The sequence below is a fragment of the Chelonia mydas genome, chromosome 5, assembly GCF_015237465.2.
Source record: "Chelonia mydas isolate rCheMyd1 chromosome 5, rCheMyd1.pri.v2, whole genome shotgun sequence".
Classification (NCBI taxonomy): domain Eukaryota; kingdom Metazoa; phylum Chordata; order Testudines; family Cheloniidae; genus Chelonia; species Chelonia mydas.
The window spans coordinates 105,364,436-105,652,793 of record NC_051245.2 but is presented as its reverse complement, the minus strand read 5'-3'; the positions used below and the strand labels follow the sequence as shown (position 1 = coordinate 105,652,793).

The window sequence follows — 288,358 nt, the reverse complement described above, 5'->3', positions numbered from 1 at the left end:
TAAGTGCAGGATAAATGATATCTGGAAATGTAGGAAGTGGTGGATTAGAGAATTCTAGATATCTTGTGCAATCTCAGTGAGGGTTTTATTGCAATATCACACCAGTTATACAGGTCTTTCTATTCATATAAAGCACACACACATAACCACTGCTGTTCACAACTGGCTTCTTCTTGGAAAATGACAAAGAATTCATTGTAAAGGGCTTTATAAAACTATATAACAGGTGAAGAACTTCTGCATTCCTTTTTCATTATGTCTTAGGCACTTCTGGGAATAGGAAAGATGTTGAGCTGCTTACATACCTGGCCAGTGCCGTGCAATTTTGAGCCTGACAGGCTAGTTAGACTTCAGCTAAGCAGCCGAGAATAATGCCTTCATTGTCAAGCTAGAAGGAAAAGCCTGCAGCTGCTATATGTGTAGGTAAATACATGGAAAATGGAGAAGATTATATGCACCATGAAAACTGCTAGTTTATGCACCCTACCATTTCTAGTACAGTCACATCAAACTGCACATGGCGTGAAGAAGTGCAGATTTCAATTTAGGTAATGTATATGCAGTTGGAGTGGAGCAGAGGACCATGACCATGACAATCTATCTCCTGTAGATTAATGTCTGGTGCAGGCAGGTTTGTCATAAACTATGGCTTAATATGGAGAACCTCTCAGTGTTTCCCTCATTTTCACTAATGCATTGTGCGTGCCTTTAAGAGATTCACAGTAGACGTAGGGCTATTGCTTTTAAATGTTGCCTCTGACCCAGATAATGTCAAAACGTCTGAATGCATGCAATGCTCTTTTTAAAAAGAGCATCTCTAATGTAATGCAAATGCACATTGTGGGGAAATTCCAGCTGAGAAAATGAAGCCTTATATTTCTAAAACCATATACATGTCACTAGCCCATTATTCTCCAGTTTTAAATGTAATTGCAGCCCAGCTTGGAATGAATTCCTGAAATAATAAAATACACCGAGTAGCAGTTACTAAGTCTTCCAGATATTTTATGCTCCCCAAAAAAGAAAGAGGGGTGGTGAGGAGGCAGAAGATGAAAGTGAAAGTCATATCCTTTTCTTTAACATATTGTTGGAACACTCTGTGAAAAAATATTCTGGGCTTCTAACAGGCATTACAACATCAGTGTATCTGAAGCATTTGTATAAACGTATCTCGATCCAATTTTGTATGACAAATTATTTCCAGACAATTAAGAATATTTATAATTGTTTTCTTTGGTAGGAACTTCTATTTCCAAATTTCTTTTAAAACTAATGTTTCCTATAAAGCCTGAGCAACCGTCATTTTGAAAGAATCCTCTCTTAATCATATGAACTGCTGTTTGAAACCACCTTTTTTGGATAAATTTAGCATGTGTGTAGTACAGCCTTTATCACCAGGACTGGTACATTTTAAGTTATCATTATTTCATTGTGGATTCTTCTCTCCCCGCGCGCGCTCCCCCCCCCACCCCAGTCTGTCTTGGGAGAACTCCAAGAAACAGCTCCCATGATTAAAAACAGTGTAGATTAATATTGTGGTGGTGCTGAGCTGCAGTATTTTTCTCTCCCTCTCCTCCCCCCTCATTTGGTATAAAAATCTATGCTGCTCAGTAAGTGAAACCTAGATGGTTCAATTTCTGAGTTGTACTGCTAGGGTGGAGACCATACAAATGGAGTTTCTGCAAAGGAAAATGTCAGCAGCCATTTAAAAAAGCAGACGGGAAGTTATTCAGTGACTACCACAGTACAAAGATCTTTTGACTAGAAAACTCACTTTTAAAATAATGCTGTGTGCATACTCTGGGGTTCAGTAATCCACGGGGCGGATTTAGCTTTTTCATTGGAGGTGGCTTTTTCTCTGCACTGGGATATTGAAGTAGAAACCAACCTACCCCACTTTCAGCCAATGAAGGAGGTAACTGCTGACACCATTCAGCATGCCTTGCTTTCCTTTGGTCTTTTTTTGCTTCATTCAAGAGGAAGTGGGGTCTTCCAACCCAACTTACAGAGGTGCTGTTAATTACTTAGCCCCTTTTATCTTTATTTATGACATAACATACGCATAAATTCCATCTCTTATCTGGTTCTCATCAAGCTAAATTTCTGTCACTGTTAGTAACCCCGAGGATAGTCAAAACTGTAAAATTAACTCCACTTCAGTCTTTGAAAGAAAACAAAAAAGATAAAAACAGTCTCCTCAGGTCTTAAAGCCTGTGGTAGTTGATTAGTCCCTGCAGTAGGGAAAATTAAATTTTGTGGTTGAGACCCAGCATGCTTAGATGGTTTAATAATGCTATGGCCATCATCCAATGGCTCACAACCAAGAACTGAGGGTACTTTCTGTTCTTTACTCCCTCATGCAACACCTGAAAATCCTGGGGCGAATCAAACAGCAAATTAAAGCTCAAAAAACCCTCACCTGCAAAACATGTATAAGGAACTCATTTTAATGCTTTCAGGCTGAAATCATTGGGACAAGAGCCCAAAAAGAATGACAAAGGTATCTTGGTAAGTTGTTAAGCTCCTTTTTCAATTCTTTGTTACTCCAACTGTGCTTGTATTTTAGTTTGTTTATTTCTGTTTCCAGTTCAGATACCAGCCAGCAAAAGCCAAGTAGCTCACTACAAGTAATCAAATCACACAAAATGTTTCAAAAAGCCAATCTGTGATTATGAATGAAGGTTTGTTGCTGCTCTGATATAATGGTATATGGAATTTCTTTCTGACAGCTGACCCCCCCCCCCCCCGCCAGCACTCTACATTGAAACTTGATTAGAGCTATTCTTAAGAATCGAGCACAAATACTGTGGTGATTTGTATTATCACACAATATCAATGGTGTGAGACAATGCACCAGGTTGTCATTGTGAGTTACTACTTGTAGCCATTGTTTGCTACATGAAATATGGCTTTCAGTTACCACAACCAGACATGTGAAAATAGCAGTCTTTCTAAATGGAACTCAATATACTGTCCAGAAGATAATGAACACGACTTCAATGGAGATAGATCTTAAGACAGAAGGTTGGTTCTAGCTAGTAGATAGGATTGTATGGAGGAAAAAAGGCAACAATTATTAGGTTTGAAATAGAAATACAGCTGTTAGAGAGAGAGGAATTCTATTGCCGTTCACTGTACCCATGAGACAAATTTGAAAGTATCATTCATATGCAGCACAGTATCAGAAACCTGGGGTATCAACAATTTGACTTTTTAAGAATATGCTTTGTTGTCTTCTTTCATTACATTTTACTTGTAAGAACACAGAATCTAGGAGACAAATAGGATGTTCTCACTCAGGTAGTTTTATAATCCCCTTTCAATATAGGACCCTTTAAATGACTGTCCTGTCTTTTTTCTTTGAAAGAGTTTCCATGCTTTTTTAGAGATGGCACTGAACCCCAAATTTGACTATCCCTGCACTAGTGGTGGGGCTTGAAACCTGAACTCCTAGCCTAATTTTCCAAAATGTCCAACTTCTTATCTTTATAATGGGGCTGAACCAAAACTCTGAATTTCAACAGCCCCCAACTTCTGAAGTGTTCAGAATCCTGGTCTGGATATGCATTTTGTGGCTGTCTACCTATTTGCATACTTATTTGGCCCCCATCACTGCTCAATGTTTTACTTTGTTCACTGGCTTTATCCTCACAACACTTCTACGAGGTAGCAAGGTACTATCATGTCAATTATATGGCAGGGGAACTGAGGCATAGGGAGACTAAGTGATTTGCCCAAGGTTGAACAAGAAGTCTGTGGCAAAGCTTGGAATAGGTCTCCTGAATCCCAGTCCAGTACCTTAACCGCAAGACCATCTTTTCTTCCCTTTGCTAATGTTTGCATAGTCTTTTCAATTTAATCTCCTTAGATTAATATTGAAACCACTATCTAAGCAAGCAGCAAGTTTCAATCTTCTTGAGGCATGTTTTGCCCAGTATAGGCAATGTTCTCTTAATTTGCCCCGTCTTCTTTTCCTCATCTAGTTTTAGACCTGATGGAAACCCCAGTTTTCCTGCCAGCCAGAACAGTTGATATTATACGCACTCTCAAAGGCATTTGTTACTGCAGACATTCCTCGAACTCAGACCTATTGTAATGTTGTTTTCAGAAGGGTGATTTGCATGCAGCCTGGAATGATGTCCAGTACATGCCTGCAACTTAACATGTGCTTGTTATGAAAGAAGTATATGCAGAACCTCTTAAAATTCACCCAACGTAATTAGATACACTCTGGTTCATCCAAATGTTATCCAAAGGCTAAGTATCTGAAGCTTTAATTGAAAAAGCTCATTAACTTTAAATACAGCTAAAGTTGTTGTGGGGGCGGGTGGGAAGAATCTCGTTGGAAATAGTAGATTGTCCATGAAGACCAAAAATAAGTGTTTGAGTCTAAACCTATTAATCTTAAAGTTGACTGCATATTTATGCTACCTCTGAAATGAGTCTGAGTGCTTAATTAAAAAAGGGAAACTTGTGCATGCATGTTAACTGAATTCTACTAATTGGGTGCATGTTGAGCAGACATCAAGTATTTAAAAGTAAAAGGAGTCTAAAATAAAGCAGTTGTATAATATAAGAACACAGTGGACAGGTCTATGGTCAGCTTGAAACAATCTCCTAATTATGTATGATGACATGTTCACATATGCTGTAGCCCCTGCTGTTGTAGGTCCTACTGACAGATAACATACCATTACATGAAGGTGCATAATGGATATGAAAGTCATTATTGTAACCAATGGGAGTCAATATTGGGGGTTAAGTAATGCATAAGGCAATAAGTATTCTAGGGCTAAATCCACAAAGGGACTTAGGTGCCTTGCCACCCAGTGGAATCTGCAGCCCTTAGTTAGGCACTTAGGCTCCCTATAGAGTATATGAGAGCATTAAGGGCCTAAGAATGGGATCCAAAAAAGCCAACATGGTGAGCAGGGAAGTAGCGATGCTAATCAATAGCAGATGAGGAGGAGGAGAGGGGTGTTGCCTAACTCCTGCCCTTCTCAGGGAGTTAGGCAACTCCCTCCAGGCTGAATTTGGATACCTATGTCTGTTTGGGATTCTGAGCTATCAACCCTTACCTAGAGATAGGTGCCCAAACTGTTTTTTACAAGAAATGCTTTTGGGAGGGAAAGGCGTCCTCCCTGAAACATTTATCTGAATGGTAGACCACCCAGCCAAGAGAGAGAGATCCGTGACCTGTGGAGGGTATTTGAACTTGGGTGTCCCACCTCTGTGTGTCCTGCCACTGGACTATGGGATCCATTGAGGTGGATCTCTCTATATCTCTCCTGTTGAATTTATTCCACTATTATAAATTAAATATGAATTGGTCCAGAGCGAGAGAGAAACTGACTCTACAGTTAAGTAGTTGGGGCACTTGCCTAAGAGGTGGTAAACCTAAATTGAAACCCCCTCTCAACATTAGGCGGCCAAGTGTCCCACGCCCTGGGTGAGTCCCTTAAACACTAGGCTAAAGGTTATAAAGGGAGGCTGTTGTGTCTTCTCTGGCTGTTTTGTTTGAGTTTAGGTATGCTCAGAACATGCCTACTGAATCCAGCCTACAGGCGAGATAGATGGGCCAATACCTAGTTTGAGGATCATGCTGGCACTTAGGCATCAGATGCCTAGACTGAAATGGCTGCTCGCATACTCACTGGCAGAAACTTAGGCACCTAGGGAACTTTAATGGTAGAAACTCGGGTACCTAAGGATTTTAGCTGCCTATGGGGTTAGGTGGTAGCTGAGCAGGAGGTTTGAGGATCTCAGCGGTGCATAAGCATTGGACTTGTGCACCTCAGACCATTAGTGGACTTAGCCCCTAATTCCTAAAGGGACACACCAAATACAGGACACATCCTAGATCTACCATACAACTTATCTGTGCTACAGTATGGTTAGTGCTAGCCAGTTCTATTAGTTGACTTTCAGAAATATGACCCCTCTCCACTACAATGAAATGCTTTAAAAAACAAAATATTTTAACATTTCTGTGCATGTGTGCACATGGGTCTGTGTGTGGTACAGATGTAACAAGAAAACAAAAATGTAACAAAATTAACTATAGCAGAGCTAGTGCTCCACTGTAATGTTCAGACCAGCTTATATTAAAGTATTAACTGAGTGCTTTTGCTGGAAACTCTGAGATCCCTCTTCTTCTGCTTGTCTCTCAGGGCAAAGTGGAGATGAGCATTAACCCACACTTTTACAGAGGTGACTGTAGAGAAGGAAGGTAGGCACTCCACCCTAGGACCTCTCTCTCGTCTCAGATTTGTTTAATGCAGTTGAGAAGATAGTGTCACTCAGTGAGCAACTACTTCTATGTGCCCCATGGGAGTCAGATTGGGAGCACGTGCAGTACAGATGAAATGTGGCAAAAAATAAGGGACAAGTCTGCGGTTCTACTGGGCATGTGCAGATATGGCTTCTATCTCTGCCAAATCTGAATGAGAATTTCATGAGAACAAAAGGTACCTTTAAGATCTGAAGACTATCCCTCTGCAAAACTTCAAATTCCTGAGCCATTTCAGGTTTCAGAGTAGCAGCCGTGTTAGTCTGTATCCGCAAAAAGAAAAGGAGTACTTGTGGCACCTTAGAGACTAACAAATTTATTTGAGCATAAGCTTTCGTGAGCTACAGCTCACTTCATTGGATTCATGCAGTGGAAAATACAGTGGGGAGATTTTATATACACAGAGAACATGAAACAATGGGTGTTATCATACACACTGTAACGAGAGTGATCAGGTAAGGTGAGCTATTACCAGCAGGAGAGCGGGGGCGGGGGGGGTGAGGGAGGGAGGGACCTTTTGTAGTGATAATCAAGGTGGGCCATTTCCAGCAGTTGACAAGAACGTCTGAGGAATAGTGGGAGGGGGGATAAACATGGGGAAATAGTTTTACTTTGTGTAATGACCCATCCACACCCAGTCTTTATTCAAGCCTAAATTAATTGTATCCAGTTTGCAAATTAATTCCAATTCAGCAGTCTCTTGTGGGAGTCTGTTTTTGAAGTTTTTTTGTTGAAGAATTGCCACTTTTAGGTCTGTAATCAAGTGATCAAAGAGGTTGAAGTGTTCTCCGACTGGTTTTTGAATGTTATAATTCTTGACATCTGATTTGTGTCCATTTATTCTTTTACATAGAGACTGTCCAGTATTGGCCAATGTAATTCAAAAGCTAACTGAACAACAAAAATTCTAGCTGTGACACTGTGAAGCAACAAATGAAAAGGTCAATTCCAGTGCTGCTACCTCTTGTGACTTTACCTCAAGTCTCACAATATTTGACATTTTACTTAAAGATCCAGCTCCTGAAGACAAGTGGGTTCCATCAGAATCTCAGCTTTTTTTTTTTTTTTAAAAAAAAACTACATTTCTAGCTCTGGTTCCAGAGATAAAAATGTGACACGAGGGCATGCTAAAGTCTCCAAAAATAAATAAATAAATAAATAAAAAAGAAAAAAGTAAAAGAAATAGAACTTAAAGTGTGGCTTAAAAATCTGAGGTGGTTTTTTTTTTTTTTTAAATCTCATGATTTTGGAGGGCCTGATTCATGATTTATGAATGGTTAGGGTTGGCCATAGTGCTATTCTTCATATTTCCTTATTGTTATTGACTTCAGTCTCCAAGAAAATATTGTACCTTTTTATAAAGTCATACAATTGATGTATTCCACGTCTTTTGAAAAATAAGTTTTCTGGTGATTCATATTTTGAGATTCTTAACAATGATATGCTGTGCTAATATTTAATACACTTTCAGAAGTGCTGATGATATGTAACTTCCACTTATTTTAGTAGGAATTACAGGTGGTCAGTGCTTCTTCAAATCTGGTCACTTATTTAAGTACTCAAATACTGAGTTCGGTGCCTAACTTTGGAACCCAAAGTGTTATCTATGTGGCCCCACCGTTCAGACTATGGGGGTGTGAACTGCAGCACTGTGGACAAACTAAATACCTTTAACTTAGTCCTTTTTAAAGAGAACTATGTTGATGTGAGTTTGGTACCTTTTTAGTTTTCACTCACCGCATCCACCTGGGAGTTACAGTGTAGCACACTTGTGCACGCTGCAATTTGTACCTCATAGTCCAAACTGCAAGGCCATGTAGACATAGCCGAAGTTTAAAAATTTGGATAATGATTTCCAGTAGAGCTTGGGTGAAGAGTGGAAAAAATTATTTGTATACACATTTGTTAAATCTGACTCGTACAAATTTGGTTGCACCAAATCATAATTTTTTGTTTTTCCATCAATAGTCATGAAATGATTTTTATTCACATAAATATTTGGAGAAAAGAATAAAATAGTTTTTTTCATGAAGTCACTTGCTGAGTCTAATGTGCATGCAAAATTACTTGTTTGGAATGTGGCAAGAAAACTACCTTTAAAGCATACTAGGTAGCCAATAAATCTGAACTTCCTCTGTCGGGAAAGAAAACCGCTATTCTTAAATCTGGCATCCATATATGTAGCCAAATAGAGAGCTTTCATGAGCAAAAATGGACGGGAAAATATTTTAAATGTTCTAAAATTTGTTTAATCTGTTTATGCCTTTCTTTAAAGTATACTCTCACTTCTTCCTGAGAAATTTAATGCCCCAATACTTTCTTCAGCCACTGCTCCTACTTATAAAGGTTAAGTCCTCCAATCAGGGATGAGAAACCATAACATGTGACTTAAGTAGCCACTTGCGCAGACTGCATACTGGATTCCATATATCAACTGCTTGCAGGAATTCTTGCTATGAACAGATTGTGAATACCTTGAGGCCAAAACGTTCACAAAAACACTTTGTAATTGTTCAAATAATGAAAACAATCATCATAAATGTGATCAATTTGAAAAGAAAAGGGCAAACTGACATATTAACACACTGGTTATTTTCAGCTACCTGAAGCCTCAGTGAAACAGTGCTTGTTTTAGTAACTTTCTATTCTTTAATCTGTACACAAAGTCTCTGAAGATATCACTTGGAGATAAACATCCAGTCCTCCTCCCTCTCGAGAGATGGCTTATTTCTTCAATTAAGACCCAGGTTAAAAAGGAATGGGGTGTGATATTTACACCCCTTGAGGCAAATGTAACATGCACATTTAACAGTTTTGCCTAAAGGTAAAAGCTTTACCTAATCAGGCCAGGAATCAGCCCAGCTCTATCATATGCTAGAGGCTTTAAGATCCAGAGTACACATCCTTTAAAAAAAAAAAAAAACCCGCTGACTTTGGAAAACTTTCCCTTCAGCCAGTCAGTTATTCTGACAAGCTAGTAATTAGCACTAAAAAGCACATGGTCCTTTCTTTTTTGACAAATCTTTCAATCTTGTCTGCTGAAAGCATTGCGTGAGAGGGATTGATTTGTGTAAATCGTCAAAAAGTTATTTTTTGCAAATGGCTTACATTTATTAATACATGTACTTCAAACAAAATCTTCCTGCTTTCCAAAGTAACCTGTGGGAAGGTATTTTTGAAGGGTTGGGGATGGCTTGACATCACAAGGCATACTGATGTTCTCAGTGCTCACTTTAAAATTGGGGAAACCTCTATATAGTGGGCCATAATCCGTCCTCAGCATCTTAAAGTATGACTGAAGCACCGCGCTATATCTCAGCAGCAGCTCCACTGGGGATGTAAATTACAAAGGCATTTATTGATGGTGGGCTTAAATTAGGCTAGTTGCAGATCTGTTATAAATCATGATGGCATGTGCTAAATTTGCATACTGTGCTCCACCTAGCTTAGCCTCTTACAAGGGGTAATGGCAGTGGAAAAGAAAGATGACCAGGGAGGTAGGAAAACATGAAAGCAGGTTGCTGGCTCTAAGTGATTAAGTGGTATTAGATCTTGCTTGTGACTTCTCTCTACGAGTATTGAACAGCAAGGAAGTCTTTTTTTTTTTTTTTAAATTGAATGAAATGTCCTTGCCTGGTTATTCTGAACTCCCTGCCTTGTCAGAGAAAGCTGCTAGATGTGTTGCATATCACCCTGTGAAACTTTATTAATATCAGCCTATTGGTTTTCAGTCTGATCTTTGTTCTACATTGTGCCATCTTGAAGTACGAGAGCAACAAGGAAAATCTGATCTACTGGATTAAACTAATAAGTAGACCTGGAGTGTAGACTGGCTCTATTTAGTAACATAGGACTGGAAGGAAATAGTATTTTTAATTCACCTAACAAGTACTGTAGTGCAATCTCTTTATCATGAAAGTTGAACTTATAAATGTAGAATTAAGAACCAAAAACTGCATTAAACTAAAACAATGTAAAATTTTAGAGCCTGCAAGTCCAGTCAGTCCTACTTCTTGTTAGCCAATCGCTCAGACAAATAAGTTTGTTTACATTTGCAGGAGATAATGCTGCCCTCTTCTTGTTTACAGTGTCACTTGAAAGCGAGAACAGTGCATGGCACTGTTGTAGCTGGCTTTGCAAGATACACCGGACCCTTGCTAGAACGTGGGATTTGGGATCCATGCGTGGTACCGCATTAAAATGAAATGCAATTAAAGTAATTAAATTTGGGATCCATGGCCACGACTGCGTTATATGTGAATTCACACTATGTAGATGCGCGTTCTAGCAAGGGTCCAGTGTATTTACATATTTAGCAAGGGTACAGATATTACATGCTAAAGATTCATATGTCCCTTCATGCTTCAATCACCATTCCAGAGGACATGTGTCCATGCCGATGACGGGTTCTGCTTGGTAACGATCTAAAGCAGTGCGGACCGACACATGTTCATTTTCATTATCTGAGTCAGATGCCACCAGCAGAAGGTTCATTTTCTTCTTTGGTGGTTCAGGTTCTGTAGTTTCTGCATCAGAATGTTGCTTTTTTAAGAATTCTGAAAGCATGTTCCACACCTCTTCCTTCTCAAAGTTTGGAAGGCACTTCAGATTCTTAAACTTTGGGTTGAATGCTGTAACTGTCTTTAGAAATCTCACAGTGGTACCTTCTTTGCATTTTGTCAAATCTGCAGTCCGTTGGAATGGTGGCCGAAGCATGAAGGGGCATATGAATATTTAGCATATCTGGCACATAAATACCTTGCAATGCTGGCGACAAAAGTGCCATGCAAATGCCTGTTCTCACTTTCTGGGGACATTGTAAATAAAAAGAGGGCAGCATGATCTCCTGTAAATGTAAACAAACTTGTTTGTTTTAGTGATTGGCTGAAAAAGAAGTAGGACTGAGTGAACTTGTAGGCTCTGAAGTTTTTACATTGTTTTGGGTTTTTTTAGTGCAATTATGTAACAAAATCTACATTTGTAAATTGCACGTTCACGACAAAGAGATTGCACTACAGTACTTGTATGAGGTGAATTGAAAAATACTGTTTTTATAGTGCAAATACTTTTTAATAAAAATAATATACACTTTGTATTCTGTGTTGTAATTGAAATAAATATATATGAAAATGTAGAAAAACATACAAAATATTTTATAAATTTCAGTTGGTATTGTTTAACAGTGCAATTAACTCAAAAAAATTAATCCATGATTTAAAAAATTAATCATGATTAATCGCAGTTTTAATCATGTGAGTTAACTGCGATTAATCGACAGCCCTACTACACATATATAATGATGGGTTCTAAATTAGCAGTTACCACTTGTGACAGAGTGCAGGGAGTAAACCGGTGAGCCTGCACTCTGATCACTTAGATGCTACTTGCTTCCAGAGCAAGCTGAGTGGGGTAATTATCTAATTAGGTGCATGAGCTGGGTGGGATAACCATTCAGTTAGCCCATCAGCCCAAGTCTACTAAAGAGGCATGGGAAGGACATGCCCAGGGGGAGAGGAACAGGGCTAGCTGAGCCCAGTCACACAGAGGCCTTAGCGAAGGGAGACCACGGGTCCTGAGGAGAGAGAGTCAAAAGTACTGTAGATATGGTAAACAAATGGTTGTCTGGTGGCTGTAATGATATTGGTGGAGGGAACTTGAAATAAAAGGTCAGTGAGTGCACACCTAGTGGAGTCTGTGCAGTTTCTGTGAGGAGTGAAACTGTGCCCTGTTACACCACTTAAGAAAGATCTTGAAGTCCACTGTGGATAGTCTCGGAAAACTTCAGGTCAAAGTGCATTACTGGTCAACAAAGGCTAACAATGTTAGGAAAGGGATAGAAAATATCATAGTTGTGATACCCCATCTCAAAAAGAATATAGTGGAACTGGGAAAGGTACAGAGAAGGGCAACAAAGAAGATCAAGGGTATGGAACAGGGGATACTAAAAAGACTGTTCAGCTTAGAAAAGAGGAGACTAAGTGGGGGAGAGAGGAAATATGATAAAGGTCTGTAAAATGGTGTGGGGAAAAAAGTGAATAGAAAAGTGTTGTATACCCTTTCCCACAATACAAAAAGCAGAGGTTACCCAATGTAAATAATAGGCAGAAGGTTCAATACAAACAAGAGGAAGCACTTTTGCACACCGTGCACAACAAACCTGCAGAACTCATTGCCATGGGATGGCCAAAAATATAACTACATTAAAAAGAGCTGGCTAATTTCATGGAGGCTAGGTCATTTAATGGCTGTTAGCCAAGATCTTCAGGGATGTGACACTAAATCTCTTCCAGAACATAGGAGGAGAAGATGGGTGAATCACTCCAATTTCCCTGTTTTGTACACTCCCCTGAAGCTCTAATACTGACTACCATCAGAGACAGGATATTGAGCTAGATGGACTATTGGTTTGACCTAGTCTGGTAGTTCTCATGTTCTTAAACCTTCCTCAGCAAATACTAATAAAAAAGTGGAGGTGCTCTGAAAAGTGATTGTGAAAACAGTGCTTCTTTTTATTTTAGCAAATCCGCTCCATTTGAATTCAGTCACATCTGCCTCCTCACTTCAGCGACCACATAAGATTTCACTACTTTTTAACCTCTCACTAGTTTCCAAGTCAAATTTGTTCAGCTGGCAAGTAAAAAGGATGGGGGGTTTTTGTTTGTTTGTTTTTTAAAGATGCTTTTATTTATTTTTAACTGTCACCTTTGCAAAATCAACCAAAATCTGAAAGCCAAGCCGGATTCTTTCCGGCTTACTTTATTCCGATACCTGTAATACATCAAAGATTCTGCAACTGGTGCTCAGTTTAACAATTTTATTGGTAATGAATGAATAAGAAAAGACACCAGTTCATTCTCCCATAGCTGGGTTGGCTCAACTGGAATAAAAGGAGGGAAACGATTGAATCATTTATGTCATAAAACTAAAAATATATGACTAAGTACAAACAGGGAGCAGTTCTGTTCTATGGGCACCATTTTTCTAGTCATTTTTTCACCATAAGTGCTGCTCAAGATGCAAATTAATGAGGGATTTATGGAGCGAAGTGGTAAATTGAACCATATAATAAACAAAACAAAAAGGACAGATGACCTATTGCTTGCTGAAAGCAGTTGAGACTATAGTCATTGAGCCAACCTATGATCTCTGATACACATGCACAGGTCTAACAGGCTTCAGTGGGAGTTGCTTGTGTGTAGCTGAAGTTAGAATAAGGCCTTCATGCTTCAGGGGTTGATAACAAATATAAACCGGGTGGTGATGAGTTCAACAAGTTGGTTTCAAATCAGTTATTCTTTTTTGCAGCCTGCTGCAGGAGCACATTTTAAGAATAAACCATATCTTTCTTTAATTACCGTTTCTGAATGGAAACAGAAACACAAGATATGGGCACCAGAGCAGTAGTAATAATAACTGATAGTCTCAGAAGGAGAGAGGAAAAATGGGAGAATGTAATATTGATCTGAGGGGGAGAGAGTCTGTTATACTTGATAACTTTGGATGGATCAACCTGATTGGCTTTGAAAAAGAAAGAAAATCATGAGTGAGCCATTTAGGTGCATTATGCTCTATGGTTCGTTGAGAACAGTAGTTCTGAATTTGTGAAGTCAGACTACTTTTAATGCTTTCTTATTCAAAACCAACTGTTGGCTGCATAGATTTAAAAGGGTGAATACATGGCAAAAATAAAATGTGAAAGGCAGAGATACAGTAGAGGAATTTTCTCTATCCACTTCTATAGCAGCAGTACACTCGGTTGGCTATTCATACAGTATACAAAATATGGTAACTTGACCCCACAATAAGATGTCACTATGAATGTAGTAAGAAAACCTCTTTTGATCCTGTCCATGTGCTCTGTGGATCATGAGCTCCCAGGCTAGTGTTGTAGGCATGCCAAACTCTAGGGTCTACAGACTTCCTAACCTTCAATGGGTTCCCAATAAACACTTACTTAATTAAAAATGATTCTTTATGAGGGCTGGCAGGAGATAAAGAATGCAAATACCCTAAGTGTAGTGCCTAGGGTATGTCTACACTATGAAATTAGGTCAATCTTATAGAAGTCGATTTTTAGAAATCAGTTTTATTCAGTCAATTGTGTATGTCCCGACTAAGCACATTAAGTCAGTGGAGTGCGTTCTCACTACCGTGGTTAGCATCGACTCACGGAGCAGTGCATTGTGGGAAGCTATCCCACAGTTCCCGTAGTCTCCGTTGCCCATTGGAATTCTGGGTTAAGCTCCCAGTGTCTGGTGGAGAGTGGGGGGCAGAAAAATTGTCGCAGGTGGTTTTGAGTACATGTTGTCAGTCTCCCCTCCCTCCCTCCATGAAAGCAAATGCCGACAATAATTTCGCACCTTTTTTCCTGGGTTACCCATGCAGACGCCATAGCACGGCAAGCATGGAGCCCGCTCAGCTCACTGCTGCTGTTGCGAACATTTTAAACACCTCACACATTATACTGCAGCATGTGCAGAATCTTGCTAAGAGACAGCAGCATGAGGACAATTGTGAGGGGGATATGGACACAGAAGTTCATGAATGCACGGGATGTGGCAATTGGGACATTATGGCGGCAGTGGGGCTGGTTGATACAGTGGAACGGTGATTCTAGGCCCGGCAAACAAGCACAGACTGGTGGGACCGCATAGTGTTGAAGGTCTGGAATGATTCCCCGTGGCTGCAAAACTTTTGCATACGTAAGGCCACTTTCCTGGAACTTTGTGAGTTGCTTTCCCCGCCCTGAAATGCAGGAATACCAAGATGGCACCTGCCCTGACAGTTGAGAAGTGAGTGGTGATAGCCCTGAGGAAGCTTGCAATGCCTGACTGCTACCTGTCAGTCGGTAATCAATTTGGAGTGGGCAGATCTACCGTGGGGACTGCCGTGAGTCAAGTAGCCAATGCAATCACTGATGTTCTGCTATCAAGGGTAGTGACTCTGGGAAATGTGCAGGTCATAGTGGATGGCTTCGCTGTAATGCGTTTCACTAACTGTGGTGGGGCGATAGATGGAACCCATATCCCTATCTTGGCACCGGAGCACCTTGCCAACCAGTACATAAACCGCAAGACGTACTTCTCAATGGTGCTGCAAGCACTGGTGGATCACAAGGGACGTTTCACAGACATCAACATGGGATGGCCAGGAAAGGTACATGACGTTCGCATCTTTAGGAACTCCGGGCTGTTTGCGCAGCTGCAAGAAGGGACTTACTTCCTAGACCAGAAAATTACGGTTGGGGATGTTGAAATGCCAATAGTTCTTCTTGGAGGTGCAGCCTACCCCTTGCTCCTATGGCTCATGAAGCCGTACACAGGCAGCCTGGACAGTAGTAAGGAGCAATTCAACTATAGGCTGAGCAAGTGCAGAGTGGTGGTAGAATGGCTTTCCTGCAGCTTCACCAGATGCCTGAGCATGTCCGTTTGCTCCCCCATTAGCCTCAGCATTGCATCCTGCCTCTTCTCATCGCATTCACTTAATGCTTTCCTGGACTCTGCCATTGAATGCCTCCATGCATTCAGCTGTGCCCTATCAGTGCGGGAGGACTGCATGAGCTCAGAAAACATGGCATCGCAAGTATGGTTTTTTTCACCTTCTAATCTGCGATAACCTCAGGGACGGAGAGGATAGGGGGAGCACAGAAACATTTGCACCTGCAGGGGGATAAAAGGGAGAGTAAAATTTAAGATGATACATTTCTGAGAACAAAAGGGAGACTCTTTCACAGTGAATCAAGCAATTCACAGCAGACAGCACATGTGCTTTAGGTACAAGGTCGCATTTTGCCTTTTATATTGAGCGCCTGCTGGTATGGTGACACATCACACAAGGCTGGGTAACAGAATTCGGTTTCCAGGCAGCCATAGTAAGCCAAAGGGTACATAGGTTTGGCTTCTAACACCTTCATAACGTGGGAATGTTTTCAAACTGCAGCGTCCTCCTTTCCCATAGCAAGCAATGCCGGTTGGGTTTGTCATTTAAAAGGAGGGGCTGCGGTTTTTAGATAGATGGGAAGCACACACTTCCCCCCACCCCTCCACGTTGCTCTTTGGGATAATCCCTTTTAGCCAAGCGCAAACAGCCCAGCATTAATTGGGTCCTTTTACTGTTCCCTTACAAAAATTCCCCTATTTCAACCAGGTGACCATGAATGATATCCCTCTCCTGAGGCTAACACGGAAAGATAAAGACCGAATGTTGCTTGAATGCAACCAAAATCCAGGACCATTTGCTGCTATACTTTGTGCTGCAGTGATTCCAGACTACTTGCTACTGGCTTGGCGTGGTAAAGTGTGCTACCCCAGAGGACGAAATAAGGCAGCCCTCCCTAGAAACCCTCTGCAAAGGCTTTCAGAGTACCTGCAGGAGAGCTTCATGGAGATGTCCCTGGAGCATTCCTGCTCCATCCCCAGACACGTTAACAGACGTTTCCAGTAGCTGTACTGGCCGCAAATGCATCCCAAGTCTTCAGGGCAAATCAAACATTAAACGCTATTGCTTTTAAACCCCGTACTGTAGTTACAAATGTGCACTCACCAGAGGTGCCTTCTCTACCTTCGGGGTCGGGGATCCTGCCTTGGGAGGATATTGGCTCCAGGGTGATGAAAAGGTCCTGGCTGCCGGGGAGAATGGATTCACTGCTGGCCTGCTGCACATTCTCCTCCTCCTCCTCCCTGTTGCGTGAGACTCCCCACTTGCAAGTGTCCACAGACAGTGGTGGGGTAGTGGTAGGGTCCCTCCCTAGAATACCATGCAGCTGATCATAGAAGCGGCATGTATGGGGCTCTGACCCAGAGTGCCTGTTTGCCTCCTTTGTCTTTTGGTAGGCTTGCCTGAGCTCCTTGACTTTCACGCGATACTGCTGTGTGTCCCTCTCCACCATGCCCTGTGCGATTTTGGCATATATATTAGCATTTCTTCTTTTTGATCGGAATTCTGCCTGCACAGATTCTTCTCCCCATACAGCAATCAGATCCAGTGTCTCCCTTTTGCTCCATGCTGGAGCTCGTTTGCAATTCTGGGGGGACTGCATGGTTACCTGTGCTGCTGAGCTCGCCATGCTGACCAAACAGGAAATGAAATTCAAAAGTTCCCGGGGCTTTTCCTGTGTACCTGGCTAATGCATCGGAGTTGAAAGCACTATCCAGAGCGGTCACATTGGAGCACTCAGGGATAGCTCCCGGAGGCCAATAACGTCAATTTGCATCTGCACTACCGCAAACTCGACCCAGCAAGGTCGATTTTAGCGCTACTCCCCTCGCCGGGGAGGAGTACAGAAGTCTATTTTAAGAGCCCTTTAGGTTGACAGAATGGGGTTGCTTGTGTAGATGCATTCATTATAAAATCGACCGAACGCAGCTAAATTCGACCTAACCATGTAGTGTAGACCAGGGCTTAGACTTCAGTTACAGTATGAATATAAAGAATATTCAAGTTATGCTCCTACAGAGTAGTCCAAAAGTAAAAGGTATAACCCTCAGGGGTCTAGGATCCAAATTTGGTCTTTAAGACATCTCTTTTTAGGAAGGAGAGAGAGAGACACCAAAGCCCATGGTTTTGCTCAGTCTCTGGTGTTCTAAGCATCTCCCAGTGGTCATACTAGGGGCTCCTTTGTGTCCTCTTCCTACCATCTTGTTATGCTCTTGGTCCAAATGCAGTTTGGATTCTGCTCCGATGGACAGTTCCTCATCCTAGCATCTTTGTGTAAGATTCCTCCCACAACTTGTTCCCAGCCAAAAGTTATAAAGCTACTCAAAATCTCCCTATCCCTCCAGCTCTCAAAAGCACACTCACCCTCTCTCCCAAATATTAAAGAAAATGAGATTTGTACCATGCCTGACAATAGGGATGATGAATATTGTAGTTAAGTCACTGGACTTGAACTCTAAAGACCCTGGGTTTCCCAGTGTTGCCACAGACTTCTTTTGTGGCCTTCGACAAGTCACTTAATCTACCTGGTGCTTCACTTTTTGGGCATAATGCTCTCCTACTCAATAGCAGTGTTGAGGATAAAAATAATGCAATGACCTGAGGTGCTTAGCTACTAAAGTGATGAGGATTATATAGGCACACAGATTAGAAATATTTTACTGTTCTATATGCCCACATGCAACTTCTAGAGTTCTGTGTAACTAGTATTTAGCTTTCCATTCTCCAGGGTGTAAATCCTGAGTTCTCTTCCTGGTTCTGCCACTGACTTTCTGTGTGGCCTTGGTTAAGACAGATTTACAGTCTGACTGTTTCCCCAATAGCATTATGACCTCCATTTTATACGCTCACCTCTCAGGTGTGTTGTGAAGTCTGTGCAGTGCTCTGAACACGTAAAGTGCAATAATGATGCTAAGTATTATTCAGTGTGTATTTAAGCAGCATGGTAAACGTAATAGTATAAACCAGAGAACATTACAAACACAGCTAGAGCCAATAAATAGAATCCTTAGGGCCAGATCCTGCATTCACTGAAGTCAGCGAGAAACAGATTGAGAGAAAGTGGCATTTAAATAAAATTGGGAATGACTAACAATTAGGCTGTATTTTGATGTCAGTTTGCATTTTTTCTGACTACCTTGCAATAGAAGCATTTTTTTATAACTAGTGCTTTGTATCAGTTTTCTGTGTTCGGTAATTCAGGCCATTGCATCATACACAATTTTAAAAAATAAAAATAAAGAACAACCCCCCACCCCACAACCCACAAGAAAGCCATTTTGCACGTTAGACAAAATTGTGCTGGGCATATGTCATTCCACTGATCTTGACCACAAACGGAAACAGCAGCAGCTATGACACAAAAGGACAATTTGAAGGTACCCACCATCCTTCAGGAAGTTATTGGAAGCTGTAACATCAGTTCAAAACATTCATTTCACTTTCAGTCTTAAACAATGCACTGGGATGAATGTCTCAATAAGACTCACCAAGAACACTTATCTACTTCCAAGTACTTATTATCCATTTGGGAATATGAAAGCCACAAACATTGAGAGTGCATATTTATTTTGCAGAAGTACATGCCTTCAAAATATGTTTATATCTAGCTGACAAGATAACTGTTTTTTCTTTTCTGTTTTTTTAAAAGGTAGCTACTATAGGTTTAGAACAAAACTACAGAATAAACTCCATGTTATGTCATCTTATCTCCTCCCAGAACTTCAGTATCGTGGAAATAGTTGCAAAATCATGATCATGTCCTGACTCTGATCTTTCTCCAGTGTAAGTGAAATGTAACTCTACTGAAGCCAATGGGTAGGGCTAGCTGACAATTTCCTGTTAACATTTTTTTTTTTTTTGGCTGGAGAACTGAGGTTATGCAAAAAAATATTTTGCATAAAGTGCCTTGTTTTCCCCTTCTAGCTTTCCATTTAAAAACAAACACCCCTTTTGGGGGGTGAAGGGGGATATTTTGGCGGGTGGTGGTGTGGTGTGAGGTTGACAGTCAAAATCTTCCACTGAAAGTTTTGACAAAAAAGAAAAATTTACATTTTCATCTACATTTGGGGCGGGGGCATTTTGGGACCAGCTCTATCAATGGAGCTAATAACAGCAATGGGAATTCAAATGAGGCCCCATATCACTGTCCTCCTAACTGACATTTTCTGTCCTAGAAAATGGCTACTGACAAACTCTTCTAGAATCCAGAAGAAGAATAGGAGTTTAGGCTTCTGTGGATTGGCACATAGCTTCAGTCTCTTCTCACAAATGTTGTGTTGAAAACACATGCGCGCTCTCACAATTCCAAAGCATACTGGAATACACAGAGCACAGCACCAAACAGTCATACCCATATATTTTCAATGTCTTCTGTGGACATGCTGCTGCTATCACTTTACCTCTAGCATTAGAACTAGTCTGTTACTGTGAGCATGGCAGCTGTCGGATCCAGATGTACGGCCTCTGGAATGAATGTCTCCAGTGGAGTCAGTTGGCGATCACTTTCCCTTTCTTAGTTTTCTCAACAGTTCTGATGTGGTGGTGCTGTGCATCACGCCAGGTTTATCCACTTTCAGACAGTTTTCCTGTAACTGTGGTGAACTGACTCACTGTGACATGTTTTTGATGTGGGAAAGGAACAAATTACACACAAAGAGCCTGCCCCTCCTGTTGCTTAGGCTTTTTAAACTCTATTGACATGAATAGAGTCAGCCCTGATTTACTCCACTGAGAGAGCAAAATGTATTATAGCCTTTTAATCCAGCAAAGCAAAATGGTTTTTCCCTTGTTTGTGTGTATCGTGTTGAATGTTTTAGCTCTAAATCAGCGTGTCAAATTTACTATAGTTGCCACTGACATATAGATTCTGGTGTACTAGAACTGACTCAGGTGTCTGTCTAAGTTTCTAGCCGTTGTGTTGTACATTGTGCACTTGTTTATAGAGTCCTCATTGTAGACTGTTTAGACAGACAATAGTCCCATTGTTTGTGGTTTTGACCACGGAGCATCCAGGGGGTTCTATGACTTCACTGTAGAAGTGTTCAGTCACTTGCAAAATAGGAATCAGTTGCACCAGATTCTGATACATTTTGAAACAACAAACACAACTTTTAACTGAAATTCATTAGGAAGGTATAAAATCTTTAGTTACTTTCAATTAAAAGCAGTACTGTGAACTTTGGGAATCTTGTGTGATCTGTTCCGAATAGACATACAGTTGGATTTGATGGGATTACTGTGTGAAATTTGAAATGGGAGGACATAGCTAATCTGTATCCCAACTTCACCATCTAAGTCGGAAATCTGAAAGTAAAATGAAATGCAGGAATTGGGTTTTGGTTGTAAATATATACCAGCTCCTAGATCTACGGGACTGGTTTCCCTTCACTATACATTGGCCAATTCTGCTTCTAAAGCAAGTCTTTTCTCAGTACAGCTGATGACTAAGATAAAAGAATGGTTTATACTTCTCCCATCACCAGTACTGGCCTTACCATGAGGCGAACTGAGGCAGCCGCCTCAGGTAGCAGACCGGGGGGGGGGTGGGGGAGAAGAGGGGGCACCACTAAGAGTGTAGAAAATTGTCTGCTGCTGGTGCATGTGTATTCTCTCTGCTCTAGATCCACAGAGATGGTGGAGTGCTGTGCTGGAGAAAGGAGGGCACAAGAGACATAACAGACAGCCAGGGGAAAAGGTGAGAGGGAATAACACAAAGCAGCAGGAGCCGCAGGGAGAGAGAGGAGGAGGAGGAGCCTCTTATGTACCTCTCTAGCACCCCCAAGAGCCTGGACTGATTAACACCAGCTTCTCAGGGAGCTTCCTGTTTCCTGCTGCTTCCCTGATCCCACTTGAGGAGAACAGGCAGTCAACTGAAGTAGTAGGAGCCAGTTAGGCCCTTAAGACGCTGATATCTTTCCTCACTCATGCCCTGCTACCAGCCTGCTTATTTGTCCCCTTCAATTGAGTGTTGAGAGCCACTATAGCTGGCACAGAACAGCAGTCATGAGTGAAAGAAGAAAATGCCCCTCAGGGGCAACATTCAGAAAAAGAAAGAAAGCAAAGGAAACTTTTCTATCTAAGCAGGAAGGCGCTCTCCTGAGATACATAGACACAAATGTTCAGTCAGCCTTCCAGCCCTTGTGAGGATGTGAGTGGTGAGGAGATGCCTGATCGTCCAGTTAGTCAGAGTGCAGGTGACCTGGCAGCTAGTGCAGCATCCATATCTCCATCTCAAATGGATGTAACCATGCACATTCCTGAAGAAAAGTGTAGCTCAGAGAAGAGTGTGGCGGAGGCGCAAGAAACAGCTGCTGCTGAGTTTAGTTCCTTAAGTCTAGATGATCCAGGACTGTGGACCCACTTGAGCAGTAGCCTGAGGGACTTCCTCGTACTGCATGGGCCACAGCAAGTGAAAAACTTCATGTTCCCCAAAGACAATGAAAATTGAAGTTTCCATTCAACACGTTACTGGCATGAAATCCCCAGTGGTGACAAAGTGGAGAGGCCATGGCTTATGTACTCAAAAACCCAGAATGCTGCATGCTGTTTTTGTTTAGTCTAATATTCCAGCCCCATTGGGTTCTACAGGAACAAAGGACTGGAAAAATCTGGTTAGAAATCTGGCATGCCATGAGAAGGCAGCAAATCACCATAGAGCATTCCGTAGGTGGAAAGAGCTTGAGATGAGACTAAGGTTAAAGGCCACCATAGATGATCAGCATCAAGAGAAGATTGCATCAGAGTCCCTTCAATGGCAAAATGTTCTGAAAAGGCTCATTGCCATTGTGAGAATGCTTGCTACCCAAACCTGCCCCTGCATGGCACTTCAAATCAGCTGTATGTGCTAAACAATGGAAACTTCCTTAAAACTGTGGAGTTGATGGCTGAGTTTGATGCTGTACTCCAGGAACATCTAAGAAGAGTCACCACCCAAGAAATGTACGCACACTACTACCTTGGAAAAACAATTCAAAATGAGATCATACGGCAACAAAAGTGAAACAGAAGATTGTAGCAGATCTGAAGTCAGCAAGATATTACTCTGTTATTCTGGACTGCACACCTCACATCCGCCATATGGAACAAATGATGTTAATGGTGCATTTTGTAACAACAACAGAACCTAGTGAAAGTGTCACTGCAATGGTGACTGTCAGAGCATTTTCTATAATTTGACATTGATACTATAGGAGCTGGTATGACAAATGTGCTGCTTAAAAAGCTGGAAGATACGGGAATTGTGATAGCTGACATGAGAGGTCAGGGCTATGATAATGGTGCCAACATGAGAGGAAAGAACAGAGGAGTGCAGACACGGATCCAAGAGTTAAACCCTCAAGCTTTTTTTGTCCCATGCAGTTCTCATTCATTGAACTTGGTGGTCAGTGATGCAGCACCAGCTTTTAGTGAGGCAGCTGAATTTTTTAATGTAATTAAAGCATCTATGTATTTTTCTCTGCATCAACTCATGAGTGACAAATTTTGAAGCAACATCTGGGAACATCCTCTCTGACACTGAAACCACTGAGTGCCACACAATCGGAAAGTCGAGTGGAGACGATAAAGCCTATCAAACACCAAATTGGAAAGATAGATGTTGCCATAGTTGCAATTATGGAGGATAATGCTATGACAGGAGCTGTTTGTGGGAGAATAGAGGGAAATGGAATATCAGAAACATACATAACTTCAAATTTCTGTGTGGCTTAGTGTTGTGGCATGACATACCGTTTGAAATAAATGTTGTAAGCAAGAGACTCCAAGGTGTTGACCTTTATATATCTGGAGCAATGGAATAACTGGACAAAACAAAGTTATACCTACAGTCTTCCCGGTCAGATAAGGGATTTCAAAATGTTCTGAACAGTGCACAGAACTTGGCAGAGGAACTTCACACTGAAGCTATTTTCCCACCCATTCAAGAATACAAGAGTCACCGACTTTTTGATTACGAGGCACGGGATAATCCCATAAGAGATCCCAAACAACAATTCAAAGTTGAATTCTTTAACCAGGTGCTAGATTGTGCAATACAGTCAGCTGAAGAACGTTTCATGCAGCTCAAGGAACACAGCAGTATATTTGGGATGTTGCTATGATATTCCAAAACGCCTCACTATACCTGAAGAAGACCTACACCTGCAATGCAGGGCACTATAGACAGTGACGCATGATGACATGCGCGATATTGATGCGAGTGATTTAGGTGATGAACTGAAATCCCTTTCAAGATACATTTCAGCACGGTCAACTCCAAAGGCTGTTCTGGAATATATGTGCACAAATAAGATGACCACCCTCTTTCCAAATGCTTTTGTTGCTCTGCGCATACTTCTAACACTTCCTGTAACAGTTGCCAGTGGAGAACGCAGCTTCTCCAAGCTGAAGTTACTAAAAACTCATTTACGCTCCACAATGACACAGGAGAGGCTGGTCGGCCTTGCAACTATCTCAGCAGAGCATGAGCTGGCCCAGACTGGGGACCTTCAGGAAGCAGTTCAAATCTTTGCAACCAAGAAGGCACGGAAAGCACCACTTTGATTATTCAAACAGATAAAAATGCCAGTGTTTACTATACAGACAAGAAAAGTTACATTTGGTGTTCAGGTGTTTGAAAGTTAAGTGTTACTTAAAATTTTTGAACAAGGCATTTTAAGTTGTTAGTTCTCCTTTATTGGGGTAAGTAGCAGAGCAGTACCATGAGAGGAGCAGAACAGGAAGAAGGCAGAATTGAGACCTTTCAAAGTTTTGGCCCAAGTGAGGAGGCATGGGGGCGTCATTTGAGCTCCCCGCCTCAGGTGCCAAAATGTTGTGGGCCAGCCCTGCCCATCACTGTACTATAAAGTGAATCACACTGAGGATTAACTCAATTTAACATCCCTAAATGCATGGGGATAGTAGTCAGAGGAACTCTAACAATACTTCAAAATCCTGCCAAGGAAAACATACTACTTACCTTTTTGGCTTAAAGGAAAGGGCATCCCAGCACAGCCTGTTAGCCGCTCGACATCACTCCCTAGAATTGTTGTCCAGCTCTTGGAGCAAGGGTATAATTTTGAACATGGGTGTTTGTGGCAGGATTCCAGCCTGGAACATAGATGTATAAGGCAATATGGATGTTTCATTGCTAGCCTATTTCTTGACTAGATTAACTTTTTGAAACTCAATTTCTGGGACCAGAATAAGTTTTGATTCTTAAATCTAGCAAAGTACAGAGTGGAGACATTGTGTCATTCTAAAAAGGAATTGGAAATTCAGAGAGAATTTTTCATAAACTATGTATTTCAATGTTCTAGGATTGTTTAGATATTAGCGGAGCATGATAATTGTATGATTACGATAAAATACAATCTTACACAGTATAGTATTTTTATTTATTCAAATGGCCAAACTTAAGCATATGAAATGTGAGCAAGACAGTGTGATCTAATTGCTAGAGCACTAAACTGGGACTTGGGAGATCTGGGTTCTATCTCTGGCTCTGCTCTTGCCCTGCTGAATCATCTTCTCTTGTATGCAGATGTCAGAACTCTGTCCCATATTCTGTAACTGGAGGATAGCCTCTGCATCAAGGGAGGCTAGGTGTTGTAAACCACCCTCCAGATGTCGAATTGAGCACTCTTCTATCACATAAGTCTGCAACTCTACCCCACGGTCAGACAATGTCACCCTGCTGGGTTTTTACGTCAAACTATGTGGGAAGTGAAGGTGATGGCGGCAACAAAAAAAGGCCTATCACCAGGGAGCGTACTCTTGCCAATACTTTTCAACATCTGTATGAATGATCAGCTGATCCATCTTAGCACAGGAAGTTTTTATCTATGCAGAAGACCTATGCATCACTGCCCATGCCAAGGATTTTGCCCAGATTGAAGTTATGCTGACATCAGAGCTGTCTCAGTCCATTACACCAAAAATCAATTGCATGCCAACCCAGCCAAAATGCAAGTGACTCTCTTCCATCTTTGGAATCATGAGGCCAATAGACAACTCAGCATCATTTGGAGAGGGGTATCAATTACCCACTGCTGGAATCCTGTTTACCTTGGAGTGATTCTAGTCTGCATACTCTCCTTCAAGGCACATGTGGAGAAGAGAAGACAAAAGGCAAAGCTAGCACCTGGAATAGCATGTTCAGGAAGGCTGCAAATTCGAAATGTGGAACTAACCCAGCAACACTAAGAGCCACCACGCTTGCACTTTGCTATTTGACAGCTGAATTCATGTGACCAGTGTGGGAAAGATCAGTTCATGCAAAGAAGCTGACCCTGTGCTGAATGACCGCTGCTGCTACATCACAAGATTGTCTAAAACCAACAAATGTGAACAGCCAATATATACTTATGGGAATCTCTCTACCGGATATCAGGAGAGCAGTCACAAGTAAAATATTAAAATATTGTGACTGGTCGAAGGTACCTGACACACCGCAGCAGTTAGCGGCCTGAAATTGCAGAAAAGCTTCCCAGCAGCAACAGAACAGCTTAAAAAAAAATCACTGACTGCTACATGACTGGAAATGTGGCATCCACGCCTCAAAATACGTTGACGTTGCCAGATACCTTCACACTGATGCGGAGAAGGACTGGTCAATCTGGAGATCTGTAAATTACTTCCAAAAAAGAGCTGGCAGGTCAAAAATCAATCTGCGGAAGTGGGGCTACCTCATTGACCCAGACGCATGACTGCCATGAAACACAAACCATGGAATGTCTGTTGGTCTGCCAGCTTCTGAAGGAAATATGCAGAATGGAAGAGCTCGCCTGGGCCATATCATGTGCCCAACACCTGAAAAACCTATGGTTGTGGTGGAAGGACACGAGAAGACCATGCTGGGTGACATTGAGCAATTCTGTTTAACCCGTTGTTGCCTCCGTTTCCCCATCTGGAAAATGGGGCTGATACGTGCCTCCCTTTATTAGCTCTTTGAGATTTACTAATTAGAAGTGCTATGTAAGAGCTAGGTGGTGATATATAGTTTTCCTGAACTGAACCATCCTGTAGCATATTTTAGCTCAAGTACAATGTGTTTAGAAACCTATGGGCTGCTGGGAAGATAGAGGATAAGAGCCTTACTTCTGCTCTAGCAGACTTTTCAGGCTGGCAGCCACTTCTGAGTTTTACAGAATGGTCTGTTTGTAGCCGGGTGAAGAGCACAAACATTACTATGGCTGTTAAAAGAATTCTTATTGTGCATTGCTTAATTGTCCAATTATCTCTTGGGTTGCAGCCGAACAGAAAAACCTGAGCAGTAAAGTCAAATGGTTATGATTGTGTTTACATTTTATGGGAATATTTTTTGTTTTGTTTTTGTTTTTTAAATCTCCCAGAGTTCTCAATTTGCTGGGCAGGCCCAGAAGATAAGAGTGGGTTCCTTTCTACCATACTCATGCCAACATGCTGGGGGCAAGATGGCTTTTGCCTTGTTTAGAAAGTAAGGTGTGTGGAAGAACCTCACCAAACTTTTCCACTGGCATTGCTCCCAAGCTGGTGAATGTGCAGTGTTACATGCATTCTGGCAACACTGTATATTTGAAAGGGAAAGCGCACAAACTGCAAAAGTAGAAAAAAGGAAAATTCTGTTTTTTACTTTTTTCCTCCTCACTAACTACATTATTTTATCTCTCTGCATTTTAAAAAGACCAAGGGAGAAAATAGGAGGTTAGATTTATTTTGCTGAGAATTAACCCTTCACTGCACCACATCCTTTGATAATGCTCTTTAGTATTTCTTCCTCCAAAGTTTTTTGTCTCTTGTCTTCAACCGCCCCACTTCCTTACTTTCAGGTCCCCAAATCTTTGATTCTGGTCCTTCCCTGTCTGTTTGTAAGGTTCTCTCTCTTTCCCATGTGAGTGTGTGTCTGTCTGTCTCTCTCTCATACTTCCTGTGACTCAGCCAAGTACCAAAAAGTGCTGGGGGCGGAAGGATCTATCAAAGATGTGTCACAAATATTTCCTACTATTCCCACTGTGGAACCTCAGGAAACTTAGCCTTTTCTGCTGGGCCAGCTGGTGTTTTCCAATATTTAACCCTGGGTAGTCATGAAAGACATAATAAAGAGGAGGGGAAAGGAGACTTCAAGAGGTTCAGGTAACTTCAGATTAGTATCAGACAATTTGGGGGCTTATCCAAACTAATTCAAGGCTCTTAATTCTGAGTTTCACCAGCACTAATCCTGACTCTTCTTCTACTTGTACTTGATCAACACTTGTGATGCTATCTCCCTGTTCTTTCCTCCCTTTCACATTGCCCCTTGCACAACATGCTACAGCCTTGCTACAGGTTATAGGGCTGTCCTACTGTTTTTAAGATAAGCCACCATAATCTTAGTTTTATGTTTTATGAACAATCCCATCCAATGGTATGACCATTAAGATCCCATAGCTCTTTGTCTAAGATGAAGGGCGTTTTTTCTGGACTCATTTTAATTTGTTCAGTTACTTCCCACCTATCTATACTCTCCATGCTTTTTTTTCCCATCAGCAGCCGCTTTCCTTTCCTCTTTCTGCTGTACCTTGCTTGGTATTATTGCTGTGGCATTGGAAGCTGCTGTGTTTCATGCCAGCAGTGGTATTTGCAGTGATCACTATATGTTCTCCACTTGCCTTATAAAGGGGGTGTGGTTTTTTTGGGGTGGGGGCGTGTGGGAGGTGGTAATGAGGCTTAATTGATACTTAAAAGTTGCTTAGAGGGAAAGTGCTATAGAAATACAACATAAGCTTTAGAGATCTAAACCAGGCTCTAGTCATCCCAGAATGCTCTGGGACACTGTTTTGGAACTTTTCTGGGGAGCCAGAAAGGTGTTCCTATACTGAGTGATAGTCCCAGAAGTGTATTCCAGCACTTCCTTTTTTTTAGGACTCTCACACTGAAATAAAGTAACTCTCGCGTGCCAGACCCCAGCCCCATGGACCATAACCAGCTCCAACAGCAACTTCAAGCAGCAGAGAGCAGAATTATGGCCTGAGGCCCTCATCAGTTAATTCTCATAAGTTAAATTGAAGTTAAATTTTTCTGTACAGAGTTCAACAAGATTAGTTTTCTGTGTCTTTTTAAATCTCTTTTTGCCTGTAAAATTTCTACATCTGGAACAAAAGACTGCCCCCTAACTTCATCCTTTCCCTCTGAAAAGGATCATACCGAGTGTGCGTGTGGGGAGAGGCATGTTTGTAATAAGTGAAGGAAATGGTTGGGGTCAGCTACGGCTGTCGGAGACCGTCCAGATGAAATTCAAACAGGGAACTGTGGTGGTGATTTTTGAGAAAGTTGGGTGATGGAACTTTCAAAATGAACAGTCTGTAATCTGGGTTTGGCTGAAACATGCCAGAAAGCTTAGGTCAGACCTGCAAGGTTCATTGCTTCTAAATCTGTATGATAGGGAATTGTTGCTGGCTCACTCTTTTTTTTTTTTTCCTGTTTACTGAAGCACTCTAACTACATGTTGTGGAGGGGATACAAACCTCTTTGGGAAACTTCTGATTTTTTTGTACACTTAATTCAATTAAAAAAAACTATTTAAAAAAAATGCATATGGTAGTAATTGTCTAGCAAAATGGTTTATATCTAGAAACAACTGGCAGACAAAGGAGGAAAAACTGGGAACAGTCCAGTCTCCAAGAATATTCCCAAAGGACAGTATTTGCAACAATAGGAAGGATAATATAGTAGAATGAAAGGCATAAACCAGAGTTGCACTGTGCTTTTTTAAAAAAAAAAAAATATCAGTTATCCTAAGACCTAAATTCTGTTTGAGATGTTTTATTTATAAGCATGAAAACGATTGCTAGATTTAAATGAAGGGTAGGTGTGTGTCAGATTCTTGGCAAGCGGTCGATACTGCAGCTCTTGGGTGGTGTTGGGGAGAGAGCGAACACGGTCCTGAAAGGACCTCAGCACCACGAAAATTCCAATCACAACCCATTACCCCAATCTTGTTTGTTATGTCTATATAGCTCTTTTAAAATAAAAATAATCTACCCACATATACAGCATGCTATAGATTAGCTAGCTTCATGTGTCTAGCTAAAAAGAGTTGGTGTTTTATTGTCTCTGTCACACAGATTGTGTTAATTATCTCTCTCTAATGTTACAAGGTTTTTCCATCCCCCTTCCCCAAATGGCAGTTTTTTGGTGTTTTATTATTTTTTTGTTTTGTTTTTTGTGTTTTGTTTTAGGATGATATTGCTGTTAAACTGAGTTAACAAATAAGAATAGTCAGACAAAATTGGTAGTGTGCTTAGGCAAATATTTGTGAAATGCTTGCTCTCAGTGTTTTTATTACAAGAGGGGCTCCATTTTTGTTATTGTAAGAGAGGGCCGAAGAATAGTGAGCGTGTCTGCAGACTTTCAAAAAGGCAGTTCTCTATGGGATACAATACACAGACAGTGAATACGCATGAGTGTGCACACACACAACCCCAACGTAGATAAGTTTAAAATAATAATATGAATAATAAAAAAGAGCAAATAACACTTTGCAGACATCTAACACAGTATAGTTTACCCTGGCATGAACTGTAGTCTAATGATGGAATAATAACATTTGGCACAGGCCAGCAGATACAACTCAGCAACAATGGCTGCACTGTAGCCTGTGTGGTTTATACAATTGCTTAGTGCTTTACTTGGGACAAAGAATTTTAAAACAGAGGCAAAGCAGAAAAAATAAATGAGCAGGTTCAAGTTTACTGTAATATAAATATACATACACATTGTTGCAGATGTTATTCATTGGCAAATGCTGCCATATAATTATGCTGTGTGCTTCATAATATTTTAATGAGTTTTTACTCTAAATAGCAACAAAAATGGAACAATAAGAAGCTATTTAGGAGGAAAAGTGGTGGGTTTCTCCCCCCCCCATTTTTTTCTCTTGGGAAAAACTAATAACAGGTTATGTAAAATGTCAAGAAAAAAATATCTGATTCTAATAAAGTGGAATTGATTCTATGTGTATAGTTTTTTAAACAGTTCATTTGTGCTAAAGGTTACAGCGTAATTCTGGTTGATTTTTATTTTTTGTATTCACGGTGGGGAGGAGAGGGAAAAGCCCTTAAGTGGAATTGTTGCAAGGATGCTATTAATATATTGTGCCAATTAAAATCTTCAAATAAATAACAAACCACTTAATATGTAATGTAAATGTCACATTGATTTAAGCATTGTTATGCATAGATTATATCTCTTTGGGGGATGGATGCCTAGGCAGTCAGTGGAGGGGTATTTTACTGTTTAACTTTGCCAGGATGAATTTCATTGAAAACCAACAGAAGTTTGATAACCACACTAGCACTCAGTGTTTTCATACAAATGGCCTGTGTTAGCATTAGCAAATTTTTTATTATTTCTCCCATAACTTGGCATATCCCCAGTTACCTGAGCAAAAACCCTAAAGCACAATAATCCATTTCATTCTAACATGCTACCAGTTACACAAAACCTTCTATGCTTTCCCTTTAAAAAGATTAAGTATAGGGACTGTACTTTGTTTGGGGCCTGCTCCCACTCCCGCTCCCATAGCAGCCAGTGGGACTTTTGCCCTACATTACAGTGGAGTAGGATTGGGCCTTTAGCACAGATTGGTGAAATCAATGGACAGAAAACAGGAAGGTATGCTCGTGAGGTCTGTATGTGCCAAACCTCTTGACTTCTATTGATTTCAATGGCAAATCTCCCTTTGATTTCTGTGGGAGGAAATCAGGCCCCAAACAAAGTCAATTCTTCATATTTAGATTTGCTTAACTGGAAAGTACAGAAGGTTTTGTGTGAAGGACCCATATCTGGTGGCGTGATGGAATAAATTCCAAGTGCATTGTTTTGGTATAAGATTATGTTCTGGGGTCAAAGACTGTTGATTTTTACCTTGGAAATCACATGCCCCACCAACACAGCCAGAGATCAGCGAGCTGCAGCATTTACGACATCAGGATCAGTCTGCCAAGTAATTTTTCTCATTTGTTTTTTTTTAAAAAAGTACTGTGACAAAGTTCCTCCTCTACCTTGGTGGGTCTTGCGCTTATTGGCGGATTTGCTCGCCTTGGAGATTCACGGCAGTCCTCAGTTTGGCCGTTTTCATGAACCCACAGTCCAGGTCAACTCCTCCTGTGTCTGACCAGGAGTTGGGAGGTTTGGGGGGAACCCGGGCCCGCCCTCTACTCCGGGTTCCAGCCCAGGGCCCTGTGGAATGCAGCTGTCTAGAGTGCCTCCTGAAACAGCTGTGCGACAGCTACAACTCCCTGGGCTACTTCCCCATGGCCTCCTCCCAACACCTTCTTTATCCTCACCATAGGAGCTTCCTCCTGGTGTCTGATAATGCTTGTACTCCTCAGTCCTCCAACAATGCGCCTTCTCACTCTCAGCTGCTAGTGCCTCTTGCTCCCAGCTCCTCACACGCGCACCACAAACTGAAGTGAGCGCCTTTTTAAACTCAGGTGCCCTGATTAGCCTGCCTTAATTGATTCTAGCAGCTTCTTGATTGGCTGCAGGTGTTCTAATTAGCCTGTCTGTCTTAATTGTTTCCAGAAAGTTCCTGATTGTTCTGGAACCTTTCCTTTGCCTTACCCAGGGAAAAGGGACCTACTCAACCTGGGGTTAATATATCTGCCTTTTATCCTGTAGCCATCTGGTCCGACCCTGTCACAGTACATAAAACTTCACCAGATACTTGAACTGGCAGATCAGTGACATTCAGTCAAACCAAGCTATACAAATTCTTCTCTGGTTTATCACTCCCTGAAATCTTATTGAAGTCACTAGAAAGATACACAATGTAGATAAGGCCAGAATTTCTATATAGCGCCTAATTAAGGATAAAATCCTGAGTTCCGTTCCTTATCCAGAACTGCACTGTGTGTAAAGTAAAACTATTTCCCCATGTTTATTCCCCCCCACCCACTGTCCCTCACATGTTCTTGTCAACTGCTGGAAATGGCCCACCTTGATTATCACTACAAAAGGGTTTTTTTCCCCTCTCCTGCTGGCAATAGCTCACCTTACCTGATCACTCTTGTTACAGTGTGTATAGTAACACCCATTGTTTCATGTTCTCTGTGTATATAAAATCTCCCCACTGTATTTTCCACTGCATGCATCTGATGAAGTGAGCTGTAACTCATGAAAGCTTATGCTCAAATTTTAGTCTCTAAGATGCCACAAGTACTCCTTTTCTTTTTGCGGATACAGACTAACACAGCTGCTACGCTGAAACCTGCACTGCGGGTAGGCACAGTCAGCTGTGTAGGAGGAGTGCAGAGTAGCCATACAATAGCTGGGATACAGGTTGGATTGGCCAGCTTTCCTTTTAGGCACATTCCCATTGAAACTTATGGGAGGGTATCCTGAGTGAATAAGACTTGACTAATATGAGACCCAAATTTTAAATACACCTTTTAATCAAAGTAACCAATGAAATGGAGAGGAGTGAGAAGACGAGAGAAAAGCAAGGATGCAACAGAACTGAGAGAACTGTAAAAGTAAGTGAAGAAAGACAGTAAAGACTATTTTCAAACGTAGTTCTGCCATCTCAGTTTTGTTTTTCCTCACCTACAATGCCGTGCCACAGCACAAAGTAAGGCTGACCTGATCATGTGAGACTTTGTGTTATTATCTCCTAGTGCAGCATTCAGGTTTGATATCCAGTACAAACAATACAGAAAGCCAGAAATCCGTACAGTGACTCTTGATTTCTGAAGTTGTAAAGTTAGAAAACATGTAGATCAAAGAGTTTACCTTTGAAACATGCAGCCTGCTCCCTAAAAAACGGAAACCTCCTTTGAGCACTTTAAGCTTGACCATTTTAAAAAAAATCATTAAAAACACAGGCACGCAGAATACGCCTGGAGTAGTCTGTGTTGAGCTTGCAGATTCTTTACAAACATTCTTTCTCCTTGCCACTATCTTGTGAACACAACAAACTTCTTCAGAAAGGCAATCGGTGTGTAGAAAGAGTGATTAGGGAGCTACAGTCATTTCCTATCCACTGGTACTTATTATTTATAGTGATAAGTGTTTCAAAGGGCTGATTCCATTTCTTCTCCAGTTAAGCAGTATATATACCCAAAATGTAACAATGTTGGGGTATTAAAATTCAGAAATAGACTTGCCTACTTCAATACCCACAACAGGACAGATTGGGTAGAAGGTACCCAATCAATTTTTCACAGAGCTCCTGTTGGGGGCAGAGGGGAGCGTATGCCATGAAATGGTCCAGTAAGGATCATGAGCTAAATCCTGGGACACCTTACATGAGCACTCCTAAGTAGAGCCCTACCAAATTCACAGCCATGAAAAATGTGTCACGGACCGTGAAATCTGGTTTTTTGTGTGCTTTTTCCCCATATACTATACCGATTTTCATGGGGGGGGGCTAGCATTTTCAAATTGGGGGTCCTGACCCAAAAGGAGTTCCAGGGGGTTCACAAGGTTATTTGAGGAGCGATTGCGGTATTGCCACCCTTACTTCTGTGCTGCCTTCACAGCTGGGTGGCCGGAGAGCCTCAGCTGTTGCTCAGGTTCCTGGCTCTGAAGGCAGCACCCCGCTAGCAGCAGCGCAGAAGTAAGGGTAGCAGTAGCACAACTCCCCCCCCCCCCCCAGACAATAAACTTGTGACACCCCCTCCCCGCAACTCCTTTTTGGGTCAGGACCCCTACAATTACAACATAATGAAGTTTCAGATTTAAATAGCTAAAATCATGAAATTTACTATTTTTAAAATCCTATGATGTGAAGTTGACCAACATGTACTGTGAATTTGGTAGCGCCCTACACATATGACTTAAAAGCAGTGGTCATCAGAGCAGTGTGTAAGAACTGCAGAGAGTCTGCAAAGGAGGCCTGCCCAGGCTCATTTTCTCCATGAAGGAGAGATCTCTGGTGATTCACCGCAGGGATGAGTATACGCAACCTCAGTTTTTTTCTATTTTCCTTTTTGCTCTCTGAAATGTTCCAAAACTTCTTAAACTTTGGAAAAGTTAGAGTGGCAATATTAAAAAATGGCACTCTATAATTCTGCTAATCTGGAATTTTTCTGAAGTTGGGAAATTTTGGAAAGTTACAGAGTCGGGGGGGGGAAGGTGGGGGGAGTGTATGTGTGTATGGGGGGAGACCACCTTGGGTATTGTTCCTTGTATTGTACTCAATAGCAAGGGGGGGGGGGGGAGTAATTTTTTTTTTTTAATTTGTAAAGTTTTTGAAAATATATTTACAACAGTATGGAAACATTCTTCCATTTTGAATCTTCTGAAATGGAAACAACCTGAACGTTATGAAACTTTTTTCAGAGTTTGTTTTTTAGACCAGTTTCAGTGCTGATTCCAATGCAGCTGCCTCCAGGGGAGCCCCTGTCCTTGGCTATTGTAAGTGTGTTGGTGGTGGTTGTTAATAGCAGGGCTGAATTTTTTGTTAAGAGTTTTCTTTAATTTCAGGTTTTACTTAGTTCTAAGGAAGATGAATATTTTTCACTTTTGGAAAGATCCTAATCTTTCTCTTACATGATGATGCTCTTTACTGGCATATGTTTGGAGTAGCTATATTTACGCCCAGCTCTTTTCCTATGAATTATTCAAATGAGGGCCAACAACACCATTATACCATGCCAAACCTTTCTTTTAATGCAGTGCCTTTTACAGAGAAGCAATATTAGGACTATTTTAGATCTTAAAATGTTTGTTCTCCTCTTTTTTCATATCCCTCCCCATGGATATCTAGATTGCCTTAGTGCTATGAGTCCAACTCTACAGACAGAGAAAAATATTATTCTAATTTTTTGGAATGTCTACAAGCTTTCTGGGATAGCTTCTCTATAAATCAGGCTGCTGTCACTTTCTGGACTGATATCTCACCAGAATCCTCCTAGTGCTAGAAATTAATACTGTTCCAACAATGAAAAAGGTATCTCTATCAAAACCAGCTTTTTCATACGTGCTCCTATCATATAGATATATATTAGTCTGGGCTCTTCGAGATCTAGCTAGTTAGTGCTGTGTTTCCTACTGGGAATCTGCTATGTCCAACACTAATAGTGCTCCCATTTCTAGCCCCATTGGATCAACAGACACTGGACATTAAACTTGTCACTGGTATGTGTGCATGGCTATGGATATAGAATTATACATCCTTTGCAGTATATTTGTGCAATGGTATCCCCACTAAATTCTCTTTGGTGCTCTTTGTCCACTACCCAATGCAGAGCTGCCTGTTCCCCACTGATATTCTGCTGAAGTAAATGAAATGTTAAGTGATACCCTCTAGGTACAGTAGCACAGACAGTGTGTTTTTTGCCTTGAAGATTCCAGTGGTTAAAAATAGGTACCTTCTAGCACATAGTTACTACATTATGCTATTGATGAGGGAATTGTCATCTTTCAAAACAAGATCTCCTTCTCCGATCTTGCCAAAAAGGCCTGGATCAAGACATCACAGTGCATTGGGGGAAAGTACAGTGAGGAAAAGCATTTTCAATCAGTCCTCTCTAGAGCATAGTGTTCCTCCTGTAATGTCTCTTGTGCTGTTATAATTCTGTTGTGGCTCTGCAGTGGGAGAAAAGCATTATGAGCAGCAAACAATACTTTTCAGTGCAGGGACCATGTCTTTCTTCCTTTGTACCATGCCCATTAGAATGGGGGCTAGTCTCCCTTAAGGCCTCTGAGTGCTACTGTAATATAAATATTAAACAGTAATAATAGATAACAAAGAAGGAGACTTTAAAGAAGGCTGGAGTAGAGTGAGGGCAATGGAACTTTTTAAAATCAATTTCACCTATTTTCACCAGTATCACAGGGTATGCCTACACTGCAATTAAAAACAAAACAAAAACCCATGGCACTAATTCTCAGAACCTGGATCAATTGACTCTGGCTCCCCGGGCTCAGGCTGCAGGGCTAAAAAATTGCAGTGTAGATGCTTGAGGTGGAGCCCAAGTTCTGAATTCCTCCCCTCCCCCATAGGGTTTCAGAGCCTGGACTCCAGCCTAAACCTGAATGTCTACACTAGCCCCGCAAGCCCGAGCTCTCTGACCCGGGGTCAGCTATGGCCATGCTTCAATCTTTTATTGCAATGTGTAGACATACCTTGTACCTAAGGGTATGTCTTTTATTACACATTTCTTCTCACTCTGCCTCTGATTGGCCAACAATTTATTATGGCCTTTTGAAGGAAAGTCCCACTCCCTCTTAAAATGTTCTCCCAGTGTAGTTAAAGAAAAGATCTTGTTCCATACTCTCTCTCTCTCATACTCTCACACGCTTTTTGTTTTGGGTGTGTCTGAGGAGACAGATCCTCCTCCAAGATTCCACTACCATGTCTCATTGGCTAATGTATGTTGCTCCCGCACTAATTATACTCTTGGGATGGAGGTGACGTTTTTTAAAAAAGAACTATAAAAACCCCATCAACCAGAAATGGGAAATTCACTGTGCTAGTCTGGAAGGCCAGGGTAGCAGGTGTCCAGCTCCCCCCCCCGGCTTCCTCCATGGGGGACCCAGACCCCCACAAAATGAAGGAGACACCTCTGGCACTTGGGCAGACTCGTCCGGAGTCTCTCGGTCCCCCTCTGCCCTGCTGCTGGTCCCCAGAACCACCCCAAATCCTCCAATGACCATGCAGACAAGGCCTGGCCTGGTAGGCTAGGTGCTAGTGGTTGCTGGATGATAGAGTAACTCTTCCTAGGAGTGTTAGAAATGTTCTTTTTCTCCTTTTATACTGCAAATCCTTATATGCTTTAAGAACTGCTACTGCTGTACTCCTACCCACATGCTCCTGAAAGAGAAAACGGGCAAAATCCTAGCTTGCAGGTGCTGGAAGTGATATGGCAGAGGGCAGAACTCACTTATGATGGTGATGTTATTAGAGGCATTGTCCACTTGCCTTCTTGGTTTTCCTCATAGTCTATAAAGATCCAGAATGTGTCCCTTAATCCACTTACTAATATAATACAAGTAAACTGGTGGTGAGACCTTTCTCTGAATCATTTACTGTGAATACAAGCAATTCCTGGTCTTCCACCCATTGACAGAGGCTGCATCTTTGTGAGAAAATACCACATACAGCAAAAATGTGGATGTATATACAAATGTTGTTTTTCTGAAAACTATATGGGCAAATTTAGAATTCCTGGGGCCATATAAATCCCTTGTCTAATTCCACTTAAGACTATGCAGAATACAGCAGTCAATGGAATTACAGCTGAGATGAATTTGGCCTGTTGTTTTCTTACGTGCCCATCTACAACATATTATCTGTTCTGTTGTCTGAATATTGTCCATAGTATTCAGGGAAAGGATCTGTGGAAAGAAAAATATGGCCATGAGACATAAAGTAGTCAGCAGAACCAAGAACATAACAGTGTTTTTCTAAAGGCACTTTCTACTAATGTGGTATGGCAGAACTCTGAGAAACAAAACTAGCAGGTAAGGAATTGATCCTTTGTGTCTACAAACAATTCATTATAAACAGGCCTTCACTGAGGAAAAGACTCATGTTTACTGTTCTGGCTACAGGTTCAGAGGTTAAGAATAAAATAAAAATCAATTAATCTCAAACAGTTCCAAAGAATGTTAAGCACAGTAATTACAAGATAAGCACTGAAGTAATTTTCACTTGACTGAGTGTGGGTGTGCAGAAGTAAACCTACAGTTTTCTGGCTGATGCAAGAATGGCTTACGTCCCAATTAGGGTTTATTGATGCTAATTATTAAAATATATTTTAAAATTGCAGTTAAAAACCTGAATGTACTTGTATGGTATCTTGTAACTGTGCTGTGGTAAATTGCTCAGATTTTTTTCTCAGAGAGAAAGTGGCTGAGTGAGGGTAAGTAGCATGATTGAATTCTACCAAGTAGGTTATTACTAATAAATCTCCTCAGGCACCCTCCACCCTAAAAGTGAACCATTATTGGGCCATGGCACTGTGAACAAGGAGCTGATACAGATGGGTCAGTGTAATGTGAAATTATGAGAGCGTCCTCTTGAAAATGCTCCATACAACAGGAATTCCAGAGCAAGGAGGCCCCTTGGGACATTCCCTGCCTCTGGGAAATAGAGCTTCAGGTTCATTTGAAAATGCCCGTGTCAAGATATCACTTTCTCAAGATTTCATTATCCTAATTTCTCAAATAATTGCTTTAGACACTGTTGTATTTAACAACTGCTTGGAAATTTAACATCAAATCTGTTTCCTTGCCACCATTTTTTAACTCCATCCCTGCTTTCTGTTACAATCAGAATATTTCTGAATGTGGGGCTGCTCACACTGACTATTTTATTTAAAGGGGGGGAAAATCCCTTTTAATTATGATTACTATGTGAGTCAATGTTAAGGTGTTTTACTTTGTTTTATTTTCCTAAAACACCATACCTGGCTACAGTGAACCCAATGGATTAGCACTCATGTAAAAGGTAGAGAAGATACGCAGGTGAGGTTTGCAATTTACCAACTGGACAGTGTTGATGGCCCAACCTAATAATACCATAGGTCAAGAACTGAAATCATAAGAGCCTCCCAGAACTTCTCTGTCCTCAGGCTGATGGGCAGAACGTGCATGTAACACAAAATAAAATGAGAACTAGTCTTCCATAGGAAGGAGATAGCTGCCTGTACACTAGCAACCTCTACTGGCTTTTACTAGGAGAAAGGTTAAGAGCTGAGTTTGGGGGGCGGAGAGGCAAATGGGGGGGGGAGGGGGAGGGGAGAGCGAAATTGGGATTTAGCCATGTGTAGTGCATATATGTGTGCGCTCGCTCGCTTGCGCATCCTCTCTCTCTCTCTCTCTGTATTAAAGAATTCCCAGGGCTCTGTCACTACTCATGTTCTTTCTGATCATCCAAATGTGCCTACAAATCTGCTACAGCAGAGCATTGATGCCTTAACTATTCTAGTCAAAGTGGGAATTCATTCATAAGCTGTTCATACTTTAATTCCCCACCTTAATGGGAAACTTGACAAGAGTCAGGCCACTGCTTTGGGATAAGGAATATTAATAACTAAGTGTGCTCATTGACCTGAAATGCTACCTATAGTGAGCACCTACACAATCTCTTCAAAGCAAGAAAGAATCCTGCTTTAGCCAAAGATGCAATGGATGAGCTCTTTACATGCTGCTATTTGTTTGCAGGAGCATCAAAATCAAGCTTCCCCAATGCAAAATGCATCCATGTGGGGAACATTATTAATAATTAACAATTGCATTTGTAAGGTAGTGCATACAGTGTTTCCTTTAACACTTTCACACCTTTACTCCAAAGATCTCCAAGCACTTCACAAGGATTAATATTAGAGATGGACTTGAGCTGTAAAATTCAGATCTGCATCTGGATCCAAACTTCATCACAGTTCAGGGTTATTCAGATCAGTGGTTTTGATTCAGCCTGTTACAGGTAAAATACAAGGTTTCCACAGAGTTTAGATTTGGACACTACTTCAGCAAAATTCATATTGGTCAGATACAAAGCTTTGGTTTGGGTTCATCTCTAATTGCTAAATTTTCAAGACACACCGGCCATGTACTCCAGGCAACTGTCATTAGACTTGTTTTTGAAATAGGCAAACAAAGGCACAAGGAAGTTAAATGAGTTTACCAAAGTCACACAGTGATTCATCAGCAGAGATGGGAGTAGAACCCAGGAATTCTTACTCCAGGTCCCTTGCTCTAACCACTAAACTTTTCACCTTCTAAACATGAAACAATTCATGGTTAACTTAAAAGTCAGATATTAAAGGTTATTATGCTCAAAGCTGCTCCTTTGATTCCTGAGGAAGATACATAACTACAAGGTAGCAAAGACACACTAATTAAAATTTGGCAGAGGACAGGGTGAGGTTGAAAATGTTGCCGTGAAGACTTATTTCAAAGTCAATGGAAAAATATATCACTTTCCCCTCCAGTGCTTGTTTTCAGGAAAATAACTAAGCAAACTTATTTTAAAATATAATTTAATTAATTAATATAACTTGGCTGAGCAGTCTCATAACTTTTTATTTATTTATTTATTTTGAATATACTATGCACATGCATCATTAATATCATCCCAGTGGCATTGCTTTGTGTGGTTAGTATTAAGATTCAAAGCTATTTTACATAAATAGGATGACAGCTTAACACGGTTGGGGGGTGTTTTTATTGCCAATTTAACTCGTGTTAAATTAGTGGGTATTTAAGTGTCACTAAAACAATTTAGGGACCAATTCACAAAAGTATCAACTCTAGTAATATTTAAATGCAAATAAAAAAAATTGCACTTTAGTGTACTATTCAATTCATCATTGTTTTCTAATCAATAGTAATGCCACTTTGTTAGTAAGCATCCTGGAAAGGATGCCAGTTGCCTACAATTAAAATACATCACCTCGCTGAGAAGTGTCTTACAATGCTAAGTAAGCAGTGCATTGCTCTATACATCTTCAGAGGGCTGAGCTGCCTCAAATCTGGTCGCAGTTAATGAGGAGAATGCTCTGTACCTTAAAATCTTGCGGCCTGCTTTTTAAAAGTCTTCTGTGTTTCCATATATGTAATATCAGATGGCTCACCTGGAAACCTTAAATTTACAATGTAATATTGATCTCCTAAACTTTTTAAACAAACGTACTAATCCACTGAAACAGAAGAATTCTAACGCCAAACTGGGCTATGTTTATAAATACCGCCACACAGTTATCAACCAGCAAAAGTCTCGTTTCTTTGTTTTGTCCAACAGCAGGGATGAATTATTCATGAGGCCCAATTTCATATGCCTATTGTGTCTGCTGGTAAGAACACTGAATGCTGCAGCCCTAGGAAAGCTCAGCGCTTTGCTTGAAGTACATGCTGTGGGCCATGCAGGGGCTTAGTGTGTGCTTTCAGGTGAGTGGAGCAAGCACAGGAGGTTAACAGTGGCATCAGCTTGCCCACCTTCTGTGCTAGAGGAAACGTGCTGCAGGATCCCCTCCTCCCTCTGCAAACAGGGTGTGAATGAGAAAAAGTTGGGGGATCAAAGAAAGATGAATGTTTCACAGTAAGTGCTGCTGTTCTTCTCCCCTTCTTTGCCCCAGGACTTTGAAAACGCACTGCAACCTCCAAACTGTTCATGAGTCATTTCAATCGGGTAATTTATGTGTCAAGTTTTTGCTTGTGGAATTTGAAAATTATTTATTCTTTAGTTTATTGCTTTATTTACTTACCTAAAGGATTGATTGATGTGCCAGCATCCCTCAGGCAGCAGAGGCCCTGTTTTTTAAAAGGAAGTCAATTGCTAACAGACAGGAGTTTCACAAACACACTAAATCAGACCTTCCTTATTGTTCTCTGTTTATAATGAATTCCTTTTGGCTCATGTAAAGTACCTGTCACTGACTACCCATTGAAACAGAATCCTACACCAGGCACGTGGTTGGCTGCGGCAGAAAGCCCTAGAACATAGGCAATAGTTTTAAGCCAACATAGGCACCCTCTGCAAGCAGTTCTCTTGAACTGTGCTTTCCAGAAAGTAATAGAGCCATTCCACAACAATGGGAGTTATTACAATTCCATCTGGCATCATTTATCAGCAGATGAGAGATGTGCAGGCAGAGAAGTTCACACTTTGATTTACTAAAATGGAGATTTCAGTTTATCTGCTGCTTTGTGTGACCATCCAACCTGTTTTCCTGGATATTCACTGCCAGAACTGATAGAGGTCGTGACTGGGGGGCCAGGGAGGGGGAAGGATTCTCTGTCTTCATTTCTTTACAGTACCTCACTACGTATTCTGTCACTTTGTGGTGAATTATTATGTATGCTGAAGGAGCTCAGTTTTTCAAACCCTGGATAGAAATGTGTATACAAAACTCTTTAATGTGCCAGGGGTTTTGTCCATGTACCTCTTGCTTTCCCCCCACAAATAACAATAATTGTAGCACTTATGCAGCAGTTTTTAATCTTTAAAGAACTATACAAAGATGAACTAATTAATTCTCACCACTGCCTATAAAGCAGGTAGTTTTTTAGCTCCATTTTACAAATGGGACAACTTAGGCACAGATGTTAAGTGACTTGCCCAAAGCAACAGAAAAGTCAGCATCAGAGCCAGAATTGGATCCCAGGAGTTCCTGGCTCTCCTCATCTTTTGATGAGCCCTAACCTTAAGTAATGCATCAGTGAGCAGCACAGCTGATGGCATATACCAGAAATGCATGTTGTTTGGATTCAGTTCAGATTCTAAACTAGCTGGTTTCCAGCAAATCAGAAATGGGATTTGAGGGCTCCCAAATGAACAACTGCTGTTCCACATCAGTCTCTTTGCTGTTAGTTTGGCACCTTGTAGCAAAGACAGATATCATACGAGTATTGAACTGAATATACGAATGATCAGGTAATGATACTTCCATAGTAATTATGCCAATAAATCCATTAATATCGAGGCCCTTGATGTCATCATGCACCTGCTCACGTGGATGCACATTTGAAGATTTTTTTTTCCCCATTAGCTGTTGAATAATTGTGCTCTGGAAGATCAGCTTTCATTTTATTTTTTTAAAAATTTGATTCTTGTCTTATGCTGGTAAAGAAAAATTTCAAAATCTGAACTAATAATGATATAATGATAATTTAAATGTCAACACTGTTGATTGTTTCACAGCCTGTTTAACAGAAACATTAATCCGTGTGGTTGGCTGTTGTAGTCCAGCAAAGGCTTGTTGTCAAGAGCTGCTGTGTGAGAAACGTAGAATTCCACTTCCATCTCCCAGATATAGTCACTTCACTTCCACCTCCCCATCAAAAGCGGGAAGTAACTGGAGAAGCATCACCACTACCAAACTCTACAACCACTTGAAAACCAAACTTAATTTTCATGCCTTCCTAAATGCTAAAAGCCCCCTAAATCTCAAAAGTTAAAATCTCCAACTTCCCTCGAACATTTTCTACTATAGTTTCACATTGCAGTATTAAAAAAACAAAAACAAAAAAAACTACAGCTACTGACAACTGGAAATGTCTCCCAGTATAAAATGGACATTAACAAAAAATAAATAACATCTGGAATACTGCACTGATTGTACTGTACTGTATTAGGAGGTGCTGTGAAGAACAGAGCGCTTCCTGGGAAGAAGTGCTGCGTAATTCCAGAATCCCTGCTGCATCATTCTAGGACTCTTGCCAGCTAATTTAGGTCTTGTCTGCACAGGCCAAAAGGCCTCTGAGCATGCCCATTGTGGACTGTATATTCTAAACTCTGAAGAGTCAACATTCTGAGTTGGATGGTCATGCAGGTAATAAGTTTTAAATTTACATGGTCTCAGAAATTCTATCAAAACAAAGATGTGAGCATTATCCACTGAAAATTGATAAAGTACCAGCTAATGTCTAAATATTTACAGTTTTAGATGTAGGATTGCATTTTGGCAACGTGAGTCAAGTTTTCAATGACTTTAATGTACCATTTTGGAGCCTTTAAGTTTAAGCAAATGCTATTTGGTATTAGTTCTGCTCCTGAGGTATTTTAAAGAATAATTTCCCAGATTTTTGAAGGATTACAAAGTGCTAAAGGGTAATGGATGATGATTTAATTTGGGCTGTGGATCATAAAGATCAATTAATGACTTCAGAAAGCTTTGTATAGGCGAACTCATATCACTGCATTTTAAAAAGTCATGAACTTGGTTAAGCAGCCATTATCTGTCCTGGACATAAATAGAACAAAGAATTGCTAATTCAGATTAAGTAAAAATACCTGTTCAAATGCCAACTGCACAAGATAAAGTGGATCTGCACAGATTTATGGGTATAGATCAATGATATTCAGATCTTAGTGGTTCAGGAGCTAAATTAGCAGTCAACATTACCCCAAAGAGCCATAGTCATGTGAATTCATTGTTTCAGTTACTATTTATATATAAATATTATTCCCACAGCAAAATGACCAACTACAATTGGTTAATAACACAGTAAAAGCCTCCTGACTGGTTAATAACTTAGATTGTTTAATAATTAAATCACACAGTGTTTTAATATGTGCTGCAAAGAGCCACAGGAGATACATTAAAGAGCCACTTGTGGTTCAGGAGCCTCAGTCTGAGTATCACTGGTATAGATTAAATATTAGGACAAATTCTAAGTGTGTTGATAGCCAACAAGCCTGTAGGTAAATTGCTGTATAATTATTTAATAAACGGGCATTCAAGCAGGCATCAGTTGACAGGTTTTAAAATACAAGATTTAACTAAATCAGTTAGATCATCTTCAGATGCCCAAGGAAGGGATAAGGGACAGACCAGCACAGCTCCCTGAATGCTGCTCTCTTATACCGCTGCTTCAGTGGCCCCTATGGACCACTGCAGGGTTGTGAATCCCATAGCTGGACACATCTCTTTCTGCCCTGATCTCAAATGTTCCCTGCAGTTGGAGGTGTTGCTGCCGGGGTATCCCCTCGGGTGCTTACACCCTGCCTTAACTGCCTATTTATGCAAGCCCAACAGAGCAGCCTTCACTTGGGCCCAGATTAATTTCTTAGGTAGCAAGTGCAGCCAGTTGTATTTCAATTAAGATCCTTAAACAAAGCAGAAAGAAACTATCTCCAAATTGAAAGGCATGTTATCAATTGCAGTTGGTTGTCTATCATTACACTCCCTGTGTGTAAATAAAATGAGGAAAGAAAAATGTATGGTAGAAACACATTATAAATTATTTGAAAGATTGTGAGGTGGGTTGTTTGTATTATTTTTATCTTTGTCTTTAAACCCTTGGAATCCTATACAAGATGGTGAAGCTGCAAAGATTTGGGGCAGATTTATAGTTATTCTGCTGCAGAGGGGCCATAGCACAGATGCACGTCCTCCTCAGTGAATAGCACTTGTGCAAAGGGAAACTCTATGACAACCACAAATAAAGCTCCATCAACTCTGTACTACCTCTGTCACCCCCTAGCAGGATCATGAGAAAATATTAGGGAGGCACTGGAGTGGCTATGGGTTGAGCCTCTAATAATTCCATTGTGAAAGAGGTGTTTCCAGAAGCCTGAGCAGCCCCAGCTGCACTAATTATTCATGCCACTAATTGGTTGGAAAGAAAAAACAGCACCTATCTGCCTTCTGAGTACGTACTAAATGTTGCAATCACTGCTAAACCTGTTCATAGGGAATAGTCTTATCAGAAAGATGAAATTATCAGAGGAAAGTAGCACAAGCGCACCGTTGTGAATGACAACTAGAGGATGATGTTCCAATAGCTTATGAATTTGGCAAAGCCATAGTGCATATTATGAAGGTCAATTAAGAATGCAAGCTTTACTGTGAACATCATTTTCCATAGAACAGTGCTACACAATGCTCCGAGTAGTCTCCTAATACAAATATCAATTTGATTTTCCTCAGGAGATTTGCTCTCCTTTTGCAATGCAAATATTTTTAAGTGTACTAAACATGTTCTAGCACCTCAACATAGGCACTAAACTATTCGCATGCAAAATTACCCAGAGTAGGCAGACTGGCATAAGCTTATGCTAATGCCATATGTGCTGAAGAATTTGAGCCAGAAAACAACTAGAATCTGGACACTATTTACAATTTAAATTTAATTTTGAATAATAATATAAAAGATCTTAAATCTTAAGCTTCAGTTAAAACTAATGCTTCACATAAAGCTAATTCCCACCCCTAAGTCATATATTTAAAATTGTTCCTTTCAAAAAATAATTCAATTCAGGAACTCGGTGAACAAACACTTCCAGTACAGCTGTTTCTTTTCTATTCTCCCTACTCCCATGCTATAGCTGCTTGTTTCTAATATGCAAACCGCTGTCCCCAAACAACTTGTGTTCCTTCTAAATGTTAGTGTTTGTGTCAGTTTGTTACTGCCAACATACTGTGTGGTGCACTGATCCAGAGGTTCGGTATCATTCAATATATAAACTGATCTCACCTGTTTGCACGTAGAGATACTGGATCAAACACTGTTCTTGGTTATACCACTGTAAACTTGGAGTAACTCCATTGACTTTAGCTGAGTTACTCAAGTTTAACATTGGTATAAATGGGAATAGAATTAGGCAAATTTTATACCTCTGTGAAATAGCAGCTACTTGTGAGTAGCATAATACAATTCTGTGTTTCACCAGTATCCACAAGTACGGCCATAAAGCAAAAAGAAATGGTGTAGCAAAGAGCGTGAGCTTGAATGGGTGGTATCCCCATGATCAGGGATATTTAATGATATTTGCTCAATTAGGAGGATCTGATAGTGTCTATATATAGTGTCTGCATTGCAGGTAATAGTTGTACTTTTCAGATAATCACTTTTTAATGGCAATGGTAACAGGAAGAAATCTTTTTTTCCATTCAGCTCTTTTACAGTTGAAGGAAATCCACTGGTTCCTTCAAATTAGTTTTATTTCCTTCAACTGTAGTTTCCAGCTCTGGAAGCAAAATAATTCCAGATGAATCTCTCTCTCTCTCTCTCTCTCTCTCTCTCTGTGAGTGTGTTAATCTCTCCATGATCAACTTTAATTGAGATTAACTGACTTCTAAGCAGATCTACAGAGTGGCTGGGAAAGAGGAGTTATCAACACACAGCTTTTCTGCCCCTTCAGGAACAGCACTATGTATTCTAGGGCTTCGTACAACATGCGAGCCTCATTCTGATCTCACTTAACATCCATGTCAATGAGATGCAACTTCATTGACTTCAGTGAAGTTACACCAGTGTAAATCTGGTTTAAGTAAGATCAGAAGCAAGTCCTGTGTGTCCATTTCAGCTTGAGGTTTATAACCAAGTTTAACATTCGTTTGTTCTTTTTAAGGAAATAAAAAGAAATAGCATTAATTTTAGCAGTAGCATTATTTAATTTAAAAATGTACAAACTAGAAAACTATATCCAAAGTCTAGATTTCTAGACAATCGCAATAAAAGGTAATAGGTACGAAGAGCCAGATTCTCTGGTGGTATAAATTGGCATTGCTTCTTTTTGACTTTCCTTGGGTTACACTGATTTACATCAGCTGAGGAACTAACCAAAGATTTGCTTTGTTTTGGAAAGGTAAATGATGACCAGATATGCTTAATCTCACCACAAGTCTGGCTTTGAATATGCCCTAAATTTTAGCTACTGTATATCTTAGTATTGCCAAAAAAACAAACAAAACACCTCTAAATTAGTTAGTGTTCTACATTCTTGACCTATGTAAAAGCTGCTTTAAGTCAGATCCTTTCTTCCTAAAAAAAAAAAAAAAACTTCTTTGATTTGCATTCAGTCTTAGAAATGTTGAATCAATGCCTCAGAGCTTGAATCCATTTCTGTGAGGTTTTAGTTATAAGAGCCAACATGTCTGCTGCCTGGACTTTCCAAAAAATGTCCCACAAACGTACTAGAAATTTGCGGTTGTGTAGAAAGTTTTAATGGAAATTCTCCTCCACGTTTATGTGTCTACCCTTGCATATTAATACCATTACATTTTAAACAGTGGTTTTATTTCAGACATTGAATTAATTAAGCGGCAAAGAACAACGAAGTCAATTGGTATAGCAAAACAAATGCCAACAGCTCCCTCTACTGGCTGTGGAAGGGAAAAACAATAATTGTGGTTTTGAGAGAGCAAATCTTATTTTCAACCATGAGGCACCTTGAAAATAAAAAAATGTAATAAAAACTGGTTCAAGTTTAGACTAAATTGTGTAGTGAATTGTTTTGACCCCACTAGTGCCTTGGGCTATTCTACCCTTGAACCTCACACAGGGGCCAGGCCTAGCTGTAGTCTTTGCATTCTCTTGAGTGTAGTGACAGCTTACTGCTGGCACTTCTGAGACCCTAGCCACTGCAAAGGGGATGGGGAAGATGTGGGGCCAGGGTTCTCTCCTGCTCAGCAGCCAGTAGAGCTGGTCTGCCGTGGACGGGAGCATATGCTTCCATCTTTTAAAGGCTACACTGCAAGTGGACTCCACTTATGCTCTGGGGAGCTCTGGAAAGCATTGTCTTATTGAGGGACAGTGAGCTTTCCAGGAGTTTGTCTCCCTTAGCATGGGGTTGTACCTTAAAGGTCATGGGGGTTAGTTAACCATGGATATTAATCCAAAAAGTTTGTTTTTTTCTTCTATAATAAAGTTTTCCCTCCTTATCTAAACCTTTTTGGTCTGGAGAGCAGGCTTGGAATCTCATGGGAAAATCCATGCAAAGCTCTGACTGCATCACTCACCTCTACTTAGAACTGCTATCCTCTGAGCACCTGAAACAACATATGACAGATGTATCCAGCCTCACTCATTTGAAGTGAGCTGTCTCCTCTTACTTTTGGAATCATTTTCATGCAGCCATAAAGATTCACTGCATACATCAATGGAAAAAGTAATGTAACACTCCAAATTTTTCAAATCTCACTCATTCAAATGAGTGTGACTTGACTAGTCTGATATGATAAAATAACATGAGGGATTACAAAGATTTCACTTAAATGCACAATGAAATGAAACCTTTAAACTTTAGGAATGAAGATCTAAAATTGTGCATCAAACTGAGAGATAATGGAGTTTTTCTGAGTGAATAGCCTGTCACTTTTAATCCCAAGGTAAGTGTGTTTTACAAGTACACTTGCTTACATTGGTGGAGTCTTTATTTTTAGGGTGGTGGCAGAGGTTATTGTAATTGTGTGGAAGATTATTTGAGCAGGGTAATGTAAGGTTACAGTGGCTCTCTCAGAATCTCCTGTTCCTTCTGTATCAGCACAAGAGAAGAGATTTACTTTAAACTGAATTCCAAGGGGCCTAATTTCCATTGTTCCCCTGTTTGTCAAAATAGCAGTTGTGTACAAACTACCTCTCCCTGCACCACTGAGAATTTAATCCTTATTAACAGATAAATTTAGTTGCTACATTGGGAAGCCCTTCAAAGGCAATCTCAGCTAATCTCAGGCTAATCTTGGTTCTTCTAAAAAACATTGTATGACACATCCACCATAAAGATATGATTTACCACACAGGAAATTTCCCAAGAATAACAGCCTAAAGTAATGCCTCTATCTTGGACGTTTAAAGAAGGTTGAATACAATGATCAAACTAGATGCAGCACAACTGAGCATGCTTGGTTACTACTGTACAAATTCAGGGAAGAAGAGAGAGCAAAAGGAAATGGTTAAAAAAATAAAATCACCCAACTGCTTCAAGCGAAATAAGGAGGAAAATGAAGCCAAGGGCCATTTGTGGCTTTGACTTTCAACTCTTTGGTCAGAGACTGTGGTGATTTGAGCATCATTTTAAAAGCTTACGTTAGATGGTTAGATAGATCAGATGGAAAAATAGTGATGCACATTGTAATAGAGAGGTCCCCTGGATACTGGCTAATCCTAGTCTTCATTAGACTTCAAGACACAAGACAAAAATTTCAAACCTAGATTCTTAAAGTTATGTTTGGATATCTAAATATAAGTGGCCTGACTTTCAAAAGAGATAAGCAGCCATAAATTTAACTGAGGTGAGTGGGAAGTAAAGACGAGCAGCATATTTGAAAATCAGGCCTTTTTAAAAAAAAAGCTGACTAAATAGGAGTTTAGAACCTAAATTTAGGCACCCACATTTTAAAATTTCAGTCATAGGATTTTGAATTATTTAAATAAACCTGTGTGACAGACAGGACCACACCTTCCAAAGAGATGAGCACAATTTTGTTGAGGCCACAGATCTGGTATATAGAAGCAATTTTATTGGAGCAGGCACTTGCGGATAGGATTAATAATGACAATAGATTATAGCTGCTATTGGTCACAAACTTTAGAAGGTATAATAGATGCAAAAGCCAATGCCTACGGAGAGGTAGATTTGTGTTAATGTATGTAAGGGAAGAAAGATATCTGTGAAATGCCAACTCAGAAGGTATAGCAACTCTGATTCACTACAGTTGTAACATTGCTTTGAGGAGTACAACTTTTCAATGACTATATTTAACTCAATGACAGAAATTTGTGGTCAGTTGCATGTTTTATGTGAGGGAAGAAATTATCCTCAGGTAACAAAGTACACGTCTATTACTATAGATTTAAGTTTTAAAGTATATTTTATTGACTTGACTATTTAACTACCACGGGCCAACTTCTGCTTTTGAACACACATCATGCACACGCTCAGCAGTCGGAACTGCAGACATTCAACACCTTGCAGGAGCCTCTAGCATCGGATTTACAGTGATCAGTGCTGTATAAAAACCCACATAGAGTAGATAGATGCTATGTACAAATCCCATTGATTTTAGTGGGTGCCCCACACATATCAGAGGGAAGAAAATAGTCCTGTATCTCCATTCCTGGGATTTTTTTTTTCTCCTTCCTCTGAAACATCTGCTACTTGTCGTTGTCAAAAACAGGAAGCTGGAGTAGGTGGATCGCTGGTCTGATGCAATATGGGAATTTTTGTGCGCCTCTATATTTGGGTGTAATATCTACATCGGAATTGAGCAGTTAACATAATTATTTCAACACTACATATGGAATACATGTACAGTTGCTATAATTTTATCCATATACAGAACTTGCTGGGTTTGGTGTGGAGGCGGCTGGATGGTGGTTTAGTGTTCTGTGATATACAGGGGGTTAGACTGGCTTCTTCTGGCCTTAAACTCTCTGATCTTTGCTGTCTCTGAAGTATACTCTCTATAAGTAAGAAAATGCCTAAATATACCCATAGCATAGACTAGTGACTGTCTTTTTTTTTTTTTTTTTAAAGTTAACACACTTACACAGCTACTTGAAAACTGGTTAGTTATATAATGGCATTTGTTACCTGTACTGGCTTTGGGAAACATGAATTGAGTAAATAGGCAGAATAAAAAGGCACTACAGGAGCAGTAGCAACAGACGTAAAGGGGCCTCAGGCTAAAACATTGGGCCCACAAATCAGGCTATGTCAACACTGGCATGCAAACTTGGTTACTGGATGTGTACCTTCTTGCGAAGGCTTCCCATAATGTGCCGAGTGTCCACATATGCTGTGCAGAACACGGGTAAGATGCTGTGTACACGTATATACCCATGTTCACGCCGCCACTGTTGTGTGATGTTAGCACTGCCATTTTGGACGATATACCAGGGTTCAAGACTAAGCTTGATAAGTTTATGGAGGGGATGGTATGATGGGATAGCCTAATTTTGGCAATTAATTGATCTTTGACTATTAGCGGTAAATATGCCCAATGGCTTCTGATGGGAAGTTAGATGGGGTGGGGTCTGAAGTTACTACAGAGAATTCTTTCCTGGGTGTCTGGCTGGTGAGTCTTGCCCACATGCTCAGGGTTTAGCTGATGGCCATATTTGAGGTCAGGAAGGAATTTTACTCCAGGACAGATTGGCAGAGGCCCTGGGGGGGTTTCGTCTTCCTCTGCAGCATGGGGTACGGGTCACTTGCTGGAGGATTGTCTGCACCTTGAAGTCTTTAAAGCACGATTTGAGGACTGCAATAGCTCAGACATAGGTTAGGGGTTTGTTACAGGAGTGAGTGGGTGAGGTTCTGTGGCCTGTGTTGTGCAGGTCAGACTAGACGATCATAATGGGTCCCTTCTGACCTTAAAATCTATGAGCCTATGAATCACAGGGACATGGAGGACTGCTTTGCTATGAGGTGCTGGTACTTCTCCCACCATCACACGTTTGCTGACGGTGGTGTCTGATGGTGGTTTCTCATTGTTCCCTGCCAAACTGGATTGAAGATGTAGAGCAATGGGATGATCTGGTTCTACTCCTGCTCCTTGTTGCAGACAAATGCTTATTCAATGGAGTAGGCAACCAACGAGATCCTGGATGGAATTTGAGCAGAATTTTCTGACACCTCGAAGATGGTTGACCTAGAAGGTCAATGCCAACTCATTCATCTCACATGGTACGGATATGGTGAATGCCAATATTGCCTGGTATGACTTTGATAGGCCATTGCTTCTGGTGCAAGAGAACCAGCACAGTGTGATGGGATCACATTTTGGAAATCTGGGATGACCCACAGTGGCTTCAGAACTTCTGAACCAGGAAACAGACTTTCATGGAGATGTGTAAGGATCTTGCACCAAACCTCCAAGGTCAGAACACTCCATTCAAGGAAGCCATACCAGCGCCAAAGCGCATGGCTATTACCCTTGGAATACCCTGTGGAATCTGTGCAAACCACTTTAATAGCAATATTTGAGAAGATGGGGTTTCTGAACTGTGCAGGGGTCATTTATGGCACCCATACTACAACACTTTGATCACCATAAGGGGCAAGTGCGTATGTGAAGCAAAGAAGGCTACCATTCACTTGTTCTGCAAGGCATAGTAGACGACAGGGGCAGATTCATGAATACAAATGTGGAAAACGCTGGAAAGATTTGTGACACCCGGGTACTGAGATCGGGATTATACTTGAAGGGGAGGACTTTGTTCCCCAAAAGTGATATTTTCTGTATAGTGTCTGTGCTGACTGTTGTTGTGGGGGATCCTGCATAGCCACTCCTAATGTGGCTCCTGAAACTACCCCAGGACATTCCCTGGAAAAAGAGAATTCAATTACAAACTCGGTAGCTGCAGACTGGTTGTGGAATGCGCTTTTAGTAGACTGAAAACTTGTTGGCATTGCTTATGCATCTGTCTGGATGCCAATGTGGTGAACGCTGTTCATATAATCATTGCCTGCTGCACGCTCCATAACGTTTGTGAGGACAGGGGAGTGCTTCTACCCTGAGTGGGCTCAAGCTGGCTTACAAACTCTGTACAGGCAGCCAGATCCCACCCACGTACACACTGGTTGCTGGTTTCTAGCAAGTGAGGGAAATCAGGGCCATATGTGCACATCTTGGCATAGCAGAGAGGCAGAGGATGACATCTTCCTGTGTCGAGGGACATCTTAACATGCTGTACAACTGCTGGAAAAGCACATGACAGAACATTGGCACATACTTGTAGGATTACATAGCTTTATGGGGGTTTTGTTCCCTCATAGGGGATGGTCATTAGCTATTCATTTGTGGCACAATTCACACATTAAAGACAATTTATACCAGAGCACTTCCACTGGATTAACACTTTGAGGTTAGGTTTGTGCTGTGAAGGGTAGTGGCTGAGTTGTAATGAGATTATTGTGCAATGTTTTTGTCTTCGCTGTTCACACTCATTTACAAACCTCTTCTCTGTAGCACTCAGTCTCTCTTAATGACCTTAACAGTTGCGTGGGGGCGGGAGGGGAGGTGCACCAATTTTTTTTAAATTTCGTTGTCTAACTGCCCATCGCAGCTGTTATGGCTAGAAACTGGTCAAGGTAGGGAGGGATAGGGGGAGGAATGAGGGGCCATTTAATCACCAAGCCATTCCTATATTTTCTGCATGTGAACTAAGCCATAAAAAACATTTATCTACCCATTTTTCTGTGTTGTAGATTTCTGTTGCACTGAGAATGAGCCGTGCTTTCTGTAAGCATACAACATTAACTGCATTTTCCCCATCCCTCCCATGTGTCCTTAGGACTTTGGATATTTCTGAACATGGGATAAGTGTGGGACAGACAGAAAAGTGTTTTGCAGTATGACACCAGCAGACAGTTACACTATTCCAATTCATGTGCTGTGAAGCATGGGGCCCATTTCTGAATGTGAAAATATATCTTATGTTCACCACACTTAGGAAGGGAGGATCCATGCATCTCAGGGAAATTTATCACATTTATTAAATGTAATATACAGGAGCCAGCCCTAGCTGTCCCCAAGCACTAATTTTCCCAGCTTTCCCCCATTATCAGGGAAGGGCAAGGAGATTGCACAGACACATCAACATTTGTGCAGTGTTCAGAGATTCAGTCCCATCATGTTTTAAATAATCTTGGTGGACACTGCACAAATGTTGATGTGTCTGTGCAATCTCCTTGCCCTTCCCTGATAATGGGGGAAAGCTGGGAAAATTAGTGCTTGGGGACAGCTAGGGCTGGCTCCTGTGCAAGGTTTGAGGGGGGCACTTGGTGGAGATGAGGGACTCTGGCAGGCTCAGTGTTCCCCTCCTCGGGGCAGGTCTCCCTCTGAGGCATTTTGGGTGCAGATGGAGGGCCTAGTTCCAGTGGTCCTGGTCATTCAGGGGGTTGGGTCGTTTGGCTCAGCAGCACTCTGGGTAGCAGCCAAAGGATGAAGAGATGGCAGTTCATGGACAGGTGCAGTGGCCATGGCAGCAGGTGATTCCTGAATTTGTTTGGCCACCAGTTCTTTTAACCTCTCCATTATGGAATGCTTCCATTCCCTATGGTGTACCTTGTGCTCCATGAACCAGTTCTTGAAAGTCTCTTCCTGCTCAAGAACCTGATCCTCCCATGCCCACAGGAATTCAAACTGTTCTTGGTTCTTCCTGCCCATCCCTATGAGCAGTTCTTCCAGGGTTCTTGTCCAACTGCCTCTGCTGTCTCTGGGGTGATGTTCCTGCCCTGTTAGCAGAAAGGTTTAGTTCCATGGAGCCAAAGGTCCTGCCACCTCAAAGACAAGAGTAGTGTATATATATATAATTTTGTTCCTTTGGAAGAAACTGGGAAATCTTCCCTGCATAGTAGACCTTTGCTGTAGAAAGCCGCAATTTAGGTATTTTTCAGTATTCCAGGAATGTGACAGAACCTTTGGTTCTCAGACCGTTTTTGCAGCCCATGAGGAAGGAGCAGATAAATGTACTAATGTTTTTTTAAAACATTATAATTTTCATAGTGTCTCAAGGCAGAGTGGAGAGGGAAGGGCTGTTCCTTCCAGGGGCTAGGTTACCAGTTTGCAGGGTTTTTTTTAAAGGCTGCCCATCGTTTGGAGAACATAGCAGTTTTTGAGGTACCAGAATAGAAAAGAGAGGTGGCTTTCCAATCATGTTGAGATCAGGCAATCTATTTCAGACAGATGTCACCCCTCTACATATTGCCGAATAGAGGATTTTGGTCAGCTATGAAGTTGAACCAAGAAGATTTGCACTGCTGTTGAACTTCAAGGCCCATCTGGAGTTTCTGCTGCACCAGAAATGTGCTTATAAGACTGGGAGACAATTTGACTGGAAATTGAGTATATGGTCAACTAGCATACAGCATTTCCGTGCAAAGGAAGATGAGAACCATGAAAACTACACACCCCCAGCATCACCAGAAAGTGTTGCCCCTGTGTCTGCCTAACAATGCTGAAATGGACAGGGGAAGAAGAAGACATGCTACAACTTTATTTGGTTCCCTTACATTTCAGATCCGCACCAGAAGCCCCTTGCCTCTCCACTGCAAAGGGACGCTGTATGGTGTTTATGCAGCTGCCAGACCAGATCCTTCTCCCACCTCCATTTCCCCACAACTTGTGCAGCATGGCTCGGTGCAGGGAAAGGCTAGACACCAGGGACGGGGATTTGTAACAATTTTGCAATCTTCCAAGGGAGAGAAGACTGCTGTGACTAACTTTTCTCCAGACAACTCAAGTGTTCCCATCCTTACTGGACCTAACTGCACACCCTCCACTTCAGCCATCCCCAACATTCTGAAGAGCTCCTCTCTGAAAAGGGTTGGTAAGATCAAGAGGATGGGTAGCAGAAGCGTTGAAACTATGTAATCTTCTAAGGGACAAAAGACAGCTGTTACTAACTTTAGACAAACAACTACTGTTCCATCCCCAACCAGGACCTTTCTAATGTGCACTCTCCTGTCCCCTGGGACTATCACTGCCTAATTATGCATTTCTCGGCCAACAGACACAAAGGTATAATGATTGCTCGTTAACAATTTATTTCTAAGACATGTGATGCTGCTTCCCATATTTTTCATAGTAATGTTATGATATGATTGTGTCATAATCATAATGTATTTTATGCAAGATAGGTCATGTGAGGTATCATTGGAAAGGTTATGATTTACTGAATATGATTACCCTATTTGTATATATGTATCACTTTTGTATCCAAAGTTAGGACTAAACATCTGTACTACAAAAGTGTTTGCACCTGGGGAACGTCCACCAGCCAGAATGCAATCAGTTTGGCTCACTATCTGGGAATTAGTCAAGGACCATTAGGGAGAACAGTAGTCTTTGAAGATGCTAATCTTCCACCTTCCTGAGAATCTTTTCTGGGATGCTACAAACAGCCCCTGACTCATGGCTGCTTTGACACTGCAGTGTCATGTGATCAAGTCACCTGGTACTGGACTCCATGATAGCATACCAGTATTTTTCCACTGTGGGTGGGGAGACACACTGGAAAACAAAGGATTCCCGCCATAGGTAAAACCTTTTTAAGGCAGGGGAGTGACATGATCAGTGTTCATTCTTCACTGACTCCCCAGCCAAGATGATTGTTGTGAACATCTAAGAACCTGAGGGCTTGTCTACACTGTCACTTTGCAGCGCTGCACTTTCTCACTCAGGGGTGTGAAAAATCTCCTGCCTGAGCGCAGCAAGTCTAAGCGCTTTAAAGTCGAAGCATTCCCGTGGCAGTGCTTTGAAGTTTCCGGTGTAGCCATGCCCCAGGTTTCAGCATTGTAACATGCCAGTGTAGACAGTGCACCAGTGCTGGGAGCTGTGCTCTGCTCCCAGCACTGGGCTCTACGCCCCTCATGGAGGTGGGTTTTGTTTTTTTTTGATAGCACTAGGAGAGCTCTCTCCCAGCACTCTGCCGCAACTACACAAGCCACGTTAAAGTGCTTCCACAGCAGCGCTTTCCCGTTGCTCGTGAAGATGTGCCCTAAGACTGAACTGGGGAAGAAAGGACTGAACCCAGGCTGGAGGGCGTCTGGCCTGTGAAAGAAATACCTGGAGTTTTAAACTGCAAGCAAGAACAGCTTGCCTTCAAGGATCTCTGCAATCTGCCTAAAACAACGTTTAGGGTCCAAAATCACTACTTGTAACCAGTTTCTTTAGTATCTTAAGCTTAGTTTGCATGTGTGTTTCATTTGATAGGCAACCTGCTTTGATTTGTTTGCTAACTCTTATAATCACTTAAAATCTATATTTTTGTAGTTATAAACTTGTTTTTGTTTTCTTTAAAACCAGTTTGTGGAATTCATAACCGGGAGTGGGTATGCAAAAGCTGTGCACATCTTCCTTCACATTGAGGGAGGGCAAATTTCAATGAGCTTACACTGTATAGTTCTCTGTGCAGTGCAAGACGATTCAATTTTGGGTTTACACTCCAGAGGGGGTGTACACTTGAGTGTTGGGCAATTCCCTAGCTGAAGCCTTCCCATGCAGTGCTGATTTCAGCGTCTGCGTGTCTTTCTGCAGCTGGGTGTGTCCCTACCTGTGTGTGTACTGGAGGAGGCTTGAGGGCCTGGCTCAGCGGGACAGTGTAAGGGAGCCCAGGCTGGTGGAACAGGGCGCTCAGTGGTACCCTAGTTCCAAATGGCACCCTGGGGAGAACTCGTCGATCAGCCAAACACATAGTAGGGGTACATCGGAAATCAATAACCTAGTTTGTTTATGTTGTGTCTTGCTCTGAGACCGTTTTGGGGTGGAGTGGGGCAGGGGCTGGACTTAAAATCAGGAATGCAGCACCAGAGCAAGAAAGGATATTGGCAGGGGAAGGTGGCAGTCCATTGTAACTTAGCAGCCTCAGGGTTCTCCTGCCACGGCTTGGGATCCTCCTCTGGTTCATTAGGGCAGTTTCTCAATTGGCTCCTCCAGGCAGAGGTGCAAAATCACATTCACCTCGTCCTCCGGGTCTTCCAAGGCATCCTCTGCAGTCCTTGCTTCCTTTTGTCAGCAAGGTGCACAACTGTCCCTCCTGGCTTTTCAAGGTTTTATTCACCTGGCAATGCTTTTGTGGATTTCATGAACAAATGGAGTGTTACCTTGAATTAGTGACAACTGCAGGATTGCAGTCCAAAGGTCACAATGGTTTGTATACATTATTACTATATCTGCCCACAATGATATGCAGTCTTTTAGAATAATTCCTAATATTAAATAACTATATCGGCATTTCACTTTGGTGCAACTACTTGTGGCCTTTATTTGTGCACGCCTTCCCATAACAGGCTTGTGGAGTCACCCAGGCAGTGCTCTTCCGGAAGTCCGATCCATCTAAGAAGGCAGCTCTGACTGAATAATGAAAGGGGAGGAGAGTGCTTTTCCCTTTGGAGTAGCCTGATGTGTAAAATGCACCCTGATATTTCAGAGATGGGTACTACAGAAGAAATGCACACATTTGTAATCTTATAATATGGAAGTTCTTACTTTTTTATTTAAGCAAAACTCCCACTGACTTTTGGCTGAGTAACTGAATTGACACTTACGGATTCGGCCCATTAATAATAGCTAACATTAGGAGAAGGCTTTTTTTCGTGGCAGCCATAAACTTAGCCTACAAATATCAGTTTATCAACTTTCAGCCCTATGTCCGAGAGTGCTGCTCTTTATTTTTAATGAGCCCATCATCATGGTATATGAGCACAAATGCAAGACAAATCGGGAGCAGGGGAGGAACTACAACCCTGTGTGTAACTTACGAGGTGTTGCTCTTTTCATTCTTTTGGACCATATTAAAATACAGACTCAGGTTTCAAGGAAAGTGAGTTTGTTAATGTCATTCTCATCCAAACTCCATGTGAACAATAGCCTAAAATCACTAAATGTACAATTACACCGAATCAACAATCTGTATTGGGAAACCACTGAAGGCATCCATGCAGCCTGAAATAATGTATTTCATGAGGGAAGAGGGGGGTGTTAAAAATTGTTTAACTTGTCCTTAATTGCTGCTTTGTTTAGTATAAGGTTTAATTCTTGAGCATGATCCATCTGTCTGTCACCTGTATGAAAATAATCTAGAAAAAGACATTGGTTAGGATACACTGTTACAGCTTTGCAGTTTATATAATTCCCACAGTTTATAGACTACATAGTGTAGGAACATATAAATATTTTGGATGAAAAGAGAACAGAGTGTATTAATACCACTGTTAGATACCATTCCTGCTTAGGTAGTATATAATCATTCAAGGCAGATACTCTCGATTTCCTCTCTGTCCCTAGAATCATTTACCAACATTTCACTACCATGAATAGGATAAGCCACTTATCGGCTCCTGCTCCTCACCTAAGTCATGTTGATTTTTATTGCACTGTCCCTTTGTATTGACTGCCTACCACAGTTTCCCATTAAGACGAAATTTCATCACATTACTGCATGTTCCTTCCTCAAGGTTGTTGCTATAAAAAGCTAAACTAATTCACCCTAATTCTCAGTTTGTAGCCTTTTTTCAGACACATACCTCTTCTACAACAAGCTGCTTTCACTCACAAGTACCATGTGCCTTTGAAACCAATTTTTTTCTTCTCAAGTACTATACTTATTGACCTTGTAGATCAATCTTTTGGTGAATCACCTTTTTAGAGGCTTTTCCCAAAACAGAGAAATCATACCCATTTGTTCTCCATCAGCTCTCTTCTACTTCCTTAAAACAAAAAGGTGTCAAACATGATCTCTCATTTATCAAACCTTTCTATTCCTCATTTTAAAATGACCGTCTAATTCAGGTGTCCTTTTACTCTGTCCCACATCAGTTCTTCCACAATGGCCTGTCTTAAAATTTCCCCACCCCATATACTTAATGGTAGATTATGATAATTTGCGTTTCTATAGCACCTTCCATCTCAGGATCCCAAAGAATTTTACAGACATTGCTGAGTTAAGCTGTGCAACCGCCCTGTGAGATAGGTAAGTATAACTATCTCCATAAGGAAAGGACACACTGAGGTACGGAGAAATTTTTGTGGAAGCCTGTGGTGAAAAGGGGATAAAACCCAGATCTTCTGACTCACAGGAGTGTGTTTTCATGTAGTTTAGTTCTATTTTTTTAATTACCCTGATCAGATGCTCTATAGTGTCTTTACAATAATTAAGATCTCAGAGGCTGATTCTACCTCCCACTCTAGCCCTTATGTGCTGCTGTGGCAGATATAGAGTCCATTCACAAGCTGCAAGGGGATAAGGGAGAATTACCCCAGCACGGGAGCAAAACTGGGATAATGTAAGCAGCCTTACACTGTTTCCCCTGCAAGCCACAGCACTGGGGATGATGTATGGATGGGGCTGTCAGAGGGAGAGAGTGTGCCCATAGAGCTGAGTGCAGTGGGGATTCTGGGCTGCTGAGCAGCCCTGGGAATACTCTGATGTATGCCTGGGATTATTTTGGCCCTGCAGCAGGACAGAATCCAGAGGACAAAATGTTAGCATAAAACCACCTTTGCCCCCATTCCTCTTGCTGCACCTTTCAGGAGGCAAATGGATTCTAAACATGCAAAACAATAAAAGCTTACCTCCTGAACCTCTAAAAAGACTCTATCGCACTAACCTATATTCACTGCATGATTACCCTTCCCAGACTTGGGAGTGGCAGGCTTTGCTATGACCACACTTAGTTTAGCAACTTTCTGTTGCTCCTCCCCATCCCTTCCCTCATTGTGCAACTGATTGCAGTAAAACAGAGTACTTCATATATTCTTGTAAAATCGGCTCTGCTGAGATTCAATGACTGTGTTCTCTCTCTCTCTCTCTCTCTTTTTTTTCCCCTCTAAAGTGTCCAGACAATTGAATGAGGATAGCATGTCTAGAGCCTGGAAAAAATAATACAAGGTGCCTCATTTTCTAAAAGGGTCAAAGACAGAATTTATTGTTGGAATAAATCTATAGCGGGTATTTACTACCAAGCAGCTGAATGAAAGGAGAAAAATATTAATGACTAAGCTAATAGAAATGGGAAAAGTATATGAAAATAGCCAGCTGAGAATTTGCTCAACAATGGATTACTGCACCAGCCATTTCAGACCTGGAGATATGGATTCAAATCCTGGCTCCTGGTCACATTGCCATAAAAAATTCATAAACCTCATGTAGCTATGTATAGGAATCAGGGACTAGACCTACCAGGCCTGAGGACTCTTTTGCCTAGTGTCCCAGGGACTGGAGTCTGCCCTCACTCATTTAGTGGGACTGAGGGTGTAGTCCTTGATGACAAATGAACTTTAGTGTTTTCCTTCTTGTGCTCACAAAACCACCACATGTTTCAGCACAGATGGCAGACCCATCAGTGGGGCAATGTGTGAAGAAGTTGGCTCATTGCTGGTGTCCTATGGGCAACCTGGAGAGGTTGCTCTACTATTTCCTTTTCTAGGCTCTGGCATGTTAGGGGAAAAAATGAAGATCTTAAGCTTTCTTTTAGGAATCTCACTTCCCCTATTGATTCCATATACGCACCCTCCTTCAACTACCTCCATCCACTGTTTTCCTTTCTTCTTTTCAGTCCTTTTCACTGATGTCACCACTGCATTCTCAGGTCTGACTTTCCCTCCCTCCCTTCCTCTGCAACCCCTACAAAAATCATGCTCAAAGTGAGACTCTGATGCAGTAATCTAATTTGCAATGTGCTATTTGATTTCAGGAGCTCAACGGGATCATCCATTTACAGAGCTACACACTTTCCTGCCAGCTTGGCAGAACAAATGTTAACCTCTTACTTCAAAGCCCAGTCTTTGGTGAATGCTAATTGTTTAACCATAAATCAATCCCCAAATGAAACTAATAGCATAATTCCATATGGAAACTCCGATAGAATATAGTAGGGTGAAATCAATAGACTTCTACTGACCGTTAATAGGTACTGTTCTAAAAACCTATAGAATTTAACCAGGGAAAGGGAGTGTGGGCTTCCCTTCCTCTGCTAAAAGTGGAGGGGACCTTCCTTTCTCTCCCTGGCTTGGGTAAACAGCACTCTCCCAACTGCTCCCCCTCTTGATTGGTGCAGTGAGAACTCCCCTTTCTTGTTCAGTCTATTTTCACTACTGCATTTAATAGAGATCCTTTTTACAGTTGTTTTGTAACTATCCTATGCCATTCTTTAGCAGAAATATAATTTTCTATTAAATCTTATAGGGTGGCTGTATGGGAAGGTTATCTATTACATTCTATAGGACTTTTTCATAAAGGATTCCTGATCATTTATATTCTCGCAGTTGGACATACTTCCCCAACATGCACTGTGTTTTGCAAGACCCCACATCTATAGTTCAAGTGGAAATACATTGAAAAAAGCTTTAAAAATAAATGTATAGCTCATAAAAAAATGGAGCTTGCTCATACCAAGTCACCTCTTTCAGTTGTACTTATAGTTGGTACCACTTTTAAGTTGCACTGGTTGCTGTCTGTAGGCTCTCAGCTTCCCTGGATATAGTTTACTCTTAAATATTTAATGACCATTTGTTTCTTTAGGAGATTCAGCTCTTGCTCATTCTTTGAAAAAAAAATCTCTCAGCATCATTCATATGCAGGCCTCTTGGTGTTTGGAAGACTTTTTCAATAATCTTTTAAGCTATTTTGGGGGGGCTGGAAGAGATTGCAAAACTTACTGGAGTTCATGAACCATTTTCTCCTGAAACTGATTGTGTGTGTGTGTGTGTGGGGGGGTCTTTTTAAGTTAGATTCCATTTTAAAAAACGATCTGTAGATTACATGCTATGTGCATATTATGGATAGACTAATACTCCAAAACCAAACCTGACTCAGATTTTGCCCTATGTAGTGTGGAGGCTTATATAACATGTTTTTTCATTAGATTTTTCTCTCTCTGCTTCTTATCTCACAGTCTCTTTGTGTTAGTTTTCATTCTGCTCACTCCTTACTTTATTTTTCATCTCTTTTTTAAAGGTTGAACTGTTTTCCTTTTTTCCCATAGTCTCTCCCAGTGGAAGGTAATCCCAGAAATGTTTTACTTGGAAGTTCAGCTTTCAAACCTGTGATGTGAAAATGGGTTCAAAATTAGGCACATGCTCTATGTGTATGTGATTTAGGAAGATGCTGGCAATTGAAGCTGTGTTTTAGAGACTTATGCTTGAACTCTTGACAGTGAAAACAACTTTGAGGTTTTATTGCTGTCTCTTGCTAAAGAAGAAGGAGTGATATTTCTACTGTTCTTACCTTTTAGCCACTCCAGTCACCTTACTTCATTGTTATTAGTGCTGCTGTGGTGCAGTTTTGTTGTTGTTGTGAAACTAAATGAAGCATGGATGGCTTTTGTCTGTCAAATATAGACTAGAGCAGACCCGTAAAACACGGATTTTTTTTATTGGCTGTATGGACATGCACTAAGGCAACAGTGCATTAGTATCTAGTATTTTCTGATATTCTACTATGGACAAATGTGATGCGTGAAGGATTGTAATTGCTGTTAGTAAATCAAGCATATTTCCATGCTATCCTCATAATCATTCCTTACATTTTTAGAGTGCTGCAGAACCCTGTATGAACTCTGCCTTGCACACGACAGTATGTGATTTACAACTGGTGAATGTACAGAACAGCAAAATAGCAATTCCCATCAGGCATGATTCCAATCTCACTCGTGCTACTTTTTACACCATTGCAACCTTATTGATGTCAATGAATTCCTCCTGATTTGCACCAGTAAAGTAACATGTTGACGAAATATAGAACACAAAACCCACCATCATACTGGGTACTAATTTAATACCCTTGAAGCAGTCGGAATGGAAAAACCAGAGATTGAATGGATCTGGAGCAGGTTTGAGGCAAGAAAACTTTTCTGCTGCTAACTGTTTTGTATCATGTTGGTGGATAAATAAAGGACTTCCTTCTTCAAACCTGTGAAGTTTTGTACCTTTCTTAAATATATAGTTCACTTAAAATCTCTGTCTAAACTCTCTAGCTACTCAAACCACATTCCCAAAACATTGGAGTTAGATTAATATATTTCTGTTATATAACAGAAATTAGCTTAATAATACAAAATGAAATATTACTCCAGGAAGATGCAAGTGCAAAACCATGCATATATTCGGGGTTTGGTGGTGAAAATGCAAAAAGAATCCTGTTCCACACTTCTTAGTCAGGCAGCATTCCAACTGACTTTACAAGGTTTCTGATGACCAGGGCTCCTAGTTTTCTGTGATTTTAAAAAATCCTTCAAAATTCTGATTTAAAAACAACAATAATATAAATCCGTGTTTTTTCTGTGATTAAAATGAAAGGCTGAACTTTAGTTTTCCTAGCCACAATATACATAGATATCAGTTGAACTCATTTTATTGATATATATATAGTAGAACCCTGTTTATCTGAGTCTCCATTATATGGCTCTCTGTATGAACTGAATCACCAGCTGCGGGGGGCTCACCGGCCACAGGCCCCACCACTGGAAGCTCCAGGCAACTGGTGGCTTGGTTGATATGGAGAGCTGGATAATGGAGGCTCAGATAAATGGGGTTCTACTGTATGTTTTTATTTTTATTTTTACAAAATGTAAAAAGTAAACGTTCTCTGTAAAAACATTGCTACATTTTTTTGTGACAAATGGACTTCTACAATCCCTGATGATGACCTACTCTTTCCAAATACACACTGTATCCAGCATCTTTTGTTTAGCTTAATGACTACCTTCTTTGACTACCCTCTTTATCTTGGGCAGACCTTACAAAAGTTTGTGCTCTTCTCCCTTACTCTAAAATCTTTTTTGTTTCTTCTAGAAATCTCCATCATTTGCAGTGCAGCCAATCCCGCTTGAACTGGCTGCTTCTTGTAAATGGATGAAGTAAAGATTTATTATCATCAGAACATGTGGAAATTAGAAAATGGACTAATGGAAACCCTTAATGTCCTCTCAACAATCAGATGAATTGTAGATCAATACTGTATATTAATAGATTGGAAATGATTTAATATGGTATAAACATCCAACTCTCAGACAGTCGATGAAAAGAAAGAATAGCTTTTTTTTTATATAATATATATATATATATATATATATATACACACACACACACACACACACACACACACACACACACTCTAGATGGGTACCATGTCTTTGTTATGAGATAGTGGTTTGTATTTTTCAAAAAATATATATATATTTTGAAAAATACAAACCACTATCTTATAACAAAGACATGGTACCCATCTAGTATTTTGATATCTCTTGGAAGGGATAATATGAAAGAACTGTTCAGTATCCTTTTATAAAACCCACTCTGCTTTGTTTGATATGAAACAATATATCTCCTGAGAAAAAAACAAATAGTACTGCAACCTTGTAACAATGAATAAATCCTTTGTCATGTATTCTACAGGTAAAATAATAATAATAAACCCCTTATAGTTTGCAGACAGCAATTGTTACTTTCATTAGTATCAATACCTTCTTTGTTTGCAGTGCGTGCATAACATTGTAAAAAAGAATGATTAAATATGATTGATATAACATTTGTGGTCCCCACACACATTTTATATAAACCTCAAAGGAAACCTCAAAGAAGTTTAAAAAAAAAAAAAAACTTCCAAAGGAAAATTACTGCAAAAGTACTTTGTGCTAAACTGGCATTAGGCATAAAAATAAAATGTCTGCAAGTGAATGATTCTTAAACTTCAGGGACTAATTAAGATTTTTAATGTGGTCTCATTCCTTGGAAAATATTAGAAGCCTTATGATTTAAGAAACTTTACTTCACAAATAAGAATTTGTGGAGGTCAGCTCACATATAGCTTCCAGGACTAGGTTTTAATCACAATTCTTCAATTAGTTCCTGTTGGATCGCATTGTGCCATTACCTATGGGAGCATTTATGAAAACCGAGGATGATTTGAACTACCACAATTCTCATAAATGAGGGGTCAAATTGTTAGACCATGGTAGTTCACAGGAAAAAAGAGAAAACAAACTATCTCCATCAGGAGGACAGCACGTTCAGCCAGACTTCACAGATTTTTTTTTTCCCCACTGTTAGCAGTCCTCCGATACCCTCTCTCGCAGGGCTTGGTTTTAATGCTTTGCTGTACACTGGGTCACTCTGATCAGAAAGAGAGTTTGGGGGACACACACATACAAATATAACTTGCCAAAATATAGCTAGGTAACTCTGGGAGTTCTAACTGATTTTAATAGGTTCTGTATAGTTTTCAATGGTATCCAGCAGAGGAAAATAGGCATGAATCTTGATGGCCTAATTCCTTTAAAGCGTGGGTTTAAGATGTCACAAGTGGTGATGGAAGGTGGCCTAAATACCTCTTTCCATTAATTTTGACAGCACACACAAATGAAAAGCAAGAAAAATTACAAAAACCTGGTTCTTATTATTCAGATAGGGAAAATGAATGGGAGGAGGAGCCAGGCTGAGGGATTCAGTGTCACATCATTAGGAATTTACTTCATAGTAATGTGGATTCTGTAAGTGCTCCATTGATGTTCAATTATACTTCAGTATTAGTTAAGTGTACCATTAAAGTCTTGTATTACTGACACAGGCAATATTTATTTAATTTAATTTTATGGCACATATTTCAAACAGGATAGGATGAAATATGGCCCAACCTTCCCAGTGATCAGGAGGTTTATTAGCATTGTCAAGCAGACTGAGGATTGACAAACCATTCCCATTAATGCATCAGAATCAAGTAGCATTCTGGGACCTTGCAAATTAACTAGGGATGGAAGAACTGCTGGAACAGGCTTAGTACTTACTGTGCTCCAAAATGGTTATATCTGTGACCGTGGGAAGGATAGTTTGATGTGAAGGACTGGGGGAGGGAGGACGAAACTAAGGAGCTAAAGGTTCAAATTGTTTTGATTTTAGGCTGCAGATGAGCATAATTCTGGTTCGAGCAGAATGAATGAAATCAGAACTTGGAATAAGTTGGTGGCCACATTCCAGCTCTTATCAGGTGCAATACCACCATAATTGGCATTAACTAACCTCACCGTGCAGGCAGTCTCATGAGAGAGCTCAAGAACTGAATTGTCTGAGTAAATGAAGAACACTCCCACCACTAGAGGTGGTCCCATCAATGGAAGGTTGAGACACACTGGCGGGGAAATGTGGGAAAACCTGCACTACTGCTGGTGCTTTTAACTGTTCTGTGGAGAAATGGAGGACTTCAGTTTCCAAGGCTGTCAATCTGCTAACTTTGGCAGCAGTTAAAAAAAAAAAATGCAAGGCAGATCATTGGATACAATCCTAGAGGTATGGAGCTGAAGTTGTTTTGACATCAGAGAGGGCACTAAGTGAGAGCTCGCTGGGAATACTGCTGCGTGCAGTTTGATCACGAGTGAGACTGCAAATGTTCATCAGAAGACAAACAGAATGTTAGGATCCAGGCCGTATGATGTTCATATAACAGTATTATTTGTGACTGCAAGGCAGAATCACATTCTTCCTGTCAAACACAGATGTATGGATATGTTTTATGTATGCTGCTTATTATTTTTTAAATGCAATATATAGTTAATTAAAAAAATGAAGCCAGATTAGCCAGCCCTGGCTTGAATCCTGTAGGCAAAAATGAGACATGAAGGAATATTATTGAGGTAAATGAGATCCAGAATGGAAAAATATGAATTAATGCCAGTAAGCCTCATATTATAGGAACCAATTTAAAATGTGGAGGTTAAAAAGGACCAGTCTACTGGCAACTCAGTCAGCATTTATTTTACACTAGAGTAACTTGTGGGCTCAGTATTCAAATTCAGCTCTTTGAGAGGCAATCCAAGTCCTATATTTGGATGCTCAAACTGTGTCATAATGGGAAGTGAAATAGTGAACTCTGTTGTAATTCACACTTTTAGTTATCTGGGTGCAAGCTTGTGTGTGGGCACTCATTTCACAGTAAGAGTGCTCTCTTGTGCTAGAACTTAAGTTGATTTTTTACCACCTTAATTTATGTTGAAGTAGGCTACTCTCAGTGTGAAATAAGAGGGTCCATACACAGACTGCGCTGACATAACTTGGTTGGTTGTAATTTCCAGGGTTATTTAGTATAGTTTCAGTTTTTGTACACACAAGGCCTAGGTGAAATGAGCATTTAGGCATCTAGATTTTTAAAGGTCTTTAGGCACCCAAAGAAGCAGATAGGCGCCTAGTGTCAGAAGTGACTAGATGCCTTAGGCCAGGGGTTCTCAACCTTTTTCTTTCTGAGATTACCCCCCCACACACACACACATGCTATAAAAACTCCATGGCCCACTTGTGCCACAACTGGTTTTCTGCATATAAAAGCCAGGGCCAGCATTAGGAGGTAGCAAGCCGGGTAATTGTCCAGGGCCCCATGCCACAGGGGGCCCTCGGAAGCTAAGTTGCTCAGGCTTTGGCTTCAGCCCCAAGTGGTGGGGCTCAGGGCCTCAGGCTTCAGCCCCATGCAGTGGGGCTTCAGCTTGTTGCCCTGGGCCCCAGTGAGTCTAGTGCTGGCCCTGCTTGGTGGACCCCCAGAAACCTGCTCATGGCCCCTGGACCCCTGGTTGAGAACCACTGCCTTAGGCTGCTCTTTCTGTTTTGCTGTCCTTTTGTAGGTTAATTGGTTGGTCTTTTATTTGGTAGAGCCAGTTTTGCCTTCCTCTTCCTTCCTGCCCTCCTTATATGTTCCAACTTGAGCTCTTTTTGTCTCCAGCCCAACCCCTTCTCTCCACAGAGTGAGGAGTTTAAAAAACAAAAACAACCCCCCCCCCCCCATCTTATTCTCAGGTCTCACTCCTTCCAGGTCACTGAAAGTGACTAGTATCACATGGTGGGTGGGAGTGATTTCTAGTGTCTCACATTGGTGGGTGGGGTGCAGGGTGGACTGAGTCCCAGTTGCTCTCTCACCTTTAGGTCCCTTTCTTATATCCATTCTTCCTGAGTGAGTAGGGCTGCAGGTGTATTTTCAGATTAGCTCCATGTTCCCAGGCAGATGGGAGAAAGCCAACTGCTAAGAGTGAAGATTCCTGTGCCTGGTCTTTGCCTAGGCCAAGCCTAGTGAGCTGAATACAGATCAGTTCACACTCCAAATACACTCACTCTCTGTCAGCAGTGTAACAGTAGCCAGTGGCATCAGCACAAACTGTGACAGGGATTTTTTTTGTAACCCTGAGCCATGTCAGGTGATTGGGAGCCAAGAAATAAAGTTCTTCCTCTTGCTAGCACTCCAGTGGGTCACAGCTTTATTACAAGGAGAAAGTGACCCTAAAATCAGGTGGCTCTGTACCCATTCGGATGCCCTGGGGCATCTGAGAATTTTTATTTTTTTTTAAACTATTATATTTTAAACTGTATCTGCTGTGAGCAGTGAAGGGAGAGACAGGAAGACTGAATCATAGTGAAATCACTTTCTTGTTTTCCAATATATGAGCAAGATGTTGCGAGAGATGTTCATCTGGCTAATTTCTTAGCTGCCAGTGATTATAAATATATCCCTGGGTACAATGCAATATACAGATTCTGTTCTTTATTGCAGTTGCACTGTGGCGTCATACTGCATGCTTGCTGTGCAGATCCACAGAAAGTCCCATCCCTCTAATTATGTATCTGCTTGCAGGGAAGCAGCTGTTGGCAGTTGCCTCACCTGTGAGTCCCAAAATGTATGTGTGTGGTTTTTTGTTTGTTTGGTGCATGCTGGGAGAGTACAGCTGGTGCATAACAAATGGCACATGGGAATTTCTAATCAGAAGCTATGTAGTGTGCTCAATCCCAATGTTGAGTTTGCATTGTTATGTGCCAGGGAGTCTCTAGCCAGAGTCCTCATGTGTGCTCAAGTGCCAAGTAAAGTTGTGGCAGGTCTGTCTGCTAAGTTTGTTGTTGCCCTGTCCTAATGAATAGTTGTGATTTGTTATTACGTTCCCTTTTGTTTGGTCACACTTCTTTGTAGTCATAGGTGTCTTGAAATACTGGTGGACAGCCTTCTGGAAAACTCTGAATTTGGCTTTTGACTACTTCAGGCTGTCTAGAGGCACATCCAGAAACTTCCAATAAGGAAGCAGAGTGGGGAAGGGGAAAATTTGGTACAGGCACTCATTGCATGGAAGTTTTTCTCACTCAATCCATTTCTTTCTCTCCCCTCCCAAACAGATTAGATTGAGACATTACTAATCTTTAAAAGCCTTTAATCATAGAACAGTTAAAATACAGTTAAAATATAATAAAGTGTGTAGCACAGTGTCCAAAAAAAGAAAGTAACTGCATCGAATAGAGGAGGAGACGCTGGTTTTAGGCAGTGACCCTTGAAACCTCAGAGCTTTGTTTAATTGGATGAGTACATAGTCTTTAAAAGTCAGCACAGGTTTTTGCCTTTTAACCACTCAAGTGTACACTGTTGCCCCCATTTTATGCCCTGGTGAGTCAAAAGTGAACATTAGAATGGATACGCTATTCACTCAAGTGTCACTAATTAATCACATGTTGCTAATGAGGTACTGAGTACAAAGCTATGGCCTTTTGAGCTTAATTTTAGTCCGTTGCCTTATTTTTTATTACAAGGATACTTTCATTAATGGCTACTGTTTTATGGCTTCTTCCTCCTAATAAAATGTACTAGTATTTTATGCAAACATAGTAAAACCTGATGGCAACATCACTCTGCTTCAAAGCTTATAGCAATTTGACAATCACCTGATTGTTAGCGCTGATTTGAAACTTCTCGTTTTTGTCCTGATCATTTTTTATAATAAGCTGCAAAGTGGCAGAAATTAGTAAACTTTTTTTTTCCACTGCAAAATGTCATCCACAGTAATTAATTTTGATAATTATAATACATGTTGAGAAATCAAAGAGGAAAACTGACAGACATAAGAAGTCTGCTTGTTGAATATCCATTATAAATTACAGAATATTTTGAGGGTGAAAAATTCTGGAGAAAATAATGAATTGTAGACAAAATAGAAGGAGTTCAGTGAACACTGTCAAAACTTATAATGTGCTTGACTCATGATAAAATCTCCAAATTTATTTATCTAGATATTTATATTACATTACTATAGGATCTGAGCACCTAAAAAGCTAAATGTATGTTTGGATTAGTTTGGTAAGAATCGAGTTGTTAGCAGTGGGGAATGTAAGTGTCTACAGAAGTTTGAAGGAGGGAGGGAATTTTTTTGGTGCTGCTAGAGATGCAGGAGTAACGGGATGCAATTAAGAAAATGAAAATTTAGACTGAATATCAAGTATAACTTCCTGACACAGAGATCTACTAGAATGACTAAATAGGCCTTTTCTATGAATATCTAGAGATGGGGCTGATTTGTAAAGTTTGGATCTAGTGGAGTTCCAAACTCCCACAAAGAACAGGAGATTGCAATTCAGGGCTTTTCATTTGTTGAGCCACAAAATCTACATCTTAACCTGGGTCTGCACATGCCAAAATCGAGGGCTTTACTTTATATTTTTTTTGAGCTGGTGTTTTAGGTTCCAGCACATCTCTGGGTATCCTGCAAGGATCACATGATTGGAATGAGGCATGTTCAATAACTGAGGGATTTAAGTCTGATTTATCTGAAATAAAAATAGGGGTAAATTAAACTCACAATGTCTCCTTCCTGCCTTTATCTATGTAACTCTTTACTTCAGCTAAGACTGGTGGAGAAACAAACGAAATTTAAGATGGGAACAAAGCAGATGAGAGAGATGAGTGAATTAGTTTATTTGAACTATCCCTCTCTCCTCAAACCTGTTCAGATCCCTTGACCCAAACCCAAATATTATATCTGAGGTTTGGTTAAGGACCCTCCTGAGGAGGAAGAATGGTGAGGAGGAGTTTTCCCAGGAAGTTCAGAGAAAGCAAGATCAGTTCCTGAGAGGGTAAAACTTGTCCAACAGGGTGTAAATCAGACACTAAATATATGAAACTCAGAGGGAATGTGACTAAATCTGATGATATATGAAGACAAAGAAACATGTTTTATTGCTGGGAAAGTACATGGGGGCAGGATGAGGTGCTTTATTTCCATGAGAAGTTCATGTGTCTGGAGAGTGTCTGTCTGTTAGGCAGAGAAAACAAAAAAGAGATGGTGTTAGCCATGGGGACCTAACTGTGAGGCTTTGAAAGAACGGCAGGCTTTTGGAAAGGAAGGAAGCCTAAGTCAGAACCAAATTTAGGGTATTCAGCACAGTTATCATCCCACTGATAAATGGGAGAACCGAGCAAGCACAAATACAAGATGTGTAAGATGGGTTTGAAAACAAATGCTTGATGAGGTTCATAAATGTCAGATGAACAGATGGAACTGAGAGTGAAACCAGCAGGGAGATAAGGCAGAGATTGCTGTAAGCAGTGGTGGAAAACCGGAAACTCCATTTGGTAGGCTAAAGGATTAGGATGAAGGAGCAGGGTTTGCCAAGATAAGAACTGTAGCAGAGGCGGATATGGATGATCCTCAGGCTAAAAGGAAGAACACAGGTCAGATGGATCAATTAAGTGGAGAACGACTCCTTGGAAGTGCTGGAAGAAGAACGAAGAGGGAAAAGACTATTCACCGCAAATACATTTATTCGATTCCATACAGATATATTCAGTGTTCTCTGTGCTATACAGTATGACACTGACTGTCTTTATTACCGGTTTTGGTGCTTTCATGTGTCCCCAAATTTGATAACATCAGCATATACCCTAGTTACATGCACAACCATTGAAACATCCATTATACTATGTACTGTAAGATCTTTGGGGCAGGGACTATTTTTGTTCTGTTTGCACTCCTGCAATACTCATAGTACTGTAAGTGAGCATTTCTTATCCACATTATACCATGTACTGGAGATGAGCAAAGTGGTCAAATTTTCTTTTGGTGAAATTTCACAATTTAAAAATGCAGGTATATGCAGAGAAAAAGCACACCAAAGACTTCCCACTTTGGGTCAGGAGAGAGTGCACCCATATTCTGATGGTTTCCTGCAATTTGACTTGACTTCACACTATGCCTCAAAGGGAAGAATTTGGGCCGGTTTATTTTATATGTACAATAAAGTAGTACAGTCATGATCACCTAAGCAACCAGACTCTCTTCCTCTAAGGCTAAATGTTCTCACAGTTCTAGTGAATGGTGTGCATGCGTATAAGTAATTCTCTCTAGTAGCAATTGTAATGTTGAGGAAGACTGTGGGCCTAATTATTAGTGGTATTGAGAACCCACAACGCCCATGGATTTTAACGGCCAATAGTGGATGCTCAGCACCTCTGAAAATCAGACTCTGGGAGCTCTATCAAGTTTGTATTTACTGCCCCCTCCAACCATGTCAAAAATTACCATGTAGTGAAAGCACCCATTCATTTTCCCTGCAGGAATCTATGATGCTATTGATATCTTGCAACCTTTGATGACAACATACCAGGCACGAGAGATGAATGCTACCGCCACTTCCAAACTCTCATTTGGAAGGGACAATGTCAACTTAAACATCACACTTCATCTGAAAGTGTTGTATTTACAATATTGCAAATAATTCCTAAGATTACGGCAAGTGAAAGTTTAGAGAGAAAATATTTTTCTATGTTTTTATCAGTTTACTTTGTTCGTTTGACACCATTTTGTGTACACTCAGTTCCCTTGTTATTCCTGTGTAGTGTCTAAGAATAGGGATCTCAATAGTCTGTGAGCTTTCTAGTGGTGCTCACTGCATTCTGTGTTTTAGAAGCCACAAAACACCCATCAGAACAGCAGTACGTATGTAGCTAGGCCTTGTATGTTTGTGTGTATATTTAGTAAATACTATTTGGGACCCAACAGTGCCCATGTGATTTCTTCATGTTACTTGGTTGTGTGAAGAGCAAAAGACACAACAAATAATTTTTCCCTTTTGTTTTGTGACTTTTGCACAAAGCAACAGGGGAGAGAAAAACACTGGGAACCCCCCGAAAAAAGTGATTGTAAAACTAAATAAAAATTACCGTATATGCTCGTTCGTTAGCCTGTTCATTTATAAGCTGACCCCTCCCCAAAGATGGATAGGTAAAAATTAGTAAAAACTGTATGACCCTTTCATAAGCCAACCCTATATTTCAGGGGTTGGCAAACTTTGGCTCCCGGCCCGTCAGGGTAAGCTGCTGGCAGGTCGGGACGTTTTGTTTACCTTGAGCATTCACAGGCATGGAGCCCCTCAACTTCCAGTGCCCGCGGTTTGCCATTCCCAGCCAATGGGAGCTGCGGGAAGCCACCTGAAGCTCCCATTGGCTGGGAACAGCAAACTGCAGCCACTGGGAGCTGAGGGGCTCTGTGCCTGCAGACGTCCCAAGTAAACAAAACGTCCTGACCCAGCAGCGGCTTACCCTGATGGGCTGGGAGCCAAAGTTTTCCAGCCCCTGCTATATTTTAAAAGCTGGCGTCACAAGAAACACTCAAAAGTTTTGCTAGAATTATTTTAATATAATCTAAAGAAAAACCTGTTATAATAATAACTGAACAAATATGTATTCACTTTCAAAATTACAGTCAATATTTAAAATCAGTAAATGGATATTTAAAACAAGTAACTTAGAACAATATGAGACTTTAAAAAGGTCTTAAAATCCTTCAAAGTCTGAATCCGTCTCTGATTCACCAAACAGTTCATTAAACTCAGGTTCAGTCACAGCTGCACTTGCATTGTCATCGTAGATGTCAGCAGTGTCGTCTTCAGACTCAGATTCCTTCTCATCGTCAGCCTCTGTTGTGTCATTATCAAATATGGCATCATCTTCTGACCCGTCGAGTACATTGCTGATACAGCATTTCCTAAATGATTTTCTATCCTTTCCGAGGGAATAGACACCCACGCGTCCTTGATCCACTGGGCGACCAGATTGATTTCAGGCTTCATAAGATTCCTGCCTTTTGTCAACTTCACCATGCCTGAGCACATCCATTCAGACCATATTTTGTGTAGCCTGTCTTTACAGGGTTTGTTCAGGCAGACATCAAGCGGTTGTAGAACTGAAGTTAAGCCTCCAGGTATTACAGCCAAAGTAGTTTTCATATTTTTGGCCACATTTTTCACCTCACCCATCTTGTGTGCCCTGAACATGTCCTAAACGAGCATAACAAGTTTCTTGAAAAGTGTTTCTGGTCTCTTATTCCACACTTTTTCCAGCCATTCAATAGTCCCATTTTCATCCATCCCTTTTTGTGTGCATGTACGATGACACCAGCAGGCAATTTCATGTTTTTAGGAAAGGTTTTCCTTTTAAAAATAACAGGAGGGGCTATGATCCATTTGCCAAACATGATAAAACCACCGTAAAATGGATTTTTTCATGGCCAGTGGTTTTAATTAAAACTGTTTTTTCACCAACACCGGTTACAGTTCTGTTGCTTGAGAGATCAAATGTCATTGGTATTTCGTCCATATTTCCTATTTGTGACCGTTCAAATGCATATTCCTTTTGATATTTTATAGTAAACCATTGGAAAGATTCAATTTTTTTTCTTCCAGATCTCTCGGCAGCTTTTGCGCTATCTTTGTTCACTGACGAAGACAGAGACTATGATGGTTCATGAAACGAGTACACCAACCCACTGATGCAACAAATATTGATGGCTTTACTGACTTGTATTTGTCATCTTTTGACATTTGCAGAGCATGCAGATGAATTCCAGTTCTAGTAAGAATGTAGCCACTTTGTAGACATTCAACAACCCAATTATTGAGATCTTTCTCCAGCTCAGGAAATGAAGCGCACCTCGTTGGACTTTTTTCTTGCTTCTTTACATGTCTTTTAGTGTTTTATTTTTTCACCATTCTTTTATTGCTTCTCATTGATAAAGAATTCATGAGCAGTGGCACAATTATTGTTTGCTTCTGCATATTCAACAACTTTAAGTTTGAACACTGTGTGATAAGCAGACCTTTTTCCTTTTGATTTCACCGTTCATTTTAAATACTAGTATGAAAATAGATTATTATTGTAGTTATGGATTTTGTAGGACTTTCTATAGGAATGTCACCTGCTTTATAACTGTCAAATTATTATTGTTCTTTGTTTGTTTATTTCAAAGCAGCCCTCTAGATTGGCATGTCTGTGGGGATAACAGGCTATTTCAATTTTATTAGAGATTCCATCGATTCTGCATGTTATATTTTCATATTGGCTCGAGACTTATGAGGTCCATTGGTAGAAATGCATGAAGAGATCAAATTACACAGTAGCGGACTGACACCAGTGCTGTAGTACTATTGTTCATTGTATTTTTCTGATTGGCTTGGAAGGCATAGCATTTTGTGAAATACATGGGTCAAATGTCATGCAGATCTGCAGCACTGCTCTTTTAGTATTCCTTTCAAGCCAAGCTAGTCCACTAAACAAAGCCTTAGCAACTTTTTAAAAGGCTGCAGTATTGACATCAATACATGGGTCGGCAAACTTTGGCTCCTGGCCTGTCCGGGTAAGCCACTGGTGAGTTGGGACGTTTTGTTTACCTGGAGCGTCTGCAAGCATGGAGCCCCTCAGTTCCCTGTGGCTGCAGTTCGCCGTTCCCAGCCAATGGGAGCTGCTGGCACTCCAGGTAAACAAAATGACAATGTATTAGATATTCAATTAAATGATTTCATAGTTTAAAATCATCAAATTTTGGTGTATACCCGTTTATCAGCCGACTCCCTCTCTTTGATGCATCACTTTTTTTACCAAAAATATTCCACTTATGAATGAATATATATGGTAAATCCTCTAAATGATTTTTAACTTGTTTTTTTTAAATTTGACTGTATCTTTAAAGGATGCGTTTGGTTTAAAAGACAGAAATTCTGTCTCATCCTAGGATAATCAGCACATCTCTGATGTGTGTCACTTTGAAATAATATCTATAAGACCAGTCTTATTTACAGCCAGATAAAAGCACTTGTATATGATCTTACAAAAACTTATTGCAACATTCAGTGGCTGTGAAGGCTACCCCAGAGTGTTTATTCCCTGTGTTTCTCGTCCAATATCCCACCCTCCTCTTTTATTTAAAACTGAGTCTAAATTCAGATGAGGATTAACCTTACACAGAGTCTGGTACAACAATTGATGTACTTGCTAACTTTTTCCTACATAGCTGTTAGCAGAGAGAATTTAGTTTAAAGAGTTGCATTATAGAAATACAATTTTTAGTTCTTGACTCGCTGTCATTTCTTTTTCTTTTCAGTAACTAACTGAAAACTTTTCTTGCCCTTTGAAGCTCCATGAGGTCTTTGTATGATCAATATTTCAGATAGTGACTATCACAAGTTCTTATGAGTAACTGGAGGAGCAACCAGGCAAGTGAAACAAACTATTGGTTTTCTTATAGTATATATATTTTTTTCATTTATTCTTGATTGTAGTAGTGGGTATTGCATTCCTGCAGAACTCTCATTTTACTAGTACTTGGTAATTCAATTTCATGCCAATAAAGTGAAATTTTGAAATATCAGCAACTAAAGACTATTGAGTTTCTAAAAACTTTTTGAGTAAATTTAGTGCTTATAAAAGCTGTTACTTATAGTCCTAGAGACTGAAATCCCAATTCCTTAAGAACATGCTTAACTTTCAGAATGTGTTTACATCTACTTCTGTTCAGCAAAGGACATAAGCCAGTGCTTAAGTCCCAAAGTTGTATCAGTACTTTGCTAAACTGGTGTCTAAAGTCTTCTTTATAGCCACAGAAAAGTATTGCACAGATTCCCCACATTGTCACACTCATGTGCCTCCTTCCTGACCTGGAGAGGCCATCCCTAAGAGGCTCAGGATAGTTCACTCTCCATGCCCATTCAACCCTTTTCTTCTTGGCTGAAACTGCCCATAAAGGTATGAATTAGTGCTAAAATGGTGGCATTTTTTGTACAGTGGATATCTACTTGCCTGGAAGTGGTTTGAGACCATCAGATGCATTCGCATAGGCCTGGAAACTGCCATCTGATGGAAACAATTTAAGTTGGTCAAATTTTTAAAAACCTAATTCACAAATATCGTCATGACCAGTGATTTTGGGTGCCCAATTTAAGATACCCTAAAGGTGTTTTCAGAGGTAAGGTGCTCAGCACTTTCTTTACTGACTCTTCACTGTATACTTTTAAAAGAATTGTGTATTCTTCTGTCAACACGTGCTGTAACTTCTATATTTGTGAGTGTAGTATTAAGTTGTCTTTCCATGTTACTTCACTTTGTCAAGTGTGCTGTTTCAGAAGTAAGGCTCTAATTCCGCAAAGCTCTAAAGAATGTAAGCAGATGCTTATGTCCCCATACTTATTCATAGTTAAGCACTTAACTGGGTGCTTAATTATAAACTAATGCTTAGGTTCCATTGAAGTGAATAGGAAGACTGACTTGATTAAAATTATGCATGTGCTTCAGTGATAGTCTGAATCAGAGGCTAGGAACTGGAAAGGAAATGAGTCATTTTTGTCTATCCACCGCTATCTACTTAAGGTGATCACTTTTAGAAGTGAAAATGACAGTAACAGCAAAATATAAATATTTGTAAGCATTTAGGATGTTTAACTTTCATATTTAAAAAAAGAAGTAACATTTCTTTTAGTCATTTCAAATGTTCTACAGTATGATCATAAAGCAAAAACAGAATTTCTGATACAGACATCAAATACAGAGCTGAAATCATAGCCTTATTTATCCCATCAGCCCAATTTTCAAATGTTGGCATCTTAATCAGTTATCCAAATCTTGCATTTAGACACACTAAATAGTACTAGCCACAGGTATTTAAAATGGTCATTATCGTGCCTAAGAGGGGTCATCCAAATGTGGTGTTTGGCCAGCCTGTTTAGGTACTGTGATGGGGCAAGGCCAGATGGCTATAGAAAAGTAGTGGGAGATAGATATATTAGCTCCAGGCTAAACAAATCCCTGGTACCAGGATATGTGAAATGGCAGCTGCTCCAGGTCAATTAAGACACCTGGGGCCAATTAAGAACTTTCCAGAAGGCAGGGAGAATGCTAGGTTGATTGGGACACCTGAAGCCAATCAGGGGTTGGCTGAAACTAGTTAAAAGCCTCCCAGTTAGTCAGGTGGGGGCGCATGTCAGGAGCTGTGGGAGGAAGTTGTGCTGTTAGAGAGGCTGAGTAGTACACACCATATCAGGCACAAGAAAGGAGGCCCTGAGGTAAGGGTGAAGTGGAGTTTGAGGAAGTGAGGGCTGCTGTGGGGGAAGTAGCCCAGGGAATTGTACATGTCATGTTTCTAAAAGGTCAGCTACCGTAGCTGATACTATTAGGGTCCCTGGGCTGGAGCCTGGAGTAGAGGGTGGGCCCTGGCTCTCCCCCCCCCCCGACCTTTGCCCCTGATTAATCACTGAGACTGGGAGACAACCGAGACTGTGCAAGGAAGGATAACTTCTCCTCACCTCCCTCACTGGCTTATGATGAAAATGGCTCAGTAGACTGTGACCCTTGTCTCTAGAGAGAGAAGGGTTATGTGGAGGGTCACAGTAAGCCTCTGAGGCTAGCGAAATCCGCCAGGAAACGTGGGACCCACGGAGGCAAGGACGGAGCTTTATCACAGTACCCATGTTTGAAAATGAGGTTATTATAGATGTACATGAATATAATACAGAAATATTGTTTGGAGTTCGGGTTTATATTTGAAAAGTACTATGGCTTTGTCTGAAAAAGTTAAAATGAAAGTTCTAGGTTAAAACACTGGGCTTATTAAAATCACTGGCAAAACTCACATCGATTTTTTTAATAGGGCCAGAATGTCACCTTTGATGATGTAAGCCCAATACAATTGCAACATTTTTTTTGGTGTTTTCTTAAACATGTAAGCAAATCATAGTAGTATCTCTCTGTCTACACCTTGCGATCATTTTGAAATACTTGCCTGGTGAAGGTTAAAGAGGAAGCACAGAAAAGAGACCCAACTTACAAAATAGACCTGGCCAGCACAACTTTGGATCAAGGCTCTGTCTAGCACAGTCTGTACAAGAATGCTGGCAAGGTTCAGGCAGTGAGTCAGTGCTGTGAGAAGACAGAACAGTTTGGATTTTTCTATGAATATTGTAGCATACTGTAAAAGGGATTGTGGTGGATTGTAGGGGGTTTACTCACATGGTTTATCATTCCACCAGGACCTCTCAGTAGAATTATGCTATTGTACTACATGATTTCTTTCCTGTTACGTTTGTTAGACATATCTTTATAAATTAAATACATTCACCAACTCCAGATGCTGTAACTGGATGGGGTGGGGTGAAGGGGCAATAAGAAAGAAAATATTTCACAATAATGTAGTCATAGATGTTTTATTTTTTATTTCCATACACTGAAGGGGTTCTTTTTACAATCGTTTTTAATTCATAGATACTAAGGTCAGAAGTGACCATTATGATCATCTAGTCTGACCTCCTGCACAACGTAGGCCACAGAATCTCACCCACCCACTCCTGTGAAAAACCTCTCACCTATGTCTGAGCTATTGAAGTCCTCAAATCATGGTTTAAAGACTTCAAGAAGCAGAGAATCCTCCAGCAAGTGACCCGTGCCCCATGCTACAGAGGACGGTGAAAAACCTCCAGGGCCTCTTCCAATCTGCCCTGGAGGAAAATTCCTTCCCGACCCCAAATATGGCGATCAGCTAAACCCTGAGCATATGGGCAAGATTCACCAGCCAGATACTACAGAAAATTCTTTCCTGGGTACTCAGATCCCACCCCATCTAACATCCCATCACAGGCCATTAGGCCTATTTACCATGAATATTTAAGCTCGATTAATTACCAAAATCATGTTATCCCATCAACCATCTCCTCCATAAACTTATCAAGTTTAATCTTAAAGCCAGATAGATCTTTTGCCCCCACTGCTTCCCTTGGAAGGCTATTCCAAAACTTCACTCCTCTGATGGTTAGAAACCTTCGTCTAATTTCAAGTCTAAACTTCCCAATGATCAGTTTATATCCATTTGTTCTTGTGTCCACATTGGTACTGAGCTTAAATAATTCCTCTCCCTCTCCGGTATTTATCCCTCTGATATATTTATAGAGAGCAATCATATCTCAGCTCAACCTTCTTTTAGTTAGGCTAAACAAGCCAAGCTCCTTGAGTCTCCTTTCATAAGACAAGTTTTCCATTCCTCGGATCATCCTAGTAGCCTTTTTCTGTACCTGTTCCAGTTTGAATTCATCCTTCTTAAACATGGGAGACCAGAACTGCACACAGTATTCCAGGTGAGGTCTCACCAGTGCTTGTATAACGGTATTAAAACCTCCTTATCTCTATTGGAAATACCTCTCCTGATGCATCCCAAGACCGCATTAGCTTTTTTCACGGCTATATGACATTGGTGGCTCATAGTTATCCTATGATCAACCAATACTCCAAGGTCCTTCTCCTCCTCCGTTACTTCTAATTGATGCGTCCCCAGCTTATAACTAAAATTCTTGTTATTAATCCCTAAATGCATAACCTTACACTTCTCACTATTAAATTTCATCCTATTACTATTACTCCAGTTTACAAGGTCATCCAGATCCTCCTGTATGATATCCTGGTCCTTCTCTAAATTGGCAATACCTCCCAGCTTTGTATCATCCGCAAACTTTATTAGCACACTCCCATTTTTTGTGCTGAGGTCAGTAATAAAAAGATTAAATAAGATTGGTCCCAAAACTGATCCTTGAGGAACTCCACTGGTAACCTCCTTCCAGCCTGACAGTTCACCTTTCAGTAGGACCCGTTGTAGTCTCCCCTTTAACCAATTCCTTATCCACCTTTCAATTTTCATATTGATCCCCATCTTTTCCAATTTAACTAATATATCCCCATGTGGCACAGTATCAAACGCCTTTCTGAAATCTAGGTAAATTTAGATCTACTGCGTTTCCTTTGTCTAAAAAGTCTGTTACTTTCTCAAAGAAGATCAGGTTGGTTTGGCACGATCTACCTTTTGTAAAACAATGTTGTATTTTGTCCCATTTACCATTGACCTCAATGTCCTTAACTACTTTCTCCTTCAAAATTTTACCAAGACTTTGCATACTACAGATGTCAAACTAACAGGCCTGTAGTTACCCGGATCACCTTTTTTCCCTTTCTTAAAAATAGGAACTATGTTAGCAATTCTCCAATCATACGGTACAACCCCTGAGTTTACAGATTCATTAAAAATTCTTGCTAATGGGCTTGCAATTTCGGGTGCCAATTCCTTTAATATTCTTGGATGAAGATTATCTGGGCCCCCCGTTTTAGTCCCAGTAAGCTGTTTGAGTTTTGCTTCTACCTCAGATATGCTAATATCTACCTACATATCCTCATTCCCATTTGTCATGCTACCATTATCCCTAAGATCCTCTTTAGCCTTATTAAAGACTGAGGCAAAGTATTTGTTTAGATATTGGGCCATGCCTAGATTATCCTTGACCACCACTCCATCCTCAGTGTTTAGCGGTCCCACTTCTTTTCTTTGGTTTTTTTTCTTATTTATATGGCTATAGAACCTTTTACTATTGGTTTTAATTCCCTTTGCAAGGTCCAACTGTACTTGACTTTTAGCCTGTCGCACTTAATCCCTATATGTTCTGACCTCAATAAGGTAGCTTTCCTTGCTGCTCCCTCCCATCTTCCACTCCCTGTATGTCTTCTGCTTTTTCTTAATCACTTCTCTGAGATGCTTGGTCTACAACTCTTGCCTATGAATTTTTTCCCCTTTCCTGGGATGCAGGCTTCCGATAGCTTCTGCAGCTTTGATTTAAAGTAATCCCAGGCCTCCTCTGCCTTTAGATCCATAAATTCTTCAGTCCAATCCAATTCCTTAACAGCTGCCTCCTAATTATGCAGTATGATTCAGCTAGAGCAGGAGTGGGCAAACTTTTTGGCCCGAGGGCCACATAGGGGTTGCGCAACTGTATGGAGGGCTGGGTAGGGAAGGCTGTGCCTCCCCAAACAGTCTGGATCCTGCCCCTATCCACCCCCTCCCACTCCTTGACCCCTAACCGCCCCCTCCTGGGACCCCACCCCCTATTCAACCTCCCTTCCCTGACCTGTATCCACACTCCCACCTCGACAGGCCCCCCGGGACTCCCATGCCTATCCAACCCTCCACCCCCCGTTCCCTGACCACCCCACCCGCCAGAACCTCCACCCCATCCAACCGCTCCCTGTCCCCTGACTGCCCCCCCAGGACTCCCCACTCCCTGTCCCTTTACCATGCCAGAGCCAGCCATGCTGCCGCACTGCCTGGCAGAAGTGACGGGCCAGAGCGCTGGCGGCATGGTGAGCAGAGGCTGTGGGGAGGGAGGACAGCAGGGGAGAGGCCGGGGACTAGCCTCCCTTGCGAGGAGCTCAGGGGCTGGGCAGGATGGTACCATGGGCCGGATGTGGCCGTAGTTTGCCCACCTCTGAGCTAGAGATATGGGCCATGATCATGCAAATAACTATCTAAGTGCTTAACTTTATGCTGTATGAGTAGTCCCACTACCTCCAAGCAACTTGTGTAAAATTAAATCTGCATAACTCTTTACAGAATTGGGGCCATAAGTTTCACCTATGACTATAGTAATGAGGTGTTTCTGTGGGCATATCCTCTCTTAACCCCCAACAAAAGATTCTGCATCTCAGCTGGCAGGGCTAGGTCCAGCAAATATTTCTTTCAGTGCTAGAGGACACCTTTTTAATTAGATAGGGTTCATCTTTCAAGACACCCTGTTCCAACAATATATTTTCATGTCTGAAAACCTCATCTGTGAAGACATTAAGTTCTTTGGTTAAAAAAGAAAACATAATTAATTCTCTTTTGGCCAGACTCCTGAGATTCTACAGAATTGCTTAAAATGTAGTCAACAGAATACAGTAGTCATCCTTTCCCCTCCAGCACATTCATACTCCATCTTCTCTTAGGGTGAAGTTCCCACCGCAGTAGAGGGCCCACACAAGACTCCTGCACCACTTAGGTGTCACTTAACCTTCCAGAGGGGAGCTTAAGTAGCCCAAAGGTCCTGTTCAGGTATTCTGAAGCTGTTCTGCAGAGCTCTTAATTTTGTATCAGGGGGTGAAAGAAAGAAATATGTAGTAGCCATCACCTGGGGAAGTGGGACTCTTGTTCTGCCACCTCCAACCCCTGATGGAAGGGTTGTTGGGGCCATGGAGATGCACTGCAGTCACTAGAGTGAAGCAGGAACAGCTAAACTTGGAGCTTAAAAATAAGGAAGGACTCAATTGTTACAGTCAATAAGGCAAACGTTTACCACCAATATCAGAATGAGTTTGTTTCATCATATTAACCCTTTTAGTGTTCTTTTCTGAGAATATTCCAGCTAGGATTAGTGGGGGAAGTCACAAATTTTAAGCCAATACTTCAAAGTAATTGTAGAAGGAGAAATCTTGAATCTGAAAATGAATCTTTTGACTAGAAACCTGATTCCAAATAAGCCATTAACATGGAGTCACAGACAGGCCCTTGGGTACTCCAGTTTATCTTGCCACTGAGACAACCTTGCCTTTGTGATAGATGGTCCTCACACCAAAAATCACAACAATATCCTGATTCCAAAAGGTACCATTATGCTGCTGTAATATACAAGCTCTGCATGTCCTTTAGGACTAACCCAAGCCAAAAAGCTTGGAGATTCCTTGCTTATGCTTAGAAATATTGCCCTCTCCAAATTCCAAGCAGCACAGTAATCCAGTTCCTCCTGATTAGGAATTTTTATTCCCTTCCCCCAGAGTTCAAACTGATTGGACAAGTGTTGGCACCTCTCACCTCTTCATAGGGGTGTATGAGAGGGGGCAATGAACAAAGTCTTTGTCCTTTGTTCAATGGGCCTTTTTGTGTGCTGGATAAGCACTTCACATATTAATTAACATTTCTTTCCTGTTTGACAAGTTATACAATTCTAGAGCTTTACAATACAGACACTCAATTAACTTTATATCATGGGCTACAGATGTTAAAAGTGAGATCAATATATGTAGCATCCTACTAGGATTTCATCAAGTCTAAACATATTCTTATCAACTTAACATCTATTTTAACAATGCGAATGCACAGGTGCGCCAGACTAGTTTCCAGCTATGCATTTGTCAGCGGCCTTGGCATGAGCTAGCATCGGGTCTCGCAGCATCACAACTTCATCACTAGAGCTGCCTCCTTCTCTATATGCCCTGATTTTATTCTCTTTTTGACACCCCTGCGTAGGTGGTGGTATTTAATGGCTATTTATTATCTACTATAATCCATGCAGGACAAGAACACTTTATGCCTTGTACTAAGTATAATAGCAATAAAACCAATTAATTAATTGTTATATTTATGTGGATGCCATATATTCTTCCCTATGAATTCTATTACATGTTGTATTTAACTATGCAGAAGATGCATATTTGATGATGACCAAGGCTGGCTTCAATCTCTGCTGGCTGGCAGGTAATAAGAGCTCTGAGGAGATAGCACAATCAGCCCCTGTAGAGGAAAGAGCTCCTCACATTGCTCAAATGCAGCCAATTAAGGAGCAGCGCAGATGGATTCCAAAGGTAATCGCAACCCGTTCTCCTCGGCTGGCAGAATGATGGCTTTGATGTGGACAGAGGGGATTTAAATCAGGGAGGGAAGGGAAGAGCCTCAGGTTTGCAAGTAGCTCCGTTGGGGTGAGAAACAAGTGAACTAATGGAAATTTAAGATGAAGAAATAACTTATTAAATGACTGTTGGGGTTTTAGCCCCTCTGCTCCCATTGAAGCCAATGAGAGCTAGAGGTATAACATTTTGAAAATCTCCCCAAAAGTGTGGTTTGTAAGTGAGACGCCATCAGTAATTCATTTGATATTCATCCTTACAGTGATGATCGCATGGTCTCCCTCCAACATTTACAACATTGGCATTATGGGACAATACAGCACTCCGGGCAGTCTCACAAGCAGCAGAAATTAGGCATTTCTGCTGCATTGGGTGGAGAGAGTGGGCAAAAGGGATTTGAGTGTATATGCGGGGAGTGCTCCTCACTATGGGGTCTGTCTTCACAAGGGTTCTGAATGCAACATTATCCAGTGGGTAGGTTGGGATACAGTATGGGTGAACTGAGGAACATCAGGGCCAGAGGATCAGCTGATGTCTGGATCCTACAGTTCTATGCCCTACTGGTGAACTCTGTGTGGAAGGATATTGGGACTATGGAGATGCCTGCAGTCACTGGACTGAAGTAACTTCCACAGAGTAGTTTTGCAGCTGCTCTGTGCCCTTGGTGATGGTATGATTCCTTCCCCTGTGGCACCTCCATTAAGATATGGCGCCTTGATTAAACCATCATACAGCTGTGAAATTAAAATCCAGGTTCAGAATCTTTATCCCCCTTTGCACTGTAAAGTCAGAGGTATTCAGATTGCACATGTGGTGGGTGGGGAAGCAAGAGGTTGGGCTCATAACTTACATAATTATGTATAATTACTAATTATTATTGTATTTTATTATGGGTGTGCATAAATGCCTTCTGAGACAGTGAGATGAACCTCTTTCCAGAAGCAGAACACTGAGAACACTTGCAAGAGGAGGCAACTTCCTCAGGTGGGTATGATCAACAGCATCAACTTCTTCACAATCTTAAATTTCATTTACAAACAAGCAAATGCAACGGGAAGGTTCAGCCTAAAAACCATTGAAATGTAGCTGATTGTGGAGCTGCCTAGTCTTCTGCAAACATATGTTTACCAAATTACCCTTCCAACACAATCAACTGCTACACCAAATGTAGCTGTTTGGTGTAGGGGAAAATAATCAGGTCAACAGGATGGGCTGGGGAGGCCAAGATTGAGGTTGTGGTCTGTGGTGTATGGCAATTGTGGTAATTCAAAGGTGTATGCCTCTGGGAGGAGGAACGGAGTGTATGAATAAGCAGGACGTTTAATGTTTCATTTCCTTCCTTTTGGGGGTTTGTGTTATGTATTTAGCAACTTTAACCACTTCCCAAAAGAATGTTTTATGTATTTTAAGGGGACTGGAGAGAAGGGAAAACAGTCACACCAGCATGAAAAGGGTTAAAAAATGCCTATGGGCCCAGCTAACCCCACCCCACAGTGAATGCTAAATCTGGAGGGGAAACAAAAGGAGAGAACCTGGCTCAGTTCAGGGCTGACTGATGAAGATGCAGGAGCTGGTTGCCTTCCTATGTGAGGAGAGCATCACTAGAAGTGTGACAGCTGCGGCAGCCACCAGGGAAGAAGCACTGTGTCCCTGACTGAGGGTGACTCAGGGGTGCGCAGCAGTGAATGAAGGAGTGGTGGGTGAAATTCTGTGGCCTGCGTTGTGCAGGAGGTCAGACTAGATGATCATAATGGTCCCTTTTGACCTAAATATCTATGAATCTATGAAACTCTGTTACTGAACTGTAGAGATGTTGTGGGTTAGACCCTTCCAGTCTTACATCTGTCCTGCCCTGAGGGATCTGAGGCTGTGGCAGGATGCTGCAAAAGGTCCACAAGGAGACCTGAGCTGAGTCACTTCATGCCCCAAACTGAAGAAACAGAGGTAGCCCAGAGCAGTGGACTTAGACTCTCTGCTGGGAGCCTGCTGCCAGTGTTGCTTCACACAGGGCCATGGGCTGGGACCTGGTGGAAAGGGAGGGTCTGAGCCCTTATGGAGTTGTGCTAGGGGGGCTGAGGTACCTCTGCCAGGGAAGCAAGGGGCCGGAAGTCAGGTGCACCAACCACCAGGCTGCCCAGCCCTCCATGCTCCCTATTACAGGAACATAGGTTGGCATGTTTTCAGGGTTTCACTGAAGAAGAGTGGTCTCAAGGTGCTGTAAAGGAATGTATCTGCACCTCCAACTTTTTGGTCAAAATTATTCCTTTCTTTAGATGTATCTGTTTGTACATTGCCTTTAAGAAGAACAGGCTCAGCACCACACTCTAGCAATCTCAATCCATGGGGTCTTTGTAATATGACTGCCAGTAACTGGGGAACCAGTTATTTGATTTTTGTTTGTTTGTTTTTAATAAGAACAGCAGTAATAACCAATAACTTTCAGTCACCTCCAAGTGTTGGCAGAATTCTCTTTCTAATTAAATTAAGCTTGGAAGCCAAGAGATCACTGCTGTGGAAATACTGTTTGCATTTCTGCATTTAAGAAACAGGACATCCTGATGCTAGTTCCTTAGAAACTTTCCAGGCTTCTGGAGGCAATGGGTCTAGCTGCAGGAACGTGGTAATTTCAACACTACATGGAGTGAATTCCTTAAAAATTCTGAGACTTTTAATGTTGGCTGCCCCCTCTCCCAAACCAAGTCAGATTATTAGTTGTGTTTTACCAGTATGGCATGAATGTTAATTACAGGATTATCCTGGCCATTCCAGGACATGTAGCCAGCTGGGCTCATTACTCTGTGTGGTAATAAACACTATGCACATTTCCTGTTTCCTGATCTCACACTGCGTATTTATATATAGATAGATTTGATGGTTGATTTCAAGGTTTATCACTTTTCACCATTCATTTCCTGCTTTCCTCCTCTCCAAAGCACATTCCTTCCTGAAGTATATCAAAGTAAAGTACATTTCTGGATGGGGAACTTTTATTTCCAGACAGGTAACACCCAACAGAAGCAGTTAACTTTGGAGACTTGAGATTTGAAAATGAAGATTTTTCACAGCACCCCTGACTCCCACTCCCACTTCTGCATGTTGTTGCCTGACCCTTTTTAAGGTTGATATTGTTTCAATTAATGACCAATTGATCTGACTACAATAAGACTCTTCCCCCCAAATCAGGCTTCACTGAATTCACACTGTGGAGTTCATTATCTTGTGTGGTGTCTCGGGGTGGATATCAAGGACACTCACACTGAGGGCAAAGTAAATCCTTAGATACCTTTATTAAAATAATAGTGAAAGCTAGAAAAGATCCAAGTCACATAACAAGATAAAGATAATACAGGATTGGGATAATCTGTGATATCCTTCTCTGCACAAGCTTTTAGAAATGCATACTCACACTCTTAGCCCTGGTCTACACTGGGGGAGGGGGGGGGATAAATCTAAGTTACGCAACTTCAGCTATGTGAATAACGTAACTGAAGTCGACTTACTTAGATTGACTTATCGTGGTGTCTTCACTGCGGGGAGTAGACTGCTGCCGCTCCCCTGTGGATTCTGCCTGCGCCTCTCATGGTGCTGGAGTACAGGAGTCGATGGGAGAGTGCTCAGGTTTCGATTTATCGCGTCTAGTCTAGACGTGATAAATCGATCCCCGCTGGGTTACCCGATCCGGCGGCTAGTGAAGACATACTCTTAGTTGAGCACCATCCCTGTCTCCAATGGCACAAGTTCCCCAATGAGTTGAAGGGTAAAGGAGAAAAGAAGCAGACAGCAATGGAAGAGGCCCAGGAAAGAACAGCCCCAGACCACATGGTGACAGCCCTGTTATGGGGCCTGAGCATCATCTGCTCATGCTCAGTCCTCCATGCCCATTATTATGCCCATATTTAGCCTTTTCACAAATATAATACTGGGGTGTGTTTATTCTATAGGTTAACATATTGATATGGGTAACTACCATTTCAGCACACGATCATACCTGTCATCCCTTGCTTAAGCGAATTTGCGGTCATTACTTCCATGTTCCTTGCAGTTGCACTGACTGGAATATTCTGACTCCTACCATTGAGCAAGCTCTTCTTAGTACCCAAAATCTAAAGGTAACCATTGATCTGTGCCAAGGGTTACGGCCTACTTAACCACACTTATGCAAATGTATGCTCCAGCTAATATCTTACAGGATACAGGCCTGTAGGTTTCTTGTGTTACAGCTGAATATAATAAAAGGCAAGGCGGTGAATATAATGGGGCAAAATTGCCCTATGGTCTACATTATCCCATGAATATTGTCATAAGATGACTTTTCCCTAACTTGGGTGATTGAAAGTTTATCATTCTTAATTAGTTTTGCCTAGAGCCAAATCATTTACCATTCTGCCGTAAGCAGTGTGTCTATATGTAAATGAAAGGCAATGTCATGTCATATAGCATCAAAGACCCATCTAGTCCATCATCTCTGCCAGTGTACTATATTTCCTCCTATTGTTCTTATTTCATGGTCCAGTACCTATGTGATGGCTTTATTGCACATGTGATAATGCCTTTGGCATTAACTGATGCGGTGCAACTTTCTTCTATGAGCTGCTTTATTCTCATAAGGTCTGCATATTAATTGTATTTTACTATTTTAAGCACAGAGCTCCCATTTTAGCTTTCTGCCTTGGTCAGGTAATTCCTTAAGATGGTTTCCTTTTTCTTATGTGATTTTCAGTAAGTTAGTGGACTGCATAAGTGGTTTTTTAAAATAAAAATAAAAATTATATTTGTATTTAACGCTTGTGAAAGATGAGTTTGATGGCACTCTAAACTGAAGTCCTCTGATTCTCTATAGAACAGTTCCAGTATGGTTAGGAGCCAGACAACCCACACTAGCCTACTGGCACTTTCCAGGAGGAATAACGCTCAGAATGAGGAAACAGTATGCTTGCCTAGAACATCCTCATCTTAAATTCCCATATGCTATTTGTATCAGGGGTGGTTTTTTGTTTAATCCTGTCTATGAGAATTGAAGTAGGATCATTTCACATAAGCCACTGGTCAGCTATCTGACTTTCATTTATGGGCTTACTCTGGATTCAGATTAGTTACCTAGAGATAAAAGGCTCTTATACCATAAGCCTTCCTGGCCTTTTATATCTTTATTAACACAAACTTTAAAAAAAACTAAACTACATACTCATGTGATACAGTACTCAATGTTTCTGCTCACACAGTTCAGATGCTCCTTCACCAGGCTTTTTGGGGTAGTTTTTCAAGGAGAGAGATAGGGCTTGAGCTAATGGTCATTTTTAACTTTAATGAGTATCTTGGGAAGTCCCCCACAAAAACCATAACATATTTAGGGAGCAGCCTGTTAAAATAAACAACCCAGATAATTAAATCTAGCGGAAAATGAGGTGCCATTACGGTACCCATTGTGGATCCTAATAAATAAGTTATGGGTAGAACTGGCTGAATAAATATTAACAATAATTTGTTCAACAGATTTTGCTTTTTGTCTGTTTGCAAATTGCTCATGAACAGATTGATCTCAATCATAGAATATCAGGGTTGGAAGGGACCTCAGGAGGTTATCTAGTCCAACCCCCTGCTCAAAGCAGGACCAATCCCCAACTAAATCCCCAGCCATGGCTTTGTCAAACCGGGCCTTAAAACCTCAAAGGAAGGAGAGTCCACCACCCATTCCAGTGCTTCATTACCCTCCTAGTGAAAAAGTTTTTCCTAATATCCAACCTAAACCTCCCCCACTGCAACTTAGAATCATAGAATAGAATCATAGAATACCATGGTTGGAAGGGACCTCAGGAGGTCATCTAGTCCAACCCCCTGCTCAAAGCAGGATGAATCCCCAATTTTTGCCCCAGATCCCAAATGCCCCCCCCAAGGATTGAACTCACAACCCTGAATTTAGCAGGCCAAAGCTCAAACCACTGAGCTATCCCTCCCCCCACTTGACACCATTACTCCTTGTTCTGTCATCTGCTGCCACTGAGAACAGTCTAGATCCATCCTCTTTGGAACCCCCTTTCAGGTAGTTGAAAGCAACTATCAAATCCTCCCTCATTCTTCTCCTCTGCAGACTAAACAATCCCAGTTCCCTCAGCCTCTCCTCATAAGTCACGTGTTCCAGTCCCCTAATCATTTTTGTTGTCCTCCGCTGGACACTTTCCAATTTTTCCACATCCTTCTTCTAGTGTGGGGCCCCAAACTGGATACAGTACTCCAGCATTGGGGGTGCTCAATCAGAGTTGGGGGTGCTCAGCTCCTTGCAGGTTTGGGCCATATACTTCCCAAATTGTTGGGATTTCCCTATCATTACTCATAAGATGTGCTGCACGCCAACTGGAAATACTTTTTCAGGTTATGAAGTTCTACAGTGCAAACAAAAATTATACTATATTTAAAAAAGAGAGAAAGTGACATGAGCAGTTCCGAAAAACTCCTAACTCTTTTTAAAAAACCTGATTACATAATTCTAGTAGATTACAGCTGGGACAGTGCCAGCCATTGTAGATCCAAGAAAGGTGAAAATCTCCCAAAATTAAACTGAAATTAATGTGGCCAATACTCAGTTGAATTTCCAAATAAAACTCCTCTGTAACTGCATTGGGTGCCAATAAATGGGTCAACTTTAAACCAAGGAACTTGAAATATAACAAAAGCCAAGTGCTAGTTTACTATATTTCATAGCAACAGGGATATTTTTTTTCCCAATTGAGACATTAGAGGACACTTTTCTATGTTAAAAAAGGAGTTGCCTGATTTTTGTCTTCTTATAAACTATTTGCTTTATTATTGTCTTTTCAGTGAGACGAAAAAAGGCCGATATAAAGGTCTCAGTCCAAATTCTCCTAAAATAGGGATAGTTATTCTGGATTTACACCAGTGTAATTGAGAACAGGATTCAGTTCTTTATATGGAAATTTACTGTGAGTGCTCAACAGTGCTCTCCTTTTGATTTTTGCCTTTTTTACTGTGGAAGTATGTTGGCGATATGTGAGAATTTACCACTACACTTGATACCCGCCTTTCCGCTTCCAATTTCAACCCCTAACTATGCCACTCCAGTCCTGCTTATCAGATTGGGTGTGTGGCTGTATGTATGCAGAGGTAGTGCTAGTCCATTGGGGGATCTAAGTAGGAATATTTGCCCCCCCCCCACAACACATACTTAATAAGCTAATAGGGTGCCCCCTTGAGCTACTTGGGACCATAAGCAGTTTCTTAGTCTACAGATGCCTAGCGCTGGATCTGTATGTAGGAAACATTTTATGGAATTAATGCCAGTAAAATATTTGGTTTCTTAATACAGCCATGAGTCTAATATAAAATAACCTTAAAAATAGAAAAAGCTTTTAATCGTACATATGCCGTAAGTACCTCCTACACAGCATCTCCTTTTTTTAAGTCTCTGACCATTGACCAAAAAAAAAAAAATCTGAGCCAGATTTCTCCCTGGTGTCATTCCACTGATACACCAGGGATAAATTTGCCCCCTTCTGTCTATTTCATTGTATTTCCTTTCCAAGACCTTTGAGACATGTCTTCTATGAGTCATGTTCAAAGTTGGAAGGTGGCCCATTATCATAGGGGCTCAACTGAGCATTCAATTAAGTTAACAGAAATGAGAGGGCACTCCAGGGCTGATTGATGAGAGCTGTCCTGTATGTGAGCAGCCTGCAGAGAGCCTGCCATACGGCTTCATGAAAGAAGTTTTTAAAAATGGAGAACCTTGCAGAAGGGTCTGGTTGCCTATAATAAAACAGAGAAGGGCTGTTTATGCAGTGCTGGAACTCAGCTGACAGGAATAGGGAAGGGTGCTGTTTTCAGTGAGCCTCACCTCTGCACCATGGCGGCCTCTTGTGTTACTGGGGTTCAGCTCTGGCAGAACTCCAGCACCGTCTCCTGTGCCAGTAGAGAAACTTAGCTTAAAAACAAAATGAGGAGTTTTGTCAGCAGCATCCAGGTCGTAGGCTAGTAGATTTTGATTTAAAAACAAAACAAATAAACTCAATTGGTATAATTGGCTGAGGATCTGTATAATTAACATTAATAGTGCTAACTAAACATAAGTATTGGGGGGTCTGAAAGAGAGTAGAAGGGGAAGATGAGAGGAATTGATCTGAAGGGTTTTCAGAAAGGGGAGTGAGGTGGACAAGGAAGAGAAGAAATAAGTTTGACAGAGAAACTACTAGGGAGACAAGGTGGGTGAGGTAACATCTCCTTTTATAATTTCACCTGCCTTGTCTCTTATAACCAGGGACCGACATAGCTAGAATAACACTGCAAACAGAGAACCTACTGTCAGTTATGTCTCAGAACGCTTAAGAAAAAAGCCAAGGATGGGGGGAATAAGTAGCCATATGGAAATGCAGAAGAGAAAAAGAAAAGGAAGAGTATTGGGCTCAGAAAAGAGATGAAAGATGAATGTTCTTAGTAAAATGAAATGCAAATGTACATTGAATAGATATTGTAGAAAAATTAGACTAATGTAAGCAAACATAGAAGAAGACAGAGAATAAGTTACACCACAATATACCTGCTCTGCCATTGACTTGTTGTGTGACCATGGACAAAACACCTAAGTGCTCCATGCCTCAATTTACCAATCTATAACATAGCGGTGATAAGAAGAAAAAATGAATTTGAATCAAGGAAAGAAAGAGGGGAGAAAGGAAGAACATACTATATTTTAAAAATTGTGCCACTGAAGTTTGATACTAAAAGCAGCATCTGCACCAAAAGCACTCAGAAATACATCTGGACAGTCAAGATAAATGATTGTGTAAGAAGAAGGCAGGGGTTGAAGGTGGTTTAGGAGACCCAACCAGAGTGGAGAAGTGGGCCAGGGCCCTAGTTTCATATGTATGAAGTCTCCTGCTTCAGTAGGGAAAGGCTGATATTTTTATTTAAAATAAAATGCTTTCATATATGTTTCTTGTGATGATGATGATGTGATATCCATACATATGTATTTGTTTGCAACTGACAGGAAATATGCCAATGTGTTGGGGGCCCTGTGGTTTTATTGTATCATTAGAACAAATGTATGGTTAGAACAAAACTTACCATGGAATCTCAGATAAATACCAATTGGCTTCCATGTTTCAGTATAAAATGTTTGCTCTTAAATGTCTTAAAGACGTCTACAAGCAATTGCATTTAGTATTTCAGAATTTGTCTGGGGAATGTCCTGGATCCTGCACTTAAAAAATTTCCTTACTTTCCCTTAAATAAAATTCTCTCTGCTGGTTATGTCTAATTGTTTGCATGCGTGTCAGATCTAACAGTGTTTTATATAACATATGCGTGGGAAATAGTTTAGGGTACAAAAGTGGTTTCTCATATTTCTGTGTCTTCCTCATTCTCAGGAATTGTTCTTTGCAACTTTGTGCCTAAGGAATCTTCAGAGACGAAAACCTTTGGGTTTGTTGTTTGCATTATCAACTGAAATGGAAACTCCAAAGCAGGGTAATTATTCCAGAATAAAGAAGTGTCCACAGGGGAGAGTTATACCAGCATAGCTATAGCAGAATAGTTACTTTGGTAGAACTGTGCTGGTTAATTTTCCCATCTAGAGAAGCTCTAAAAGTGGAGAGCTAAAGAAGAGATGAAAAGCTTGATTCTTGCAAATGCTTTGTGCAGACCTAGCCAGCAAAGGCTTCTTGGGGGTGCTTATGGCTTCATCTTCCTGAGCATTGGCATCCATGATAGGGAGATGCAACTACATACTCTGTCATCTGTGGAACAGCCATTTGCTCCTATGTTGTGTACATAAAAGTCCCACAGCTTTCCAGTTTCTGGACCTATGTTGATCTCATTGCTGTCCCATGGATTTGGAACTGAGACGTAATGTAAAAGGGAAAGCTTTGTTATCTGGTGCTGCTCTTTAATTTATGCAGAACTGGGGTGCTGTCATTCTTAAAATCATATAGGTCTCCAAAATGCACTGTCCACACAGAGGTGGAGGTATCCTTAAAAGTAGATGGGTCTATACTGTATGTCCAAAGCGTTCTGATCCTGGCATTTCATTCAGCCCATTGTAAAGATAAAGGTGAAATTGGCATTGTGGTTGGGATTCTGAACAATCCCCATATTCTGGTGTGTACAGATCATCTGTGGTTTTGGTTCTGCCCCATCTCTACGTGAAAACCTCATTTCACTCAAAATACAGTGAAGACTTTTCTCTCTTCCCCTGTTAAAAAAAAATTAAGTGTAATCATTTTTGTCATGTTTAGATAGTTATGGTAATGCTCTCTCTCTTGTGGCTGTGTCCTAAGAAAAATTCAGTGAGTTCTATCAGGTACATGAACTCTCTCATCTGTGCTTAAGTCAGCTCTCCCAGGTTCATCTTTCATTGCATGCCTGGTAAGCGTCAGCAGTCAAGCTAATAACGTGTCTCCGTTGGCCCAAAGAGAGATCAATTTCTATTACTTTCCTAATACAAAACATGCTATTTAATCCCAAGCATTTAGAAATGCTCTCAGCCTCTTACCTGGTGCCAAGTTTCTGGGATGCTGCCAGAGGACTCCAAAAGTAGTGCTGCCAATGTGCAAGCCAATAGCACAGAAACTTTGGCTCTCACTAGCTAATCCGATGAAGTGAGCTGTAGCTCACGAAAGCTTATGCTCAAATAAATTGGTTAGTCTCTAAGGTGCCACAAGTACTCCTTTTCTTTTAGCTAATCTTTCCCACTCTTGCAAGAACGAGCATCAATCAACTGGATACCTGCTTGCACCTAGACAAGAGAGTGCAACAGGCAGAATCACCAACATTGTTTGCTGCTTGCTCATATCTTGTGCTTTCATAACATAACCCATTTTCTTCTGCTGCTGCCACTTAGTGCCTCCTGCTTGGGATGGTGAAACTATTGCCTCTGATACAAGCTGCTGTCCGTTCTGAACCCTGCTGCTGCCCTTTACTTCTGGTGCTGGAAAGAGCCAACAAGCATAGGCTGCATCAAATGCTCCATTTGTAGTGTCTTTTGCAACACTGGATGTCTGAGATTCTGTCCAATTAACTGGATGGCCTTGCGGTTCTCCAAGCTGAGGCTGTTCCTGCTGCTGCAGCATTGCCATGCCACCGCCTTGCTTTTTCCTACAGCGTATGATAAGAGCATACAACACAGAGATCAAGAAACCTCTCGTCAGCCCAATTCTCTCCACTCCCTGATGACCCAGCAGAAATTTTCTCAGTGCTTGAGGCCTATGCCAGACCCACTGGACATTCTCATGGGGTACCAACATGAGGGAAAGGTATGTATGAGTATTGGCTCTCTATGGAGACTAATACACTGATTTCTCCCTGTTTATACAGCCAAGAATTGCATTAACCTTTTGTGCTACAGCATTGCTTGGGAGCTCACCTTGAATTGCTTGTCCATTCTGACCCCTAAATCCTTTTCAGACTCACTGCTTTTCACTGCCCCACTCTGTATTTATGGCCTCCATTCCTTGCTCAGGACATGTTCCACAGCATACATACCTTTGTCTGGTAGTTTTAACCTGCACCTCTCTGTAAAATGAATCTGGATGTTGCAGAGACTGTTTCCCTTATGTAGGTTGCCAGGTAATCTGGTCTGTCTGGTAACTGCTCCAGAGACTTTTCTTTCTAGACAACGAGGCTTTGTGTTCTTCACAGGGACTTGTCCTTCCCACATGGTATCAGTTCCTGTCTCTGTTGTTCAAGGTGCTGGAGTACCTAAATCAGGACCTTTCCTGGGTTCCTGATTAGTGAGCTTCAGGCCTTAGATACATGGCATTCCACATCCTTTCAGGAGTATGTTAGGTGTAATCCCTACTCTAATATGGCCCATCCTCATAGGTTGTCTCAAGGTCTCTGGTGCCTGCTTTCATCTCCCCCTCCCGCCTGCCCGCCCCAGTGCAGTCCATATGTCCTGGAAGCTTATCTCCATCTCTTCTGACTGGATCATGGACATGGCACCACACATTGGCCGTTAAAGTAAACTGTAGCAGGGTGGTCACTCGCTCTCAGGGCCAGCTCTATGTTTTTTGCCACCCCAAGCACAAAAAAAAAAAAGCTGAAGTGCAAAAAAAACAGGGGGGGGGCCGCAGAGTGCCACCCCTTAAAAAGTGCTACCTGAAGCTCGTGCTTGGTTTGCTGGTGCCTAGAGCCAGCCCTGCTCGCTCCTGCCTTAAAAGGCTTAAAACAGCCTGGGGAGAGAGCGGTGGCAGGGAAGGAAAAGCAGGGCTGATTGGGAGAAGCAGCCTCAGCTGGAGGCAATCATAGAATCATAGAATATCAGGGTTGGAAGGGACCTCAGGAGGTCATCTAGTCCAACCCCCTGCTCAAAGCAGGACCAATCCCCAATCAAATCATCCCAGCCAGGGCTTTGTCAAGCCTGACCTTAAAAACTTCTAAGGAAGGAGATTCTACCACCTCCCTAGGTAACGCATTCCAGTGTTTCACCACCCTCCTAGTGAAAAAGTTTTTCCTAATATCCAACCTAAACCTCCCCCACTGCAACTTGAGACCATTACTCCTTGTCCTGTCCTCTTCTACCACTGAGAATAGTCTAGAACCATCCTCTCTGGAACCACCTCTCAGGTAGTTGAAAGCAGCTATCAAATCCCCCCTCATTCTTCTCTTCTGCAGACTAAACAACCCCAGTTCCTTCAGCCTCTCCTCATAAGTCATGTGTTCCAGACCCCTAATCATTTTTGTTGCCCTTCACTGGACTCTTTCCAATTTATCCACATCCTTCTTGTAGTGTGGGGCCCAAAACTGGACACAGTATTCCAGATGAGGCCTCACCAATGTTGAATAGAGGGGAACGATCACGTCCCTCGATCTGCTCGCTATGCCCCTACTTATACATCCCAAAATGCCATTGGCCTTCTTGGCAACAAGGGCACACTGCTGACTCATATCCAGCTTCTCGTCCACTTCACCCCTAGGTCCTTTTCCGCAGAACTGCTGCCTAGCCATTCGGTCCCTAGCCTGTAGCTGTGCATTGGGTTCTTCCATCCTAAGTGCAGGACCCTGCACTTATCCTTATTGAACCTCATCAGATTTCTTTTGGCCCAATCCTCCAATTTGTCTAGGTCCCTCCGTATGCTATCCCTGCCCTCCAGCATATCTACCACTCCTCCCAGTTTAGTATCATCCGCAAATTTGCTGGGAGTGCAATCCACACCATCCTCCAGATAATTTGTGAAGATATTGAACAAAACCGGCCCCAGGACCGACCCCTGGGGCACTCCACTTGACACCGGCTGCCAACTAGACATGGAGCCATTGATCACTACCCGTTGAGCCCGACAATCTAGCCAACTTTCTACCCACCTTATAGTGCATTCATCCAGCCCATACTTCTTTAACTTGCTGACAAGAATACTGTGGGAGACGGTGTCAAAAGCTTTGCTAAAGTCAAGAAACAATACATCCACTGCTTTCCCTTCATCCACAGAACCAGTAATCTCATCATAGAAGGCGATTAGATTAGTCAGGCATGACCTACCCTTGGTGAATCCATGCTGACTGTTCCTGATCACTTTCCTCTCATGTAGGTGCTTCAGGATTGATTCCTTGAGGACCTGCTCCATGATTTTTCCGGGGACTGAGGTGAGGCTGACTGGCCTGTAGTTCCCAGGATCCTCCTTCTTCCCTTTCCCATGGCTGGCTTAATCAGGGCCCAGCTGGCCCTTATAAGAGGGTAGTGGGCCAGGAGCATATAGAGTCTACTCCATCTGTGGAGGGAGATGGGCCTTGCTGCTGGGGAGCGTACCTGAGGTGAAGCAGGGCTGGGGAAGGCCAGAGGAGCTGGGAGGCTCCAGACTGGAAAAGCCCCAGGCTGCAGGCCTGGCAGATGGCCTAAGACAGGGTTACAACAGGGCAGCCCAAAGGTAGGTGGAGGCAGCAGGTCCAAACCCCCCTTACCTATGATGACTGGCTTATACAGACTGCAGTTGGCCCCAGTGAAAGGGGGCTAGATGGTGACTGGCAGTAGCCCATAGGCTGAGGCAGTGTGGGGATAGAGGGTGGGGGGTTCTCTGGGGAGGGGAGACCCAGATCTGTGGGGTATTGCCTGGAGGGGCAGCACGCCAGGTAAAAGGGCACTGGGGTCCAGGAGGGACATGAGGGCCAGCGACGGTGAGACACTGGCAGAGGGTGCTCCGGAGCTGGTAAAAAGAGCTAATACCCAGCGGCACCTCCTGCTGGCTGTCTGGGAAAGTCTGTGGCCCATTACATAAGCCTCTGGTACATGCACCTACTCCAGGTATTTGGGAACTAAATGTGATAAAGGCATACCTATTGTCCACAAGCTCTGCAACTGCCATACTGTACTAGATGCAATTGCTTTACATATTAATGATAATGATCCAGTAATGCCCACTAGAGAGGGCTGGTTATTGAGTGACATACGAATGGACTGTCCTGAGGAGATTGTTTGCAGCTGTGAACAGGTTATTAGTATGGTCTGAACTCTCACTATGTTAAGTTTAAAAGAGAGATAAGCTTGCCAGAATAGATGGGGCCAGGAAAAAGATATTCATCATGAGCTGAAGTGTTCCATGTGCTCTTTTGGCAACTATGTGTTAAAGCATACCATTTGATTATCCTGGCCTCTTTTGTGACTGATGTGCATTTCTCTGACATCTCTGAAACCTTCCTCCTCAACTTAATGACTTGGTCTGAGGCATGGCTGGGACTTGTTGAGGCCCGAGATACCAATTAAGGATCAGAATAGTGGTATTTGTGGTGAGTGCTCTTGGAACAAAGGGGGAGATCACACAATTGGGGTAATGAGGTCTCTACTTCTGAATTCAGAGCTCCTGGGTTGTCAGTTTGACATTTAGGGAGCTGAAGCAAATTATAATTTTGTTTAACCTGACCTTGTATATGGTCAAGCTTCTTCTAACATGGCTGTTTTATAGTTCACACACTTGTGTGTGGTTTTCTTCCTCGCATTTGGCTTTAAGAACATACCTCCACAATTCTCATTCTTCATGAGCATCATGGAACCCGATTCGTGGAGTGAGAACGTTTTAGTCTGCCAAGATGCGAGTTCAGGCTTTTGTGTTCCTGTCAATAGTTAATGACATCACTAAAACCTAAAGCAGTGCAAAGACTGCAGTTGCGTTCCGCATTAGGCATGTCAGGGAGGCATTCAAATAGCAGGTGTAATGGTGGTTATATAAGTACCTGAGATGAGAGAGAGAGACTCTGTACATTGTAATATCTGTCTCTGTTTGCTCATTGGAGTCCTTAGATATTAATGTGCTATATGCAGTGCTAAAACCGTGCATTGTAAAGAAACGCCTTCTCAGGTTCTACCCAATAATGGACGTGATTGGTAGCATGTATATTTTAGCTCATTTTTAGGAGAGAAGGACTCAAGTTGCAAAATTTGGATCAGCAGTACGCTCTCAAGCACTGCACAGCCTGCATGTGTTCGGATCAGGGATTCAGCCTATGTTAAGTGGAGGGACCTGTGTAATTGGATCTGTGGATGGATTTCAATTCCCGAAGTTAAGGGTTGTTGAGACGCAGGGTTTGGGTCCAGACTTACGATTCACGCCATACATGTATGTGGATACAATACAGCTTCTATAGGTATGTTACAGATTAACTTCTGCTAAGGTATTACTCTCTCTAGGAGCTCTGGCCCTGGTTGACTGTACAAGGGCAAGAATAAATCTTCCCCCTTCCTTGCATAATTATCTGGAAGCAAGCCACTCACAATAGCAATTTCTAAGCTCCCTGCGCTTTGGGGAGTGTAGAGACTGGTTGTTCCTGCTCCCCTGGGGAGTAGGATGCTGTAAAGGGGCTGGGAAGAGGTGAGGCCATGGCCATATAGTGTGGGGAGACAATTTGGTTCACTGTAATGAATGGAGCAGATTGCATTCCCTTTGTGACTAAAGAGAGGCCTTTAAGGCACAGTGATGGTGATGTGGATCTGCACTACTCCTTACACACTTGGCTTAAAAGTCACAACTTACCCCTGAGTTTTGTCAAACCTTTAGCTCCCTGACTGGAAAAATAGAAGGTTCTCCCACCCCATCTCACTCTTTGTGGGTCAAATTCTGAAGGCCTTACTCATTCTTTATCTCAGACTTTGCTCAGTCCTTACTCAGACACCCTCCCTTTGAAGTAAGTGGGAGGTAGTTTTAAGACTGAACAAAATCCAAGTTTAAGGACCTCTTGATCCAGTCTTGTGACTGGATAGCTGAATAGGTCACTCATTTATCTTGTCTTACAAAAGATAATGTTTTTCAAAATAGCTGCAATTTCTAATTTTTTCATAACAAATAAGCCACATGTTTTGCATCTGTTGTGCATTACCAAATTTACAGCTAAATGATTTTGAGAATAGCTTGAGAATTATGGTCATTCCCTGCTCTTTCAGCCAGGCTTATCTTTATATTTAGGCTGTTTATATTTTTTGTGTGTTTGAAGGATTAAGGATTCTAGTAAAATTGAGTACATCTGAACAGGAGGAGCTACACGATATTTAGCAAAACTTCTGAAATAACCACACACAATATGTCTAGGCAAATGTCCTTCAAATTCAGTTAGGTATATTTGGCAAATCATCTCAAGCCCCAACCAGTTATCTGACCTAAAACAAGTTCTACTAAAACTAACCAGTGTTAGCTCATGATCATACTCATTGTCTGAATAAATTTCCTGCATACAATACTAAATAAGGAAACCACTTTCCACAGTCTAGTAATTGAGTTCCATGACTGTAGTGACACCTACTGGTACAATAATATTTATAACTCTTTTACATAATATTTGAGACAAAATATGACCAATTTGTTAACCTTGCAAAACACTTGTTAATTAACAAGTTATTTTTTAAAAATATTTTGTTCTAAATGAAATGTACTGTCAAACAATTGTATTGCTTGAGAAGATTTGAAATTAAATATACCACTTCAGTATTGCATGTATTTTAGCAAAGTGGTGAAGAAATGTATGTTCTTATTTCTGTAGGGTAATTGTTGTTAACATCACTTAAGCTAGCAAAGGAAAATGCAATGATACTGTAGCTAAGGGTGTGTCTAAACAGGGATAAAAGACCTGTAGCCAAGCCCTGTGAGTCCAAGTCAGCAGAACTGGGCCAGCTGCAGCTGTGCTGCAAGTCTTTTATCCCTGTGTTGATGTACCCTTAGGGTTTAGGCAAAATGAGGTCATTCTGTGTTTAAATTTATCTGACCCCTCTGTCATCAGCCTTAAATGGTGGTGATTGTCAGATCCCTACCTCACAGAAAATTGCTTAAAGGTGTGGCTAGCATAACTCAATCTCTGATTTGACACAATAGGTCATTTGGGGCCCTCATTCCACCAGCCCCAGTCAATGTAGTACCTGATTCCGCAATTGCCTTTAACTGCTAATAATTCATTTAAATTTTTGCCCTCAGAAAAATGCAATGGTAAAAGGTGCTGGAGAAAATTTCATAGCTGAAGCAGGGCTGCGGAAGGAAAGGCATTAAGTGCAGCCGAACGGTGTGGCTCTGCAGTGTTTGGTAATCAGGCAGCACAAAGGTCTTCTATGGAATTCTGCAAAACTCTGTCTCGGCAATATACAATCTCCATGGTGATCCATGGAACAGGAGCATGTGGGAGGGTGGGGTTACATTATGGATTGGCTAGGGAAGTGGCAGGGCCGTGCTTGCTGGGTCTACAAAACGCAGGCTCTACTGGTCACATACCATGTATGTAGGTCCTGGTTCAGCAAGATGCTTCTTAGGCATGTACCTTTTATTAAAGCACATGATTAGTCCCAATGAAGTTAAAGGGACCACTCACACGCTTAAGTACCTTGCTGAAGTGGGACCCTAGTGAGCCATAGCTGATACATCTTCTTCTCATTGGCTGTGAATATGCCCGACACCCTGACTTTTGACCTGAAGGGAGAAGTACTTCCTCCTACCCCTTCATTGATCCCCCTGAACTGTTCTATTTGGGTGCTGCTTGAAGGAGGAGATTTTTAACTCTCAGCTGGCCAAATACATTGTGACATCCGTGGAGTTACAGCAGGGTTGAATTTGGCCAAAACATTCCCAGGAGGAGATTGGTGGCTTTTGTTTTAGTTTTTTAAAAAAGCCTTGTCTGCAGACTCCTAACATCTAACTTTCACTGTAGTTTACAGAGAAATAAATCTAAAATTGTGCTACCTTTTTAAAATGTTTCCTTACTAGATTTCATAGGAACATGAAACAAAATTTTTAAAGTTAGTAAAGGTCTCTCTAATTTTAGTTGAGTCTCTCCAGACTGTAAAACAATATTCTTAATCTTCTGCAGAGAGGGGAGGCATGACAGTAGCAATGCCAATTCCATTAGAATGGAGAAGCAAGACTAAGAAATTGGATCCCTTGCTGACTTAATGAAGAACTATATGTTGATGTGTACCTAAGGTACTTATAATGTGAATGTGGGGTTCTTGGAATGGTCTTAACAGCCCTTTTAAAATGAAATAAGTTGTGGGACCTCAATAGTAGCTTGATTTTGTTTATTATCTTCATAAAATTTACCTCAAACAAGTAGTACAAAAAAGTCAACATAACATACTAGGGAACCCTGTTAAACTGAACAGAGCTACCTTTTAAATGATGACTTATGCTTGTTTTGGAACTAAACAAGAATTACTCTAGACATATGCTTCTTGACGGTAGGTACATTAGGAATTTTTGGTCTCAGCTTTTGGATTTTAACAAAACAATTACATAAGTTTAAGCTACAGAATCATAATGAAATCAGTGGTCCTGACAAGTGATTATGAACTTAATCTGAAAAAAAGAAACAAAGATCTGATGTCCTGCTTATTATTTTTCCTTAAAATCATATTTTGCATGTCTGAGGATCTCAAAGCACTTAGAAACATTAATGAATTAAGTGTCCAACTAAACCTATGTAGTAGATGTGTATTATTCCCATTTTACAGATAAGACATAGGGAGATTAAATGACTTTCTTAAATTCACAAAACAAATTGGGGAAGTTGGGGCTAGAATTCAGATCTCCTGAGTGCCAGTCCTGTCCTTTAACCTAAACTTATTTGTTTGTGCACTTTTTTTCTTTTTTTCATAAATCCAGTAAGTATTGGGGCGGCAGGGGGGCAAATCTTAGAGTTAAGAGTGCAAATACATCATTAATTCAAAACATTACTGAAATGTTCAAAATTCAAATGTTTGAAATTGAGGAAACTCAGAATTAAGTTTTCCACAAACAACTTTAAATCTGAGCTTGCATTCTTTCAAACACTGGAAATTTTTCAGCTGATTTCAGTGGGTCTTTGGATTTGGCACCATGAGAGAATCCTGGGAACTGTTAAATGGTGTAACAACTTTAGAAATGGTTCATATCTTTCACTACAAATGAGAATGTAATACACTGCAGTAGTACATATGTTGACTTTATTTCAGTGACTAATATTCCAGCATATGAGGCCAATTGGTATATTGCTAAGTAGTAATGGTATTAGGCCTACCTCTCAAGGACAGCATCTTAGTGACAGGCAGAGGGAGAAGATGGAGGAGGTAGCTTCAGTGGGACTCCTAGTCCGTATTCATACATTCAGAGAGTAAGGCCTGAAGGGATCATTATATCATCTAGCCTGACCTCCTGTACATCACAGGCTATTAAATTTCACCCAGTTACTCCTGTATTGAGCGCAATAACTTGTGTCTGGCTAAAACATATCTTCCAGAAAGGGATCCAGTCTTGAAGACGTCAAGAACTAGAGAATCCACAACTTTCCTTGATAATTTGTTCCCATGGTTAATCACCCTCACTGATTGTTTCTGTTTTGAATTTGTCTGGCTTCACCTTCCTCCATTGGAAATATAAAATATATTAAAGTATTAAAATTATCTTATTAGTTCTATCATTTAAATAACAGCACTGATAAACACAGGAATTGATGTCTTGGTCAATTTATTAGTTTAATTATTCTTAATCACTCTAGGGTCTGGCTCTTCTTGATGAAAGGTGCTTTGTAAATACAGAGCATTATTAGTACTAGTTCCTCTCCTTTGATGCTGTTGAAAGAGACTTCAGCTGGTTTGATTTGAGTAAGCCACATATTGGTGCAAGACACTGTGGCTTTATCTGCCTCTAGAGTTAGGGTCAAGTTCAGTATTGGCAGAAGAGCCAACTTCCACTGACTTTGATGGGAGTTCCAGTTACTCATGCCAGGGCTGAATTTGATGTGCATTTACTGTATGAGTCAAAAATGTGGCGAAGACAGAATATTCTTGCATCCCTTCAGTCAGCCTCACCTCTTTACAAGCAATGACTGTGACAACTATTTCTGCACCTGGCATTAGGTAAACTATTAAATCCAGTTCTGGTCAGCTCTTTTGCATATCCCATCTTCACTCTTCAGTTAGAAATGTTACCAATATTTTATCATATTGTAATTTAACAATGGTAAATGTCAATAGCTTCCACACGCTGCAAGAGTTTCTCCCCATGTGAATTAGTGAAATGTTAATATTACATTTAGTGCTAGGTAACAATAGTTCTGACTATGAAGAGGCAGGATAAACCCTACGCTATGTCTGAAGCCTGCTGGATGCCTGATTAAATAGAGAAGCTAATCTGGACTGGCTGCCTTTCCCATTTTATGATTCTGTAATAGATGTAGTGAATTCCAGTGATGAGTGTTTGCCTGTAGTGCACGCTTCATCTTATCTGACAGTCCTGGGAAATGTAATCCTTAAATTTCTTAGTGTTTCTGGGGTGTTCAGTTGATGTATTCACAATTTTGAAGAGAAATTAAGACTTTCTGAGAATTGTCCCAGATCCTAATTTACTGAGCCATCTGCCAAATTAATTTGAAGTATCTATCTTTTTGTTGTTTTGGTTTTTTTTGTTTGAGCTTCTATGCTGAAAGTCTACCCGATTTATTATTTTTCTCACTGGAGAAACACTTACTGAGCTTTAACAGATGTTCAAATTCTTTAATTTCTAGAGTTTGCAAGTCCCCCCTGGTCTTAATGAGTTCCTTCAGTACTCTGGGTTACAAGACTTTTATGTTCTCCCAAAAAATTTGATTTCTCAAAACTCCCATGAAGAGTGAAAAATCACTTACCCCCTGTGACTAATGCTGAGTTTTTATGGAAGACCCTCTTGTAAGCAATGCATAAGTGTTATTCCCATACTTAGTACTTGCTTCTCTAGCTGACTGCTGATGCCTAGAAGAAGTTAGTGACATCTGAAAGTGGGTAGGCAAAACTGACACATGAAGTTATTCTCCAAATTTATTTGTTGCAGGATTGGGAAACATAAAGATCCTGTATCTGACTCAAAACAGAGTAAGTTACTCTCTGCATACCACCAATAGAGCCTCAACTGCCATGAACTCTGGTTTGCCAATTAAAAATATTTCTTGGTTTTCCTTTATAAATTAAAACTAGATCCAAATCAATTTTTTTCCCAAACATTGGGGGGTTGTTTGAATTAGGTAATCTAATTTGAGACTGGACTCTCCAGTTGAACACTCAGGCAATCAAGCCTTGGCAGTTGCTCAGGAACGGACCAAATGACGAACAGTTGGTATGTCCGACCACCTGGCTAAGCGTTGAAGAAGAATAATTTGAGACTACTACAGATATGGTCCCAAGATATGCAGACCAGATATGGTTGTGGATTCAGATTTTAGATTTGGCAGTTCCAGTTTGTGCCTGTCTCTATTTTTAGTAAAAGTTGTACAGAGACTAATTCTGCTTTCACTTACACTAGTGTAGCTATTTGACTTGCACCAGTGTAACTAGAATCAGAATATGACCCACAGTTGTTCCAGTGTGGAACAACGAACTGTCACAGATGCCTCCGAATAGGCGCAGCACAGAAGTTGCAGTCCAGGGGAAGAGCAGGAAAAAGATTCTGGGCTGGCTGTAGGCTATTGCAGTTCCTGTTCTAACTTATGGCAGCCTTATCTAGGCTATCCATAGGCTGTACCACAGCCTGGAGCAGTCCAGAATTGCCATAATACTCAGTACTATAGATATTCAACTTCTGCCCCTAACATGCTTCTCCCTGGATCTACCTTGGCACATCTCTTAGCTGAGGGCTGTGCTGGGGGCCAGACAGCAATCCTACACTGCTCTTGCACTGGGAGAATTCTGCAGCACCTGTACAACCCTTATATGCCAGCAGAGTAACATATAGGGTGTGGGTTGGGGGCCAGAACTGGGTACCATGTGTTTAAGAAACTCCTATCTTAATGCAATATAGGGTTATATCTCTCAAGAGCTAAGATCTGACTGAATTTTCTACCTTTTAGCATTCTTTCTCTCCCCATATGTTTAGTGACATTAATTTTTTCAACTTTTTAATACTATTTTGCAATTTAGACCTGCAAAATCAATACAATCAAAGTTCCCAAAATGATGTAGGTGTCAGACAGCAGCACCCCCCATCAGAAAGTTTATTTTCTAAAACAGAATTTTTATTATTTCCTCTCTGCTTATAAATTATATGGTGTTAAAATATTAGTAACATCCGATTCAAAATTCATCACTTTGGAATTCTTAAATCCATGTCCTTATTTTTTTTTTCGCTAAGGGGACAAACCTAAAAGCAAGCATCTGATGGAGGCAGGATGTGGGGGAAATCACAGCCCAGCTGAGGCTTTCTTTTCGTAGCACACTGAGAAGATTACTGGCTGTAGATTTGATTATTCGCTCAGGCCAGAAAATTGAAAAGATGTTTTATGAGGGACCCAGAACTCTATGCTTTTCTCTCAGTGCTGTAGGGACTCTTACAGGCACTGATTTGTAGATGGAGTCAAAAATTGAGAGCTGCTGGTTATTGACATTGTTGGTGCTGAAACATACTAGCTAACACTGCTCCTGTCATCTCCTCCTGTATCCAAACAGAGAACCTGACCACGGATACCTCTACCCAGACCCTGGTGTGGATTTGAAGAGACTGTAGCCAGTCCGACTTTCAGAAAGACAGGCTGGGGGACAGTCTAGTGTGAAAGGAGCCTGCTGGTGGAATCTCTCAGGAAGCAGGAGAGCTACAGGAGGCAGTGGCTAGGCTGAGGAGCATCCGTGCCCATGAGAAATTCATAGAGTATTCATATGGAGATGTCCAAGGTTGAGGAAGCTATCTAGCTAGAAAGGACTGTTGTCATTCCACCGCAGGAGGAGGATATGGCTCTGTCACAGGGAGGACACTGGCTGCCTGTTTCTGCAGCAGGCAGTGATCCACCCCTAGTCCCGATCCACCCCTAGTCCCGATCCACCCACCATAGTGATGAACTGTTATGCTGCCCTGGCAACGAGGAATCACCCGCAAAGGTGGAGGAGGCGAAGCCATGTACCCCTAAGGATGGGAGGATCACAGCCACCTCTCCAAGGAGGAAACATAGGGTAGTGGTGGTAGTGACTCTCTTCTGAGGGGGGCGGAGGCATCCATTAGTCACCCTGACATGGCATCCTGTGAGATACACTGCCTGCCAGGAGCCCATATCTGAGACTTATGGAGGGATTGTCAGGATCATCCAGCCATTTGATTACTACCCCGTGCTATTCATCCATGTGGGCACTAATGATACCATGAGGTATGACCCTGAGCAGATCAGAAGGGACTATAGGGCTCTAGGAGTACAGGTGAAGGAGTTTGGAGCGCAGATGGTGTTCTCTTTGATCCTTCTGGTCAAGGGTAGGGGGGCCCCAAGCAGACAGATGCATCCTGGAGGTGAATGCCTGGCTGCGAGGATGGTGTCACCGGGAGGTCTTAGGATTCCTTGACCACGGGATGCTGTTCCAGGAAGAACTGCTAAGCAGAGGTGGAGCCCACCTATCGAGGATGAGCATCTTTGGATACAGACTGGCTAACCTAGTGAGGTGGCCTTTAAACTAGGTTCGACGGGGACAGGTGATAAAAGCCCATGGGTAAGTCCAAAACGCCGATACTTGGGAGAAGGTTCAGAATCTGGGGGGAGCATGTGCCATTATAGCAGGGATAAGGGAAAGATGAGAGAACGTAGGGGGAAATCAAATCAGACTTAGATGTCTGAATACTAATGCAAGATGTATGGGGCCTAAGCAAGAACTTGAAATGCTAGTTAATAAACAATGACATATTTGGCATCAGAGACTTGATGGGATAATACGCAGGGCTGGAATATTGGCATAGGAGGGTACAGCTTGCTCAGGAAAGACAGGGGAAGAATGGAGGAGGTAATGCCTTATATTAAAAATGTGTAACTTGGACTGAGGTTAAGATGGCAATAGGAGACAGACTTATTGAAAGTCTCTGGGTGAGGATAAAAGGGGTAAAAACGAGGGTAGGAGTTTACTACAGACCACCTAACCAGGAAGAAAAAGGGTATTTTAAACAACTAACAAAAGCACAGAACTTGGTGGTGATGGGGGACTTCAACTAGCCAGACATTTGTTGGAAAAATAATATGCCAGGGCACAGATTATCCAACAAATTCTTGTATTTCTGTAGTATATTTAACTTTTCTTTTTTTTTTTTAAAAAAGTACAATTTCTAGCATGTATAGAGCATTGCATGGACTGAAACTCTGGTCTGTTACACACATGTAAATCCTCAGCAACTCCATTGACTGCAGTAGGATTACTGTGGCTTCACACCAATATTAATGAATAATTTCTTATCTGCAAGAGAATCTGCTTATCAAAAGTCAAACCATGTGGGGTCTATTCAATAGAAGGGGGGTCTATTGAAACAACTCCCTACTTATTACATTTCCTGTAATGTCAGGGAGGATGTGGTAGGACTCAGGGTTGGGTGGTTTTTTTTTTTTTTTGCAACAGTCTTACTTTGACTCGTAGTCTGTGATTTACTATAACCCTCAGATCCTTTTCTGCAGTACTCCTTCCTAGGCAGTCATTTCCCATTTTGTATTTGTGTAATTGATTATTCCTTCCTAAGTGTACTATCTTGCATTTGTTCTTATTGAATTTCATCCTATTTATTTCATACCATTTCTCCAGTTTGTCAAGTTCACTTTGAATTCTAATCCTGTTCTCCAAAGCACTTGCAACACCTCCCAGCTTGGTGTTGTCCACAAACTTTATAAGTGTACTCTATATGCCACTATATACATCATTTTATGAAAATCTTGAATAGAACCAGACCCAGGTCAGTTCCCTGTGGGACCCCACTTGATATGCCCTTCCAGCTTAATTGTGAACCATTGATAACTACTCTGAATACACTTTTCCAACTAGGTGTGAACCCACCTTCTAGTAGATTTGACTAAGATATGTTTCTCTAGTTTATGAGACGGTCATGTGAGATGGTATCAAAAGCCTTGCTGAAGTTGAGATATTACTTCTTAAATTCTGCAAAAGGAACAAGGAGTACTTGTGGCACCCTAGAGACTAACAAATTTAGTTGAGCATAAACTTTCATGGGCTAAAGCCCACTTCATCGGATGCATGCAGTGGAAAATACAGTAGGAAGGGGGTGTGTGTGTGTATGTGTGGAGAACATGAAAAAATGGGTGTTGCCATTCATCGATTAAGGTGGGCTATTATCAGCAAGAGGGGGGAAAAATGTTTGTAGTGATAATCAGGATGGCCCATTTCAAACAGTTGACAAGAAGGTGTGAGTAACAGTGGGAGAAAAATCAGTATGGGGAAATAGTTTTTAGTTTGTGTAATGACTCATCCACTCCCAGTCTTTATTCAAGCCTAATGTAATGGTGTCCAGTTTTCAAATTAATTCCAGTTCTGCAGTTTCTCATTGGAGTCTGTTTTTGAAGTTTTTTTTGTTGAATAATAGCAACTTTTAGGTCTGTAATTGAGTGACCAAAGAGATTGAAGTGTTCTCCGACTGGTTTTTGAACGTTATAATTCGTGACATCTGATTTGTGTCAATTTAGTCTTTTATGTAGAGACTGTCCAGTTTGGCCAATGTACATGGCAGAGGGGCATTGCTGGCACATGATGGCATATATCACATTGGTAGATGTGCTGGTGAATGAGCCTCTAATAGTGTGGCTGATGTCCCTTGAATAGATATGCAGACAGAGTTGGCAACAAGCTTTGTTGCAAGGATAGGTTCCTGGGTTAGTGTTTTGTTGTGTGGTGTGTGGTTACTGGTGAGTATTTGCTTCAGGTTGGGGGGCTGTCTGTAAGTGACCTGCCTCCCAAGGTCTGTGAGTGAGGGATTGTCCTTCAGGATAGGTTGTAGATCCTTGATGATGCGCTGGAGAGGTTTTAGTTGGGGGCTGAAAGTGACAGCTAGTGGCGTTCTGTTACTTTCTTTGTTGGGCCTGTCCTGTAGTAGGTGACTTCTGGGTACTCTTCTGGCTCTGTCAATCTGTTTCTTCACTTCAGCAGGTGGGTACTGTAGTTGTAAGAACACTTAATAGAGATCTTGTAGGTGTTTTGTCTCTGTCTGAGGAGTTGGAGCAAATGCGGTTGTATCTTAGAACTTGGCTGTAGACAATAGATCGTGTGGTGTGGTCTGCATGAAAGCTGGAGGCATGTAGGTAAGTATAGCAGTCAGTAGGTTTCCAGTATAGGGTGGTGGTTATGTGACCATCGCTTATTAGCACTGTAGTGTCCAGGAAGTGGATCTCTTGTGTGGACTGGTTCAGGCTGAGGTTGATGGTGGGATGGAAATTGTTGAAATCATGATGGAATTCCTCAAAGGCTTCTTTTCCATGGGTCCAGATGTCATCAATGTAGCACAAGTAGAGTAGTGGTGTTAGGGGACGAGAGCTGAGGAAGCATTGTTCTAAGTCAGCCATAAAAAAGTTGGCATACTGTGGGGCCATGCGGGTACCCATAGCATTGCCGCTGACTTGAAGGTAGACATTGTCCCCAAATGTGAAATAGTTGTGGGTGAGGACAAAGTTCATCCACCAGGTTTGCCGTGACATTATCGGGGATACTGTTCCTGATGGCCTGAAGTCCATCTTTGTGTGGAATGTTGGTGTAGAGGGCATCCATAGTGGCCAGGAGGGTGTTTTCTGGAAGATCACCAATGGATTGTAGTTTCCTCAGGAAGTCAGTGGTGTCTCAAAGATGGCAGGGAGTGCTGGTAGCGTAGGGCCTGAGGAGAGAGTCTGCATAGCCAGACAATCCTGCTGTCAGGGTGCCAATGCCTGAGAGGATGGGGTGTCCAGGATTCCCAGGTTTATGGATCTTGGGTAGCAGATAGAATACCCCTCGCTGGGATTCTAGGGGTGTGTCTGTGCAGATTTGTTCCTGTGCTTTTTCAGGGAGTTGCTTGAGCAGATGGTGTCATTTCTTTTGGTAACCCTCAGTGGGATCAGAGGGTAATGGCCTGTAGAATGTGGTGTTGGAGAGCTGCCTATTCCGACCTATTCATTATGACGACAGCACCTCCTTTGCCAGCCTTTTTGATTATGATGTCAGAGATGTTCCTCAGGCTGTGGATGGCATTGTGTTCTGCACGGCTGAGGTTATGGGGCAAGTGATGCTGCTTTTCCATAATTTCAGCCTGTGCACAGTGGTGGCAGCACTCTGTGTAGAAGTCCAGTCTGTTTCAACCTTCAGGAGGAGTCCACACAGAATCCTTCTTTTTATAGTGTTGGTAGGAAGGTCTCTGTGGGTTAGTACGCTGTTCAGAGGTGTGTTTGAAATATTCCTTGAGTCAGAGATGTCAAAAGTCGGATTCTGGGTCACCACAGAACTCTATCATGTTCGTGGTGGTGGAGGGGCAGAAGGAAAGGCCCTGAGATAGGACAGATTCTTCTGCTGGGCTAAGAGCTCCATAGATTAACAATTACGAGCAGGTTAAGGGAACCACTGTTGTGGCCCCTTGTGGCATGTAGTAGTTTAGATAGTTTAGTGTCCTTTTTCCTTTTTAGAGAAGCAAACTGTGTTGTAAATGGCTTGTCTAGTTTTTGAGAAGTCCAGCCATGAGGAAGTTTGTGTGGAAGGTTTTTTTATGAGAGTATCCAGTTTTGAGAGCTCATTCTTAATCTTTCCCTGTTTGCTGTATAGGATGTTGATCAGGGGGTGGTTCCACAGTGTCTTTGAAAGTGTGTGGCACAATCTGTCAGCATAGTCTGTGTGGTATGTAGATTGTAATGGATTCTTAAATTCTGCAGCTATTCATTGCCTGCTCTATCAACCTGGAGTCCTATTGCTGATTTTGGCTTAGAACTGGAAATCATATTTCTGATACTCCAAGGAATGGAAACTGCTTATCTAAAATGTGTGAGGGTGTCAGCATTCTCTGGCACATGTTAGTGAATGGAGAGTCAATTGACCACATGCTTTTTAGTGAAGGTATGACAAAAAGGCTATCCCAGGAAATCCAAACAAAACAGTCCACCCTCAATTTTGGGGGGAGGGGGAAGCAGGCATCGAGTGAGGTGAGAACATTTATAACTCAAAGAAGGCTGTGGTTCCATATTTATGTACTGTATAATCAAAGATCAATATCAGTGCTGATTGAACATCAGAAACCTTGATTTGTCATATGTTGCCTTTTTTTGTTAAATAAGAAATTATTTGACTGACTGCTTTTGTATCACATATGGAGGTGGTGATATCCATGTGATGAACTGTAGCTATACACAGTGGACTGCTTCACCTTAGTGAACATGAAATCCATCATAAGAGTTTATTCTAAAAATAAATCAATTTGCTGGGGAAATGTCCTTGCAAATATGGTTTCCCTCCCTCACAAATACATTTTTGGTTTAGCATGGACTCTTCTCAGCTGAATGTATCCTCCTGAGTGATGAGATGACAGAGAATGGAGACAAAGGAATACAATGTCACTTAACCACATGACACCATGTTAACACCCAGGACAACATAAAAAGCCACGGAATTGGTCAGCTCCCCTTCTTTTTCTTTTAAATCCACGGTCTCCCTAATCTAGGCACTATCCATTTTTCTACTCCAAACTTTATTAAAAAGACATCTTGTTGCTTTAAATCCTGGAACAACTGTTGTATTAATGAGTGTCCCATGTCGCATTATATCTGGACTGCATCCCTTGCAGCATTTCTGAAAACGTGTCTTTAAAGATAGTGGTCTGCGACTGGGGTCTGTCAAATCTGTGGTCACTTTGCAGAAAGTACAACCGCTCTTAAAATAGCCTTAATCTGACGAAACCAGACTCTCCTTGTAGGTATTCTCAGTCTGAATAATCTATGATAAGGTTAATGTGCTTTGTCACTTATTTGGCTACACTATTCTACTAAGAGCCAGGCCTATGGTTTTAAACCATCATGTTTGTATGTAAATAAATGCCCTTTTAATTTGTTGTAATTTCAAATTTGTTCTGTAGTTATAAATAATTAACGTACCTTTTATGAGATTTTTTGCTTCTGTTCCACCTTAAGGCAATGTGTAACCACCAATAGCAATAACAGCTAGAGTATGTCTCCCCTGGAGACAATCTTCCTCCCTCCCGACCCCCCAAATGCAAATCTAGGCAATACTCTTGCCAAAATATATGCTCCAATAAATCAAACTAATATTCTGTACTTGCCAGTACAATAAACCAAAAGTGGAATGAATCCTAACACCAACCTTGACAGAGTTCCTAATTTTAACTTTACATAATAACATCAAGGATGTTACCACCAGCTGCACTGCTGTCTGTTTTGCCTTCTGATTTTGAAGCATGATTTTTTTATGCTGAAAATATAGGGGAACATTATTTTGCATTTGAATGTATGTTTCTATACTGAAAGTTGTACTATCACTGTTTTCAAACCTTTCAAAGGGCCAGGCAAGCCCTTTTTGGGGGGCAATACTCCTGTAATTTAGGAAAACTCACATGGCTTATGAAACGGTTTTAGTGTTTTGTTTTTATCTATAACATAAATAGTTATGTATTTTTATGGTTAACATTTGAACATATTTTGAGTTAATGTACTTGATTTTTGGGAAAAAAATACAATGGCTCAAATTTATATTTTCTTCAGTACAGTTACACAAAAAGAAAAGACCTGAGAAAATACATTGTTTCATACAACAGCCAGCAAATCCCTAGAAGCCTTGTGTCATCCTCTTTCTGGGGAAGGGTTGGGTCGGGGAGGTATTGTTCTCGAAGGAATCTGAGTGAATCATTTTATTCTTCTGCCCTGTGTGGTAGGACCTCATCTAAAAAGGAAAAACAGAATAAACTAACTAATTACTCAACCATCAGATTGCTTATCAACGGTCTTCCTAGCCACTCCCCTAGACTGTCCCCATTTACTAATGGATCTATGTAATTTATTTCTGCATATTTTCCTTTATAAAGGCTGAAGAGAAGCCAGGCTGGTGTAACATTTTTTGTTATACTTGTACAAACTTCTAATCTAGACATGTTGAAGTGGTGTGAAGTAGATCTTGCATAACACAAACTCCTGCTACAGACAGTGTACTTAATTTGCACTGTCTATAACTACACCAATGTAATATAAGCAAGGGCTAAGAGTAAGTTTTTTTTTTAAATTTTAATAGATATAACCTGCCTAATGTATAAATCAAGAGACATGGCAAAAGCTGAATTGTAAATGTGATTTTACTTGAGAACTTAAGGAACATGCCTCACCCAATATTATGCACATTAAAAAGATTTTTAAAAATAGACCACTACACCTACACAGTACACTTGGAAGTTGTCATACAGTAGATATTGTTATATACCTAACATGGATAATTATCTTGTGGGCCTAATTCTGGCATGTCTTACATTTCCTGTAAGTCTATTGACTTCATTGTCTTTGACCGGTGGGATGTCATGGAGTGTAAAGCAGACTAGAACTTGACCTTACTGAACTAATGTTTTTCCAGTAAGCACTTTAAGTCACTTTGATCTAGGTAAAAAAGCAAGCTCTAATTGATTCCCCTAGGAACACAGGAATTACCATTCTGGATCATATCTGTGGTCCACTCAGGCCAATATCCTGTCTCTAACAGATTCTGGCAGTAGCAGTGTCCGAGGAGAGTACCAGAATTCCACAGTAGGCAGACATGGGATAATCTACCCCCAACCAAAGTCTCACCCTCCTAACACCATGTGTTTTTTTTTTTAAACCAAAGCTGCACATTGACCAGAGCTGTTTACAATGAATTCAGATTGCTTTCCTGAGTTGATACAGTTAATTTAGACCATTATAAGGTGTCTGAGAAGTTCACATCTTTCCCTCCACTGAAAACAATGTAGTATTGACCTAGTGGTGCAAGTAGGGCAGTATGCCATACGAGTTAGATATTTATAGTTGGTACTCCGTACTGGAAAGACACAGGAGGAGCAGAAAAAGGGGCTGCCAGTGTCCCCATGCCGGCAGCTCCTCCAGCATGGCTGTACCACCCCCAGCCCTTCTACACAGCTGCATCTCCTGTCTGGGGTCTGTACAGCAGCCCCCAAGGAGGACAGGGCTGGGGGAGGTACAACCATGCTGGAGGAGCTGCCAGTGGGGGCCACCCAGTGGCACCACATTCTGCTCGTTGCTGCTGCTCCTGGGAGAGCCCTGCAGTTCAGAAGTCTCCAGCGCAGCGGGAGGAGGACAGAGGCCCCACCCCAGTAACATGGGATGGATCATGGGGAAGCAAGGGGGAGAACATGGGGCACGAGGAGTCATGTGGGGTCATGTGAGGAGGTCATGTGCCCCTCCCCCCACCTTTTAGCTGGAGTGGTGTGAAGTAGATGGTTGATATCTACCAACCACCACCTGTATCTACAGTACTGAATAAATTCTACTTATACTACTGTATCTACCAACCACCTTCGAAACTGGCATGCAGAGATCACTAACTGGTTCTCATGGTCACCACATTCCCAACTGTCTCATTGTCCTAATGATCTAACCCCTATCCCCACAGCCAGTTTTTCTGTCAAGTTTAACATTCCCAGGAGTGATGTCATCAGTGTATGAAGAGGCATCAGCCTCCTTATACCAGTTAGAAGGTATGCCCTAGCTGTGGGTGGGATTCCTCCATTCCACCTGTGTGCCCTTGCAGCATGGGCCTGGCTTCCTCCACTTTCCCAACGTGTTAATTCTTTCTTTTCTGCTGAAAATTAAAAAAAAACAAACCTCTTGTTGTTAACCCCTAAGCTTTGCTACACAATGTACTATAGCATGTGCTACCACATCTCACATTTGCAATGAATTGATAAGGGTTCCTAACAGGAAAAACAAAATCCATAGGCTAAGAATTAAAAACAAAAGTCTTCCTCCATCAGCTAGGCTCCTAAATAAAGTGTCCAGATTTTCTAAAGGTCTGCACGCCTAAACTTCCATTGATTTCATTTGTAATATTGTCTGAAGGATTTTGGCATTTACCTGATGAGACTAAGAGACCTAAGTCTTCTGGCCCTGCTTAACTGGGTGGTGGTACCTTAATTTCTGTGCAAGATCAACTGCACTCCCCAGAGCACAAGTACCATTCCCAGTTAGCACCACCTTGGCTGCAAGTGACTCCAAATTTTCTATGGAGGTGGTGTCCCTACCCCCATTACCCCTACTGATCAGTGGAGCAGGGTAGCTACAGAGGGTGATGCATGCTGCATCCTATACGTGATGGTACAATGGGTGTCAAAGAGCTCCAGAAAGCGTTCTGCTTCACCAAGGCACAGTGCATCCTGGCCACAGGTACTCTGCAACTTTTTCACTGCTGTGATATGGAACAGTCACTAACGCACATAGTCTGCTCCTGTGTTTCTGTTCTTCTGTAGGTTATTTTATGTGAGTAATATTACAGCTAGTAATTATACAAGTAAACAAGCTGTAGTTTACTTTTTTAAATTTTGGACTGGTACAAAAAAAGTGTGGGTAAACTTCAAAATTACTGGGGATCTTATAGAAGCCCAGTAGCATACAGAACTGTCACTGTGCCAAATATAATCCTGCTATTTAATTTAAAAAGTCAGTGGACAAACCAGAACATTAATGGACGAAGAGAAACATTTACAACCTGGAAGGTTCTGTTTTGTGAGCTTAATACCATGGCTGTATTTGTAGGATCTCTGTTCAGCCATAGTCCAGTACAATCCCATTTAGCTAAAGGACAATATTTTTTACCATATTTGAGCTGAAGAACACAATGGTGTCTTTTATTGACCTACTTGGCAATGTTTACAATTCAGTTACATTTTGACAAAGTAAACGAAATCAAAACAAAAACAAGCAAATCAACACCCAGTACCAGGCCCCAGTCAACTGCAACATGAGGTATTCCGCAGGGCGAGCCTGCTTTCTTTCTGGTACTAAGGATGCTATCACAACAGAGCTGCCTGAGTAAATGGAACAAGAGGTGATTTCTTGGCAATATAAAGGTAAATAATGACCCTAGTGATAGTTACTAAATAAAAAAGTACATCAGATAGGAAGCAAAATGCTCAGCAAACAAAGGAAAACAAGCATTAGCATTCCTTTTTTGTGCTGAAAATAAATTTCACTGTCATTGCTCTTATTCCACTTACATATTTGTTGTATTTTATTCTAGGGATGTTTGTGTGTATATATATGTGAAGGGAACATAGTGATCTCCATCTGTGTTTTTTGGATATTATTTCAAATTCAAATAAAAGCTTGAAAAAAACCCCAAGACCTCCCCTTTCGTTTAGCCCTGCAATCCTATTTAATAACAAAAAAATTTTCAAGTTTTTTCTCTTCTTCCCTTCTCTGTTCAAACCCTGAACAAAATATCCTTCTCACTGAACAAACAGCAGGAAGCATGGTTCCCTTATTTACTTTGTACAGTATAATACACCTATCCCTCCCCAATTTTTTTCTCTATAAGAAAAATCTCTTCACATTTCGTCAATTTTAGAAGGGAAAACAGTAACAAGAAAACTGTAGCATACAAGTTGGGGAGGGGTCATTTATGCAGTCTTTCCTGAATTAATAAGTGTTGCCTGAGTAAGACATACAAGATTAGGCCCACATGTACTAGTGGTAAAACCCATTTGATGGTGGAACAGTTTCTCAGAGGAAGTAGGGGAAACAATCACTCTGGCACTATTTTTTTTTCCAATTTCCTTTATACATTTCACTTGGTATAGTCACTTGCAAAAAAATAGGAAAATGTGACTGCAAAACCACAGTAACTGTAAGGAGAGGAGGCGGCTCAGGCTGAGACAAATAACTTCTAAAAAATGACTGGATTGCAAGTTGATGTCCCTTTAAAATTAGAGTGGAACGAGAACTAGGTAAAGGGCTATAGGGAATAACGCTTAAAACCTGCGTGAGGCCAGACCAGCTTGAACCGAGTTTTCAAAAGGCCACTAAAGCCCCAATCCTGCGCAAAAGCGTGTGCATTACTTTCCTGCTTAGTCCTGTGTGTTTGCGGGATCGGGGTCTGAATTTGCAACCTCCAGCGGGACGGCACTATGCAGCACTCTGCGTGCTGTCTCCACAAACTGCACATGTGAGGTACCGGTGTGTGTGTGTGTAAGTGTAATGTGTTCCAGGAGCCATCGCCCCCCGAAGACACGCTTGTGGCATGCGAATGCGGAGGCCGCCACTTTGCAAATATGCTCCTGAGCAGGGCAGCTCCGCGGCCCTCCGGCATCTTCCCTCAAAGCAGGCAGGGCAGACGCGGCACAAGGAGGGCGAGGGCAGCAAGTGGGGGCCCCCCTCCTGTTGCTGGCTGCTGTTGTCATGGTTGCTTCTTTGCAGTCGGTTCCTACTCCCACTTCTGCGGGGCTCGGCTTAAGAACGTCTGGTCGCTGGGAGGGAGAGGGAAGGGGGAGGGGGCGGCTCGCCGTCTAGCGGCCTGATGGTTGGGCAGGATTAAGTTTCATGGTAGCCTCTGCGTGTTTATCCCGCACCTCCTCTCAGGGCCGTTACTTGGGGGCGGGGGGCAGGAAGGTCTGCAGAGGCAGCAGACGAGGGCTGCAAGTGGTCTTCTCTCCCCCCCCCCCACCCGTCACCCCACTCCCTCCCATCCCCCGGCTCGGCTGCGGGGTGCCTGGAGCAGCAAGCCGGGTAAGCTGAGCGCGGCGGGGCGGGGCGGCGGCGAGCCCGGGGGGTGCCCCGGAGGGTAGCGCTCGCTCCGCCCGGGGAACGTTCGGTGGGCGCCGAGGGAGAGGCGCCTGGGTGTCTTTGCCCCCCGGGGGGGGGCTCTGCCTTTGTCTCCCCCCCCCCCCGCGGCTGCCCCTTTCGGTGTAACTGTAAAAGGATGCGGGGGGGGGAGGGGTTCCCCTCTCACCCCAAAGAAGGGATTTAGCCATAACACCCTCCCCCCCTTAAAGTTTCCTGTGGGGGGGGGCGCTGGGGTTGTGGCCCCCGGGTGTTGCTAGGAGGAGGGGAGGGCGCCACAAGGCCTTGCGCCGAACAGGGGAAGCCGCTGCTGGTGGGCTGAGCCTGTTGCTTCTTTCTTGGGCTTTCGGGCGGGTGGCCGGCGTGCAGCGCCCGTGCAAGGCTGCCGCCGCGGGCCACGCTCGCCGGCTGGCCCTTGCTAGACCCGGGGCTGTCGGAAAGCGCGGGGGAGGAGCGGGGAGAACTGGGGAAAGATGCTCTGCCGCGAATGTTTACTCGGCTTGGCTCTTAAGGGCGCGTCCCTGGAGGCGGCGAAGGGATACTGGTCACTGCTGCTCCATCGCCGGCCTGGGCCAGGAGAGATCCTGCTGTAAACAAAAAGCCACGTCTCCGCCGGGTATTGCAAGTAGCTTCTGGCGTGGGCATTTTGTAACCCCCCGAGCGGACCGGAGCCCCCCCCCCCCCCCTCCACCCAGCTCGCCTCGTGGGCTCTGCACGCACAAACCCTGTTTTTATTTTGGTATTTTGCAAACGGTCTTGTGTTACTCAGCTCTCCCCGCCTCCCCCATGCCCCCTCATTCAACAGGATAAAGTCTGAGCTCCAGTTTAAGGGTGTCAATGAACATATTGCACTCCTAATTTCCTGGAGTAGACAGAAAGGTGAGAATGCAGGTTATGAGGAGCATCCCCCATCCACACCATCAGTCCTACAGAATTTGCACGGTGCTCTTGGTCTGCTGGGAAGAAGAACTGCACGTGTGGTGAATCTGAAAAACCTTTTGCTTTGAGTTGTAGTGAGTGGATGAACCTAGGAATGCACAAATCCTTCCCCAAATTCTTGTGATTATTTGTCTTTGAACCACTTGGCTAAAAAAGAAAACCCTTCTCCACCCCATATTCCCCAGATTAGTGCCTGCAGGCAGAATGTTTGTATGGGAGACTCCATAAAAGCTGAAGCTGAAGAACTTGATGGAGCTGCAAATAAGAGTGCAAAGCTATTTGTAGCCTATCTTGTGATAAACTACATTTGGTGTTGGGAAATCGTGATGACTCTGTGTTCACAATTTCACTGCAATTTCAGGAATTCTGATCTTGAAAAAATATTTCTTTGAATCAACATATTTAGACTTTTTTCTAGCAGAGTACAAACAAGGGCCAGTTTCTGCCCACAGGTAGTCATGTTTGCCCTGTGGGAATTGTGCAAGGTATCAGAGGATAGATTTTGGCCTTGTGTCTGGATAACTTTATTTTATTTATTATGTTTACTTAGGTTTATATGCTTTTAAACACTTGAGAAGATTAAACTGATTACATAGGTGTGGCATAAGCTATAATACTTTTTGAGGGAAAGGTAACGTTGTTTGCACTCTGTTTCATATTTACATTTCATGAGATGGACGCATTAGTTTCTGACTGGTGTTGTGATGTATTTACCCTCCAGTTTTAAAAATGGTACCTCATACAGCACTAGTTTGTTTGCCCCATATCACCTGCTGCCAGTTGAAAAGAAAATGTTAGTTTGCTGGAATTTCTTATAAAGAGGAATGTGAGAGAGAAGAATAGCAACCCCTTCCGTGAAGTTTTGCTTGAGCACTGATTGCTAATTAGGGTCCATTATTATTATTTATTTGTATTACCTGGGGTCCTTAGTCATGGACCAGGACCCCAAGTTGCTAGCTGCTGTACAAAGAGAATAAAAAGACAACCCCTGCCCTGGAGATATTACAATCTAAGTAGTATCTGTAAGGGTCCAATCCTGCTCCCACTGAAATCAGCGTTAAAATGTCCATTGATATAATTTTTAGCAGGACAAGACCCATTGCATTACTATAAAAGCGGCAAAGAGTCCTGTGGCACTTTATAGACTAACAGAGGTATTGGAGTATAAACTTTCGTGGGTGAATACCCACTTCTCTCACTTCTCAAATGGACAACTTGTGGCCGGGGGGGGGAATCAAAACTAAAAAAGAAAAAGTGGGGGAATGTTACTTTAGAATAATGATTTGCTTTGCATTTGAAAACAAGAATGGGTACAAGAGAAAAAGTAATGTAGTTTTAAAATATTTAATTAAACAAATACTGTATTTTAGAAAATGAGCTTCCGCTTCCTATTTAGCTTCAACATTAATGTATTTGTCATTAAATGTCTGAGTTTGCATATTATATGTCCTGAAAACTTTCCTGATTAGCCGACAATTTATGTGAAGGGAAATGGGGGGAAAAAAGTCAGTCACTTAAGAGAAAAAAACATTTGTTAGCAAGATAGAGAGAACGATGCAATTTGTAGTGTTTTAGTTTAATGTGCCTAAGAAAATAAAATTATGAAATAATTCAAACTGTACAGACATATTCTGTTAGAGTTAAAATATATTTATTTGGAGAATTAGATATCCAGTGTGTGTGACTGTCATTTTTATTTTACAGCTGTCTGGGATAGTTGATGTTAAGTTGCTATAGCTGCCATGCTTATTTTTGTATGGAAGAATGGTTCAAAATGCATACTAGAGTAGTTATATAATGAAAGTGACTAATTTATATGATAGCCCAGGCATGGTCAGATAATAAATACCATAGAAAGATATTTTCAAAGAGTTTACTTCTTTTCTTTCAGCATCCCAGCTTTATTTAGAGAGAGGGAAAAAATGCACCTACAGCTACCTACCTACTTTGGTCTACCTACATGGATTTTTTCCCTTGCTGATTATCCATTTTGGTACCGTGCTAATGCTTTTCCTTTTTGCTAGCAGAGAAATGTGCCTATAATCAGTTACTTATGTCACTGGCTTTTATGAATATGCTCCCAGAACCTTACACTCCAGCCTACTATTGAGAAGATTTTTGTCTGAATACATTCTTCCTCCTTTGGTATAAAATCTGCCCTAGGCCATCTAATTGATATCAGCATGAGGAAACAAGAAAAAGCTTTGCTTTAATGCTAGTACATGCCCCTTGTTTTTTTTTTCTGGTTTTGTGTTTCTTTGAAATCCACAGAACACAGTTCAATGAAACTTTTTACAGCTTATCAATTTATAGACCAGTTTCAGTATTTTATTGTAGAATAAATCTCCTCACACACAGGCCACATTTTAATAATCAGATTTAAAACCATCTGAAGGCTTTCAGGATCATCCAGTCCATGCTCCAAAGAAGTAAAATACAGTTGTTACCCAATAGATTATGATTTCTGTGAAATTCACAAGAGTTCAATAAATCAGCTGCTTAAGTGACTTTTAAGAGCATCCTACTGAGGTACCTGAAGTCAGCAGGCTACCATGTTTAATGAATATGACCTCATTAATTTAATATTCATAGCAATGATATTTTTATTTCACTCATTGGGACTCCTACCTAGATCATATAGTAATATTTAATTTTGTTCCTTTTGTACATGTCTATACATTTATGTGTAAATATGTGCCCTCCACTATCTTGGAAAGAAGATTTGGGGCTCTTTTGGCTGGTAGTTGAGAAATAAGTGGCCCAAAAAGAATTAAGGTGCTAAGTTGGTGGAATTCTCATTGTTATTTGGAGCAGGTCTTTCCATTAAAAACATTAGCATAGTCAGAGGAAACCTGTTACATATTCTAATATGGCATTGGAAAAATATGCTGAATTTAATAGTCTTTTAGTACAGAAAACATTGTTTTATATTTTCATGTCCTTCAGTTGTAAGAAAAACACTGAATCTTTGAGAGACATTTTTTTGAACTGTTGCTTACTGTGCTGGGAACTATTTAATGTCCTGTAAAATATGTAGATGTTTTAGGAGTCCTAGAGGAAATGGTTCAATTTATAAATGTTTAAGAGTGTAAACATGTTTGGATTTGAAATACTAATGACCAAAGTATATTTGTTGAAAAGCTTTCCTTGTTTTACATCTTGTGGTTAGCTTTATAATTGGTTGAAGTGACACAGATATGTACTGTAATTCCATCCACGTAATATAAGTTTGCATTTCATATAGATGCTATTTTTAAAAAGTAGTTTACCAAAATATAATGTAATTTCATTATGAAAAATTCAGTTCGCCTAATAGATTTCCATTTTATAATGCTGCTTGCAGTTAATAGTAGTTAAAATAATTCTGAATAAATGGAATCAGGTGCATTTGTCAGTAGGGAAAAAAAAACAACCTTAAACGTGTTTAAAATTTTGAATCACACTAAAAATATACTTAATTAAAAATTACGTGTTAGTAAATAGAGTACTTGAATGTTTTTGTGTCTTATCACAGAACAGATTGTAATATTAAGAACAGGTGTATAGATAACTGTTTCATACAGTGTTGTGGTAAGTTCCAGTTAAACAGCAGTATGATTTATACGAAAGCGTTACCAAAATAAAACTTATAAAAATAAACTAAATAAAACTAGAAGCTAATTTAAATATTAAAATTATTTTTCATCCATCCCTCAAAAATATTTAACATGACTTTTAGCAAAAGTAAAACATATTTTTATTCACTGTCATAATTAATATATGCTCAATGCGTTCTCTTTTATTTTGTGCATCTTTTTTCATCTTGGTTCATACAAAATTCTGCTCAATTTGCAGAGATTGGGAATAAAGCTTTTCATATTGAATTATTTACAGTCTTAATATGACCTACAGTGGTTTGTGAACTGTCAATTTTTTAAATACTTAATTGCTTTTTTACTTTAAGGGTCTCAAAATCCTCTTTTATTGGTGTAACTTTTAAAATTTAGATTTCAGGCTTCTTGGGCCTGTCAGTTACATACTTTAGTCAAGGGAAATTTGCTTGGTTCATGAACTGTGTAGACAGTGCAAATTGCTTTTGCTTATATTAAATCCTCAGTGCAAATTGCTTTTGCTTGTATTAAATCAGTCCTCCTCCCATCATGCAGAAGGGTGTGCTCTAGACTCTACTGGCTGAGGGAACACGTGGTTAATCTCAATCTGGAACATGGATGTCCTGTCAGTAAAGCTCCTTTCTTGTGCCTTCCCCTCTTTATATCGCTCCTACGTTTCTTCTTACCTCCCTTGTCTCTGCTCTTCCCCATTTACCCTTTGCCATTCCCAAGTCGCTCCAAGCACCACCAGCAGAAGGTTGTGATTTGTGCATAGCGTTTACTGAGCACAGTAAAGGTAATACAGTCTGTGCAATTCTTGTTTGTTTCACTCAGCCTTTGTAGGCACTCCTAGAAAAGCACTTCAGGCAGTTGCATAGCCATGATTCTCCATGGAGGTGAAAGTAAGAATATAGCAGGGTTCTGTGGGAAAAGTGGGATTTTCTTTATCCTGTGCCCAAATTAACCTACCTATATACCTTAGAAACAAAGTAACATGATCAAAGCAAAACAACATTTGTATGCCTTGTGGCAGCCCAGAGTTCAATGTTTGCCTCCCCCTCTGGGGTTGCAACCAGTGGTGGTAGTGAGGCTAGGTGACAACAAGCTTACCTTTGGAGATTGCAAGCTGTAGTGGCAGGGAGACTTGGCAGTAGATAGTAGCGTCCCCTACTTGTGGGTTGCAGTTTGTACTCGGTGCCACTGACGACGACCACAAGATGGCAGCCAGACAACAGGGGCGGGGAGGAGGACAGGATGAAAAAAGGCGTGCTAAGCAGGCCAAATTCAAGTGTAAATGTAGATCGAACATTTGGAAATGTTGGCCTTAGTATATATAAAATGTGTGTCCTGAATATTCTTTTTGTTTAATTGAAGCAGATTTCTGTTTAGTCTCTAAGCCTTATAGCCAACATTTGGGCCTGGATATCCGTCTTAATACAGGCATTTCTGCTCTATTCTGAAAATGCTACCAGTACAGTAATGGCTGTAGGATAAAGCCTATTACAGTGCTTTCTATCTTCGGCATTGCGTGTTTGCTAATCCAGCGCTATAAGCATTAGTTTCCAAGGTATTTATCTTAAAAAGGATTTGTGAAATACTGGATAGAGTACCAATCAATGAAGCAGGATGAAGCGCTCTCTTGGAAATTATATAATCAAACATAAAAGAACTCATTAGATGTGGGCCAGTTTTTCTTTTCGGTGAAGCTTTTGATGGTTGCGTTAAATGGTTTCACTGCTGTAGTTAAAGGGGTACTGTCAACATAAAACTCACGGCTAGATTCAAGAAGGCCCTACTCCTGCACCCGTTGATGTCAGTGGTGCAGGATCAGGCACTAAGCGTTCAAAGCTGCAACATGCTGAACGCTGCTTGCCAATCACTCTGCAGAATTGGCCCTAAAGTTGAAATAAGGAGGTGTAAATTACATTCTCCTGGTCCAGCAAAGGAGGATTCGACCCAGAAGAGAGCAAGTGCATTGCTGCTGCTGCCTCCCTTTGAGATTATTCTAGGGGACTGGCTTTAATATCTATGTCTAGGATGTTGGAAGTAACCTCTCTAGGAGATTGGTGGATGGGAGGCCCTGAATTTGCCCTCACCAAGCCTCTTTCTAGCCAGTATCACCTACATTTTGTTGCTGTTTTGGTCCCATGTTGTCCTTCCTCAGCAGAAGGGAAAAGGTGCTGCCACTTTTGCCACCTCTGTGTCCTTCCAGTAGCCTGTGCCATCATAAACCCTGGTGTGAATTTAACCTCATATTTAAATAATCCTGATGATTATCATTGCCTCTGCTGCTTTAGTGATAACTGAATGATTATTAAATCATTGCTTAAATTATAACTTAAAATGGTGAGTGTCCAGTTTTTATTGGCTTGTACAATGATAACAGAGGGCAGTTTCACTTCTCTTTCCAGTTATTGAGGGAATCTAGACCCTGCCACTTAGTTCTAATGCCTAATTTTGTTGTCTTATCACCATCACCAACCCATGACTGCTGTTTTTTCTGCAATGCTCTAAATTTTTTTACCTCATCCTCCCATTCACCCCACCCCGTTTATTTGTTTTGTCCACCTTTTCTGTCACATCAGACAGTAAGCTCTCTGGGGCAGGGGTTGTCCACTGATTAATCTCTTCAGTGCCTAGCATAGTGGGGCCCTGACCCTTGATTAGGGCTTATAAGTGTTAGCCTAATAAAAAAGACAATAACATTAAATACTGCAGGCTCCTGTGGTGGAGATTATAAGGCCAGGATTTTCTAAAGCATTTCTGCTCAGCATTGGCTTAACTCTGCTCCCCATGAAATCAGAGGGAGTCTTATCATTGGCTGAAGTGGGAGCACTGAAAGCTTTTAAACATTTCACCTGAAAGATCTTGTTGTTTGATAATTTAGCAATCAGACATAGATAACATAATTGTATAACACCCCAACACCTTCCTTATTAATCCAGCCAACGATAACACACAAATGACCTGTTAACATTACAGCAACAGGTGTCCAATTAACATTGCTATGGTTGTGCATATTAGCATCGGCAATACTGATGAAGCTAGTGCATAGAGTAGTTGTTAGAAATGGTGACTTCAGCTCGGCAGAAACAGAGTAGTAGAATCTATGTGAAGTTAAGATAGTAAACTCTTAGGGGCATGGACTGTGTTTTAATCAGATATGTCTGTAAAAAAGCTGGATTGGCACCTCTAGGTGCTACTTTAATACAAATAACTAATCAGAGTAGCCATATTGAAAATGAGAAAATAAAAAAGAACATGCACCTTATTTTCAATCTTCTAAGAGTGTAATACAAACAATACACTGAATCCTGCCCTCAAATATACAGTTGTAAATTCAGCTATGCCTCCATATCTGAAGGTAGAATTTGTCCCAATGAGCAGAGAGTAAAATACCAGAAAACTATTAAAATAATTTTTTTTAACGAGCCAAGAGCTTTTGTTGTAACTGCTCATGGTGTTTGTGTGGTTAAATACAGAGCTCTTCCAAGGCATAGTAGTGAAAGCTGTTATGATTGAGAAGCTACTGATTGCTCTGCTTCAGTCCTGGTCAGATTACTGACATAACCAACGAACAAAAGAACACAGTAGGCTTTTATTTCAGTGTTGGGATCAGTTAATGAGAGACCCTTACTGAAATATAGAAATACCAAATTAAGGTAAATAATTGGTTTGCTGACAAAGTGACCACTATATAGCAAGTATCCAGAACTTAAAGGATCATATAAACAGCAAACTCTAAAAGAGACTATAGCATGACAGAACATAACAATATACTAATGAGACAAAGTATCTGGAACCTAACATTTTAAATTTTATCTCACCTACCTGCCCCCCCCGAAATAAATAAAACCCAGACAAGCTCCTCATCTTGTGTGTATCAGCTTCACATATCAATACATCTATAAAGAACAATCTGCTTCTCATCCATTAACATACTCATCTTTCAACATGCGCAATTACAGGACTGTTCCCATACCAGTTCCTCCACCTCTCACTCATCAATACTTTTTGTTCTATCTGGAAGAGAATTCACTCACAGGAGGGTCACCTTAATTTAGGCAGAATTTATTGGAGAGCTGATATAAGAGCTCCTGGCAAGTGGAGTCATTCTGACCAACCTTAAATGTTCATGGACTGTTCCAGTGTACAGCAGCTTTAGGATTGTGGACACCTTTTCGTGTCCCTCCTGAGCTGGGCTATGTGCTCTTTTGCTGCACATGAGGAATGGGGACTTACTCCCTACTTGTTTTCAAAATGGGGCTTGGCTGGGCTTGAGGGAAACATAATTGGTATGAATGGATTAGAATGGCGAGAGAACTGCAGACTTGTCCATCAAATTACAGAAACCTCTCTACGCCCAAATATGTGCTTTGAATAAAGGATTTGATTTGATAAATTTAGGTATTTGCGTATCTGGCAAGAAAGGTAACTGGACAGACTGATTTGGGGAAGCCAGTTCCTCTTCAATATTTAAAACCACCTAATCTATCCACTCTCTTATAAAATATAGCTATATGCAATATTATGGAAGTTGATCCAGGGAAACCATGGCCTCCTTCAGTTTTAGACTTCTTGAGATCTGATAGGCATGTATGGGCATCGGCTCTGCCAGATGAAATGAGAGAACAAATTCAATAGTGCGTGTAGTGTCCGTTACTGCTCTGTGTGTCAGTGTAGTGTGGGTTATGAAATAAGGTTACTTTTCATTCAGTCACTTGGAGAATCTGAATTCCAAGCTTGATCTGAAGTGATGAATTGTCGTGAAAAAGACAATTGTACTAATTGTGAATCATTGAAAGCATCCAAAAATAAAATGGTGTGAAATGTTAAGACTTGTTGGAACTAAAGAGATGTTTACACTTAAACTGTATTTAAACCCACTAGATTTTGGGTTTCTCTACTAACTCAAAACACAGTCCAGGTTTATCAGCCACTTTCCATTGTTCATGACTTGTTCAAATGAATCTGGGCAGGTAGAGCTTTTCTCGGTTTCTATGTAGGGAGGGATTCCCCTTACATTCTTATTCTTTCCAAACTGCATAATTAATTGCCCTGTGGGGTTGTTCTCCTGTTCCTGCCCCCATGCCTTCATCTGTGCCCCACCACATAGAATTCTTAAATGACCAGGTTCACCATGTCTCCCACCTCTCTGGTCTCCTTGACAATACTCTTCTTCTAAACACCTATAGACCACGGTTCTTTACACATTGATGTGTTAACCAGATTTAAGTTAGGATACAATATATTGCATATATATCACATAGGAACATAATATTGTTGCAGATACGGAGGTAATATCCATGTGATAGATACATTTTATCATGTACTTGCCCGCACTCTGCCCACTAATCCACCTTCCCAGCACCCAAATGCTCCAGACTTTTGAGCAACTTCAGAAATGCACCATAATTAAATGAAAATATCGAAAAAATGTTTCCTCCACATATGGAATTCCTCCCCCCTCTCCACCCAAATCTCTGCTGCAAATAAAATTGCATCTGTCTGAGAGTCAAGATGGCAAAATTCAATCCTGGACCAGTGATGGATTTAAAATCCAATGTCTCTTGGTACTGTAGAGCTTGAGATGGGAATTATCCTGTTCTAGTCCTGCAGGGCTGCAAGGTATTACATTTTAAACATAGCTTTTCTATTTTTAAAAAAATCTATGTAAGGTAATTTTATGAATTTTCTGTGGCTCCTTCTGAGATCTTGTACAGTTGGCTTCATGGTAAGTGAAGCTCCTGACTTTTCAGGTGGATGGATTTAAAAAAAAAAATAGACCCAATAATAATTTTAAAATCTTTCTAAAACGTTTGTAAAATAGTCTGTAAGTATATCACACAAACAAAAGATGTGCTGGTATAATGTTGGATAAAGGTTTTAATGGAAGTAATTTTGGATGACATGCATAGCTTACATGTGGCTTCACTACTCATGAGTAATTGAGACATCTCAAACTTGTGCTGATAAAGACGTTTACACCAGCATGTATTCAGTGTAAGCACACAACAATCATGGAACTAACAAGATACATCCTAGTCTTTACCTTTCCATCCCTTTGGTTTTTTTGTTCTATCCTATCTTCCATCCTTTGTTTGTACATTGTCAGTTTAGATTGTAACCTCTTGACTATGAAGTGCTATCAGATTTTTGATGCTGTGTAAATAATAAATAAAGATACTGATTGCATATACTCCTTTGAAACTCATAGTTTTGCTTTGTTTTGATGCAAAACCATGGATTCTGACAGTTGGAACTCAAAACTTCAAAACATAAATTGTGCATGTAACACGTGGAAATTGATATTGCAGGAAGTACGTCACGTGCTCAAGCAAACAAAGCCATCAAGTTTTGTACAGTGTCACTTGGAAACTCATTCGGAAACTACTCTGAAACTTGGAAACTAATTTTACAACGTCTGGTTAAAATAGTAAACTACACCTTGCACATCAGTAGGCAAAAACACCATTGTTATGGAAATTTAGAAACATTATGAATGCTCCTAAAAAACTAGTTTCCATTCTTAATTTTCAGGTTCAAAAGTGACTTTCAGAATATAATCAGCTGCTAGCTTATTTTAGTCGTTGAAAGAGTGGTTGTGTTGATTGTTTTTCAAGAACTTCAGTGTTTTAAGATTTGATTCTTAAAATTCTCTTAATGTGATCACTTTCTTTTCTACTTCTGTTATTTTTAGGGAAGTATATTAGCTGCCATTTCCAATTTTGGGATAGAAACCGAGCAGTGGAAAACATGCTGGAAGCAATAGGTGAGGTTTTATGTTTGTGGCCAAACTAGGTTTATACGAAAGATGTGAACTTAAGACATTACTGTATAAGATAATTGAGCTACATTGTGACAAACATAGCTACTGTATATAGAAATATCGGATGTGTTTGGATTCTTGTGTTCATGCATGTATTTTGAAGTGCACATCATTTTCTAGGTTATGTACGTTATTCCTGATGAGCTATCTCTTATTGTCTGTTTCAGTTTTATTTTTTCATATTTAATAATAGAGCTAGATGGAAAATTGTGTAAATCTTTTGTGAAAATTAAAAACAAACAAACCACAATATCTCTACTTATTGGTGTTTGTGTTACAACAGTCGATTGAAAGCTCACTAGCTGTGATTCCTGCACCTGAGTTTACATGAACAATTTTTCACATATAGGACTTAATTCTGCCACTACTATTGGCTTCTGCCCTTCCATTGATGTCCATGGGAATTGCACCCACGCAATTGAGGGCAGAATTGGTCTTTTTTAAATTCTTTTTTGATGTTCAATATTTTTCACTTAATGTTAAAATTTGTAAAATATCACCCATCTCTAGTTTTAGCTGGTAGGAAAGGGATGTTGTTTATATAGTCTTTGCTAGCTGCACCCATCTCTAGTTTTAGCTGGTAGGAAAGGGATGTTGTTTATATAGTCTTTGCTAGCTGCATGTGAGCTTTTGTAAGCTACTGTTGACTGGTAATGAATATCACTGCAGATACACATCGGGCCCTGCGGGCAGTGGAGCGCCTGCAGGCGAAACTGCGGGAACGAGGTGACTTAGCAAATGAGGAGAAGTTGAGCTTGCTAAAATCAGTGCTTCAGAGCCCTCTCTTCAACCAGATCCTGAACCTTCAGACGTCTGTCCACCAGTTGAGAGATCAGGTAGGACTGTAGTATCTTGGGGAGAAGAGAAAAGATAAAATGTAGTAAAAGCTTATGTTTATCTGATTGCTGCGTGTGATAAATTAACAAAACGCGTGTTGAACAGTAAAATTAAATAACTAAAACTGAAGGGCTGATCCAAAGCCCATTAAAATCAATGGAAAGACTCCCACTGACTTCAGAAGACTTTAGCTCAAGTACTGAAGCTCATGTATATGTATAGCTTTTTCTAGCTGTTTGCCTGTAGCTTATTGCTGTGTACTGTAGGAAAATGATGACAACATGTGGAAAGTTGTTGGAAGGCTGACTTCTACCAGCACTCAAAAAAGAAGGAAAAGGATACACTCATGATAAATTACTATAGCATTAGGGACAGATGGTTTGCTGCAATAGCACCATTTACTTCCATGGAACTACCCCGATTTACATCAGATGAGAATCTGGGGGTTTATATCCATCAATGGGCATGCACTCTTCGTGTGATTTATCATACTTGTAGGCAAGAATACCATATTGTTTAAACATGGGTTTGCATATAGAAATCAAATCTGAGGATGGACAGTCACTCCTATTTTCCTTCACATTGAATGATCGTTTTGGGCCAGATCCTGCTTCCCTTTTGTTACAAACACATGGAAAAGAAGAGCTTAGTTCTAAAGATCTGTGACCATGATCCTTTTGTGCTACACTGCATCTTTTCCCTAATGGAGGTATGACCTTTGGTGGTATAGAAAGACTGACTGGAGTGGCCATTACTTCTCATGGAAGGTTGAGATCCACAAGCACAATGGAGCCATTTACTTATACAGAAATAACAAATAGTAAGTAGGCAACAAAAAGGCACAAAATATGACATTACATTTTCAGCTCTTTATCAGCATGAGTAAGAAAGCAGACATTTCTGTTATATTGGCTGGGTTAGATTTTTTTTTTTTTGTCTTGAGAGAGAGCTTGAGTAAAAATTAGTTTAATGAATAACATTTAGGACCAGATTGTGCATCTGCCTCAGCATCCAGCTGTTCCACTGACCTGTGTGAGAGGGGCATAGCTATGGCTATTGGATGCAGAAATCCCACAATTCCCTTCAGGTTAGTCCGTGCTCCAGGGGCAGTAGGAGGAAGCAGTCCCTATATTCTGAAGCATATGGGACTGCAGCTGTGACTGGTCCTTGCTTGGGGAGTGAAACTGGTAAAAGATTCCTGTCCCCTCATACAGCTGTGCAGCAGCCGGGCATAATCTGGCCCTTGGATTTAATCTTGATGCTATTTCACATGGGAAACAAATACTTTTGTAAAGTATTTACAACACTATTTTATTGTAAGTTTCACTCTTCGTGTATTTGATATGGAGGAACTAGTTGCCTGAGAGCATTACAGCAATAATAATAAAATCTTACCAAAAAACAGTCTGTTGAAATTCTGAGGTGAACATAATGCACAATTAGTGAATGAAAATTTAATGCTGATTTTAAAAAAGGCACAGAATGAGTTACGTGGTTGATGTCTGTAGGAGCACGCCATCTGAAATAAAGGTGCGCCAGAAACTGTTATCAGGAATTTGCGGAAAAGTGAATGGAATTTGTATTACTATGTGTCGGGTGGGGAGATAAATGGGATTTTTCTCTATTTAAATGATTTTACTAATTTAGGTGAATGAAGTATTTATCAAATCTGGAACACAAACACCCTCTTTGAGGGAGACAATTTTTTAAAAGTGAAAGGTTTATCTGAGGACATACGTATGCAATTGCACAGCTATATTCAGACAGTCTGCTACTGTGATGGTGCTTGCAAATTGGGTGATTTTAATACAGTTTGGGTGTCCAGTGAGCTATCTGCATGTGAATTTACCTAATCTGCATGCACCAGCACGAGCAGAAGCATTTGCAAATATAGGTGTGCAACTGTGCATGGATCTGTTTTTAAAAATGCATCTCTCTCTGTCTCTGTAAAGAGCATTCTATCTGAGGTTGCTATTTTTTCTTATTTAAATGTTTTCCAACAATACAATTGACAGTTATGTTTAAAAAAGAAAGAAAAACAGGAAGCTCAATTAAAGAAAATCAAAATGAAATTCCCAAGGAATTTCCTAGGTTTCAATTTTGTCCAATCTTATTTTCTTTGTATGTGCTGTGTAAATGTTGTGCTCTTGAAAAGATTGACTAAAGTTACTTTCTAGTGTAACTGACAAGGAAGACACGTGGTGTACTAGAGCAGGGGTGGGCAAACTATGGCTCGGGGGCCGCATCCGGCCCCTCAGATATTTTAACCTGGCCCTCGAGCTCCTGATGGGGAATGGGGTCCGGGGCTTGACCTGCTCCATGCGTGCCGTGGCTCCGCACGGCTCCCAGAAGCAGCAGCAAGTCCTCCCGCCGGCTCCTATGCATAGGGGCAGCCAGGGAACTCCGCACGCTGCCCCTGCCCCAAGGTCCACCTGCGCAGCTCCCATTGGCCAGGAACCATGAGCGTTCATGGCCCACCATACAATTTCCATACCCAGATGTGGCCCTCAGGCCAAAAAGTTTGCCCACCCCTGTACCAGAGTCAGGAAGGAAATGCAGCATACTTTTGTTGTTCAAGCTCTGGGCTCCTGTTGAGGAATGAAGTTGTATGATAGTTTTGTGCACAGTAGGTATTAAGATGAACATGTCAAATTTATTTTCCCTTAAAACTGAATGGAGATTTGAGCAGTGGTCTCTAGGGTCTGAAAGCAGAAGAGCAGGTGCATTAACCTGTCCGCTACTTAATGTTGTCTGAGGATTATTTATGTGATTGCCCGTCATGTACTAGGTGCTTGTTGAATATTCAAGAGAAGATAAGATGAGAGAGACATGCAGACTGAAGTTAGGGGAAGGAGAACAATGATGGCAATTTAATATAAAAGTCCCATTGATTCACTTTAAACAACACTGCAGAAGTGGGTCTTTCAGAAAGTCTTGCAAGAGGCCCCTGCCGTGGCTATCTCCCTGAACTCAGGAGGGGCTGTACCATGCATAGGGGCTGTGTGGGGAAGGGATGGAGGTGATTATGTGAGAAGCTTAATTCTTAAATGTATCTTTGATAAATATTTAAAATTTGCTAGTAAGCCTCCAGGAGATCAGGTAAACACATAGTCCTAATATACAAATATCACTTGCACTGTACTTAAGAGGTCGTTGCCACCTCTTTGGGGTCCAGAAAATTAGACTCCCTATTTTAGTTCACAGAGAGCCACTCTGTGTTTTCATTCCCTTATATTTCCTCTGTTCTCTTGAGGTTTTTATGCTTGCTGTCACCTTTCCATCCTTCTTATTTGTGTTAATTGAGAATTGATCCCTTTCGTCAGGAGAGGTGGGCTTACCTGAGACCTCTAGGGTATGAATTTGTTCTAGACCATTTGGTTTTGGTCTGCTGATTTGTTTATTTTGGTGTTGATGTTGTGCACTGCCTTTTAGTATATTGCTTAGATGCCCTATAAATACTTTAATTAAAATAAACAATTTTTGTAGGTTATTTTGAGATTCTTACAATGCAGAGTTAGGAGATAGAATAGGAAAAATACTTTCTCCCACTAGAAAAAGCATGGATTCAGTTCAGTTCCTAGTAACATCATGCCTTCAGCACTCATTTGCATATAAGTGTACTAAAGCAACCAGGATGCTCTCTCCATCCCCTCCCCCTCCCCCCAGCAGTCTCTCTCTTTACTGAATGTTTGCTTTCTGATGCTACAGAGCAAGCTCGGTGTTTGAAGATAAGGGAACGACAGAAAAGACAAATAGAAATTCTGCCTTGTGGTTTGTTGAACTTCTCAAATTTTAAATAATTTGATTTAATTTTTCACCATGTAAAAATATTCTAAACATATTAATCACCCAGCAATGGCAATCCTCCCTTCTCCTTTCTGTCTTTCACTCTGTGCGTCCCCTCCTCCCCCCATCTTAAGAGCTCAAGGCACTGCTAATGAGAAAAATCCCTTCCTTGGCTGGACTGCATTCCTCAGATTTTTCTCCCTTGGAACTATGACCATTTTACATATGATTCAGGAATGGAAAAATAACCCCTGCAATGCAGACATATGCTAGCTTGCCCACAGTGGTCAGGTGCTCAGTGCTGTAAAGGCTATACAGCAAAGAAATTAAACATAGGCCCTGGGAAACAAAAATTTTTTTGCCTGTGAAAGGTGATGTGATGAACAAGTGAAATTCCTGCAAAGCATTACACACAAAAAGCACTCGCAGTTACTGTTTTGTTGTCTTTCCACTGCAGTAGTGACTGTTGGTCCTGGAATCTTTCACATGCTCATAAAACTAAATTTACTCTGACCTAAAAACTCTCCATGTGATTCAGTGAGGTATGAGTGGCAGGGGCAATCAGCATGGCTCTTTTGGAACTGTGCTGCCGGGGATCAGGGTGTGGGGGACGGGATTCTAGGGATACTGAGCTGGCACTGAAGATTACGGCTGCTATGTAGGTAATGCTGCTAACCTCCATTGAACAACATGCTCATTTTTAAAGAGCTCGGGTGGGCGGTGTTGGGGTTTGGGGCCAGTCCTAAGGTCTTTTTTTTTTTCCCCTTTTTTCTTTTTTGAGTGCTCTGTACCCCGAACAGAAAACATTACAAAGAGAACTTTGCAGAGTTAGCCTCTCATTTCAGGTTTTTCAGGATGATTGGACCCTTTATGATTATGCATGCATAATAAGCTTGATTATTTTAGGAGACACAAATACCAGATTAAATACTATATTGAGGTCTGTGTGGTCTTGGGAAATAGTGACACCTGCTCAGCCTGACACACACAAACACTTAAGTTTTAAACAAACTAATTTTGATAGACCTAAAAATGTTGATTACCAGTATGTTTCTTTAAATGCTGATGTACTAAGGATATGACTGGAATAGGATTTTTTTTATTAAAAACATTTTGAACAACCAAATGAAAGTAATATTTGATTGCATTGAGAGTCTAACTATGCAACTGTAACATAAGTTTTAACACACTGTGTAGTATCAGTGAATTTTCTTTTCGTCTAATGCCAAATTATGTCAATATTGCAGATGTTACATACAGTAAAGGAAAGCCAATCAAGGCAAATTAGCATAAGCCAAATTATAGAACAAAGTAATGTTCCTTCTTACAGTACTTACATAATCGCAGGGCTATAAAGCTACTTTATAACGGCGTTATAATGGTTTTATTACTGCCAAGCAGTGCAATTTATATGTTGTGAAAAATATTTCTTATAACCCAAAAGCATCATTTTTGTAGGACTTCCATTTGTGGTTTAATGGCCCCCGGGAATGACCTCTATCTGTGTGATTAAGAGTTGTGTTCACCAGTGGTTCTCAACCTTTTCTATACTGTGATCCTTACCAAAAGAAAACAAACAAACAAATCAGGATCCCCTTCCTATTTAGCCATAAAGAAAGGGAGTATGGTCATGACCTTCCTTGTTTTCAGTTCCCCTGGGTGTTAACATCCTTCAGGGGAAGAACTCATGGCATATGCCAAGGGACAGGTACCATATAGCAAGATGGCTTTGCATAGTATCAATACTTAAAAACAAAACAAAACATTAAGTGTGTGTGTGTGTGTGACAGAGAGAGAGAGAGAGAGATTAAGTTCTGAATATGTGTGAAAAACTTTACTTTTTCAACATTTTTTTCCGATCAGGAGTCAGAAGCTACTTTGACATAGTCCTCTCACATTAAGCTAATCCCCATTGAACGTTCAACTCAATTTCTTCAATTAGCTTTAAAGATAAAGATCACTAAAGTGGAGTGCCACCATCAATTACAGTAGAAGAGCTAGTATTCAATAATGCATCATAGCTGTGCTATAGTCAGTGTTTTGCTGAAAGATTTTTTTAAGAAAAGAAGTCTTCTTGTGAGTGTAGTTTTAAGAGCATCTATGATTTTAGTCTTTTTTTATAGTGTATCCAAGGGGCATGTCAGTATTCCTCCTGTAAATTCATACGTAGGAGAAGCTTTTCTCACCCTGTGCTTTTCATTTTTGGATACACTAAGGGATTTTTTTTTTTTTTACCGAGCTCTTTGCCCTCCCAGCAAAGTAAGTGATTTATTCTATAACAGGGAGGAGAAACAATACCTTGATGATTTAGACGAGCTGCTGTTCCTAAAAAGGTCAGACCCAGGGAGTCACTGTGGTTCACTCCAGTTGGGATGCTGGTACATCTAGCTCTTCTGTCTGCCGATATGGAAAGTTCTAGAAGCAGGACAGGCATTACTGTCACTCTTTGTGGGGAGACAGGCTGCAGAGAGGCTGTTCAGAGGCAATCCATGCCCCACGTGAGATTGAGAGCACTTTTCAATGGCAGCTGTTCCTAAAGAGCATGGTGAGAGGGCAGGGATGAGGCCAGTGGGTCTACGACTATGGGGATGTGCTGGTCAGGGATGATGGTAGAGGAGCATAGTTGTGTGGCTGCAGCCAGCTCTATATGTTAGGAAGGCAGGATACTATTCTTCCTCACCTGTAGGATGATCTTCTATGTAAGGCATTTCTATTTAGCTTTGTTCAGGTGGTCCAAAATTTGTCTCTTCATCAGCGTTATTTTCAGACTTTCTGTGCTTTTCTGACTTTGTCTTGGAGGGCGATTTTACACATCCCATCAAAGGGGGTGGCTTGAGAACCACACAGAGTGGTGAGGCTTCCGTGGAGTATCAGGGAAAGAGGAAAATGGGGGCACTAAGACAGCATTTCCCCCACTCTATATGCTCAGGGTAAAATCTCTCCTGGAAGGGAGGGTCCCTGCCAACCATGTGTAGTGTAAGAGACACCTTGGCATTCTGATATTAAATGAAGAATAATGGCCCCCAAGTATAAGTCTAAGGATAAAATAATTGCATACACTTCTATTTGATTATTTTCATAAGTAAAACAATTATAACACACATTTCTAAAAACAGTTGTGCAAGGTGCCTGTTGGGGTTTGCAGCTTTAGGTCCATGTGTTGTGACCTCAGGTTGCACATCTAGAACTTTTTGGGTATGATTCTCATTTACACTCAGGCCACTTCACACTGCTCCGGGAGTGTAAAGGGACTGTAATGTGGGAGTGAATTATCACACCTGCTTTAAGGGTGCTTTACATGATTAGGAGTGTGTAAAATGGCCTTATTGTAAATGAGAATCAGGCCCTTTAAAATGTGTTATGATAAGAAACATGACTGTTATTGACATTTGAAGATGGAGCGTACAGAGAGGGATATAGAGCAAATAAAATGTTTACTAACCTTCAAACTGTCAAGTTATGTCACTTGATTGGATTATGTTAGCTGCACAATAGGGAGTAGGTCATCCCTTCATATCATTATACTATATTTGGCAGCAAGCAAGGATTGGGTTTTGAATTTAGATTCCAAGGGTCAGAGAGATTCCAAGAATTTAGATTCCAAGGACCAGATTTTCAAATCCTGGCCTCCAGTTCTGTGGGTGTAAATTGCACAGACAAATAATTTTGGACATAGTATTCCGCACATAATTATGGGCCCTTTAGAAGGTTAAATTTCTGACTTGAGGGTGCAGTCAGGGATACAGATGTCTGAATTAGAGATTGTAACAGGGTGTAGCAGAGCCTCTGCTCCAAAACCACTCAGAGACCTTCTGGCTCAGCCCCTGTCCTGAGGAGTAGAAAAGAATCAGATGATTAATTATTAATAGAGATAATAAAATATGAACAGAGTTAGCATTTTGTGACAGAAAGAAGAGTCATAGAATCATAGGCAATTTTCAGCCTTAATGTCTATCAGGTATTCTTGTTCATCTTCCTGTCAATGCAGGATTGTGTCCTACAGTGTATTTTTAAGTGCTCTGTCCAGCCCTGTCCAATTCTAAATAACTCAAGCAAAGAGACTTGCACCATTAACCTTAGGATACTACTTCACAGTCTGAGAGTGTGTTCAGTCTACATTTTCTTTGAAATGAGAATGAATAAAATGAAATACTCTTCTGCTGCATTTGGATACGTTGGAGGATGTTTACTAGAGTGGCACTTGCAGGTAATGTGAAAGTTTAAAGCTGAAGAAGGAGATAAGTGATGGAACAAAATAGTGATTATAGAATGGCAGAAATAATAGCAAGATGATTTGATTAATTTCATTACCCAGTGTAAGTACAGTAGTTAGGGCAGTGATATTGGAGTTGATATAATACTATTAGGGTTAAGAAAATGATTTAAAAAAAACCAGGAATGTTTAGATTTTCTATTGATATTTGAAACTATGATGACAACTTTAAAGATAAAGAAGGAAAACTACAATCTATTATTTTACCTAATTTTTCCTTTGGCATTATAGGACATGGTGCAAGCGTTTTGGTACAGTGTTTGCTGTTGTAAATAGCAAAATAAGTCCATAATTACTAGTCACAGTGCAGGAGGGAGAGCAGGTGTTCCAGAGCTTCTGTGAGTGGACAGGCAAGAGTGGGGAACAGACAGAGTCTTGACTCCCTGCCTTCAAAGTGCTAGTCAGCATAGCTCTACTTGTACATTTTAAAAAAAAAGTAATCTGCTTCTGGCCAAGAGCAAGCAGGGCAAGGATTGTGATCCTCTGAGTCAGTTTATTCTCTGGTCGGCTCTAGGGGCAGCACGATGTACAAGCCCTTTTCTCTGGGCAGATAGTAAAGGTATAAACTAGAGTTGAAATATTTGCAAAGTAGTCTAGGGGATTTAGACACATCATCCATTAGTTTTAAATTAAACCCTTGAGCTGACTGAGAGGTTAATAGGGTGTGACAGTCTTAGTATATGGTGACACAAAAGACCAGACCCATGAACTCTCAGTGAGACCTCTAATTCCGTCATCATTGGTGAGGTTTCTCTCCCCAAGATAAATCCAGATTTTATTTAAGGGGGTTAAGTTGGTTTTAAAAGACTCTCTGGTATGGTGACAACAGCTCTGTTCAAATTTGTCCTGAATTACCACAGTGCTAGAACAGTATTGGCTGTTTACACTAAAAGGAACAAATACTTTTAATATAGGATACAGATGATGCTTGCAAACTGTTTCCATGATTTTTTAACTTATATATTTTTATGGTTCACAACTTGATATCAATGAACATATTGTGTGTATGAGGAAAAAGTGTGTCATTTAAAAAAAAATCTAAGATCATTTTTGTGTTTTTTGTCGTGGCAAGAAGATCTGTTAATCATGATGCGGTTTATCCATAACTATTTTTTTGCCAAACTGTAAGACTAAAATTCTATAATGTTGTGAATGATCTTCAGGTAAATGTCGCACCATCCATACATTCGGCTGGCGAGTTCCCACAGCTTCCCCATCATGGTGCTAGTGTGGATTCCCTACCACATAACGAATCCTATTTATTGGCTCAGCAGAATGGCAGCCCTGCTAATGTGCTAGAAGCATCTGTGAGATCTGTTACTCCTCAGATTAATGGGAAATCCTCCAGCTCCAGTGATGAATTGGAGCAGCTAATCAGAAATATGTCACAGGTAAGACAACATGCCTGCAAATAGTTAAATTTTCCATTGACGTATTTGATAACTTATGGTAACCACAAAGTTATTGTTGAATGAATTCAAAATATTTTCATTTTTATGCTTCTACTTAAAGAGAAATGAATTACAGTATTTAAAAGCAAACACCCCCTCCTCGTTTAAACTGTTTTGCTGTGTGAAACAAAATATTTCTAGCCTTTTTATTTGAGAAGCACTTGGAGTTTTAGAATAAATGTGGAAATATTCTCAACGAAATAGCATTGATACTATGCTATTTATTATTTACGGCATGGTTAACTACACTTCTCTTAATGGAGCAATATTTTCACAGCAGATCTGCACTCTGGTATTCTTCTTTCACCATATGTGAAGAACTGCCATTCCATATATGAAAGAGTGTGGATTATCAGAGTCCGTATCAATTGTGTGGCTCTCACAGTGGAATTTTGCTGTTATGGGGTATTACAGGATTAATAAAGTATATAATAAAATCAGGAATTAGATGTGAAAAAGACCTATTAAGCCATCTAGTCCATCTCTCTGCCATTATAGTGGGCCAAAGTCTGCCTTGACTTACAAGTCCATTGACTTCAATCAGGTTGTACAAAGGGACGTTAGGTTAAAATTTGGCCAAGAAGTTCTTTCAGTGCATTTCCAGTTTATTTTTAAGAGACTCAGGGGAGAGGTTTTCCATCACTTCTCTTGGGAGAGTCTTTCCCAGTCTAATAGACAATACTGTCAGGAAGCTTCTCCTGATGGCCTAAATGTTCTCTTTTTGAATTTCATTCCATTATACCTACTTATACTCTGTAATTGCTCTTCTTCCTTCAAGTATTTATGGACATTTAAGGTTTCCCTTTAGTCACCACTCAGCCAAGCTATATGTATCTAGCTCTTTTCAGCCTTTTCTTCCAGGCTATAACAACTTTGTTTCTCTTCTCTGAAATCCTTCTATTAACTTTTGTATGGCCCAGAGATATAAGAACTGGATGCAGCATTCCATGGTTTTGCTATATGTTCCAATAAGTTATTAATTTATTGACTTGAGCGAAGTCTACTCCGGTTGTAAGAGTTTGTTAAAATGGTTCATCAATGCTGCTTTTGAGTATATTTAACGTTTGTACCTTTTTGTTTATTTTGCTTGAACAGGGTCGCCTCGTTGAGACCTTAGAGCTGGTTAAACCTCCAAGTGGTGGGCTGGGCTTTAGTGTTGTGGGATTGAAGAGTGAAAACAGAGGGGAACTGGGAATATTTGTGCAGGAGATCCAAGAAGGAAGCGTGGCATATAGGTGAGATCATTGGTTCTGAATAATGACATCATAATGTAACTTAGTCATTGGTGTCCTTGTTTGTGCTTTGTCATTATTCACAGTACCACCACACATTCTCTTTTACTCTTAGGCCCAAGACATTTAAAGTCTGCTTTTAAATTGAGATTTAAGATTTATGTTAATAAACTTTCAATCATAAATGTAATCATAGTATCATATTATTGCATTGGATTAGAGCTATATATGATCACTTATGTAGTATTTTTAAAATGTATTCTACCAGATGAAGGAGTTGATTCTGATCTCAGTACCCTGGTACAACACCTGTTTGTATTGCTGGGGAATATTCTATACCTTTAAAGATAGAATAGTCCCCTCAATTCTTAAAAAATAGTTTCAAAGATGTATGTTCGAGGCAATTGTTTTTGACCAAGATTCTTTACTTTAAATAGTATCCTTACTTTAAATAGGAGGAGTATCCCCACTGGAGTTACCATTGCTGCTTGCAGAGTAAGGTACTGTAGAGCAGCAGTAAGGGGATCAGAATGTCATTACAAACAGTGCTTAACCTAATATGCTTACACTTTTCAAAAAAAAGTGGATGGAATTAACCAAATATAGCCAGACAACGTTACCTGGAACTCACCAATAATTGTCTGTGAAAATATCCTTTATACCTTAATCTTGGTCTCACAAGCTAGGCTTGAAAAAGAACTTTTGGGCTTAGGAGCTACATAGGAAAGCCCGTACTCCTAGAGACTATTAGGAGGTATAGGAGAGTTGGTCCACTGTACTCTCCCCCTCCAGCCCCAGATTGTTTGTTACCCAGTGGATTTGCAATGTGCATGAACCCACTGGCTATGCCCCTGCCTAAGTTTACCTCTCTGTGGCCATGGGAAGTCCCTGTGGATATCCTCTCTGTTATATGCAGCATGGGATCTCCCTGCTTACCTCTCTGGGCAACAGGTTAGTATTTAAACTGCTTTTGGTCTGAACGCAGCCATTCAGGTGAGTGCAGTGTACGGGCCCTAGAGTTAAATTCAGCAACGTATGGTTTGCTCTTCATCGCAACAATCTTTTCAAGACTGTTTAAGGCCCACCTTCAAATTACTTTTCCATGCAAGTGGTCTGTGTTGCCTTATGCAAAGGGTTAAGCTGAAACATGTTTTTATTGAATCAACTCCTTATTGACTTGTGAAGCAAAAACAAGTACTATGTCAGTTCTCGGGTCACTTTAGTGGGGTACAGAACTGTTCAACTACTGTGATGTAAATTAGAGAGTCCCTGAAGCAATAAATCTTACAGAGGATTTCAGTTCCCAGCAAAATATTCTCGATTAGGGCTAGAGGACATTTCTTCCTGGTCACTTCTAAGTACTTTGGCCCCTTTTCCAGGCCAGGCAACCAAAGAAGTATGTGATATGGAGAAAAAAAATTTACGACTTCATGTGTGTTTCACAGAGAATTGTCATGTATATATTTTGAAAAAGAGCCTTTGCGTCTTTGAATCTTTCTGAAGCAATAAAGGTTAAGAGTAACTCATCTGTAGATTTCATACACATTCTTTTGAAGTAGGTCTGGGAAAGGGCTCAATGTGTGACTGTACATCAGTACTTCATTTGCCACAAAATGATTTATTTTATAATTTATGTAGGTGTTTCATTTAAAAGGGGTCTGTTTTACCATACATTCTCTCTGTCTTGCTGAAAAGAAAATTGTTTTTTCCTAAGATCTTGATGAAAGTGTGTTCCACTACATGGTTTGATGAATATTCAGAACTTGCACACTGAACAAAGTAGAGCACTTGGTCTGTTAAGCAAGCTCAAAGTCAAGAATAAACATAAGTTCCCAGGCTATGGTTGGGAGCAACTCGGATCTAATATGCTTAGTCTCAGATGGGGGTGCAGGGAGAAGGGAGCTAGCTAGGGGGTAGCAGCCATGAGGGAGTGGCAGTGGGATTAGCTTCAAAGGGAGCTGATCACCAGAGTGCCACAATAGCTCCTTGTAGCAAAACTGCAGGGAAAGATTAAGAAGTGGGGAAAATAGAAAACAGGATAAAAAATACTGGAAAATTGTCAAAATACTATGTCTGTAGCAACATTTTTTTTTCTTGTGTGGTTTTTTGTTTTGGTTATATGTTTGTGACAGAGACGGAAGGCTGAAGGAAGCAGATCAAATCCTTGCTATTAATGGACAAGCCCTTGATCAGACAGTTACTCATCAACAGGCTATCAGCATCCTGCAGAAGGCAAAAGATAATGTCCAGCTAGTTGTGGCCAGGGGTTCCTTGCCTCAGCTGATCAGTCCTGTAGTTTCTCGATCTCCATCTGCTGCTAGCACAGTCTCTGCCCATTCCAACCCGGTGAGTACCTCCCAAATGTAAGGGCAGTGTATATGTTTTCAGTTTTGGGTGCATATAAGCTTACAATATCCAGTACTATGTAAACCATGTATTTTTTTCCCCCTGCTCCTGACCTCTTTCTCCCAAAATAGGCCATTTGGGCTGTACCTTTCCTCCTGTAAATACTGGAAACATTTCAGGATTGTTCAGGAGGCTTTGGGGCTTGGTCATGTCCTTTCTTCCCATGTGTCAAATTGTCTGTCTTCAAAGAGGCAAATAGAGCACTTCTGCTTTGTCCATTGCAGTCCCAGCTTTTAAAGCTTTTTTGGAAACAGCAGTAAATGGAATCTCCTCCTGTGATCTACATCTCTCCTTTTAGGGAACAGAAACTTGTGGGGCTTTGCAATCTGATCTATACCAGCAGCCAGGCTCATTCTCACTGTTTATGCTCTCATTCTCATATGGCAGAGAAGGCCAAATAGAGCATGCAGAAGGCCAGTGTGTGGGAAGGGAGGCATAGGCTAAATGTCTCAGATTGGGGGAGACATCTGTCATGATTACAGGGCTATAGCTGCACCTCTGTCTCCTTTTCTGGTCTCTCTGAGTGCACCCTCTCAGGTGTCAGGTCTATACCAGGGAAGAAATCCACAATTCTCCCACTCTTAGACTGGGCTACAGTACCTTGTGTAACAACAGCTCTTACGCTGCAGTTCCAACTGAATATGAACTCTTCTTTTCGGCAGCCTGTGACCAGCGGTGTATGTCGTGACCAGAGAGCCTTTTCAAAACCAAGTATTGTTTATTTTGACAGTAGGAGCAAAGCATCTAGACAGTGGTGGTTTTTTTGTTTTTGTTTTTTAAATTTGCATGCATGTCTGTCTTATCGTCCCCCGACTATACCCTCAGAAGGCTTAAGTTTTTCTGATGTTCCCAGCAGATACCTGTCTCTCAATCTGGTTTCCCCAAATTCACCCCTCTCTGAAAGTGTGTTCATTTTGAAACTTGCCACAGGTCTGTTGATCTCCTCTGAGCGTGGACCTCTTCCTGTTCTGGTGTTGTCTCTTAACAACCTTCAAGAATTTGCGGAGAAGTGGCTTATCTTGAGCTTGCTTGTTTTTCCTTACAGAACACTATTAAATTAAACAATTGTATTCATATAGTGAACACCCCAATAAGCAGGTCAACATATAGCATGGAGTATCCATAAATCATTGCAGAACAGCTCCACTTCCATCACAATGTCAAGTCCAGAAAGAAAGCCATCAGGCAACAAATATTCCATGCTCATCATATCAACCTCAGACTACCCGTTGTAGCCTGGGAACCTCTGTTTACCACTCAAGGGACAATTCTGCCTGTGCACAAAGCTGTTGATTTGAAGTGGAATGTGAAATGAATTGACAGCTGATTATTTGGATCTACACTGAAGAGGCTTTCGTCCTTTTCAGTGGCTGAAAATGCCTGATGCTGTGTGATGTAATCATAATGATTTACACCACTTAAACGAATAGTACTGTTCATGTCCTAATTTCTTTGAATAGACACAGATTTTCTAACCCATGCTACTCTCATGGTGTAAAGGGAGTAGAAAGCTTGTTGAATTTTCCTTGTTGAGGTTATCTCTGGCATGGAGGACTCCTCAAGGAGAACAGAGTTGGCATAGGCAGTCCTGCAGCCTCCTGATGTTGGAGTCGGGGTTTGGCTAGAGTGAGCTGTGCTTCAGCTATTTCTGTTGGATGAATGGTCCCCTACGGAGTCATAGCCAGTGTGTGTCATTTACAGCAGCTGCCAGGCTGCTCTCATCTATGCTGGGGATGGAGGAGAACTGGCCCTCTTGCAGTCTCCCCTTCAGTTGTAGCTGAGAATTGAGTCCATAGCCTCTTTTCAGTGCATGCATGTGACTTCTGGTGGGAGTGACGCATCTACATTAGAGGAGACTTTGAGTCCCATTCCAGTGAGATGCTAAATGCTTCCCATAGGGTATTGTGATAAATAAAGGGGGGAAACGGTAGCTGTAAAATCCCTCTTCGTAGCTGTTCTTTACTTGATTTACCTGTAAGGGGTTAAAAAATCCCCCAGGTAGAGGGAAAAAAAAGTGGGCATCTGACCAAAAGAGTCAGTGAGAAGGCTAGAACTTTTTAAAATGGGAAAAGAAAACTTTCCCTTTGTCTGTGGTTGCTCTTTCTGGGCTGCAGGGACACAGAGCGGCAATGCTATAAGCAGGAATGCTATGTGAGCTTTGAACCAGGTATGAAAAATTATTTTCCATACCTAGAAGGAATCATTTGGATAGGGAATGTTTAGGTAAACGTGATCAGGTTTATTTTTTTATTTTGGCTTGTGGATCTCCTTTGTGCTAACCCCAGATGCTTTTGTTTGCTTGTAACCTTTAAGCTGAATCCCCAAGAAAGCTATTTGGGGTGCTTAATTTTTGGAATTTACTCTTTTAAAATCTAGCAAAAACCTACGTTCCAAATGTATTTTCTTTCTTTTTGTTGTTAATAAAATTCACCTTTTTTAAGAACAGGATTGGATTTTTGATGTCCTAAGAGGTTTGTGCATATGCTGTTAGATTAGCTGGTGGCAACAGCTAATTTCCTTTGTTTTCTTTCTCAGCTCTTCCCCAGAGGGGGTGTGAAAGGGCGTGAGGGTACCCCACAGGGAGAAATTCCCAAGTGCTCCTTCCTGAGTCCAAAGTTTTTTTTTTTTTTTTGCATTTGGGTGGTGGCAGCGTTTACCAAGCCAAGGTCGGAAAAGCTGGAACCTTGGGAGTTTAATACAAGCCTAGAGTGGCAAGTATTAATTTTTAGAATCCGTGCGGGCCCCCACCTTCTGTACTTGAAGTGCTAGAGTGGGGATTCAGCTTTGATAGGTATTAAGCACATTTTATTCCTTTTGACTGTGTTGGGAGTTGAAGGCACGCAGCACCTCCCAGTATCCCTAAGAATTTGATCTGTAAACAGATTCATGGAGAGGCTACATAGTGAAGAAATTCTTCTTGTTAAATGCCCACCTGCCTTTCCAGTGGGCTAGTAGTAACTGATATAGAGCCACCCTTAGTCTTTCTTTCCCCCCCTCTTTTCAAAAATATGTCATAGAAATACTGTGTAAGTATCTTATGACGAGACTGAATAGGTGTGTTCTAAGTCATTTGCAAGCTTATTTACAAGTTTACTCCTTGTAGGTCCACTGGCAGCATGTGGAGACCATTGAGTTGGTGAATGATGGATCAGGTTTGGGATTTGGGATAGTGGGAGGAAAGTCAGCTGGAGTGATAGTTAAAACCATCCTCCCAGGAGGAGTAGCTGATCAGGTAATCTTCTTCTACAATTTCTTCTTTACTGTTTAGTGTGGGGTAAATTTATCGTGTAAATCTGCCACAATAATGTTAAGTGACAGTTTTCTTCCTTGTAGGCTGAAAGAAAAAGATGATGCTAGTAATGTATATGGGCAAATTACTCTTATTAATGATCATGTATAGAATGTGGGGTCTGCACGTACAAACCCAAAAGCGGAATCTGGCCTTCAGTCACTCTCCTAAATCTATTACTTTGCACCACTCCTATTGTGTGCTGATAAGTATATCATTTCTAACTCTGAAATAAATAGCCCAGTAGTCTTTCACCTGTCTAATCCAACCCAAGTTGGAAATGACCAAAGATAATTACTATCATAGTGACCTGTGTGAGATGAGTTTGGTGATCTCGCACCATTTCCCAGTGTGAAGGTGTCTATAACACAAAACCACCACCCAGGGCACCCTGTCAGCAATTATGGCAAGGAGCGCAAGGATTGAATGGGCTCGGAGACAGATTGTTCCTCTGTAGGTCTTTGTAGATCAGGATTGAGGCATTAAGGTAATGTCTACACTGCAATCGGAGGTGTGTTTGCAGCACATGTAGACGTACCCAAGTTAGCTTTAATCTATCTAGTGCAATTACCAACAGCAGTGAAATCACGGCAACATGGACTTCAGCATGGGCTAACCCATGCTGCAGTGGCTTCACTGCTATTGGTTCTTATGCCAGCTAGATGAAAGCTAGCTTGGGTACGTATACACGTACTGCAGTCACATTTGCAGTTATAGTATTGACATACCAGACACTGCTCTGTCTGTGGGTAGCTCATGCTGCTGATGTCCATGCTTCATGTGTTCTGTGGACCAACAGATGAGTCCACTCCCCAGTCTGTCAGTTTTAATACCTCATGGGTACTAAATTCACTTAAAACATTTTTTTAGTTTAAAGTAAAAGAAACAAGAAATAAATGAAGAATGTTTTTAAAGCAATATATATAACTGTGATATCACACTAAATGAGAAATATAATTTATTTTAAAAACATGGTTAATCATAGAATATCAGGGTTGGAAGGGACCTTAAGAGGTCATCTAGTCCAACCTCCTGCTCAAAGCAGGACCAGTCCCCAATTTTTGCCCCAGATCCCTAAATGGCCCCCTCAAGGATGGAACTCACAACCCTGGGTTTAGCAGGCCAATGCTCAAACCACTGAGCTATCCCTCCCCCCAAGGGCCAGCTCTTAAACAAGAGGCCCACGATCTATACACACACAAATGCGTGTTTGTGTGTGCACAAATGACAGTGCACAAAATAACTGAAATTACAGGTGCAAGTCAGGCGCTAGTGGGTGTGCAAGGGTATTTTGAAGACAAAATTCCCATCTTTATATAAAATTGCTAAATGTGTAAGCAGTTTACATAATTATACGCAGTTTTGTATGCAGAAGTTGGTCTCCACTTCTAAAAATATTTTCTTGTGCACATACAGCTGCACTTGTATCACACATGGGCATATTCTTTTTCCTCTGCCCCACCATGAGTGTATGGTCTGACATTTAAAAACTAGTTGCAGAGCTCACACGTTTTAAATTGACCAATATGACCATTTGTGTGAGGGAAGAGGGAAAATGATTGCTAGAGGTTTTTATTATAATTGTGACTGGTTGTCTGGTTACTTCCTTGTCCAGCATGGAAGGTTATGCAGTGGAGACCACATCCTGAAAATTGGCGATACAGACCTGGCTGGAATGAGCAGTGAACAAGTGGCACAAGTTCTGAGACAGTGTGGAAATCGAGTGAAGTTGGTCATTGCAAGAGGTCCCGTAGAGGAACCACCTCCACCAGCCGTCCCTCCATCTACCCCCGTACCAACTTCCATACCAGAGAAACGGGTACATATAAACACACATTAAGATGTGGCAACTGTCACTCTGTTACCAGTTGGATAATATTACATTTGTATCAGGGACCAGTGTTTTAATGACCAGTAGCCATGTTTTCATCCTTTAGCTATGGAAAGCAGGATCCTATAAGCCCAGTGTGTAAGGAGCCCCAGTGACGTGAGTGGAAGTTGTATGGATGGAGTTCTTTCAGGATCCAGGCTTGAAGATATGTGTGTGGTAGAAATAATTTTTTAAGCATCCAGGTTGATTAGCCCATTAACCTGGATGTGCCCGTTTGTGGTGCTTTGGGACAGCTGAATGATTAATGTGTTGCAGCACCTCCCTGAAGTTTGCAACCCTATCTCTAGAGTGGGCCAGCTGGATCTGCAGTCCTTTCCTCTGTCTGCCTCTCTGTCTCCTCCTCCCCAGGCACATCTCTTCATCCCCGTATTGTCATCACCATCCGTCAGACAGCTCCTCACTGTGCCAGCCAGCACACAGCTGCAGCTCCTTTCCTTGGTAACCTGACACAGCTTCATGAGCTAGCCAAATGCCAGACAGTCACCCAGCTGCTACCCTTATTCCTCTTCCGATGTTCTGACACTCCCTCTTTCCTCCATTGTTCTGTTTCTCTCTCTCCTGACTCCCCCAAAATATACCCTATCTACCAGTGCCTCCCCTCCATGACTTCTTCCTTTAAATTTCAGAAAAAAATGCTGAGGGAGAAGATGTCAACATGGGGAAAAAATGGAAAATACAGGAAAGTGAAAGCATTTGTAATTTAAGCGCAATTCATATGTCAAGTTCACTTATTCAGATGTTTACTATCATGAGAATTACCACTTTTTCATGAAGCACACTATAGTAGGTGTGTCACAATGAGTTGTAAATTTAAAATAGGATGCTGAAAATCTTTGTGTGTGTATATAACATAGCCTAGTTCAATGCAGTGAGTACCTACTCAACTTAAGTGTGGCAGTATCAGTCCCACAATGAGCACACACACATAGCCACATGTAGATAAATGAATGAAACGAGAGAAGACTGTTAAACTTTTAAGACTAAAATAGATCTTATTTATACTCCATAATAAATTTCTCATTTCAGCTTTCCTTACTATTTCTAGGAATATGTCTACTGATGTCAGTGAATTTAAAATACTTTTTTAAGTTAGACTACTTTGAGAAAATTCCTTTTACCTGTTTAAAAAACAAAACAAAACAAAAACAGTCTCCCCTCGATAACTGATTGTAGACCCATAGCTATTTCATGTTGCAGAAAGAGGATAGAATAGGCAGATAACTTCACCCCTTCTGTTCTATTATAGGCAGGCTTCTGTATTCCCATTAGGTGGTGTTGAAACAGTTTGAGAGGAGATTACTATTTTCACAGTGCCTAAAGGTTAAGCGGGGGGAAGGGGGGGTGAAGAGAAGTTAGCTCTTCTGACCCTTGTTTGCAAATCAAAACTGTCCCCCTTTTTAGAAGGGAAATGTCTCAATTCAGAGCATTTCAACAGAAGTTTTCTTTGTGGGAAACATCAAATAGAGGAGTCAGTAACCACCAGCATATATTATTTGACTGTAAAACAGTACTTTTAGAAAAGCAGCTGATTCTCAATACTTCATGTATCAAAACATCTAGATTTATGTTGTTCTGGATGTTACATGATGTGAAATGCTGGTATCAGAGGTTGCAATCATGAGGATGATATAATCCAGTGCTTCCATTACTACTACGGAAATAATGCCAAAACCTCACTTTTATTTTTTAGCCTCCTCTTCCCTCCTGTTTTTTTTTTTTTTCCCCTCAGTTCACCACCATGTCCCTGGCAGGAGGTGTGTTGTGTTTGGGCAGCTGCCCTATGTCTGCACAAAATCTCCCTTGCTGAATATAGAAACTCAGTTAATGATGCTGAAAGCCGCAGTAACTTATGTATGGACATTTACCACCAATGTTTTGGAGAATGCCTCTGATACAGCTCCCCCTCAGGCATCCGCGGCTCACTCTTAAATGCAGGATGGGAGGATGGGCCTTAACTGGGTGAGGCTACAGCAAAGGGGCTTCTACAGGACATCAATAACACAGGGATGGTGCCATGAAACTGGCACCCTTCTTCATGATTCTCAGGAGAGATTAGTAATTCTGGAAACTAATCAGCTAATGGAAATGGAAGCAATTATTGGGCTCTAAACATGGATTGTTATAATTTATGTGCCATCCAAATAACCCTGTAATATGAAGGAAGTAGGTTTAGAGCTGCAGAATTAGTTGCTTTGCTTGTGCTTGACTGTATTTTTGGATGGAGTTATTCATATAAAGAAATGGGTCAGATCTTCAGCTGATGTATATTAGCATAGCTCTATTGACTACAGTGGAGTTACACTGATTTACTCAAATTGGTAATCTGGCCACTGAACATTTATCTAAAACACCAGAAAAAAGCCAGTTCTATGAAAGTGATATACTTAATGCCTCGAAGTTAAGTTTTCTGAATTTTTTTAATAAGACATTTATTATTGACATGGGCATTCTCCTGCTGTAATCAAAGCACTTCCGTTAGCAATAAATAAACGAATTAGTTACCAACAGCCTTTTCTGTCACAGAAGTTCAGAGAACTATAATGGGTGTTAGTGGTGATTATCATAATTTAAATAGCTGGAAGTATAATTGCCACCTTCTAAAATAGAAATTTCAAGTCTTGCTAAAAACAGGAAACATAATTGTTTCACTGGAAATAGATTCCATTATGTTTCAAACTTGGCATTTATAAGAAAAAAAATAACTAAAATTACTGGCCATTTATTTGAAAAATTACGAGTTTTAAAAAAACCTTTTTATTTGTGGTTATTTTAAATTTAGCACAAGCCTTTGTGATCTGTTGAAAGCTGAGATTAAAGGAGTCTCAGAACTGTATGCATCACTGTATTTAAGCATGTATTGTGCATATTATTGTTCAAGACATATATTGCTCAGCTTGTTAGCGCTTCATCTGTCATTTATTATTTTTGTGTGTGTGTGTGTGTGTTGAGAAGTGTCAGGATCCCAGTAACATTCTGGTGAGGAATGTTGTCTGTGTACAATATGGCTGTCTGTCTCAATGTCAGGGTTGGAGCAGAAGAAAAGTTGCTACTTTGTCTTTGACATTTGTCTCTAATGTTTGACTTCATGGAATGCAGCTTCTTTTTTTTAAAAAAGGTTTCCTTTTTCATTACACTCTCTCTTGTTAGGCAGAGACTTCTTTTGATATTGATGAAGATGGAGAGAAATTTGATGTAGAACTCACTAAAAACCTCCAAGGATTAGGAATAACTATTGCTGGTTACATTGGAGACAAATCCTCAGGTAAAGTTAAAATAAATTCCTGAAGTTTGCTTTTATATCGCTGCAGCTTACAACAGCCTGTATGCATTTCTAATTCGATTTAGACTTTCTGGTACATAAAGAAAAAAAGCTTCATTAAAAAAAAAAACTTGTTAAGGATTATTTTAGGAGTTGTAACTTCAGATAGGCTAGGATCAATCAGTCTTTCACCATGAAACTCTGTTTTAAGATTTTGTAGCAGTCTTGAAAATCATTCTTGGTTGAACCTTGACATGCATTTTTGAAAAAAACATTTCTAAAAACTGATATAGCCATTTTAAGGTATATGACTATTTTTAAAAATTATTTTTATTTTAAAGGGAATTTTGGAGAGAGTAAATTGCAGGAGTATATAAATATACTCCTTATATTTGCAGTATTGCAGGCAGTTCCAGTTGATGTTATTTTTAAATCAGTGAACCAAATTCTGCTTTTGTTTACATCAGTACTGATGTCCGCTATCTCCATTGATTTCAATTGGGTTATTTCAAACTTGCCCTGGTGCAACTCAAAGTAGAATCTGGCCCACTGAGTTTTTTGGAAAAAAAATCTAATGTGCACATATAATAATTTATTTTTCTAATAATTTCAACTATATTTTTGAGAGAACCGATGTAAAAATGTATCACATATCCTTATGAGGCAAATTGATGCCATACTCTTATTAAATGACATTAATAGATTGCCCTATAATGATTTTCAAATAGCTGCTGCTATGTTTTCTGTCCTGGTATATATTGAGAAAAACACAAAGAAATGGCATTTCGATAATAAGAAACGTTTGTTAGTACAGTAATCACTGTTATCATCCCTTTTGAGGGTTCTGAGTAGTAATGCAGATATCTTGACTAAATCTTACTAGTCCACTGACCTATCAGATCAAAAGAAGCCTCCATCGCCATAGCACGAAGGAACACAATTTATGTATTCCCCTTCTAGCACCACCTACTATCATCTTTAAAAAGGCAAATTAAATCTCAAGTGTAGAACATGTTGTGGATCTGATATCTGATTCACAAAAGTGATGATGTATGTCTGAAATGTTGCTAATTGAATTGCTCCATTGCACCTTGGTATATTAGGAAATCTTACTGCCTCAGGGAATGGCTGATAAACTTACTTATTCCTCCAACCAAAAACCTTTGTTAAAGAACAGCCGTGGTTGCACAGAAGCACCAACACACCTTTAAAAAGTTGGGAGATCACTATTTGAGTCATTTTCTAGCCCTTGCAAGCTACAACTGCGTTTTTGGTGTGGAGCTAACCGGCTCCTTTATCATTGCATGGTATGTTGAGGCAGCAGTGCTTGGGAGCCTTTTAGCTGTGTTTCCCTGGTGCAAAGGCACTCCGCTTCCCCCCTCCCCCAGTCCCAGACCTCCTGCAAAGCTGTGGACCATTCTAACACATATAACCCAATGAAAAACCCTCTTTCTTCCATATATATCCATGTTTAATACTCCAGCTCCCACAAAAGCTGTAATCAACTCCTTATGCCTCCCCAAGGCCTGCTCTTTCTTCCTAACTCCATGTTCACCATCCCACGTCCCTACTTACCTGCCAGTTATCCCTCAGAGTATACTCTCTATAATCTCACTGGCCTTCCTGGCTCCCGTGTTCTCTCTCAGGTGACTAAGGGAGACAGGATGGCAGCATTGGAGACTAGACGCAGCTGACAGATTGTGTGTGTGTCTGAGGCTAGCAAGGCGCCTGCCTGCCCCGCTGTGTGGTGCAGCGGCGCCGCCAACTGGACAGTCAATGGCCTGATCCGCGGTCCTTTTAGACTGAGTGTTCCAGTCCAAAACCGGACACCTGGTCACCCTATTTGTGTGCAGTGCCTCTGTGCTATCTGTTGTCATTTAGGTGTTTTGGGGGTAGGTTAAGACATGAATTCCAGCTATGCCAAGACAGATTAGAAGTAGAGCTGGTTGAAATTTTTTTGATGCAACAGTTTTCCATTGGAAAACGCTGATTAGGGTGAATAGAAACATCCCACAGGAATGTGTCAATTCCATTGAAACTTTTGGCTGAAACCAGACCTGCAGGCAGACTGTCCGGCTCTCTGGGCTGCTCAGCTGGCTTCCTAGACTGGCAGCTCCTCGCCTCCTTGGGCAGTGGGTGGCCTGGACTACCAGGCTCTGCACTACTTGATAGCCCCGTCTGCAGTTCCTGTGGCTCACTGGGTCCTCTGGCTCATTGGGCTTCCCAGCACAGTGGAGCCACGACTGGAAATTTCTGAAAAACTTTGTTTTGGTCCTTCTGAAACAGAATTTTTTGAAAATGTTCCTCCTACAGAAAATTTTGCATATCTGACTTTTCATTCCAAATTGGAATGAAATATTTTTTTGCAAATGCAAAATTTTCTTTGGGATGGAAACTCCTCTTCTTGCCTAGTTCTAGTTACAGTGCTATCCTAATTTACATAGGCAGCTTTTTCTATCTGTAAGTTCTTCCCTCTGCAAAGCCAAGCACATATTTATTCACTCAGACATTTTAAAATATAATAGAAAAGGAACCATGTGGCTTTGTCATATTTACAATAAACAAACCAGTGGATGTATGTATGATGCATGCTAAATTCCCTTGCCTTTTGGGGTTAGGTCAGATCTGTAACAAGGGTTCTGTGGAGTTTTTATCGTCAATTTTGTCAGTCATGATTAGAATATTTGCTTACTATAAAAGGTCTAGTCCTGCTTTCATTAAAATCTACACTTCCTTTATGGCTTTTTCCTTACCTTACTTTGATACCACATTTTTTTTTGAGGAGCAGGGGGAAGGAAATATTGTTACAGAATTTGGACAACCTTTGGTATTAAATAACTTTTTCTTTTTTAAAATCTCAGAACCTTCTGGTATTTTTGTGAAAAGCATTACAAAAGGCAGTGCTGTTGAACATGATGGTAGAATCCATATTGGAGATCAAATTATAGCGGTAAGTAAATACGGGGATAAGACTTACACAGCCAGCTCTGAGTATGTGAAGTTATTTGCATGAGAAAATCCCTCCAGTTACTGTGGGAGGGTTGTTGTTGTTTTTGGTAGATATGCTAGTATCATTTTAGAATACCTATTCAAACAGATAAAGATTGGGTGTGAAATGACAGCTCCTTCATTTTGATTGAATATTTTGTCACACTATCTTTCTGGTCAGGCTAGCCATATAAATAAGTGGGGAATTTTTTTCCCTGTTTTGTAAGAAATCAATGACACTTTGTTTTCTCTTGGCAATAGAGAGTTCTTTATTTCCACAAAATACATGGTTGTTCAGTAGTTCCAAGCAGACCTAATAAAATATGCCACTACATTTCTTTAGCTGCTCTGAGATGAAAGAAAATCTTTTTAAAAATACTGATATTAAGGGTGAAAGCCTGGAAGGTTTTTTTTAACTTCTCTGAAGGTTCTTCATAAGATGTATTGTGCGGGGGGATTCAGAATACAAATGCAGGAATAATTTTTGTCTTGAAGATGTCAGAATGGGCCTCTTAGCTATGTGCAAAGAAAGAGGAGAAGGAAACTACAGTATGTGAACGCGCACACGCATATACACAATTAAAATAACAGAGTATGAAGTATGTGTATTCTGTAGATAAGACAATTACTAGAGTGAAGGGATATGATATCATTGGTAAGTTTTTGAAAGATAAAGATAGCAAGGAGGGAGGGGAATAGTTTAGGGTGTTTTAGCTCTTGTGGGGAGGAGGAAGAGTGTATTATTAAGAGTTATGGAATGAACTTGAGCAAAAGAAAACTTAGGCTTGTTAGGCCGTACAAGAGTTTCACAGTGGCAGTGGTGTAGGCCCCATTGTTCAGCCCTTTAAAAACCGTGGACTAGACAAAAACCATGTAATGTAATCCTTGATTGGCTGGGGAATTGGACTTGATGGCCTAGACTAAAACATCTTTCCATACCTAATTTCTGTGAAGCTTTGATAAATAGCAAATAAACGGGGAAGAGGTTTTGAAGTTTTAAATATTGCATACAATAGGAATATTTCTAGACAACTAAGAGGTGCTTCCATTCTTTCCTTCTTATCTCCTGCCCTAATCCAGTAATCACAGGACATTTGTTCTTGACTTTTTTTTTTTTTTTTTAATACATTCACTTTCCAGACAGTTGGGAGCCCTAGTGTGAACAGAGCTACTGGAGGCCCACCAGCATTTTAAGTGCTTTGCTATGGAACCCTACTCAGAGTAGGCCTACATGATAAAGGGCTAAGAACACTGGTTGCCACTGGGAGTCAACTTTCACCATTGCTATTATGGCAGTAGTAGTAGTGGGCTATTGTAGGCACAGTGCCTGGTATAGATAAGGTCACAGTGGCATTGGTTTTTTTTTTTTCCTCTGACCCTGTTTGTTTTGTGCTCAGATTAAAGAAGTAGTGCCCTGGGCATTTTATTTTGCCTTGGAGAAAAATGTGATTTATTGTTTTTGAATATTTTATCCATGTAGTGGCTTGCTTGTTAATAAGATGTTTAATCCTTCAGGTGGATGGAACAAATCTTCAGGGTTTTACTAACCAACAAGCTGTAGAGGTTTTGCGGCACACAGGACAAACGGTTCGACTCACTTTGATCAGAAGAGGGCTTAAGCAGGAAAATCACATTCAGCCCCATGAGGACTTCACTGCTGCTGTTGAAAAGGACTTAATTTTCCAAACTATGGATAATGGCACAGCCAAAGGTAATTAAAACTGGCTTTACTGTAGGGTAGCTGGAACTATTTTTCTTCACGGGTATGAACTGGAAATGTTGAGCCTAGTTAATTCCTAGTGTAACTCAATTGAATTCAGTGCTGCTTCACGAGGGATGAATTCAGCCCGGTAAAGTTTAATCAGTTTTGAGAATCAGTGGCATTATTCATTACATTTCTGAAGCAGATTTTGAAATCTGTGCACTAGTCTCTGCTAATTTGCTCTAAGGCTTTGGTCTTTCAAGTCCTTGCATCATCTGAGGCAGTGAATGCAAAGTTGTGTCATGGCTCAAGTGTAAGTGAAGCTATACAAGGACAAATAGGGTTAGCAAAGACTTACCTTCTTCAGTGAGCAGAGGTAAATCTCCAGGGTATAAGGGCACAGGGTATAAAAGGGGAATGGTGTGTGGGGAGAGAATGGGCACATCCTGGACAATTGATGGCTGTCTTGGACAGTGCTTCAGGTGTATTAGGTGTACCCAGGTCAGAAGACCTTGTGAAATGTAAGGCATGCCAGTGACTGAAATGCAGATTAGCAAGGTTTTACTGGAAGCACCTAACATTATATCATGTATTCACTTCTTGAGATGCATGTGTATGGCCAGTAATTTGTTAATATTTTAGATGATACAGTGCTCCCATCATATAGGCTCTGTATGTATGTAAAGAATTCTTAAAAAAACTCATTTAATTCATTGATTATTGTGTACAGACATAGATCCAAACTCACAAGTTAAAATATAATCATCCCCTTCATGTAAAATCTTGAAAGAATAGAATCCCTTTCCACTGTGTCTTGAAGGTTAGCACTCCTCAGACTCAGCTGAAGCCATAAAGAAAATAAATTGCATGGCCAAGGGCCCTCCTTCGAAGATAATGTGCTTACTGCCCAGAGATGTCCAAACCTGGTGACTGCAGTTTAGCAAATCTTGATTTGCCATAGTGGCACATAAAGGGAAAAGCAGTCTATGAATTAGCCAGGGCCAAAAGGATATGTGACTTTATAGGTCGATGTCAGCACCTTGACAGAAAAATAAGAATTGGTAGATGAATGTTAATGAGAGTTGCATTTCCTCAGTATCCAGCAATCATGTCGTTATACCTCCAAATAACAGTAATGGATCTAGCATCTTTCTTTCTTTCTTTCTTTCTTTCTTTCTTTCTTTTTCTTGAAAACTTGTCATAAAAAACAACATTTAAAAGAAAACAAAACTTCTTTTTAAATGCACCACATCCTGCAACCATTTCTTCAACACTGCAGTACAGAACCAGACCCTACGAGGCATTGAGACCCAAGTAGCTTGGTCACTTAGCACCTTACAGGATGGCATGACAGAGATCTTGATGAGCATTAAAATGCATAGAATGGCTGAGGATCTTCTTCTTCTTTTCCAGAACAGTGTGAAAGAGAGCAGGGATCTCCACCACTGCCGTGCAGTGCTGGTGTGGTACACATTGGAGAGGACAGTAAACAGCAAGAATCAGGTTCTTAATGTTCAATAGCATTTTTCCTGTGGAAATGCACTGGTATGTGCTTACATAAAAAGCAGTCATTTTGTACAGGTTCCCCAGTACATGTTTCAGATTATACAGGTGGACAATGGAAGTAACCAAACCCAGAAGAGAGTTTCCAAAATCTGGTTGTATGAAAGCAAGCATTGTCATTGAGTGTAATTGTATATAGTTAAGACTAAGATGTATATCTCAGTGTTTAAGGCGAAATGTGAGCAGTTTTGCTTTGGCAAATATCCTTTTAGTTTAGTAAACTAATTCCAGTTGGTCTTACTCATTAAATTCTTTATTTTCCATGTTAAGCATTTTCATTCCAATCCTCTGTGACCATCCAACACTTGTAATTCTTGTGATAGACTTCCCTGTGATATATCTCCTAAACTGCCTTTATTTTGGTGGTCTCTATTCTCTGATAGTGTTTGAAATTGAGACACTTCTTGCTCATTGGAACACTGTGACTTTCCTGTTCTCTTTCCTGAAATTCTTATTTTCTATCTTCCATTCCTCCTATCTCTTGAGCTGCTACGTCTCATTGATGTGCTATGGAAGGATATATTATCTAATACCGTGCTCTTACAGTTTCTTGATTGGCATGTAAATGTTCTGTACATTCCATACCTAGAGAGCAGCTGAAAAATGCCGTCCCAGCTAGTTCTCTAAATTAATTTACTACTTTTCTGAGTTCTCTGTCAGCTGCTTTTTGTCATTCTAGATAGATGATCAAATGTATTCATTTATTTATTTTTAAGAGGTTCCACTCAGATGCTTCGTTCCCAACTGAGTCTTCTGATCTTGGGAAAATATTTCAAACTTGAGTACCAGTGGACATCTAAATAAATGGCCTTATTTTTATTTAAGTGCCTAAATATAGACTAGAGCTGGGATTTTTAAAGTAGCCTGAGGGAATTAGAGAGCCAGTTCCCATTGAAAGTTGATGAGAGTTGAGAACCTAGCTCCGTTAGACAACTAAAGCTGGGATTTTGACATGAGCCTGTCATTAGCACCCATGTTTGGAGAATTTGTTCTTAGTATTGTACTAACAAATCAATCTTTGTAGCTTTGATATTGTGGCTTTTGCTTGGTCATTCTAGGTTCTCATTGGCTTGTGTCAGTATCATCATGAGAATCCGACTCTCCATGTCTGTGTCTGTTAGCTCTTTTATCTAAACACTGTTGTTTCCCTTCCTAGAATTGAATCAATTTAAATGAGAAAAAATGAACAATAGAGACCTGCTATTTCTTTGTAGTTTTCAGTTGCATATAAACTTTAGATTATGTTAGAGTGACTGGAGTTTACTGCCTTGCCTAGCACATGATTGTTTCTCACAGCATTCTTCTCTTCCCCCTCCCTCCTTCTTTTCTAATAAAGCCTTTGTTGTTCCCATGACCTCTGATGTATGTTTTTTCTCTTTTTATGAAGAAAATTTGACTTCGGGATTTCATTCTTCCACTGCCCTCTAGGGACCACAGTTCCAAAAGCAGCCTCTAAATGTGTGCTCCCAATTCTGAGGGCTTGAAAACTTAGATCCATGTGTGTGAATTGGGTACTTAGACTCTTGTCATATAAGCTGCTCCACATTCGCACAGGGGCCTGCTCACAAGGAGCAGTTTGTAGTATCAGCACCTTAGGTATCTAAACATCGAACTGGCACACATGCTGTGTGTGTGTGTGAGAGAGAGACTCATACATTTGGGGCATGCTTCTAACTTGTCCCTCCACATTTTGAGGTTGGATTGAGGCTACTTTTGAATATTTGGCCCCAGGAGTCATCCTTATGACTTTTTCTGACCTGTACTTCCAGCTTTTTGTTTGGACTTCATGTGTTTGGGAAAAGCATATATTTAAAGCTTTATACTGTATCTTACTGCGACCAGTTTTCATTTTACATCAGCACGCAATAGTATAATTTAGACCTACCTATGATATAATATGATTTTTATTAAACTGAAAGTGTACGTCAGTGTAATAGGTAAAAGCATTTAGAGCTACCACTGTAACAATCTTTACCTCACAGTTCAAAGAAGTGGGTTATGTTATAAAAAGTTAGAAGGTACTTGCAGTTTCTCCATTAATAGAAATGGGGATGGCACAGTAGAAGGTAACCAGAGAGACTCCCAGGGTCTTAGTTATTCAGGAAAGTCAGATAAGTGAGGACTGCATTCTTTGGAAGAGAGGAATTGAAAGAAGCTCCTTGAAGCATACACAGCACTGAATGGAATAAGGGTTAGTAGGGGTTGAAGGCTATTTGTGCTGCAGGTGGAACTCTAAAGCTGTAATGGAGCAAACCGTATTTCCAACCCTTTTTCCACGTTAAAATTGTTAACGTTCCTGTATGCTAAATCTAAAACTGGGGAGGAAACGTATGTTGCACTTTTAAATAATGTATGATAGTATTTTAAGTATTGTGGAATACTGTGCAAGTCTTGCCACAGTCCAGGTACTTTACTCACTATAAAAATAAGATTGTCAGGTTTTCATTGTAGTAATCTCAATACAACTTCTAGGTTTCCAGCTAACTTCCACAGGAGAAGCAGTATTGCAGAATAAATGGCAGAGGATTATGGGTACAAATTATGAGATAGTGGTATGTAAAACCCTAATTATTACTATTAAATGTTCTTTATAGTGCTTACCTATAACATTTACTGCATTCAATTTTCCATTTTTGTGTGTGCATTTTAAACTACTGACTCATGAAATGTGAGGTTTTTTCATTTTAAATGCTGAATGTAAAGATGTAATTTTTCTCCTAAATACATTTTTATGCAGTAAGCCAGACAAGCAAAAAAATAAGCGCAGGCTTCTGAGTAAATTTACTATGGATTTTTTGGGTGCTGAAACAATTCACAAATTTAGTGAATAATTTTGGCCAAATGCAAAATAAAAATTTGGAAGTGTCAAAATGCTTTGATATATTTGAACAAACCCTTTTACACTTCATTTCAAAACAGTATTTTGGAAATGAAATGTCATTTCATTTTGAACATATCGTTTCAAATCAGCATTCCAGATATTTTGTTCAACCTGAATAAAAGGTTTTCATGTTGGTAAGAAAAAATGAAAATATACAGTTTTGGTTCAGAACGAACCATATTTGTTTCAGATTTTTGATCAGTCACTGAACTGAACAGTCATATTCACTCAACTCTACTTAGGACCCTCCATCCACTCTATGTAACAAGTGAATTTTTTTGATTGGTATAATGATCAAACTACTGCATGAGGCATTTATAATAAACAATGAAAACACACTCAATGAAGGGATTGATTTTTCAAAAGTGCACGCCCACAAGTATACACTCTAAAACGTGTGCTCTATTGCAATCTAATTTTTATGTACAGTGACTGCATGTGTACAGGCTAAAGGGGTAATTTTGTGTGATAATGACCAGGTACTTATGTAACAGTCCATTAGTACAAGCAGTTCCACTATTTGTATATGCAGTTGTGAAAATAGTACCGGTATGTACTGAATTTAGGTGGAAAGAGCCTCAGCTCTTGTGCGGGCAGTGTAGGGGTAGGCAGAATTTCAGTTTCTGTGCTCAGGAAATTACAAAGCCTTTTCTCCTCTGTACTCCCTGGAAATATGCAGCACCTCAAAGGAGCACGCAGGGCAGTGGGAGGTGGGGCCATGGCTCCAATCTCTCCGCCCCTATTCACTGACTAGTAGAGCTGGCAATCTACAAACATAGTAAATTTCATTTTACAGACTTGTGTGGCATCACATGTGCAGCCACACTCTGCTTGAGAGCTCCGGTAGGGAAGTGTCTGTGTGGAACACCTAATTGTGAATCCATGTCTGTTGTGTAGAAGACCTGAGAGAGACAAGGCGGATGAGGAAATATATTTTATTGGACCAGCTTTCAAGCTCCAAAGAGTTGTCCTTTGGGTCTGGGGAGAGCTCTGTGGAGCCCAAAAGCTTGTCTCTTCAACAGCATAAGTTGGTTCAATAAAAGATATTACCTCACCCGTCTTCTCTCTGTCTCTCATATCCTGGGACCAACACAGCTACAACAACACTGCAAGCATAGAAGACATTCCTTTTAAAAAAAACTGTATTAGCCTTTGCAGCTGCATAATTTCTGCTGGATTGAGCCCTTTGATTTTAGCCTTCATTCCATTTGTTTGGAGTTCCACCTGGATACCTTTTATCTATAGGGTAGTCTTTGCTACCAGCAGTTGTAGTCCTCTAAGTAGAATGGGAAGTTACAGCTGGCTGCTTCCTTTCAGCATCTGTTGTGATTCCATCTTGTGTTTGATGTAAAACGAATGAGCAAAGATGCTCTTTCAAATGAGTGAACTTGTAATTTAAAAGCAGAATATATCTGGCAAGTCTTATATTTCCCTTCTAAAACTACTGCTTCTTTGTATGTGAATTTGACTGAAAAATAACTCTCTCTTTCTCAATCTTTTTAGGTGGCTGAAGTTAACAAATTTAGTGAAAGCAGCGGGTTAGGGATAAGCTTGGAAGCTGCCGTGGGACATCATTTCATCCGATCTGTTTTACCAGAAGGGCCAGTTGGACGATGTGGCAAGCTGTTCAGTGGAGATGAACTCCTGGAAGTAAGGGAGAATTCCCACTTTATCTTTGCTCCTTTATATAGCAAGGTCCTGAAAAGGTGGCCTAATTTCTCACGTGGCATCTCTTGTAACACACAGTTCTTTAAATTAAATTAAATAAAATAATAAAAAAATGAGCAGCTACTAGTTGAATTTTCAAAGGTACAGTATGTAATGGGTCAAGAAGTGTACAAAAATTCTGGATTTAGTCAAAACATAATTTTAAAAAAGTGGTGTAAGTTTGGTTTTCATGAAGGCAAGAGAACAATAAGATTCATCTTGGTCCATACATAATGTTACTGTTCCTACCTAGCTCTGATAATGTTGTTCAGTCTTTACCTGCTCTATCTTTTCTTTTCCTTTCCTGGGGGGCTCTCTTCAGAGAATAGTTCCATTCAAGCTAAAATTTATGGTGGTTTGTGATGTGAATACATGTTTTTTTATGAAATGACCAAATTCATTACCCACTTTTGACTATTCAGTTTAAAGCTTATTTTGGATCTGAGCCTGCTCAATGGACTTTTGTAGAAGCAGGATAGGGTCCTATATTGATATATTTGTGCACAAGTCAAGAAAACAAAGGAAGTGAAGAGAAGAAATTCTTTAATTGGCTGTAGACTGATGCCGGGAGCTTGGGTAACAAACAAGAGGAATCAGAATTGCTCATCTGTGTGCATCAATTCAATCTAGCTGGTATTACTGAAACCTGGTGGGATGATTTGCTTGACTGGAATATTAAAATCAATGGTTATAACCTATTTAGTAAGCAAAAGGGGTAGCGGAGTGGCACTCTGTGTCAAAAATGGCATTACCTGTTTGAGTCACTGACAACTCAGAAGAAAATGATTTTGAATGCTTATGGATCAGTGTTCTAAGAGATAAAGCACATGGGGTACTAACTGAGTCTTGCCACAGACGGCTAAATCACAGGGGAACAGGATGACTGGCTCCTTAGGGGCCTACCTGTATAGGAAGAAAAGCTGTGTGATCATGGGGAACTTCAAACTGAATGACATATTAAAACATCCTTGCTATTTCTACATACTATAGGTGAGTTTCCTAACTCAAGAAGTGTTGTGTCCAACATGGGGGGAAGGGAGAAAATTCTATGTTAGACTTCATCCTGATGGATAAAGAATTATTGATTACGTAACTATAAATTAGTAGTAGCTTAAGTACAAGTGGTCACGCGTGTCTCTCTCTCCCTCTCTCTCTGCCTCCCTCACCTGCTTCCCCCTGCTTGCTTGCTTTAAAAAGGGCCAGATTCACAAACCATTGGAACAATCTACCAAGGATTGTGGAGAGTTCTCCATCACTGGCAATTTTAAAATCACCTTTGCATGCTTTTCTAAAAGAGTATCTCTAGTTCAACTGATATTTCAGGAATGTTTTATGATCTCTGTTATGTACGAGGTCAGTCTAGATGATCAGAGTAGTCCTTTCTGGCCACAGAATCTGTAAATCCATGCTAACAAGTTTATTCTCATTTTTATTCTTTGTATTTCTGCTGAATGTGTTTTGTTCTGTTTTTCCCCAGGTGAATGAAATATCTTTGCTTGGGGAAAATCACAAGGATGTGGTAAATATTTTAAAAGAGCTGCCTATCAAGGTGACAATGGTCTGCTGCCGTCCCATCGCTCCCCCCGTCAGTCAGTCAGAGTTGGACAATCTGACCCTCTCGGAGGTTCAGCTCACAGAAAAGGTACTGCTGTAAACTTAAAAAGCAGCACCTCATTTATTTATTTTTATTTTAAAATGTACCTTATTATAAACCAACAAGATTTCATGTACAAAGATTTGAAAGACCATTATGGTTTTAAATTAGTGATGGAAAAGTTCAAACTTTCCCTCAAACCATATACCAATTCACCAGCTCCGATTAATGCAAAAGAAGTGATTGCCTTGCATCATGCCTAAGGTTAAGATTTTGTTACGGTGTTTTCAGTAAAAGTCAGAGACAGGTCGTGGGCAATAAACAAAAATTCACAGACGCCCACAACCTCTCTGTGACTTTTACTAAAAAAATAGCGTGGGGGAAACTAACAGTTGGAGCGGTGCCAGGGGTTGACCTCCAGCAGCTGTTCCAGTCCTGCCACTACTCCTGCCCTGAGTGTGTGGGGGGATGTTGACCCAACCATGGCTGTTGCTTCAGTCCTGGAGCTGCTGCTCTGGCCCTGGGCCAATCGCTGGCCAGCTGCTCTGGCGGCCCTGAGGCTGGCCACCACAGAAGAAGTCACGGAGGTCCCAGAAACTCATGGAATCCGCAGCCTCCGTGACAGAATCATACCCTTAATCGTGCCCTAAGAGAAAGGGACATAATCTCCATTTGATTCCTGGTGGAGGAAAAATTCCGGAATCAAGGTCTGAGAAACTCCATAGCAAGGATTTTTTTAGTGAATTTGTAAATTCAGGGGTTGTACCCTATGACTGGAGAATTGCTAGTATAGAACCTATTTTTAAGAAAGTGGGAAAAGATCCATGGAACTACAGGCCTGTTAGTTTGATCTCAGTTGTATGCAAGGTCTTGGAACAAAAGAAAGTAGTTAAGACATAGATGTAAGCAGTAATTATGGTGTGGTTTTTAGAAAAGGTAGATCGTGCCAGACGAACCTGATCTCCTTCTTTGAGATAACTTTTTTTTAGTCAAAGGAAATGCAATCGATCTAATCTGCCTGAATTTCTGTAAGGTATTTGATTTGGTTCCACATGTGAAATTATTAGTTAAATTGGAGAAGATGGGGATTAATATGGGAATTGAAAGGTAGATAAGGAACTGGTTAAAGGGGAGACTACAATGGGTCATATTGAAAGATGAACTGTCAGGCTGAAGGGAGTTAACTAGTGGAGTTCCTCCGGGACTGGTCTTGGGGCCAATCTTATTTAACATTTTCATTCATGACCTTGGCACAAAAAGGAGGACTATGCTAATAAAATTCACGGATGACCCAAAGTTGGGGTATAACCAATATGGAAGAGGACCAAAATATCATACAAGATCTGGAGGATCTTAAAAACTGGAGTAATAAAAATGGGATAAAATTTAATAGTGCTAAGTGCAAGGTCGTGCACTTAGGGACTAACAAAAATTCTTATTGTTATAAGCTGAGGATGTGTCAGTTGGAAGTGACTGAGGAGGAGAAAGACCTAGATGTATTGGTCAATCACAGGATGACTATTAGCCAGCAATGTGATGTGGCCATGAAATACGCTAATGCCATCTTAGCATGCATCAGGCAAGATATTTCCAATAGAGACAGGGAGGTGTTAGTACCATTAAACAAGGTGCTAATGAGACCTCATCTGGAAAACTGTGTGCAATTCTGGCCTCCCATGTTTTAGAAAGATGAATTCAAACTGGATCAGGTGCAGAGAAGGGCCACTGGGATGATCAGAGTAATGGAAAACTTAGCTTATGAGAGGAGCTTGGCTTGTTTAGCCTAATCAGTTGAAGACTGAGAGGAGATGTGATTTGCTCTCTGTAAATACATCAGAGAGATAATTACCAAAGAGGGAGAGGAGTTATTTGAGTTAAGCACCAGTGTTGACACAAGAACAAATGGATATAAACTGGATGTCGACAAGTTTAGGCTTGAAATTAGACAGAGGTTTCTAACCATCACAGTGTGTCCCTATGGGTCCTCCACAACCCACCCTCCTTCCCTCTACTTCAGAGCTCTTGTCAATGACTCTGTGGTGGAGGTGGAACTGAGGGGGGTTACCTCCCGTGCTCTGTCTGTCTTCGTGGTGCAACACGAGGAGGGACAGCGCATGTCCAGGCCTAACAGACACTGATACCGAACTTCTCCAATCAGCAGTGCAGGGATGCAAGCGCACCTACAGTGGAGCACCCATAGGGGGACACATCTCCCTCGTTACTGCACAATGTGAGTAACTTCTTGTCAGTGCTCTCAGTACTACATCTGAATGCCTTGCTCCTGTTGAGATGCCGTTGCATTTGGTATCATTCTTAGTCATACAGCTGGTATTGCACATTATAGCCACATAACTGTGGCATCTTCTTTTGATAGTGTACACCACAGTGGTAGAATGTGGGTTAAGGCATAATTCATTACCTCAGAAACGATGTTTGCAAACTTTACCCACTTAGCATATCTGTATGTTAAGTATGTTGGAGTAGTGTATGGCAGTTTCTGTAGAGGGAGATCCACCATGAATTTTGAATTCTGTGCTTATATCGCGTATGGAGCAAAATGTGTCTCCTCACTGCTAAGCATCTGTATGCCACTAAAGGAATGAATACTGTTGCTTCTGTGCTCTTCTGTCAATATTATTAAATCAGTTAGACAGGGTGCAGATTGCAGATGTGAACTATACATTTTTCTAAGAGTCTGAGATGATAGATGTAGTATAAACGTGTAGATAGCTAGAGAGAATGATTAATTCTGCATGCAAGAATCTATTCGAATGCACAATACCCCATGTCGGGAGTGCAATTTCCTGTGGGTTTGCATGTTTTATGACAAGCATGAACCCTGTTCTTTAAAAGTATAACTTTGATATTAAAACACTTGAGCAATGATGTTTAATCCTTCTGTATTAGATTTATTATGTACTTTTGTTTGTTACACTTCCTAGATACTCAGCACCATCAGATAAAATGGAATATAACCTCTGAGCTTTTATCTCCATTTTGGTGTGCATCACTTGGGTACTGGTAATTCATGAAATTTGACATGTGCCACATTAATATTATGGGGTTGGTGGGTTTTCTTTGGTTTTCCAGTCTCATGTAGACCTTGATGAAGTCATTGGCTCCTCAGAGACAGAGGGTACTGGCTTGGAAATGGCTGATGTAGGTCAGAATATCGACGAGGTGCAAGGATCTCCTTTGGCAATGTGGGAAACAGAAATACAACATGTTGAGCTGGAGAAAGGGAGCATGGGACTTGGCTTTAGCATATTAGACTACCAGGTAACATCTATATTCCTTATTTCAGCAGAAGAAGGTAAAATATTTTTTATTGAATGTAGATCCCATCCATTATATGCGAGGTGAATGCAAACCAGACAATATTCTCATATGCTAGAGTAAGCAGGTAATAAAAAATTTCATACTCCTCCTGGGTCTTACTCAGACATCTCATTAACTATATTCTTCATTCCTCTTATTATATTAAGAGCACAGAGTATCAATCCAGCTCAAATAAATAAATATTCACATAGAGGGCTAGGTTTTTAAAAGGCGCTTCTTCCTATTCTTGGAGTGCAATGAGTTGTGCACACAATTCAGGGGTTCTAACCACGTGATTTGCATCTGCAGTTAAGTACAGAGAGGCACAAGTGTTCTGGTTTGCATCCACAGCTCAACTGCAGTTGCAAATTATGCCCACACTTCATTTCTTATGGGTTGGCTAGAGGGTGGATCTTTTGAAAACACCCCTCCACAGTATTTCTTTATGTGGTGAGCAATTAAGGAATGTAATAAAGGTTACATTGTCTAGTAATAGTTGCATATTCTGAATTCTGGAGATTATCAGAGAAATGTACAGTTCTTGTGAACATTTTGGTATTTACTGTGAACATATTTCATATTTATCTCAGTTCTTGGAGATTTCATGAAATTGATTCACTGTTCTCATGTATAAGATGGAAAAGTCATTCACAATATTTATGCTTTTTTCTCTCAGGAATATGAATGATGAGCTAAATTTACAGTATATTTTATATTTGGAAGAAGTTTTATCTTTATTTCTAGCAAATTTTCAGTTAATTCTTAATTTTGACTATAGTTACAGTTACATAAGCATGAGTGGTTTTCCCCTCCCACTCCTGCTGAAAATGAACGAGTGAGTAAGGGTGGGGGAGAGGGAGTGACAGAGGAAGGGGGGGGAATGCAGTGAACAGGGTGAGGCCTCAGAGAAGGGGCAGGGCAAGGGTGTTCGGTTTTATTTGGTCAGAAAGTTAGCAACCCTAATGTTGATAACTGTAAGCAGATTCCTTGAAAGGGGAGAGGATATTCAGTGTGACACAGGTAAAATGCAGTCCCATCTCAGATGATGCTGTAAATGTTCTTGGATGAAGTTGTGAGGGCTACTGACCACTCAAGTAATGTCTCCAGAGAGATGCTACTTGCATTACACTCTGTAAGACACTGATTATACTGTATTGTTAACCACAGTCTCATGAATCCTACCTTATTACATCATACTAATTCTCATGGGTTTTCGGGGATCTTGTCATTTCTTCATATTAACTCTCAAGAGTCACTTATTTCCATATTTTCAGTTGTACAACTTGCAGTGCTAAACTAGCATCTTTTCCAGTACTTAGTATATTGGCAAGGAAAGTTGCTACTATATCTAAGTTGAAATTGCTAAATGTGTTGATCTAGGTACCACTATGTAATTTAGGGTTTTAGTCACTAAGCTTTTAGAATTAACAAAGCTTATACTGTATTATGTAATATCCTACTGTGCTTGCACAGTGGAATGAAAATAACATATTGTGAAAAATTAATGTCTGATGTTCTAACTATGGTCCTTGTGAGTTTCTGTGCCATATTATGCAAATGTATATAACTCTGATACGGTAGAATTTGTTATAGAGATTAAGTTCCAGTTCTTGGTCTTTGATCACAGTATGTTTAATTAAAATGTGTGTGTCAGGGAGTGGGGATTATATTTTTAAGTGTTAAAAGTAAACTTTACTCTTTTTGGATTGCATTGTTTATAAAGTGCTTTATAAACTTACTTTACAATGGTATGTGTCGATCTCTATTAAAATGTCTGTCTCGTGTACATATAAGGGATTCTCTCTTATTATAAAGTCCCTTCATGACTGAGTGAGATCACGTACTACGAGCTGCAAGGAGTCTCTAAATAAACCCTTTGGTCCATCAGAGCCCAGATGTATTAACCTTCCAAGCCTTTATCCCCAGGCATTTGAGCATGTAGAAGGTTGAGGGCTGTAGAGATGATGTTACTGTGGAAGGTGTTTGTTTTAATTGCTGGCACGTAATTATTTGCTACATGGGAAGTGCAGTCCACGATTCAGTAGTTTTACTGTGAAACTAGATGATGTAAAAGCACTCAGCGCATGGGAGGACTAATTATTTGTGCTTTTATGTATCAAAATAAATGACTAAATAATAATAGGGGCAAATCCAGAGGCCTTTTCTAAGTATCCTGAGCCATTGCTGAAGTAAGCTCACTTTGAAGAGTCATCTGCAGTTTGCCTGAGTAGGGACTGAGTCAGGACCTCGGGAGTTGGCCCATATAGGTTAGGTAACTTTTTATGAATTAAAAATAAGCACGTGAACTGGTTTCCTCACTTTGTTTTCAATTAGGACCCAGTGGACCCGGCAAACACAGTAATTGTAATCCGCTCATTGGTTCCTGGTGGTGTTGCTGAACAAGATGGCAGACTTCTTCCTGGAGATCGGCTGATGTTTGTCAATGATATCAACTTGGAAAATGGCAACCTGGAGGAAGCTGTACAAGCACTGAAAGGAGCACCAGTAGGAACAGTTAGAATAGGAGTTGCCAAACCACTGCCTGTAAGGATTGGGTGCTAGATGATTGATTTTCATATGTTGCTGGCCAATGTCTTTGCTTAATCTATGACTGCTTTTGTGTCACTCAGATGGCATAAAGCTGCCAAAAGCTGTTTTAGCTGACTCACTGAATCTTCTCCTTCCTGTGGGAAATCCCTGGGTGGTACAGAGGTGGTGTAGTACTTTTACAACCCTTCACTCCTGCCCCCAATCTACGGGGTGTTGCTGGGGAAAGGGGAATGATTGGAGCATCCCTATGCCTTTGGAGCATCGCAGCTACCAATGCAGACACCTAGGGCTGTGGATAGCGAGGCATAACTTAGCATTGTCCTGAGGTTGCTCTCAGATATGAGGGTATGTGAAGATGGTTTAAAGCCAACCTTGTATCACCTTTCCAGAGCTGTGCTCACTCTGGTTTTAGTCGGGATTTATGCTGAAACATATACGTATTTAATATCAAACATATTTAGATTATGCTCTTTATGTTAAAAATTTATATGTACATTTCAGTTCATCCAGTGTAAACCTAATAGTTATACTGAAATGGTATAGTATTTCAGCTAATCAGAGCGTGAGGATGTTTATGATGAATTCAAAATACTTTACAAACATTAATTAAACCTCAAATAGTCCTCCTTTGGTAAGCAAGATTACTCACATTTTAGATTTCAAAGTAGCAGCCGTATTAGTCTGTATCCGCAAAAAGAAAAGGAGTACTTGTGGCACCTTAGAGACTAACAAATTTACTTGAGCATAAGCTTTCGTGAGCTACAGCTCACTTATCCAATGAAATGAGCTGTAACTCACGAAAGCTTATGCTCAAATAAATTTGTTAGTCTCTAAGGTGCCGCAAGTACTCCTTTTCTTTTTTCACGTTTTAGAGAGAGAGAAATTAAAGCACTACCAAGAGGGTAAATAGCTTGCTCAAGACCACATAGTGAGAGTATTAGAGAGAGACATGAATAGAGGCCAGAGCTCATTGAACCATACTCCCTTCCTCACTGACCAGGGAAATCAAACAAAGCCTTTGGAATAATGCTTCTTTGAATAATTACAGAGTAAAAACAAAATATTTGACCAGATTCTCCCTTGGTTTAAGTTGGAATCAGTGGAGCTACACCAATTTCCACCATCTGAGGATCTGGCCCATTTTATTTATAAGACTGAATTATTACTCTCTCTCTCGAATGTTACAATCCCACAGTCCTTCCCTGCACAGAATTCTCCTTGATTTCAGATTCTGGCTCTTAGCAGTTAACCCTGTAGTAATAACAAAATTTACAAGGAATTTTGTATTTTTTTTTTTTTGTTGAAAGAGATATTTTTAACTTGTTTCCTGTAAAAAACATTTGCAGATTAGAATGAATGCTCCATGTTGCACAGTAATGTTTCTTGCAAAACAAATATTTCAGAATTAATATCTTGTTTAAAGCATGAAAGAGGATGAGGCATGATTAAGTGTTACTTTTCTCTGGCTTTGTATAAAGGTTCAGCATTAAATATTTAACACGTTATACTTGCTGAGTTCCGCCACACTAGAAGTAATATTTTGCTCTACAGGGGTGTTGGACAGATGCACCTAACAGCAGCAGCAAATTACATGGAAAAAAATTGATGCATCTGTACCACACTGACAAAGTATATTTTGTCCTCCTCTAGTGGCTGGCCTACATAGAGGATAAGAGCTCACTACTGTGACCAGCTAACAGTTACACATTTAGCTCTAGTAATAGAGGCCTATCGTTTCAGTGATTAAAATTCTGTGCTCTGTACCCCTGTGGACCATGTGATGACTGTTTTTGTAAATGCTTAATTATGGGCAAAGAATACAGAAGCCTTAAACTTATTTGTATAGTATATTATGGGTTCTGTGTACTACAGCAGGTAAAACAACATGTGAAGGTTAAAATATGTATCATTTTACTTACCCCACTCTATGATTTTGATTGAGATGATTTCTCTTCTGTACTTGGTATTTATTTGCATTTCTAAAACTCCCTTAACATTGCTGACTCTGCATGTCCTATATACTGGCCACTCATCCAACTCAGAGCTTCATTCTTTCTGCAGCTTTCACCAGAAGAGGGTTATGTTTCTGCTAAGGAAGATTCCTTTTTCTACACTGCCCAGTCACTTGAGGAGGAAGGGCCAGTTGATGCAGCCCTCTTCCGTGCTGAGCTGGCTCTGGTTAGTGGGCACAATTTATCAAGATTTCTGTTAAAACCCTTTTAACATTGTTTTTTGCCTTGTCCAAATGTAATGAAAAGTCTTTTTCGTCACTCTGCTTATGATTTTTTTTAAAGCGTTTAGCCTCACTTCACATGTGACCTATCATGATCTCACCAGATAGCCAAATGCTGTAAACTGGCAAAGATCCATTGAAATCAGTAGAGCTCCACCAGTTTGCACCAGATGATTCTCTAGCCAGAATGTTTTAGCGACTAGAAAATAAGAAAATATTTGGCTGAGATTTTTTCAAAGCCAGCTAAGAGATTTCTATGCCCAGTTCCAATTGTAATGATGGGCATTGGGCATTCAAACTTCATAGGTGTCTTCAAAAAACCTTGTCCTTTGTACGTAAGCTTTTATTTAACTACATAGTAGAAACTTCTATTTACCAACATGTGATAATGTGGATGTCTCTTTTTTTAATAGTTTGAAAAGTTGGTGGAACTCTGTTTTGCCTCTAAATGGCATTCTTGCTGTGCAACTTTATTTAAAAGTTGCCTGCATTTCTTTTTTTAATAGCTGTATTTACACTACAAGATTGTTCGGTGATCACAAGATTTGTGAGTATAAAAACTGGATTTTTACAGTGCAAGCAACTTACATGAAGCGTAGATACTTTTCCTCGTCTCCAGAAACTGCCAATAGGAATCCAGATTTTTAATGTATTCTTCTCTTTATTTGCTCAGTTCTGGGTCCTGAACTTGCACGATGCTGAGCACTTACTAAGAAATATTGAGTACCTTCAGCTCCCGTTGAAGTCATATTTTGATACAGATATGAATTGAGAAGTTTAAGTTAAATTTATAAAAAATCATCAGCATCCTTAAAGAGGATGTTTCATACAGAAAAAAACTGTTGAAAAGGAGAATTAAATCCTTCCACGTGTTTGTCATAGTTTTTCATGTTTGTGAATTACAAAAGTGCTTTTTTTCTAACAATGTCTTTAAATTCCACTGTCCCTATCCTCTTCCTGTTTAATCTTGCCTTGCTATCATGGTACAGCATTTATAATATCACAGTTGTTTTCCCGACAACAAGATTATGACTTTATTGATACATCAAAGAGAAATTAGGTTGTAAGTGAGAAATGTCCTTTATTGCTAGTTGGCTGAGTAAGGATTGAGTGAAAACTGAGCTCAGAATTTGGCCCACAGGTTTTGTTCATGCAACTCAGGTGCTCACATTTCAAGAAGGATGTTGGTGAATTTGAGAGGGTTCAGAGAAGAGTCTGGAGCTCTTTGAGTCTATCGATTTAGTTTAACAAAGGGAAGGTTAAGGGGTAACTTGATTATAGTCTGAGTATCTACATGAGGAACAAATATTTAATAATGTGCTTTTCAGTCTACCACAGAAAGGTAAGTCATGATCCAATGGCTAGAAGTTGAAGTGAGATAAATTCAGACAGGAAATAAGATGGACTTTTTGACAGTGAGAGTAATTAACAATTGGAACAATTTGCTAAGTGTCAAAATGGATTCTCCATGACTGACAATTGTTTAATCAAGATTGGATGTTTTTCTTAAAGATCTGCTGTAGTAATTATTTGGAAAAAGTTCTGTGGCCTATATTGTATTGGAGGTCAGAAGGATGATCCTTTCCGGACATGGAATGTGAAAAACATTTGAAAATAATGCTGATATATTAATAACAATACAAAAAATGAAATAATTATAAGGTTTAAATTTTTGAAACTGGGTGCCTAAATTGTATCTGCAAAATGGGAATTTGCATCGGCAGTTACAAATTCAAGATCCGGAGACTGCAAAGTATATGCAGTTACTTGTTTTCCATTTGCAAATATAGGGCCAAATACTGAAGTCCTTTTTCACTTTACTCAGTTTTTATTCAGGCACAGTTTAGACTTCAGTCTAAGTTTGCCTGAATATGGACTGAAGGGTAAAATTCTCCAAAACACCTAAGTTACTTCGCTTCCTAAGATGTATTTTCAAAGGTGACTATGCTCTTACATGCCTAAATCTCCTTGGAAGTCAATTGCATTTAGGCTTCTAAGGGCCAGATTTTTAATGATATTTAGGCATCTTACTCCAATTGAAGTGGGAGATAGGTGCCTAAATACCCTTAAAAATCTGACCCTTAAATGTTTAAATCACTTTTGAAAATGGGACTCAGTAAAATTTTTAAAAGAGCCTCAGTTAAAACTAAGCGATAAGCCCAGGATTTGGCCTGTAGGTTTTGCACATGCAGTTTAGGCATGCTTTTTTAAAAATTCAGAGGAAAGTCTTTGACTTCATCCTTCATCTGGTCTGTTGTGGCCTAGCAACATATATTTCAGGAGTCTGAGTTAGGTATGTTATGTTATATTTTAGAGCATAATCTACCTAGCGGAAGAGCATACTGCATATGCTGTTGTACCTAAACACAACAGAGTCAGTTGAAGACTGAATGTAAACACTCACTCTGAATTGTACAGGGATGCAAGGTAGTACCTTTTTAAAAAAAAATTTCTACATACACCTTTGATAAAATTGAGTCTGTTATGAGAGAGGTCCATTTGCATTAGCACAAGGGTCACAGTGGAAATATAAAAGACATTGCTCTAATCCAGTGTTTCCCAAACTTGGGATGCTGCTTGTGCAGGGAAAGCCCCTGGCGGGCCGGGCCGGTTTGTTTGCCTGCCACATCCGCAGGTTCGGCCGATCACTGCTCGCACTGGCCACGGTTTGCATCTCCAGGCCAATGGGGGCTGCGGGAAGCAGCGGCCGGTATGTCCCTCGGCCCACGCTACTTCCCGCAGCCCCCATTGGCCTGCAGCAGCGAACCGTGGCCAGTGGGAGCCGCGATTGGCCAAACCTGCGGACGCGGCAGGTAAACAAACCGGCCCGGCCCACCAGGGGCTTTCCCTGCACAAGTGCCATTCCAAGTTTGGGAAACACTGCTCTAATCCATGGATCATTGATGCAACAGAAGGAATCAATCCTTTTGAGCCGTTACAGTCCATTGTGACAATTATCATAATTGGAAATCTGAAATTACTAATTAATAATATGATTAACCATATAAAATAAAATACAGTATTTTGAGCTGTGTTACCAGTCTATTTAGAAGGGTCTTAACCTGTGGATTATCAACAGAGTTGGCTGTATTTGCTTCTTTTGGAGTTGACCGTGTAGGTATGATTCTGGTATATACCTGTTTTACAATAGTGTAATTCCTGATTTATACTGGTGTGAATTAGATTAGAAACAGGAACATAGTATATAGATGATAAAGTACAGAATAATACAGTTGCCACTGTACTAGTATATGCATATGACAAGCCTTATGAAACTGTAGTGATTGTACATGCATATAATGAGGTTTTAAAACCTCACTATCTGTCATATTAGTTATTATCTCATGTTAAAAGATAATAGCTTGCAAATCTTTTTAATAATATAAGCTACTTTGGAAATATGGGAACAAAGTAAAGGGCCTAAAACCCCAGGAGTTTGTATTTTTAAAATATTTCTGTACCTTTAAAAAATTTCTGTACCTTTTAAAAACCACCAAGCCTATTTAAACAAACTACTAGGGGGCGGGAAATTAATTTGTCCCTAAAATGTGGCAGTAAGTGAAGATTCCCATTTTTGTAGCATTTATTCACCAAGAAGGAAAACAAACAAAAAAAGTCTCCGGGATTTGTTGACGGCATGGAATAAAGCAGCATTTTTCCACTATCTAATATCCGTGGTCATGGCTGTTAGCCCATCTCTGCTCTGTAGTATTTGCAAAAACTCAGAGCCAGGTTTGGCTTTCAGATACACCTGTTTAACCTCTATTCTGTTTGGGGTTACGTAGGTGTAATTGCATGTAGAATTTGGTCCACTGTTTGTATAAAACAGAAAAATATTAAGCAAAGTACCAGCAAGGATTTAGCCACACATGTGCAAGTGTTTGGGGCTTATGTGGTCTGAAAGTAGCAGATAGCCTGATTAAATTGCCTTTTGTTATTAGGTGGACTCAAGTGAGGCAGACCTAGCGGATGAATCCACCTTTGAATCACAGTATACTTCAGACAATGATGACACCTTCCAGGCTTCTGTGTTAGCTCTGCACGGCAGTAGCTGTAGTGATGGTCTGAACTATAGCCTCTCTCTTCCATCATCAACTCCCAAGGTAAAAAGACAATATAATTTTATTGATGGCAGACCTTGATTAGAAGTATAAAAAACTCAATGTTTATGTCTAGCTGCTGTATTAAATGTAGAGGCATTATGTTGCCACAGTTCCATCTGCTCATAGGTTCGTTATCAGATTAAAGTGCAATTTCATTTAGGTAGTGTTGATTGGATACCTTTCAGACTTGTATGTCAGAGAGAGAAGGAGATAGACGGTTCAAAGCTTTGATTGTATTTTGTATCACCAGAAAGTTAACCTGTTTGGAGACAATTTGTAACATCAAATTTGTGCTGAGTAATCTGCTACAAAAATGTAAATTGTTATTAAATTTCAGAGCATATTAAAGACTGGCTACATAAATGGCTGTACACAGAAAAATTGCATTCTATTACGGGTACAATAGTTTAGGCATGAAAGCAAAAGTTACTCTCATTTTCTGCATATCTTTATTATGTAGTAGTTAGAATTATGTTAATTTACTATGTTCCTGAGACAATGATGCTGTAATTAATTGCTGATTGAGATTCCATTAGCAGTTAAACTCAGTTAATCGGCAAAGAACAAGTTCCTAAGAAATACAAAAAATATTTTTTATTTTTGTGCCACTCACATACCCATATTGAATTGCTTTTGTGTATTGATGGTCCCTTTTTTGTTCCTCCCAGTCATTGCTTTTTCTCCGTTTGTTAGAAAACTATTAATTTTTTTTAGCCAGGACTTTTCCAGTGTGTTTCTTCAAGTATTTGAGGTAGACCTGTGATCATCTTTGCGGGCAACACCATGTAGTTTTCTTGGATGGTTTGCAGTATGTAATCTTGAATAGAGCAGCTGCTGCATCTTCCTGCACACCTGAGACTCAGTGGCTGGCTTTATCCTTTCTGGAATGTGTTCAGTCTTTACTATCCATGGGACTGAAAGCTGAGTTCATCTCCTAATGGAATCTCCTAATCCACAATAGAGTGTACCTTTGCTCTGCCAATGGGACAGATTGTATTGTTTAACTTAGTAATTGTTACTTAAAGGGATTATGCACTATGCATGCTGAGAAACATACATTTTACAGGACAAAGGCTGGTCTTACTGAATGTATGATGCTGGGGCTCCCTGAAGTCTTCAGTTTTTTTCAGCATTTTTTAAAGGCCATTTTTATTTGAGCTTTTAAAATTTATAGGTCTGATTCTCCACTGCCTGGCTCCTTGTGCAGCTATTTACATCAGTGCACAATGGGTATAAAATGTTAATATTCTAATCTGGTAGCACTTTCAACTCTCTGCAGAAGTGTAAACAACTACACATGGTGTAAGGCAGTGGAGAAACTAGTGTTAACAAGGAGACCTCTGAAACAGTGGCTGATGCAGTACAACCCAAAGAAGTGTATGTTATAGGCAGTATGAGAACACAGTGAAACTGGATGTGTCTAGCCATTTGGAAAGTGCATCTCATATGATAGGTCACTGGAATACAGGCTTTTGAGTGCTTTATTGTTTTCAAAATAACTAAAGAAAAATGTTTTAAATCAAAATAATCAGGTGCATTTTCCTCAAATAAATAAAATATAAGTTGCAAATTTTAAAGCGGTGACCTACTGTTACAGAGTAACAAAAAATGTAGGGAGTGGCACCAGTGTAATTCATTTGTAGCTGCATGTGCACTAAAGTATAGAATCTAAAGGTTTTCAGGCAGCAGAAATAGCATCATCAGGAGAATAAACATGAACAGACCATGTCTGATGTAGCTTTCCCATCCTTGTACCATGAAATGAGCCATATCTGTACCATGTATTGAAGTCAATGACAGTCTAAAAGAAGTTGCCTCTTTCTTCCTGAAGACATGTGAATTCTCAGTTTATGTGTTAAAACTTACAGCATTCTCTTGCAGTTATATATATAAAAAGGAGAATCCCTGTACTGATATATGATAGCTACACTCAGCCACCTATCCAGTGCCCACCCATATGTCCATGCATGACTATGCTTTTCAGTGTGCTGGTATTCAGTGTAGTAGATACATGGAAAGGAGAAAAGGGTAGATATGCACAAAGAAACAATTTCGGAAGATGGTCATCAAAACTGTCTGGATAGTCATCAAAACAGGCCCACATTTGAGTGATCCATCTAAGTTGCATTTGAAGAGATAAAAGCCTAAATCCTTCTAATCAACATGGTGCAATAAAAATAAAATCACCTCCTACCATTTATAGAACAGAGCACCGGAATCCTAATCTATTTAGTCATCATCAGCATGCTTGAAAGACAGCTGCCATTCCTACTTTAACACTGTATTTACTCTGAAAGGGATTGATCCAGCTCCCATTGAAATCAATGAAAAAAACTTTCACTGACATCAATGAGAACTGATGCCTTCACATCTGCTGTACTGCTTGTGCATTTGCTCACACTTGGTGATGGGACTAGGAGCAAGCAGAACATCATAAAAAGCCAGTGAAAATAAATTTTAATGCCTTCTGATGTAAAATATCACAAAACACTGCTGCTTGCTGTGCACTTTGTGTCATATATAAAACGAATGATATCTGAGAGAGGAATAGGGGATATTGTGAGAGCAGTGTAGGAGAATTAAGCGGAGGGGAGAGTTCTTGTAACTATTGAAATATGCTGAAGAAGGAAAGAGATGGAATAAGAGAAATTGCGCACTATTTCTGATGGTGAAGGAAAATGCTTTAATGTCTTTGATACATTGTTTAGTAGCCTGCATTTTCAAAAATGACTAGGGACTTTGCATGCCAGTTCGCAACTGTAAAGGGCCTGATTTTCAGCAAGAGCTAAAACCAGGCCCTTTAAGGTGTTGTAAACTGTGCATCTAAAAATCAAGACCCCCTAAACCAATAGTCAGGTTTAAAATTTTCAGCCAATCTTGTATGAAAAGATTTACTGTGGTAATGCAGCCCAGGTCAGTGAAATTTGGAGTAAATACTGCTTGACCTCTCTTTTAAATAAAAATGTGGATTATCAAAGAAAGCTTGGCAAACTTGAAAACATCCACACTTGTTTGTTCAGCATTGGGTCTTCTGGTCTTTTATATTCCCCATCCATCTACTGCAAGTATGCCCTGTTGCAGGACAAGCATATAAATATTGATGTAGAAAGTCTCTAGAGCTATGCCAGTTTATACCAGCTGAGGATCTGGCCTGTAAATATTTTCTGCCATAAATATTGTAATAGTAGAAAAAATGCAACAAAAGAAGAAAATGTTTATAAAAGAAAATCTTGTTATAGTAAAATGATGGTCAGTGATCTGTGAAGACACTGTATTTTATTTGATAACAAGTAGTTGTACTTAAGAGTTCAAAAAGCTTTAGCTTCAGTTTAACATATTTAGCATAAAATATCCATTTTAACAATACTATATATAGGGCCCTACCAAATTTACAGTCCATTTTAGTCAATTTCACGGTCATAGAAATTTAAAAATCTTAAATTTCATGTTTTCAGCTATTTCAACTGAAATTTCATGGTGTTGTCATTGTAGGGGTCCTGACCCAAAAAAGAGTTGGAGGGAAGGGGGTTGCAAGGTTACTGTAGTGGGGAGTTGCAGTACTGCTACCCCTTACTCCTGCGCTGCTGCTGACGGCAGGCTGCTGGCCGGGAGCCCAGCTCTGCAGGCAGAGCCGCCGCCAGCAGCCGCGCAGAAGTAAGACTGGCACGGTATGGTATTGCCACCCTTATTTCTGTGCAGCTGCCTGCAGAGCTGGGCCCTCAGTCAGCAGCCGCCACTGTCCGGCCGCCCAGATCTGAAGGCAGCAGTGCAGGAGTAAGGGTGACATGGTATGGTATTGCCACCCTTACTTCTGCGCTGCTGCTGGCGGGCGCTGCCTTCAGAGCTGGGCACCCGGCCAACAGCCACCGCTTTCTGACTGCCCAGCTCTGAAGGCAGTGCAGAAGTAAGGGTGACATAAAATAACCTTTCAACCCCCTAAAATTACCTTGCAACCCCCCTGCAACTGCCTTTTGGGTCTGGACCCCCAATTTGAGAAATGATGGTCTCCCCCGTAAAATCTGTACGGTATAGGGTAAAAGAACACAAAAGACCAGATTTTACAGTCCGTGACACTTTTTTTGTGGCCGCTAATTTGGTAGGACCCTAACTATATAAGATCGTTAATTTTTTTTTATTCACTATTCCTGATTCTGTTTAACAGGGTGTTGGTGAAGATTCCTCAAATGCCTCAACTGATTTCCAACCATCCAACAAGAATCTATACAACGTGGATCTAATCCAGGGAGTGGGAGAGAACCAATCCTTAGAGGACACGAGCATGATACCTGCTGGTGGTGTTTCCAAAAAGGGTCCTCTGCCTTCAGATGTTTCTGAGAAACATGCTGAATATGAAAACATAGCTGCTTGGATGGAACCTCAGGTGTCAGCCGAAGTTGCACAAAATACAAACTCTGCTATCACAGCGCACCCTGACCTTACTGGAAAAGTAAAGATCCTGTTGTATGGCTTTTATACAGAGAATATTATTTACATGCCATGGTCATTGTGAAAAATCAACATTTGCTCACAGCTACGTCCTGGCGAACCTAAAGTTATTTCTGGGAGTCAACTGTGGTATCTCATAGCTGGATTGTGACTTTAGACACAAGCCAGAGCAAGGACTACCAGCCCAGGAGTAGCCTTGTCAGGTGGTGTGGCTGAGAGACACATCCATCCATCACAGTTCTTCCTCTGCCCTCCTTGCTCTGGGGGAATGGAGGAGATAGTAAAGGAATTCATTGCTGGCCTATACCAGCAATAAATCACTACACACAGGCTGGGCAAATAAGGGAACTGGAGCAAAGGCTTTAGCCATATTAACCCGCTTTCTTCTGTATGCCTCAGCTCAAGGCCTGGGTAGTGCATGAGATGTGAAAAGGGAGTTCTCGCATCTGACCGCCTCATATAAACATATAGTTCAGTTCACAAACAAGCTTAGATACTACTCTGTGCAAACTATTAGGTTTTTAATGACATCCACTTTGATGTATATTTTCTTTCCTTTGGCTCAGTGTGATTTTCATTTAAAAAAATAAATAAATTGCAGTTTCTTATGAAATTAGCTGTTGTTATCAGACATGCCAAACCTTGGGGAAAAAAACAGAAATTGGGCTTGTTTTTCGCTTAATTGGCTTGTAAGTTGCTTGTTGACTAGTTTTTGGCATGTAGCTTGTTGCTTGTCATAGCTTGTTGCTTCTTTTTTCTTTTTGATCAGCTCGCCTGGCAAGCAGGGGGGAGAGAGTCAGGGGTGCACAGTGGGATCACCACAGTCCCAGACTGTACGCCGAGGGGATCTAGTCACATTGGGTGTTGAGGTTCTTAGGGATTGACTTGTTTTGGTCTTGTTTTGAAATGGGATTAGCTTGATTTTTGGCTTGTTGTGAAAGTCGGGGTGCTTACTTACTGCGTGAAAGTTGGTAACTGTGGTTGTTATTCTTAAAGCTTGGCTTATTGTCAAATATTTGTGATTTTTACATCCTATTAAGTTCAGTCATATTTTGAACTTGCTGTTTTGAATTGAAATGTTGTTTTTTCTTTGTATTAGGATGCAGTGTATTTAATGGAAAAGAGCTACCTGACATCTACTACTGAGGGAAGTTCCACAATCCAAAATACACCCAAAAACATGCATGAGAAGACTATCACTATTGCAAAAGGCAATTCAAGTCTAGGTAGAGTATCTGATCATTGGTGTGATTGCTCTTTCTCGGCTAATATTTCCCTGTCTGTATGGCCTGTTGTCTTCAGTTTTCAGCCTACTCCAGTTACTTCTGAAGATCTTCACTGTAGTATAGTACGTGTACCCTTGCCTTTATACTCTGTCCTCTCCTGGTCTCAGTGCATTGAGGGTGGTGAAAGCAGGTGTTGCCTCATCAGTCAGTTAAGCTCCAATAATAAAATAAAAATCAACAATAAAAAAAAAAAGCAAAGTGCTTGATAGTCCAACCAAATATATTTCCTTCTAATAAATCAAAAAATGGAGGAACTTCTACACTGAGCTGTTTTGTAAAAAAAAAACTAATACTTTTAATATTTTTCTTCGTTACCATCATCATTTATATTAACTGATTTAGATGGAATAAAATAAAATTAAGGTCATGACTGAAACTTGAGGAAAATGAGACTAAGCAGTTTGTATAATTGGCTGTCAGAGGGTTGAGGAGTTCTGCACTGGAGCATGAAAAGGACTTGGGTCAAAGGACTCTGGGCCAGATTTTCAGGGGTATTTAGGCACCTAAGCATACAGATAGTTATCTAGGGGGATTTTCAACAGGGCCTAAGTAGGTTGAGCACCTAACTCCTATTGATTTCATGTGACTTCTGTTTTCATCTTTAGGTGTCTAAATACATTTGAAAAAGCTGCCCTTTATCTCTTTAATGGATAATATTTTGAGTTCAAAGACTCAATAATTGTTAGACCTTATTCCAGACTTTATGGTTTTATGTTTATCTGGGATGTGTAACTTCCTGACCCTACTGACTGCACCCACAATATGACTAGACAGTATGGCGTGCACAGGCTCAGTTGACAAGTTGAAACATTTTGGGCTAGATTGTACTCTGCCCTTCAGTGGCCCTGCAGTGGGGAATAGACAGGAATAGCTCCCTGCTCCATTTGGTATGGCCTGTATAAGGGCCATCTCAGCCCCTGCACCTGGGTATGCGGGACTACAGCCAACGTGGCCATTTGATGGAAACAACTCTGCAGAAAAGAGGTGGAGCTCCATCCCCTCCCCTCCCCCTACCCCCCATGTATTGGCTAGCAAAGCTGGCTGGCTGGCTGGCTGTATGGAGAGGGATGTAGGTGGCCCCCCTTAAAGGTTGTGGAAAATTATTCCCTTTACAGTGCATCTAGTCAGTCGCAGGAGGCACTGCACCAGAATGCCTCATGGTGTTTCACATGGGGCAGTGCAGCTCTGGACTGCCCCCAAAGTAGGGCACATAGTAGCCCTGTGTAGTCATTTCCTTCTAGTTAGCTAAATAGCTAACAGTCATGTATTGATGACTGAAGCATGTAGGGGGAGCCCTGGCCTGCCTTCTTTCTGCTGAGTTACTCCCAGGAGAGGTGTATCTTGACAGTTGTCCCTTCAAATGCAAACCGTATGATTCTAGATATCCCTTACCCAAGGTGTGCAAAGATGGATGGGGAGCTCTTACTCTCCCTGCTCCCCACCATATAGCTAGAGATCACAATGTAGTCCAAAGTCCAGCCTTTGCCAAGAATACCTAAGCACTCCATACTGTCCACATGTACTGTAGGTGCAGTGAGTAGGGTCAGTAAGTTGCATGTCAGTGTATCAGTGAAACATAAACATAAGAACCCCAATTATATGTAGTCCAAAGTGTGTAGTGTATTTATATGTAGTCCAAAGTTAAGTGGCAAAAAGCTGGAATTCCTTAGTCGTAGTATGTATGATATAATGTGAAAATAAAAGAATCTAGTTTTTGGCTGTCCCCTCCCTCTTCCCCTGGCAACCCCTTCCTGTTCTGGACCCTTGTGCTGCTGGGGCCTGGCCAACGTTTTGCACACATGGCTGCACTGCTTTTAACTTTCACTTTTAGTAAAGGAGCTAAATCAAGTGCTGTATAATGGTGTTGAAAGCTGCAGCTGTGTCAATTATTTCAGTTGAGAACTGGCATTTTGTTTCTTTAAATGGCATCGGTCATGGCTTCAAACTCAGACACAACACTGTTAGCTTGCGGTTTAATTAAAAAACCGATGTTGTGAGGTTCAGATATAATGAAAGGTAAAGTGTCATTGCTCTGGTAATATATTAGTGAAAGCTGTTGATGCACCAGCAGTGGCATTTTATTTTTTTTCTTTGCTTGTTCTTCTGAAGTCATGGATGTGACATCAGACATGCAAGTAAAGTTTAATATTGATGTGATCTCATAGGCAATGGGCCAAATTTGTCATTGGTATGATTGTGTTGATTACAGTGGAGCTGTGCCCATTTACCCAAGGGAGAAACTGGGTTCATAATCTGGAGAGAGATTTTTGTTGGCACCCGGGAAACGGGTAATGCCCACAGAAAGGAACACACATGCTGCCTGTGTTCTGGCTGAGTGCAACTCAACATAGAACTACATGTGCATTCTGTTTCCACTACGAATAACGCATGCAAGTGGATCTGCCCAGAGATTAGCGCTGGATACGGGCGTGTGTGAGAATAAACATATGGACGATGCCCCCAGACCACAGCCTATGCTGGACATCTGTCATGTGTGCAGTATTTGTTTTGAACATAACTAACCTAGGTGGCAGAATAAAGGTAGCTGACTTCTGTCCTGTACTCCACTACTAGCCATGGGGTAGAAGAATTTATGAAAATTGAAAGCATCCTTTCCTCTGGGTGTTTTACAGTAGATTAAAATACATATGTACATGTTCATTGAGACAATCAGAGAACCTGCCCAGAGCTCAAAATACCTGCCAAACATGAGTCCTCTACCCCAAATAACCTTGTGTCCTTCCATCTATTTTATTATTAAATGCCCTGAAAAAGAGATGAGCTTTGCAGTGTGCCTGGGAGGTTAATAAATCTGGGCCCTGGCATGCCAAAGCAAGGAAGACCATTCCAGAGTTCAGGGCCGTGCCCTGCTAGCAGCAGCCCCCTGCTTCAACTCAGGAGGCTCCGTCTCAGTAGCCTCCATTGATCTCAACTGCAAATGGGGAGAGAGGTGGTTTCATGTAATCAGGAGCCACTTAATAAGAGCTTTATAGTTTCTGGCATGAGTCCATGCATAGGACAAGCCAGTATTTGGCCTATTGTTACTTGTTTCTTTAAATCATTACAACATTTCCCCCTTTCAAAATGTGTTCCTCACTTTTTATTTGGGGGTTGGACTAGATGACCTCCTGAGGTCCCTTCCACCCCTGATATTCTATGATTCTGTTCTATGAGTGTGAAAGAACCTTTATGGTGGTGCTTATAGGTGCCCAGTTTTGTTTACCTCACCTTTTATGCCTATTTTCAAAAGCTCTAGGGGTGTAAGTAGGCTGAGTATAACCTTAATGAGTGTTCCAGGGTCTTGGTGTGCTAGACAAAATTTTCAGAATTTGGGTGCTGGCTCCTATATCTACATTTAGGCCCCCTACATAAACCTGGTTTGCTTTGCAGAAGCAATGAGTTCCTTTAGTTCCCACTAAAGTCGGTGGGAGCTGTGGGTAGTCAGAACTCTACAAATCAGGTCATTGTTATTTAGGAGACTAAACATGGATTTAAGAGCCTAACTTTAGGTGCTTATGTTTGAAATATTTGCCCTTGGTGTTAACTGGCACGCTTTGTGGCACTCTTACTAGAGAGGACAAAGACAGACTTGGTTAAGGAGATAGTATTAACCTCCCATCCCTAGAGGTTCATTGGCAGTGCTGAGTAGAGGAGCTTGACCTGCTGTCCTACAGGTACCTTTCTTTTGCCTGTTCTATAGATTATTAGAGAAAGACAGATCTGGAGAATGACAGTCAGGTACTTTTCATGAACACTAAATGTGCTCAAAAATAAAAAATGAAAAAACTCATATTTAAAAATACCCGAACACACAAGCATACTTGAAATCCTTCAGTGAGTATGAGTCAGAATCAACCAAAATAGTGAGCAGCATCTGTCTTTCCTACTTCCTGTAGTGAAAGGAAGATGTAAACAAGGATTGACTGTAAGTGTAGGCTTATAAGGTACTGCGTGACCTAGCTAAAGTGTATATAACTGACATATGATCTCTCTCTCTCAACAGAACACGCCCTAACCTAAATCATAAGGCACTACTTGATCCAGTGTCCATTGAAATCAATCGGAAGATGCCCATGAACTTCAATGGACATTGGATCAGGCATTCTGTACGCACCAAGAATATGTTGATCAGCGTTAGGTGTATTGACTTTTCTGTTCCTATTTATTGATCCTGACTTCGTGTCAGCCCTCAGGATTTTTCTGGTTTTGTTTTTTAAAAACCCTCTCTAATATAATTAAAATAAGTAAAATTACCTTTACCGTCTAAGACTGATCTAGCTGATCATGTTTAGAAGCAATTTATCTCTCTCTCACTCACGCTTTTTTTATTTTTGTTTCTCTCTGTTTTAAATACCACTTCAGTTACATTTTTCTTTTGGTATGAAAGTTCAAAAATAATGTCTTTGTCTAGGGCTGTGACTGCTGTTCCTGCCCACAGGTTGGATTAGCATCTTCGGGCCTGTAGAGTGCATTGAATCCTGTTCACCAGACCCAGATTTAGGGGGTGGAATTCACATCTCCTTCATCTGCACACTCCATTATGGCTCAGTGCAGGTGGAGTGTATTTCACTTTATACACTGTGTTCCTTATTTATATACACAATAATCTGCTCCATGCCTGTCTTATAATAGGTATGACCGTAAGTTCCAATAAAGACGGCTCGGGAATGATAGTCCGCAGCATCATCCATGGCGGTTCCATAAGTCGTGATGGACGAATCGGTGTGGGGGATTGTATTCTATCCATTAATGAAGAGACAACCACTAATTTAACCAATGCACAGGCCCGGGCTATGCTGAGGAGACATTCACTCATTGGATCTGATATAAAGTAGGTAAAGCGAGGGTAAGAATTGTGGTGGGAAGGGACTTGCAGTCAAGAAACATAGTGCAAGTCAATATTCTAATCAAGACAGGTTTTTGGGGAGTTTTTTGCTCCTGAAAATTAAAGTCATCTTTAAATTAGGGCTTTATATAATTGAAAGTTGAAATCATTTGTGAAAGGTTTTGTGTGTTTCCTTTGGTGCTATTATCATTGCTCTGCCTGTCTTTACTCGAGAACAAGGTAATCAAAACCTTTTAAAGAGCAACTTTCTCAAATCAGGCTCATTCAAGTCCCAGCATTTCTATTTACCTCTGATTAGGGAGCTGCAACTAGAATTTTCCACTTGCCATGTGGCTTTTAGAAAAAAACTTTTCATATCAAGAAAATAAGAAGACTTTAGTTGGGGATTTGTGATTCTGAAATGTGAATTGTTCTTGCCATAGCACAAGTGATTTTGTTTGCAGAATATCTTTATAATGAGCTCATCTTTGCTGGTTGCCAAACAGAAAGTATGACACATGATATTAATGCAGAAAAAGAACGTTGAAAGGATATTTTCAGTACATCTATGACAAAAGGCAGAAATACAGTACATCTTGTGAAGGCTTTTCCAGTTCTCTGTTGGTACATAAAAAGGAGCTACTATTGTAATAATAGCACTCCAAAGAACAGACTTTTTAGAATGTGCATGATTTAATACAGGGCTTGAAAAATCCACTTGCGTGTGGAGAGTAAGTGTCCCCGTTTCCCTCCCCATCCCCCCCACCGTATATTTTGTCAATTTCAGAATCTGAGCTTCCGTTTTAAAATAAAATTATGTGTGTAGCTCTTATAGTTGTGGAGATAACCTTCCAAACATGAACCATCTGTAAAGGGATTCAGTGATGTCTTCCTGAGTCTGCAGAGAGCAAGCTCCAGAGCCTGTACTGCTGCTGCTTAGAGCTTTGCCAAGCTGATCAGTCCTGTTAGTTTTCTGAACCCTGTGGGCAGCAGTGAAATTGACAAGCATCAGGCCAGTTTCACTTCAGCTCCTTTGTGGGGAGGAGGAGAAGAAAAGGCATTGTCTGTACTACAAAAGTACACTGGTTTGAATTGATTTAAAACTCAGTCTTGCAAAATAAGTGCAAACCCCTATGTTGACACTTAAAACCATGATAATCTTTGCTTATATTGAATAAATTTAAATTGGTAATTTGCTGACATAAGCTAAATCAATGCAAGCAAGGGTTAAATCATTGTTAAATTGATTTGGTGTGCTTCTCTAATATAGACAATTCCTAAGAGGATATGTGTGTGCAGCCCATGGCACCCAGCCTCCCAGACTGGGTTGTCAGACTCTGGCTCACAGGGCTCATTCTACTGTGCTGCAAATAGCTTGTGTAGACAATACTTTGAAGTTGTGGCTTGTCCTCTGAAGCCCACCACCCTCCTAAGGCTTCAGAGCCTGAGCTGCAACATCGACACCGCTATTTTTAGCACGGTTGTGAAATCCACACGTCTGTCTACCTGTGCATTTCCTTTGCTGTCATCAGCATTGCTCTGCCTGTCTTTACTCAAGAACAAGGTAAAAAAACCTTTTGAAGAGCAACTGGGAGGCTCATGGCCACAGGTTGTGTAGACATAAGTATAGCAGCCCCAGTAGCAGTAATTGGAGATATTCATGGGGAGTGGGGAAAGGGAGAGAGATTTAAGAGAATGAGAAAGGGTTAGAGTAGCAGAGTCGTCGCCCCCCCCCGCGCACACACTCCAGTCACAACAATCAGAAGGGGAGGGGAGGGATAGAGCAGTGTAGCCCTCCCACCTACCCTTGCATCAGAAAGATGAAACCAAAGATAGACTGTGTCTTTCCACAGCAACTAAAGAGAACTGGGAGTATCACTAGCATTTGATAAGAAAGATGGACCCAATCATGGTCAAGGAGAGGACCCTGCTGGGAACCCCAGCACACTCCTCTGTCCCAGCATGATGCTGGAGAAGAAAGCTTGCTTCTCATCTGGTTTTTGTCCTTGCACAGTGCAGGCTGCCCATTTTTGTCTGAATCTTTGAATAGTACATTTAATCCAGTGATTGTTAGGTGTCTAAATAAAATGTAGGGGTAAATGGGTCTGTGAGCGGGCATGGGAGTAATGGAGAGGGAAAGATTGATGGGATTAGAAAAGAGAAATTAACATAAAGATTTTGAGGGGAGACGTGGAAAGGGGGAAAAGAACAGAAAATATATGACGGGGTAGAGAACATATATGAAAAGGAGGAGAGAGAGAGGGAGAGAAGGAAAAGAGGAAACAGTTACTTAAGACAATGCAGGAAAATATGCATCAGCATCTGTGGTAAGAAAGAAAATGTGGTATAAAGGGAGACAGGGAAATTAAGATATAAATAAGGCAAAAGATATGGAAATACACAGTTTTTAAAAAGTAGTGAGCAAAAGGTTGACGATGTGTTGCAATTAAATGTAGCACATAACGGTTGCATTGCTTTAAATTGCAAAGGGCATGGCTTGGGACAGCTGTGGGTGCAGCTGTACCAGGATTTTTTTACCCTGGTTATTTCTTTGCCGTATGGGAGGAACAGACTTCAACTTGTCTAAGTACCATTGATACAGGTTCATTTTTGAAGATTTCTTCAGTCGGTTTTTAACTGGTAAATGTAGATTTTTAAATGAAAATTTGATGTTGTAGTCAGGGTGGTTGTTATTCTATCAGAGATTTGATGGATGTAGAAAATCTCAAAGAAACAGGGCATTTGTCATTATAATGCTGAATATGTCAAGTTTTCATTTGACATCTACAGTTATCTGTTAAAAGCCTGCTTAATAAAACTTCACAAGTTGAAGCCTGCTCCCTCCACTGCAAAGAAATAACCAAATAAAAGGCCAAACCCTGCTGTGACTTCACTGGGAGTCTTGCAGGAGCAAGGACTGTGACATTTGGCTCTAAATGACTCTGGTTTTGCTCTTGCTCTTGTTACCCTCTTTTATCAGTACAGCATCACTTCTCGTTCATTTCACACTGTCAAGAGCACTGTTGCCAGAAAAACACTGAATTACAGTATCACAAAAATACACCTGGATTTTTCTGCAAATGCCCAAACTGGAGAGCTCTGATTATGCAGAACTGTAGTGATTGCTGATTGCTGAACAGGGTGCATAACCTAGCCCATATCAGTCTGGAGGCCAATGAAAGTATTCTGCCCTGCCATGCAGGAGATCCTAGTGATTCAATGCCCAGTCTTTCAGACTAACGGGTTAACAGTCGTGTGGGAGGCAGCATGCTTAGCCTGTGGGGAGAGGAATCAAATCATTCCCATCACAGTCCTGATTAACTTACAGCATATAGGGAGGGGGCTGCACTGTAGGGCCTCAAATGTGAAGTTGTTGAGACATGGGTGGGGCTTAAATGAAACATTTCACTTACAAAGTTGTGTTGCATATTTTATGGGGAACCTGATTTGTTGAAAAACCACCCAAAACATTTGTACTGTGCACCTATTGCAGATTGCACCTTTGTTTTATTTTTACTCAAGGATATTTGAGTTTCAGGAGTTCAAGACCAGCCAGCTTGAATTCCAGGTTTCATTATTTTTTGGGGGAAAACCAGATGTGTGGCCTTACCAGAATGCATTTTTTTTCACTTCTCACTCCACCTTGCCAGAGGCTGTTATATTTCTGTAATAATAGCCAGGGTTTTTTGCTCAGCAGCAGCTGCTAGTAACATCTGCCAGATAATTACTGAGCTGAATCAAAATTCACCTGCCTTAACCTAAAGTGTGTGGATGAATTCCTGATCAAGGAATAAAAGATTGATTGCAGTTCCATTTTCCCATGCTTGTTAATAATCACTGCTATAGACACCAATAAAGAGCAGATGCTTTCCGGGGGAGGTGTAGATGGAATGTTGGTGGAAGGGGTAAAAATAAATAAATAAATAAATAAAATAAATAGAAGCTCACACTTTTAATTACATATGTATGCAACTCACATTCAGCCTGAGACACTGACATTTGTTAAGACCATTGTAAAAAGATGCTGCATCGTATGCTTCACATTCTAGATCTTCTCCAGCACCTGCTGATGATCAGGCCCCCTTTTATGTGTGAGTATCGGTGATTCAAAAGCTCATTATGGCTCTATGTTGCAACTTGTCTGTAAATCATTTCATGCTTTTATAACACCCAAAATGTCAGGGATGTATCCAGATATAGGTACAGTAAATATATATATGGCTTAAGCATGCAGATTGGAGCATACTTCCTCAGACTGTATTAAAAACACTGGTTTCTGAAAAATTGCTGATTTTTACTTTATTTTATTTCAGTCGTATTATCCATATAGAATGTATCCTAATAGCTTGTGTGTAAGAGAACAATCATTGGAATTGATACATATGTGGATGTACTGATATCTGGATTAATCTCAGTGTCATATTTTCTTTGGCACTAATGTTTTATTTTCTCCACATGTAACAAAAAGGGTTGGTGTAGTTATAAAGTAAACTGTATGTTGACTCCAGTAACTTGTCCTGAATGTGTACATACTTTGTTACTCAGTTTGTTTCTTCTCTCAGTGTTTAAAGGTTTTTGTGTGGCTGTTTGACCAAGCATGCAATGAATGTTCCTTTTGTACTGCATGCGGTATTGTGTTTACGAAATGTTTTTATATCTACACCATTTGGTGTTTCCATTGTCACTGCTTTCTTTGCAAAGTGTATGTTAAAACATTTCTTTTACGTCTCATCAGAAAGGAAATAGCAACATTTTCAATATAAAACTGACTGTTATAAAGGAGAGGAAGTTATTAAACTTTGACATTGTAACCTCTTACAGATCAGAAATACAATGCAACTATAATGCACTTATTTACCCTTGTTTCTCTGATTTGTATGTCCTCCCTGTCTCCCCAATCCCCTCCCCCCCAGCAGTTTGTTTCACTTCTCCATCCTTCTTCCTGACCACATTTTGGAGTAATTTTTAAAGCTGGTGTCAGTTTCTCCTATGGATGAGCCTTTTCAATGTTGGAGTAGAACAATGTTATCTTTATTTCTGTCTCTCAGCACTAAGAACCACAGTGTTCCAGTGGCCCAATGCCTGGGAACCCTCAGAGTCCTAGGCCCCTGGTCACCGATGATTTGATCATTCAAGGTACTGAGCAATTCCTGGAGGCACTGAGTGCCCCCAGCTCTCACTGAAGATGGCAGTCAACATCTTGCAGAGACTAGCCCATAATCTGTCCCAAAGAGAGCAGCCCCAGTAAAAGAGGGCTTTTAACAGTTTTCCTTTGTTAGGGCATTGTACTGTATGCTCTCATGCAGAGCCTACCTCCCTACAATTTTGGTTATTCCACAAGATCTAGTTCTATAATTTCATTTGAGTAACATGGTGTAAATATAGGGAGAAAGGGGGGAGAATTCTAAATGGTACTAACGTTACAGTAGAACCTAGCTAATCGCAGGAATGACTGGGGAGTTGATTACAGATGACTGAATTTTGGAAATTGTTGACTTGCTAATCGCAGTAACCTCCCCACACAGAATATAACTTCATGTATGACAAGCATAACTTCATTTTTTATTCATGCTGATACTTTCTGGTGTACTACCAAATATTCTGTAGCATATTTTGTAAAATAACTGAAGCCTTTATAATTGGCTACATAAAAAACAAATTCACAAATGGACACCTCTATCAAGTCTTAGCTGAGAAGTGAGAAGAGAGAGGCAGATTTTGTGTGCAAATGATAGGGTGTGTGGATTAGGGCAATTTAAATTAGCAAAGTTGTACTGTATTTATTTAAGTGCTAAGTGCATTCAAATTATGTGTTTGCTTTGGTATATTTACTGTAGACAGAGGATTGGTAAAACTTGAGCTGTTGGGTCCAGTTCTTTCTTCAGACACATGGGAATAGCTTCCACTGATTTAAATCAGTAGGATTTGTTTGTGCCTATCTCAGGGCAAAATTTGGACCATATTGTTTATATAAAACATTATAATGGAATTATTTAGGAAGTCTGGTTTACCATGTTCACATTTGCAAACATAATGATTAAGATAAGACACTTGTGAGACTTCTGTAGATGTGATCCCTTGAAACAATACACTGTTGGTTTTTTTTTTTCTTTTTAATCTGGTCTTTTAGGTCCTGATTCTTGGGTATGGATGAGCTCTTAGTGGAAGACTCCAGGGGAGACAAAGGTGGAATTATATCACCATGGCAGTCTCATGACCCTGGGGGTCGGACCACCTGCTAGCATAATTTAGAGCAGCCTCAGGGCTGTTTATGGTCCTGAATTCTTTATAGCAGATACCTTTTAAAAATACTTTATTATGGTTTGCTATTTATGTCTGCATTTATATTAAGGTGAATTTGATTAATTTGAGTGAAGGGTCGAAATAACTAGATCAATAGATGCTTTTCTCTTGTTTAAATAACATTTTAATGTTTTCATGGCTTTTATAATGGCAGGAATTCTTATGAGCTAGCCTGCAAAAGTATTAGTTGTGTTCCTATGTCAGAGCAGCTCTAACTCTTTGTTCCCATTTATGACACTCACAGCTGGAGAGGTGAGGTTGAATGACAAGGGAACTTATTGTAAAATGTGGAGAAACAAAGGGAACTTTGCAAAATAGTTTTATGAAAAGTTTGATTTGGTCTTTTTTTTTTTCCATTTCAGAACCTAGGCCTGATAATATAAATGTGTTGTACTAGTGTATGTCCATTAGTGATGTACATGAATCCTAGAAATCTGTTCGCCATGGAAAAACATTTGTGAGAATCTTTAGTTTTTACATTTTGTGAAAAAATAAAAACATATACGGTAGAACTCCATTTATCTGAGCCTCCATATCTGTCTCTCTGTATTAACAATGCTACCACCTGCCTGGGGCTGACGGCAGCTTTGGGGTTGGGCAGCCAGCCTCCACCTCAGCTCTGGATGGCTCGTGATTCAGTTAATATGGAGAGCCAAATAATGGAGGCTCCAATAAACAGGGTTCTACTGTCAATAAAACATTGTGTTCAAGTGATACCTGTATATATTGTGACTAGGGAAATGAAAAAGTTCAGCATTTCATTTTAATCGTGGAAAAATGCAGATTTTTATGTTTATTATCAGAGGTTTTTTTTATCATATAAAACTAAGATTCCTATTGATGTCCTACTCTTGAGGAAATGCAAGTAGCAGGCTGTGGCATTGCTCTGAAAGTTTTGTATTGGCATTTTGTGTTTCAGAACTGAAAAGCACTCAGTAATTGGCACTAGTGTTTGAATGGGGGTATTTTCATGATGGCCCAGGCACAAAAGGCTATAGGTCTTAAGAAATAAAACCAGACAACATGGAGGGTGGGAAAACCTGGAATTTCAGCCAAAGGGAAGCTATTTTATTAGAGAGGATTGAGTAGAAGAGGCATTATTTCTCCCTTCCTCAGTGGAAGCCCCTTGTGCATTTTTGAGACACTTTGATTGTATGGTGGGGAGTGGTGCATGCCTTGTCAGGGACAGTGGAGGGAGCTTTTCTTTGCCATCAATTTTATACCCCAAAGCTGTAGGTTGACAGCATTGTTTTATGTAAGTTCCTTCTGCGTGCTCTTCCCTTTACTCCCTTATCATGTGCAGTTGAAAACAAATGGGAGCACAAGATAAGGGATACTTTTGTGGAGTAGTGAAAAGGAATTGGGCTTCTGTGCAAATATCCCAGGCCTGTACAGATACACTGAGTGTTGCAGGATTTCCCTTCTCATGGAACTTGGGATGTCTGTGCATTTGCCAGGCTTGTCTCCATGCCCATTCTGTGGGAGAATAAATTGCCTTGCCTTTTCCACAACCAGATGATTGGCAGGGTAGACCTCAGTTTGAAACTAGTAAGTTTTTTCTTCCAGTGTAGGACAAGATCTGGACCAAAAGATTTTTGTTTTCTGGAACTTTTAAGAGTTTTTCGGGAAAAAATGGGGAAAGAAACTGTGATTCCCCAGGTTATTTAGGTTCTTGTCATATTCTTTGGAACTGTTCTCAAATACCCAGCTGCAGAGAATGTTCTAGCAGCATCATTCTCCTGTTTTACTATATTGGAATGATCCATTCTTTTAATTGGTAAGAATGCTGAAGGGCTTTTTGGACTCCTCCCTGCCCCCATAAAGACACCATTGTCATTAGCACTGGCTGAAAAATGAGGAACCAGTATTATTTTCCTGTACTCTCTTCCCCTCTACTGTTTTGCTGATGATGTGTTGTTCAGGCTTCTTACTCTGTGTATGCATCACCCTCATGGCTGTTATTGCATCTACCTGCCATTCTTTTTCTGTTTGTTAGAGTGTTTTCATAGGAACTGTGGAGAACAAAAATCAAACCTTGATGGAAATCATAAAAGCTACTGTAAAATGTGTGTAAACAAGCTTCCAGAAAGGGACAGTAGCACTGCTGCACACCAGTCATGTTCTTCAGCATGTTGATGCCGAGGGCTTTTTGTTGTAAACCAGTCCTTCAGCAGGACAATCTTTGCCACGACTGAACTGTACAACTTTCAGTATTAGAAATGAAAAATGGTGTAATGAGCACCAGATAGCTTGGTGAAGTGGACAGGAGCTAACATGACTACAGATGCGTAGTAATGTGACTGCTTAATTAGGGATATGGTTTGCATAGTTGCAAATCATCCTTCCTTGTACCTGGGCTATCCCTTTCACATCAGTTGATACTTGAGGTGGTCTGAAAAGGCTATCACTCAGCGTTTCCTTAGGTTACCTGAGGCATGACCCATGACTTCTGTTTTGCTTTTGTGTGTTTTGTTTTGTGTTTTATTGCAGGATTATATATGTGCCAGCAGAACATTTGGAAGAGTATAAAGCCAGTTTGGGACAACAACCAGAAGACACAATACCACTCAATCTCTTTTCTGCACACACTGTAAGGTGAATCAATATGTTCTCCTATTATCCTACTGTAAGGGCTCTTTGCTTTAACTCTTCCCATGCATGGACATCAGTATTGCAGACTTTTGCTCATATCAATATTTTTTCTTTATCATTATGGTAAAGCACTGGCAAGTAAAGCACTCTTCCAGTATTCTTGCCAGCAAGTTAAAGAAGTATGGACTGGATGAATGGACTGTAAGGTGGATAGAAACCTGGCTAGATCATTGGGCTCAACAGGTAGTGATCAACGGCTCCATGTCTAGTTGGCAGCCAGTGTCAAGTGGAGTGCCCCAAGGGTTGGTCCTGGGGCTGGTTTTGTTCAATATCTTCATTAATATTAATATGGAGGATGGTGTGGATTGCACCCTCAGCAAGTTTGCAGATGACACTAAACTGGGAGGAGTGGTAAAATATGCTGGAGGGTAGGGATAGGATACAGAGGGACCTAGACAAATTAAAGGATTGGGCCAAAAGAAATTAGATAAGGTTAAACAAGGATAAGTGCAGAGTCCTGCACTTGGGATGGAAGAATCTCATGCACTGCTACAGACTAGGGAATGAGTGGCTAGGCAGCAGTTCTGCAGAAAAGGACCTAGGGGTTACAGTGGACAAGAAGCTGGATATGAGTCAACAGTGTGCCCTTGTTGCCAAGAAGGGTAATGGCATTTTGGGCTGTATAAGTAGGGGCATTGCCAGCAGATCGAGGGACGTGATCGTTCCCCTCTATTCAACATTGGTGAGGCCTCATCTGGAGTACTGTGTCCAGTTTTGGACCCCACACTACAAGAAGGATGTGGAAAAATTATAAAGAGTCCAGCAGAGGGCAACAAAAATGATTAGGGGGCTGGAGCACATGACTTATGAGGAGAGACTGAGGGAACTGGGATTACTTAGTCTGCAGAAGAGAAGAATGAGGGGGGATTTGATAGCTAATTTCAACTACCTGAAAGGGGGTTCCAAAGAGGATGGATCTAGACTGTTCTCCATGGTAGCAGATGACAGAACAAGAAGTAATGGTCTCAAGTTGCAGTGGGGGAGGTTTAGGTTGGATATTAGGAAACACCGTTTCACTTGGAAGGTGGTGAAGCACTGGAATGCGTTACCTAGGGAGGTGGTGGAATCTCCTTCCTTAGAGGTTTTTAAGGTCAGGCTTGACAAAGCCCTGGCTGGGATGATTTAGTTGGGGATTAGTCCTGCTTTGAGCAGGGGGTTGGACTAGACGACCTCCCGAGTTTCATTGCAACCCTAATATTCTGTGATTCTATAAGTAGATTTTTGTGCCTGGCTAGAAGTTTTCCATTACATTTTTGTAAGGCTAATATATATGTGTCTGAAAAGAGGTGAGTATACACCATTTATATCCTATTCTAGTTAACTTCATCCCTTTCTAGGCCTCTCACTGAATTAGAAGATGGTGTGTATGTAAATATTGGTTGGGAATACGCTTCATTAATTAAATAGTTTTTTAAAGCAACAAAATACTGAAAAAATACTGATATTTCAACATTGTCAGATTTGTGAGACAATGGGAATATTCTGTGAAATCAAGCAGTTATAGAGGATGGGAGGGGGTTTCAGAAAAAAATTCAAATACTATGTCTTATTAGCTGTACTCTTCCAAAATTTGAAAATGACATTTCTGTTCCATCTAGAATGTATGTTGCAACAATTAGATGTGAATTTCCAGTCACAGAATGAACTTTTCTCAGCATTCTCCTAGGCCTCAGAAAATCATTAGAATTATTGGCCAGGATTTTCAAAAGTGACTAACAATACTGCATACCTCCATCTCAGCTTGAGACACTTTAAAGAAACCTGATTTTCAGAGAGAGAGAGGGTGCAGATCACCTTCAGAGTGTTTCAAGTTGGGTACCAAAACCGCTTATCACTTTTGAAAATTATAGCTGTTATTTTTTTCCCTTTGGAAACTAAACTTCAATTTGTTTAAATTTTGGCTCCACTCCCATTTAGAAATGCAGAGTATTCTACTCTGTGGTTGTCATTGGTGAAAGCTTAATTGAAGAGAGTGGAACAGGAATTCCTAAACACAGGATATATTATATCAGAAGCTTACTGGGAGGGTGGTGACTCCAGATGGTTCACAGCTGTACCATAAGAATTTAAAATCTTTCTTACAATATAAGGGGAACACTTAGAAATGTGCTAGATACTAAAGCACTTTTTTACTTGCTATTTTTTCGTGTAAAAGCACGGCTACCTCCATAATCTGTAAAAATTCTCATTCTGTCCGTTAGATCCGTTTGGTGTTCGTTGCATAATGACACCTGGGACTTTATTAGGATTTTAAAAGTACTTTGTTTGCTCTTATTTATTAGCAGAGAAATTCCAGAACTACCTGAACGTGAAGAGGGGGAGGGAGAAGAAAGCGAACTTCAGAATGCAGCTTACAGTCACTGGAACCAGCCCAGACGGTGAGTATGGATTTCCAGTTGAATGACACTCTCTCATAAACATTGGTGTATTGAAATTGGAACTATAGTGGATCCTTTCCAATACTGTAAAGTAAATAAGGAAGCAGTCAAAATAGTGTAGTGTTTATATCTGTGCATTACACGAATAGGGCATATTTATTTTTACTGCAGTCAGCCTAAATCCCTGTGATCCAACTTGTATGCTGAGTGCCTGGGAAGATTAGTTTTAAATTTAATTTGCACTGATAAGCCTAAGCCAGGGGACTACAAAATTAACTCTTCACATATATGAGTGGGATGATATCCAAGCTCTTGGAGGTAGCCTTCCAATTATAAAAAGAGCAGGAGTACTTGTGGCACCTTAGAGACAAACAAATTTATTAGAGCACAAGCTTTCGTGGGCTACAGCCCACTTCATCGGATGCATAGAATGGAACATATAGTAAGATATATGTATACAAACAGATAAGTTGGAAGTTACCATACAAATTGAGAGAGGCTAATTAGTTAAGATGAGCTATTATCAGCAGGAGAAAAAAACTTTTGTAGTGATAATCAAGATGGCCCATTTAGACAGTTCATGACAAGAAGGTGTGAGGATACTTAACTTAAGGAAATAGATTCAATATGTGTAATGACCCAGCCACTCCCAATCTCTGTTCAAACCCAGGTTAGTGGTATCTAGTTTTCATATTAATTCAAGCTCAGCAGTTTCTCGTTGGAGTCTGTTTTTGAAGCTTTTCTGTTGCAAAATTGCCACCCTTAAATCTTTTACTGAGTGGCCAGAGAGGTTGAAGTGTTCTCCTACCGGTTTTTGAATGTTATGATTCCTGATGTCAGATTTGTGTCCATTTATTCTTTTGCGTAGAGACTGTCTGGTTTGGCCAATGTACATGGCAGAGGGGCATTGCTGGCACATGATGACATATATCACATTGGTAGATGTGCAGGTGAACGAGCCCCTGATGGCATGGCTAATGTGATTAGGTCCTATGATGGTGTCACTTGAATAAATATGTGGACAGAGTTGGCATCGGGCTTTGGTGCAAGGATAGGTTCCTGGGTTAGTGTTTTTGTTGTGTGGTGTGTGGTTGCTGATGAGTATTTGCTTCAGGTTGGGGGGCTGTCTGTAAGCGAGGACTGGTCTGTCTCCCAAGATCTGTGAGAGTGATGGGTCGTCCCTCAGGATAGGTTGTAGATCCTTGATGATGCGCTGGAGATGTTTTAGTTGGGGGCTGAAGGTGACAGCTAGAGGCATTCTGTTATTTTCTTTGTTGGGCCTGTCCTGTAGTAGGTGACTTCTGGGTACTCTTCTGGCTCTGTCAATCTGTTTTTTTTTCACTTCAACAGGTGGGTATTGTAGTTTTAAGAATGCTTGATGGAGATCTTGTAGGTCTTTGTCTCTGTCTGAGGGATTGGAGCAAATACGGTTGTATCGTAGAGCTTGGCTGTCGACAATGGATCGTGTGGTGTGTCCTGGATGGAAGCTGGAGGCATGTAGGTGGTCAGTAGGTTTCCAGTATAGGGTGGTGTTTATGTGACCATTGCTTATTAGCACAGTAGTGTCCAGGAAATGTGTGGATTGGTCTAGGCTGAGGTCAATCCACTTGTGTGGATGGTCTAGGCTGAGGTTGATGGTGGGATGGAAATTGTTGAAATCCTGGTGGAATTCCTCAAAGGCTTCTTTTCCATGGGTCCAGATGATGAAGATGTCATTAGTGTAGCGCAAGTAGAGTAGCGGCATTAGGGGACAAGAGCTAAGGAAGCGTTGTTCTAAGTCAGCCACAAAAATGTTAGCATACTGTGGGGCCATGCGGGTACCCATAGCAGTGCTGCTGACTTAAATATATATATTGTCCCCAAATGTGAAATAGTTATGGGTGAGGACAAAGTCACAAAGGTCAGCCACCAGGTTTGCCGTGACATTATCGGGGATACTGATCCTGATGGCCTGTAGTCCATCTTTGTGTGGAATATTGGTGTAGAGGGCATCCATAGAGGCCAGGAGGGTGTTTTCTGGAAGATCACCGATGGATTGTAGTTTCCTCAGGAAGTCAGTGGTGTCTCAAAGATGGCAGGGAGTGCTGGTAGCGTAGGGCCTGAGGAGAGAGTCCGCATAGCCAAACAATCCTGCAGTCAGGGTGCCAATGTCTGAGAGGATGGGGTGTCCAGGATTCCCAGGTTTATGGATCTTGGGTAGCAGATAGAATACCCCTGGTCAGGGTTCTGGGCATGTGTCTACACAGATCTGTTCCTGTGCTTTTTCCGGGAGTTTCTTGAGCAGATGGTGTAGTTTCTTTTGGTAATCCTCAGTGGGATCAGAGGATGATGGCTTGTAGAATGTAGAGTTAGAGAGCTGCCTAGCAGCCTCTTGTTCATATTCCAACTTATTCATTATGACGACAGCACCTCCTTTGTCAGCCTTTTTGATTATGATGTCAGAGTTGTTCCTCAGGCTGTGGATGGCATTGTGTTCAGAACGGCTGAGGTTATGGGGCAAGTGATGCTGGTTTTCCACAATTTCAGCCTGTGCACATCAACGGAAGCAATCTATGTAGAAGTCCAGTCCGTTGTTTCCACCTTCAGGAGGAGTCCACGCAGAATCCTTCTTTTTGTAGTGTTGGTAGGAAGGATTCTGTGGGTTAGTATGTTGTTCAGAGGTGTGTTGGAAATATTCTTTGAGTCAGAGACGTCGGAAGTAGAATTCTAGGTCACCACAGAACTGTATCATGTTTGTGGGCCTGGAGGGACAAAAGGAGAGGCCCCGAGATAGGACGGACTCTTCTGATGGGCTAAGAGTATAGTTGGAAAGATTAACAATATTGTTGGGGGGGTTAAGGGAACCACTGTTATGGCTCCTTGTGGCATGTAGTAGTTTAGATAGTTTAGTGTCCTTTTTCTTTTGTAGAGAAGCAAAGTGTGTGTTGTAAATGGCTTGTCTAGTTTTTGTAAAATCTATCCATGAGGAAGTTTTTGTGGAAGGTTGGTTTTTTATGAGAGTATCCAGTTTTGAGAGCTCATTCTTAATCTTTCCCTGTTTGCTGTATAGGATGTTGTTCAGGTGGTTTCGCAGTTTTAGAATATGTTATTCTTGCTGTAGCTCACATAGGATATACGAGGGTTAGCTAGAAGCCCAAAATAAATGGAGGGCAGTAGACAAAAGTTAGACACTAAATAGACTTGTTGGTCATTCCCAACCCACTGTCCTAGAAAGGCATGAAAACATCCAAGGAAGAATTTTTCTCAGATATGTTCCATAGAATTGTACAAATGACAGGCCTTTGGAATTTGTAGACGAGAGGCTGTGATGTAGATACAATGCATTCCTTTTTTGTTTTTTTTTGTCATTGTAGGGTTGAGCTTTGGAGAGAACCTAGCAAGTCATTGGGAATCAGCATCGTCGGTGGACGAGGGATGGGGAGTCGGCTGAGCAATGGTGAAGTGATGAGGGGAATCTTTATCAAACACATTCTGGAAGACAGCCCCGCTGGCAAAAATGGAACTTTAAAAACTGGAGATAGAATAGTGGAGGTACCATGCAAACTTATAATGTGCTTTAATTTTTCCCATGTATATACATCAACCTTGCAAATGTCTGCTTGTGGACATAATTTTGTTATGGCAAAGCAAGAGATTGTGATTTTTTTTTTTCTCATCAGCCATCATGGTACAGGGCCAGCAACTAGATTTTGTGCCTACAAACCCAGGGCCTACATGGTGTACAGTTGTCACTTTTTTATTTAAATATTTCTGAATATAAAACCACCACCACCACCACAATGGAATGTAGGTAGCACTCTGAGTACCGCACCCCTCCAATGTCTCCATTACTGTCCGCACTACTGGCAGCCCTTAAGAGTTTTACCACGTGGTATACCAAATGTAGTTACTGCATTATAACCATAGTCCTATCATGTGTGTGTTTTACATGCAAAGGGCCTCAGGCTTACATACAGCCTCAAATGTACATAGTCTTCAGAGTAACACAGGGATGCACAAGGTCCTGGATCCTAGACCCTATTTAGACCGGCTGATTCAGCAGAACGATTACCATGTTTCATGCAGCTGCATAGGGTAGTTAAAGAGATGGCCATAAAGAGGAGGAGAACTGCAAATAGACATCCCACTTACCTGCATGTTAGCACCTATCCAGACCTTGTCTTTCATCTCCACTTAGTCTCCGTGTCCGGGTGGCAGTACATAAAGCTCTGCTTAGCTGCTAATAGAGAGGGGTTTAGAGCCAAACTTGTGGGACACAGAGAAACTTTTCCACCCCTGCAGCTAGGTTAGGGGGAGACTTTTTTCTCCTGAACACTGATCCCCTTTTTGCCATCTCTGCAGGGATGATGCCCTCACCTTCACTCCACCCTGGTTCAGCTTTGGAGCAAAGTTGGCAGCCAAGATTAAGCGACATTCTTCCTAAAACTGTTTTTCAGCTGGCTGTCAGTTAATACTCCACCCTGTATCTTAGGTTGTCAGGAAGTGCACTATTCTTTATGACATCTGGACCCTGGTTGCCATTCATTAAGTACATGGCAACCCAGATGGCAGAGTCTGTGATTCTGCCTCTCAGATAGGGTGGTTTTAAGTGGGTAATGTTTAAACTGGAATTACATGGACAGTGTATAGGACAGAGATGCAGGGCATCAGAATAGCTTCTACAGTGAACAGCCAGAGAGGACTGCAGAGCTTCCATTGGCCAACAGGTATGAAGGTGGAATTTGGGCTGGAGAGGACCCATTTATAACATATTGTATAAATAAGCACTTACATAATAAAAAGTTACAGCTTCATCCCGGCACTTAGATGACCTCCTATCTAAGCACCAGTGCAGAGCTCTATTAGGTATTGGTTTTATATAATAGCACAAATAGACTAGTATTCAGTAATGGCTGACGTTGGCCTAAATGTTTTGGTCTGTCTCTGATGTATGAACACATTGGTTATATCAAGGATGAGAACTGCTTTTACTTTGCAGAATGGCTAGAAATGCCATTAATGATTAATATAAGTGAGTCATTGGGTTTTAATGAGCATATGGACTGTCCCAGAAAATGAAACTTGCAGAAGTGTATGTGGGGGAATACACATGTTAACTAGACGACTATCGATATAGTGCGTGTGTGTGTGTGTGTGTGCGTATATATATATATCTATATATCTATATAGATGTATATAGTGACCATGTATGTCTGGACATGTACCTATAGTTTCCCTTTCTTATACTGTAACATAACCTGGCTCTGCTCTCTAGTTAGCACCTGCCACTACTTTGGTCATTGGAAGTGATAGAGTGATAACAATACTGTTTTTTTCCTAATAGATTTAGAATCTGCTATCTTAAATGGTTTTTCTTCTCTTTATTTTACATTGGATGGTTAAGTCTCAAATAACCTACGAAATTAAAGAGGCAGAAGTAACTCTCACTATATGGCTTCTTATGCAAGTACTACTAACAAATAACACTTGTATCTTGGCTTTTAGCTATTATCATAGCCATTATGAATATGCTTTTCTAATGCTAACCTCACCATAACATGGATTTTCTTTGGATAGGAAGATAAACTTTTTTTTAATCATCACATCAGTACATGTTATACGGAGAGCGAAAGAGAGAGTATGTTACATCTCAAGGAATTGTTCTTAGCCATCCTTTGTAAATATTTTGTTTAGGGAGGAAGAAAGTTTTTCAATTCTGAGCTAAAACTAGTTTTGGGGGGCAGAGGGGAATGTAACAAGGAAAAATTGTCTAACATTAAAAAATAGTACTTTGCACTTATATAATGCTCCTCCTCCACCAGGGATCTTCAAGTGCTTTGTAAGTATCATATAATTAAACCTCACATTGACTCAGTGAGGTAGGTATAAACAGCCCTGATTCTGAGCCATAAATGACGTGAAGCAATTGTTGGCAAACTCTGACATTGCTTTCATATTACATATTCTCTAACCATGGCTTTTGGGACAAAATATCGACATGGAACTTGAATGAAGCAGATGAATAGCCAGTTTTAAAATCCTTTAGAATATTGAAAGCCTAAATTATATGGCTGGGATTTCAAAAGAGCCTAAGGGCGATAGGCACCAAAATTCCCAGAATTAAAGGGGGGTGTCTGTGTCCCTTTGGACTTGTCTAATGTAGCAACAGTAAGGCCTTGTCTACACTGGCAAGTTACTGCACAGTAAAGCAGCTTTCTGCAGTGTAACTCCCAAAGTGTACACACTGTCAAGCCACTTAGTGCGCAGAAACTCCTCAGTTAGAGTGTTGCAAAAAAACCCACCTTGACGAGAGTCATAAGCCTTAAAGCGCAGAGGTTCCAGTGCTGTATTGGCAGTGTAAAGACATTACAGCGCAGAAAGTCTCTCCCCCCACTCCATACACACACACTCCCTGTCACACACTCTGCCCTCCCCGCCCCCCACTTCAGTTGAAAAGCAGCTGACCGTGTAGTAGGATGCCCATGGAACAATGGGATTGGGAAACCTGCATCATGTGATGCTGTGCCTGCCCCATGAGGCATTCCAAACCCTTCCCAAAGCACCCTGCAGCTAGTCCCACAGTGGGGTAGCTACCACAATGCACTGCTCTCTTCGCCGTTGCAAGAGCTGCTAATGTGGATGCGGTCCACCATCACAAGGAGCACAGTGTGAGCACGCCACAATTGTTTATTAATTCCAGAGCTTTAATAAAAGTGGTATCACTTGTTGCTCAGAAACTTGCCAGTGTGGACATACCCTAAGTTAACATACACTAGGGAACTTTTAGTGTGCACCGGTGGGGTCTACGTGTGGCAGTTAGTGCATAGCATGTTGATGCATTTTAGAATTCATATCCCTCTAGTGTGCATTGCTGTGCCATGTAGATAAGCTCTTAGATGCCTTTTGAAAATCCAGTCTGTACGTTGTTGGTGCCTAAGGACCTGATTCAACATATGTTGAAGTCAGTGGGGATCGTTCTGCTGAGTGCAGAGGCCTTTGGCTCAGGCTGCAATAGACGATCCAAAATCAAAATCTTAGAAGTTGCTTCATTATACTTTAAGTTTTGTGTAATGTTAAGCTGAGGCCTTCCGATTTTCAGGTGGATGGAATTGACCTCAGAGACGCAAGCCATGAACAAGCTGTGGAAGCCATACGGAAGGCAGGCAACCCTGTAGTCTTTATGGTACAGAGCATTATAAACAGATCAAGGGTAAGCATCTTAAATGTGAAAAAGAGACAAAAAATAGGGATAGTTTAAATAAATGTCCAAGCTGATATTATTTTTGGGGTGGGGGGAGATATTTAATCCTGGAGGTTCCATCTCAAACAGAGCATTATAGGAACAAAGGTTTGATTTTTAAATATTATTTCCATTTAGAATGAAATTGATTTGGAATTTACCTATAGTATGCCTGCTTCAAAGTATTTTGAAAAGCCTCCAGAATGATTGATTGATGAGGAGAAAGGAAGGAACCTATCTAAAAACAAGTCTTAGAGATTGATATTGTGTCCAAATGCATGCGAAATATACGGCAACAATTGTTGTTATATTAAGTGAGCATTAATGAAAGGACCTAGAAGTACACAAAGATAATTTTTCCTTCATTAAACTGCATGGAAAATGCAAACACAAGCTAATAAGCTTTAAAATAGTAGCTTGCATTGCCTGAAACTAAACTTCCTCATTGTAGAGTCTAAGTAATCTGCATGTTTATTTACTAGTTGTCTCATAACTTTTGTTTCCCAGCCAGAATCTCTCAATAGCTCTTCATCAACCTCTGCTCTCAGTGGGCAGAAACCTACTAACCCATTTTATCGTCAGTCATCTCAGGTAACGTTGCATGGAATAGCTTTCCTGAATGTTGGCTATTGATACTCAGGCTGCTAAAATGAGTATTGTGCATTTGCTAAGATATGGGCAAGATTGATGTTGTTTAATGAATGTTTAGGATGAGAGTGATGCTTTTACTTCATCACAGATGACTTTTTGTGTATATATGAATGTTCCTTCAGGAATTTTTAAAATTACAGTTCTACTTGTTCTGTTTCTCTACCCCCAACTAGCTTTACTGTATTTTAAAATTGACTGTTTATTAAAATATCCATACTTTCATATTTAAAGCAAGGCATTGCACATGCTTTTCACTGTACACATGCTTTGTGATATAATTTTTAAAACAACGCTTTTTACTATCTTAATCATTTGAAACTTACATCTGTACATATAGTAAGAACTTGTGAGGGAATTTCCAGTCTTCGTTCATGTGTACTCATCCAGACAGCTAGCTGCATGCAGACAATAACAGTCTTTAATATGGTGCAACAACACATCTGCTAAAAATGACTGTTTAAAGAGAGTCAGATTTTCCACTGTTGTATTCTTCAAGATACTGTACATGGAGATTAGAGTGTGGCCCAGATAATATGAATGGGCTGTGTTGTCTGCTGGAAACAAATTTAGTAGTTCTCCATGCAAGCAGTTATGCGCCACATCTGTGCTACATAATGACTCTGCTCTGTTTATTTTTAAGTAAGAATTACCGATTGAGATGAGCGTATCTCCAGCCACATTGCAGGGCTTCACCCTTATGCATTTTTTGAATGCTTTGTTTGCTCAAATAACTAAATATTTTTATGCTAGTGGTTCCTTTTGTTTTGCTATGTACAAGTGTGCTTTCTTGCACAATGGTATTGTTGACAACAATCTTTTTTAGTTTACATGAAGGTAATTCCCTAAACAGTGCCCTGATTTATCCCTTGCACAGTCTCAATAACTTCAACACAGTGGCATGGGATAGAAGTCAGGGCAGCCAGTGTTTTTTCGTTGACATATCATTATGTCAGAAATATTTGAGGCACAAATATGAATGGTTGGGGATTGATTTTCTGTGTTATTACTAGAGCTTGATTATTTATGCACAAAATATGTGTTATGTTAATTTTATTTATATAACACTCTGTCAAGATAGTTTAAACTCTTAATGCAGGCGGCAAATCTGATGGTTACATAGGAACATTAATTTCACAAATAGTACTTAGAAGACATTGCATGTGTAAACAGAAATTCTTCTCATAGGGAAAATGTTCTCTCTCAAGTTTGTGAGTGGCATTGTCACAATGGATCCCTTGTCTTAACATCGCTCTGTCTTTCAAACTGTAAAATACTGTAGATCCAAGAAATGTTACACTGGCAAATTAGATCAATTTTATTTGGTAAACTGATGCCTGAATATGAATATTGAACAATGCATTTTCCAGTTTTTAGTGTTTTTTGAAAAACAACAAATGTTTTAGCTGGTTCAGAGATTTCTTTACACGGTAAGATAAAGGGCTTTTCTATACAGAGCAGCAGTGCACACCGCTAGTACATCAGAGGGTGGTAGGGAACCTTTGATGTGCACCAGCAGGCTCTGTATGGAGCAATTAATGTGCAACATGTTCGTGCACTTCAGAAGTCACACCCCCATAAGGTTCATTAGTCCACTGTGCAGACAGGCCCAGATAACAGTGATTTTTGATGTATTCCCCCCCCGCCCCCGAAAATTCTCCTGCTGTTTTTTATCTTTTTTCCTTTTATCCGTACTAAAGTTTGCACTTTTCCTTTTACCCACTACTTAAGCATGTCTTGATTATGTAACTGTGGTACAAGGGGTATTCCTTTCCAAGCACTGCGCTGCCTGTTTTCCAAAAGTGTTAGGCTCATAGCTGCAAAGAATTTTGGCCAGCATAGCAGCTGGTTCCCTTGTAGAATTTATTTGCATGAATTTAGGACACTCCCATCTACTATAGAACATCAGAGTGGTTGCCTCTTTCTTTTAAGTGAGCACGTTTGTTTCAAAACCATTCTGGTCCTACAAGACAGTACGAGAACTGCATCAATGACAGAAACCAAAGGTTAAAAATGTTGACAGTAAATGACAAGAGGAAAGTAACTAGTATTGTCTTAGGAAAAGCCAGCTAATTCTTATTTTGTTTAGCCATAAACCCAATAAAGCTTACTAAAAAAGTGGTCCCTCCCACTTAGCTGCACATATTTAATGACAATGTGCTATAATAAGATCCTGTATTACTAAAACTTAATTACTTCTGGAAAATATCCTGCTGCCCATTTATTAGTATGCTGCTGTTTACTTGTCAAAATAAAAGCACAACCTAAATTTTGCACTACATTTTCTACAAATTGTTCTTATGTTTGTTCTTTTCCTGATTTGCAGAATTTGTATCCAGGTCATAAATGTGAATTAGTGACGTTTCAATATAGATTCATTGAAGCATTTGGCTATCATCAGATAATAATCAAAGAAGGCAAATTTTTCATCTTCTCACTCGTGACATTTTACGACACTTAGTATGTTTATGAATGTGCTTCTATGCTCTGTATACCAATTCTGAATTCCTTATTCAGCAAAAAAGCTGCCATTTATATCAGTGGGAGTTTGACCTAAGTAAGGACCATGAGGATTGGATCAAAAGACTATAAGGGGAGATTTTCGGAGGTACAAATGGCACTTATGTGCCTAATTCCTGTTGGCTTTCAGTGGGAGTTGGGTGCCTGACTGCCATTTGTGCCTTTAGAAATCCTCCCTATATGTAGTAGTGGAAAAGAAATACTAACTTCATACTTCCTATAGAATGAAGGAAGAGGGCCATAACCTATGAGGAGGATAAAACTGGTAGACTGTTCTTCTCCCCATCATTTAATGTCACCGATGTGTATCAGACAAATGTAAATGTACAGCCTCGCCTGCCTTCGCTCACAGATGTCTTTAGCATAGCGTATGACATGGGCATTGTTAACACAAGAAACCTTGTGGTCTGTTCTGTAAGCCACAAGGTTTTATTTTAAACCTACCTTCTTTGTTGTTTGGTTCCTTTTGTTTTCTTTGTAGCTGCCTTTCACGCAGCACAGCCTTTTCTATGGGCCTGCTACCATCAGCAGCACTAAGCCATTTGCTGATTCTCCTCCGTTCAACACTAACAAGGTTGGATGACACCTGATGGTCTTTTTTGGTTCACCGAACGTTATTTATGTGCTTCTGCACCACTTGTGTGTCCTTCTCTGTTTGTATTTTTTCCACATTTGGGTAAAATTCTGTGCTGGTGAGGATGGAAATTTTCCATGATAAATAAGAATGTGTAGAAGTATTGTACAAATGCCAGATATGTAATCATAACCTCTTAAGACTGAGATTTTCAGAGCCCCCTAGAGGAGTTTGGTAGTTTTGAAAATCTCAGCCTAATATGAAATGGCTTTTTTCAAGGACAGAGGTACTTTGTTATCGGTTGTTTGTATGTTGGTCCTTTCTCTGTATGAGTGTGGTTGGGAATTTCCTACTTTATTTTTGCCATGAACAATGTGTCAATATCTCACATTGTAAGGTGGTGACAACTTTTTTTGGGGTTTTTTGGAAATTCTTGCCCTGTACCACAAGCAGGGTGCCAACATTTTTTTGAAATCTAGAAAAGTTAGATTCTTCTCTTCGTAATTGGTGCTAATGCAACTAGACCTCTGACGCATCTCTGATTAAAGGCCAAATCCTATCTGCATGTACATGCATACAGCTCTGATTTTGCACAGTCACTTGTAGCTGCTCATGCATCTGGGGGATCAATTCAGCTGTAAATCCGTGCTTCTTCAATTTTTGTATTTTTCCCTTAATCTCATAACAAAATCTCAAAATGTATAAAGAGCATAGACTGACTGTAAAAATGCGTATGTATGTTTTTGAAATCTATACCCACACTTATAGTTTTGAGGTAGTGACAGTAGAAGTGTAACAGAGGTAATTGCATATAATTTCTAAATAAACAGTTATTACAAAAAAATTATGTTGCACATAATTACATGTGCTTGCAAATATTAGAAAAGTCAAAACCACCTGCCACCCCCATCTGAACCCTACCCCCGAGGACATTTTTTTGCTTTTTCTGCCAGGTTTTTGTGGAGAAAGTTATGAAGGCCCTGATTCAGTAAGATACCTTGCTGAATCAGGGGTTAATTAGGTCATGTAAGCTATTTTGTCCATTTTGAAATAAAATGTGTGAATTTACTGCAGTTTATAAAATGCACCTGTCACTTAAAATATGTGAACATGAGTTCATATTGCTAATGCTACATATTGTCAAAGGTACTGTAATATATGGATTGCTGTTTTCTGTTACTGTAGGATGTGCAGAATCCTGTTAGGGTTGCCTTCCATTGTTCCCCAACTAACCCTTTTGCCCCCACACCATTTAAGGTTTGTCTCCATGTGAAAGTTACAGTAACATGTGATTGTGTCACACATCCTTTTTGTGCTGTGTTTTGTTTATGCCTGTTTGTACGTGGCCTGTGGTAATTTTGGAAAGTACTGATCTTCCTTCCAAATGGGTCTGCTACATTGAAAGTGATACTGCTGTCCATTCACTGCCATTATAAATACATGCTTGGTTGTGACCAGAGCCCCATGGGTAGCCAGAAGGCTCCATGTGTTGTCAGATGTTTGCATTTCGGTATGTCAAGAGTCAAAATATTTTAGCCTTCTGTTAGGGCCCAATTCAGAGAACAGAAGTCTTGTGTGTAAATAAAAGGGCCAGATTCTGTCCTTGGAGATGCATGCATAACTTACAGTGATTTGGAATACAGAATTTGGTCCTGTACATTTTTAATTGTTGTTAGGACCTTATTTGTTTTACTCTTTGCTTGCAGAGAAGACTTTGAGCATTCATTGGCTTTCATATCAGCATTTGCTTAAACTTAAACAGGTGCAGAGTTTATACATGTACATATAGCGAGACATAAGGAAATGTTCCTTGTTCATCAATATATGGCACTTTGTGCTTTCTTTTAATGATAAATCCACTGGAATTTCATTCGTACATACAGAAGTACACCCATCTTTCCAGAGCTACTGGATAGCAAACCATCTTATTGTTGTCTTGATCATTTTATTGAGTACTGCAACATTTTAGGCATTTCCATTGTTCACAAAGAGCAAGACTAAAATGATGCATTACTTTGAGTTAGAAATTGTGTACTACACTGAGTTAGTTGTTTCATGTCCTTCCCTAATCTTTGTGTAGACTCCCCCCGTTCCCCCCACCCTCCCACAAACACCTGCATTAATTTAAGGTTATATGGCCTCCAGTGAATATATAGGAAGTGCTTATTGAGTTTCTGGAACTCCTGTACCCTCATCTTGAGGTAAAATTCTTCTACTTACTTTTTTCAGTTAGGAATATGCATTTTAAGCATAAAAGTACAGCATGAATGCTAATGTGTGCTTTTGCTAACAATTCTGAAGTTTAGGAACTCTTTTGCAATAAGTGTGGTTTATGACAGTGGTTCTCAAAGCTGGTTCGCCGCTTGTTCAGGGAAAGCCCCTGGCACGCCGGACCAATTTGTTTACCTGCCACGTCCGCAGGTTCGGCTGATCGTGGCTCCCACTGGCCACGGTTCGCCGCTCCAGGCCAATGGGGGCTGCGGGAAGGCAGCCAGCATGTCCCTTGGCCCGCGCCGCTTTCCGCAGCCCCCATTGGCCTAGAATGGTGAACCCTGGCCAGTGGGAGCCGCGATCGGCTGAACCTGCAGATGCGGCAGGTAAACAAACCCGTCCGGCGCGCCAGGGGCTTTCCCTGAACAAGCGGCGGACCGGCTTTGGGAACCACTGGTTTATGAAACATCACCCTCCCTGTCCACATTGGTGTTTTGAGTTTTTCAGAGAGTGCTCCCACAATTTAGGTTCTAGTAAGTATCTCAGTTCTCATAAAGACTGATCTAATACCCTACATCATCCCAGCTGGCATTTAGGAATTTCAGCAGGTTGCTTTGAACTCTCAGATGCTTTCTGCACAATGTATTCAAAACAATTTGAATGCCTCACATTCACTTAAAGCTCCAAGTGCCAAGGGAAGGTTGTGTATAGCAGTAATTGCTTGTGTAAGACTGAGTCTTTTGTACCATTCTGTCAGCCACCAGCATCTGTCTTGTTGTTCTAAGTGTGTGCTATATCTAATGTGAAGGATATGAAGTGATGAAGGATGAAGTGAGCTGTAGCTCAAAAGCTTATGCTCAAATAAATTGGTTAGTCTCTAAGGTGCCACAAGTATTCCTTTTCTCTTTGCAAATACAGACTAACACGGCTGTTACTCTGAAACCTATATACACAGAGAACATGAAACAATGGGTGTTACCAAACACACTGTAACAAGAGTGATCAGGTAAGGTGAGCTATTACCAGCAGGAGAGCGGGGAGGGGGCGGGGCAGGAGGAACCTTTTGTAGTGATAATCAAGGTGGGCCATTTCCAGCAGTTGACAAGAACGTGTGAGGAACAGTAGGGGGGAAAATAAACATGGGGAAATAGTTTTACTTTGTGTAATGACACATCCACTCCCAGTCTTTATTCAAGCCTAAGTTAATTGTATCCAGTTTGCAAATTAATTCTCTCGTTGGAGTCTGTTTTTGAAGTTTTTTTGTTGAAGAATTGCCACGTTTAGGTCTGTAATCGAGTGACCAAAGAGATTAAAGTGTTCTTCGACTGGTTTTTGAATGTTATAATTCTTGACATCTGATTTGTGTCCATTTATTCTTTTACGTAGAGACTGTCCAGTTTGGCCAATATACATGGCAGAGGGGCATTGCTGGCATATATCACATTGGTAGATGTGCAGGTGAACAAGCTCTGACAGTGTGACTGATGTGATTAGGCCCTATGATGGTGTCCCCTGAATAGATATGTGGACACAGTTGGCAACAGGCTTTGTTGCAAGGATAGGTTCCTGGGTTAGTGTTTTTGTTGTGTGGTTGCTGGTGAGTATTTGCTTCAGGTTGGGGGGCTGTCTGTAACCAAGGATTGGCCTATCTCCCAAGATCTGTGAGAGTGCTGGGTCGTCCTTCAGGATAGGTTGTAGATCCTTGATGATGTGTTGGAGAGGTTTTAGTTGGGGGCTGAAGGTGATGGCTAGTGGCGTTCTGTTATTTTCTTCTTTGGGCCCATCCTATAGTAGGTAACTTCTGGGTACTCTTCTGGCTCTGTCAGTCTGTTTCTTCACTTCAGCAGGTGGGTATTGTAGTTGTAAGAATGCTTGTTAGAGATCTTGTAGATGTTTGTCTCTGTCTGAGGAGTTGGAGCAAATGCAGTTGTATCTTAGAGCTTGGCGGTAGACAATGGATCGTGTGGTGTGGTCTGGATGAAAGCTGGAGGCATGTAGGTAGGCATAGCGATCAATAGGTTTCCGGTATAGGGAAATACAGGAACCTACCCTACCCTATGTCTTTGGTCACTCGATTACAGACCTAAAAGTGGCAATTCTTCAATAAAAAAAACTTCAGAAACAGACTCCAACGAGAGACTGCTGAATTGGAATTAATTTGCAAACTGGATACAATTAACTTAGGCTTGAATAAAGACTGGGTGTGGATGTGTCATTACACAAAGTAAAACTATTTCCCCATGTTTATTCCCCCCCCCCCCAATACTGTTCCTTACACGTTCTTGTCAACTGCTGGAAATGGTTCACCTTGATTATCACTACAAAAGGTTCCTCCCTCCCCTACCCCCCTCCGACTCTCCTGCTGGTAATAGCTCACCTTACCTGATCACTCTTGTTACAGTGTGTATGGTAACACCCATTGTTTCATGTTCTCTGTGTATATAAAATCTCCCCACTGTATTTTCCACTGCATGCATCAGATGAAGTGAGCTGTAGCTCAAGAAAGCTTATGCTCAAATAAATTGGTTAGTCTCTAAGGTGCCACAAGTATTCCTTTTCTCTTTGCAAATACAGACTAACACGGCTGTTACTCTGAGTATATATCTGAGTACTGTATTTTCCACTGCATGCATCAGATGAAGTGAGCTGTAGCTCAAGAAAGCTGATGCTCAAATAAATTTGTTAGTCTCTAAGGTGCCACAAGTACTCCTTTTCTTTTTGCGGATACAGACTAACACGGCTGCTACTCTGAAACCTAAAATGGTACTGTTTTTCATAGGACATCTATCAGTTGCGATTCTCATCACCTGATTTATCAATTACCAAGCCCTCATGGCCCATTCTGGCCTATTGTTTACTATTGATCACAGTACCAAATAAATAAAAATGATACAAGTTAAGAAGATGGAGCCAAATCATACAGTTCTTGATCACATTTCCCTCAAGCAACCTGACTGTATAATGGAAGTTTTGCCAGGACTAAGGAGTTGAGGATTTGACCATGATTTGCAGTAGTAATTTGTGTGCATATAGTTTTGTTTTTTATTTTTTTTAATAGAAATTAATCACAAGACCAAGAGTAGGTGTCCCCCCCCCCCCCCTTTTTATGGCCAAATCTTTCTCCCTTTTGACATGATTATTCATAGGTTGTATAGAAGACAAGTAAAGGACTTGGAAGAAGGTATTCTTGTGTTCTTCACAGTCTTTTTTTTTTTTTAAATAGGCCTTTCTACCAACATTTCAACTAAATAGTCTTCTTTTTACAAGATTCTTCAAAGCTACCTTAACTCCGTTCCTCCATCTCTCCCTTGTTTGTGTATATACAAAATTATAGCAGAAGAAATTGTCAATTTTTTTCTTTAGATATAAAAAAGAAAGTCTGTGCAAATTGAATATTGAAAAAATTCAATTAAGTTTTCACACAAGGTTGTTTCTCAGGCATAAAGCAACACACAAAACTTCACTGAATTGGGCTTTTAATGTCAGTTCTGTTTGCTTAAAAATACATTTGGAGACTTACTCCTTCTTGCCTAGTGTTCTTTACATCTCTGATCTCCCGATGCCTCTCTGTGTTTTGTTTAATATTCCTGGTGCTTGTTATTTAATTTCAAAGCCATAGTCATTGCCGTTTTGATATTTTCATGTACTAGATTGCTCTGCTCTAGAGTCTGCATATATTTAGTCATGGCATTTTTCTTGTTCTCCACAGGCATCCAGTCAGTCAGATTCAGAGCCAGGAAAGACTTCATTTAGTAACTTGCCTCTGCCCCCTCCTTCAGCATTTTCAGGAATGAGCTGTGAAATTGCACAATCATCTTCCAGCAAAATGGAAGAGGATGTGGAAGATGATGATGAGTTTGGTTACAGCTGGAGTAAGTTTACTTTTTGTGCTATTTGAAAAGCTCAGCATTGAAATAGCAATGATGTGGAGTAGGTTGGGGCTCAGGTTGAACTCCTTCATTTTCATCTATCTGGGTATAAAATGTTACTTTCATCTTTCACTTTGCTTGGACAGCTGCACATTCTTGAAACACAAAATCATTTGCCCTTGTTCTGTGCATTCAGTTTCAGTGCTAGTCCTCGTAAATGTAGGTTCTGCCCTGCACATAATGAACTGCAATAACAATTTCAGTGTAGTATATGTCACCCATGGTAATCGCATATACAGTTCTGTTATCTGAATGTAATCTCACCTGCAGTTAAAATATGGGTGTGGGTGGGCAGGCAGGGGGACTAGTGGTTTTAGAAAAAATCTTTGGGGTGGGAGGTAACCATAGACTCCTAGAAATGTGGGAATGGAAGGGACCTCGAGAGGTTGCCTAGTCCATTCTCCCACACTGAGTGAGTACCAAGTGTACCCAGACCATCTGTCATGGAGTCACATCTTGAGTGCCTTCTGATACGTCAGGCCTTTTCCTGCTCTGGGCACCTTTTGTAGGTTGTTGACTTTGCTAGGCAGGTCTTCAGTGGCTCAGCCCTCCAGCTAGGTCCCAGAGTCAAAATGGATGAACCCCTTCCAGGGTAGCAAAGAGTTCAACAAAATGTCAGCTTTCACCAGGGTCCTCAGTCCTTTAAGTCCCGCCCTTCACTCGGTCTTCTAACCAAGCCCTGTTCCCTTTTCAGGCCTTAGGCCACTTTCCCAGTGGCTGGTGGGGGAATTTGGGCCTGTTCACTACTCCAGGTCCCAACCTATGGATCCTATAAACAGCAGCCACTTACTGCTTCCTTGGTTGGTCACTGCTGCGTTCCCTGGGCGTCTTCCCTTCCGGTCTCTTTTTTACCTCTGTTCAATACCTTAAGGCTAGAGCTCCTAGCAAATGCAACCCATCAAGCTCTTTTGACCAGAGTGGAGTAGAGCCCTGCATGGGATTTTTTTTTTTTTAAATACCACTCCCGCTATTATGGCAGCGGTCCTGCGGGATTCCAGTCCTGCTGCAGGGCTTTGAGTGGGGCACCTGCCACCTTTCCTTGCCCCTCTGGTCCTAGCCAGGGACTGACCTGTTCAGACCTTGCAGCTCCTTTTATCTGAGCCTGCTGGGCTCTGATTGGCTGCTTTGATTTTTCCTTCCTAAGTGAAGTTCTTCGCTTGTTTTTATTGAATTTCATCTTGTTGATTTCAGACTAGTTCACCAGTTTGTCGTGGTCATTTTGAATTCTAATTCTGTCCTCCAGAATGCTTGTGATCCCTCCAGGCTTGGCATCATCCACAAATTTTATATGCATACGGTCCACCCCATTATCTAAGTCATGAATGAAAATATTGAATAATACTGGTTTCAGAACAGAACCCTGCGAGACCCCACTAGCAACATCCTCCCAGTTTGACAGTGAACCATTAATAATTATGCTTTGATATGGTCTTTCAACCAGTTATGTATGTATCTTTATAGTAATTTCATCTAGATCAGATTTCCCTAGTTTGCTTATAAGAGTGTCATTTGGGACTGTCAAAAGCCTTACTAAAATCAAGATATATCACATCTCCAGCTTCACCCCCATCCACTTGGCTAGTAACCCTGTTAAAAATGGAAAAGAGATTGGTTTGGCAAGGTTTGTTCTTGACAAATTCATGTTGGTTGTTACTTATTACCCTATTATCCTGTAGATAGGTACAAATTAATTGTTTAATAATTTGTTCCAGTATCTTTCCAGGTATCAAAGTTAGACTGGTTGGTTTATAATTCCCTGGATCCCCTTTATTTCCCTTTTTAAAGATCGGTACTATGTTTTCCCTTCTCCAGTCCTCTGGGACCTCATCTGTCCTCAATGAGTTCTCAAATGCCCACATCAATGAGCAGCATGGGGTAGTTGTCAGAGGGACAGATGAGCCTTGGCAGCTTTTCCACAAAGTCTCAGACATGGGCTCCAGTCAGGCAGCACATCTCCTGGGACATCAGGTCAGAAAATGAATGCCTCCATCCCCCTCAAAAGGGAGTCCCTGACCATCACCCCCCTATATCTCTTCCTCTTAGGTGTGGTGGCCGTGAACCTCGCAGCCCTGGCATGAGTTGGCTCCTCTTCCTCAGCCATTGGGGCCTGCTCCTCTCCTCCTGTTTTCTGTACAGCATACCAATTCTTGGGTGTGGACTGGAGCACTGTCTGCTGCCCAAGCTAGCTAGCAGCCAGTCGTCTCCTCCCCACAGAGCAGCTGGTCCTCCTCCTTCCTCTGGTGCTGCTGTATTCTGTTTCAGCTGACTGCATCATCCATCCTGGACGTCTTCATGTGCATCCTGTCAGTGAAGTCCTTGTACTCCTGGCAAATGAGCCTCCTGCAGCTCTCTTACTTGCTTCCTGAGTGACTCCACCAACAGATGCCTCTTGCACTGGGGGGTTCTCCCTTCCTGGCTTTCTTCAGCAAGGACGTGGAGGCTGCATTCCCAGCAGGTCAAGACCATGAGCTGGGTGGGAGCCTACAGGATCAGGATGCCTCTCTGGGCAGGGACCCCACAGGTACAGGCTGAGGAAGAGCTAGCAGTGGTGTTCGCAGTGCAGTGTTTTCCTGCCATTGAAGATCCTTTCTTGCAGAGTACCTACCAGTTAAGGGGGAAAAACCTGCTTTCCTTTGCTGAGGAGCTCAACTGGCTGACTCAGTCTCCCAGCTGCCTTTGTCTCACCAGCCATGTGTCCATGTGAAAGATGTTTTATTTATTGGTATCAGGGAACAAACCCAGAGAAAAGAATTTAAAAAATGTTCATATTAAACCCAGCCCCCAAGCAACTGGAAGCATTGTTACAGGTGACAGTTTTAGCTTGAAAAGGGAGTGGTTTGTGCTGCTTCAGTCATGCAGGGATTATGTTGTTGGATAATGCCTGTTGCACACTAAAGCTGATGAGCTGAATGACCTGTAAAGTGTTCTAATATGAATTCAAGCCCTTCTGCCCACAACTTTTCTCCCCCTTACATTTAGAAAAGATCACACAGCGTTATGGAAATCTACCAGGGGACCTGCACATGATAGAGCTGGAAAAAGGAAGGACTGGTTTGGGACTTAGCCTTGCTGGCAACAAGGATCGGTCCAGGATGAGTGTCTTCATAGTGGGAATTGATCCAAATGGGGCAGCTGGAAAAGATGGCAGGTTACAGATTGCAGATGAGTTACTAGAGGTAAGTTTCTAGCAATTGTACTTAAAACCAAACATGTTGACTATAAAGGCAGTAGAGTGGTAGTTTCTTGGTGCAATATATAGCCTTGAGTTAACTATATAGCCTTGTAATACGATCATTATTTCTTTGAAATCACATTTTCATTCTGGTATGTGCCTAATGGTTGGGGTTGGGAGTTTTATTTTCTTCAGTCAGACCACTACTGCATAAAATTTGATATACAATAAGTGAAGAACGCAGCTTTGGCATCATGGGGCAGGGTGAGAAGGAGGAATTAGTTTGTGAACTAAGAAAAGTAGTGGGTCATACAGTGATAGTCCTTCTGAGGCTCTCCCACTAGGTTCTGTGGACTGCTGCAAGCCATTCTAGTTACAGCTCTGTCTGCCTAAAAATGTTGTAATATATATGTATTGTTTATACATCTGTCACAAGAAATGAAAAGGAAAAAAGAAATCTGGAACAGCTGTATTTGTATACTGGGCTCTAATGATTTAATAACCTATTCAGGCTGCTTTCACATGGTATCCAATGATATCAGGAGACTCATTCTAAACCACATTTTTTTAAAATATTGTCTCAGTTCAATAGATGGCAATTGCAGAAGTTGCTCTCTTACAACATTTGCACTCCTTTTCCTTTTGGTGAAGGGTGAGATTCTGCCTGTTGCACAGACCTGGCAAGGCCATCCCTAGCACTTCAGCTGTGTGGTGGGGGCCGTGCAAAAGGGAATGCCAGTGGAGAGGGGATGTGGGGGCAGGGAGGCTCAGCAACTCCTGAGAGGCACTGTACCAGTTCCAAATAGGCTGATGCAGAAACAAGCACTTTCAGACCAGCGGAAGCGCTATGGGATCTGTGACTGGGGGGATCCACTGAGATGAGTGTATTCACATACTGGCTGCAGGGCCCAGTTTTCACTACAAAGGACTTGTTCAAATCAGTCAAAATGTCTTTTCATATAGGGCTTGATCGTGCAGGATCAGCATTCATTGACCCTCCAAACAGTGCCCAGAACTGTACAAACAAGAGTTCCCACCCTAAGGCACTGAGAGCTGGAGCCATTCATTCATTCATTGCAGCGCTAAATGGACACTGAGGGCTCTCTGCCACACCAATCTTGTGAAGGCCAAGACTATAACAGGGTTCAAAAAAGAACTAGATAAATTCATGGAGGATAAGTCCATCAGTGGCTGTTAGCCAGGATGGGCAGGGATGGTGTCCCTAGCCTCTGTTTGCCAGAAGCTGGGAATGGGCAACAGGGCATGGATCACTTGATGATTACCTGTTGTGTTCATTCCCTCTGGTGCACCTGACATTGGTTACTGTCAGAAGTCAGGATACTGGGCTAGGTGGACCTTTGCTCTGACACAGTATTGCCGTTCTTATGATCTTCTCACTACTTTTGCTCCTCCAGAGCCTTCCTGCTAACCACCCCCTCTCCTGTCCTCCCCTCACACGTCTCTTTGTACCTGTCTTCCATGCTACTTCTGTGCTTGTAATTCCTTCCTTCTCCTCATGCCTCCATACTCTCCTTCAAATCCTTCCTTTAAAATGCTTCCACAATTCTCTCTCCAAGTGCTCACCACAGCTTTTGTGATTGTGCCATCAAGTGTTGCTTGTAAACAGCATTGTCTGAGTAAATGAGTGCCTGATCGTGCAAAAACACAGGAGTAACTTTCCTGACATGAAAATTCCCTTCAGCTTCAATAAGGCTGCTCAAGCAAGTACAGTCGCACATGTGCATAAATGGTTACAGGATCCAGCTCTCAGTGCTTTACAGTGGGAACCCTTGTTTGTAAAGTTCGGGGCACTGTTTTGAGGATCAATGAATAATAACAACTTTCTTGTTGGATAGAGGCAGTTCATTTACTTGTACTTATAACTGGTAGCCTTTTCCTATGACTCTGTTTTATCCACTGCTAGTGAGTCATGAGGTGATCAATGACAAATGGAAATAAATGATATGCCTAAAGGCAAGGCATTGTAACCTAGAGAAGGACATTTTCAGCAGAGAGAGAGTCTATAGCCAGACAAGCAATTGGGAGGAATGTTGTGAACTAGAGGGGTGAAAACAGAGTGTTGTATATTGCAGAGTAAATTTTCAAAATGATGTTTAGCTCGTGATGGTGAAGGAAGATAAGTGTTTGTTGTAGATCACTTTTAAACTGGTGAAAATTTAAGGAAATACACATTCTGAGCCATATTTGCCATTCTCCTTCATCTAGATCAATGGACAAATTCTCTATGGAAGAACTCATCAGAATGCTTCCTCGATAATCAAATGTGCACCATCTAAAGTAAAAATCATCTTTATCAGGTAAGAGTGCTTAAAGTGTCTTTCCTAGAGATAGTAATCTTTAACATGTTTAAAATGAAGTTTTTTCACAAGCTGTTTTTATATAAAAAAGTCTTCCCAATATCACAGTTTTGTCACCCAGGTAATTTTGGTGATGTACTTCTGTAAGTCCAACATTTGGACTTTACAGGTTACGTATTTTCTTTTTTGTATTTTGATCTGCATAGTGACTGCCAAAAATAAAACAAAATAGGAAATGAAGGGTAGCAAAATTAAACTTGTGCAAAGAACTATGGTGATGCTTCAACACATATATGCTTTAATATATTGCAGAAATAAAGATGCAGTGAATCAGATGGCCGTTTGCCCTGGGAAATCAGTAGAATCTTTACCTTCCCCTACAGGGACTCCTCAAAATCAAGAGGTAATCTAAACATTATGTGAGTCTATTTGAGCTGATTAACAGCTTTCTGGGTAGAAAAATACTCTAATAGTTGTTATATTTTACAGCAGAAAAAGGTCCTTGTGGAAAACCAAATGGGGTTTTAGCACAGCTGTTGAACATTTTGGTCCTGATTCTGCTCTCAATTTACACTGATGTAAATAAGGAGTAGCTCCAGGAAAGTCATTGAAATTATACCAGTGTAAAATTGGCTTGAGGGGGGAGTCAGACTCACCATATGTATGTATGCTTGTTCAATTTTTAAGGGTACACCAAATGCCTATTTTTAAAATACAGTTGTGGATTGCTAAATTGTCTTCCTCTCTCAGGGTGAACCAAGTGCTACAAGTCCTGTTACGGCAATAGACTTCAATATATATACAAATATTCAGCATGTGGAACTCCCCAAGGTAAATTTATATTTTAACTAAATTTAGATCAGTGCAAGTTTATTGCCACAGGGTTTCTCTTCTGTGATTATGTCCCTCTGGAAACAGAGGGACTGTCCCTTCCCTTGGAGGATGAGACGGACCACTGGCAATTTTATTCTATTTGCAGGTGGTCCCAAAAACTCTTCCTAAAGCAGCAGTTGTGCCCAGAACTCCTCAGCATCTCAGCTAGGCCCTCCTCCCATGTAGTTGAAATCTAGCACGTCCCATAGCTACATTTCCCAGGAATAATGCACTGCTTGTCTCAGATGCAGAGTTGTCAGTAAACAGCAGCAGGGGCCCCAGCATAGACACTTCTGGAGATTTTGGAGGTCTCAGTGCAATCAAGAAAAGGTAGGCAAGGGAGTCAGGAGACAGATGTAGGAAGGCCAGCTATGCTGCACTGGAAAACTAAGTGTGGTAGAACCTCCATGGTACATTTTGGGGTTGCACCATCTCCTTCCTTCTGTGAACTTGTTTGACCTAAACAAAACTGTTTGGATTGAGAGCACAGAGCAAAGTTTGGTTAGGACTTACCTGTGACTGTCCAGGTGAAATCATTGACTAAATTGCTCCAAGTAACTTAATTAGCAGACTGTAAGTACCAAATCCTAAGGACAGCATATCCAGGAATAATGTATACTTGTCAGGACTCTGCACTTGTCCTTGTTGAACCTCATCAGATTTCTTTTGGCCCAGTCCTCTAATTTGTCTAGGTCCCTCTGTATCCTATCCCTACCCTCCAGCGTATCTACCTCTCCTCCCAGTTTAGTGTCATCTGCAAACTTGCTGAGGGTGCAATCCACACCATCCTCCAGATCATTTATGAAGATATTGAACAAAACTGGCCCGAGGACCAACCCTTGGGGCACTCCACTTGATACCCGCTGCCAACTAGACACGGAGCCATTGATCACTACCCATTGAGCCCGACAATTTAGCCAACTTTCTATCCACCTTATAGTCCATTCATCCAGCCCATACTTCTTTAACTTGCTGGCAAGAATACTGTGGGAGACAGTGTCAAAAGCTTTGCTAAAGTCAAGGAACAATATGTCCACCGCTTTTCCCCTCACTGAAATTTAGAATTCAAAGCATTTCAAGCTTATTTAGATTCTCTATCCTGTTCATGAGAAAGTGAGTCCTTTCCAAATAAGTCTTTAATATTTATTTTCAAGCTTTGAGTCCTTCATGAAACCTCAAACTTCTGTGACATCTACAAACTTCAGTAGGCTCATGTGAATATGTGTAGTTCAACTTTGATAAATGTAGCACCTTATTGACTGTACATTCCTATTCCCACAGGATCAAGGGGGACTGGGTATTGCCATCAGTGAAGAAGACACACTTAATGGAGTGGTTATTAAAAGCTTAACAGATCATGGTGCAGCAGCAAAGGTGAGAATTGTAAATGAAGTCCCATTTGGGAAAGAGGATGGTAAACCATTGAGGAAGAAAAATTGTGCATTAATCTTTTTTTGGTCAATTTTATTTCCCAGGATGGACGGATCAGAGTTGGAGATCAGGTCCTTGCAGTGGATGATGAAGTTGTTGTGGGCTATCCTATAGAAAAGGTACTTTAGGAATAAAAGGACTATAGCAGTTGTCTGAGGCAAATTCAGACCCTTCCTCTAAAATTGCAGAGCACCCTGTGCAGGAAATCTTATGTGGTTATGCTCTGGCTGAGCACTGGAGTGTGGATGTTAGCCTGAGGATGATTGTCCCTTAGTACTAGAACCACACACATGTATTCTACAGTAACATATCATTCTCTTTGGGAAAGCATAATTCCTGACGGCAAATCATTATACTGTGGTGACACTCTGCGAAGTGACTGTAAAAATGATATTGTGGGGTTCCAAGTTCGTTGGCTCTGTGGCTTCCAGATGAAATGTAACTCAATTGGCAATTTCCTCCCCCTAATTTCCAGCTCTGCAAACTCAACCTGGGCTCTTTCTGGTTCATGCTTTGTTACACTAATAGTCACTCTGCAGTTAGAACTGAGTTAGCAAATTCTGTTGGATACAGCACAGCTGGAATAGAATCCATCTCTCTCTCCCAGACCTGTATTGGCTCTGCAGAGTTAACAGACAGTAAAATTCATTGTTATCTGTAGAGGAAGCAGATGTGGTTTGGAGTAAGGAACAGATCTGTTGCCCAAGGTGTCAATTTTACAAAGTCACTGTTCCAATTTGAAATATACTTTAAAAGCATGATCCTAGGAGGTGCTGAGCACCATCCACTCTCACTGAAGTAATTTTGAAGTCAATGGGATTTCAAGGATGCTCTATATGTCTGTCAGGATCATGACCTAGGGAAGTTGGGACTACAAGTCAGAGCAGGATCAAACCTAAAGCTGAATACCAGAGGATTTCGTAGTCAAGTTGGGCTGAGGTTGATACCAGGGATCAGAGTCTGAGTGAGGTTTCGGGGACCTGGTCAGGAGGCGAGATCCAGGTTAAGCCGAGATTGAAGCCTGGAGTTCAAGAACAGGGAGCAGGAATGGTCATAGCAGCTAAAGGAGATCTGCGCTGTTGCCTGGATGCTTCCTGGGATTCCCCTTGGGGTTATATAGGGTAAGGAGCCAATCAGGAGCCATGAGGCTGCTTCCTGTCATACTTTTTGAGGAGGGACTTTCTGTGGTCTTGTGTCCCCAGTGGATTGTGGGTAATTGAGCATGAGCTGGTCATAGCTGACACAGTATGGCAGCATGGAGGTGTCTGCTGCCTGACAGTTTTGCAGGCCTGCATTTGAGACCCGCTGGGCCTCACAACAAGGCCCTGTATTTGCTCCCACCTTGCTTTCCTCTCCAACATCCCCTCCATAATTCAAATATTAGTTGTACCATATTTTCCCCCCCAAACCAAACATTTAATCAAAGCCATTGGATGGCCTGCTCCTACTCCTATTGATGTCAGTTTTGATATTTACTTCAGTGGGAGCAGTATTGGGGTCTGCACCAACATTAGTACTTACTCCTAGTTTTCTGATTTTGTTCTAATAACTATCAACGTATAGTGTAGCATCCAGGAAGGCTAACGTAGATTGTGTGCCATATCCTCAGTAGAAATTGGCATAGTTTCACTGAAGTCAGTTGAGCTAATCTGATTTACACCAGATGATGGTCTGGCCCACAATAATTAACTGTGTTGCCACTCATCATCCAAAACATTGATCTTCTTCATTCCTGTCTCCAAGAACAACAGGTGTGTGTGACCTTTTGCTCCTGATCATGGAGCAATTGCTATGACTGATCTCTGTAAGTGTTACAGTTGGATCATTGGCTGTTCTCTTTATTATTCAATAAGTTTATCAGTCTGCTGAAGACATCAAAGACCACAGTGAAGCTCACAATCAACTCAATTGAACACGATAGTCAAACATCTCTTCAAACATCAACACCACCACTTTGCAGTGCTAACACAGGCGAGCGGAAGAACATCCAACAGTCGCTGATGATTCCGTCTTCTGGATCACCAGAACCAGAGACAATTAAAAGTAAGAGCACTTCTGTTGTCTATAGTCTCAACAGTGGGCTAAGTGATAAAAAATGAAGAGCCTTATGAATGTCTTCAGAGCTTTCCTTCACTTTCTTGCACCTCTGCTCCCAGACCAGTCACAATTGCATCCCTGCGCTTTTCTGAGTGCAGAAATTGCTTCCTTCTAGCACATTATGGTTGGTGAGCAACCTAAGTGGAGCAGGAAAGCAACAGGGCTATCACCTTACTCTACCACTACACTGCCCAGGTGCAGAGGGAGGAAGACAGAGAAAAGCATCCTGCTCCATCATAAAGGATTGTGCAGGAGTTCCGTTTCCCCCTACATGTTAGTGAACGGTTGGATACTCTTGTTCTTCCTGGAGCAGTGGGCACTGCAGCACCACCAGTCTAGGCCACGATCTGAGTGAAACAATCTGGCCCTACATGCATACATGAAAATGGGTGCATATGCTGATATAAACAATTATTTATTTTTCTAGTTTCCCTCTAGCTGCTTGAGTGGAACCTCTAAAAATCAGCTTCCTTCTATTTATTTAGGATTTAGGTGCCTAACTTTAGACAGGGTTCAAGTAACAGCCGTGTTAGTCTGTATTCGTAAAAAGAAAAGGAGTACTTGTGGCACCTTAGAGACTAACCAGTTTATTTGAGCATGAGCTTTCGTGAGCTACAGCTCACTTCATCGGATGCATAGCATATCGTGGAAACTGCAGAAGACATTATATACACACAGAGACCATGAAACAAAACTTCCTCCCACCCCACTCTCCTGCTGGTAACAGCTTATCTAAAGTGATCATCAAGTAGAGCCATTTCCAGCACAAATCCAGGTTTTCTCTGAGTACTCCGTAACTTTAGACAGCCAAGTTTGAAAACTTTGGTTAAATGACTTGGTTGTGGGCACTCTAGCTCATCAGTGGTACAGGTAGAAATAAAACCCAGAAGTTCTCATTCCTAATCCCCTTCTCTGGTCATAGACAAACACCTGTCAGGGATTGCCTAGGTATACTTAATCCTGCCTCCGCATAGGAGGTTGGACTAGATGCCCTCTTGAGGTCCCTTCCAGCCCTAGACTTCCATGATTCGGCAACGCTGCCTCCCTAATACATTTTTCAAAGCATAAAGGAAAGCAAGGAAATCCATCCAATGGCCCCAATTGATCAGGTATATTGCTGTATATAGGCATATGTTGTAAAACCAGGGACAGTGTACATGCATGCATGACATTACAGTATAGTAGGCACTTGTTACCTGTGATAAGAATGGCTGTAGAATGACCGTGCCTAATCGGGTACAGAATGTGAGCGAGGCCAAACAGCAAAAATTAAGATGTTTGTACACCAGTGCGAGGAGCCTAGGTAACAAAATGGAGGAACTAGAGCTACTGGTGCAGGAAATGAAACCAGATATTATAGGGGTAACAGAAACATCGTGGAATAGTAGTCATGACTGGACTACAGGTATTGAAGGGTATGTGCTGTTTAGGAAAGACAGAAATAAAGGTGTACTTGTGGCACCTTAGAGACTAACCAATTTTATTTGAGCATGAGCTTTCGTGAGCTACAGCTCACTTCATCGGATGCATACTGTGGAAGCTGCAGAAGACATTATATACACACAGAGACCATGAAACAATACCTCCTCCCACCCCACTCTCCTGCTGGTAATAGTTTATCTAAAGTGATCATCAAGTTGGGCCATTTCCAGCACAAATCCAGGTTTTCTCACCCTCCGCCCCCCCCCCCCCCCAAACTCACTCTCCTGCTGGTAATAGCCCATCCAAAGTGACCACTCTCTTCACAATGTGTATGATAATCGAGGTGAGCCATTTCCAGCATAAATCCAAGTTTAACCAGAACGTCTGGGGTGGGGGTGGGGGGTTAGGAAAAAACAAGGGGAAATAGGCTACCTTGCATAATGACTTAGCCACTCCCAGTCTCTATTTAAGCCTAAATTAATAGTATCCAATTTGCAAATGAATTCCAATTCAGCAGTTTCTCGCTGGAGTCTGGATTTGAAGTTTTTTTGTTGTAAGATACATTGGTCAAACTGGACAGTCTCTACGTAAAAGAATAAATGGACACAAATCAGATGTCAAGAATTATAACACTCATAAACCAGTCAGAGAACACTTCAGTCTCTCTGGTCACGCAATCACAGACATGAAGGTTGCTATCTTACAACAAAAAAACTTCAAATCCAGACTCCAGCGAGAAACTGCTGAATTGGAATTCATTTGCAAATTGGATACTATTAATTTAGGCTTAAATAGAGACTGGGAGTGGCTAAGTCATTATGCAAGGTAGCCTATTTCCCCTTGTTTTTTCCTACCCCCCCCAGACGTTCTGGTTAAACTTGGATTTATGCTGGAAATGGCCCACCTTGATTGTCATGCACATTGTGGGGAGAGTGGTCAGCTTGGATGAGCTATTGCGAGCAGGAGAGTGAGTTTCTGTGTGTGTTTGGGGGGGGGGGGGTGAGAGAACCTGGATTTGTGCTGGAAATGGCCCACCTTGATTATCATGCACATTGTAGGGAGAGTGGTCACTTTGGATAAGCTATTACCAGCAGGAGAGTGAGTTTGTGTGTGTGTGTTTTTTGGGAAAAGGGGGGGGGGGGTGAGAAAACCTGTATTTGTGCTGGAAATGTCCCACCTTGATTTTCATGCATGTTGTAAGGAGAGTGGTCACTTTGGATAGGCTATTACCAGCAGGAGAGTGAGTTTGTGTGTGTGGTTTTTGGAGGGGGGTGAGGGGGTGAGAGAACCTGGATTTGAGCAGGAAATGGCCCACCTTGATTATCATACACATTGTGAAGAGAGTGGTCACTTTGGATGGGCTATTACCAGCAGGAGAGTGAGTTTGTGTGTGTGTTTGGGGGGGCGGAGGGTGAGAAAACCTGGATTTGTGCTGGAAATGGCCCAACTTGATGATCACTTTAGATAAGCTATTACCAGCAGGAGAATGGGGTGGGAGGAGGTATTGTTTCATGGTCTCTGTGTGTATATAATGTCTTCTGCAGCTTCCACAGTATGCATCCGATGAAGTGAGCTGTAGCTCACGAAAGCTCATGCTCAAATAAAATTGGTTAGTCTCTAAGGTGCCACAAGTACCCCTTTTCTTTTTGCGAATACAGACTAACACAGCTGTTACTCTGAAAACAGAAATAAAGGTAAAGGTGGTGGAGTAGCATTGTATATCAATGATGAGGTAGGATGTAAAGAAATAAGAAGCAATAGAATGGATAAGATAGAGTCCGTCCGGGCAAAAATCACATTGGGGAAGAAAACTACTAGAGCCTCCCCTGTGATAGTGCTTGGGGTGTGCTATAGACTGCCGGGATCTAATTTGGATATGGACAGAGCCCTCTTTAATGTTTTTAATGAAGTAAATACTAATGGAAACTGTATGATCATGGGAGACTTTAACTTCCCAGATATAGACTGGAGGACAAGTGCTAGTAATAATATTAGCGCTCAGATTTTCCTAGATGCGATAGCTGATGGATTCCTTTATCAAGTAGTTGCTGAACCGACTAGAGGGGATGCCATTTTAGATTTGGTTTTGGTGAGTAGTGAGGACCTCATAGAAGAAATGGTTGTAGGTGACAATCTTGGTTCAAGTGATCATGAGCTAATTCAGTTCAAACTGAACGGAAGGATAAAAATAAATGGGTGACTAGGGTTTTTGATTTCAAAAGGGCTGACTTTCAAAAATTAAGGAAATTAGTTAGGAAGTGGATTGGACTGAAGAACTTATGGATCTAAAGGCAGAGGAGGCCTGGGATTACTTTAAATCAAAGCTGCAGAAGCTATCAGAAGCCTGCATCCCAAGAAAGCGGAAAAAATTCATAGGCAGGAGTTGTAGACCAAGCTGGATGAGCAAGCATCTCAGAGAGGTGATTAAGAAAAAGCAGAAAGCATAGAGGGAGTGGAAGATGGGAGGGAGCAGCAAGGAAAACTACCTTATTGAGGTCAGAACACGTAGGGATAAAGTGAGACAGGCTAAAAGTCAAGTACAGTTGGACCTTGCAAAGGGAATTAAAACCAATAGTAAAAGGTTCTATAGCCATATAAATAAGAAGAAAACAAAGAAAGAAGAAGTGGGACCGCTAAACACTGAGGATGGAGTGGAGTTTAAGGATAATCTAGGCATGGCCCAATATCTAAACAAATACTTTGCCTCAGTTTTTAATACGGCTAATGAGGATCTTAGGGATAATGGTAGCATGACAAATGGGACTGAGGATATGGAGGTAGATATTAGCATATCTGAGGTAGAAGCGAAACTCGAACAGCTTAATGGGACTAAAGCGGGGGGCCCAGATAATCTTCATCCAAGAATATTAAAGGAATTGGCACATGAAATTGCAAGCCCATTAGCAAGAATTTTTAATGAATCTGTAAACTCAGGGGTTGTACCGTATGATTGGAGAATTGCTAATATAGTTCATGTTTTTAAGTAAGGGAAAAAAACGTGATCCGGGTAACTACAGGCCTGTTAGTTTGACATCTGTAATATGCAAGGTGGTGGAAAAAATTTTGAAGGAAAAAGTAGTTAAGGACATTGAGGTCAATGGTAAATGGGACAAAATACAACATGATTTTACAAAAGGTAGATCATGCCAAACCAACCTGATCTCTTTCTTTGAGAAAGTAACAGATTTTTTAGACAAAGGAAACGCAGTGGATCTAATTTACCTAGATTTCAGTAAGGCGTTTGATACTGTGCCACATGTGGAATTATTAGTTAAATTGGGAAAGATGGAGATCAATATGAAAATTGAAAGATGGATAAGGAATTGGTTAACAGGGAGATTACAGCGGGTCATACTGAAAGGTGAACTGTCAGGCTGGAGGGAGGTTACCAGTGGAGTTCCTCAGGAATCGGTTTTGGGACCAATCTTATTTAATCTTTTTATTACGGACCTCGGCACAAAAAGTGGGAGTGTGCTAATAAAGTTTGCGGATGATACAAAGCTGGGAGGTATTGCCAATTTAGAGAGAGACTGGGCTATCATACAGGAAGATCTGGATGACCTTGTAAACTGGAGTAATAGTAATAGGATGAAATTTAATAGTGAGAAATGTAAGGTCATGCATTGAGGGATTAATAACAAGAATTTTAGTTATAAGCTGGGGATGCATCAATTAGAAGTAACGGAGGAGGAGAAGGACCTTGGAGTATTGGTTGATCACAGGATGACTATGAGCCGCCAATGTGATATGGCTGTGAAAAAAACTAATGCGGTCTTGGGATGCATTAGGCAAGGTATTTCCAGTAGAGATAAGGAGGTTTTAGTACTGTTATACAAGACACTGGTGAGACCTCACCTGGAATACTGTGTGCAGTTCTGGTCTCCTGTGTTTAAGAAGGATGAATTCAAACTGGAACAGGTACAGAGAAGGGCTACTAGGATGATCCGAGGAATGGAAAACTTGTCTTATGAAAGGAGACTCAAGGAGCTTGGCTTGTTTAGCCTAACCAAAAGAAGGTTGAGGGGAGACATGATTCCCTCTGATATATTTATAGAGAACATAAATACCGGAGAGGGAGAGGAATTATTTAAGCTTAGTACCAATGTGGACACAAGAACGAATGGATATAAACTGGTCATTGGGAAGTTTAGACTTGAAATTAGACGAAGGTTTCTAACCATCAGAGGAGTGAAGTTTTGGAATAGCCTTCCAAGGGAAGCAGTGGGGGCAAAAGACCTATCTGGCTTTAAGATTAAACTTGATAAGTTTATGGAGGAGATGGTATGATGGGATAATATGTTTTTCACGATTAATTGATCTTTAAATATTCATGGTAAAAAGGCCCAATGGCCTGTGATGGGATGTTAGATGGGATGGGATCTGAGTTACTACAGAGAATTCTTTCCTGGGTATCTGGCTGGTGAATCTTGCCCATATGCTCAGGGTTCAGCTGTTCGCCATATTTGGGTCAGGAAGGAATTTTCCTCCAGGGCAGATTGGAAGAGGCCCTGGAGTTTTTTCGCCTTCCTCTATAGCATGGGGCACGGGTCACTTGCTGGAGGATTCTCTGCTCCTTGAAGTCTTTAAACCATGATTTGAGGACTTCAATAGCTCAGACATAGGTGAGAGGTTTATCACAGGAGTGGGTGGGTGAGATTCTGTGGCCTGCATTGTGCAGGAGGTCAGACTAGATGATCCTAATGGTCCCTTCTGACCTTTGAATCTATGAATTACTCTTTTTTTGGAGCAGATATATTGGCGCCAAATCTGCCCTCAAATAAGTGCACACAGCTTCTGGTAACTTCACTGGCTGCACATTGTATGCACATACATGAGAGCAAGGTGTGGCCCAGGCAGTGAAGAAATAAGGCCACATGCAGTGTACACATCTTTGTCCACAATCTCAACAAACTGAGTATCATGGACCTGGTGATGGTTGGGCACCAAGATTAGGAATTGTGATTTTTAACCAGAACACAGCTCTTCTTTTGGAGAAAGGGGAGGACCAGAGGCTGTATAATTTTATTTCTTGGGAGTATTTTTAAAATCAGATAAGTAATTAGGGTAAGTTGAATTTTGGGTCCATTTGCAGCTATTCTTGTAAGGCTGTCAATGATCTCTCAAAATGTTATTTTAAAGTTCTTTTTTTTCCCAGTTATTGTGGCCACTCACTGTAACCAGCATGTTTAATTGCTGTGTTTAGATACAAGCAGGTCCTCAACTCCAGCCACATTAGCCTCTGACCCAGCTACTTGTCCCATCATCCCAGGATGTGAAACAACCATTGATATCTCCAAGGGACGCACTGGACTTGGACTGAGCATTGTTGGGGGAGCAGACACCTTACTGGTTCGTAAAAATCAGTGATACTTCATAATGAGATGACTGTACCAATTTAAAGTCCCTAATAGAGAATGTTTCTCTGAAGGTGAATATATTATTTCAACAAGTGACTGGAGACAATATCTGTCTGTCTGAGATTTGCTGCTCTGAATTGATTTAAGCTTGAACCACAAATATTTTTGTAATCACACTTTTTAAAGCAGAAGAAAGTGACTTCTTTAAAGATCTTTTGCCTTTAGAATTGAGAACCTGAGTTCTCTTACAGCCTGCTGATTACTTAGTTTGCTGTTATTTGGTTACAATCTTGTCTTCTCATACTAGGATTTTTCAAAAGCTTTCTCCAAAGCCAAAGCTTCGACCAGTTGCCGTGCATATGAGAGGTGTTCTTCTGTGTGCTATGTATTTTTATTGTTAATCCACAGGGAGCTATTATTATCCATGAAGTATATGAAGAAGGAGCAGCATCCAAAGATGGAAGGCTCTGGGCGGGAGATCAGATTTTAGAGGTGCAGTCTTGTGTATATCACTTTTAAATCCCTATGAACTCTTTAGTCATTTAACTCAGGAAAGTACTCAATCAACATGTGGTTACATTGCAGGTGAATGGAATTGATCTCAGGAATGCCACGCATGATGAAGCAATAAGTGTTCTCAGACAGACACCCCAAAAAGTCCGTCTCACTGTCTACAGGGATGAGGCCCAGTACAAGGAGGAAGATATGTATGACGTACTGAATATAGAGCTTCAAAAGAAGCCAGGCAAAGGCCTTGGATTAAGTATTGTTGGGAAAAGGTATGAAGTCAATGGAACTACACTGATGTACCCTACTCAAGACCTAACCCTTGGACCACAGAGCCAGCCCAGGGTTAGGGGAATGAAGAGATGAACGCTCTCTCTTCAAACTTTGCTCCTCCACCATACACAAATTGTCTGTCTCAGTAAATCTGCTCTGTGCTAGCATGTTGTCAAACAATGTCAGTTGTTTCTTTTTTAAACAAAACAAAAATAAAAAAAAAATTATAATTTTTACCATGGGCCCATTTGGCCCCCTTTCCAGGCGATTACTCTGGAAGTAAGATACTACTCCATGTGAGTAAGGGTGGAATGGTGGGATCTAGCCCACATTTACTAACCAGAAATTCTAGTAAACAGTTTCTCAGTTCTAAGCAAAAGTCTTATTACAATATGGATAGTGAAATGGTACAAAGAGTGACAAGTTTAAAGCGGAATAAAATTATGTGTTTTCAGAAATGATACGGGGGTGTTTGTGTCAGACATTGTCAAAGGAGGAATAGCAGATACAGATGGGAGACTGATGCAGGGAGACCAGATATTAACAGTAAATGGAGAAGATGTTCGAAATGCTAACCAGGAGGCTGTTGCTGCTTTGTTAAAGGTAATTGTAAAAACAGAGGTGGGGACAAGCTGCAGAGTTTAGATCTGGAGCCAAACTGTCTCGAAGTTCAGATTGGATCCAGGGTTCATATTCAGACCATCATAGAGCGGGATGAGGTAGTGAAGAACTTTGGAGCCAGATCTGAAGTTTCCCAAACTATAAAGGTGTACAGATTTGGTGTTTTACCTTATGCACATTCCTAGCTGAAATTAGTCATGTTGGTGGCACACAGATTCATATATCTTAAATCTAGAAGATCATCTAGTCTGACTTCCTGAATAACGCAGGCCAAAGAACCTCACCCAGTAATTTCTGTCTCAAGCCCATAACTTCTGATTGAACTATAGCATATTTTTTAGAAAAACATCCAGTCTTGTTTTAAAGACTTCACATGATGGGGAACCCACCACATCCCTAGGTAAATTGTTCCAATGATTAAGGACACTCACTGTTAAAAATGTGCCCCTTATTTCTAGTCTGCACTTCCCGAGCTTCAGCTTCCAGCCTCTGGATCTTGCTGTATGTTTTTCTGCTAAATTAAAGAGCTGTCCATGAGAAATCTCTTCCTGTTATAGGTACTTGTGCATTATGATGAAGTAACCTCATAACTAGAACAGTTCGAGAACTGGAATTTCTGCCCGATGAGGAGCTTTGCATTTGATTTTTTTTGTTTTGTTCCTGCACAGCATTTTGATTCTTTTGTAGCAGTATTTTCTAACAGAAAACTATTGTGTTGGAAGATTTTCAATCAGCTCTTCTCATAGCCTTCTCTTGGATAAATTAAATAGATGGAGCTTCTTTCATCTCTCATAAGATGTATTTTTCAGATCTCAGATTTATTTTTGGAGCTCTCTTCTGACCCTTTCTATATTTTCTGCCTCCTTTTTTAAGTGTGAACACCAGAACTGGACACACTATTCCAGTAACAGTCTCACTAGTTCTGTATATGGAGGTAATACTATCTCCCTACTCCTCTTGATATTCCCCTACTTGTACATCCCAAGATTGCATTTGTCCTCTTAGCTACAACGTTACATTGGGAGCTCATGTTCAGCTGTTATCTACCAGGCCCCTCAAGCCTTTTTAGAGTCATTTGCTTTCGAGGATACAGTTTCTCTACCCAACCCCATTTTATAAATGTGACCTATGATCTTTATTCTGAGATGTGTGCCTTGGCATTTGGCTATGTTAAAACTCATGGTGTTCAGTGGATCCCACCTTTCCAAGCGATCTAGGTCAGTCTGTGTAACTGACCTGTCCACTTCATTGTTTACCACTTCACCTATTTTTTCTGTCATCTGCAAATTTTACCATCAATGATTTTATATTTTCTTCCAGATCATTGGTAAAGATATTGAATAGCACTGGGCCAAAACCAGGTTCTTCATGACCCAGCTAGATTATCCCAATTGGATGATGATTCCCCATTTACAGTTACTTTTTGTGATCTATGATTTAACCAATTCTTAATCCATTTTATATGGATTGCATTGATTTTTGTTTAAGGGTAATGTTTTTATCATCAGAATGTCATTCAAGACTAAGTCAAATTATATTATGTCAGTACAGGTGCTTTTATCAATTGTGATCTCTCAAAATCAGATTTGTCTGACAAAACCTATTTTCCATAAAACTATATTGTTTGGTATTAATAATGCTACCATATTTTAATTCTTTACCGATTTAGTCCCATATCGGCCTTTTCCTTCATTTTGTTCTGGGGGTTGATGTCAGGTTTAACCAGCCCATAGTTTCCAGGTAGCCATGTTTACCCTTCTTAAATATTGGCACAACATTAGCTTTTTTCCCAGTCCTCTTGAACTTCCCCATTGTTCCAAGATCTGCTAAAAATTAGAGTTCTTCAGCCAATTCTCTTAATCAGGGCTGCACTGACGGTGTGGGGGGGCCACGGGCAATATCTGAAAATGAGGCCCCTCCACCCTTCCAAAAAAATTACCACTAAGGGGCGGCTATGGTCGAGAGGGGGTTGGGGAGTGAGTTTGCACCGCACTCACTGCAAAGCGGCAGCTCACCTCCTGTCCCACGGGGCTGAGCCCGGCTTCCTGCTCTGGGCATTGAGAGCTGGTGCATGGGGTCGCAGCACTACTCACATTTAACTTGGTAGTTCCTCCATCATGGGCCTTGGTGGTTCCCCCGGGCCAAATCTGAGTGGTGCTGCAAACCTGTACACCAGGTCACAACACCCCTCTGTTTGGGGCTTGTTGCCACTCCCTCCCCACCTCCAGGTGGCCCTGGAGTACAAGCTGTGAGCCTCTCTTAAGGTAATACAGCTAAACCATAACAGAGTAATGGCACTTCTGCAATCCTCTCAAATCGCTGCACACTCACCTACGTGGAAATAGGATTTTATAATAGTGAACTCCCAAAGGAAGAGAAGGAGGAAAAGCAAAACAGTGACAAAAGACTGAAATCTCTATATTTAAATAGACTGCAAAATAGGCCTTTACACCGAAGATTAAGTTGTTTTTACAAACAACTGTCTGCAACATTGTAATGTCTTTATGTCTGTCTAGGTTGTTATAGTGAACCTACCATCCTGGTATCTTTGTACTTACATGTATGTTAAGTTCCTTCACCATTCTATCAAAGTTTTCTTCATTTCTGTGAACTAAATTCATTCCTAATGTAACATCAGTTTCCTTGTGGCCATCTAATGTGTGCATCCAAATCGTACAATTGGAAGCTTAAACACAAAAGAAGAGATTTTTCAAAGGTCCGAATGTCATTTAAGGACCAATTTCCCATTGGAAGTCTGAAGGAGTAGGGCACTCACACCACATTTGTGCAATAAAAATCTCCCTGCAGATCCTCATTTCAGTTACATTGGTGTTAAGCCAAGGTAGATACTAGTTTCAGTTGCCATTTTACATTTCTAAAGACCAATTTAAATGCCATGTTCTCAGTTACACTATCGTAAATGTGGAGTAAATCTGTAGATTATATGGCCTGTTTTGGTACCCGGAATTCGAAAATTCTTCACTTTCATGATTTTTAAAAATGTTTTTGTTTATTGAATAGCTACATCTTGAAAGTGAATTTTACATGCTACTTCCATTTAAGTGAATGGGAACAAGATTACGCCCTTAGTGTAATTTTGGCATCTGAACTGTAATGTTCATTTTTAATCCAAATATTCTGCCATGTATTTTATTTCACAGTATATAATTGGAAAAATACTGTCCAGTTCTGGCTCTGATCCTGCAATGAGCTTTACCTGTGCAGTCCGCATTGCAGGATTGGGGCCTGTGTTTTACACCTTCCATTAAGTCTTATTATTTCCATCATCAGTAACTAATATATGCCTTTTAATATTAGTACATTAATCGGTCCTTTCACGGTTGGGAACTGCATTATAAATTTCCTGTTCTTCAGTGTTCATTAGGTATTGTAAGACTAGAAGTTGGAAGAATAAAAGCAGGTCCATTCCATTCTGAGAGGAGAACATCCCAAAGCAGCCAGGTTTGTAACTGTGAAGCTGTTTAGTTTGGAAAAAATCAACTCTGATTAAATAATTCCCTTTATTTGCTTTTATTGATTTTTAAAGTGACAAAGATTTTCCATATAGGTGTGCCGAGGATGAGATTTAAAAAAAGCAGCTTTTATGTACTTCACAGCTTTTTCATAGCCATGTCGTATGTTAACTTTATCATATTATGTGTTGAAAGCATGATACAGCCAAATATTATCCCATGGATGAAGTTTACCCCTTTGCTGCATTGCCTGATCATGATTTTAGGGCCCTCTCCTAGGAGGTGCAGAGAACTCTAACTCCCACTGAAATCAGTGAGAATTGGAGGGTGCTCATATTCTGGCTGGGTCAGGCCCTTAACTTAAGAATGCCCCTTCTGTTCTAGATTACTGTCCATTAGGTATTTTATTCAGCTCTCTACCACACTGCTCTGATATTCCTACAGAAGTGTGCAAACCATTGAAAAGACTGAGAAAACAACAGGGTTTTAAATGGTTAATAGACCCAGTCAGAAAATAGAAATTTTGGTCTTTGTCAAGCTTTTCCAATCAGCTCTACTGATTAATTCTAACATAATTAAAAAGTGTTTGATCTTCATCAGTTTCCATATCTGATGCCTTTTCTGCACTGTGGATGACATGCAGGGTACATGCAGCTAAACACTGCAGTGAAAAACAGGCTGCATCCACACTGCAGTGCGTTGCTATACAGGGGAGTGAAAGGCTCTGGCAGGGAGGAAAGGTTCTGGCTACGGCAGGTCCCGGTGCCTTTCCCCTCTGCCTCCCCCACCAGAGCCTTTCCCTGATGCCAGAGTATTTCCCTTGGGCAGGGAAAGGCTCCAGCACCTCCCTGCAGTGGGGAAAAACTCCAGCAATGAGGAGCTGCCAGAGACTTTCCCTGCTGCCCTACCAGAGTCTTTCCCTGCTGTTGAAGCCTTTCCCCGTTGCGGGGAAGGGCTGAGGTAACGGGACATTACATTGCTAAAAATAGTAGTGTAGACGTGGGAGGCACTGCTTGGGCATGTAGAGAGCCATGTAGGGTATATACCAGGGACAGGCAAACTTTTTGGCCTGAGGGCTGCATCGGGTTTTGGAAATTGTATGGAGGGCCGGTTAGGGGAGGGGGGTGTGGCCTGGTCCCCACCCTCAATGCATCCCCCCCCCGCTTCTGGCCCCCTGATGGCCCCCCCGGACTCCTGCTCCATCCAAACCCCCCTGTTCCCTGTCCCCGACCTTCCCCAGAACCCCTGCCCCTGACAGCCCCCCGCCGCCCCATCCAACCCCTCCTCTCATTCCTGACTGCCCTCCTGGTAGCCTGCCCCATCCAACCACCCCTTCTCCCTAACCGCCCCCGGAACCCCTGTCCCTGACTGCCCCCCACCGCCCCATCCAACTCCCCTCCTTCCTGTCTGCCCCCCTGGGAACTCTGCCCCCATTCAACCCCTCTGACCGCCCTGACCCCTATCCACACCTCCATCCCCTGACCACCGCCCCTTCCCTCTATCCAACCCCCTCTGCCCCTCGCTCCCTGTCCCCTTACAGTGCTGCCTGGAGCACCGGTGGCTGGCGGCGCTACAGCCATGCCACCTGGCTGGAGTCAGCCACACCCTGCGCAGCACCGGGTCAGGCCGGGCTCTGCAGCTGTGCTGCCCAGGAGCTCGCCGCCCAGAGCATTGCACCGGCAGCGCAGTGAGCTGAGGCTGCGGGGGGAGGGGGAACAGTGCGGGAGGAGCTCAGGGGCCGGGCAGGAGGGCCGCAGTTTGCCCACCTCTGGTATATACCCTAAGGTTCTGGCATGTCTAAGCAGTGCTTTGTCATCTACACTGCTATTTATACCAATACCGTGGCAGGGAGGGGGCGCGCGGGGGGCATAGCCTGAATGTGCTCTTGATATTAAGCAGTTCAGATTGTACTGCTATGGTGATGTGCCTCAGTGTTTTCATTATAAACTTTATTTTTCAAAGACTCAGAATTTTTATGAAGATTTCTCTGCCTAAAATGTTCATCAGCAAAGACCATCAAGGACCTGAGCCTAAAAAACTCAGGTCAGATTAGTTAGGATTGAGGTGAAGATTGCAGGATTTGACCGGGATGCATTTTTCACTAGGAGTTAGGATTGAGTAAGGACTGCAGCATTTGGTCCTCCTTAAATATATATGGACCTTCAGAATTTGGCTAAGGTGAAAATGCAGAATCAAGCTGTAACCCAGGCCGTTAAGCCAGTAGAAGTGTATAATGAGTAATTTTTACTTGAAATATCTATAAAGCCTTTTAGTCTAATAATGACACAAAGTAACACAACATCAAGGGGAGGGATAGCTCAGTGGTTTGAGCATTGGCCTGCTAAACCCAGGGTTGTGAGTTCAATCCTTGAGGGGGCCATTTAGGAATCTGGGGCAAAAATTGGGGATTGGTCCTGCTTTGAGCAGGGGTTTGGACTAGATGACCTCTTGAGGTCCCTTCCAACCCTGATATTCTATGATCAGTCACCTTGTCCCCTCAGATATGTATACACACGCAACTGATGTCAGAGTTCTAATGAGAGATGTGCACACACAGCTGAGAGGACAGTCTGGCCTCAAAACTTTATTTATATAGCTTCTGAATTAACAAGTGAGTACATACTAGGGCAAAATGCATATTTTCAGTTGAAATATAAACTGAATGGAGAAATTAAAATCACAAGAATTACAGAGCAGATTTTAAGACAAAGGAGATATGGGGAGGAGAAAGTATTTTTATAGTCATGGCTGATGATGTGGTTACAGACAGTGGAGGCAAATGGATGGTGTGGATTGATTTCCAGGAGAAAGAGAGAAACAATAGAATCATTTGTTAGGGTGCCTCTATCTTCTTTGTCAATGTTCTATACTCTGTCCTTCATTTTTTAACTTTTGTCAGAACATTGTCATCAGTTACACCCATAAAACTCCAGCAAAGTCATAGGAAGTTCCATGAGTTAATCTGAGGGCAGAATTTGGGCTCCTAGAAGCAATCTTTCTAAAGGCTGTGGAAGGTTTTAGCTATGCAACCACAAACCTTCAACTAAGAGAGCCCTCCAGAATGCTCTGAGGATATAGAGGAGTTATTGTTAGTCTCACAGTACATCATTTCTTACTAGGCACAAGAGGAAGGTAGTAAAATAGCACTGGAGCTCATAATTTTACTTTCCAGCAAGCTAGAAGTTTGAAGACTATGGTATAATCCCAATGTGATGTTATATTTTAGGTGAGTGAAGGAAGTGGCAGCCTGTCATCATTCAGTTTCCCACCTTCTGGTTCCAACCCATCTGAGGGCTTTGAAAGTGGTCTTAAGAAGAATGCGCGTAAGATTCATTTGGTGCCTTTCATATTCTATATCTAAAACTTCTCCCCTTTATCCTGTCTGTGAATCAGTAGCTGAGGTATCTTTTGTTTGTCTGAAGTGCTAGATACTCTTTTGAACTGTAGGCATAAAAACAGTTCCTTGTAATTCAAGTCCAAAATGCTGATAGGGCAATTATTGTAAAAAAAAAACCCACATAGGTATCATTTTATAGCCCTTTATAAGCATAACTGTGGCAGCTTGTCATACCTTATGTTGTATTATAAGAATGCAAGTTGTTAAATCAGAGACTCCCATCAAAAGTAAGTATATCTTCCATTAAACTATCTCATGCATCCCACATGTGAATCTGTGGACAGTAGCAGATTTTGTGTAGTTAAATCAGGAAAGATGAGTAACAGTTTTCTCATGTTTAAATTACAAGGAAGTCATTATTGCCCTAAGTCTGTTTTGTTAATTGCTCAGATTGAATAAACCTGACCGTCTTTATTCCAGAATATATATATTATTCAGAAAATGAATGACTGGGTATCTTTTTTATTTTTGTGTAAAATACACCTAGTCCCTCCCATCTCAAAAGTAGTTCAATCTTATTAATGTAATGAGAGCAGATGTCCAGGCATGTTACTATAATAGAGCAAAAGCTAAAATCATTATAACTGTTTTTATGGCTATAATGGAGAGCTTACTTTAAAATCTTACCCAACCTTTTATATATTTATTTTTATCGTTTCACAGTATCATCTGAAATACAAGGATTAAGAACGGTTGAAATAAAAAAGGTAAGTCATACTGTAAAAATGTACAGGGAACTGGAACCCCTCAGCCTCTATAAATTAGTGTGTTTACACCCACCGAGGCTCTGCCCCTAGATTTTTACCTATTGGAGAGGGGCAGTGCCATGTCCTGAGACTTGTGAAAGATATTTTAGGTTTTCATGAACATATGTCTAGTTTTGTTAGTTAATTCATTTTATAGAACAAACACACTATTGGCAGGTTTACATCCAGCCCCTAGGTTTTCCAGCTGCTTTGGGGATGTAACACATAGGTCCCTATAATATCAGTCTGAGTCAAGCATCTAGATTCCTGTAACCTACTTTGAAAATTTAAGGGACAAAGAATTAGCATGAGTTTGAGCCATATTTTTATTTTTGTCACATTGAGTTAAATCCAGAGTAAACAGAGTTTAGGATTTACAGTCCCACTTTTTATCATATTTTTCTTATTGAATCATTTTCAGTTAGGATGTACTTATACTATAGCTATTTTTAACTGTACTGTATATTTAATAAAATCATCAGTATACAGATTCTGAAATCAGTTTCTCACACCAGTTTTACACCTGTGCAGTTCCATTGACTTCCTGATTTATATGCAAATATCAGCAAAATCAGGCTCTTTTATTTTCCTAGTATTATTTATTGTTTCAGTTGGCTTGACATTCAGGGCTTTTCATTGCATGGATTTATTTTAGCTACTTTATTCTCTCTGTCCCTTCTATAAATAGCTTTTTACACTGTGCTGAAATGTTATTTTGAACTTTCTAAAGCTGTTACTGCTGTGTGTGTCATACAGCAGCAATACACTAGGAGGAGTATGCTTCCTCTTTCCATATTTGCAGTGTTACGGAAGTAGTGTACATCACCACAGCTAGCCCTATTACTTACAGATACAAAATCGGTAGATCCTCTTCTTAAAGCACAGGCCTATAAGGGGGCAATTTCAAAGCATGGCCGCTATTTGAGTGCAGTGACAGAATCTGCATGCTCAAAACCTAGTTTGTTCATATAAATTGAGCTCAAATAGATTTTGCTCATGTATAGTCTGTCACTGGTGTGCATGATTGATAGGCCTGGTTATAAAATCAGGAGCAACTCCCCTGAAGTCAGGGAATTGCATAGGTGTAAAAACAATGTAAGAAGGGGTGTGTGTGGGGGGGTGGGAATCAGGCTGCAAAGTGAAACCAATTTCATGCAAATGTGATACATATACATGTAATTTGCACCACACAAATGGCAGCTGGATTGAATCATGTCTGAATTTTTTTTTTTAGCAGAACTTAAGCTAAACAGCTTTAGGTTGAGATTCTTGATTCTTTCACTGTGGACAAGTTTGCTCTTTTTCTCATCTCTTTTATTTCCCCTGAGAGATGAACATTGTGCAAGCGGAGTTAAATTGTTACATGGCTTCCTCAGTGCTTGTGTCATTGTTATAAAAGCTTTGGGTGAGTCTACAAGCCAACACTCCCGCCCTACCCCAGAGTATCACCTTTACTAAACCTCATTATTGGCTACGCTTCCCAGTCATTGGTGCGAGGGAGCCTTATTCTGCCCAGTGGTTATCAGAGGCTTCATTCTGCAACTTCAGCGATAAGGGTTCTGTATCGTAAAAAATCAAGACAGAATAGCCAGTTAGATGTCACAGAGGTGTGAGCTCAAAATGCCTGCCAGGCAATCTACAGGGCAACAGTGAAGGTAGAAGGAACAGAGATTCGCATCTTCTTGGTTAGAGTAAAAAATTCTCAGTGGTAGTGAACCAAAATAATTCATTGTTCCTTCTCCCATTACTATTTTCCATTCTCCCGTCCCTGTACTCTGTTGCTTGCTTACTAGCATCTGTACACGTTTTACGTTTCAACTTTATTTTTCCTTTTTTTCTCCCTGAGAAACTATTTAAAAAAACCGGGTGCTTTCTCCTACTTCTCTTGGTAAAGTTTCTTGTGACACACTATGTGAAAGACCCTTCATGAAGACAAACTGACAAGCTTTGAGGAATTTGCAATAGTGGAATGAAAGTGAAGAGGAGTAGGAGTGCCATATCCCCTCCCTGTACATTGACCTGGAGGAATTAGGACTGAATTCTTCATAAGTGAATAGTTATTTTTTCCATTCATTAGTTTTAGGGTGCCTGTCTTAAGACACTGTAAAGAGGCCTGACTTTGAGGATGGGTGTTCAGTGCTGTCTGAAAATCAGGCCCCTTTAAGAGGCTTTAAGTTGGGTACCCAAAATCACTAGTCAGTCTTGAAAATCTGGGCCTAAAGGTAATTGTGTATTTTCTCTCAAGCAGTGTCTTAATCTGTTTTCCTTACTGTAACAGGGTCCTGCAGATTCCCTAGGAGTGAGCATTGCTGGAGGAGTAGGAAGTCCCCTGGGAGATGTTCCCATATTTATTGCCATGATGCACCCAAATGGAGTTGCAGCTCAAACTCAGAAACTCAGAGTAAGTTAATTGCTAAGAAAGGAGGTTGGTAAAAAAGCTTAATATGATGATGCTGAATAAATTACTCTGCCTTGGTCACAGAGTAGAGCAGGGGTGGGCAAACTTTTTGGCCCAAGGGCCACATCGGGGTTGCAAAATTGTATGGAGGACCGGGTAGGGAAAGCTGTGCCTCCCCAAACAGCCCCCGCCCCTATCCACCCCCTCCTACTTCCCGCCCCCTGACTGCTCCCCTCACAACCCCCAACCCATCCAACCCCCCCTGCTCCTTGTTCCCTGACCGCCCCCTCCTGGGACCCCCTGCCCCTAACCGCCCCTGGAATCCCACCCCCTATCCAACCCCCCCCATTCCCTGTCCCCGCCCCTATCCACCCTCTCCTACTTCCCGCCCCCTAACTGCCCCCCTCACAACCCCCGACCCATCCAACCCCCCCTGCTCCTTGTTCCCTGACCGCCCCCTCCTGGGACCCCCTGCCCCTAACCGCCCCTGGAATCCCACCCCCTATCCAACCCCCCCCATTCCCTGTCCCCACCCCTATCCACCCTCTCCTACTTCCCGCCCCCTAACTGCCCCCCTCACAACCCCCGACCCATCCAACCCCCCCTGCTCCTTGTTCCCTGACCGCCCCCTCCTGGGACCCCGTGCCCCTAACCACTCCTGGATCCCACCCCCTATCCAACCCCCCCCCTCCCATTCCCTGTCCCCTGACTGCTCTGACCTCTCTCCACACCCCCGCCCCCTGACAGGCCCCGCAGGTCTCCCACACCTATCCAACTGCCCTGTTCCCCGTCCCCTGACCCCCCCCCCCCGTCCCCCAGAACCTCTGCCCCATCTAATCGCCCCTCTGTCTCCTGACTGCCCCCCCGGTATCCCCTGCCCCTCACCGCTCCCTGCCCCCCGGGACCTCCTGCCCTTTATCCAACCCCTCCGCTCCCTGCCCCCTTACCATGCTGCTCAGAGCAGCAGGACTGGTTTATTGGAAAGCCCGGCAGGATCAGCAGGTCAGAGCACTGGCGGCGTGGTGAGCTGAGGCTGCGCGGGAGGGGCCGGGGGCTAGCCTCCCCGGCTGGGAGCTCAAGGGCTGGGCAGGATAGTCCCGTGGGCCAGATGTATCCCGCGGGACATAGTTTGCCCACTTCTGGAGTAGAGCCACATGGTGTATTCACTAGCACTTCAGTCCATGCCAGGAATTTCTCCCATTCAAATCAAGAGTACAGTAGTTTTAGATGGGTTTAGAGTACAGTAGTTTTTTTCACAAACATTAGCAATTGGGAAGAAAACCTTAAAGCAACCTTGGAACATGGAGCCAACATGGCTTTCAGATACCAAAGTGAAGAGCTTGGTGGAGAAAGTTAATAGAGAAGTGTTATTTATCCTTTCACACAATACAAAAACCAGGTATCACTCAATGAAATTAATAGGCAGTTGGTTAAATACAAACAAGAGGAAATACTTTTTCATACCACACACAACGGTGGAAGTCATTGCCATGAGGTGTTGTGATCGCCAAATGTATAACTGGGTTCAAAAAGAGCTGGATAAATTCATGGAGGGTGCGACCATCAATGGCTATTAGCCAAGGTGGTCAAAAATGCAACCCCATTTTTGGGTTGACCTTAAACCTCTGACTACCAGAAGCCGGGGGGGGGGGAGGGGAACAGGTGGATCACTCTATAATTGCATTGTTCTATACACTCCCCCTAAAGCTCTGGTATGGGCCACTGTCAGAGATATGGTTAATCTTGCCCAGTATCCTGAGCTATCCCATATGGTAGCTCTTATGTGTAGATAAATAGATCCCACATCTGTCCTGATTATTGGCACAGCAGTCAGCAGCCTCCCCAATGCCTGCAATTATGCGATTTATTTTACATCCTTCTGTTAGTTGCTTTTCCTGCAGCACATTCAACTTACACATCTCTGTGTGTAGGCTATTCTTGTTTTATACACCCGCTGAGTGCAAAATTGGTATGAATTAGTGTATTACCACTTGCAGCCATTTATGTCTGGTTTAAGACCAGTTTGCATCATCACTGAATGTGGCCCATGTATTCCCGAGAGTTGCACTGGATTATTCCAAGCTGCATTTGAACCTGGGGGACCTGATGATAATATGCTACATTGGTCTGTTTTCCCAGAATGTGTAAATGTATGACTGTCATCTACTGATTGAAATATCAGAGGTATGTATGTGTTGACTTCTAATGTCTAATGACAGCTATGCAAACTATAATACTGACATCTCTGTAGTGTATGTGATTATATTATCCACAAGTAGATTCAGGTCTTTGAGGATATAAACCTCAATAACTACTACAGAATCAGGGCTGTTTCACCAGTTATCACTAGAGAATTATGACTTGCACTGGAAACAAAGGGCCAGATTCTCAGGTGGCGTAAATTGCTGAAGCTTTATTGAATTCACTAAAGCTGCATTGATTTAAACCAGCTGAAGATCTGGGCCAAAGACTTTGTTGTATCTAAGATCAAGAATATGCTGTAGACAGGTGGTAAATATTTCCTTGATACGATATATTTTTTGCAAATCCTGCTAGCAAGATCCAGTTACTCAGTTCAAGTATTCTTCACGGAAAGGATATCCTCTTATTTTGTGTTGTAAAAATGGCATGTAGATCTTGGTGACATACTTCTTATTAATGGCTAGCTCTTTAATTTTCTCTTCTGTAGGTTGGGGATAGGATTGTTAATATTTGTGGAACATCCACTGAGGGCATGACACACTCCCAAGCTGTCAGCCTACTGAAAAATGCTTCAGGCACTGTTGAACTGCAGGTAAGGAGTTTCTCTGCACTGATGTTTAGAATGCACTTTGCAGTTTTGATTCTGAGGCTGAAAAACCAAAAGTAACACACAACTGCCCAGTTCTGAGGAAAATGTAGCCATAGAATATAGGAGGTTGGAGGGTTATGTTATGCAGTTTTCACATCCTCTCCATATTTTGCTCCAAAGTTACCACTTAGTCTTATTTTAGCTGAAAGGCAGAAAAGTCTCATTTGTTGCAAAAACCTGTTTTGGTCATTTCACCTTTGTAAATACTGTGGTGTTAATCATGGTGGGCTCGGTTGTCCGAGCGTCACCTTCCTCATTTCACTGCTATCTACAATGTGCCCTCTCAGGTGGTGGCCGGAGGGGATGTAAGTGTCGTAACTGGTCAGCAACAGGATCCACCAGCTTCCAGCCTTTCATTTGCAGCACTAACCTCAAGCAGCATCTTTCAGGATGATTTAGGGTAAGTGCATATATTATCCTTGATGGATCCTTTCTAATTGGGTTACTGTAAGGCCCACTAGCTGGGACTGCACTTGAAAACTGCCTAGAATTTGCAGCATGTTCAGAGTGAGGTGTCCTGCCAGCCTAGTCATGACTGTCACAGGAAGCATATAACTGTGCTCCTTAGGCCACATAGGACATTCTGGTTCATTTCAGAGTACAATTCACTATGCTGGTTTTGACCCAGAGAGCTATGATACAATTTGATTGCAGCACCGCAGAGACTGCTTCATTCCTTGTGTTGTACTTGAGATTAGCTGAAGTACTTAAGCTAATTGCCCCCTGGCTTAAATGTCAGGGCATTTTAAGTACATGGCTGTTAACTCTAGAACTCACTCTCCCTGCCAGTCCATCAGAGCCTGAGTTTGTTGACTTGTCGGGTATGTTGGACGGCACAGCTGTCCATTTACTGCCCGAGAGAGTGTTTTGGGGGCTTCATAGATTTTGATAGGTCACCTGATTTCCTGGGCCAACACAACCTCCGCGGTGGTTGGGGTTTTTTTTGTTCTTGGGGCAGAGTGTTGGTGTTTTAATTTTATACAAAATTGTACCTGCAGTTTATTGCAGACACAAACATTAGTTGATATTTAAATACTTGATGTGTGTGCGCAAACAAGTAGTTGGATGCCTATCTGCTAATATTCCCATCCTGAGTATGAAAATATGGGCACAGTTCTTTGTGGTTGAAAAATTAAATTATTTCAAAATAGACCATCACTGAAAATCAGCCCACAAACTTCTAGGTATACAGTGTATATTATCTACTGGAGGAGTGGTGAAAAACATGTGATTCAAATTGTAAGTTCTATAGTTCTTTTAGTCTGTCAAAACATTGCAAATTTATAAAAATAAAAGGCCAAGCAACAGAAGAGAACAGGAATGACTAAACCAGACTTAGGAATTGGTTGGAGCTATTTTTGATTTTCTCTTATATATGAGTTTTGGGGGAGGGAGCGTTTTTTAAAATATTGTAGTTTTTGTGGGGTTTATTTTGTTTGTCTCTGAGCTCCAGGATACTTACTTATCCATAGGTAATAAGCATCATACAATTATGCAGTGTATTAAATGACAGAATGAATAAACTTCTGCAGACAGAAGGTTAAATACCATGGAGAAGTTATGAAAGGAAACTGTAAATAAGTAACCAGCCTATGGCATTAAGCAGGATTACAGTGGTTGACATGAACTGAACTATTCACTGCAATATACTTAAAATCCTATGTAGAGTTCTCAGCAAAGGAAAGTTTAAGAGCCTCTTTGCTGAACAATCCACATACTGGACTAGACATTCACAAAAGAAACAGGATAACTTCTTTTCTCTGTTGTAGGCCCCCTCAGTATAAGACCATTACTCTAGATCGAGGACAGGATGGTCTAGGCTTTAGTATTGTGGGAGGATATGGCAGTCCTCATGGAGATTTACCCATCTACGTTAAGACAGTATTTGCAAAGGTAAGTGCACAGGTGTAAAACTGCTCAAACAATTCAGTGCTCATGCTCAGCAGCTGGTTTATTAATATGGCCTGGGGAAAAGCCAGTGGGTTCTGGACAGTTTATTTTATTGTTTGTCTTCTCCAAGCAGGAATGCAGATACCATTTTAAATTGTGTCTGCAGTTTGAGGCTTTAAGTAAACTGGGCCCAATTTTCAGAATTCCCATTTGCTCCCATCAAACACTTGGATTTGAGGTTGTAATTTAGTTGTCCACTTTGGACAATTGCACCCTCCCCTTCCCCCGTTTAGTTTGCATTCTCTTCAAGCAGTGCTTGGGGTTAGTTTGAATTATTTGCTATGAATATTGGAATCAAATATAGGCCAGAAACACTGGATCCAAATCTTAACTTTGGAGAAGTTCACATCCTCATCTGAACTTGGTGTATAGCAGGCCTGAGTCAGATAACCAAGTTGGAAGACCTCCAGACCTTGACGTTTAGGTTCAGATCTGGATTCGATTTCTAATTTGAATTGTTGAGAACTTTGCAGCCAAACCAAGATAGCTGAAGGAGTTTAAAAATTCCATAGATCTGACTTATAGAATGTATGTAGTACATCGTTCCCATGCTGTAAATTTCATTCCACTAATAAGGTGATGAGGACTTTCATGAATCCACCTGGTTAGTTTGCACAGTGGAAACTTTATGCAAAAACCTATAGGCAGGTAGAACCAGCACCTACTAAGGACAAAATGAGCCTGGGTTTGTAATAGTGAAAACTGATCAGCGTAGCTTTTCTCAAGCAGAAAAGTTTAATGTGTGCTGTATATTGAACCCATCTTACTAAGACCCTCTTTAGATTTCTCTGTGAACAGCTATAAAACCAGGAGTTTCAGAAATGCATGTCTGCAATTACATGCTGTTTAATTTCAGGGTGCAGCAGCAGAGGACGGACGGCTGAAAAGAGGGGATCAAATCATTGCTGTCAATGGGCAGAGCTTAGAAGGGGTGACCCATGAAGAAGCAGTTGCTCTTCTAAAAAGGACAAAAGGGACTGTCACTCTGACTGTTCTCTCATGAATTGGCTGTCCAAAGAATAGGATCAACAAGATCCCATTATCTACATTCCACATAGCAAAGTTTATGTAGCCATCTTACTATTCCAGCTTGACCAGACTGTTACATCACTGAAGAAAAAAATAACAATTGTATTTTTGAACACAATAGAAGTATTTGTCCTACTGTCGAATCACTGGGATGGGCTTATGTAGTCTCTGGCAAAGACTTAAGGTTTTTTATTAATGAATACAGTGATCCACCAGAACATGAAAGTTTACATTAGTAACCGCATTGCAAAACTGGAATGTTTTGCAAAGAGGCTTTGAATATTTGAGATAGGTGTGGGAGGGAGAATGTGTGCACTAAACAGTCAAGGGGGAAGGAGATAACTAAGAATATTTAAAAAGCAGAAATAAAGTCACAGGAGGAACAACAGTTGAACAAAAGAAGATAGATGGAAAAATTAGTTAGAAAGTCAGTGCTGCTAATTCCATGCTCCAGAAGCAAAATAATGGAGAGGTAGGGTTGGTTTTTTTTGGTGCTCGGGGGTTGAAAAATCCACTTGCAGGAAACTTTCCCTGGTGAATGAGGGAGCCCTACTGCACCTGCAATATCACAAGGATTTAGGCTTCTCTTTTAAAGTAGTGAAGTTCCTAAGCTTGGTGGGTGTGAAGATAATGTTCCCGATGTGAACAGTAAAATGAACACTGTCCTCTTCCTAAGTTTGCAGAATGGCAGCTCCAGTGTCACTGCTGCTCAGAGCTTCTTGAAGCAACAGCACAAATTAACCACTCTGTCTAGCTACCGTGTCACTAGTCAGAGCCCAGTGGAAACAGGTGTGGAGTCAATTTCATGCTGCTGCTATTGCTCTAAGCCAGTGGTGGACAACCTGCGGCCCACAGGCCACATGCAGCCCATCACAGTAATCTGATTGCAGGCCGTGAGACATTTTGCTGACGTTGACCATCCCCAGGCATGGGGCCCCGCAGCTCCCAGTGGGCGGGAAAGGCAAACTGTGACTGCTACTGGGAGTTGCGGGGAGCCATGCCTGCGGATGGTCAATGCCAGTAAAATGTCTCGTGGCCCACAATCAGATTACCCTGATGGGCCACATGTGGCTCACCACTGCTCTAAGCAGATACTGAAGACATTCAGCGTGGAGGAGGACCCAAAAGAAGGGATAGAGGAGGGGTAGAGTAATAAAGACCCCCCCAGTAGAGAGGAGTCCAAAAGTAGGGCAAATGATAGAGGTTCCTCTTCATCTTCACCCTAGTCAGAAAGCATGCAGGAGGGGAAAGGATGGGCAGAGAAAGAAGTCCCTTAGTCATTCCAGCTGCTGGAAGGAGTTCTAAATTATTGAACACTTAAAAGCCAGACACTGATATGTAAGATGGAGCCCTGTAAAGATCTAGGAACAATGCTCCTGGCTTCTCACTATAAAGTGTTGTCCCTGGACCTTACTTGTGGATTCCCTAACGGTCAGTTTCCCCACTTTTGCCTCATATGTATCTGCTTGGTCAAGCCCCATCTGTGATTGAACCTTGTCACTAAATACAATATGTCTTTAAAACCTTTAGAGAGGAAGAAATGTCAAAGGTCATGTGAGCACTGGTGTTCCTTTAGTCTAGGGTGCTGCCCACAGTGTACATTCATGTAGCTGCAAGATTGCATATTGACCAGCAAACACCTATAGCAGCTGGAGCACCATGTCAGTTGTTTATAATATTTAATTATTGAGTTCTAAAGCGGGAGCACATTCAAACTGTGTTAGAGAAATATGCAATTTTACTGAGTGAAAAACAGCAGGGTTAGGAGTGTTTGAGAGCTACTACTTGTGAATTGATAGCTAAATATAAGTGGATTAACTAAAAAAATCCCTCTTTTTCAATAATTATTTGAGATGTTACAATACAATAGGCTAAGAAAAACAGATGGTGCCAGTACTTGAGGCAACTGGTGATGCATTATTAGCCTGTACTCATTCCAGTGTAGTGTGTGAAATGCCTAAGTTAGAGTATGTAAAGTCTCTTCAGATATTATCTATATTTGTAACAGAAGTAGTGTACAGATATTTTATTATTGCCTTTGTGTCTAAATGCAGGATTCAAGAAAATAAATATGAAGCTGTAAGTGGTGAATTAATAAAGTTACAGGTGTATTTGTGGTTGCTTTGTGATGGAGTTGTTTTTTCCCATTATTAAAGGGTTGGTATTAGGCCCACAATTTAGGTTTTGTAAAATAACATCATCAGATTTAACAAAACTGGGATTAATGCTATAAATGCATCAAGAATTCTTTTAACTTTTCCACTAAAAACTATATTTAAATGTTGCATAGCTGCATTCCAAACACTGCAGTACTGTCTTCCAGCTAATTCTGGAGACCCAGACATCAAAACTGACTAGAACACAGGTTCTCAAACTGTGGTCCGTGGACCACCCATGGTCTGCAAGCTCCATTCAGGTGGTCCGCGGATAGTTCCCTCTAAAATGCGCGCCTGGGCGACCGCACATGAGAGAATGAAGGGCCACCCACCTAATTAGTGGAGCTGCACAGGCATGGCTCCACTAATTAGGTGCCTGGACCCTGGAAAGGATGCACAGTGAGGTAGGTAGTGGCCTTGGGGGGAATAGGCAGTAATTGGGAGGGGGTAGTGGGGTGAGAAGAGGGAGTGGGGGGGCGGGATTTGGGACATGCAGGGCTGCAGTGGCCAGGGAGGGCACATCAATCACATTAGAAAGGTAAGACTAATTATTATTAAAATATGAGTTGTGTGCTTTTATTTGTAGAACAAAAAAGTTGTTTATTATTAGGGGTTTTTTTATATAGTGCTTTTATCCAAAGCGCTTCACAATAGTTAGCTGACGGTACAGACAACATTTGGAAAGATCATTAAGTAGTCTGCCAAGACCCTCAGCAATTTTCAAGTGGTTCGCAAAAAAAGACGTTTGAGAACCATTGGACTAGAAGTAAATGTGAAATTGGCAAGTTCTTTTTCTCCAAGTTGTCAAATGGAAAAATCATCAAAATAAAATTAGATTAGGGACACAGGAATTGCTGGAGCAGTGACCCAGCTAGACTGTCTTTGACCGTGGCTATACTGCTTCCTCAGAGAAACGCACAAGATACCACATGGTGGACAACTATGGAATCACTTATGCTGCAGTGTATACACCAACCACTGATGGCAAGGGGCTGATTATCCAGCCAAACTTTTTTTTCTCTTTCATCATTGTGTAGTTAACCCTATCTAACGTAACTGGACTTGGTCCTGCAAGGTGCTACGCCCTGTGGCCCTGATTCTGCAAAGCACTCGTTTTTCAGATACTTTGATGGCTCTACTCGTGTGCTTAAAGTTAAGTAATGCTTTGGAGGATTGGCATCAGAAGGAAGGCTCAACATTTCAGAGGGCCAAGCCCATAGAGATGTCTCACCCTTTAGTTGAATCCTGCTAAGTGCTTGACTTTTAATAAGATAAACAGATGTGTGAAAAATGTGGGTCTGGATTGAACACAGCTGACATGCAGGGGTGCAAATTTCTCACCCCCGGCAATGATGGTCCTGTTTTGCAAGAGGCTGTCCATCAGGGAAAGAAGGCTTTAATTTGTGGTTGGGGTTCAGGGCTATCCCTAGCAATTCTGGGGCCCTACGCAGCCCCCCCTCCCCCATTCACCGGCAGCGTGGCTGAGGCCAGGTCACTACATTCCCACTGCGGTGAGTGCAGGCCCAGCCCAGCTGAAGAGCTCGCGGGGGTGGGGCTGGGAGGGGGCCCAGGGGAAGAGGTCAGGGGGTGGAGTAGGGGCAGGACCCTGGGGAAGAGCTGGAGCAGCATGCAACTGCGCAGGGCACAAGGAAATGTGGTGCCCCAAATTTCCTGGTGCCCTACACAGCTGCATGCTTTGCATAGGGGTAAGGACAGCCCTGTTGGGGTTTCACAGCAGGCCAGATCAGTGCTGAATCCAGTGGGGTTGAGATTATTCATCCTCTGCAGGAATCACGCCCATAAAAACAAGAACATGAGTTGTATACTACACGGCAAAAATTGCACCTGCTTAATGGGCCTATTTGTTCTGCTCTTCAATGGCAAAGGGGCACGTACTGTTGCAGGAACAGAGCACAATGGCTAAATATTCAGCAATGATTAACCAAACTGTTACGTTTTGCAAATCCAATATTTTGCCAAGCTAGAAGATGTAATCCACGTTACACAGTTCTTTTCCTTTCCACTGATTTGTAGAAACAAAACCCACATTTTTGTAGAATGGCTAAGCTATTTCTGTATATCAAGTATTAGATGATCATAATGGTCCCTTCTGACCTTAGTATCTATGAGTCTGTTTCTTGCCCCTGGCACATATGATGCAGTTGGGAAGAGATGAAGACTTACTTTTACAAATGTTACTAAGGACGTTGCACACAGGGACCACTTTAGTGCATAAAAGCCTTTAAAACTACATTATACATATATTTATTTTTGTTCCTTTCCAACTACTGGATCATGGATCTGCCGTGGCACCTTTACAGATCTCAAATGTTTGGAGTTACTGGTCACTATAGTAAGGTTGGTGTAAGCATGTAACAATATCCTATTGATTTTAGCAAAACTTCCACTTACTGACAGTGGACACACAAATTTCAAACTTTATTGTAATAATGTCTCTGGTGATGGAATATGACCTCATTTCTACTGCAGAACTAGGACAAGCTTCCCTTTGAATTGTTTTCCTCCTCCCCTGACCTCAACCTTTCTTTTCACTAGGGAAAATGCTTCCACAACGGGATCAATATTGTTATTCCTGACAGAATAATAATTTGAAACTATACATAAAAAGTGGATGCGGTTCCCCTAATAATGCTGAATAGCAATTAAAGAGAACGGATATGAGATTAGACAGTGCAGACCCTGAAAACTTTGTTTACGTCTCAGAGGGAAGATACTGGCACACTACAACCTTTCTTTATTTTTGCTTGACTGCTGTTTTTTATTGCCAGCATTGTCATACCAAAAAATTACTTTAGTGGCAAAATGTTTTTACAAGAAAGAAACCCACCTAATCTTCTCCTTTGAGCCACATTTTAGAAAACAGCCTTTAGCAATAAAATCTGTGCGACACAGTGACGGTATTAGATCAGGAATAGTGAATTCTGTACAAAAGATTTTTTTTAAAGGCCATGAATGTGCGATTTGCATTACTTATCAATATAACTAACCTTAAGTAACTGAGTGCTATACTAGAGGTGTTAGTGTCTGATTGCATTTAGAAGCTGAAAGGGTATCTGCAGTTAGGTGATCGCAAACATCATTCGCCTGCCGCAGAATTAGCAGCTGGCCTGCTAAAAGCAGGTGAGGACCAGTTTCAATTTCTGTGCTCAGCGAGTAAATGTCTGACTTGTTATCCACTTATTTAAGAATGCATTCTGATTGGGTAAAAACGATGTTTATTTGGAAACATTGTTTAATTTTTTTCTCTCTCTGCCCATCTTGGCAGACTTAACCAGCCCTATGCCTTCGGCATATAAAAATAGTCCATGGGGCAATGGGATAGCCCAACACAGCTATTGTGATACACAGTTTTTTGTCTATTCATGGTGCTTTTGTGCACTTCACTTGGGAAGTGGGTTAAATCTAGAACTTATTCCATGGGAGGAAGTATGTCATGCGATAGGAGTCAAGCTGAGTTCTAATTCTGGCTCTGCCAGATAGCTGGCTTGACCCTGAGTAAATCACTTGGTCTACATGTCTGCCCACACACAACTGAGATTAAGGAATTTGGGAACTTTCTATTAGCACTTAAAGTGCAGGCTTAGTACTAAACCCAAATAGTAAATACAGTAATTTTCAAACAGCTGATGAAGTGGAAAATGAATGAGGTCTATGATAATATATGCAGTTTTTATGTAACTACTTTGTAGAGTGTTTTTCAGCAGAAAAAAACCTAAAGTAAAGACGTAGTACTTCACATGGCATCCATAACAAACAGGTGCGTTAGCCATGGGGGTTTCTGTGATAATACAACAATGCCTAAAGTCTACCCATCACATATTAACGTATTTCATTTGGTTTAATTTTTCATATTAAAACAGTTGGCTCTCTTTGGTTTACAATTCTTCTAACGCGCTGGTATTTCTGTAAAGATCAATAATGTGTGAATAATTGTGCGTGGAAGGGAACAGGAGCTGGGGGTGAAAATGTAGCCAGTGCCTGGGACGTACAGTAGATGGGGCGACAATCACTGATTCTTGTGTGTGGCTCATCTGCCCATATTCGTTTTCCTTCTGAATCATCCCAAACTTCATGATCCTGTCTCTACCTTTTCTTACTGACCAGGTTCTGCAGCACACCGTGTGGGCCAGATTTTCAGCCTGTACTCAACCATGCCTTGGTTTTTGGCAACTGCAGTTTTTTGGGTACAAATCAGGATGTGCTTTAAATGAATTAGACCGCTAATGAGATGCATAGATGTTGAGATGATATGAGTGCTCATACATAATATTTGCCATGAACTTGCACCTGCAATAATTGACTCTCAGGAACCACAGAGTCAGAGGGTACTGATCCCTGTCACAGGGTAAGGGTATTATTAACCTTTGTGACCCAGGTCACGTGTTCGAGGTAGACCATTCAGTTCATGATGTGTCACCCTTCGGTGTAGTTATGACTCCCAAGTATTTCCAGCAGACAAAATGGAAGCTGGGTTTTCAAAATCTGATTCTTTAACTCAAAGACTCCGTACAGGCACAAAGAAATATTGTTTGAATGAAATTATTCTGAGGATTAAAGCGAGGCTAGTTTCAAATATGTACTAATCTTTGCCAGTTCTGTTACCTGCAACAAACAAGCATAATATAACTCCTTATACTAGATTTCTCCCTAGGAAGTCCACCAATTGGGATATCACACTGGATGTCAGTTTTTGTAGCTTGGGATTGACATAGGGCAAGTGACATGTATTCGTGGAGTAAAATTAAGGTTGTTTTGGGGTGAGCTTGCTGCACATGCAGAGGTAGGCAGATGGTGCATACTTAATTATTATGAACACTACAAAGCTTTAAATTTATTAGTAAAACCTCATTTGAATATAAAATACAGCATCATGTGTTCACCTGAGCCCAGGTCCTAGGTGCCTAACAGGGGGAGCTAAGTTTCTGGTTTTGCTCTAGCTAATTTCAGGGAGGGAACCTGTGTCCCGTGCACATTTCTCATGACTTTTTCCCCGCAAAACCAACTGTAGGGGCTCCAGCAGGGTGAGAGCACAGCCCATGTACTTCTCCTTTTCATATACAACAATCCAATCATGGTCTTCCTTTTGTCAGTCACTGATGCACTTTTACTATTGATAGAGGCTAGATCCAAGTCTGGATTTGTGTCCTTCCCCTTCAGACACACACACACACGTACACTTATGAACAAAGGGGTCATCTGTAAAATTTGCTCCAGGTTCACATTTCTAGTATGTCCAGTTCAATGGCATTTTCACCCTTAGTTTTGGGTTGGCCCACTCTTTAGTATAAATAGTCACGCTAAACACTAGAATGTGTATGGTTTTGATGTCATCTTCGTTTAAGCTTTATGTACAAATATGCAAGACCCAACTCCCTGTGTACACTGCTGCTCAAGCAGGGTTCTGAATGGCTTCTTAACAGAAGGCCCCATAAGTGGGCACCCAAACCACTTTACCTAATTCCTATACAGTACACTTTTCAATATAAGTAACACAACAAAGGAAGAAAAATATCAGGGGGGAGACGGATGACGTCTGTGGAAGCATGATTGTGTGATAGGAATTCTTTCAATGAAGTTATTCATAACTTAATGCACAGTGCTCTTGATAATTTAACCTTTCCAATGACAGTAGAGGTAACATTTTTTCAGCAATCACTTAAGTATATTGACACATTGGATAGTTTTTACCATGATGCACACACCTCAGTCAAAACCCTTCTACTGACTCACTACAGAAGCAAGTTAAACTTTAGCAACCGAGTGGACCTTTCATGCGCCAATTTATCAAGTGCTGTGCACAGTAATGAGTTAGATACTAGTAGTGCAGCAACGCCTCACTTAAAGTTGTCCCGGTTAACGTTGATTCGTTGCTGATCAATTAGGGAACATGTGTGTAATCCAGTGCCTGCATCTGCACCCACAGTTGGGAATCTCACTGGAATTAATGGGTTTGATTCACCACTGTTACTCAGTTTGATGGTGGTATAATACCCTTAAAGTTAGTGGAGTTACAGTGGCACGCAGCTGGAATAATAGAGTGGGCCATAAAGCCCCATACACTGATGCCAAGTCCAAGCTTATAATATTGGGGACAATTTTTACTATTTAAGGGATAAATCTTGCCCAGTCCTTAATGGCTACAGCGGGCCTACCAGTAACGGACCAAGAGGGGTTCCATTAAACACGGTGGATGATTTGGGAAGCTTATTCACTTACCCTTGTGTGCTGCAGAGCACGGGATTTTTTTCCCCCCCTGTGAACTGGGGTGTTTCGGGGTGGGGCCATGGCAGCACAGCACCTGAGAGCAGAGGTGAAACTGGTGGCGCTGTAATAAGGTGGCTCTATTGGCCACTTCTCCCACTCCCCCCATAGAAGAGGTGGGCTGCAGCCATAGGGTCTGTGGCAAGCCCAAGGCTGCAGTAGCATGATGCCATTCCATGACCTGTGGTGCCAGAACTGCAGCCCCTGGCCTTGCTGACTCCCCCATCCACAGTTCTTATTTTATGACGCCCCCTTCACTTGAGCTGAGTGCTGAGCTAAGCATGAGGCCTGAACGCACTACCTGGGCCACAAAGACAGTTTCGGCCCTGGGCAGATGCATGGGGGCAATCAGGAGGAATCCTCTTTCTGAGGCTTCAGAGTGCTCATATACAGCCCCCCGCCCCTTCGGGCAAGATGGGGGACCTACAAAGGGAGCTCATGCAGAGCAAAGCTCGGTGGCAGTGGCTACTCATTCCCTACACCCAGTCCCTTGCCGACTCAGCAGACCCATACCAGTTCTGCTGCCAGGAAGCTGTATAGAAATTGCAGCGTGGGGTCTCATGCCTAAGGAGGGCTGGAGAGCCCAAGATGGAACCTCAAAATGACGTCTACACAGCTATATTTAGCATGTGCCCCACGACCACAGGACTGTGGACCCAGGCTCGAAGGCACACTCCCAGCTGCCGTGTAGACATACCCTAACCCCCCTCCTCAGTGATTTTCAAACTGGGGTATGCGTAGCTCTAGGGGTACCCAAGTTCGTGTCAGGGAGTACACAAGAAAAACCCTGTCATGGTGGACAATCATAGGTGTAGTTTGATTTCTATGGGGGGGAGGGAGGAGCACAACAGGGCTCCTGGCCTGCAGCCGCTGCTCTCCAGATGCCCAGCTCTGAAGGCAGCGCTGCCGCCCGCAGCAGTGCAGAACTTCAGAGCTGGGCAGCCAGAGAGCAGCAGCTGCTGGCGGGGGTATTTACGTGGTTTGCTGCAGGGGGGGACTATTTTTTTAAATCCCATTCCTGTCCCGCCTCGCAATATCCAGTCCCACATTGTTTATTGAAATTTTATCTGCTCCTGCTATTATGGTAGTGGGTTCTACAGGACCTGCGGGATCCCAGTCCCTCTCCAGGCCTCTAAAATTGCCCCTGCAATTGTTCCTGGATGTGCTGCCCTCAGCAGATGTCTCCTCACCACAACCTACCCACTCCCTGAACTCCCGTGCAGTGGGATGGGAACACCCCCAACCCTCCCCACTCATCCATGCAGAGGGATTGGAGTCCTCAGACATTCCTGCAAGGGGATGAGAGGACCCCAAATCTCCCCTTTGCCACCAAAGGGATTCAAAACCACTAAACCTCCAGGCAAATGGCTGGAGAGCCCCTGCATTGTCATGCAGATGGGACAGAACACCCCCCACGCCCAGACACAGGCAGAGCGCGCCCTCATTGCTCGCCTTACTTCTGCGCAGCTGCTGATGGGGGTGCTGCCTTCAGAATAGAGCCTGCAGTAGAGGCTTCATTCATTTTAATTAATTACAATAAAATGATATTGAACATTTCCAGTTTAATGTTTACAACAAACAGAAACTTGTTTGAGGGATTATTTTTATCCAAATCAAAAGTATATATAATAAAATTGTTCATTATAATAATAAATAATAATAGTATCCTGGACAATATGCTCCAGGGCTTGTGCATTGTGTTGCATTGTGTTATCCCTTACAGATCTTTTTTTTCTGTTTTACAGGTATATTATGATCCTATCGCAGATGGGGGGTACGCAGTAGACTACATTATTTGGAAAGGGGTACTCAGACTAAAAAGTTTGAAAACTACTGCCCAAACTAAGGAGACCTGTCTACTTGCATCTATGCATGTTAACTGTTTTTCCTCTTTGACCACTAGATAGCACTAGAGAATCAAGGTAACTTGTCAGTAGTGTAGGATCTGAAAGTTTATTATGGCTGGGGGGGGGCGGGGGGAACCAAACAAAAAAACAACCACCAGGACTGCCTTGCTTAGTGCTTTAACTCTGACCAGTGGCCTAATGGTGACTATTCAGACTATTCATGTGAGTTTATTGCACCTGCTCCTAGATTTAAAACTTCCATATAACCGCCTCCCCACTTAAACAAAATGAAATTAGGCAAACAGAGATAACTACATCCTCACTCCCGTCCTCTTCTCAATATTATAAGGCTTGCTCCAAAGCCCACTGAAATCAAGGGCCTTCAAAAGTGAATGCTTTGGAGGGTTAAACAATAATGACGACAACACCAAACAACCCCACAACCAAAACATAAGCATATGGTTGTCCTTTGTTCTTGAAATGAGTTCGAGCAAGAACTAAACAAAAAAATGTCAATTATGCCTGTCACTTCTGAAGCTTCACTCCAGCTCTTATAAAATTCTCTGATACATTTTTGCTGAAAAGCTAAATTCAAGCCATGGTGACACAAACGAGGTTACATAGTACTATCACTGACTTTACTAGTGAAAACCCAGGAAGCACTACTAGTGACTGAGGGTTTTAATCTAATGCTTTTAAAAGGGAAAACAATAATGACACATTTCGTCAATAAAAGACCATCTAAATCAATCCAATCAACTCCAGAGGCATGCATCAGAAAAGCGGAAGTTCACAGATGTTTGGATCATCATCTATTTGTACTGTATATGGCCCATCTTTTTCAACTGGCTCACATCCTGACACAGCAGAATCTAGTGTTTTATCTGTGCATTCTATACGCAGATTTTATGGCAGTCTGCAGGAATATACATACTCTGGAGTGTAGTACTTTGCCCACATAGTGATAAGAAATTTGCACCAAACTCTGTTAGCCCCTGAAAAATACGTGACTGGATACATTTTCAAAGCATTGTGCTGTAGGTACTCACAAATCCTGTTATTATTCATTAACAGGATTTGTACACATAATTCCCAGATGGTACTTTGAAAATTTACCTCTACAGTTAATGGCATGAACATGAAATGTTACAGTTTGGAAGTGATTGATGGGAGCGTGGATGCAGTTAAACCTCCCATATGCTTATATCCAAGGGCAGACTTGTAATCAAGACAAGTCATCAAGCTCTAGTGTTTTGCTGATAAAATTATATTAAACAGATTAACACCCAAGCATATGCAATTATTCCAGAGGCTAATTTGCTGTAGGCATGCTTCATTTCCTTGACATTGGCCTTCAAGAACAGTACCTTGGCTGTTGCTGATGAAGCTTTTCAGAGGCTCATAAGTCAATGCTGTTTAAACATGAAGAATTTCAGCCAGTGAGCTGTTTCTTCCAGAAATAACAACCTGTTATCAGATGATGCAGGGGGAAGTCTTGAGGTTTGCTTGCAAACACAGCCCATCCAGAGCATCACTGCTTGACAGTTTTCTGTGAAAATTCAACTTTTCCTTTCAGTGACTGAAGGAAGAGTGTGTTTAAACATGATAAGGGATTAAGCAGTACTAAGGATTGATCATCTATTTCTCCACCGTTAAAGCTGAATGAATACACCCCCTTGCCAATGCCCTCCATTCTGGCTTGAAGGGGCAAACTTTCCTTGGTGATAAGAGTGTACACTAACTTGGAGGGGAACAAGATCTGCCAATCATTCTTGTAGCCAGTGGCAGGCATTCTTGTTTAATGGACAGCTAGTCACAGCAGGCAAACTAGCAAAACAGTTAAATGCAGACTAGAAGATGGGCTAAAAATCAGCATGTATCTCAAATGCTTCACAACAAGCCCCCACCCTCTGCCCATTGTGGGCTTATTCATTTATTGCACATATACAATTATACTAAGCATGTCTTGGCCATACAATTCTACTGCACTCTGAAATGCAGCTAGTTTTACAGAGAGGTTGTGCCGTGATTCATTTCCCTCCAGATGCCAATGGCCGGGAAGCTGTTTGGTAGCTAAGAGCATTAAAAACAAGTTCCAGCAAAACTGATCTTTATCAGATCCTGTAGAAAAGGCTGTATTTATTAATTGAGTGGTGAAAGAGGCTGAGAACAATCCTTTATGATTAAAAGATTAAAATTTAACCAAAAGAAAGTGGCACAGACTGACATTGTTTTTACACCCATTCTAACTCAAAATAGGGTAGGGAAAAGGTCCAAGCTATTTTTTAAAAAACATAGTTATAATAAAATGATATGAGCCTGCAACTTCTCTGCTGGGCTGTGTTTGGGGGTCACTTATAAGAGATGCATTATGTAATTCAGTAACTTCATATGAAGGACAGTCTTGATTATGGGACCTGCTGCCACCAACTAATAGTCTAGTCTCTTGTGTGCTGACATACTATGTTGTAATTTTGGTTTTTGGGTTCCACGTGCGGATGCTTGGTGGTGTTGGTGGCCTAGGATATACAGGATGATGGTCTGGTGTGATCTGATGGTCATTTCTGGCCTTAAATTCTATTACTTTAAATAGAAAGGTTTCTTTCTCTAAATTTGTTTTTGTTTTTGTGATGCTCCCTCTCCAAAAGTGCAAGCCATTATTAAACTGGAGTTAAGAAGAATTGCTGCTAACAATATAACGGACTTTGACACCAAGAAAAGGAGTTCTGATTTTGTCCAACAGAGAGCAGTAATGTGCATAGCCAGTTCATCACCATATCCAATAATATATAACTAATGGGCTTTTACATTTAAAGTCTGTTTTTTAAACAAACTGTCTTATTGGATTCCAGTCTGTACAAAGAAATTGTAGTAGCAGTACAAATAATATCAGTAGGAATAGCAAAAAAAGCTATTAAGATTCTCCTCTTCGGCTGGTGTAAATCAGGTGTGTTTCTATTAAAATCAGTGGAGGTAACACAATTTAAATGAGAAGAAAATCTAGTCCTTTAACATTTTTTCAGTTTTATTTTATTTCTTAGCTACTGTGAAATCCAAACTAAGGACCAATCTAAATCAGTAACCTCAAAATTTAAATAGCCACTTAAAAGTTTCTCCAAGGCTTCCATTCCATTTATGTTTGACCTTTCTTTAAAAGGACACCAACACTTAAAAGCCTTTACTTAAAATACAAAAAAACTGTTAAGATCTAAGAGTACATAAATTCCTATTGAGTGCCAAACTCTGATGTCATTTACACTGGTGTAACTACAGATTAACTCTACTGAAGACAATGGAGTTACTCCAGATTTATACTTGTGTAAGTGAGACCAGAACTCAGCAAACTGCATCTGGCCTTCCCCTTTGAGTACAGATGCCTTTCCACTGGCATCAGTCCAGCTTTCAGTGAGGCTTCACCATCATAGAATCATAGAATATCAGAGTTGGAAGGGAACTCGGGAGGTTGTATAGTCCAACCCCCTGCTCAAAGCAGGACCAATCCCCAACTAAATCATCCCAGCCAGGGCTTTGTCAAGCCCGACCTTAAAAACCTCTAAGGAAGGAGATTTCACCACCTCCCTAGGTAACCCATTCCAGTACTTCTCCACCCTCCTAGTGAAAAAGTTTTTCCTAATATCCAACCTAAACCTCCCCCACTGCAACTTGAGACCATTACTCCTTGTTCTGTCGTCTGCTACCCTGAGAAAAGTCTAGATCCATCCTCTTTGGAACTTCCTTTCAGGTAGTTGAAAGTAGCTATCAAATCCTCCCTCGTTCTTCTCTTTTGCAGACTCAATAATCCCAGTTCCCTCAGCCTTGCCTCATAAATCACGTGCTTGAGCCCCTTATCATTTTCGTTGCCCTCTGCTGGACTCTTTCCAATTTTTCCACAACCTTCTTGTAGCGTGGGGCCCAAAACTGGACACAGTACTTCAGATGAGGCCTCACCAATGCCAAATAGATTGCTTTTAAAAACTTACCACGTGGAAAACTTTGCTCACTTCACTTTTCAACACAAGAACGAACCAGAAATCAGAATTCTGGGAACACTGCTGACTAATCCCTTGGCCTTGACAATGTTTACAAGAGGCCACTGCTGGTTGAGGTTTTATGGTCAGTGGAGAGCCACACAGTAAGGGGTTCAGAAATCATGAGCATCAGAATACAAGGTGATTTGGGGCCTTATAGCCCCACTTGGTTCCCTTGAGAAGCAGAGAAAAAAATCAGCAGTAAAAACCAGAGGAAAATTAACTTGACAAACTTGTTTCCTTTGTCTTCAAGTCTCTTTAGGAAGTCAGGCCCCTTCCCCAAAAAGTGAACAAGGGCCACAGCTGCCCAAGTGAGTGAGTCTATTTCTTTTTCATGAGCTAGGCTTTTCCATTACACTCAATGAAGCATCCTGGCTATGAGTGAAGCCACACTGAAAATTGGGAGGGGTCCCATGAAGAAAAGAAAGATGGGAAATAGTGAAGCTCTCTCTTTATGTTGTAAAGTCAGGACCATAACACATTGCGTGGGCCAGGCTCATTCACTACCTCAAGACTGCAAGAATGCCAACCACATAGGGTGACCAGACGTCCCAATATTTAGTTGTTTATCCCGCGTCCCGACTGATGTACGGTCGGGACGCCATTTGTCCCGATATTTTGCTTCGACAGCTTTTTTTTTTCCTTGGGGTGGCAAAAAACCTAGAGCCGGCCCTGGTAGGGGGGTGAGCCTGTGGCTGCCCCCCCACGTGTCCCGATATTTTGTTCTTGTCATCTGGTCACCCTACAACCACATAACAAGGACTTCAGGATTTGGCGCACTGTATGTGTCCAGGGACAATTGTGGTAAGCACTCTTATACATTTAAAAATGAATGAATGGTAATTAAACATAATTCTCAGTCCAGTGTAGGTGGGGTCTTAATTTTCTTTGTGCCTAAATTGTGAGTTCTGATTCAGTTGTAGCAACTCTTAGGAATCATAAAGACAGCACATTATTTATTGATAAATGGAGGCTGGAATTAATGTAATCCATAGACAAGCTGCTTATGGACCAAAACTAGATGGAAAGATGACTTGAGAGTACACAAATACACAAAACTGCGCGTCAATGATGGATGGATTGTATAATGGGAAGAGTAAGCATTAATCAGCTGAAAAGATTATGGGCACAATTCTGCTCTATCTTGCATGGGTGGGTTGGGGACCGGCTGTGGGGAGGCTTTATACACCCACCCATCATCCCATTCCCAGGACTTACAACCCTAGTGCATCAGCTGACTTGGTGACCTGACCTACCCCACCTCCCCGCCCCTCCCCGCACAGGGGCTGTGGGTGGCAGCAGGTACTCTGTAGAACTTCTTCACTTCAGAGTATCAGTGAGGAGCTCTGCAGAGCACGTTTCCCTTCGGCATCCTGAGCTATTCTGTCCTACTCAGGCAAAAAGAGAAAACCCTCCCCAAATCCACTAGCGCTCCACTCCTTTCCCCAGCATCTTTCACTCAGAAAGTCAGAATTTTGCATTTGGATTCCTAAACCAAACTAAAATTAAAGTTAGGCCAGGCTGGTTAGCACAAGTTCAAGCACAGAGAGGGTTAGCAAGCCTTCCTTTATGGTCTCTAGTACATTGCATATGCCCTTTGCAGAGTGCAGTCCCTCATGCAGTGCAGTGCTGTGACACTCAGACAGGAGGCCAATTGTGGCTAGGCAGCAAATATTCTGTAGGGTGGCAGATATTTAAAGACAAGCACATTTCTAAAGTGGAGTGTCTCATATGGAATACTCGCATTTCATTGACAATTTTCTAGACTGCCAGTATTTGTGTGTAATCTGGGAAGGTTAAATCTGAATTTCAGCTTCAAAATGTTCATTTCCCCTCAGCCTGTACAATTAGTTTCCCTCCCCCTCCACATCTTTCAGAATACTATAATGAGGTGTTTGACAGATAATCCATATAAGTAGAGTTAAAGCAAATATAATATGCAGCTGCCTTTGCATTAAGTGATTAAATGAAATAGCACAATTTTGAAGTAGATCTGTAAAGCATAAACTTACCTTGTGGCAAAAGTGACCATGGTGCAGGGTGTGTTACATCTGCTCACTGAAAGCTTCCAGCGCTCACAGTATAAATATCCCCTGCAACTACTGTTACAGACAATAAAACAGCAATCAGTGAGAGTTCAAGTGCAGTAAGGAACACTCAGTTTGCTGGCTCACATAACACATTCTTGGCTCTTTCTAGTGATGGCCACATCACTTGTCTATGTTACATCCAGATGTACATATTTTAAGCCAAAGTCTGGTTGTGATGTAAATCCTGCCAAACACCCGGAAACATCAAGGCTACAGACACAGCACATTAGAGAAAGGCTAGTGGAAAGATCTGTCAGGTTTATTATGACATAAAGGAGCATGCCACATTCTGAAACTAGGAAATTTTGATTTTGACGTGATTCTTATTTACCCAGAAAAAACAAGAAGCAACCTTAATCCAGCCCCTTGTGCAGACCCGTTATGAAGCCATCTTTAGTTACACGATCACATATTATTTCCCCATCAGCTTCTAGTCCCAGTCTTTTTGCCCAGCCAGTCCTAGTCTCCACCACCCACCCCAGTCCACTTATCATGAGGATTCTTTTCCCAATCTATTCCCTCCACTGCCCTTGCCCCCACCGTCCGGCTCTTGTACTTCTGCATTTGGCCCCTGGCAGCAGGAAACAGCAATTGCAAAGGAAGTCCTGCTCCACCATCTATTGCCAGATTGAAGCATGCCCAGTACAGATGCAACCTTTGGAGAATTTAGCTGCCAAACGCTAACAAGTCTCTTCTGAGAATGTATACATTGAGATTTTTCAAGGGCTTATAACTGGGCCAGAGGTAGGCATGGGAACTGCAAAAGATATGTTAGTTACTGGTATCAGAGATATCTCTGAAACCCACTAACTTCCCACCCCCAAATTTCTAGTCTTTTCTCCAAAGTATGGTGGTACTAGATCATTTAAGCATATGCTTAAGCATGTGCATAACTTTAAACTCTGGGAATTAAGCATGTGCTTACCAGCTGATCTGAACATGGAAGCTTTCCTGAATCAGGCGCCTTTAAAGAAAGGAGCCTCTTTCCTTTTGATATTGACATATAAAGCTCCATATGGTCTGAGTCCTGGCTACCTAAAAGACTGAGTCTGTCCCCATGTCTTGCTTTGGCAGTTGTAAAAGCACCTTGGGCAAACTCAGAGAGTCCCTTGATTTATTTATTGTGATATATCATAAATATGCACTAAAAAGGGACTCTCCTGGCTTTTTGACAAAAACTAAAATGACAATCAAATAAAGAGAGAATCAGTAGCAGTTCCTGTCCCCTCCCCCTCACCAAGATCAGGGGAAACAATTCTAAACAGAATAATTAAGTTCAAACAACACTCCCTTCTCCCACAAATCTTAGCTCTGACAGTACCCTGACCTGACAGTCAACACATTCAGGCTATTTTGAACCAAGATGGGGGAAAAGAGTCTAAAAATGAGGTCAGTTTATGGCTAACACCCTTCATTCCATACAACCTGCCTCAGAAAAATCCTCCATATCTTTTGGCCCAGTCTCAAACCAAGATCTATTGACACAGTGCAGCCAAGAGGATATGAGCACCATCATTGCCAGGAGGCACTGGACATGGATTTGCCATGTGCTTCGGGTGGAAACTGATTCCATCACCAGAGTATCAATAAGATGGACACCTGAAAGCAAGCGAAAATGAGGCTGCCCGAAAACAACTTGGCCAAGAGCTGTGGAAGCTGAGCTGAAAAACCTGGGGCACAGCTGGGGAACCATTGTAAAACTTACCAGAAACAGACAGGAGTAGAGGAAGTTCGTCGCTATCCTAAACAACAGAGGCATAATCGGAACATGAGGATGATGATGACCCTGTTGGGAGCTCATTCACCTTTATACAAGGAGACGTCAGTTGCAGGGCATCTGGAGTTCTAGCTGTAGTAAAATGGCCTGGGGACAGAGATGTGATGTCTCAGGCAGGCAGGACCCAATATTTATTTAGGGCTTTATAGGTCAACATCAACACCTTAAACTCTATGCAGAAATCTATAGGCAGTCAGTTCCAGAGCACTGGGGAAGCAATATAATTAAAACAGCAAGGAAGGAAGATAATCTTAGTAGCTGCATTTTGTATGTATTCTGGGAGGGATTTTTTAAAAATCTCCTTCCCCTGAAGCATCAGGGATGGCCACAGCTGGAGATGGGACATTGGGAAAGTGTTCTGAGGAGCTTTTCTCTGAGGTACTTGGCTGGCTTGTTCTCATTCACATGCTTAGGGTCTAACTGATGGCCTGGTTGGGTCTGGGAAGGAATTTTCCCCCAGGTCAAACTGACAGCGAGTGGCCTTAGAGGGTTCTCGATTTTCTCTGCAGTGTGTGGGTGCAGGTCATTTGACAGGATTATCTGGGTATATCTCACTTAATCATTTCTTTGCCCCTGTGGGGGCCTGAGGCACTGATGCACCCAAGTCCTTCCTATTCTCTGCTTAACATAATAGTTTAGTCTCCTGTGGGCTGTAATACTATGGTCTCATTTTGACTGTTCGGTTAGTGTGTGGGCGGTGTTGGTGGCTGTGATATACAGAAGGTCAGACTAGATGACCTTGTGGTCCCTTCTGGCCTAAAACACTATAACGGGACGGGGCGGGGGGCGCAGAGGAGAATGTTAGAGTGATAAAAAGGGAGATAAGACCTTAATAAGAGTTTTTACTTTCTAGACAGAAGGAAAAGGGTGGTACTTAGAAATGTTACAGGGAATGTTGTGGTTATAAACCAGTGAACCAGGAAGTACCAAGGGAATTTATTAGGATTTTTTTAAAAATTAGTTAAAATGTATTGTTTTCTGTGCTAAACATTCCTCAGAATCAATAGTGGGAAGATCTAGCATAGAAACTGGCCTTAAACCAATGTTCCTGAGTTACAAAATGCTATTTACAAGATAGTAGACGTTTCAAGTAGTATGCTTCAGACTAATCTTATCAGTGCATTTGGTTTCACTTCCTACTCTGACAATAACTTTTACACTGTGACTCAGGTTGGGTTTAACTAGATCAGAATTACTGATATGCAAGTGCAACAGCAGCCATGCTAGCTGGTCATCTAGGGTGCACACATCTTCTGTCCACTTCTTTCTCCTAATCTCATCATGCTAGTATCTTCAGGTATTCAGTACATGGAGTTTTTAAATGTTTCTCAGCTTGGATTTTAATTTCAGCTACCAGGCAATCATGAATAGGGTCTGATTCTGCTCTGTTACACTAGTGTAAATCTTGCCCTTCATCCCCACACTGCTCCACTTCTCACCTGTAGCCAAGCATGGTATCATTAGTGCCTCAGAAGCTGTTAGTTTCATATGTTGCTCTGCTTTGGCTGAGATTTGGAGCAGCATATGGGAAGTGGCCGTGGTAAGTAAGGGAACGGGATTGTGACCATGGTGAGTAGTATACCCTGGGATCATAAGTGGAAATTTGTTTTCACTAGAGGCCATTTACTTTATTGGATGGGACACCAGACTGGAAGGATTGATGGGTTTTCTTTGTCAGTTTGCTACTAACAACTGTCTGACCTTGAGCAAGTCACTTTCTGTGCCTCAGTTTCACTATCTGTAAAACTGAGCTTTGAGATCCATGGATGCCAAATATTATTATATTTTCCCCAATCTGACCATTAGCTCTTTTAAAATTCTTGGATGTTAGTTATCTGGACCTGCTGATTTTAAAATGTATAAGTGTAGTAGCTGCTGTGTAACTTCCTCCTGAGATACTGGTGGAATGGAAAAAGTGTGATCACATGATAGGACTACATGTTTTTTTCCCCAAATGCAGAACAGAAATGTTGATTGAACACTTCTGCCTTTTCATTGATGACCATTTCCACCTACTAATGGACCAATACCAGTGCTAGGATTCTTTTTGCTCCTAATACACTTTAAAAACTCCTGAATGTCCTCAACTCTACTGGCTATAGATTTCTCTTTGTGTCCCCTTGCTTCCCTTATCAATTTTCTACAATGCATACCTTCTGATAATACCCTCTTTCTTCCATTTGTTATATATATAAACAAATATATATATATATATATATATATATATATATATATATATATATATATATAGCTGCCTTCACTCCCATCTACAGCATGTGCTTTTTTAACCTAAAACTGCCTTCTTCCTCAATTGTGGGAGAATGCTCAGGTGGAAACTGGGTAAGACAAGAGCTGATCACATTTAATTGCATAGCCTATAAATCACGATGCAGATAGCGCCCCCTCACGGAAAAGCTGAGGGAGTACCAACTGAGATGGCTGAGTCATATGAGATGAGATGTGGGCTATATTGGCTAACATGTACAACATCTAATAGTCATAGGACAGAGACCATTAGAAAGACCCAGAAAAAGGTGGTTTGAGGATATGAAGGTCAGTGTGAGCTTGGAAGATGCACTTGACAGGAAAGCTTGGAAACAAAGATCAAGAGCTGACAACCCCAATTCATGGGAGCAGGCAAAGGTGAAGAAGCAGCATTGTGTTAATGACTGCAATGACCAACAGCCATCATAAGATACAGCAACATGCGTAAGATAGTTTATGCAGCTAAACAGATCAAGAGATATCTGCAACACTGTTGTGATAGTGTGCATTAGCCTTTTCCTAAATCACATCCTTATTTAACCACAAAATCTAAGTGTAATATTTCCTTGGGGAAGGCCTGGTAAAGTGCAATATTTCATTTAAAATATTTTAGGAGGAGAAACTCTATTCTCGCTAAAATTTTCCAAATTTGGGAACCTAAAGTTAGAAAACTAGATCAAGGTACCTACTACTTAAGTGACTCTCTCCTCCCTCCTGCAGTACACAGGTAGCTTCTTAAAGTCAACAGGAGCTGGTGCTGTGCAGCATCTCTGAATATCAGTTAATCAGATTATGAAATCTTTATGGACCTCCAAGTAATCTCCAGTATAAATAATAAAAGTCAGAATTTCACCCACTGTGGTAAGGCCTGGCCGTATCACATTCTCTTCATTCCACAAAGGTTGAAAAGCTCAAGCCAGTGTCCCTGCAGCACACATCTTCTCAGGTGCATTTGAAAATTTATACAAAGCTGCTTCTCTATAAGCTTTAAAATAGAGTGTGTAAACCTATATAACATTAATCTAATAGTGGGTTTAGTCTCTTTATATGATATCATACCTAAAAAATTGCATTCAATTCTGGAACCTCACTACAAGAAAAATGTCAACAAACTAGAGGAAATTCAGAGCACAGTAAAAAAATTGTTGGGGTGGGGGGGGTGAGAAAATCTTAGAAGTAAAGACTAAAGAACCAATATAATTGAACTTGGCTTAGTGAAGGCCAGCGTGAAATAATGATGGTTTGGAAGCATTTGAAAAATGAAAACACTCAAGAGGGAGAAAGGAGTGGGGTGGGAACTTCTATCTAAGAGTTATAGGATGAAATTCAGAAGAGGATTATTTAAGTTGAATATCTAGGAAATATTTCCTAAAAGTGAGACCTATTAGAGGCTGGAATAATCTCAAAAGCAAGTGGTAGAAATTATTTTAAAACTAGACTTGATAAAGCATGGGATGGGGGGTGGGGGGGACCTTTTGGGAAAAATCTTACACTAACAAAGGAAAAACTAGACCTAATAGATCTTTTCCACCTCTAATTTCTATCAGTATAACACCTACATTATGTGGGGGAAAACAACACTGATCTTAGCAAAGGATGGGAACTTTTTAAAAACAAGCTGTAATTTATATCTCAGGGGGTTTTATGTACCATTAGATAGCCACTGTCAAAGAGCAAATCAAAGTGGGATTTATCTCCCAAGCTCTGCTCTCTGGTTTGGTTTTGCTATTACTGACATTGGAGCCATACTGCAGTGCAAGAGGGCCAGTTCACACATGCTAATCCTTGCCTTGCTAGTCCTCCCATAGCCTGGCCACCTTCCATTTCAGGTAAATATACTCACCTGCATACTCAGTGGATTCCAATCTTTCTGCTTGTATGAGAATTGTTTTGCTTCAAAGCTTGTGCTAGTCTTTGTCTTTCACCTCCATGCTGCACAAAGCCCTCATTGGGGTCCCCAGGCAGCACAACATTTGAACCCAAAGCGTGTGTCTACACTGCAGCCAGGAGCATACCTCACAGCTCAGGTAGAGCTCTACTGAAGCTAACATGCTAAAAATAGCTGTGAGGATCATAGAATCATAGAATATCAGGGTTGGAAGGGACCTCAGGAGGTCATCTAGTCCAACCCCCTGCTCAAAGCACGACCAATCCCCAATTTTTGCCCCAGATCCCTAAATGGCTCCCTCAAGGATTGAACTCACAACCCTGGGTTTAGCAGGCCAATGCTCAAACCACTGAGCTATCCCTCCCCCCAAATGTTGCGGCATGGGTGGCGGCTCGGACTAGCCACCCGAACTTGGGCTGAGGGAATTGGGTAGGCTTGTACTGACTGGGGCAGCTAGCTTGTACCACAGCCCGTTACAACGCCTACACTGCTATTTTTAAAAAAAAGGAGTACTTGTGGCACCTTAGAGACTAACCAATTTATTTGAGCATGAGCTTTCGTGAGCTACAGCTCACTTCATCGGATGCATATTTTTAGTCTACTAGCTCAAGCAGACCTAGCACATGTCTGTCTGCCTGGGCTAGGAAGCACTCTCCTGTGGATGTAACCAGACAGACACACGCTAGCACTGCTCAAGCTAGCAGTGTGGGCATCGCAGCACGGGCAGCAGTATGCACGAGCTGCCTGACTACGAGCTGGCCTGAACCCCTTGGCCCAAGCTAGAGAGACTTGAGCACAGAAGAAAGACTGTGAAATCCTGGCTCCATTGAACTCAAGGTATCGCAAAACATTTGAAACATTGTTAACAGTCGGAGCGTGACAGAATAATGAACAGGAGAAGGGAGTGAGACAGAAAGACGTACTGGCACTGGGGCAAAAGCCCTCCATATATTCAGATGAGATTTGCACAGAGCCAGGAAGGCAGAAGCTGCAAAGGAAAAGGTTCTCATGCCCTAAGTGGTGATAAGGCATTATGAGACAAGCAGGCAGCACTAGACAAATTCCAGGACCAGAAATGTGAGTCTAGAGAAAGTCACGGTCAATGAAGGAAGTTAGGCTAGGTCCATGAAGGTTTTAAAAAAGAGGATTCATTTTTAAAGCAGCGTAGTTACTTAGGACAGGGTAATGTGTCTGTCTTTTGCTGTGGGAAAAATAATTGCAGACACTGTTGGTGCTGTGACTGCAGCTGTTCTGGAACCAATGTGGTTTACCATGGACTTGTTGGTCCTCATTTGCATTCATTTTATTTAGTGTTAAAACAGGTCACTTTTGTCCAGTGCAGTAAAGTTGACAAGATTTTTCCAACCACGTATTTATTTCAGACAGGGCAAATGTCCTTCCCCGTTCTAAAAAAATCACGTTATATAAATTCACAGATTTCTGACCTCATTTGTTCTGTGTTGCACAAGTTCTCCTGTATAATGGATAACTTCACTGCCTTGACGAAAACTATTTGAGCTGTTAGCTAATGCTTTACTAACGTAACACACTTTTGGAAAAGATGTGTCATAGAAGGATCTTTGACTTTCAGAAGAGAGAACACCTTTGTCCTGATCAGGTGTCTACCAACAGCCACTCACTCTCAAATGCCATTCTTAGTGCTTTTGAAACTGCCAGCCAGGCCACAAAATAGAGAAGTATTTCATAACTGTCACATTGCCTTGCTATGAACTACAGGAAAACTAGTTGTTACTTTGCTGGGATAGATCTGCTTTGTGCAGGAACCAACTATAAGCTACTTAATAAGGCTGGTCTACGTTTTGTAGCTAGTGCAGATATAAGCCGCTCAGTTATTGCCTGAAGTAGACAGAGAGAGTCCTGCCCACACGCTGTTGCAATGAATGACTCCTCTAGCTGCCTGTGTGGACAAAGACTAAATTTAAGATTCAGGTTTAGAAGTAAAGGCTCTTGTGGCTGTACAGCACTGAAATATTTATCCCTCACCACACTGCCTTGCCAATGCACTTTAACTCTTACCTGGATGGTGAGAAGGAGTATTGGCATCCACAAGTATTCCAAAACCATTAGACAGGCCCAAACCAAACCAGACCAAACCCATGAGATGTTTTTAATAATATATTTTCAGTTAATTGTATTTGTCTTCTCATTTCTTAGCCGGTAGTATACATATCATGTTTTCAAGCTTTTCACTGCAATCAAGAGGGCTAGACATTTATTCTTTTTAAAATGAAAGTTGAGATTCTCTCATAAATACATGACTCCAGGAGCTGGGACTTTAAGCAAAACAATGAGACTTGTGATAAAATCATGTGAATTGGCACTGCTGAGAAGGTAATTAATTTTCTGTGTTCATTCCATCTTTGAATGCTTTGCTGCGACTCTCAGGAAAAAATCTTAAAGTAATTTGAAAAGAAGACTGTCCGAATTTCCCATCAGTAGCTGCCAGCTGACATTTGTACATTTCACCCTGGAGGGCTTTGAAGTTGCCTTCCTGGGCCACTCACTCACCCACAAGGTCTTAAAGATACATCTACACTGCAAAAACAAACGGGGGTGGGGGAAGGCATCAGCGAGTCTCAGAGCCCAGGCTAACTGACTCGGGCTCATGCTACAGAGCTAAAAATAACAGTGTAGACATTCCTGATCAAGTTGGAGCTTAGGCTCTGAGACCCACCCCTGCTTGCTGGGTTTCAGAGCCTGACTGGGAACATCTACACTGCTATTTTTAGCCTTGTAGCCCAAGACCCATGATCCTGAGTCAATTGACCTGGGCTCTGAGACTCACTGCCACTGGTGATGGTGGTGGTGGTGGTTTTTTATTTTGCAGTCTAGACATAGCCAAAGTCTCACGTAATGTCCAACAGAAAACACTTAAAACACATACATAGACTTCAGTGGAACTACTCACATGCCTAAAGGGACGCATGTGCTTCAATGTTTTGCTATATTATGCTAGAGTGCTCAGCACCTTGCAGAATTGAGCCCATAATGCTGGAAGAGCGGATCGGGGTTGCTGTGTGTACTGGGGCTGGGTGGCGGAGGATGTGATGTGAATAGGATGTGTTCTAAATAAGAAGGGTGGTTAGTGGGTTTTAAAAAATCTGGAAAGGAATAGTGGGCTAAAAGCAAAAAGCAAATGGTGACTGGACAAGGTTTGAGGGAAAACAGGTTAAGCAATAAAAACAGAGAAAACTGTAAATAAGATTAGGCAAAGTTCAAGGACTAAGAGGGAGTATAATAGGGGTTAAGGAAAAAAAGGACAATATTGTATCCCTTGCTCACCCCTGCTCCATTTTCTGCATATTGCCTCAATAGATGTAAAGTCTTCAGAACAGGGACCTCTCTAACTGTGTCAGGAATGCATCTAGTTTTGGCTGCCATTGTTAACAATAAATCGTCACTAAGAGGACCACAAAATACAATATACTGCTGGACCTGTTCTTAAATATATGGTGCACAAAGGACCCTTAATATTTCTCAGGCAACAGGACTGACCAATTATACGTATCAATTTATGTAGAGGTTCATGCGGTCTTTCATTTTGAGGAAGTGAGGTTGGTGGAATACTGAGAATGGAAAGACATGCCAATAGAATTTATATGCTGGAAATTAAACTCTGTGAGCTGTGCCTTCCATGAAAATTTGGTTATGTATAACATCTTCTCAACAGCTATTAATCAAACCGCCTGCATATTACATAGCAGCTTCCAATACAGTCAAACTGTCTTCACGTAAACTACAGTACTATACAAAAAGCATAGCAAAAAAGTCACTAACATTTTTCCACTGTGCTGTTCATCCTTTTGATTGGGGACAGATGTCAAGAGTCTTTCTTTATTTCTCAAGTCCAGTACACTATCAAACACTGTCCTCTTAGCTCATCCTTGCTTTATCCCTACCTGCTAAGTCTGTATGCACAATCAATCCTGCAAAAGTACTGAGTGTCCTCAACTTTCACTGACTTCAAGGTGTGTTGAGAGAGTGCAGGACTGTGTCCTAGATATGGCACATTCTGTCACCTCCAGACCGAGTCCCTCTGAATTTCACATTTTGAAAACATGGATCAAAGACATGGGATCTTCTCATCTCCCAAAGTCTCAAAACAGTGATACTGTATACCCCTGAGTCTCTCTCCATGAGTTTATATTGATTTTAACCAAGAAAAGCTTCCAGATTACATGGCAAAAAACTTCACTAATGCAGATTTCAGGTGGCCCGGTGATAGTTTGTGCCCTTCCAGAATGATGAGCTCAGCAAAACTCAAACTTCTGAAAACACGAAATACAGACTTAAGGTAAATGCTCGTGAAACCTTAACTCTTCCCCATTGGAGCTGGCAATAGCCACTGGGAATTATCCGCATGCACTCCAGCTGCATTTATTGTTAGGTGTAACTGTGTTGAATGGTGGAGGGATTAGTTGGAACAGCTTGGAAGAGCCATGATTGTGAGATGAGGAGATCTAGGGATGAGTTTGAGGAGTGTCATAGAGCTGTGATAGTGACACAAGGCACCCGGGCCTATGTTCCCCATGTGTGTCCTCTTTCAAAGGAAAGAGGCTTGAAATGATCTAATTATAACACTTAAGCTCTTATACACAGTATTTCATCCATAGATTTTAACCAGTTTGAACTAGGGTTTCCTGAAACAGTTTCAGATTTGAATTGTTTTCGTCTATGCTTGCAGTTAAACCCAATTTAGCACTGGTTTAGCTGGAGCGGTTGCTGATACCCATTTTCAACAATGGATACATTTTTTAATTGCCCTGTGCAAAGGATGCTGTAAAGTCAGGTCCATCTGCTTCCAGGAAGTATGATGAATTGCAACACACTTACTATTCACAACAGCAAGCAGATTTGGCATGACACAAACAGCAACTGCATCATAACAAAACCATAATGGTAACGTTCAATGACAAGTAAGCAAGTGCCACGCAATGTGCAGTAAAATAAAATATAGGAGGAGAGGAGCCAGTGGTGCTAACACAGATTTTTCTTGGGAGCAGGGAGGAGGAGGGACCCTGCCCTGGTCCCTGCTTTTTCTCCCTCCACACTCCAACAGGGACCTTGGGTCTCCTTTCGCCGGGGAACCTCCTCTCTCTCTCTCTCTCTCATCCACATAGTGCATGAGGTGTTGCCACCAGGAGCTGAGTTCTCGGTAGGCTCCCCTGCACTCTGCTGTAGGGGATCAGACTCCCTGTACTTTAGGTTGAAGCACCATTTGGCTCAGCCGCTCCTTCGTCTGGAGGGCGGGACAGCAGTGCCAAATTTTAGTAGCATTGTGACCCCACGTGCCTGGTCACAACAGGGCCAGATTAACCTTTTGTGGGCCCAGCACCAAACATATTTGTGGGCCCCCATGGGGGCAGCAGAGCATGGCACGGGGAGGTCAGTCCCTGGAGCAAGGGGCCAGCCAGGGTCAATGTGGCATGGCATGGCATGGCAGGGGTGGCCCCACTCTGCCCAGCCCAGTGTGAGGGCACTATTTACAAACTGGCCTTTGCCAGACGCACAGTGGCCTGCCCGGCCCTGTGCAGCCAGCATGCTCCTTCTCCTCAGGGGCAGGCCCACGCCACGCCACACAGCCCTCCCGCCCAAAACCCCATTGGTGCCGACTCCCTGGGTGCCAAAATAGTGTGTGCTGAACACCCACTGATGGCCCCGCTGCTCAGATCCTTCCCCTCGCTCCCAGCGTCTCCTGCCCACTTCTGATCAGCTGCTCAGCAGTAGGCAGGAGGCAATGGGGAAGAGAGGGAAGAACAGGGGCAGGAAGAGGCGGAGGGCGCTCAGGGGAGGGTGTGGAATGGGACAGGAAGAAGCAGGGCAGGGGTGGAGTGGGGCGGGGCCTGGGGCAGAACTGGGGTGAAGCACCCCCCAGGGAAATTCAGCAGTTCTGTAAAACCACCCCCCTGACTCCCTATGGCCATAGCCCCACCTCACAAATGCACAGCACCTTGCACAACCCTTTAGGCCGAAAGGAGCAAGTGGTGGGCAGGGGGGATCCAGCGGGCTGGTGGGGTCTCAGGGCGCAGTGCAAGTGGAGCAGGTCGGGGCCCCTTCTGAGCATGGGCCCAGATCCAGGGTGCCACTGGTGCCATTGTAAACCCAGCACTAGGTCACACCACCACGCACTGAAATTTGGCCCACCTGCTCCTCCACCTGTACAGAGGAATGGCTGGATCAAATTTCAGTGGCGTTGTGACCACACAGCCAGAGATCCAAACCACTCCAGAAGCAGCCTCACAGATTTAGTACAGGACCACTCCTTAAAAGTGGCTGGTCTGTGGCCTCCGTAGCTCTGCAGACTACAGAACTTTGAGCAAAAAAATTTTTTTTTGGCGGGGGGGGGAGAGGGCATTTGCCCCCCTGCCCCTCCTAACTGGTCCCACTAAGAGGAGCTGCAGTGCAGAGAGTGACAGAGTGACCACAACAGTGTGAGAAGCAGTGACAGAGTGACCACAACAGATCACCGTTACAATCTCTGTTAGCATGGGTCCCAAGTATTCTCCACTCTCTCTTACCACTTGAGTAGTATAATTTAGGGCCTGATCCTGAGGTAAGTCCATTGACTGCCATGGAGTTGCTCCCAATTTACATCAGTGTTAATCGGTCCCTTAATCAACTCATCAGATTTATACCACCTTGAATTACTGCTTCTAAATCAGAGCTCCAGCTCAGAAGATTGTTGAAATTCACAGGAAATTCACATTCTGAAAAGCTTGACATTCAGAAGGAAGTCATTATTAAAGAAAGCTTAAGGCAAGTCTATACTACAAAATCTAAGTCTACGCTTAGTCAATCTAAGTTACGTTACCATACAGCCACCACAATAATTAAATCGCTTTTGCATGTCCACACTACGCTTCTTGCGTCGGCGGTGCACGTCTTCACCAGGAGCGCTTGCACAGATTTAACTGCCAGTGTAGGGCATTTTGGGACAGCTTCTGAAAAGAAGCAACAGTCAATGTAAACAACGCAGTGTCTACACTTACACTGCATTGACCCAAACTACATGGACCTGAGCGCTGTGCCTCTCGCGGCGGCGGAGTTATTAAGTCAGTGTATTGGGAGCTACATTTTAGCATAGATGCTTACTGAGTTAGGTTGATGTAAAATCCTTATGTCAGCCTAACTATGAATTATAGACCAGGCCTCAGAGGAACTGCTAAAATATTACTGTCTCTAGTTTTGAAAGAATTTTTCATACTGATTTTAGGGCTTTTCTGTAACCACTGTATATATATATATGAAAGTTGGTCATCTAACATATGATGCATCATATCATCCTCATATAGCATAGATATAAATTCTAACCATTTAATATTTTCCTAGATTCACAGCGTTTAAGGCCAGAAGGACCATTAGATCATCTACTCTGACCTCCTGTATATAACTCAGTTACTCTTATTCTGAGCCCAATAATTTCCCTGTTGGGTAATGGGGCCTTGTTTTAATGGACTGTGAGAACTTGCTGTTTTACTATCATAGGCGCATCCTATGGCTTGGCTACAGCAACATGGGGAGATGGAGCCTAAAGGCCATATGGTTGGGCACTGAAGGGAGTCCTCTCCATTCCTCTTTAACAAGGCAAAGCTTTGAGGATGGAGAATATTCACGGCTCTAGGATTTAAATGACCATCTCCTGGGAGAGAGAGTCAGAGTTAAAAATCCACTAAGTTGTTGCCTGTCATCATCCTGATAGCCTGACCTGGAGAAAGAAAACAACAGTCCAGCTATTTATGTAAGGAGCATTTTGATTTAAAACCCCAAAGTCTTTTTATGAAAAGAAAGACATTTGCTTTCTCACACTTGCTTTCTCTCTTTCTTTCTCCTTCCTTTCCTCTGAAAATGAAATAGTCCTTATTAGGACATGATAAACTATGTATTATCTAAGCCTGTCCAAACCTCATAGAGTTAGAACAGCTGGAGTTACTTAAACACTCCCTGGTGCTGTTCTTGAAACTTGATGATTTACAGTTAGTGATTTACAACTTTTATTTTTATCATGCTTTGCTTGTCTATTTGTAACAGTTCTGTACTGATGTAATTATGTCACTTGTCACAGTTATCTCATGAGAAAAGCTGGTAAATATGTTGCACGCCATATGTTCTCAGGAGAGGAGAATGTTGTGAACCAAAAGATTTGTGCTCAGAATTAATAGTCCAGAATTCCTGGATTCATTCTTGTTTGATGAAAATTTTAATTAGTAGAGATGCCCAGTGGTTTGTTCTTAACATCACTCTTGAATTCTTCTGTCCCATCCCACCACTCAGGCAAAGCCTACAGCAGAAGTGGGCCAAAGCCATGAAATTTAGAACTAGATTTCAAAGCCTTCACCAATGTTCAAGGGTGCTTGGACGAGGGTAGTAGTTCATGCCTATAGTTTGAACACACATATATCAAAGTGTTGTATTTTCCTTTAGAAACTACCAATCAAGCAGCATGGCCTGACAATGTTGAGAAACCAGATTCTAGTTTTATTAGTTAATATAAACCAGGGATGGGCAAACCTTTTGGCCTGAGGGCCACATCAGGGTTCTGAAATTCTATGGAGGGTCGGGTAAGGAAGGCTGTGCCTCCCCAAACATCCTGGCACCTGCCCCCTATCTGCCCCTTCCACTTCCCACCCCCTAACTGCCCCCCTCAGAACCTCCAACCCATGCAACCCGCCCCCGCTCCTTATCCCCTGATCGCTCCCTGCTGGGGGCCCCCTGGGACCCCAACCCCCCGTACTCCCTGTCCCCTGACTGCCCCAACCCCTATCCACACCCTCCAGGACTCCCACGCCTATCCAACCCTCCATTCCCCATCGTCTGACCCCCCCAACCTCCGCCCCATACAACTGCCCCCTGTTCCCTTTCCCCTGACTGCCCCTCCGAGACCTCCTGCCTCTTATCCAGCCCCCCCGCTCCCCGCCCCCTTACCATGCTGCTCAGAGCAGCACATCTGGCAGCCGCATGGCTCAGCCGGAGCCAGCCACATCACCGTGCTCCCTGGCAGGAGCTCACAGCCCCGCCGTCCAGAGTGCTGGAGGCATGGCAAGAGAGGGGACAGGGGCTAACCTCCCTGGCTGGGAGCTCAAGGGCCAGGCAGGACAGTCCCGTGGGCTGGATGTGGCCCACAGGCCATAGTTTGCCCACCTCTGATATAAACCAACATGTTGATTGGTGTGGTAGAACTGTATACAAGCAATCACTCCCAGTCCCACTGAAGTCAGTGGCAAATTTTCACTTACTTCAAGGGCATAGGATTATATGTTTAGTAAGGCATGTGGTAGTCCCTATAATTAAGGGGTGACACACTGGAGTGCTGATTACAGACTGATCTTCATTTCCTGGTCCTAGTCACATGACATGGGATCAGGCTTATATAACGTAACTGTAGTCTCATAACAAGCATCAGAAAAGAGGTTAGTGATCTGTGCTGATAAGTTTAATTTCTTTTTTATTGTTGCACAGCACAGTGATGTACATAGTAGAAATACCTAGAAAGAAAGATAGATGTGTACTAGCATGGAAATATTTTTCTAGCTGGATTAAATTTATTTCCCATAGGTATCAACAAACTTACTGAAGTTGATGGATCTTGAAAGAACGAATGTTAAACAAATAAGTGCCAAAATTAACAAACAAAAATCATGCTTCACACATATAAACAGAGGTCTGTTTTTTTTAAAACAGGGTGTGTAACCACTGGTTGCATATTTTAGCTTTAGGGCATCACAATTTATTTCCAACAAATTAGCATGAAAATCTATGCACTCCTGTCTATGAAATATGCTTTTTATTGTATATCTGCTTAATACAACACATTGTTCCCTTTCTCAAAAGTGACTTTAGTTTCTCTCACAGATATTCAAGCACATGGATACCAACTGCATAGCTCATTTTATAATTCTTTATAAAGAAAGTGTGTTATGATAGGCTGGCTTTTCTTAGAAGAAAAGTGAAGATCTCCATTTAAATCTAATGGAATTGCCCAAAATTTGAAGGGGCTAGGATCTAGCATTCTGGATCAGCTCCATCTTACAGTGATGGTTGCAAACAGAAGAACATGGCTCTGGCTCAGAATCTCTACAAAATTCAAGGGAGTTCAGGCACAGATCTGGCCCTATTTAGTCATTTTATAAATACTGTGGTGTAATTGTGCTGGTGTGGATGGGTTGGTTAGTACAAACCTTAAATATACACGTTCTTTTTGTTAAGTAACTACTTTTTTTAAAACATGCTAATTACTAAGTTTTAAACAAAAAACAATACCTTCAGTTCAGATCAGAAAAAGTCATATTGGTTATTGCAAGCTAGGTTTGCAAAAGAAAATTAAGTAAAAGAAAGGAAGATAGCTAGTGCCTCAGCAAGTATAAGTCACCATGGCTCCAGTGACTTGAAGATCTTGCCAAATATTTAACTTGTACATATTTTTCTTAGGGTAGCTATTCTGTTTAGAAAAAAAGTCCTCAGAAATTGGAGTTGTGGACTCATTATTACTTATTCATTTACTGCAGCACCCACAACATTCCAGGCACTTTCCAGAAAATTCAAGAACAGTGTTTGGTTTAAGGAGTTCATAATCCAAGGACAGACAATAGACCAAGGTTACAGGAAAAGGAACAAGAACAATAGCCAAATTACTTATAACTGATATACAATGTGGTTCATTGTAAGTGACACTACAGAACACCACCATTGATTTCATTTGGATGCAGTTATGCCACAGATAACTTGGCCCATGCTATTTCCATCCATTTGCTTATTATTTAGAATATATAAAGCATTACTCAGAGGTTGCATCAACATGCCATAGAAAAATCAGACTGGAATGAAGGGTTAATCCCCACCCCTCAAATAATTTTACATCAGATTTATTTGGGTAGCAGAAGCCTGTATTGTTAAGTCACAGAACATTACATTTCCATAACACTAGCTATAGTTTGCTGTCCTTGACCCTAACCCTAAGATATCAATTTCTCTAGGGCAATAGATACAGATTAACTAGTTATTTTGCTTTGAACCTGGCCTTTGACTTACATGAAACCATGATTAAAAAAATGCAATCACCAAATCCAGTATTTCTTATTTAATTTTTTCTCTGTGGACTGTTGTCAGAGAATTGGTTACTATTTTCTCTGTCGTTGACTTTAACATGACTTCAGATACAACAGAGATGAGAGGTAGGGGGGGATTTTCAAAAGCACCCAACCTAAGTGATTTAGGAGCACAAGTCCCACTGACAGTCAATGGGCTTTGTGCTCCTAATTCGTGTCAGCATTTTTGAAAATCCCACCCTAAATTCAGACTAGTTCTTCTCAATTGTCTGACACATTTTATTCCTCTTGAAGAACGGTGGTTTACAGGGCATGTAATGCTTCAATTATTTGTTTTCTTCACTGACATGGGATACATCCAGGTGATACATAAAACACAATGTACTGGGTGCAGTTTAGTAACCGAAAATCCAGGGGATACATATAGACTTTGAAATACCTGGGTAATTCTTTGCCTTTCTTCATGCAGATGTCATCATTAGGTGTGGTGCAAGAACTCAGAAATAGAGAGCTATGTGAGAAAAGATCTGGCTTGTTGTAAAGACAAGTTACATTTTTCATCACAATGCTGATGAACATAGCTCTCCCTTTCTTGTCTTGCCCACTGTTCAGACTGGTGCTGCACTGGAACTTCATGGAGGTTTATATTATCCCTACTACTATTCAAAAATTAAATAGCCCAGCCCTTCTGGTTTCCAGGGAAATCTTCCAAATATAAAACATTGGAATTTTCTCTTCCTGCACCCGCAGATAGCTCAAAACAGCAGCTGTAAGAGGGGTGTGAACTTTCCACAATCCTCTCACAGGGTGTTAACTTTGAAACAAGTAAATGTTGCCAACTCTGCACAGCTTTAATGTGAGTTTTGCACTATTTAGTGTTTTTCTTAAAGCCCCAGCATCTGGAGACATGTGAGTATGTGAGAATTTCCTCTCTTCTTATTTAAAAAAAAAGTGTCCAGTCTTCATGGCTGCAGAGAAAAGTCTTGACAATGTGACTCCCCAAAGGGTCAAAGAACCAACCAGAATCTCATGATTAACACTGGCTGTTGCTAATATCAAGTTGCTCAATGACATTAACTAGATCATAGCTGATCATCCTATCAGAAAGATCAAACAAATATCTTTTTCCATTGTTGTTGGATAGAGTGAGCAATAAAAAAGTGCAACATTATAAGTGACAGCACTGTAGAGTCACCATTCCTTTCCTAACTTTTCCAACCACCTGCTGAATTCCTTGCTTTCTGCTGATCAGAACGGTGAGGGTGCTGGTAAGAGAATGCAGCCACTGTAAGCTTTTTCTAGCCCTGACCCCAGTCAGGAATAGGTGTGTGGAAAGCTGCGAATTGCTGTTCCTGAGGCTATATATTTTTATATATACACATATATATATATATATACACACACACACACACTATAACAGATGTGATGTTTAATTCTTGGCCAGGGTATACACAAGACAGAGTATAAACAATCTGGAGCGCTGTCAAGAGTTTTTGTCTATACTTGATTTAGTCACACACACAATTCCCTGAATTTTAAAAGACTTTTTTCTTTAAATAAGATCCAATTCTCATCTAATAACTTTCATTAATCTGATAATTTAAACTAAAAAGTAGGTTTAAGTTTGATATAAGAAAAAGTAGAGAAAAAAGGAAATTGTTAAGATTTTATATAATTAAAAGCCATTTTGAGGTGGTTACTCCCTTAAAAGGGAAGGTTGCGCATAAAGAAGCACACTTTGGTGGCGAGGACTTCTTCAGTGTAAACTGACAGCAGCTATTAGGATTGGTGGCTGAGTTACTGAACAAAAGGAAGATGGCAAAAAATACAAGAATAAACTGAAAAGTCAAGGGATTTTTTTAAAATTATATTATGTACGTTGTGGTACTTAGCAGTGATAAAGGTCTCAATGAAGATCAGGGGCCCATTGTGCAAACACATAGGATTAGGTGAGAAAAGGATCATTGAATAGTCTACAGGGGTGTGACTGCAATAAAGGATAACAAACCAACCCCTGGTTCTAAAGTGAAGGATGGACTAAGTTGGAACCAAGATAGTGACTAATAAGTTTATAAATTCACACTGTGCATGTGGTTAGGGAAGGGTATCCTAGTATTATTGCTGGAGAGAGCAGAGACAGGCCATGAATAATAGCTGTACAGCACTCAGTGGCCTAGAACATGGCATGGAACGTTTTCTCCATTTGTCTGCCATGTGTCTGGCAACCCCTGCCCCAGTGTACGCTTCCATGCACATACTGGTGGGTGTTTCCTACAGCTTAACTGAGCAGAAACATATACCACCAAACATGAGACTGTAGAAATGTGCTGATTACATGAGGTGCTTGGGGAAATTCTTGGAACACTGCATCACTTTTTAGAAGTGTCCCAAATTGGTCCCTACTCCCACCTGGCATAAACCACCCCACAGATACAACCCCACCCTCCTCTTTCACCACTTCACTGATTGGGGATGTTTTAGCTCATTCAAATGCATTTATCATGTTGACAACTATGCCAGGATGCTTAATCATCTCCAGAGGAACTCCCCTTTTCAGATATACTTAAACATCTCTTTACCCACCACCTGTAAACAAGTGTTTGCCACACCTTGTGTACTGAACAGGTTTCTCCCAGTCATTATGGACTTATTTAATGTGCAGCAAGCCTGAGAATTGAATCTATAGTGCACTAGCATGCCAGCACTAACTGGCGGTGTGGAGTCTCTTACCATGCACTACGAGCCCCATAGTGTGCTTTGATGAACTACCGTTTGAAACTTTTGGCATGCAGTTAAAGATGACACGACAATCTTGTATGACTTCATCCCCCTCCCACAATCTTGA

General features: G+C 41.2%; 1 protein-coding gene across 33 annotated transcripts; it reads left to right on the top strand.

Moving 5' to 3' along the window:
* The first annotated feature begins 119,973 nt into the window (after positions 1–119,973).
* On the top strand, positions 119,974–254,234 carry MPDZ (multiple PDZ domain crumbs cell polarity complex component). Of its 33 annotated transcripts, none has more exons than XM_043546578.1 (49): positions 120,522–120,736; positions 132,020–132,091; positions 132,818–132,984; positions 142,319–142,435; positions 143,591–143,730; positions 145,860–146,073; positions 149,237–149,365; positions 151,038–151,241; positions 154,461–154,575; positions 157,434–157,522; positions 159,076–159,271; positions 160,676–160,765; positions 163,298–163,377; positions 165,210–165,356; positions 166,891–167,055; positions 170,098–170,286; positions 172,660–172,869; positions 174,937–175,053; positions 179,050–179,211; positions 183,374–183,658; positions 184,757–184,883; positions 189,576–189,774; positions 193,818–193,859; positions 198,562–198,666; positions 201,006–201,101; positions 204,455–204,632; positions 208,180–208,290; positions 208,828–208,911; positions 213,248–213,319; positions 217,983–218,145; positions 221,182–221,378; positions 223,601–223,692; positions 224,005–224,095; positions 224,443–224,523; positions 225,847–225,939; positions 226,041–226,115; positions 227,850–228,039; positions 234,719–234,864; positions 235,281–235,364; positions 235,458–235,651; positions 236,108–236,255; positions 239,649–239,735; positions 242,973–243,069; positions 243,807–243,850; positions 246,168–246,290; positions 248,977–249,081; positions 249,426–249,538; positions 250,908–251,031; positions 251,945–254,234. In XM_043546578.1, the coding sequence occupies exons 2-49, from the start codon at positions 132,076–132,078 to the stop codon at positions 252,089–252,091; spliced, it is 6,240 nt and encodes a 2,079-aa protein (XP_043402513.1). In that variant the 5' UTR covers positions 120,522–120,736; positions 132,020–132,075; the 3' UTR covers positions 252,092–254,234. The 33 variants fall into 33 exon arrangements, with proteins under 33 accessions (XP_043402529.1, XP_043402526.1, XP_043402518.1 ...); XM_043546576.1 differs by having other exon boundaries at positions 142,208–142,435; positions 183,374–183,592; XM_043546573.1 differs by having other exon boundaries at positions 142,208–142,435; positions 201,009–201,101.
* The last annotated feature ends 34,124 nt before the right edge of the window (positions 254,235–288,358 follow it).

Excerpts from the sequence above, each read along its gene's own strand:
- MPDZ (XM_043546572.1), top strand. Across the intron at positions 221,379-223,600 it reads TTGCAGATGAGTTACTAGAG|ATCAATGGACAAATTCTCTA; the intron begins GTAAGTTTCTAG and ends TCCTTCATCTAG. Across the intron at positions 243,070-243,806 it reads TGGTCTTAAGAAGAATGCGC|TATCATCTGAAATACAAGGA; the intron begins GTAAGATTCATT and ends ATCGTTTCACAG.